The 225,583-nt window shown below is 43.7% G+C and overlaps 5 protein-coding genes and 1 pseudogene across 11 annotated transcripts; 5 read left to right on the top strand and 1 right to left on the bottom strand.

Annotated features, from left to right (window-relative positions):
• The first annotated feature begins 2,530 nt into the window (after window positions 1-2,530).
• kif21a (kinesin family member 21A) lies at window positions 2,531-68,309 on the top strand. 6 transcript variants are annotated; one of them, XM_055933399.1, is made up of 35 exons: window positions 2,531-2,949; window positions 30,767-30,989; window positions 32,184-32,366; window positions 34,839-34,988; window positions 35,128-35,259; window positions 37,110-37,298; window positions 37,637-37,752; window positions 38,010-38,205; window positions 39,073-39,262; window positions 39,552-39,615; window positions 39,711-39,908; window positions 40,167-40,226; window positions 40,661-40,748; window positions 40,858-40,972; window positions 41,900-42,088; window positions 44,759-44,958; window positions 45,180-45,287; window positions 46,201-46,269; window positions 46,771-46,919; window positions 47,105-47,249; window positions 47,496-47,690; window positions 47,973-48,074; window positions 48,378-48,543; window positions 49,932-49,952; window positions 50,774-50,831; window positions 50,924-50,978; window positions 56,860-57,071; window positions 57,811-57,933; window positions 63,233-63,369; window positions 63,472-63,646; window positions 63,903-64,067; window positions 64,361-64,478; window positions 65,411-65,581; window positions 65,995-66,194; window positions 66,289-68,309. In XM_055933399.1, the coding sequence occupies exons 1-35, from the start codon at window positions 2,906-2,908 to the stop codon at window positions 66,380-66,382; spliced, it is 4,800 nt and encodes a 1,599-aa protein (XP_055789374.1). In that variant the 5' UTR covers window positions 2,531-2,905; the 3' UTR covers window positions 66,383-68,309. The 6 variants fall into 6 exon arrangements, with proteins under 6 accessions (XP_055789374.1, XP_055789376.1, XP_055789375.1 ...); XM_055933401.1 differs by lacking the exon at window positions 40,167-40,226; XM_055933400.1 differs by lacking the exon at window positions 49,932-49,952.
• A 1,893-nt stretch (window positions 68,310-70,202) lies between these two features.
• Window positions 70,203-139,189, top strand: LOC129862068 (copine-8-like). The gene is made up of 20 exons (XM_055933405.1): window positions 70,203-70,514; window positions 84,139-84,179; window positions 99,844-99,890; window positions 99,999-100,102; window positions 106,194-106,233; window positions 109,735-109,811; window positions 111,803-111,866; window positions 117,868-117,971; window positions 118,825-118,929; window positions 120,094-120,135; window positions 120,763-120,838; window positions 121,696-121,752; window positions 122,390-122,451; window positions 123,555-123,601; window positions 123,881-124,062; window positions 124,493-124,620; window positions 128,508-128,610; window positions 129,592-129,649; window positions 131,977-132,050; window positions 132,593-139,189. The coding sequence occupies exons 1-20, from the start codon at window positions 70,420-70,422 to the stop codon at window positions 132,797-132,799; spliced, it is 1,713 nt and encodes a 570-aa protein (XP_055789380.1). The 5' UTR covers window positions 70,203-70,419; the 3' UTR covers window positions 132,800-139,189.
• A 14,918-nt stretch (window positions 139,190-154,107) lies between these two features.
• Window positions 154,108-162,217, bottom strand: LOC129861767 (carboxypeptidase A2-like). Of its 2 annotated transcripts, none has more exons than XM_055932920.1 (11): window positions 162,141-162,217; window positions 161,719-161,800; window positions 161,453-161,587; window positions 158,999-159,097; window positions 158,609-158,710; window positions 158,208-158,309; window positions 157,965-158,075; window positions 155,153-155,243; window positions 154,668-154,867; window positions 154,471-154,555; window positions 154,108-154,319 (listed from the first exon to the last, which is right to left on the bottom strand). In XM_055932920.1, exons 1-11 carry the CDS (start codon window positions 162,200-162,202, stop codon window positions 154,132-154,134), a joined length of 1,257 nt encoding a protein of 418 aa, XP_055788895.1. In that variant the 5' UTR covers window positions 162,203-162,217; the 3' UTR covers window positions 154,108-154,131. The 2 variants fall into 2 exon arrangements, with proteins under 2 accessions (XP_055788895.1, XP_055788896.1); XM_055932921.1 differs by having other exon boundaries at window positions 155,153-155,266; window positions 157,967-158,075; window positions 162,141-162,202.
• A 706-nt stretch (window positions 162,218-162,923) lies between these two features.
• Window positions 162,924-180,309, top strand: smc1b (structural maintenance of chromosomes 1B). The gene is made up of 25 exons (XM_055933398.1): window positions 162,924-163,101; window positions 163,307-163,495; window positions 165,033-165,145; window positions 165,288-165,491; window positions 165,970-166,208; window positions 166,296-166,554; window positions 167,105-167,245; window positions 167,369-167,451; window positions 169,850-170,057; window positions 170,362-170,547; window positions 170,760-170,945; window positions 171,145-171,291; window positions 171,507-171,644; window positions 171,916-172,032; window positions 172,808-172,914; window positions 174,662-174,803; window positions 174,995-175,140; window positions 175,349-175,502; window positions 175,904-176,008; window positions 176,168-176,321; window positions 176,800-176,954; window positions 179,134-179,285; window positions 179,454-179,523; window positions 179,613-179,723; window positions 179,936-180,309. Exons 1-25 carry the CDS (start codon window positions 162,993-162,995, stop codon window positions 180,029-180,031), a joined length of 3,711 nt encoding a protein of 1,236 aa, XP_055789373.1. The 5' UTR covers window positions 162,924-162,992; the 3' UTR covers window positions 180,032-180,309.
• Window positions 180,310-191,754: 11,445 nt separating this feature from the next.
• On the top strand, window positions 191,755-198,721 carry LOC129862949 (aldo-keto reductase family 1 member B1-like; annotated as a pseudogene).
• A 3,118-nt stretch (window positions 198,722-201,839) lies between these two features.
• Window positions 201,840-215,465, top strand: LOC129862064 (BLOC-1-related complex subunit 5-like). Its single transcript, XM_055933397.1, has 5 exons — window positions 201,840-202,042; window positions 202,164-202,264; window positions 213,865-214,008; window positions 214,199-214,356; window positions 214,597-215,465. Exons 2-5 carry the CDS (start codon window positions 202,207-202,209, stop codon window positions 214,828-214,830), a joined length of 594 nt encoding a protein of 197 aa, XP_055789372.1. The 5' UTR covers window positions 201,840-202,042; window positions 202,164-202,206; the 3' UTR covers window positions 214,831-215,465.
• Window positions 215,466-225,583: the final 10,118 nt, after the last annotated feature.

Here is a 225,583-nt window from a genome sequence, read left to right as displayed (position 1 = left end):
TAAGGTGGTGCTATCTGGAGATGTGTGGCTTCTCAGCCAGGACCAATGTTTTTTAATTTTTTATTGGCACACTAGCCTAAATTTGTTTGAATATTTTGATGACATTACAATATTTATTAATCCTTTGCTACAGATTGCACATTGATAAACCTAATGAAATTAACCTTTCCTTTCAAAAGTTTTGGGCTTCTTGTTTTGCCTTGCATTCAAATCAATCAAAAGCGCACATGATTAAATGCAGTCTGGTGTTCCACGTGCTTGTTTTGGTGGATTATTATGTCTGCTTGTCTTGGTGGATTATTATGTCTGCTTGTCTTGGTGGATTATTATGTCTGCTTGTCTTGGTGGATTATTATGTCTTGGTGGATTATAATGTCTGCTTGTCTTGGTGGATTATAATGTCTGCTTGTTTTGGTGGATTATTATGTCTGCTTGTCTTGGTGGATTATTATGTCTTGGTGGATTATTATGTCTGCTTGTCTTGGTGGATTATGTCTGCTTGGCTGATTATTATATCTGCTTCTCTTGGTGGATTATTATGTCTTGGTGGTTTCATACCTACTGTACTTATACAAATGAAAGCCTCATGCATTTTTTTGTAGGTTGGCATGGCAAGTGTTTCCCAGTCAAATTGAATAGTTACTGTTGACAATTTTATAAGTACGCTACTGACTCAAGAGGACCATGTTTTTGAGAAAGTGAAATATTCTGTAGTTAATGCACTTTAATTTAAAGGGAGATCATTTTTTTAACTAGGCAAGTCAGTTAACAACAAATTCTTATTTTCACTGACGGCCTAGGAACAGTGGGTTAACTGCCTTGTACAGGGGTAGAACGACAGATGTTTACCTTGTCAGCTCAGGGATTTGATCTAGCAACCTTTTGGTTCCTGGTCTAATGCTCGAACCACTAGGCTACTTGCTTTGTGAATAAAGCAAATTAGAAGCATTGCTGTATATAATTCATTTACGCTGTGAAATTGTTGATAGATACTGTTTGTTGGTCGGGAAAAAAATGTTTTTTCCCTACCTTCAGCATTTTTCCCAGCACCATGTTCGTTCAGTAGTTTACAGTATTTCCACATACTTGACATTGTGTGCTCTGTTCAAGCTCTACAGTGGGTTGTGTTGACTGATAGGTGCATCCTTGGTGATAGTCAGACCAGCTCCTGAGTGGTGCAGCTGTCTAAGGCACTGCATCTCACTGCAAGAGGCGTCACTATAGTACCTGTTTCGAATCCAGGCTGTATCACATCCGGCTGTGATTGGAGTCCCATAGGGGGCGGCGCACAATTGGCCGGAGTAGGTCGTCATTGTAAATAAGAATTTGTTATTAACTGACTTGCCTAGTTAAATAAAAGATTCATTAAAAAAAGTATATATATAATAAATTGTTGTGAGAGGACTGTAACCAGACACTACTGCTTCTGACCTGGGGACTGGAGGAAAGGGGGTGAGGTTCATAGGGTGTGGAGATTAAGGCTGGTAGACCTCAACAATAAAAGGACTTACCAGGGTGGGGTTAATTGGTATTGATTTCAAATGTATTTAACACAACATCCTAAGTACTCTAATATCTAACAGTAACAACTGTTGTTCTCCCCCCTAAGGAGATACATATATTGTTAGGGCACATGAAGTGCCTTAGGCGTAGGCACTGCATCTCAGTGCTAGAGGCGTCACTACAGACCCTGGTTCGATCCTGGGCTGTATCACAACTGGCCGTGATTGGGAGTCCCATATGGCGGCGCACAATTGGCCCAGCGTCGTCCGGGTTTGTAAAAAATAATTAGTTCTTAACTGACTTGCCTAATTAAATCAAGGTTCAATTTTTAACAAAATAAAAGAGCACTAGATTATTCACAGGTCATATAGGCAAAGTAGCCTACTAAAAAAGGTTATTAAATGGGTATTTACATCTGGTAGTAATACCAGATGATTGCATGGGGGCGCTGTTTAACCTGAGTGACATTGTTACAGCAAAAGGTGATATATCATGTAGTAATTCAGAGTGTATGACACTGAAAAGTCATGGTCACATTAAATCCTCAGCTACAACAAGAAAGCCACAAGCATCTCACGGGCTAGAGGAAAATTAAAGGGCACTGATTTGATGACAACAAAGAGTTCCGTATAGATGGAGCCTACCAACTGCTGTGTGTCTCAACTGTGTGTGTGTGTAAGTGTGTTGGGATAAAAACGAATTATTTTCAAACCAAATGGTAAAATAAATGTGTATTAAATTGTTTTACTCTATGATGTAGTAGGCTAGTAGTCTTATTAGTTGTTCATGATCTTTCAGTTAGATTTTGATGATCTGACTGATAACAAGCAGTATCATGGTCCTCATTGAAAGCATACTATTATTTTGACAGGATGGTATTCAAAGAGTACACGTGGCATGACGTCACTCACTCACTACATTTCTTCTAAAGGTCTAAATTGGAGTTGACCTCCATGCGCATTGTGATGTCAACACTCAACCTTCACAGACAGCGCACCGAGAAGAAGGCGTGGCTTGGTGACGCATTGCGGCTCGAGCAGGATCGGTGTGTGCATTGTGCGGGAGGCGTGTGTCCCTCTCCCAACCAAAGAGCAAGGAGCGAAAGCGACTGGACCACGCAACAGCCTCGCCGCTCCAAACAGAATGTCGTCAAGGAATGTATTCTAGCTGGAAATGCAAAGGAGCACCGACCAGTCGCAGTATTTTATTTAAAATCTCTAGACCCATAATAATCTGAAATATGGCTGAAGTGAAGTCGAGGTGAGTTGCGCTGTTGCTCAGATAACTTGCTGTTGGGTGGTGCGCACTCTCTCGCCAGCCAGCCTGTCGGATGAAAAGAAAACGGATAGATCCCGTTCTTTTTTGTTCTTCTATCAATCGATAGTCATTGGACTGTGGAATCATGTCGATGGGACAGGACGAAAACTCAGTCCGGGTGGCTTTGAGGTAAGTCTTCAAGCCGTGCATTTAATTGCTTTACTTTGCATAACTGTCGGCACAATTACATATTTGGGAGGTAGCCTACCTGTCACCACCAGCCCAGCAGAATGCATGACCCGATTAAGGAGATGTAGGAGATTCATTTTAGGCCTTGCATCATCTGTTGACACAGTGCCACTCTAGGCGCTTTATGATTTCATAGTAGGCTAACATCAAAGACTGGATCAGAAACTCTGCATACAGAGTAGCCAACAGTTACATCTTTTTCTGTAAAATGTGTTTCCGTATGATGGTCTTTGAGGACGCACAATATGAATTTTGGAATTTGCAGTTGATAGTTTACATAAACCACCATATAGGGCTAGGCTATTGTGTCGCGTGTCACAGAAGTGCTAAAGAAATGTGATCGCCTACATTGTCTCCATGTATGACGCAGCATTATCACACGCCCAAAGAAAAAAGCTGAAAGGTGCACATATGGCAGGTGTCTTCGCATGCCACTTGTCTCTCCCACCGGCCTAGGAATGGATGGTACAGTATCATGCTTGTTTTGTAACGATTGAACGGTTGGCAAGACAGATCTGGCCTTTATAGCTCATTGGCCGTGTGCCGGAGTCTCGGGCATCCTTTCAAAGAAGACAGTTGAGCCACAGTTGATCGATGAAAGGAGCGCTTTACTGACAGGCTTCAAGGAAGACAGCCAACAGTTTACTACGCAAAAAGCTCTAACCGTTTCTGGTTAATTGAGTCTTTGTTTACAGTTAAGAATACATTGCAATGGCCTTCTTTAGCTCAGAAGCCTACAGAAAGAGTGAACAGTAGCCATTATTTTGTTCATACTTAAGGCTATAAAATGTGTTAATCATAGGACCCTAAAATATTTAGTTAATTCCTTAGACAGGCTTATGCATTTTCCACATGAAGACAGTTGAACGAATGTCATCCACAGTCTAATGTTATTTGCAGAATAAGGCTGCTCCTTGCTAGGAGGAGACATGCTGAGGTCAGGTGGCACACTGACAGATGTCTCTAATGGCACAATGGGACAGTTGGCACACATGCAGTACTAGCCTGCCTTTCACTTTGTGTGTCTGTCTCTCTCTGTCTCCATCTCTCCCTCTCCGTCAGTCTCACACACAGACACACACCGACACCCAGTAGACCGTCTAACTAACTCAGTGTGAATATTGTGATGTTCTCTGTTAGATTAGTGTTGTATAATAATGTCTGACACAAGCAGCTGACTGTTATGTCAGCTCTATGGTACTTCATGTCCACGGTCCCCATAGTAACAATCCTTCTGGAATAACTGAGACTCTTGACCCAGTCTCCAATCTCTGAGTTCTCATCGTGTGTGTGTGTGTGCGTGCTTGAGAGGGAGAGTGGGCCAAGAATATGGTCAGTCTCCTATTATTGTTTATATCTGTATTTGCAGATATGTTTTTGATTGAACAGATAATGGAAGAGGGATTGAATGGAAAGCTAGGAGGGAAGGTTGTCAAAGGGCAGAGGGACGGAGTTCAACCCATTCCAATACGGCCATGCAATGCATGTGTGCTTCGGAGTGGTGGCACTAAACGCTAGGCCACGTAAGCCACATCAGTCTCCTATTTTGCAAGACTTTGCCCTCCCATGGTGCCGGCCAGAGGGTCCATAGCTAATACTGAAAAGTAGTCTTCTCATTAGCAAATGGCCCATACTGAGGGGGTTGTCTCCAGTCCAAACTAGTCTAACTTTCTAGTTGGCTTCCCCAAGGCTGTTGACATGCGGCTAACATACTCCCCTTGACCTGGGGTCAACACGTGTGTTCCCAATCCAGTGGCAAGCCTATACATTGTATACGCCAACCGTGTGTGTGTGTGTGTGTGTGTGTGTGTGTGTGTGTGTGTGTGTGTGCATAGAGGGGAGAGTGATACAGGACACATTTCTGACTGTTTTCGCAGTGGTTTGTACAGTAAAGGCTGTATTAGTACAATACTCTACAGAACAGCACTTACTGACAGTTATTAATGTTTGTAATGAAAGGAGGAGTTGAGATAAAGAGGTACTTGTTGAACCAGACAGATAAGGTTATTATTTCAATGCAAGCTACTTAAACTACACATAATGGGAGAGGCCCTTCAGTCAAGTCAAGGTGGTATGAGATGTTTGTCTACAGTACTGACTTTTTAATGTGTGTGTGTGTGTGTGTGCTCAAGCATGTGTGTAAGCGTGTGTACGCGCTTGTTTCACTCACAGGGTTTGCACAAGGTGCTTAAAGTACTTGAATTTGGCACTCTGAAATTGAAGTACTGGAGTACCTTGAAAATCAGACATTTTCTCAAGTTGGTACTTGAAAAGTACTTGAATTCAAATGAGAGGAGAACAGACAATTCTCAAATATGTTAATATAAAAAATATTAGAAAAATGTATTGGTCTTGCAAATTAATTTCCAGGCAGACTACCGAGTTTTATTTCCTCACATGTTTGGCGCTCTGGTTGCCAGGCGAGCTCACTCATTCCACCCACACTGCCATTCAGCCAGTCAGGTACAGAACTGACTGATTAGGCGACGCCAAACGTCACATTGATAGCTAAAATGCCGGGAAAATGTAGATACAATCCTGCCTGGCAGGATATTGATGTTTATGAATGTGTTTTGCCAGACCCAAACAGGGATGTAGTGGAGGGTAAACTCTGTTTACGCACCGTTTTAATTTAGTTAATTATCATTTGCACACTTATTATTGCGTTCCCAGCGTTGATCAATGCTCAGAAGGCTTCTTGATCTGAGTTCTAATAGCGTCTACCTCTGTGAATGAGTGGAATCATGAATGATTCATGTATGCTCCTTATGTTCGCTTGCTCCCTCATATTTGCCTTGTTAGCAGCAATTTAATTCACCACCACGACATAGGCCGAGAGGTGATACAAACTACCTCAGCCCAGACCTATAGTGGCAAGGTCAGAGAGACTAAGGCTGACAGTGCGATTTTCATTTTTTAAATACATTTTTATCCCTCAGCTCCTGCCATTTCAACAGACATCACCCAAACAAAAATCTCTGACTGTCAGAGAATGAGTGTACAACTGGTAAATAGTTGCTGATATTTCAGTTAGATGTCTAGCTAGATAGGTAGCTCGAGCTCTGGCTGTTAGCCAGGTAGCCAGCTATGACTAGCTAGCTGGCTAGAAGGATGAAGTTAGAAGCTAATGTTGAACGGAGCCTGATCTCAGCAAGAGCAGTTGACTGAAATTAAGCTAGCTAGAATCAAAAGATGGGCTACTATAAGTTCTCATAACAAAATAGCTTTTCTTTACAGAGAATAGTGAGACCGACAGGGAGAGAGATTAGTGGTTCCCAAAATTTAAATAGGGTCCCTTGAGCTAATCTGTAATCTTATCAAACACATTCATAACTTCTTTCTCTTAAAATGCTTTTAGAAAACAGCTATTTAGATTCAACAAAGGGCTTTTTACACTGCTAGAATTAACTTTCATGTTATTATGTTTTGGGAAATCCCGTGGGACCTAAAATTTTGTGAAATATAAAGTCAATTGAAATGTAAAGAAATGTAATATTATTAGCATGTACACTTAAACACAAATATAAACGCAACATGCAACAATTTCAAAGATCTTGTGGCGAATAGGGACTATTACAAATTGATGGGCCTTAAAAATGAGTATTAGTGAGTATTAGTGCTGGAATAAGTATTTGAAACTCCTTGAGTCTGTACAAACCCTGCACTCATCTGTAGGACTGGTTTTGACTACCAGAATAACTGGCTTTCCATTGTTAGTCCTTATAATCATGTAATTACAACAATAGGTGGATGAACATGACTTGTGCTAATATCCACATCAAGACAGTAATGTTCTGTGGGATCTGGTACACAAAGTGTCTTAAGGGACAATGTTTAGCCTTACCAAGACCAGCAGAACAATAATATGTTCATATTTTGGCTATACAGGCCAGAAGGTAAGGACAACTCACTTCTCTCCAGCATGTTTGCCCCGAGCAGGCCGTGGTCGGGGAAGAAGAGTAGGAGGAGAGATTGAGGAACATTCAGATCTGTATTTGTCACCCATGGCAGCGGTGGCCAAACACAAAGGGCCCTAAGCCTCCCAGACTCTCTGCTTTGTCCTGGTCCACTGAGCCAAGCTACGGTGTCACACTCAGCCCGCCACTGGCCCGGCCCACAGACTGGCCGTGTGTGTGTGTGTGTGCATGCGTGTTAATATGTGAGCGGGTATATCGTGAAACCCCCGCCTTTAAGAACACCTCTAGGATGTATTCTGCTTCATACCTCTGGTACTGAGACATCCATGTGTTAGCAGCATGCAACATAGCAGTGTGCTTTGATTGTGGTGCCTATAATGTAGGCTAGTTAAGTCCTGTCATTTCCAAATGTAATGTATCCTAATTATAGTCCCCACAGTAGTTCAAATATCCTTTTCAAAGTGAATCTCTGTAAAGGCTTGCCTCTTTAGCATAGCCTATGTGGGTGACCTTCTTTCAGAACTGTTGGCGATTCCTTTCCGAGGCAGGCAGCACTAAGCATAGCCTACACTTAAACTCAACTTGCCCAGAAATAGACCACTGCATTGCTGGAAGACCTCGGTTATCTATAACATGACGTCTGAGGGGTCAGCGCATTCTGCCAGTCCCAGACACATCCATATAATGGGAAAACCACTGCGACTGCGGAGCCTCCCGGCCCCCATGTGGACATGCTTTATGGCACAGAATGGAGAGCCCTCCAACTCTTGTTGATTTTTGCACTTGCAAAACATATTTAAGGTAGTTATACAGTACATTGGTTGGCATGGGTACACCACACACATGCAAATGTTGCTCACTTTCTCCCTATTCTTCCTTTATCTTTCTTTGTCTTTTTCACGCCCTCTATCTCTTCTGTGTCATTGTCTTTCTCTCTCCGTCCCTCACTCCCCTTTCAAGTAAAGTGGCCATAAGTAGCTCTGCGTATGTAGCACAAATAACATAATACTCGCTATTAGCCTCTCTACTTATAGCAAGGTAGCAACATATTATGTTGTCAGACTGGCAGCCTAACCGGTGATAAACATAAATAGGTTTCTGTCCTTTAAATAGCGCTCTATGCTTGTTTTAGCAAGCTGTCTGTCACACTGTCACCTCTTTAGTTACAGTATGCATATCTCTTATTTTTCCTTAGTCATCAACAATAGCTTAGTTCAGGGATGAGCGACTTTGATGGGGGTAAGGGCTACAAAAACTCAGAACTCATCATGAGGGGCCGCAGTGGCTCGCGGGTCCTACCCATATTCATACCCACACATGCAGTCATAGCCAGTCCTAGTCATATCCATACCAACTAGAGGTCGACCGGTTATGATTTTTCAACGCCGATACCGATTATTGGAGGACCAAAAAAAAGCCGATACCGATTAATCTGACTTTTTCAATTCTTATTTATTTGTAATAATGACAATTACAACAATACTGAATGAACACTTATTTTAACTTTATTTATTTATTTTATTTTATTTCACCTTTATTTAACCAGGTAGGCAAATTGAGAACACGTTCTCAGTTACAATTGCGACCTGGCCAAGATAAAGCAAAGCAGTTCGACACATACAACAACACATAGTTACACATGGAGTAAAACAAACATACAGTGAAAAATAAGTCTATATACAATGTGAGCAAGTGAGGTGAGATAAGGGAGGTGAAGGCAAACAAAATATATATAACAATATAAAAAAGGCCATGGTGCCAAAGTAAATACAATATAGCAAGTAAAACACTGGAATGGTTGGTTTGCAGTGGAAGAAAGTGCAAAGTAGAGATAGAAATAATGGGGTGCAAAGGAGCAAAATAAATAAATACAGTAGGTAAAGAGGTAGTTGTTTGGGCTGAATTATAGATGGGCTATGTACAGGTGGAGTAATCTATGAGCTGCTCTGACAGCTGGTGCTTAAAGCTAGTGAGGGAGATAAGTGTTTCCAGTTTCAGAGATTTTTGTAGTTCGTTCCAGTCATTGGCAGCAGAGAACTGGAAGGAGAGGCAGCCAAAGGAAGAATTGGTTTTGGGGGTGACCAGAGAGATATACCTGCTGGAACGCGTGCTACAGGTAGGTGCTGCTATGGTGACCAGCGAGCTGAGAGAAGGGGGGACTTTACCTAGCAGGGTTTTGTAGATGACCTGGAGCCAGTGGGTTTGGCGACGAGTATGAAGCGAGGGCCAGCCAACGAGTGTACAGGTCGCAGTGGTGGGTAGTATATGGGGCTTTGGTGACAAAACGGATGGCACTGTGATAGACTTCATCCAATTTATTGAGTAGGGTTTTGGAGTCTATTTTGTAAATGACATCACCGAAGTCGAGGATTGGTAGGATGGTCAGTTTTACAAGGGTATGTTTGGCAGCATGAGTGAATGATGAATAGAAGCCAATTCTATATTTAACTTTGGATTGGAGATGTTTGATGTGAGTCTGGAAGGAGAGTTTACAGTCTAACCAGACACCTAGGTATTTGTAGTCCACATATTCTAAGTCAGAGCCGTCCAGAGTAGTGATGTTAGACAGGCGGGCAGGTGCAGGCAGCGATCGGTTGAAGAGCATGCATTTAGTTTTACTTGTATTTAAGAGCAATTGGAGGCCACGGAAGGAGAGTTGTATGGCAGTGAAGCTCGTCTGGAGGGTCGTTAACACAGTGTCAAAAGAAGGGCCAGAAGTATACAGAATAGTGTCGTCTGCGTAGAGGTGGATCAGAGACTCACCAGCAGCAAGAGCGACATCATTGATGTATACAGAGAAGAGAGTCGGTCCAAGAATTGAGCCCTGTGGCACCCCCATAGAGACTGCCAGAGGTCCGGAAAACAGACCCTCCAATTTGACACACTGAACTCGATCAGAGAAGTAGTTGGTGAACCAGGCGAGGCAATCATTAGAGAAACCAAGGCTGTCGAGTCTGCCGATGAGGATGTGGTGATTGACAGAGTCAAAAGCCTTGGCCAGGTCAATGAATACGGCTGCACAGTATTGTTTCCTATCGATGGCGGTTAAGATATCGTTTATGACCTTGAGCGTGGCTGAGGTGCACCCATGACCAGCTCTGAAACCAGATTGCATAGCGGAGAAGGTATGGTGGGATTCGAAATGGTCGGTAATCTGTTTGTTGACTTGGCTTTCGAAGACCTTAGAAAGGCAGGGTAGGATAGATATAGGTCTGTAGCTGTTTGGGTCAAGAGTGTCCTCCCCTTTGAAGAGGGGGATAACCGCAGCTGCTTTCCAATCTTTGGGAATCTCAGACGACACGAAAGAGAGGTTGAAAAGGCTAGTAATAGGGGTGGCAACAATTTCAGTAGATAGTTTTAGAAAGAAAGGGTCCAGATTATCTAGCCCGGCTGATTTGTAAGGGTCCAGATTTTGCAGCTCTTTCAGAACATCAGCTGACTGTATTTGGGAGAAAGAGAAATGGGGAAGGCGTGGGCGAGTAGCAGAGGGGAGGGCAGTGCTGTTGACCGGGGTAGGGGTAGCCAGGTGGAAAGCATGGCCAGCCATAGAAAAATGCTTATTGAAATTCTCAATTATAGTGGATTTGTCGGTGGTGACAGTGTTTCCTATCTTCAGTGCAGTTGGAAGCTGGGAGGAGGTGTTCTTATTCTCCATGGACTTTACAGTGTCCCAGAACTTTTTTGAGTTTGTGTTGCAGGAAGCAAATTTCTGCTTGAAAAAGCTAGCCTTGGCTTTTCTAACTGCCTGTGTATATTGGTTTCTAGCTTCCCTGAAAAGTTGCATATCACGGGGGCTGTTCGATGCTAATGCAGAACGCCATAGGATGTTTTTCTGTTGGTTAAGGGCAGTCAGGTCAGGAGAGAACCAAGGGCTATATCTGTTCCTGGTTCTAAATTTCTTGAATGGGGCATGCTTATTCAAGATGGTGAGGAAGGCATTTAAAAAAAATATCCAGGCATTCTCTACTGACGGGATGAGATCAATATCCTTCCAGGATACCTCGGCCAGGTCGATTAGAAAGGCCTGCTCGCTGAAGTGTTTCAGGGAGCGTTTGACAGTGATGAGTGGAGGTCGTTTGACCGCTGACCCATTACGGATGCAGGCAATGAGGCAGTGATCGCTGAGATCTTGGTTGAAAACAGCAGAGGTGTATTTGGAGGGCAAGTTGGTTAGGATGATATCTATGAGGGTACCCGTGTTTACTGAATTGGGGTGGTAGCTGGTATGTTCGTTGATAATTTGTGTGAGATTGAGGGCATCAAGCTTAGATTGTAGGATGGCTGGGGTGTTAAGCATGTTCCAATTTAGGTCGCCTAGCAGCACGAGCTCTGAAGATAGATGGGGGGCAATCAGTTCACATATGGTGTCCAGAGCACAGCTGGGGGCAGAGGGTGGTCTATAGCAGGCGGCAACGGTGAGAGACTTGTTTTTAGAGAGGTGGATTTTTAAAAGTAGAAGTTCAAATTGTTTGGGAACAGACCTGGATAGTAAAACAGAACTCTGCAGGCAATCTTTGCAGTAGATTGCAACACCGCCCCCTTTGGCCGTTCTATCTTGTCTGAAAATCTTGTTGTTAGGGATGAAAATGTCAGAATTTTTGGTGGTCTTCCTAAGCCAGGATTCAGAAACGGCTAAAACATCTGGGTTGGCAGAGTGTGCTAAAGCATTGAACAAAACAAACTTAGGAAGGAGGCTTCTAATGTTAACATGCATGAAACCAAGGCTATTACGGTTACAGAAGTCATCAAAAGAGAGCGCCTGGGGAATAGGAGTGGAGCTAGGTACTGCAGGGCCTGGATTCACCTCTACATCACCAGAGGAACAGAGGAGGAGTAGGATAAGGGTACGGCTAAAAGCTATGAGAATTGGTCGTCTAGAATGTCTAGAACAGAGAGTAAAAGGAAGTTTCTGGGGTCGATAAAATAGCTTCAAGGAATAATGTACAGACAAAGGTATGGTAGGATGTGAATACAGTGGAGGTAAACCTAGGTATTGAGTGATGATGAGAGAGATATTGTCTCTAGAAACATCATTGAAACCAGGTGATGTCATCGCATATGTGGGTGGTGGAACTGAAAGGTTGGATATGGTATAGTGAGCAGGGCTAGAGGCTCTACAGTGAAATAAGCCAATAAACACTAACCAGAACAGCAATGGACAAGGAATATTTACATTAAGGAGAGGCATGCTTAGCCGAGTGATCATAAGGGTCCAGTGAGTAGAGGTTGGTTGGGGTCACGGCGATCCAGACAGCTGGCCGGGTAGCTGGCTATCGGTAGCAAGATAGCATAGGATGGAGGTCTGTTTTTAGTCACCTCGTGCGTTTCCGTCGGTAGATTAGTGGGGTTCCATGTGGTAGAGGGGATCAATCCAATTGGCAAAATAGATATAGTGACCCAAGAAAAATTGTCCGATATACTTATTTAGATAGCAGCCGATAAGACAGCTAAAGATTAGCGGGCCCCAGATGAGCGTTCAGGTAACGTCGCGACGGAGGTGCCAGTTGGATAACTCCCTCGGGCAGATAACGTCGGTAGTCAGTCGTGAAGGCCCGGTGGGGCTCCGCATTTGTAGTAAAAAAAAAAAAAAAAAATAATAATATAATACATCAATCAAATCAATTTAGCCTCAAATAAATAAGGAAACATGTTCAATTTGGTTTAAATAATGCAAAAACAAAGTGTTGGATAAGAAAAGTAAAAGTACAATATGTGCCATGTAAAAAAGCTAACGTTTAAGTGCCTTGCTCAGAACATGAGAACATATGAAAGCTGGTGGTTCCTTTTAACATGAGTCTTCAATATTCCCAGGTAAGAAGTTTTTGGTTGTAGTAATTATAGGACTATTTCTCTCTATACCATTTGTATTTCATATACCTTTTGACTATTGGATGTTCTTATAGGCACTTTAGTATTGCCAGTGTAACAGTATAGCTTCCGTCCCTCTGCTCGCTCCTACCTGGGTTTGAACCAGGAGCATATCGACAACAGCCACCCTCGAAGCATCGTTACCCATCGCTCCACAAAAGCCCTTGCAGAGCAAGGGGAACAACTACTCCAAGTCTCAGAGCGAGTGACATTTGAAACACTATTAGCGCGCACCCCGCTAACTAGCTAGCCATTTCACATTGGTTACACCAGCCAAATCTCGGGAGTTGATAGGCTTGAAGTCATAAACAGCTCAATGCTTGAAGCATTGCGAAGAGCTGCTTGCAAACGCACGAAAGTGCTGTTCGAATGAATGAATACGAGCCTGCTGCTGCTTACCACTGCTCAGTCAGACTGCTCTATCAAGTATCAAATCATAGCCTTAATTATAACATAATAACGCACAGAAATACGAGCCTTAGTTTCCGGATTTGACCATATTAATGACCTATCATTTCGAAAATACGTTTATTCTTTCAGTGAAATACGGAACCGTTCCGTATTTTATCTAACGGGTGGCATCCATAAGTCTAAATATTCCTCTTACATTGCACAACCTTCAATGTTATGTGATAATTACGTAAAATTCTGGCAAATTAGTTCGCAACGAGCCAGGTGGCCCAAACTGTTGCATATACCCTGACTCTGCGTGCAATGAACGCAAGAGAAGTGACACAATTTCCCCAGTTTAATATTGTCTGCTAACATTCATTTCTTTTAACTAAATATGCAAGTTTAAAAATATATACTTCTGTGTATTGATTTTAAGAAAGGCATTGATGTTTATGGTTAGGTACAATCGTGCAACGATTATGCTTTTTTTGCGCAAATGCGCTTTTGTTAAATCATCCCCCGTTTGGCGAAGTTGGCTGTCTTTGTTAGGAAGAAATAGTCTTCACAGTTCGCAATGAGCCAGGCGTCCCAAACTGCTGCATATACCCTGACTCTGTGGCACAGAACGCAAGAGAATTGACACAATTTCCCTAGTTAAAAGAAATTCATGTTAGCAGGCAATATTAACTAAATATGCAGGTTTAAAAATATATACTTGTGTATTGATTTTAAGAAAGGCATTGATGTTTATGGTTAGGTACATTGTTTTTTTTCGCGAATGCGCTTGTTAAATCACCCGTTTTGCGAAGTAGGCTGTGATTCAATGAGAAATTAACAGGCACCGCATCGATTATATGCAACGCAGAACACGCTAGATAAGTTAGTAACATCATGAACCATGTGTAGTTAACTAGCGATTATGTTAAGATACGTTTAATGCTAGCTAGCACCTTACCTTGGTTCCTTGCTGCACTCGCATAACAGGTAGTCAGCCTGCCACGCAGTCTCGTGGAGTGCAATGTAATCGGCCATGATCGGTGTGTCCAAAATTACCGATTACAGATTATGAAAACTTAAAATCGGCACAAATTTTTTTTATTTTTTTTTTTTTTTTTTTCACCTTTATTTAACCAGGTAGGCAAGTTGAGAACAAGTTCTCATTTACAATTGCGACCTGGCCAAGATAAAGCAAAGCAGTTTGACACATACAACAGCACATAGTTACACATGGAGTAAAACAAATCAATAAAATCAATAATACAGTAGAAAAATAAGTATATACAATGTGAGCAAGTGAGGTGAGATAAGGGAGGTAAAGGCAAAAAAGGCCATGGTGCCAAAGTAAATACAATATAGCAAGTAAAACACTGGAATGGTAGATTTTCAGTGGAAGAATGTGCAAAGTAGAGATAGAAATAATGGGGTGCAAAATAAACAAATACAGTAGGGTAAGAGGTAGTTGTTTGGGCTAAATTCTAGATGGGCTATGTACAGGTGCAGTAATCTGTGAGCTGCTCTGACAGCTGGTGCTTAAAGCTAGTGAGGGAGATAAGTGTTTCTAGTTTCAGAGATTTTTGTAGTTCGTTCCAGTCATTAGCAGCAGAGAACTGGAAGGAGATTAATTAATTAATCGGCCATTCCGATTAATCGGTCGACCTCTAATACCAACACATGTAGTCATAGCCAGTCCTACCCATATCCATACCCACACATGTAGGCATAGCCAGTTCTACCCATATCCAACTTAAACGTTTTAGAGTTAATTTCTAACCATTTTGCCATGGGCCTTAGAGAAAAAAATAACAACTTTACAGCTCATTTCTTGCAACTCTACACATTTTGCCAAAGGGTGGAGAGATATTTTGCAGTTTTTAATATAATAACTGAGTGAGTGATGGGGGCCCCTTGGCCAGAAATTTGACCATGCTTACTACAAGTTTAGATAGCTGTCCTGCTAGACTCATTTACACATCTAAAATGTTTAGCTGACATGGGCTAATTGAGTGACTGTCAGTGCAAGAGAAAAACATAGCAAGAGAAAAATTGCTGATGCACAACCAAATTTAGAAAATTGGCCTTGTATGTTTTAACTATTTTAACTCGCAACAGTAAGTTGAGACCCCGACTGAGTTTGTGTTATTGATCTGTGGGCCAGCAGTTGCCCATTCCTGGCCTAGTTGAATATCATATGATTACTATACCATAACCGTAAGCACTCAGTTTCACCCCTCCACACATCTGTAGTCATATTGTCATATATTGTCCCACCCCCACACACAGTCTGCCACTCGCCTTACCATGTCATACAAATACAGTCTCTTTTGCCGTGCTGGAGGCAGGCCATACAAATGAGTCCTGTCCACCTATTCTGCTGCTTACACTGGTAGCTACACACACAAGCTACATACACACACACTGTTGGAATCTGTATATGCATGATGTGTGGGTGGATGTGGTACATTTTCATCAGGTGAAACAGCTTTCTTGCCAGGATGAATCACCATGTCATGTTAAATTACCATTTGTGTGTATGCTATGCATTGTAAAGAAAAGTATATTGTTTCGTAACATGAAGCAAGTGTTCTTTAATCTATGTTCACTTCCTGACTATTTCCAGTGTTCTTCCACTTCAACGTTTAGGCTGTCTCGTTGCCTGAAAGCAGCTTCACATGGTGGTCTTTTTCACCTCTCCCTGTCTGCATTTTTTGGGCCTAGCTTTTGTGTCAAGCCCTCACTGGTTGGCCCACTGTTGACACAAAGATGGGAGTCCTCTGTCAACACAGCACGGTTGACTGCAGGTGGATCCCAAGCTTGATGTCCTGGAGGGCCTTGGGGTGGAGGGAGGCAGGGGCGTTTTTCTAAGGAAAAGCAGCGCTATTCCCTGAAAGCATTGGGCTTTGTTCTTCCTTTGTCTCGGCATGTCATTTGAATCAAATTGTGACAATCATTGTGTGAGTTGCAGCTGATTGACATCCCTGAGTTTGTTTTCGATTATTAAACTGTTATTATGTTGTTGCACATTATACAACTTGCAATGTCTGTTTTTTTTATATCTTTGTTATTGATAATGACAACCTGGTGATCATGTCTTGTTGTCATGAGAAACTTTGCTTGTTGTTCCAGGATCCAGCACTGTCATGTGCTGTAAGTTGCTTAGGCTGCCATAACTCTGTGATTAGTTAAGGCTAGTGACAACTTCTGCAGGTTTTACCACCAGTGTTAGGGTGGAGGAGGAAACTTTCTCCCTCTGTTTTCCCCTCGTGTGTGTGTGTGTGTGTGTGTGTGTGTGTGTGTGTGTGTGTGTGTGTGTGTGCGCGTGCTTGTATTTTCCATTTGTTGACAGCTAGAAAACAACCCCTCTGCTCTGACTGTTCCCTCTCCAGCCAGAGTGCAGCACCAGGCCAGACAGGTGTCTCTCTGAGGCACACTGAATACTGCTTCCTGTAGGTCAGAGGTCACAAAACAGTCCACCCTGGCCTGTGGTTATTAGGGGTGCGCATCGGAAGGGAGGGTTAGGCAGAGTTAATCATCTCATCTGTTGTCAACCAGGGGAAAAGAGAGGGAGAAATACCATTGAAGTTGTCCATAGTCACCAAGGATATCTTATCCTCCCCGAATCGTGATCTTTAAGTGAGAGCTCACTTGAAGCCACAATGCTGAGTTTGTTTTTCAATCTAACTTTATTGTAACGTTGTAGTCCAGTACTCACACTGTCTGGTTCCGGTGTGGGTTCGATTTCCACTGGGGGACCAGTATAAACAAATATGGAAATGTATGCTCTAGATAAGAGCGTCTGCAAAATAACTCAAATGTAAAAATGGTGTAGTCCAGGACTCACACTGTCTGTCTCGAATTAACCGTTTCATTTCATAACTTGAAGGGAAACCAATTAACTGACCTAAGGTCATTATCCGACCCTGCCTTGCGTGCTAATCCACAAACAGACTGGAAGTGCCCATCAGCGCTGGTCTGGGTTCAGTTAGTTTGCTCTGCTCTGTAATTAAGGGGTGAATCCTAACTTCCACTTAAGTAAAAATTTTGCTTTTTAAGTGGAAGTTACGATTCACCCCTAAGCAAGCGTAAAGGGTGAGGATTGGCCATCTGATCCTGAACCTGTAGTTAAAGGGATGTTCCACCCGGGATGCGTGCTTCACTGCACTAAACCTCCATGTGTGGGTTCCGTATTTCCTTGGCAACCTTTTTTTCTATGGCAACAGGATAAACACCATCCTCTCAGGGAGCTCTGGAGGGATATATTCTGGAGAAAGATGTGGTTTGGAGACATTTTAATATCAGAGAACATAGCTCTTGCTATTTCTGAACTTTTCTTCACTGCTAGTGTAAATTGCAATGTCATTATTGAGGCCTGTAATGACAGTTATTCTTTGTCTCTCTGATTTGACTAGTGGCACGTTCTGTGTCGAAACAGGCAGCTTTCTGTCCTCCTCTCTGCATTCTTCCTCTCCTTTCCAGGACCGCTTTTAGGGAAAACAGAAAGGGAGTTTGGTTTCCTGCTGTCCTCTCTCACTTAGAGAGAGAGGTGTGTATTTACCTGTGTGGGATTATAGATTGAGCAAGGCAGTTATGTTTGGGATATGTTGCCAAAACAATGTCAGTGTACTAGAGGTGGTGAAGGCAGGATTAACAGGAATTGGTCTATACATTGTTGTTATGTCATAGGGGGGATACGGCCTATATGTTGTTGTTATGTCATAGGGGGGATACGGCCTATACGTTGTTGTTATGTAATAGGGGGGATACGGCCTATATGTTGTTGTTATGACATAGGGGGGATACGGCCTATATGTTGTTGTTATGTCATAGGGGGGATACGGCCTATATGTTGTTATGTCATAGGGGGGATACGGCCTATACGTTGTTATGTCATAGGGGGGATACGGCCTATATGTTGTTGTTATGTAATAGGGGGGATACGGCCTATATGTTGTTGTTATGTAATAGGGGGGATACGGCCTATATGTTGTTGTTATGTAATAGGGGGGATACGGCCTATATGTTGTTATGTCATAGGGGGGGATACGGCCTATACATTGTTGTTATGTCATAGGGGGTGATACGGCCTATATGTTGTTGTTATGTAATAGGGGGGATACGGCCTATATGTTGTTGTTATGTCATAGGGGGATACGGCCTATATGTTGTTGTTATGTCATAGGGGGGGATACGGCCTATACATTGTTGTTATGTCATAGGGGGGATACGGCCTATATGTTGTTGTTATGTCATAGGGGGGGATACGGCCTATACATTGTTGTTATGTCATAGGGGGTGATACGGCCTATATGTTGTTGTTATGTAATAGGGGGGATACGGCCTATATGTTGTTGTTATGTCATAGGGGGATACGGCCTATATGTTGTTGTTATGTCATAGGGGGGATACGGCCTATATGTTGTTATGTCATAGGGGGATACGGCCTATATGTTGTTGTTATGTCATAGGGGGATACGGCCTATACGTTGTTGTTATGTCATAGGGGTGATACGGCCTATACGTTGTTGTTATGTCATAGGGGTGATACGGCCTATATGTTGTTGTTATGTCATAGGGGGATACGGCCTATATGTTGTTGTTATGTCATAGGGGGATACGGCCTATACATTGTTATGTCATAGGGGTGATACGGCCTATACGTTGTTGTTATGACATAGGGGTGATACGGCCTATACGTTGTTGTTATGTCATAGGGGGGATACGGCCTATACGTTGTTGTTATGTCATAGGGGGATACGGCCTATATGTTGTTGTTATGTCATAGGGGGATACGGCCTATACGTTGTTGTTATGTCATAGGGGGGGATACGGCCTATACATTGTTGTTATGTCATAGGGGGATACGGCCTATACGTTGTTGTTATGTAATAGGGGGGATACGGCCTATATGTTGTTGTTATGTCATAGGGGGATACGGCCTATATGTTGTTGTTATGTTTAAGGGGGATACGGCCTATACATTGTTGTTATGACATAGGGGGATACGGCCTATATGTTGTTGTTATGTCATAGGGGGGATACGGCCTATATGTTGTTGTTATGTCATAGGGGGGATACGGCCTATATGTTGTTGTTATGTAATAGGGGGGATACGGCCTATATGTTGTTGTTATGTCATAGGGGGGATACGGCCTATATGTTGTTGTTATGTCATAGGGGGATACGGCCTATACATTGTTGTTATGACATAGGGGGATACGGCCTATATGTTGTTGTTATGTCATAGGGGGATACGGCCTATACGTTGTTGTTATGTCATAGGGGGGATACGGCCTATACGTTGTTGTTATGTAATAGGGGGGATACGGCCTATATGTTGTTATGTCATAGGGGGATACGGCCTATATGTTGTTGTTATGTCATAGGGGGGATACGGCCTATACGTTGTTGTTATGTCATAGGGGGGATACGGCCTATATGTTGTTATGTTATAGGGGGGATACGGCCTATATGTTGTTATGTTATAGGGGGGATACGGCCTATATGTTGTTATTATGTCATAGGGGGGATACGGCCTATATGTTGTTATGTTATAGGGGGGATACGGCCTATACGTTGTTGTTATGTAATAGGGGGGATACGGCCTATATGTTGTTATGTTATAGGGGGGATACGGCCTATATGTTGTTGTTATGACATAGGGGGGATACGGCCTATATGTTGTTATGTTATAGGGGGGATACGGCCTATATGTTGTTATTATGTCATAGGGGGGATACGGCCTATATGTTGTTATGTTATAGGGGGGATACGGCCTATATGTTGTTATGTTATAGGGGGGATACGGCCTATATGTTGTTATTATGTCATAGGGGGGATACGGCCTATATGTTGTTATGTTATAGGGGGGATACGGCCTATATGTTGTTATGTTATAGGGGGGATACGGCCTATACATTGTTGTTATGTAATAGGGGGGATACGGCCTATACGTTGTTGTTATGTAATAGGGGGGATACGGCCTATACGTTGTTGTTATGTAATAGGGGGGATACGGCCTATATGTTGTTATGTAATAGGGGGGATACGGCCTATACGTTGTTGTTATGTAATAGGGGGGATACGGCCTATACGTTGTTGTTATGTCATAGGGGGGATACGGCCTATACGTTGTTGTTATGTAATAGGGGGGATACGGCCTATATGTTGTTATGTCATAGGGGGGATACGGCCTATATGTTGTTATGTCATAGGGGGATACGGCCTATATGTTGTTATTATGTCATAGGGGGGATACGGCCTATATGTTGTTGTTATGTCATAGGGGGGATACGGCCTATACGTTGTTGTTATGTTATAGGGGGGATACGGCCTATATGTTGTTATGTTATAGGGGGGATACGGCCTATATGTTGTTGTTATGTCATAGGGGGGATACGGCCTATATGTTGTTATGTTATAGGGGGGATACGGCCTATATGTTGTTATGTTATAGGGGGGATACGGCCTATATGTTGTTATTATGTCATAGGGGGATACGGCCTATACGTTGTTATGTTATAGGGGGGATACGGCCTATATGTTGTTATGTTATAGGGGGGATACGGCCTATATGTTGTTATTATGTCATAGGGGGGATACGGCCTATATGTTGTTATGTTATAGGGGGGATACGGCCTATATGTTGTTATGTAATAGGGGGGATACGGCCTATATGTTGTTATGTTATAGGGGGGATACGGCCTATATGTTGTTATGACATAGGGGGGATACGGCCTATACGTTGTTGTTATGACATAGGGGGGGATACGGCCTATATGTTGTTGTTATGTTATAGGGGGGATACGGCCTATATGTTGTTATTATGTCATAGGGGGATACGGCCTATATGTTGTTGTTATGACATAGGGGGGGATACGGCCTATATGTTGTTGTTATGTTATAGGGGGGATACGGCCTATATGTTGTTGTTATGTTATAGGGGGGATACGGCCTATATGTTGTTATTATGTCATAGGGGGGATACGGCCTATATGTTGTTATGTTATAGGGGGGATACGGCCTATATGTTGTTATTATGTCATAGGGGGGATACGGCCTATATGTTGTTATGTCATAGGGGGGATACGGCCTATACATTGTTATGTCATAGGGGGGATACGGCCTATATGTTGTTATTATGTCATAGGGGGGATACGGCCTATATGTTGTTATGTCATAGGGGGGATACGGCCTATACATTGTTATGTCATAGGGGGGATACGGCCTATATGTTGTTATGTCATAGGGGTGATACGGCCTATATGTTGTTGTTATGACATAGGGGGGATACGGCCTATACGTTGTTATGTCATAGGGGGGATACGGCCTATACATTGTTATGTCATAGGGGGGATACGGCCTATATGTTGTTATGTCATAGGGGTGATACGGCCTATATGTTGTTGTTATGTCATAAGGGGATACGGCCTATACGTTGTTGTGACGGGGGGATACGGTCTATATTAACATTTTTCCCTTTTGTATGTATATCATAGGCAGGCCATTCGGACCTTTCACTAACTGAAATCTGCCACAAACAAAGCAAACAGACAGACAGACTTTGATCTGCACCACTATTTTGTCCCCTTGTTGTTGTTTCCAAATGTCACTCACCAAGACATACTAACTCAAGTATTCTCATAATGAAGTAGATTAGATTAGAGACACGCTACAGATGCCTCTAAAGGATGATGCCGAAGATGTCTGTCTCCTGTCTACCTCAAGGCTAAGTGACGCCAACCAATGGACCCTCGTCAAATGTAGTGCACTATATAGGGAATAGGGTGTCATTTGAGTCCCGTCACTTAGACTGGTTTAGTGGCATCATGATATCCTGCTGGGATGGGATTATTCTATTAATGTCCACTTCCATTACCAGTCACCATGGCAACCTCTTCCCTTCTTTGAAGTCGCCCAGCGCTACACACAGAACAGTACAGTAGGCCTACACTGCAGACTGTGAGACAGCAGACACTGCCCTTCACAAACACAAATGAAGTCTTTTTAAACTAAACGTTTAAACTGTGAAGGTGTAAATTGAGCACTGTTATTGGTAAACACTAGTTCGGGTTGAACAGAGCTCACTTTCAGGAACCCCAGTTTCCCTCCATAGTGGATAAAATGACATGGCTGCAGGTCTTTATCCAGCATCAAAACTTGGACTAAAGCTTGGCTCTGGTGATACTACACATACTGGCACAGTCTCATGCATATGTGTGTGGGCATGCAAGCACGTGTTTGTGTGAGAAACGTACAGTAGAGCTCCTCAGAGCCCCCATCAGAAAGTATTTCCTTTCTGTGTAGAGGTGTATCTGAAGGTGTCCGTCGTACTAACCGGAATCTGGGTGACAGCTCATGTAATGAACACACTAGCCTAGGCCTCTTGACTGGCCTCCTTGCATACGCTATTGCTTTTCTCTCTTCTCTAACGGTCTAACATTTTGTTCCTGGACTGCCCTGATGCAGCGTCGATGCCGAGTGTTGCGTGTGTGTTAAGGTTTCTTCTGCCTTCTTTTCCCCCTCTGAACAGCATCCAGCTCGCTCTGCAGAAAATGAGGCTGAAGAAACCTCTCACCCCCTCTATCTTCTCCCTCGATGCAAACAGCCTTTAATGATTTATTGAAAGAGTGCTGTGGATCTGGAGTAGTGGCAGGGTGGTGGTGGGTGGGGGGGGCAGACAGCAGGTTGGGGCGTGTTCAGTACTTCAACCAGACTTGTAAATGTTTTGGGTTGAGAAAATGACCTCACTTTGGCTGCAAAGCTGAATGTTAAATAGCTGGTTTCTGAGCTGGTTTAAATCGCTGATGAGCTTAATCGCTCCAATTAAAAAGCAGTTGGGGGTCCGGGGAGAATTTCCCCACAGTTTTTTAAAAGAAAGAATGTAACTTAAAAGCTATCGTGAATATAGTCTCTCACTGAGGGGTAGTGATGGGGAGAAAAAAACGCTAATTACTAATCGCAATATTTTTTGGGACGATATTTTATATATACTTTGTTTCCAGGTATTTCTGCTAGGTACCGTTAGCTGACGATAGTCGGCTGTACCTCCGCCAATACTCAGGTATTTTTCATCCTATGGCTCGTTCTCCATCTTCTTTTTAAATGGTGAGCCAACATGTTTTCAGCACTTATTTCCATGACTGATCAAACTCATTTTATAAGGCTCTCTCTCGTCTATCTGCATCAGGCATATAGTGAGCAATATGTTTGGAACATCAAATCGCAAAAAAAATGCAATACTCACAGAATTGTGAGAATCCCAATACATATCGTATCGGCACCTAAGTATTGTGATAATATCATATTGAGGTTCCCCCGTCAGTTTTTTTTCTTCCTGTTCGGGCACACGCTATGAAGGCTCCAGAACAATGACGTTGTACACAATTGTGCGCAATTTTCTGGCCCGTTTTGGCTCGTGAGCGTTACTTTCTGGCTGAAATTAGACAAAACCTGTAATAGAGGCTCAATCACTTTAATTCAATGGTTTTAAAATACATTTTGTATGCCTTTTTTTATAAATGTTTTATTTTATTTGACAGGCATGTCAGGTAAGAACAAATTATTATTTACAATAAAGGCATACCCCGGCCAAACCCGGATAACACAGGGCGGTGCACAATTGCCCCAATGTGACTTCCAATCATGGCCGGATGTGATATAGCCTGGATTCGAACCAGGGACTGTAGTGACACCTCTTGTGCTGAGATGCAGTGCCTTAGACCGCTGCGCCACTCGGGAGCATTTACAGTATTAAAGTATATCAGTATTTAATTCTGTGTTGAAACGTTGAAGAATTCATAAAAAATACAAAAAGACATTGGCATAGGTGTTCAAAAATCAACTTTTCTCTATCTTGTCCCCCCCACCCAAACTGAGAAGGCTCACTAAACGTGGGAGGGGATAAGGGGATCACTACATATTTGGGAGAGACCATGTGCCCTGGGGAGAGAAGGGTGGAGAACAAAGTTTTGAAACAGTAGGATTACATGGCAAATTAGTATGTTAAACTGCCTGAAACAAAGACATCCCTTGTGGTAATGGAATAGGATTAGCTCTCTAGAGTGTGCAGGAAATCTTCAATTGGTAGAAAGGAGTTGTTCTGAGACTGGCATGTCAGCAAATGGATTTCATTCTGGGCTTGACATCTGTGTGTTTAATACATTATGACAGCCTTAGATGACAAGGAGGAATGAATTTGAGGATAAAACATTTGATAACTTGTTGGCTCCTTTTTCTCTCTTCTACAACCAAAACAAAAGATAATTAAATCTAAAAGCTTATTTTAAATTGTTAGAATTTGTGTATTTGTATTATATTATGTCACGCAAACAGATTTTGAGTGAATTTAAAGCTAGGCCTATGTTACTGTTGCTATTGTTTTATACAGTTACACTATCGTAATATTATTTTTGAATGATATATAGATATTTGTCTCCAAGTATCGATTTGTAAATAAAATAAGTATTTATTTTCTACTGTAGGTAGCGTTAGCTAGCTCTAGTCGGCTGTACTGTACCTGTGCTAAAACTCCATTATTGTTTCATCTAATAGCTTGTTCTCCATCATTTTAAATAGTGAGCCAACCTGTTTTCTGCACTTTTATTTCCATGACTGATCAGAACTTGTTATGTCATGCTCTCTCGTCTCTCTGCAGCAGACATACACTTAGTATACAACACATTAAGAACACCTGCTCTTTTCATGACAGACTGACCAGGTGAAAACTATGATCCTTTATTGATGTCACCTGTTAAATCCACGTCAATCAGTGTAGATGAAGGGGAGGAGTCAGGTTAAAGCCTTGAGACAACTGAGACATAAATTATTTATCTGTGCCATTCAGAGGATGAATGGACAAGACAAAAGATTGAAGTGCTTTTGAACGGGGCATGGGTAGTAGATGCTAGGCACACCAGTTTGTCAAGAACTACAATGCTGCTGGGTTTTTCACAGTCAACGGTTTCCCGTGTGTGTCAAGAATGGTGGTGGGGGGCACATAAGTATCGTGATAATATCTTATCGTGAGGACCCTGACAATTCCCAGCCCTAATTGTTGCCCACGCTCACTGTCTTCTCCGCCATGTTGTCAAATATGGATGATTCTACAGAATCCTGATACTTCTTTAAAATAGAGCTTGCTCTGTTCATGTTTTATTTCACAGTAGAACCAGCTCCTAGAATCATAACCATTTCATTAATCTGGCCTACTGGTTGATGTTCTGCTGACCTTGTTTACCCCACAGTCTATTTTATGCAGGCTTATAAAACAGGAGTGTTTGGCATTGGTCTTCCACCCCTGCCTTGTACCATGTCATAACCCTGTATTACTGTTATCTAGCGGACATCCCATGACCTTCAGGCAGGGCTTATCTCTTCTCCCGTCCCTACGTCTCTCCATTCCTCCCTCTGTCCAGCAGGCTGTGTAATCCTGTAGCAGGTTTGGTCGTTGGTGGTAATGGTGGGATCCAGTGTCACACAGACACAGTGAGTGCACTGTGCACCGACCACAACATTGTTTTCTGTGCCCACAGGGGACAATACAGTCCTTATATTCTCGCAGGGAGGCAGGCCCACTGCCAGGTGCCTTTCTTAGCCGTTAGTTTGACCGTAACAGTGGAGTCCTTTTACCAGAGAAGTTGTGTACACTAAGAATAAACGTCTCCCATTTGTGTAAAATGGCTGGCAGAAGATACAATATATTAGAAGCTGTTACAATATATTGTAAACACTGTTTTAGACCTGGTTGGGAATGCAGTGGTATGGTACAGGCAGCACATGGAAACACAGAGCTGTATGTATTTACCTTCTATATCTTTAGCTCTCTTTTTCTGCCAATTTCATTGTTTCTCATTGTTTCTCAACACGGTCTCTCTTTCTCTCTGCATTTCACGTCAGGTTTAATAATCCAGGGACAGTTGGCCAGCTATCAGGAGGGCATTATAGACATTCAGCATTGGGGCTTAGTGCATCTCTAGCTCACACTCGTACTCCACACACTCACAGTCTCACACCCGGACATACAAACACAAATGCATACAGTGCCATCAGTAAGTATTCATACATATTTGACTTATTCCACATTTTGTTGTTACAGCCTGAGTTTAAAATTGATTTACACAAAATACTCCATAATGACAAAGTGAAAACATGTTTTTAGACATTTTTGCCAATGTATTGAAAAGTATCTAATTTACATAAGTATTCACACCCCTTTGCTATGACACTCCAAATTAAGCTCCGGTGCATCAAATTCCCCTAAATCATCGTTGAGATGCCACTACAACTTGACTGGAGTCCACCTGTGGCCAAGTTGATTGTTTGGACATGATTTAGAAAGATACACACCTGCCTAAATAAGGGTTAGAGCCAGAAGATTCTGTTGTCAGATGAGACAAAAATGTTACTCTTTGGCCTGAATGCGAAGCGCTATGTCTGTAGAAAACCAGGCACAGCTCATCACCAGTTTAACACGGGGCGGCAGGTAGCCTAGTGGTTAGAGCATTGGACTAGTAACCAAAAGGTTGCAAGATCGAATCCCTGAGCTGACAAGATAAAAATCTGTTGTTCTGCCCCAGAACAAGGCAGTTAACCCACTGTTTCTAGACCATCATTGAAAATAAGAATTTGTTCTTAACTGACTTACCTAGTTAAATAAAGATTTTTTTAAAAACACCATCCCTACTGTGAAGCATGGTGGTGGCAGCATCATGCTATGGGGATGTTTTTCAGCAGCAGAGACTATAGGAACAATGAATGGAGCCAAATAACGGCACATTTTTGATGAGAACCTGCTTCAACTGCAAACGACCTTAGACTGGGGCAAAGATTTACGTTCCAGCAGGACAAGGACCCCAAGCATACAGCCAAAGAAACACTGGAATGGCTTCAGAACAAGAATGTGAAAGTCCTTGAGTGGCCCAGCCAAAACCCAGACTTGAATCCCATTGAAAATCTACGCAATAACTTAATAACAGAGCTTGAGATAATCTGCGAGGAAGAATGGGAGAAAATCCCCAAATCCAGATGACTCAAAGATGATACAGACATACCCAAGACGACTCAAAACTGAAATCATCGCCAAAGGCGCTTCTACAAAGTATTGAGTCAGGGGTGTGAATACTTATGTAAATGAGAGATTTCTGTATTTCATTTTCAATAAATGTGCAAAATGTTCTAAAAACAACATGTTTTCAGTTTGTCATGGGGTGTTGCGTGTAGATGTGTGAGAAGGAGTTTTATTGAATCCATGTTGAATTCAGGCTGTAACAACCAACTGTGGAATAAGTCGAGGGATAGGAATACTTTCTGAGGGAGCTGTGTTACGCCAGCAGGCATGTTTTATGGGTATTGGGTCATAGATTCAGGGTAGCGTTACGACGTGACGTATGAGCTAATGCTTTAGCCTGTCTAGGATCAGCGTGCCGCTAGCGGCACACCCCCCCCCCCCCCCCCCCCCCCCCACTGAAAAACCAGTGCCGCGAAATTCAAAAAATTTTTTTTTTTTAAATATTTAACTTTCACACATTAAAGTCCAATACAGCTAATGAAAGACACAGATCTTGTGAATCCAGTCAACATGTCCGATTTTTAAAATGTTTTACAGGGAAGACACAATATGTAAAGATGTACATCTATTACCTAAAAACACATTAGCATAATCCACCATCTTTTATTTGTCCACCAACACCAGTAGCCATCACCAATTCGGCTAAACTAAGATATTTATAGCCCCTAACCAACAAAAAAACTCATTAGATGACAGTCTGATAACATATTTATGGTATGGGATAGGTTTTGTTAGAAAAAAGTGCATATTTCAGGTAGATGGCATAGGTTACAATTGCACCCACCGTCACAAATGGAATAGAAAAACTACTTAGAGCAACGTGTTTACCTACTTACTAATCATCAAACATTTCGTAAAAATACACAGCATACACGAATCGAAAGACACAGATCCTGTGAATACAGACAATATTTCAGATTTTCTAAGTGTCTTACAGCGAAAACACAATAAATCGTTATATTAGCATAGCACATAGCACATAGCAGCCCAGCATTGATTCTAGCCAAAGTGAGCGATAAAAGTCAACATCGCCAAAAGATATTAATTTTTTCACTAACCTTCTCAGAATTCTTCCGATGACACTCCTGTAACATCATATTACACAATCCATATAGAGTTTGATCGAAAATGTTTATATTTAGCCACCAAAATCATGGTTAGACAATGTGAAATGTAGCTCAGCTGGTCAGAAAATGTCCTTGCGCCACTTAGACAGTGATCTACTCTTATACATAAATACTCATAAACGTGACTAAAAAATATAGGGTGGACAGGGATTGATAGACAATTTAATTCTTAATACAATTGCGGAATTACATTTTTTAATTTATCCTTACTTTTCAATACAGTTTGCGCCAAGCGAAGCTACGTCAAAAAACATGGCGTCCTAAGCCACTAAAATGTTTCGACAGAAACACGATTTATCATAATAAAAATGTCCTACTTTGAGCTGTTCTTCCATCAGTATCTTGGGCAAAGGATCCTTTCTTGGGAGTAATCGTCTTTTGGTGGAAAGCTGTCCTCTTGCCATGTGGAAATGCCAACTGCGTTCGGGATGAACTGAAAAGCGTGCCCAGCTATTCACATCGTTTCAAAAATAAATGTCCCAAAATCGCACTAAACGGATATAAATTGCTATAAAACGCTTTAAATTAACTACCTTATGATGTTTTTAACTCCTATAACGAGTGAAAAGATGACCGGAGAAATATAACAGGCTAAAGTAACGCTTGGAACAGGAGAGGGTCGGTGTCCTCCACGCGCGTTACGCACCAAGAAAAGACTTGCTAGCTACAGGGTTTTTTAATTTATAGGGCCTGTGAACGCGCAATCGACCCCATTGGAATCGTCATCACGTAAAGGCATCCAGGGGAAGACGTAAGAAGTGTCCGTATAGTCATAGCAATAACAGTGCCCTTTTAACTGACTTCAGAACAGTGGCCAACATTTCTGAAATCTGACTCCATGTCAGGGAAATTGCTGTAGAATGGGCTCTGTTCCACTTAGAGACAAAATTTCAACGCCTATAGAAACTATAGACTGTTTTCTATCCAATAATAATAATAATATGCATATTGTACGATCAAGGATTTTGTGGGAAGCCGTTTCAAAAATCACCCAATTAGCATAAATAGTCTCAACAGCGCCCCCATCCTCAACAGGTTAGACCAGGAATGGGCAACTGGCGGCCCACGGACCCATTTATTTTTTGTGGGGGGGAACTCAGTCGGGGTCTAAACTTAGAATAATAGAATACACAAGGTGCAATTTCAAAATTTGTTTGTGCATCAGCAGTCACTCAATTAGCCCATGTCAGCAAAACATTTTAGATTGCTAAGTTAGTCTAGCGGACATCTATCTAAACTTGTAGTAAGCATTGTCGAATTACCAATCGGGGTGGGGCCCATTGATAATCAGTTATCGTACTTAAAACTGCAAACATTTGTCACCATCCTGTGGCAAAATGTGTAGAAATGCAGCAAACTTGATTTTAAAAAAAAAAAGGCAAAATGTTCAGAATTGCAGGAAATTAACTAAAGAACGTACTTTTTAAAAATCTTCGCTGTCACGAGGAGAAAAATGTTTTACTCGCAAGGTGGTGGTGGGGGAGTGGGGATGCGGGTACGGAGACCCACTGTAGCCCCTCATGATGTGTTATGATTTTTATGGCCCCCACTCCCATCAAAGTTGCCCAAACCCTGCTTTAGCCCTACCGGTTACTGTATACGTCCTGTTGCTAGACTGGCCTTTTCGTAGCCTTGTAAGTGAAGGTAATATGCCATTGTTAACTCCTTGTTTGAAGTGTACATTTTAATAGTACAACAACTTAAATCAACAGTGGTGCCTGTTGCTGTACGTATTGAACACTGACTAAAAACAGCCTTACGTTTACATACAGTGCATAAAGAAACTATTCAGACCCCATTACCTTTTCCCACATTTTGTTATGTTACAGCCTTATTCTAAAATGGATTAAATCGTTTGTTTACCTCAACAATGTACACAATACCACATAATAATAAAAAAACAGGAATATCACATTTACATAAGAATGCCAAGAATGTGCAAAGCTGTCATCAAGGCAAATGGTGGCTAGATTGGAGAATCTCAAATATCAAATATATTTTGATCTGTTTTAACACTTTTTTTGGTTACTACATGATTCCATACGTGTTATTTCATAGTTTTGATGTCATCACAATTACTCTACAATGTAGATAATAGTAAAAATAAAAACTCTTGAATGAGTAGGTGAGTCCAAACTTTTGACGGGTACTGTATATAAATTAGCAAACATTTCTAAAAACCTGTTTTTGCGTTGTCATTTTAGGGTATTGTGTGTAGATTGATGAGAGAGAAAAATATTGAATCGAGTTTAGAATAAGGCTGTAATGTAACAATGTGGAAAAGGTTAAGGGGTCTGAATACTTTCCAAATGTACTCTAGGTTTTAGGCCAATTACAGTATGTTTGTCTCTTGTTGACTGAAAGACATTGTTTCTCTCTATCTCCCCCAGGATTCGTCCTCAACTGGCCCGGGAGAAGATCGAGGGATGTCACATCTGTACGTTTGTGACCCCAGGGGAGCCCCAGGTGATGCTGGGTAAAGACAAGGCCTTTACTTACGACTATGTGTTCGACATGGACTCCTGTCAGGACAGCATCTACGCTAGCTGCACTGAGAAGCTGATCGAGGGCTGCTTCGAAGGATACAACGCCACCATTTTTGCCTATGGCCAGGCAAGTCTCTACACAGTCCTGTCTCGACTGGGGCTCGGGGTCACAAAGTGTTGATATTTGGGTTGAAGGACAGAACTCTTGTGTATAGGCCAGGGTTTTTCTTGGTCAGGTCAAATGACCTGGAAAACTCTGGGCCCCATCTACAGAATGCAGTAGGCTAAAGCAGTTGTGCCATATTCCACTAGTTTGCACTGTGCCTGACATTGTAAGGCTGGTATTTGTGTAATGTAAAACTTCTGTTTGATCACGAGTCAAAGACTGAACTGGTATGATAATCCTGTGTGAGGTCCTGAAAACGCATTGTCTTTATATGTATATATTCTGTATTTTTGTTGAATGCTTTTTAGCTCTTGGAGTGCGTATATATTTTTTATACAAGGTTTCTGAGAGTATTGGAGGTGCTTCTGTCATTGCAAGCCCTCACAAAGCTCTCTGAATCTATAGTAGCACCACTAAAGCACACACTCTATCCCTCTCCCTCTCTTTTCCTATTCAACAGTTCTTACTCCTCAAGCAGTTTGGTGGCTGAGCCTCTCTCTCTTGCTCTCTCTCATAGGGGCTTCCTAGAACTAAAGTCTGTTTGATGGGAGGGGATTTTAATGCTGGTGGGTCTTAAGGGATGCAGTTAAGTAGGTCTACACAACTCTTAAGATATTCATAATTTTTTTTATGTGAACTCCTCTTCCCCCCCATCTGTTCCACACCACCGCTGCTGCAGTGACTGGTGACCTACTTCTTGCCTGTCTCTCTACCATACTGTACAGTAGCTACAGTGGTGGCCCTGGCTCACGGTAGCCTGGTTCGGCCCGGCTCAGCTCACTTTTACCCTGTGTTTTTACTCAGACTAGAGGACATTTGGTAGGATATTTGTCTGTCTAGTCTGTGCTGGACTAATTCATCTTTAACACAGTCCCAACAGTTTGACCCAGTCAGCAGAATCCTGGGGTTCTTCCCACTTGGTTACAAGCACAGCAGATTTAAATGAAACCAATTAATTAATTAAGTTGAATAAATGAATCTCGTTATCTATCTCCTTGCTCATCCCCTCCCCCATTCCCCCTCCTTTCCTCGTCCGTATATTTGCTCCCTCCTCCCCCTCTCCCCCTTCCTCCTCTCTCTTGTCTGCCACCTCATCTTATCCTCCTTTTTTCTTCTCCTTTTCCATTCTTCATCTTCCGCTTCCTCCTCCTATAGACTGGGTCAGGTAAGACCTACACCATGGGTACAGGGTTTGATGTTAACATCGGGGAAGAGGAGCTGGGCATCATACCCCGGGCGGTCAGCCACCTCTTCAGGGGCATTGAGGAGCGCCAGCAGGCCGCTAAAGAGCAGGGACGACCCGTGCCTGAGTTCAAGATCAACGCACAGTTCCTGGAGGTATGGACTACGTAGACACAGAGGAGACACAGAGGCAGGGAACATAGGTAACATTCTACTTGTAAATATGTTATAGAGTGAGATAGGGACATAACCACACTCTCAGACACAGAGGATTACTTCAAATAATGCATCAACCGTAGGCTGGCACTAAGTAAGCCTGACATGGCTGTTTGTGTATTATTTTAGGTAATCCTCTGTGTCTGAGAGTGTGGTTATGTCCCTATCTCTTAAAACCTCACTCTATAACATATTTACAAGTAGAATGGCGTTCTTGTAACCAAGAACCCCAGGATTACGTATCACCGGTGCCAGTCTATGTGTTGACACGTCACAATTTAACTAGCTCCCATCTCTAGTCTCCTACATAAGTGTCTCAGACTGTTGACTGTGGACAGCTGTCAGCGGGTGGGAGCAGGTTTGTTAGGGTCACGGTTTGGGTTGGCAAGGGTTAACACGGGATGACTGCACAGTTGTGTTTGCTTGTCATACTGACAAAAGCCTCATGGGGACAGAAAAAAAACAGACAAAAGCCTCATGGGGACAGACTGAGTCTACTCCTTTTTATGACAGAGTAATATACACTGCTCAAAAAAATAAAGGGAACACTTAAACAACACAATGTAACTCCAAGTCAATCACACTTCTGTGAAATCAAACAGTCCACTTAGGAAGCAACACTGATTGACAATAAATTTCACATGCTGTTGTGCAAATGGAATAGACAAAAGGTGGAAATTATAGGCAATTAGCAAGACACCCCCCAAAACAGGAGTGATTCTGCAGGTGGTGACCACAGACCACTTCTCAGTTCCTATGCTTCCTGGCTGATGTTTTGGTCACTTTTGAATGCTGGTGGTGCTCTCACTCTAGTGGTAGCATGAGACGGAGTCTACAACCCACACAAGTGGCTCAGGTAGTGCAGTTCATCCAGGATGGCACATCAATGCGAACTGTGGCAAGAAGGTTTGCTGTGTCTGTCAGCGTAGTGTCCAGAGCATGCAGGCGCTACCAGGAGACAGGCCAGTACATCAGGAGACGTGGAGGAGGCCGTAGGAGGGCAACAACCCAGCAGCAGGACCGCTACCTCCGCCTTTGTGCAAGGAGGTGCACTGCCAGAGCCCTGCAAAGTGACCTCCAGCAGGCCACAAATGTGCATGTGTCAGCATATGGTCTCACAAGGGGTATGAGGATCTCATCTCGGTACCTAATGGCAGTCAGGCTACCTCTGGCGAGCACATGGAGGGCTGTGCGGCCCCACAAAGAAATGCCACCCCACACCATGACTGACCCATCGCCAAACCGGTCATGCTGGAGGATGTTGCAGGCAGCAGAACGTTCTCCATGGCGTCTCCAGACTCTGTCACGTCTGTCACATGTGCTCATGTGCTCAGTGTGAACCTGCTTTCATCTGTGAAGAGCACAGGGCGCCAGTGGCGAATTTGCCAATCTTGGTGTTCTCTGGCAAATGCGAAACGTCCTGCACTGTGTTGGGCTGTAAGCACAACCCCCACCTGTGGACGTCGGGCCCTCATACCACCCTCATGGAGTCTGTTTCTGACCGTTTGAGCAGACACATGCACATTTGTGGCCTGCTGGAGGTCATTTTGCAGGGCTCTGGCAGTGCACCTCCTTGCACAAAGGCGGAGGTAGCGGTCCTGCTGCTGGGTTGTTGCCCTCTTACGGCCTCCTCCACGTCTCCTGATGTACTGGCCTGTCTCCTGGTAGCGCCTGCATGCTCTGGACACTACGCTGACAGACACAGCAAACCTTTTTGCCACAGTTCGCATTGATGTGGCATCCTGGATGAATTGCACTACCTGAGCCACTTGCGTGGGTTGTAGACTCCGTCTCATGCTACCACTAGAGTGAGAGCACCGCCAGCATTCAAAAGTGACCAAAACATCAGCCAGGAAGCATAGGAACTGAGAAGTGGTCTGTGGTCACCACTTGCAGAATCACTCCTGTTTTGGGGGGTGTCTTGCTAATTGCCTATAATTTCCACCTTCTGTCTATTCCATTTGCACAACAGCATGTGAAATTTATTGTCAATCAGTGTTGCTTCCTAAGTGGACAGTTTGATTTCACAGAAGTGTGATTGACTTGGAGTTACATTGTGTTGTTTAAGTGTTCCCTTTATTTTTTTGAGCAGTGTACTGTATCTGTCATAGAAATAGAGTTAGTAGAAAGGATATGGCTGGAAAATCAACAGGATTTTCAATATTGTAAGCAATGATCACTCCAGCCGCCTCAGAACAGTGAATGGGAATGTCCATTCTACCAATACTAATACTACTCTGTCTCTCTCTATAACATCATCAGATGTAATATTGCATAGTTGTGATATCAGAACTCTGGCATAGGATAAAAACATACTGTTAGGTGTGATATTTTAATAGAATTTCACAGTGCTGAATTCAGAACGGTATCAAATGAGACTGTAATATTGTATTTCTGTATGTCCTGGTTAAGCTTTACAATGAGGAGGTGCTGGATCTGTTTGACTCTACACGGGACCTGGAAGCTCGGACACAGAAATCCCACATAAAAATCCACGAGGACGCTAATGGAGGAATCTACACAGTAGGGGTGACCACACGGACGGTAGCCTCCGAGGCAGAGGTGTGTGCGTTGGGATGTATAGTCTGGGGTCCAGAAGAAATGTATGGCTGTGTACGTTGGACTGTAAAAACAGGAATAACACTGTAAATTATATTTTATGCGGTGACATGTCCAATCTCCTCTCTGTCTCCTCACCCAGATGATGCAGTGTCTGAAGCTGGGTGCTCTGTGTCGAACCACCGCCAGCACCCAGATGAACGTCCAGAGCTCCCGCTCTCACGCCATCTTCACCATTCACCTGTGCCAAGTCAGAGTCTGTGCATCCGACAATGTACGTACAAGAGCAGATTATTCATTAGCCCGAGGGCCCGACCCTTTGTGCTGGCTTTCCAACTCCTATCTTATTCCGTATCTACTCTTTTGTTGCTATGAGGCGACTCTTGACACGTGTTACGACACTGTTACCACATGCTATGACAGTGACTGGAGTTACTTCTAACCTTGACATTTTACAGAAATCATATAGCCACTCAGCCGCTCCTACGCTATCATGTTACATTATGCTAGTTTAATGTGAATGACATCTATAGAAAGTAAAGGTTGACCGATTCATCGGCATGGCAGATTAATTAGGGCCTATTTTCAAGTTTTCATAACAATCGGTAATCAGCCTTTTTGGACGCTGATTATGGCCGATTACATTGCAATCCGTGAGGAAACTGCGTGGCAGGCTGACCACCTGTTACGTGAGTTGCAATCCGTGAGGAAACTGCGTGGCAGGCTGACCGCCTGTTACGTGAGTTGCAATCCGTGAGGAAACTGCGTGGCAGGCTGACCGCCTGTTACGTGAGTTGCAAGCTAGCATTAAACTTATCTTATAAAAAACAATCTTCACATATCACTAGTTAACTACACACGGTTGATGATATTACTAGGTTAACTAGCTTGTCCTGCTTTGCATATAATCAATGCGGTGCCTGTTAATTTATCATTGAATCACAGCCTACTTCAACTTTGCAAAACTGGTGATGATTTAACAAAAGCGCATTTGCGAAAAAGGACATTCGTTGCACAAATTGACCTAACCATCAACATCAATGCCTTTCTTAAAATCAATACACAGAAGTATATTTTTTTAAACCTATATACTTAGTTAAAATAAATGCATGTTAGCAGGCAATATTAACTAGGGAAATTGTGTCACTTCTCTTGCATTCAGTGCCAGCAGAGTCCGGTTATATGCAACAGTTTGGGCCGCCTGGCTCGTTGCGAACTGTGTTTCATCCTAACAAAGACCATAATTAATTTGCCAGAATTTAACATAATTATGACATAACATTGAAGGTTGTGCAATGTAGCAGCAATATTTAGACTTTAAGAACATCCAATAGTCAAAGGTATATGAAATACAAATGGTATAGAGAGAAATAGTCGACGTGTCATAATTCCTATAATAACTACAACCTAAAACTTCTTAACTGGGAATATTGAAGAACTGGGATATTGAACCACCAGCTTTCATATGTTCTGAGCAAGGAACTTAAACGCTAGTTTTTTTTACATGGCACATATTGCACTTTTACTTTCTTCTCCAACTTTGTTTTAGCATTATTTAAACCAAAATTGAACATGTTTCATTATTTATTTGAGACTAAATAGATTTTATTTATGTATTATATTAAGTTAAAATAAAAGGGTTAATTGTTCATTCAGTATTGTTGTAATTGTCATTTATTATAAATTATATATAAAAATCGTCCGATTTAATCGGTATTGGCTTTTTTTGGTCCTCCAATAATTGGTATTGCCGTTGAAAAATCATAATCGGTCGACCTCTAACAGAAAGTGCTCTTATTACTGACATTCTATGTTTATGGTACTGACATTCTATGTTTATGGTACTGGCATTCTAAGTTATATTACACTAATGGCATGGACAGTGCTTTTGACTTGGTACTGAAACAAGGCATCCATCTTGGTGTTATTTACATGTACACTTTGATAATTTAGCCAATGCTCTTATCAAGAGCGACTTACATAAGCAATTACGGTTAAGTGCCTTGCTGAAGGGCACATTGAATGATTCTTCACCTAGTCGTCTCTGGGATTTGAACCAGAAAACTTTCGGTTACTGGCCCAATGCACTTAATCTCTAAGCTACCTGCTATTTATACCTCACAGAAAGACAACAACGAGACAGACAACAACGAGACTGACAACAGGATTGCTAACGGCAACTCAGAGATGGAAGAGTATGAGACACTGACGGCCAAGTTTCACTTTGTTGACCTGGCCGGTTCTGAAAGGCTGAAGAGAACCGGTGCTACAGGAGACCGAGCTAAGGAGGGAATCTCCATCAACTGTGGACTGGTGAGAGTTTGGCTGTGTCTCAAATGGCCCCTATTCCCTATAGTAGTATACGGCTTTTGACCCACCCTTTTCCCTAACACACTATAGGGATCTGGTCAAAATACAATATAGGAATATTATATCAAGTCAGATGAGTCCTTTAAAAATAGGCATCATTTTATTTCTTAACCGTAAAGAGCCATCTAGTGGTTAAAAGCAGTACCTTGCAAATACTGTGTGAAGTCGTGACAGACCAGTATGAACACAAGTAGACTCCTCGAATGAGAATCTTTCTGAAAATACCTTTCAATGTCTGTTTTTCTGAGTTGTTATTTTTGGTCATCTCCTCCAAACTGCAGCTTGCTCTGGGGAATGTAATTAGTGCTTTGGGAGACAGGAGCAAGCGATCCACGCACGTGCCCTACAGAGACTCCAAACTCACCCGGCTCCTACAGGACTCTCTAGGTGGAAACAGGTCTGTTTGCCATTGGTCTGGCCTTTCTCCCTCTCTCTATAAGCATTGTTGTCATAGTAATCTGGTATGATGTGCATGTCAAACTAAATGCATTTTGTCAATCGATACAAATTGTACATATTAAGAGTCAGCTTTGAGGTGTCAGTCTGTTTCTTGTTCAGCCCACTTGTCGTTGGCTCGTCAAGGCAAAGCTGTTATGTTGGTGAATGCATAAAGTGAGGAGCCCATGTTAATTTGAATTCTCCCATTACCCTCAGCCAAACGATGATGATAGCCTGCATCAGTCCGTCTGACCGGGACTTCATGGAGACCCTGAACGCGTTGAAGTACGCTAACAGAGCCAGGAACATTAAGAACAAGGTGATGGTGAACCAGGACAAGGCCTCCCAGCAGATCTCTGCTCTCAGGACAGAAATCGCCAGGCTACAGATGGAACTGATAGAGTACAGGACCGTAAGAGAGAGGGATGGGAGAGGGTGGGATGGGATGGGAAGGGAGAGGGAGGGATAGGGGGATGGGGAGAGAGAGAGAGAGATGTGGATAGAGAGAGATGTGGATAGAGAGAGAGATGTAGAGAGAGATGTAGAGAGAGAGAGAGTAGAGAGAGTGGGGAGGGAGATGTGGGGAGGGGGAGAGAGAGATGTGGGGAGGGGGAGAGAGAGATGTGGGGAGGGAGCGAGATGGGGGGAGAGAGGAGGGATGGAGAGAGAGAGAGATGAGGGAGGGAGGGAGAGAGAGAGATGAGGGGGTGGGAAGGGAAGGGATATGGAGGGGGATGGATAGGGGAAGAGGGGGATGGATAGGGGAAGAGGGGGATGGATAGGGGAAGAGGGGGATGGATAGGGGAAGAGGGGGATGGATAGGGGGAGATGGGGGGAGGGAGAGAGAGAGAGATGGGGGGGTGGGAAGGGATAGAGGGATGGAGGGGGATGGATAGGGGAAGAGGGGATGGGGAGGGAGAGAGAGAGATGTGGGGAGTGAGGGGGAGAGAGAGATGGGGAGTGAGGGGGAGAGATAGATGGGGAGGGAGAGAGAGAGAGCAAAATTATGTGGTGCACTTACACTACATGACCAAAAGTGCGTGTTGTGTTGGGCATAGTTAAGAGTTGAGGAAAGGGTCAAATATTGTGACACGGAGGGAGAGAGGCTGAGAGAGGGGGGGGGGCAGGTATGGATAGAAAGGAGTGAGAAAGTCAATTAGATGAGAAAAACTGGATAAAAAAAGAAAACGGGAAGTATATGAAAAAGAGTTATGACCGTCAGAAAATAATTTCCCCTTAGTGAATTATAATTATATCTAAACCCATTTTCCTCTGGTAGGGTAAGCGTATGGTGGGAGAGGATGGTATGGAGAGCATCAACGACATGGTCCATGAAAACACCATGCTGCAGACTGAGAACAGCAACCTGAGGATCAGGGTCAAAGCCATGCAGGAGACCATTGACGCCCAGAGGGGCAGACTCACACAGTACCTCAGTGACCAGGCCAACCAGGTCCTCGCCAGGGCAGGTGAGTGGGGTGTGTGCATGTCTCCTGGGAGATATGAGGGAATGTGAGGTGTGGGTTTTTGTATGTGTCGATATGTCTGTGCCAATCCCCTCACGTCTTTAACAGTTCATAAGTGTGTGTGTGTGTGTGTGTGTGTGTGTGTGTGTGTGTGTGTGTGTGTGTGTGTGTGTGTGTGTGTGTGTGTGTGTGTGTGTGTGTGTGTGTGTGTGTGTGTGTGTGTGTGTGTGTGTGTGTGTGTGTGTGTGTAAGTAAGTGTGTTTCCTAAGGTTTTCGTGTGTTGTTTATTCAGGTGAAGGCAGTGAAGAGATTGGGAACATGATCCAGAGCTATATCAAAGAGATAGAGGACCTCAGGTAAGTAAATGTCTCCCCTATATTAAGATTAATACCTTTCATTTGTCATTTCAATTTGTTAAATTTGTCAATAAGATTTACTGTTATCCCCCTAGGGCCAAACTCCTGGAAAGTGAGTCTGTGAATGAGAACCTGCGTAAGAACCTGTCCCGTGCCTCCTCACGCCAGTCCTTCTACCCCGGAACCTTCTCCCCTGCCCTCCTGGCCCCCGAGAAGGAGGCCTCCGACATCATCGAGATGGCCAAGAAAGATCTGGAGAAACTCAAGAAGAAGGAGAGGAAGAAGAAGAAGAGGTAATAAGAGATGGTGGTTATGGAACCAAATTATTGTTTTCTTGTTTTGGAAAAAACAAACTTCACTACACTGGTAATTATTGTACAGGATATCCTCAATGTGTTGCCATGGTGAGTAACAGTTTGTGATCCCCATATTTCTCCCTATTACTTCTCTTCATTCCAATTCTCTGTACTCCCTGATTTCTTTCCTTCCTTCCTTCGTTCCTTCCTTGTCACCTCTCCCCTGTGACCTTCAACCCTTACCTTTCCCTGAAGGCTCCAGCAGCTGCTGGAAGAGAGAGAGAGGGAGGAGCTTGTAGAGGAGGAGGATGGCAGGTTTGTCACAGGTTCCCCCTTCCCTTTACCACATTGCCACTCCCATCCCTCGCTTCTTCTAAACCGCCATTTTGTTTTGTTTAGCAGGCAGTTGACACACCAGAAGGAAAACTTCAGTTCTTTCTGTGCTCACTTGTTTGTTCACCCCGACTTGCTGATATGATGGAAACAATACTATTGGTTCTGTTTTCATGCACCACCAATGGCCTTATCTCTAGCTTTTTTAACAACCTTTATTTTGGAAGATACTAAAAAAACATATTCCTTTACAGATAATTACTGTACTTACTTTTTTTTGTGCTGCTGCTGCATATTCTGTCATGCTATTATGCTTTCGGTTGTCTTTTTTCCCCTCTAGAAAATAAATACTATTGAACCTTTGGTCTGTTCAGTTCAATGTTGTCTCACCCTGCCTCTCTGTTCTCCCCGACTAGTGTCGTCAAGGAAGAAGTCCCCGACAATGACCAAGGCCAAGGGATGGAAAAAGAGCTGACTGAGCGGTCCAATGACGAGCCTGAGATGGTACATTTGACAACCTATTAGTCCAATGATATCTCAGGATTAAGAGAAGGGTTTTTGCCCACCCCATTTTGCTGATCATTTTCTATTCTATTTTTGTTTGTGACCTCAGGAGGGGAGTGACCATGAGGATGGGGAGGAGGAGGAGGAAGAGGAGGAGGAGGAAGAGGAGGAGATGGATGTGGAGGAGAGCTCTGATGATTCAGACTCTGAGTCAGATGAGAAAGGTAAAATAGCCAAATCGTAGAAATAGCATGTATAGAAGAGACATGTCTCTCCATGTTTGAGTCAGTGAGTAGGGTTACATGCACACAATAATACGATTATTGTGGACAGTCAGATTAATATAATAGTTTGTTTAAAATGTGTACATGCTTTGCAAAAACGATTTCCCTAATAGACATGTTTCCATGGACACATCTGAAATCAGGCTACCTGATGGGACTTAAATAAATTCAGAAAATCACCAATCAAAATCAACATTCTACCACGGACATATAACATTTGTATGTAAACTATTTCTAAGATGTATACTTTTAAGTTTTTCGGAACTCACTTTACTTGAGCTTAAGAGGGAGGCTGGTGCTACCCGGTGCTGTCACATACTCAGATCAAATACTCTGCTGGAACGACGATTTAAGCTTTTACATGTATTAATAGTTTGAAAGGTTGCTCAGGAAACCAGGTGTTTTAATCGGCGTATGCTTACTTTGATTATGACCTTACGCCAATTAAGATAAGCAGAGTAAGGTGTTTACATGACTAATGCCATACTCAGCCGACTGCCATAATCAGTTTAATATTGATTTATTAGTGTGCATGTAAATGTACTCATTGAGTTGTTGTAAGACAAAAATATTGGAGTGCTATCTATTTTAGAGTCTCCCTGTATGTAGCATCAAGTAACTAACATTATTGCAAAATGAGACATTGTTTTTTGATAGAGAAATTTGTTTCATTAACTTACCTGGTTGAATAAAGTCAATACGTTTTATTTGAAAGGGTGTGTAACAGCTACTGTAAAGTATATGCCACCATGTTTACTTTACTTCAGCCAGAGAACTTCCAGGCAGACCTGGCCAACATCACTGTGTTGAGAGCTACTAAATATGTCTGTCTGTGTGAAACCCATGTGAATCTACTTCACCCACCAGAGAACTTCCAGGCGGACCTGGCCAACATCACGTGTGAGATCGCCATCAAGCAGAAGTTGATAGATGAACTGGAGAACAGCCAGCGCCGTCTGCACACGCTCAAGCAGCAGTATGAACAGAAACTGATGATGCTGCAGAGCAAAATTAGAGACACACAGCTGGAGAGAGACCGGGTGCTGCACAACATGGGTAAGCGTTATCACGGTAGGAAGTGAAAGGTGTGACTGCTGCAGAGCTACGGGGTACGGCTAAGGCCGTCACTGGCTTCAGTTGACACTGTGAAGAGTTTGGAGTTTTGATTTTGCTGTGGTTCTTTAGAACCTGTGACCTGAAAGCAGTTGAACAGATGATTCCATCTGTTGATTTTAAAGCAGGGGGGGCAACCTTACACTGGAGAGCTGGATTTTACTTTACCCCCTACTCTAACATACCTGATTCAGCTTATCACTTGAGGTCCTGGGGCTCAATTATCAACCATGCGTGCATTTCCAGAATTTAGTAAAAAAACATATACAGAAAATACAGTGCATTCAGAATGTATTCAGACCCCTTCACTTTTTCTACATTTTGTTACATTACAGCTTTATTCTAAAATTGATTTTATTTTTATAATCCTCATTTAATCGACACACAATACCCCAGAATGACAAAGCAAACACCGTTTTTTATACATTTTTGCAAATTTATTACAAATTTAAAAAATAAATAAAATGTATTTACATAAGTATTCGGACCATTTGCTATGAGACTTGAAATTGAGCTCTGTTGCATCCTGCTTCCATTGATCATCCTTGAGCTGTTTCTACAACTTGGAGTCCACCTGTGGTAAATTAAAGTGATTAGACATGATTGGGAAAGGCACACAGCTGTCTATATAAGGTCCTACAGATGACAGTGCATGTCAGAGCAAAAACCAAGCTATGAGGTTGAAGGAATTGTCCATAGAGCTCCGAGACAGGATTGTGTCGAGGCACAGATCTGGGGAAGGGTAACAAAAAATGTCTGCATCATTGAAGGTCCCCAAGAACACAGTGGACCCACCAAGACTCTTCCTAGAGCTGAGCAATCGGGGGAGAAGGGCTTCGGTCAGGGAGATGACCAAGAACACGATGGTCACTCTGACAGAGCTCTAGAGTTCTTTTGTGTAGATGGGAGAACCTTCCAGAAGAACAACCATTTCTGCAGCCCTCCACCAATCAGGCCTTTATGGTAGTGGCCATTTAGAAGCGACTCCTCAGTAAAAAGCACATGACAGCCCGCTTGGAGTTTGCCAAAAGCCACCTAAAGACTCTCAGACCATGAGAAAGTGTCACGTCTGGAGGAAACCTGGCACCATCCCTACGGTGAAGCATAGTGGTGGCAGCATCATGCTGTGTGGATGTTTTTCAGCGGCAGGGACTGGGAGACTAGTCAGGATCGAGGGAAAGATGAACGGAGCAAAGTACAGAGAGATCCTTGAATGAAACCTGCTCCAGAGCGCTCAGGTCCTCAGACTGGGGCAACGGTTCACCTTCCAACAGGACAACCACCCTAAGCACACAGCCAAGACAATGCAGGAGTGGCTTCGGGACAAGTCTCAATGTCCTTGAGTGGCCCAGCCAGTCCCCGGACTTGAACCTGATTGAACATCTCTGGCGAGACCTGAAAATAGCTGTGCAGCAACGCTCTCCATCCAACCTGACAGAGCTTGAGAGGGTCTGCAGAGAAGAATGGGAGAAGCTCCTCAAATACAGGTGTGCCAATCTTATAGCATCATGCCCAAGAAGACTCAAGGATGTAATCGCTACCAAAGGTGATTCAACAAAGTACTGAGTGAAGGGTCTGACTACTTATGTAAATGTGATATTTCCGTATGGGGAAAAAATAAATAAAAAATTCTTAACCTGTTTTTGTTTTGTCATTATGGGGTATTGTATATAGATTGATGAGGGGGGAAACGATTTAATCCATTTTTAAAATAAGGCTGTAACAACAAAATGTGGGAACAGGGAAGAGGTTGGAATATTTTCCCAAATGCGCTGTATTTTCATTGATAAATCAGAGGCATATTATATTTGTGCGGTAGTGAACGGTCCCGCCTGGATAACACCCCTCCATTCACCTTTTATAGCAATGAAAACACCCTCATTTGCTGTATGATTTGGAGATGTTGAAACTGGGCCATGATAGTGCCTAAAAGAAAGCGCAACGTCAAATTTGATCCCAGCTGTGTAGAGGTGTGGGCAGAATGTTACAGTGACTTCTCCAAACTAAACATCCGTGCCGCCTAGCAAGTGACAAACACTGGTTGCGTATTCTACAAGATTGATTGTCCTTTTGAATAATTTAAAAATAAATGTTAGAACCCACACTTCTTTGCAAAAGACAACTTGTTGTTCATTATATTGTTCATCACTACATGATTGTGTTTCTATCTCCTGCCTTGGTATAGGCTCTGAGATGAAATGGGCTATGATGTCATGCACCTGACCCTATCACACAGCAAATATAGCCGTAATGTCTCATACGGGCAAGGCTTTCCTGTATGCTTGGCTATTGAATGGGAGATTTTGATAAATGGTAGACTACTATTTGTTGTGTAGCAGGAATCATTTAAACCAGTTATGTCAGAAAACGAGAGACGTCCTGTGATATGCGTGGAGATACACACACTAATCTGCCAGGTTCAAAATGTATAACTACCAACATTTGCAGGATAACTGGTGCAGGCAAGGTTTGGAATATATTTGCAAGCACCTTGGGTTAATAAGACCCCTGGTGAGCAGCTGACTAATAGAACCAGGTGTGAAGGGTTACAGCAGGGCAGGAGCATTCCTTGGGTCTAAAAATGATCCTTTTGTCTTTGGTCCCCCCCCTTAGGCTCAGTGGAGACGTGCAGCGACGATAAGGCTAAGAAGATCAAACAGGAGTACGAGAAGAAGCTGAGCATCATGAACAAGGAACTACAGAAGCTACAGTCAGCCCAGAAGGAACACGCACGCCTGCTCAAGAACCAATCCAAGTACGAGACACAGCTGAAGAAGCTCCAACTGGACGTCACAGAGATGAAGAAGACAAAGGTAGCAGGAAGATGTACTTGAACCACGAACGATACAACACTGTGAGGTGTTTGTTGGTACTGCATTGATACTGTACTGATATTGATGGGAGGAATCGACCGGAATGAAGTCGAACAAACTGCCCAGAACAGGGTCCGCTGCTGAGTTCCATCGCTACACTAGGAATGTTAAGTCATTCAAGACTGATATTGAGTTAAATGTGAATGTGCTGTATTGTGCAGGTTCGTCTGATGAAGCAGATGAAGGAGCAGCAGGAGAAGAACAGGATGACAGAGTCCAGGAGGAACCGAGAGATCGCCACCCTCAAGAAGGACCAGCGCAAACAGGAGGTGAACCATAGGATCCGTAGCTTAGTTTGTCAGGCTTGAAGCTGAGCGGGCCTTTTCATCATGCTGACCCAAACTGTTTTCTTATAGCTCGTTATCCAGTGACTATATAAAGTTGTAGCAGTTTCACCATTTAAGCGTTCCAGTTTTAAGCACCTGTCAATGCAACTTACTGGCGTTACTGAATGCCATGCTAATGCAACTTACTGCTACTGGCGTTACTGAATGCCATGCTAATGCAACTTACTGCTACTGGCGTTACTGAATGCCATGCTAATGCAACTTACTGCTATTGGTGTTACTGAATGCCATGCTAATGCAACTTACTGCTACTGGTGTTACTGAATGCCATGCTAATGCAACTTACTGCTACTGGTGTTACTGAATGCCATGCTAATGCAACTTACTGCTACTGGTGTTACTGAATGCCATGCTAATGCAACGTACTGCTACTGGTGTTACTGAATGTCATGCTAATGCAACTTACTGCTACTGGTGTTACTGAATGCCATGCTAATGCAACGTACTGCTACTGAATGCCATGCTAATGCAACTTACTGCTATTGGTGTTACTGAATGCCATGCTAATGCAACTTACTACTACTGGTGTTACTGAATGCCATGCTAATGCAACTTACTGCTACTAGTGTTACTGAATGCCATGTTAATGCAACTTACTGCTACTGGTGTTACTGAATGCCATGTTAATGCAACTTACTGCCATTACTGAATGCCATGCTAATGCAACGTACTGCTACCGGTGTTACTGAATGCCATGCTAATGCAACTTACTGCTACTGGTGTTACTGAATGCCATGCTAATGCAACTTACTGCTACTGGTGTTACTGAATGCCATGCTAATGCAACTTACTGCTACTGGCGTTACTGAATGTCATTTAAATGTGTGTTTCACAGCACCAGCTGAAGCTACTAGAAGCCCAGAAGAGACAACAGGAGCTCATTTTGCGCAGGAAGACTGAGGAGGTGAGCAACACGTAGTAGTAAAAGGATGTGGTATACAGCAGTGCTATAAACTATATAGTTACACAATACTAGAAAGCAGTTACACACATCCTGCAACAATTCACTAACTCTCAACTTGAAATGATCTAGTTGGATCTAATCATCTAAGTTCAAGGAATTTTGAAGTTTATTCTAGTACCAGAAACTAAAAGCTTTTTTCCCCCAAATTCTATTGTAACCTTTGGTACCTGGAATAGAATATTCGCCTGGGAACGGAGGTTGTAGGAACCATTGGTCAGGGTCAGAGAGCAGAGGTACAGCGAGAGTAGACTGTCAATGACAGCTTTGGTTCATAAGAGTTCAACACGTCCTGAAAATCACTGATAACAAGAAACATGGCAGTTGTGTAAATAAAATATAAAGCTCGTACTATTCTATTAAGTTGAGCAAACTTCAGCATCAGGCGGTGGTGATTCTGGTGTTCGATGACTGTCGACTTACGTGTGTGTGTCTCTGTGTCAGGTGTCTGCTCTGAGGAGACAGGCCAGGCCTATGTCTGGTAAGGTGACCAACAGGAAGGTGAGTCTCCCAGAGCACCTCCAGGACTCCTCCCACCGACCCCCCACAGGACGCCTGCAGTCCTCTGGCTCCACCGCCACCAACGGAACCAGGTGGGGACTGGACAACAGGTCACTGCAGTGCAGTTTTGTATGTGTTTAAGTGTCTGTATTACACTGCATGGTGTGTATGTAGAGCAATCAGTATGGCTTTTACAGCTTCTAGCGAGAGAACATGAGACTTGCATGCAACTACAGTGTACGTGCCTCAAAAGTGTGTCTGTGTGTGTCTGTGTCAGATCCTACTACAGGCGGTCAACAGGCATATATTCCACCAGAGTGGCCAGGGTGAAGTGGCAGTCTCTGGAGCGTCGTATCTCTGATGTCATCATGCAGAGGATGACCATATCCAACATGGAGTCTGAAATGAACCGCCTGCTCAAGGTAAACATGAACTGCTGGTAAACATGAACTAGCTGGTAAACATGAACTAGCTGGTAAACATGAACTGCTGGTAAACATAACATGCTGGTGAATATTGTTTACATATGGTATGATACTTACTATGTTACGCTAAATTAGCCGTGTTAGCATTAACATTAATATTGAAAACGTTGGCAAACTCCTCCCCCCTCCATCGTTCCTCTCCCCTCCACTCTCCCCCCTCCATCGTTCCTCCCTCCTCCACAGCAACGTGAGGAGCTGACCAAGCGGAGGGAGAAGGTGACCAGAAAGAGGGACAGGCTGGCAGGGGAGGGGCCTGAGGCTGAAAAGGCGGTGCTTCCCCTCAACGAGGAAGTGGACGCCGTGGTTGCCAACATCGACTACATCAACGACAGCATTGCTGACTGCCAGGCCAACATTATGCAGATGGAGGAAGCCAAGGTGACACACGCGCACAGACACACGCGCACAGACACACAGACAGGCGCACAGACAGACAGTCACAAGTGTCTCTAAACATTGAGGAGTGGAGCAGAGGAAGAAGCGACAGGAGAGTTTTGAGATCCACCCATGGCCAATCGGAGCTCTCAAGCAGCACAGATCTGGCAAACCAGAGAGCTATTCCATGATTCTGGGTAACATGTACCCTAAAAGCAGGAATGTGATTGGGCTGATATTAGGCCATTTTTATAGACTGTGTGACTATAATATCTGCATTTACAGGAGGAGGTTGACACGGTGGATGTTTCCGCGGTCATCAGCTCCTGTACCCTAACAGAAGCCCGCTTCCTGCTGGACCACTTCATGTCTATGGCCATCAACAGAGTAAATAACTTACTGCCGTTTACCTGTCCCTCCCTAGTTCCTACCCCGTCTCTCACACCATTGGTTTCTCCTAGAATTGACTTTGAGTTTAACCCCAGGTTCCATCTGTACCCAATTAAAGTCTGTTTCTACGATTGTTAATGTGTTTAGTTCTGTGTGTATATGCACAAGCACCCTCATTGTGTATTCATCTATTGTGTGTGTACTGTGAAGTATTACACACAAGCATAGCTCTGATTGCTGACTTTTAGTGACCCTTCTTATAGCTGACCGTTGACCTTTTGACCCTCTAACCAATCCCAGGGTCTGCAGGCGGCTCAGAGGGAGTCCCAGGTGAAGGTGATGGAGGGCAGGCTGAAGCAGACTGAGATCACCAGCGCCACTCAGAACCAGCTGCTGTTCCACATGCTGAAGGAGAAGGCTGAGTTTAACCCCGAACTGGACGCCCTGCTGGGGAACGCTCTGCAAGGTAACAGCACTAGCCACAACCTGCCAGCCACACACTGCAAGACGTATACAGATGTAGGATCAACAGGACATTTAAAGCTTGTAGTGTATTCAAGATTTAAAAAGGCTTCTAAAGTTTGTAGTTTCCACTTTAAAATGTCAGACTTGATTTGCCCTAATGAAACATGAATCATTTGGGGATTATTTTCCTGCTGTTGCGAACTGGCTCAAATTACGGTCCTACATCCTGTAGTTCAGTCCAAGGCCTTGATCTTGACCTACTCAGCTTTTGCCACTGGCAGTCCGTGAGGTCAAGCCCACAGTGCTAACAGGTCTGGCTCACCCGATAATTAATTAGGATTGAAGCAATAACTCAGCCAAAGTATCTAAGCAAAGGAATTGAAATGTACCTACGTGTTTGTGTTCACCTTGTCAGCACACTGATTGGTTGGGATGGTCTCCAGAACCAGGGCTGGGTGGCTATGGTTTACTGCATGATGATTTGGGCCTGTTTGAGTTGATGTTGCTCATTGCCTCCTCCTGAATAGATGCTGCTTTTAAAAGTCCCCCCAACAAATTGTTGCAATCACACAAATGTCAGTTGGACTAAGCAAGCCTCTCTGACGCTGTCGTTTTTGTGTTCCATTATTTATCAGGTATGAAAACACATCTGTTTTTCACCTTTTTGTTCCATAGTTTGTACGGTTTTAGAGAGATGTTTTTTGTTACGGGGGTGACATTTTGTTATGGTTCCATTGAACCAGTATCTGTTGAGGAGGATGCCCTGACTGTTGAACAGTAGACCGAGCACTCGTATGCTCTCTCTTGTTTTTGATTATGGGGGAATGAATGAATGTGTTTTTGATTATGGGGGAATGAATGAATGTGTTTTTGATTTATGGGGGAATGAATGAATGTGTTTTTGATTTATGGGGAGATGAATGAATGTGTTGATTTATGGGAGAATGAATGAATGTGTTTTTGATTTATGGGGGGATGAATGAATGTGTTTTTGATTTATGGGGGGATGAATGAATGTGTTTTTGATTTATGGGGGGATGAATGAATCTGTTTTTGATTTATGGGGGAATGAATGAATGTGTTTTTGATTTATGGGGGAATGAATGAATGTGTTTTTGATTTATGGGGGAATGAATGATTGTGTTTTTGATTTATGGGGGGATGAATGATTGTGTTTTTGATTATGGGGGGATGAATGAATGTGTGTTTGATTTATGGGGGGATGAATGAATGTGTGTTTGATTTATGGGGGGATGAATGAATGTGTGTTTGATTTATGGGGGGATGAATGAATGTGTTTTTGATTTATGGGGGGATGAATGAATGTGTTTTTGATTTATGTGTTGCCTTTTTTCTGTTCCCCTGCCCATGGTGCCTTAATGTATACAGAGCTAGGTAACATGCCAGTGGGTAAGTAACAGACACCAGACTCTCTCGTTCTATATATATGTTTATATGAATGCATGGGTCCCCTCCTGGAAACTAACTCAGCAACATAACATGAGCAGGTGCATGAGGTGTAATGTCTTCAGGCCTCCCTCCATCTGTCAGCTGACCCTCCTCTTCCTCTCAATGTGAAAGAACCCCTCTCCCAGTGTGTTACAGCCACCATGCCAAATAGTGTAGCACCTGCTAATATAACTACTGTACCTGTATCTTCAGAGGACCCCGCCCTTCACAGGTAGAACCAGGAAGTTTGTCTCAGTTGGACCCTGTAGGCAAACCATACTGACAGTCAGACTAATGATTCCAACCTTGGTGATCTCTCATAGCCCCTCACACCTGACCTCTCTTTACCCTCTCACCCTTTCAACCCCTGAGTCCTGTCAACGCTTCCATCTCAGTGACTGGACAAGGACCAGTTCTTTTCAGGTCTTTTCAAGCAACTTGTATAAAACGGCATGGCGCTGCACTGACATCATCTGCTTCTTCTCCTTGTCCATTATCATCACATCTACCTTGTTCAATAATCTAAACCACATATTGTTAACATCTGTTTGTAGCCAACACAGTACTAGCATAACCTTTTGTTCAATAAAAGGTTTTACCCTTGTTCCATGTTTGGTTGGACAATGGGCAGGTATTTGGACTACTAGACAGAACTTCAAAAGTAAACCAACTTAAGTTTGTTGTTATTTAGTCATAACACACAAAGAAAAATACTTGCCTATGGATGTTGTTTGGTTCTGACATACAGTACAACTGATGTTTTTGGTCCTTTAATTTCACAGAGAACGGGGATGACAGCAGCAGTGACGAATCTGCCCAGAGTCCTGCAACAGACGGACAGTCAGTATCACTCAAATGACCAAAAAATGTAATTAGTTTACATTTGACTTATAGTTTTCTGGTAACTCATGTGTTCCACTTCCTCGTTCCAGCTCCCTGGCATCAGATCTAATGAAACTCTGTGGAGAGACCAAAACAAGGAGCAAGGTACTATTATCAGCCTGTGTGTTTTACTGTCCTCGTGGTGACGTGTGTGTGGTCTTGTTTAACTATCCTCGTGGGGACATGTGTGTGTGTGTGTGTGTGTGTGTGTGTGGTCTTGTTTTACTATCCTTGTAGGCAGGGATGGACTGAGAATGAAAAATGGCCCTGGACTTTTTGATTCAGACCCGGCCCACCAAAACCCCCCTAGCGATACACCACAACCCACGTCACACTTTATGTCAACAAGATTAGTGAACAATATTTATAACAATAACTTTAGTAAAATAGAACAAGGGGAATGTGTTGCTCCTAGGAGGAGGCTGGCTAGAAGGAGCACATATTGGCATAATGGCACTGGCAGCAAGGTGGCAAGAATCTCTGGAACCATCTGACCAGTAAAATAAATAATACAGGGAGAAATGTGTTGGTTAAAAGACTGGAGTAGGCAAGTCATAGAATAAAATGTAAATAAACATATTTCCTACCTCCTTAAATTATCAATTTCTGCAGCAGCTCACTTCTCTCAGCAATGCCATCTATAACCAGGTCACTGTCCAGGGCCATTCAAACATCTCGCTCAGTAGCCAGGAGCATAAAAGCCTCCAGGTGCTGTTGATAGCGTGCTCCTGAGCCTACTCTTAATGCATTTCAGAGTAGAGAAGCTCCGCTTGCAAGCTACCTGGGTTACTGACAGGATAAGTAGGAACTTGTAAGCAAGGCCCAAGAAATGATATGCGTCGGTCAATAGGTTGTACTGACTAAGAATACGGTAGCGACACGCTGGACAGTCCTTGCTAGATGAACAGCTCTTGTTCACCATCTCCACTTCATCTTCATTTCCTTCAGGTCCATGATCCTCCATAGTCCTGGTTGTGTATTCTTCAAATCCCGATTGTTTTAACCTAGTCCACTGTTCTGCCAGACTCAAGAGCTCACTCTGTAAATTGGCCACCGTTGCTCTGCTGTCAAATTTGATCAAACATTTGCTTAGTTCTTGAAGGGCTGTCTGTGGAAGGCCACTGGCACTGGATGTTATCTGACTAAAGTGTTTAGGGTTCAGAAGAGCCATGTCGGCATACACAGTGTCATTACTCAGAAATAGCCGATGGATGCCATCTATAACTGTATCCAGTCTTTGATTATGGACACCAATCCTGTATGCACTCTCTGTCCCAGTAAAGTCTTGATTTGTGCCATCTCTCCAGGCATGGTTTTCTTCTTTCGAGCCCTTTTCGTTGGCAGAGTGGTTTCTAACTCCAGCTCTGTTTCCTCATCCCGTTCCTGCAACTTCCTGTTGGCCCACTGAACAAATGTGTCTGCAGCTGCCTTAACTTTTTCAAAATGTCTTGCCATTCCTTTCAGCTGCTCCTCTATAGACACAACCATACGATGCGCAGACAGAATGTCCATTCCACTTGTTTGAAGATATTTTGAGACTGGTGAGGCGACCTAAAATATTCTGAGGAGTATCTGAGCTGTAAGGATTGTTTCATACTTCAGCAGCCCCTCAATGTATCCGTGTGCTTTGACCCGTGCAGTAGTGTTGTTTTTCTGATCTTGTATGGTTGAAAGTGTGAGAAGGACCTCAACATACAGACCCTCATCTGGATTTCCAAAAGCTCCAAAGACCTTCTTTAAGGCACTGTATTTAGCCCACCAGCGTGTCTCTCCAATTGGAGCAAGACGTCTCCCAAATGTTCATCCTCTGGTATGATTCACGGAAGAACACAGCTATGTTGTTAATGAGTGACCCACTTGCCAAGACACTCTCTGTTGTCTGCCAAAACAAGGTTCAAAATGTGTGCATAGCACCGCACTTGATTGGTGGACTTTGCAGAGAGCAGGGCAGAGAAGCCTTTATACTGGCCTTGCATACTGGAGGCTCCGTCAGTGGAATTGACAATGCACTTGCTGATGTCAAACTTCATGTTTTCCAGTACTTCACTCAGTACCTGGACAAAGTATTGTCCAGTGGATGCCTCTCATGGATGATGTTCGTCACATATCTGACTATGACAGAGCATTGACCTTGTGTTGTAATGTCCTGCATAGTGTCAGTCTGGACTGAAAACATACCCGCTTCCTGGATTTCACTTGCTATGATGGCCTGCATTGTGTGTTGGATGGTGGTAATGACGTTATCACATTTACATTTACATTTAAGTCATTTAGCAGACGCTCTTATCCAGAGCGACTTACAAATTGGTGCATTCACCTAATGACATCCAGTGGAACAGCCACTTTACAATAGTGCATCTAGATCTTTTAAGGGGGGGGGGGGGGGGGGCAGAAGGATTGCTTTATCCTATCCTAGGTATTCCTTGAAGAGGTGGGGTTTCAGGTGTCTCCGGAAGGTGGTGATTGACTCCGCTGTCCTGGCGTCGTGAGGGAGTTTGTTCCACCATTGGGGTGCCAGAGCAGCGAACAGTTTTGACTGGGCTGAGCGGGAACTGTACTTCCTCAGTGGTAGGGAGGCGAGCAGGCCAGAGGTGGATGAACGCAGTGCCCTTGTTTGGGTGTAGGGCCTGATCAGAGCCTGAAGGTACTGAGGTGCCGTTCCCCTCACAGCTCCGTAGGCAAGCACCATGGTCTTGTAGCGGATGCGAGCTTCAACTGGAAGCCAGTGGAGAGAGCGGAGGAGCGGGGTGACGTGAGAGAACTTGGGAAGGTTGAACACCAGACGGGCTGCGGCGTTCTGGATGAGTTGTAGGGGTTTAATGGCACAGGCAGGGAGCCCAGCCAACAGCGAGTTGCAGTAATCCAGACGGGAGATGACAAGTGCCTGGATTAGGACCTGCGCCGCTTCCTGTGTGAGGCAGGGTCGTACTCTGCGGATGTTGTAGAGCATGAACCTACAGGAACGGGCCACCGCCTTGATGTTAGTGGAGAACGACAGGGTGTTGTCCAGGATCACGCCAAGGTTCTTAGCGCTCTGGGAGGAGGACACAATGGAGTTGTCAACCGTGATGGCGAGATCATGGAACGGACAGTCCTTCCCCGGGAGGAAGAGCAGCTCCGTCTTGCCGAGGTTCAGCTTGAGGTGGTGATCCGTCATCCACACTGATATGTCTGCCAGACATGCAGAGATGCGATTCGCCACCTGGTCATCAGAAGGGGGAAAGGAGAAGATTAATTGTGTGTCGTCTGCATAGCAATGATAGGAGAGACCATGTGAGGTTATGACAGAGCCAAGCGACTTGGTGTATAGCGAGAGTTATCGATGGTAGTCTTTGATGATAGAGTGATTACAGAGCCTCTGCCCCCTCTTGACCCAGACTCATGCAGTTTTTGTTTTTTCTCTATGCAGGCAGTGAGATGCTCTTTCATACACAGGTCATACTTTCCCAGCAGAATGATCATCTCTAAAAAGTTGCCATGGTCAATGCTGCTGTCATCTAACGGATAAGCTGCTTCAGACTGCATGCCTCTGTAGCTCAGACTCCTCTTGTTTATGACTTTAACAACATCTATAATGCACTCTAGCACTTGCCTTCCTCTGCACACTTGCTCTCTATGAGCAGACATCTGACTGCCGATGAACAAGCTCTCAATGTTACCTTTAGGGGACCTTAATAAGAAAGTAGGCCTCAGCATAACCTCTATGCATAATGCTGTTCTCATTCTCTTCCACTCTGATGGATATGCTTCCAGTCTGCTATTTTCTGTTGGCTTTGCAAATGCCATACAAATTAATCAGAATAAAGTATGGTTCTCTTCACTGTATGACAGCCACTTCCTGTTGGTCCCATCTTTACAAAAGAAAACCTTCTGCACCACAGACTTTTCACACTTTTGTTGGAGGTGGAAACTAAAAAACATATCTAGGGCCCCTGACTTCAGCCTCCTAAAATATTACAACATTGGGGTGGCAGTGGTATCCTGGCTCTGGCTCTGGCTCAATCTACATATGTCCACTGCAGATGCACTATCCTCAACCTGGATGAGAAATTAGTATAAATGTGTATAATATTATAACATTAAATACAAAGTAAAATGTTAATATAATATATATATATATAATATAAACTCAGTTTATTTTCAGCAAACAAAACATTTGTAAATATATGTATGAACATAACAAGATTCAACAACTGAGACCATAAACTGAACAAGTTCCACAGACATGTGACTAACAGAAATGGAATAATGTGTCCCTGAGATCCGGGCTCTTCGCTGGCCATGGCAGAACACTGACATTCCTGTCTTGCAGGAAATCACGCACAGAACGAGCAGTATGGCTGGTGGCATTGTCATGCTGGAGGTTCATGTCAGGATGAGCCTGCAGGAAGGGTACCACATGAGGGAGGAGGATGTCTTCCCTGTAACGCACAGCGTTGAGATTGCCTGCAATGACAACAAGCTCAGTCCAATGATGCTGTGACACAACACCCAAGACCATGACTGACCCTCCACCTCCAAATCGATCCCGCTCCAGAGTACAGGCCTCGGTGTAGCTCATTCCTTTGACGATAAACGCAAATCCGACCATCACCCCTGGTGAGACAAAACCGCGACTCGTCAGTGAAGAGCACTTTTTGCCAGTCCTGTCTGGTCCAGTGATGGTGGGTTTGTGCCCATAGGCGACGTTGTCTGGTGAGGACATGCCTTACAACAGGCCTACAAGCCCTTAGTCCAGCCTCCCTCAGCCTATTGCAGACAGTCTGAGCACTGATGGAGGGATTGTGCATTTGTGGTGTAACTCGAGCAGTTGTTGTTGCCATCCTGTACCTGTCCCGCAGGTGTGTTGTTCGGATGTACCGATCCTGTGCAGGTGTTACACGTGGTCTGCTACTGCGAGGACGGTCAGCTGTCCGTCCCGTCTCCTTGTAGTGCTGTCTCAGGTGTCTCACAGTACAGACATTGCAATTTATTGTCCTGGCCACATCTGCAGTCCTCATGCCTCCTTGCAGCAAGCCTAAGACACATTCACACAGATGAGCAGGGACCCTGGGCATCTTTCTTTTTGTGTTTTTCAGAGTCAGTAGAAAGGCCTCTTTTCATAACTGTGACCTTAATTGCCTACCGTCTGTAAGCTGTTAGTGTGTGTGTGAGGTCTTGTTTTACTGTCCTCATGGTGACGTGTGAGGTCTTGTTTTACTGTCCTCATGGGGACGTGTGTGTGAGGTCTTGTTTTACTGTCCTCATGGGGATGTGTGTGTGAGAGGTCTTGTTTTACTGTCCTCGTGGGGATGTGTGTGTGAGAGGTCTTGTTTTACTGTCCTCGTGGGGACGTGTGTGTGAGGTCTTGTTTTACTGTCCTCGTGGGGACGTGTGTGTGAGGTCTTGTTTTACTGTCCTCGAGGGGACGTGTGTGTGTGTGTGGTCTTGTTTTACTGTCCTCGTGGGGACGTGTGTGTGTGTGTGGTCTTGTTTTACTGTCCTCGTCGGGACGTGTGTATGTGTGAGGTCTTGTTTTACTGTCCTCGTGGGGACGTGTGTGTGTGAGGTCTTGTTTTACTGTCCTCGTGGGGACGTGTGTGTGTGTGAGGTCTTGTTTTACTGTCCTCGTGGGGATGTGTGTGTGTGTGAGGTCTTGTTTTACTGTCCTCGTGGGGACGTGTGTGTGTGTGAGGTCTTGTTTTACTGTCCTCGTGGGGACGTGTGTGTGTGTGAGGTCTTGTTTTACTGTCCTCGTGGGGACGTGTGTGTGTGTGAGGTCTTGTTTTACTGTCCTCGTGGGGACGTGTGTGTGTGTGAGGTCTTGTTTTACTGTCCTCGTGGGGACGTGTGTGTGTGTGAGGTCTTGTTTTACTGTCCTCGTGGGGACGTGTGTGTGTGTGTGTGTGTGTGTGTGTGTGTGTGTGTGTGTGTGGTCTTGTGTGTTTAGTCTTCCTCTTCCAAGCTTGTTCTTTTCTTGAATGTAAATGTGTTTCCCCCCTCGCAGGCTCGTAGAAGAACCACCACTCAGATGGAGTTGCTCTACGCTAATAGTGACGCCGCCCCTGACATGCCCAGCGGAGATTTCTCCTCCCCCTGTCTCCCATTGGCTGAAACACCAGAAGAGGGCAGAGATCCTGAGACCCCCATTGGCTCATCAGTCAGGGACAGAGACTTTATGGCTCATTCTCCTGGCTTGGCCTCGAAGATGGGCAGCATGTAAGTCTGGGGCAGCTCGTGCTGACTGCTAACCAGCTGCTTCCTGCATGTTGATAGAACTGCTGCTTAATCTGTTTTCATTTTGCCTGACTTTGCCTGACATGTTCTTTAAACCTGCCCTATTGGATTGTAAATCTCCTTCCCAGGCCAGTAGAAACCAAAACGTATCCCTTTAGAAATAACACTAATGCTACAGACAGACAAATGCATGCACACACAGAGATCGACACACGCACATGATTATGAGGCTTGTACAGTATGATCATGCAGGTCTCATGTTCTCTCGTTAGATGTTATGCTCCAACTGCAATAGCCCAATGTTAACTTTCCACAATAATAACAGCTTCATCTTTTAACATTTAACGCAAAGAGTTAATAATGCTTGCCAGTTAGTGCACAGTAGTTCTCTATGGCGTGAGCAGCAATACTTTTTTCTCTGAGTCGCTGGAGTGTTGGCTGAGAACCAATTCTAGCGGGACTTGAATTAGTAAGATGTGGAGCTGGGGACTGAGTTGAGTGTGATAGAGTATAGCCATAATGCTACACCATAGTGTCCTGATGAACCACGAGCTTGGTGAAGGAGGACGTCTTTATTGGGACTGAATGTCAGGTAACAGTGTGCTATGTGTGTACTGCATGCTCACCGCCTCCATATTGTTTTCTTTTGTTTACATCCTTGTTGTCCCTTTTGTTCCTTATGTTTTATGTCGTTGCTAATAACAACCAAACTAAATGTTAGTTCCGGCTCCAGAGCTGCCTCCTCCTCGGGGGCGGAAAAGAGAGTTCCAGAGCCCTCGCCGCTCTCTCGCAGGAAGACCTATGACAGGGCACAAGCGGCGGCTAAGGTCAAGGAGATCAAACAGTAAGAGACTAGCGACGCTCTGGTGGCTGGAGGCCAAAAGCACATCTTTTCCCAACAGACCATGATATCCACCTTTCCCTTTTCTTAATTTCCTATCTCAGGGAGCATGTGGTATCTTAATCAACAAGTATCTGCCTGGTGTGATTATAAACTTACCCTGCCAAGTTCTGCTCTGAATTTCAAGTAATGAGCTTACTCTTGGGAAATATAGCTAAATATGTTCCTATATCCCTCTTGAATGAGATTAAATGATTAACTTCTGTTTCTCAAAGCGATTCTTTAGTATTCCATTTTAATTCAGTGTTCAACTTGGCCCTCTCAACCTCTTCAAACCCTCTAATGCAAATTTGGCAAATACGATATATAAATCCTATATATTGTCATTGCAGCGAAAGCCAGCTGTTCCTCTCAAACACTTTGAAGTGGATGTAATCTGAAAAGCTAAAGGTCGGGGTGAGGGGAACCATGTTGAAAGCTGTTTCCATTTGGATTCAAACCCTGAGTGAACAAACGGTCTTTCCCGATCAGTTCTCAGGACCCCAGGTGATGAGCGTGCACAACTCAATGTTCTTCCACCAAACGTGAAAAGACTTGTGCTGAGTCTCAGAAATGAACGCAGAGCCTCCTGTGTTTTAAAAGCGTTCTAAAAGGAAGTGAATAAGAAGGGTTCCAGAGAAGACATAAGGGGATAGTTTCCAACAATGAAAGATGTTTATTTATTTTAGCCTGTACTGTCTGAGGTACACTACTGGTCAAAAGTTTTAGAACACCTACTTATTCAAGGGTTATGAAATAACACATATGGAATCATGTAGTAACCAAAAAAGTGTTATGCTATATTATATATATATATATATATATATATATATATACTGCTCAAAAAAATAAAGGGAACACTAAAATAACACATCCTAGATCTGAATGAATGAACTTTTCTTATTAAATACTTTTTTTTTTACATAGTTGAATGTGCTGACAACAAAATCACACAAATTATCAATGGAAATCAAATTTATCAACCCATGGAGGTCTGGATTTGGAGTCACACTCAAAATTAAAGTGGAAAACCACACTACAGGCTGATCCAACTTTGATGTAATGTCCTTAAAACAAGTCAAAATGAGGCTCAGTAGTGTGTGTGGCCTCCATGTGCGAGAGAATGCCAAGAGTGTGCAAAGCTGTCATCAAGGCAAAGGGTGGCTATTTGAAGAATCTCAAATATAAAATATATTTTGATTTGTTTAACACTTTTTTGGTTACTACATGATTTTGTATGTTTTATTTCATAGTTTTGATGTCTTCACTATTATTCTGCAATGAAGAAAATAGTAATAAAAAAAATAACTTTGGACCGGTAGTGTATGTGTGTGCGTCCATGAATGCGCATTTCCACTGGGGTGCGTGTGTGTGTGTGTGTGTGTGTGTGTGTGAGAGAGATCTTGTACACTGTACACACTCAGTTCAAAGGCAACTGACTTGTCCTCTGCTTATGTATGTAAACTGAGCCTCAGCCTCCCTGTCCATTGTACCAGCTGTGAGACGAGGAACTCGGACGCCAGCACCCCGTCTCCCCCATCCTCCCCTTCCACCCGCCCTCGTAGCCAAGGCAACGTATTTGTACGTCTGACAGGGTGTCTGGAGAGAGCAGACAGACCGCAGGATAAGTAAGAGGAAGACATACAGTGCTGTGAAAAAGTATTTGCCCCCTTCCTGATGTCTTATGTTTTTGCACATTTGTCACACTTAAATGTTTCAGATCATCAAACTAATTTTAATATTACACAAAGATAACCCAAGTAAACACAAAATGCAGTTAAGTGATAGCCTTTTTCCCTTAATAAATAAAATGATCCGAACCTTCATGGCCCTATGTGACAAAGTAATTGCTCCCCCTTGTTAAATCATGAATTTACTGGTTAATCAAATTTTTGGGAAAGCTGAGTTCAATTTCACTAGCCACACCCAGACCTGATTACTGCCAGACCTGTGAATCAAGTAATCACTTCAATAGAACCTGTCTGACAAAGTGAAGTAGGCCAAAAGATCTCAAAAAGCAAGACATCATGCCGCGATCCAAAGAAATTCAGGAACAAACAAACAAAGTAATTGACATCTATCAGTCTGGAAAGGGTTACAAAGCTATTTCTAAAGCTTTGGGACTCCAGCGAACCACGGTGAGAGCCATTATCCACAAATGGGAAAAATTTGGAACAGTGGTGAACCTTCCCAGGAGTGGCCGGTCTACCAAAATTACCCCAAGAGCGCAGCGACGACTCATCCAAGAGGTCACAAAAGAACCCACAACAACATCTTAAGAACGGCAGGCCTCACTTGCCTCAGTTAAGGTCAGTGTTCATGACTCAACCATAAGAAAGAGACTGGGCAAAAATGGTACCCATGGCAGAGTTCCAAGGCGAAAACCGCTGCTGACCAAAAATAACAAAGGCTCGTCTCACTTCTGGCAAAAAAACATCTTGATGATCCCCAAGACTTTTGGGGAAATATTCTGTGGACTGACGAGACAAAAGTTTAACTTTTTGGAAGGTGTGCGTCCAGTTACATCTGGCGTAAAAGTAACACAGCATTTCAGAAAAGAACATCATACCAACAGTCAAATATGGTGGTAGTAGTGTGATGGTCTGGGGCTGCTTTGCTGCTTCAGGACCTGGACGACTTGCTGTGATTGATGGAACCATGAATTCTGCTCGCTACCAAAAGATCCTGAAGGAGAATGTTCGGCCATCAGTTCGTGACCTCAAGCTGAAGTGCACTTGGGTTCTGCAGCAGGACAATGATCCAAAACACACCAGCAAGTCCACCTCTGAATGGCATAAAAAAATAAAGGTTTTGGAGTGGCCTAGTCAAAGTCCGGACTTGAATCTGATTGAGATGCTGTGGCGTGACCTTAAAAAGGCGGTTCATGCTCGAAAACACTCCAATGTGTCTGAATTGAAACAATTCTGCAAAGAAGAGTGGGCCAAAATTCCTCCACAGCGATGTGAAAGACTCCTTGCCAGTTATCGCAAACATTTGATTGCAGTTGTTGCTGCTGAGGGTGGCACAACCAGTTATTAGGTTTAGGGGACAATTACTTTTTCACATAGGGCCATGAAGGTTTGGATAGCTTTTTCCCTTAATAAATAAAATCATCACTTAAAAACTGCATTTTGTGTTATCTTTGTGTAATATTAAAATTTGTTTGATGATCTGAAACATTGTGACAAATGTGCAAAAAAATAAGAAATCAGGAAGGGGGCAAATACTTTTTCACAGCACTGTAAGTTATAAGTAATAAGCATACATTTATAGTTAAGTTATACGCATTGTATAAGTAATAACCATTACTTTTGGTTCAAAAAGTTAGTTATAGTCTATACATCAAATGTTATGAGCAAGGAGGCCTTGGCAGTCAAATGACCAATCACATCTATTGTTTACAGGTATGCTGCATACATTAGGTAGGCTATGATATTGGGATTGATGAGCTCTCTCTCTCTCTCAACTGCACATTAGGAGCTACATCTAAACCACTCATGACACTTTGTCACCTCTCCTCTAGCAAGATTTAGATTTTAGAAAACTTTATTATCCACAGAATTCCCCTGTCCTGTTCTAGATCACCTTCCATTTCCCACACCCACAAGGGATAATTGGACATTTCAATCAAATCAAAATGTATTTGTCTCATACACAGATTAGCAGATGTTAAAGCAGGTGCAACAAAATGCTATGTGGTGTGTGTGTGTGTGTATGGACAATATATAAGTAGGAAAAATACTGTATGTACAGCAGTAGTTCTATAGGATGAGCTATGTCCAGAATAAAGGAAGTACAGCAGAAGTTATATAGGATGAGCTATGCGGAGAATACAGTATGTACAGCAGTAGTTATATAGGATGAGCTATGTCCAGGATACAATATGTACAGCAGTAGTTATATAGGATGAGCTATGTGGAGAATACAGTATGTACAGCAGTAGTTATATAGGATGAGCTATGTCCAGAATACAGTATATACATATACAGCAGTAGTTATATAGGATGAGTTATGTCCAGAATACAGTATGTACATATAAAGTGAGTAATCGATTAGCTTAATTTCTCAGAGATCAAATTACATTTCAACAAAATGATGTTGCAGGATGTGGATGGAGATGTGCTCAACTCCTTCGTTTTGTTGACGTTGAGGGAGAGATTATTTTCCTGGCACCACTCAGCCAGGGCCCTCACCTCCTCCCTGTAGGCTGAGTCGTCATTGTTAGTAATCAGGCCTACCGCTGTTGTCATCAACAAACTTGATGATTGAGTTGGATGAACAGGGTGTACAGGAGGGGGCTGAGCACGCACCCCTGTGGGGTCCTTGTGTTGAGGATCAGCGTGTGTTGAGGATCAGCGTGGCTGAGGTGTTGTTGCCTACCTTCACCACCTGGGGTCGCCTCGTCAGGAAGTCCAGGACCCAGTTGTGCAGAGAGGGGTTCAGACGAAGGGCCCTGAACTTAGTGATGATCTTGGAGGGCACTATTGTGTTGAAGGCTGAGCTGTAGCATAGATTCTGATTGGTCAGACCAGCTTTGAACAGTCCTTACCATGGGTGCTTCCTGTTTAAGTTTCTGGAAGAGCAGAATGGAGGCGTGTTCTGATTTGCCGAAGGGGAGGCGGGGGAGGGCCTTATAGCCGTCCCGGAAGGGAGAGTAACAATGATCAAGTGTCTTCTATCCACGTGTAGCACAGGACATGTGTTGGTAGAATTTATTAAGCATTTTCCTCAGATTTCCTTTCCAATGATCTATTTTCCTTCTGTTCACATAGCGTGGATGAAGTCTCCACCTATGTCACACGGTGCGCTTTATCTGGTGTGTCCCTATCTGCACAACGACTTGTTTTTGTTGTCACCCAACAACTTTTATTCAAGAACAAGAATTAAAGTTTCAAGTGAAAGTACTGTCATTGTAGAAGGATTGTGTTTAAATGAAGAACAAAATGTTACTTTGAGCTCTATTGAAAATCTCTGCCAGTTACGCCACCAATATCTACTTGTCTGCCCCGTGTCTTGATGTACTTTGTATGGTTCCGTTCAGCTCTTGTTAGCCTGACCGTTCTTGTCACTTTGGGTACTTAGTTTTTTACTTTGATTTGCAGCATGTTGCTAACTGGCATGTAAATGTGTGCCTGCAGTGGCAGGCGGAAACCGGTTACCATTTTCTCTGACCCTGCTATTGACATCTCAATACCTGTGTGTGTGTGTGTGTGTGTGTGTGTGTGTGTGTGTGTGTGTGTGTGTGTGGTTTCTTCCTCTCTAGAGGGGTAATCAACCCAGTGCCCTCTTCAAAGGGCAGTCGGTCAGCAACACTACAGTGTGTCCACGTGGCTGAGGGTCACACTAAAGCGGTGTTGTGTGTTGACTCTACTGATGACCTCCTCTTCACCGGCTCCAAAGGTCAGACTCTGTCCACTTCTCTTCCTCACTCATCTTCATCAGCGGATCACTATAATTGATCACAGATCAATAATGTCTCATGTCTTGTTGTTATCCTTCCAGACCGTACGTGTAAGGTGTGGAACCTGGTGACGGGTCAGGAGATCATGTCCCTGGCGGGTCACCACAACAATGTGGTGTCAGTCCGCTACAGCTCCAGCCTGGTCTTCACCGTCTCTACCTCCTACATCAAGGTCTGGGACATCCGAGACTCAGCCAAGTGCATCCGCACCCTCACGTGAGTGTCAAGAAATAGAAACAGTGTCAACACCATAACAATTTTGGGGGGGACAGGCTACACAATATGACATCTGTAGCACCAGTATATGATTAACTTGACTCAATCATAACACCAGTGCAAGTGTTAAACCTGTTGTTAATAAATACAGACAATCTGGGATTAATTAACTTGAAGATCTACCTGCATCTACCTGGATTTGTAGGACTTTTGCCGGATAGAATGAAGTGTTTAACAGAATCATCATATTCTACAGGTCTTCTGGTCAGGTGACTCCTGGCGATGCCTGTGCGTCCAGCACCAACCGGACTGTCACCATCCCGGCAGGAGAGAACCAGATCAACCAGATTGCCCTCAACCCCAGCGGCTCTGTCCTGTACGCCGCCGCCGGCAACTCTGTCAGAGTCTGGGACGTAGGAAGGTACGCTATGGCACAGCATGCAGTCATTTTGTCAGAGCGAAGTCCAGAAAAGGGCTCTGTCTTCAGAACAATTCTCTCTTTCTCACTACTATAATGTGCAGATCTATGATAGATCTAGAGGCTACTGCTTGTATTGAATGTCGATTCCCTTGCTGATCTGTGGTAGAGCTTGTACCTGTTCTCTCAGTGAGTGTTGTCATTCCAAGTTGTCTTTCTTGCAGTAACGCAATGCATCTCAGAAGATTTGCTATCATACTAAATCCCAATATTTTCTCTCTCTCTCTCTTGATCAGATTTGTATCTACAGGGAAGCTGACTGGTCACCTGGGTCCAGTCATGTGTCTGACTGTGGACCAGAGCGGGAATGGTCAGGATCTGGTCATCAGCGGCTCCAAGGACCATTACATCAAGGTGTGTGAGGCTGGGTTATGGCGTGTGTGAGGCTGGGTTATGGCGTGTGTGAGGCTGGGTTATGGCGTGTGTGAGGCTGGGTTATGGCGTGTGTGAGGCTGGGTTATGGCGTGTGTGAGGCTGGGTTATGGCGTGTGTGAGGCTGGGTTATGGCGTGTGTGAGGCTGGGTTATGGCGTGTGTGAGGCTGGGTTATGGCGTGTGTGAGGCTGGGTTATGGCGTGTGTGAGGCTGGGTTATGGCGTGTGGGTTACCATGTGTGTGAGGCTGGGTTACAGTGTGTGTGAGGGTGGGTTACGGTGTGTGTGAGGGTGGGTTACGGTGTGTGTGAGGGTGGGTTCAATATTCATTGTAGAAAAGAAGTTAACACACGATATTACATCTCTGAATTATTTATTGTGTTGATGTTTCAGTCAGAGACCTTTTTCTCTATGTTTCATGTTTGCATATGGATCATGTTGGATTTTGTATTTGTTTTCTATGTAATACGAATTAGCCTAGCTGATTCTCTGCTGTGACTTGAGTAGTGCTGTTTATGGGCTGTCTGTTTCAGGTGTTTGAGTAGTGCTGTTTATGGGCTGTCTGTTTCAGGTGTTTGACTAGTGCTGTTTATGGGCTGTCTGTTTCAGGTGTTTGACTAGTGCTGTTTATGGGCTGTCTGTTTCAGGTGTTTGACTAGTTCTGTTTATGGGTTGTCTGTTTCAGGTGTTTGACTAGTGCTGTTTATGGGCTGTCTGTTTCAGGTGTTTGACTAGTGTTGTTTATGGGCTGTCTGTTTCAGATGTTTGAGTAGTGCTGTTTATGGGCTGTCTGTTTCAGGTGTTTGACTAGTTCTGTTTATGGGCTGTCTGTTTCAGGTGTTTGAGTAGTGTTGTTTATGGGCTGTCTGTTTCAGGTGTTTGACTAGTGCTGTTTATGGGCTGTCTGTTTCAGGTGTTTGACGTGGCAGAGGGGGCCCTGGGTGCTATTGGCCCCACACACAACTTTGAGCCTCCCCACTACGATGGTATCGAGTCCCTGGTGGTGCAGGGGGACGTCCTCTTCAGTGGCTCCAGGGACAACGGCATTAAGAAGTGGGACCTAGCCCGCAAAGACCTACTGCAGGTAAGAGATACAGATTGACGTTTATTGGCATGAATCTTGCCCTGGAGCCAGAACTGCGAGATTTCTTCTAGATGGGCCAGCTGCAAAGTCAGAATTGGCTATGTAGTAAAAATGTATGCAAACTAAAATTAGTTTTCTTCATTTGGGGTTAGGTTTAAAATGAGAGATTATGACTTTGTGGCTTTGCCAGTCAGTGACTTCCAGGGAAAGATTCATGACAATAAATGCTAATCTGTGTAACAGAGGGAGAAGTGTCACTGACTATTTTGGCGAATCATGCTTTTGGGGAGGTGGTGCTTGAAGTGAGGGGCAGGTATTTTAAATGGAAAGTTCTTTGATAAACACTGCTACCTGAAAACTAGTTGAATGGGAAACGGAGTCTGTATGTACTAAGTTGTCTGTATGTCTAACAGCTAGTGCCCAATGCCCACCGTGACTGGGTGTGTGCCCTGGGTGTGGTGCCTGGCTCTCCAGCCCTGCTGAGTGGCTGTAGAGGAGGGGTGCTCAAGCTTTGGCACACAGACACACTGGGGGCCCTGGGGGAACTCAAGGGCCACGAGAGCCCCATCAACGGCATCTCCACCAACAGCAGCCACCTCTTCACAGCATCTGAGTGAGTCACAGAACCACAAACACACACGCACGCACACAAGCGCCTGGATGCAGCCAATGCAGTGACACTGTTTATCTGCTCTGTAATTTGATAGTGATCGAACAGTGAAGATCTGGCGTGCCCGGGGCGGACTCGACAGTACCTTAGAGACAACGGCGGACACCACTGACGAGGTGGCCAATAACTGAACATGGCCGTGACCTCCCGCCGTGACCCTTAACCTTGGACGCTGCTGACTAGCACTTTTACCTCTGACCTTTCACCTTGGAAACCATGGAAACCGCCCCCCCCCCAGCTCCCACATACTGTAACCATGACAACTGTGCAAGCCCGCAGGAATGGAATCTTATCTCAGCAAAAGTAGCTGTAGTCTTTCTCCAGAGTGAGATATATGTATCCTTAGGGAAATATATCTAGTCTAACCTGCCTGGCAGTTGCACTGACTTGTGCAGAATAAATACTCTGTTTGCTTGGTAGACATCTTTCCCTCTCAGCTCATATTTAAGTATTTAGTAAGCCCACAAGGGTCATATTTAGACACACATACACACACACATACATACATACATACATATAGAGGCAGATCTTGAGGGTCTTTCTGGGCTGGGGGAGTTAATGAAGGAGAGTGGTGCGGAGAGGAGGTAAAGAGGATGGGTGGGCCACTGGGCTCTGTAGCTGGCCACTGGGCTCTGTAGCTGGCCTACAAAACCCGGACCAGGTTCTCCAGTGGCCCAGCAAAGGAACAGAAGCACTGTAAGCAGAACCACTGTCTCTCCTTATCTGATATCAATGTGGCTTTATGTCAACTGACAAATCACCGCACCCCCTTAAATCACCGCTTGGTTTAAATGTTATTTTGCTTCGAATTCAGCTCCCACTTATTGTAGCTGATCAAATTGTAAAACTTGTCTTGTACTTTACCTGTCAACTGGATACACTAACTAACAATACTCTTGTAACCACTTGGAAAACGCCTTCAGTCAGTCACCTTCTGTCTGCTATCTTAGTCTTTACACGTAATCCTTACTGACTCTATGTGCAAATACAATGTCTCTTTGAGGATACACTGACTGTCTTCACTCACTCATAATTTATATCTATGTAGTAATGTACGATTCTCCTCTTAATGCTGTTACCACACCCTCCCTCTAAAAGTTGTGAACTAACCTAACGCCTGTGCTGCTAAGTTGTTTGCTCACCTTTGACCCATAGAGGTCTTCTGTTCTGGACCCCAGGTGAGGTCCACCTGGTAACCGTAGTTACGTACTGTATATAATAATGTAAAGTGTGAGGAGGAGAGGAGCCGTTTACCTGTGCCTGTACTGTAAGCCTCTCCTATCCTGGTCCTGGAAGTCCCCAGTGTATGGTGGTTGTATCCTGTGTGCCAGTTTTACTGCACATTACAACTGCCATATTTGTGATTGCTGTGAGCCAGGGCTGGGGTCAATACCATTTAAATTCCAGTCAATTCAGAAAGTAACACAAATTAGAGATGGCATTTTTGTGTACTTCCTAAATTGACTAGATTTGAAATGGAATTGACCCCAACTATGGTGTAAGATGAACTAACTGTCAAATGATTAATTGTATCTGCTGTCTGCTGGAACTATTGAATGTTATTAAAGGACTAGTAGCAGCAGCCAGCAACACATGATCTATATGTTAACAGTATTGTATGATGAAGTCAACTGAAGGTCAGCATTGTAGATCACCAAAACTCGCTCTAGAAGGGAAACTGAGGACCAAAAGTCAGAGACGGTGTTCTAACAGCACTCTTAATGCTTTTGAACAGAACCTCTCTCCCTGACCCTGTGTCAGCCTGTTATGTTTCTTGGTCTGAGTCTGAAATGGCACCCTATTGCCTATATAGTGCACTACTTTTGTACATAGCACTATGGACCCTGGTCAAAAGCTAGTGCACTATATAGGGAATAGGGTGCCATTTCAGATGCAGCCCTGATTCTCTTGTTCTGTTAAACTGTATGTATTAAAACCAATCCTGGGTTCCCTTCTGGAGTTTAACTGTAGACTGCCCTCCCCAAAATGGCTGACTCTGTACTGTAGCAGTTCTGATGTCAGATGCCTGGTGAAATAAATGTCATCCTTCAAAAACCACCCTATGTGTGTACATCTGGGTCTGTTTATTTTGAGGGAGGTTGAGGATTGAGGGGGAGAGCACTGATGAAGTGCACTACAAGGATTGGAGCTGTACTACTCACTGATCTACGAACCTGATTGGATAAGTGAAAGTAAGGCATTCACCTACATTAAAAAGCTATGCTTACTGGAGGGGAGCAGGGTTTCAAAATAGCCTTTTATTTTCAAAATCCTAACCAGATGTATCCTCTAGATGGCAGTAGTGTCACTTGTAATTAATCAACAAGCAAGGCACAGAATGGCTAGCTGTACATTGTAATGACCTCATTGCTTACAATACAATTTTGGAGCACAAACATCCAAGTGAAAACTGTTATTTACTTGTAACTCATCTGGAAAACCAGAACCAAATCTCAGACTATTTTCTAAATGACTATTATCCTAAAATATTCTGTACTGAACTAGATCAATGATTGCTGCACGTAAGGGCTAGTTCCTCAGAGAGATAAGGCAAGTCCTGAACTCAATGAAAAAACGGCCCTAAATGTTTAAGGCATGTTTAACTGTGATGATATGAAATTCAATTTCAGGGTGTAGGTGAATATTTTAGAACTACAGAGTAAAGCAAAGGTCTCCGAATTGCCAGTTCCGTGTCTCTCAGTTTGTAGTATGCCCTTTGCAATAGAAAATACATGAAATTGTACTGTAAATTATTTAACAGCTGTGGTTGTGCTCATGATGATTTTATCGCAGAGAATGTTGTTTAATTTTCAGAATAGAACACATTGGTAGCCTACGTGTGTGTTGACAATTGAACTTCTGGTAAAACAAAAATAAGTTATTCAATTAGTTATAGACTTAGGAAATAATACATGTTAGAATCAATAGTTACAAGACAAAGTGTATAATGTTTTCAATGGAATGATCTGTATAGTGGCATTTTTTTTGTTGCAACGATAGCTTTCTTACCCTACAGTATTTACAGAGCATGTTGACTTAAGTGCAGAATGCCCTTCAGAACTGTGGGCAGAGGCGATAGCGGAGTTCCCTAATTCAGCACCGCAGAACAGCGGATAGCGACTAGCTGCAGCCCCGTCCCTTGTGGCGTGAATGACCGTGGCCTAAAACACAAACTCCACAATATGGCTTTAAAGTAATAAACCCATTGAACGTGTTTTAATGTAAATGGAAGATTGGATCAAGCAATTCTGTCTCAGGATATAATAGATCAAGACCCTGCACCCTAAGCTTCAGTAACTGCGCCTGAAGATATGACGTTGTGGCAATTAATCAGCTTTTGGGCACACTGATTAAAACGCTCATTTAAGACTAAACTAAAATCTAATTTGACGCAGGTGTTCCTATTTCAGCTCACTGGGCTGCTGCGTCTGGTAGAGAAATCAGTCACTTGTTAATTGAGCGATTTGCTCAGGTGGTCTCTTCTCACCTGGCTTTGGTGCGCCTGTCTTCATCACTTTCATCGCTGTCAAAACCCAAGCAAGCGGATAACTGTGTGTGCTGGCGTGCAATATGATTTAATCAACCTGCTATACTAGTTTGAGATGAAACCAGGTGGACACTCAATGTCTTGACAGCAAATTGTTTTATTTGGAAATGTCCAGACAGTGGCAGTGAAAACCAGGTGGCCCATGATGCCCTTGTAGTGTCAAAGAAATGTCTTCCTCGAGGATTTCATTATTTATTTGTAATGTATTATCATTCAATAGATATATTCAAAGCATTATCGGGCTACAAATCCTTATGTTAATTTATGCAATAAAGCATTTGCAATGGCTGCCTAAAAACATAAGCACAGTAGCCTTTAGGCCTCCTATAATATGTTATCTTGTTTATTTTTCCAATGTTATTTCTGCAAGTTTTTAGGCTGACCTCGTGAGCTTCCCACCCTCCGCACTATCACCCATATAATAGGCTACTACCTCCTTCTCAGCTCTGCGTCCTAGAATGAGATGAGTCTTTCAACGGTCACACATGACGCTGGTCTGTTGTGGGCAACACTCCTCTCGCAGCCTCATGCAACGGCGACCCTAAGCAGCGCACCGTTTTTAACGGTTGCTTCCTTATTTTATACGACCGAAAAAGGACGGTTTAACGGGAGATTTCGACGATGAGTAGCTTTATGAATATGGCGTGTATTGGAGACTTTGACCCGTTCACCGCTGCCATTCCCGCCACCAAAGTTGAGCTCACGGTGTCGTGTAGGTGAGTAGGCTAGAGGGGCTGTTCAGCATTCCTTCACATTGCTATTAAGTGGAATCGGAATGCTTGTAGTTTAAGATTATGGAGAACGGTGCTTATGATGATTGGCGTACTGCAAGTTTTCAATACATTTCCATCAAGCATTCTAGCACTAACAATTCATTTTATTTTATGTGGCCAGAAAACAAACGTATGTTAATCATAACCATATGATAAACATTTCAATATATCTTGTCAGTTTAACTATTATCATTATTGCTTTATAGGTTTATCAATCAAGGTAACATTTGAGGAATGTTTAAATCAAGTTTATGACCCTAGAAGAACGTGGTTTTTAGTGTTTCTTAACGTGAAAGCTCTCGCGCTTCCCTTTGGGCTCCAATTAACTAAACAAACCGCCGTCCAGAAAATGGATGATGCAACTAAGATAATTTATGGATGCTTTAACTGCATCTCCCCGGAGAGATGTGACTTCCAGTCAGATACAAGTACAACTGGAGCCGCATCTGGCTGGCTCGGGCTCAATGTTGCGTAAGAGCCACGCGCCTCCTTCAGCCCGGGGTCCTCGCGGAGTTCCTTCTACCAGAATGAGGTGATGCTCCCGCGGCTGGTTGGTCACACGGTCAGTCACAAGACTCACTGTGGACATCATTTAACACACACACACACACACACACACACACGGGGATTCTCTGAGTGGGAGTGGCTGCACGGTGCACATGAGACGGTCTCTGTCCACTCATGTGGTGCTGAACTTCCGAATTCTGATTCACATTCTGTCGCTTTCTGCTTCAATGGTGCTGAATATCAGATCGCCATTACAGCTTGTTTCTTTAAGCCAAACTGACATTTTATTCTGCCTATGTTTATTCTTGTAGCGGTGTATAGAATGGATAAATAGCCTACGTAGTTGTGAGGTTGTTTTGGATGTATTTTTAAAGGGAATGCAGTTGCTATGCTCTTTGTGGTGACTTAATTGAGAGGGGTAAATTGTGATACTGTCTATTTTCTATGTATGTTGAAGTGCATACTGTATGACATTGTTTACAGTCATATAAGATGGTTTATAGGCTTTAAAGCTGGGTCTTGATGATGATGATAGTTATCTCAGGACTCCTATGACCACCCCTTAAAGTTTTGACATAGAATGGTAATGGGTTAAGTCCTTCAAGGGGACCTTTCAGTCAATTAACCCAGAATCATCAGCATGCCATGCAGTGTAGTAAAGCAGAACAGAGAACGGATACATTGATTAGTTCAGACCCAATTACTGTAAGATGTCAATGTACTGACATGTATGTGTAACTGATAGATGCACAAACACACACATGCACACTACATGTTAATGTTTTTAAATGTATGTAAATTGTAAAGTATTTGGTGTGTAATGCCTTTTTCGTTATGTGTAGGACCCCAGTAATAATAGCAGTCGCCATTGGGGATCCTAATAAAATAAAAATCGTAAACATATCTCCAATCTGCTGCCACAGCAGCAGTGACAATCATGATTTTGGCTGCATTCCACATGGCACCCTATTTCATATATACCGTTTACCAGGGCCCATAGCGTGCCATTTGGGACACAGACTTATAGTTGATGAGGGACTATCCCCCTTGATCACCATCTCCCAGTACTATAGTCTGCGTCGTGTGTCTAGATATGTGCTCAAGAGGCTTGCGGCTTCAGGGCCTTAAGGATCAAAAGAGCTTTGATTCTTTATTATGAAACGTTTCATAAGAAGTGGCACATGCCCCCTCTGATGTATCCACTTGTACACTGAAAATACAATTTAAAAATACAAAGATATAGCCTAGTTTCCTTTATGCATAATTCATTAAAATATGTCAGTCATTGTCCTTTCAAAAAAAGGAGGTGCATGATGCCTCTAAGAGAGATTTCTGTTTTGAAAGTGTCCATTTGAGAAAGTGTTAGCCTAGATTGGGATGCTGTCATCTGGATGGTCTGAGCTGCAGGAGGGAGACAGTCTTATTATGGGAGACCTTTGGGCAGACGAGGCAGAAAGGGTATCCTATTGAAGAATTGAGGTGTTGTGATGTGGCTGTATTGAGCAGGGATCCCAACCTTCAGGGACTTTAGATCCTCGTGGAGCTGCTGGGTCAATATGTCACCATGGGTAGGAATGAATGAATGGAGACACTCACTGTCTCCTAATCTATGCATACTGTGAATTTATCTCTGTACAGAATACACCTACAATTTAGAAGCAGCACTGTTCATTTTGATAGTTGGTGCAGATTTAGAAAGGAGCAGTTTTTCTATGGCTCATCAAATCAGGTTGCCTCAGAGTAGGCTCTGACAGCGAGAGTCTTGAGAATAGTCCTACTAAGGTTTAACTGTTCAGTGTGTGGTTCACTCTTTACATGTGAGCATGATTGGAATCATACATTCGGAGTGCCGTATGTCTCTTGGGGGTGAGATATCAATATTGACGTCAGTATCTGACAATTGTGGGAGGGCCCACATTGCTATTTCAATTCTTATAGACAGGCCTATCAGGAATCAAGCTAAGACTAAAGTGCTGACTGTGTGAAGTAACAATGTTTATTGTAACAGGGGCAGGCAAATGGCAGGTCAAGGCAGGCAGGGATCGATAATCCAGAGTAGAGGCCAAGTTTCAAGACGGCAGGCAGGCTCAGGTCATGCAGAGGTCGAGGCCAAGGTCAAAAATCAGGAGGCCGAGAAAAAGAGAGACTGGGAAAAAACAGGCGCAGAGACAAAAAGCTGGTTGACTTGAACAAACAAGACACTGGAGCCAAGATAATCCCAATACCACGGGAACCTGCAGAGACCTAACCAGCAGGAATTGGATTGTCTCGTTGTGGTTCCCGACACTCGTAGGTTGACGGGGGTGGTCTGGTGCGTGACCCGGCCTATAGAGCTCTAACTCCAATGGGAATGGAGAGGGGTTGCCTACCTCGGACGCCAGTGTAACGTCCATGAGACTCATATCGGCCTCTGAGTTGATGAGTACCTGGAGAGACTTGAACCCACAGCAGGGTGGCATGGAGAGTAAGGGGAGACAAACAATTATCTTGAAGACCCACCAGTGTACTCACTTCAACAAATGAGCTATGTCTCTTGAAGGGGTGACGGCGCTGCTACCAGCCGGGTTACAGAGGGGCTGGGAGGTTACCGTCGTGGTAGGCTGTCTAGTAGGCAACCCACGGAATTTCTCCCGCAATGCGTCCAATGCTAGGTCGTGACGTTCTGCCACGGCCTGGAACCCTTCCATCAGACCACGAAGCAACTCCTCATGCCTACCAATGGTGGCTCCTTGGGAGGAGATGGCGTTGCGGAGGTGGTCCAAGTCTGCTGGGTCAGTCATGGCCAGTTTGTACTATCAGGAATCAAGGTAAGACCCCAGTGTAGACTGTGTGAAGTAACAATGTGTATTGTAACAGGCGCAGGCAAATGACAGGTCAAGGCAGGCAGGGGTCGATAATCCAGAGTAGGGCCATGGTACAGGACGGCTGACAGACAGAGGTCGATGCCAAGGTCAAGGTCAAAAATCAGGAGGACGATAAAAGAGACTGGGGGAAAACCAGGAGCAGAGACAAAACGCTGGTTGACTTGAACAAACAAGACAAACTGGCACAGACAGAAAGAAAACACAGGCATAAATACCCAGAGGATACGCGGGGAAGATGGGTGACACCTGGAGGGGGTGGAGACAAGCACAAGGACAGGTGAAACAGATCAGGGTGTGACAAGGCCCTGATTTGTCATGGAGGTGCCCAGGTCCCCTAGTCTTGTTGCAATTTGCCAGCGAGCTAATAGACCTGTAGCAAAACATTAACAACACTGCAGGATGTAATGTAAAGGCCACAAAAGGTTAAATGGTACAAGACCCAGAGCATAGAGGCTCCAGGGGCCTAAATCGCACAAGAGCTGGATCATATATAGGTGTAGGATCTTAATTTGATCACCCTGTTGTTGCAGGAAATGTCCTGCAATTTTGGGGATTTTGTGTTGTAGATATGTGGTAGTTGAGTAGGGGCCTGAGGGCACACAGTTAGTGTGTTGGGAAATCTGTTATGAATGTATTGTAATGTTTTGGGGATCCATAATATACCCCAGGAAGAGTAGATGCTGCCTTGGCAGGGACTAAGGGGGATCCATAATAAACCCCAGGAAGAGTAGTGGCTGCCTTGACAAGAACTAATGGAGATCCATAATAAATACAAATACTCACACCACTCCCAGATAGTCCTCACAAAATTTGCAAAGAAGGTATTTTGTTTCTTTTTGACCATTTTAATTGAAAACGATCACAGTAAGGTACTTCATTGTTACCCAGAAATGATTTGATATTGAGATAAAAATGGCTGCATTGGACCTTTAATTTAATGTATGTTATAGTTCATACAATAGTTCACATTTCCTGTTGCTGCAGGATTACTTTCTTGTTGTGAGAAAATTATCAAATGAAGATCCCTCATCTGTAGGACAGATGCAGAGAAAGGTGACGGTGGTTTCCAGGGTAACAGTGAAGTCGCAGGACTATAAAGTTGGGTGAGTGGCACGGGGCCAGAACCCCTGCCCCAAGAGGTTCACACTTAGTGACTACGTTAATGAGCTTTTCAAAAGGGCCATTTGGTCTCATTAAGGCCCCACCAGCCCTGTGATTATAACTATTTACTTGAGAGAGAGGACAGCGGGCACCTCCATCACTTTCACATATTGGTTGGCGGTTATTTCTCTCTCTCTGTTTCTGTCTGTCTTCTTCAACTTGCTCCCCAAATTGCATTGCGCAAGTTTTACAAAAATAATTTTCAGAAAACTCCTTGAGCAGTGTGCTATACAGTGCCGTCAGAAAGTATTCACGTCTTGACTTTGTCCACATTTTGTTGTGTTACAGCCTGAATTTAAAATGTATTAAATTGAGATTGGTTGTCACTGGCCTCCACACAATACCCCATAATGTTTTTCTAAATGTTTACAAATGAATGAAAAATGAAAAGCTGAAATGTCTTGAGTCAATGAGTATTTAACGCTGTTGTTATGGCAAGCCTAAATAAGTTCAGTAGAAAAATAGACTCACTATGTGTGCAATAATAGTGTTTAACATAATTTTTGAATGACTAACTCATCGCTGTACCCCACACATACACTTGTCTGTAAGGTCCCTCAGTCGAGCAGTGCATTTCAAACACAGATTCAGCTACAAAGACCATTGACATTTTACCCATCTTCCAATAGGGGCATCTATTGGTAGAAGGGTAAAAAAGAATAAAGCAGACATTGAATATCGCTTTGAGCATGGTGAAGTTATTAATTACACTTTGGATGGTGTATCAATACACCCAGTCACTACAAAGATACAGGCATCCTTCCTAACTCAGTTGCCGGAGAAGAAGGAAACCACTCAGGGATTTCATCATGAGGCCAATGGTGACTTTAAAACAGTTACGGAGTTTAATGGAATGTGATAGGAGAAAACTGAGGATGGATCAACAACATTGTAGTGACTCCACAATAATTACCTAATTGACAGCGTGAAAAGAATGAAGCCTGTCCAGAATAAAAAATATTACAAAACATCTATCCTGTTTGCAACAAGGCACTAATCCCGTCTAACATTTGGCAAAGCAATTCACTTTTTGTTTTGAATACAAAGTGTTATGTTTGAGGCAAATCCAATACAACACATTACTGAGTACCACGCTCCACATTTTCAACCACAGTGGTGGCTGCATTATGTTATGGGTATGCTCTTAATCGTTATTAAGAACAGGGGGTTAAGCACAGGCAAAATCCTATAGGAAAGCCTTGTTCAGTCTGCTTTCCACCAGACACTGGGAAATAAATTCAATAACCTAAAACACAAGCCCATATCTACACTGGTGTTGCTTACCAAGAAAACAGTGAATGTTCCTGAGTGGCCAAGTTACAGTTTTGCCTTTAAATCTATACTTGTCAAAAATATAAACTCAACATGCAACAATTTTACTGAGTTACAGTTCATATAAGGAAATCAGTATATTGAAATAAATTCATTAGGCCCTAATCTATGTATTTCACATAACTGGGCAGGGGCGCAGCCATGGGTGGGCCTGGGAGGACATAGGCCCACCCACTGGGAGCCAAGCCCAGCCAATCAGAATGAGTTTTTCCCCACAAAGGGCTTTATTACAGACAAAATGCTCCTCAGTTTCATCAGTTGTCCGGGTGGCTGGTCTCAGATGATCCCGCAGGTGAAGAAGCCGAAGGTGGAGGTCTTGGGCTGGCGTGGTTACCCGTAGCATGAGGTTGTGAGGCCTGTTGGACGTACCATCAAATTCTCTAAAATGACATTGGAGGTGGCTTTTGGTAGAGAAATTAACATTCAATTATCTGGCAACAACTTTGGGGGACATTCCTGCAGTCAACATGCCAATTGCATGCTGTTCTAGATCCAGTGCTCTAGTTCTTGTGTTCTAGTGTTCTAGTTCTAGTGTTCTTGTTCTAGTTCTAGTGCTCTAGATCTAGTGTTCATATACTAGTTCCCTAGTTCTACTGCTCTAGTTCTTGTGTTCTAGTTCTAGTGCTCTAGTTGTCGTGCTCTAGTTGTCGTGCTCTAGTTGTAGTGTTCTAGTTGTAGTGTTCCAGATCTAGTGTTCGGGTTCTAGTGACTTAGTTCTAGTGCTCCAGTTCTTGTGTTCTAGTTCTAGTTTTTTGTTCTAGTTCTAATTCCCTATTTCTTGTGTTTTAGTTCTAGTGCACTAGTTTTAGTGTTGTCGTAATAGTAGTCTAGTTCCAGCGTTCTAGTTCTCTGGTTCTTTTGTTCTCGTTCTAGTTCTAGTGTTCTAGTTATTGTGATCTAGTGTTCTATTTCTAGTGTTCTAGTTCTAGTGCGCTAGTTCTAGTGTTTTAGTGTTCTTGATCTTGTGTTATACATCTAGTTCTAGTGCTCTAGTTCTAGGTAGTTCTAGTGTTCTAGTGCTCTAGTTCTAGTGTTCTCATTATTGTGCTCTAGTTCTCGTGTTCTAGTACTCTAGTTCTAGTGTTCTATATCCAGTGTTCTAGAGTTCTAGTGTTCTAGTTCTAGTGCTCTAGTTATTGTATTTTAGTTCTAGTGCCCTAGATCTAGTGTTCTAGTACTAGTGCCCTGGTTTTACTCCTCTAGTTCTAGTGTTCTACTTCTAGTGTTCTAGTTCTAGTGCTCTAGTTATTGTGTTCTAGTTCTAGTGCCCTAGATCTAGTTTCTAGTACTAGCTCCCTTGTCCTACTGCTCTAGTTCTAGTGTTATGTTCTGGTGCAATAGTTCTAGTTTTCTAGTTCTGGTGTTCTAGTTCTAGTGTTCTAGTTTTCTAGTTCTGGTGTTCTAGTGCTAGTGTTCTAGTTTTGGTGCTCCAGTTTTTGTGTTCTAGTTATTGTGTTTTAGTGTTCTAGTTCTATTGTTCTAGTTTTCTAGTGCAAGTGCTCTAGTTCTAGTGCTCTATGTCTAGTGTTCTAGGTCTAGTGTTGGAGTGTTATAGTTCTTGTGCTCTAGTTCTAATGTTCTAGTTCTATTTCTCTAATTCTAGTGTTCTAGTGCTCTAGAACTTGTTTTCCAGTTATAGAGTTCTAGTGTTCTATTTATAGTTCTCTAGTTCTTGTGTTGTTGGTCTATTGCTTTAGTGCTGGTGTTCTATTGTTCTAGTGTTCTAGTTCGTGTGTTCTAGTTCTAGTGTTCTAGTTCTTGTGCTCTAGTGTTCTAATTCTAGTTCTAGTGCCCTAGATCTAGTGTTTTAGTTCTAGTGCTCTAGTGTTCTAGTTCTTGTGTTCTAGTGCTCCAGTTCTTGTGTTCTAGTTCTAGTGCCCTAGTTCTTGTGTTCTAGTTCTTGTGTTCTAGTTCTAGTGACCTAGTTCTAGTGCACCAGTTCTTGTGCTCTAGTTCTAGTGCTCCAGTTCTTGTGTTCTAGTTCTAGTGCTCTAGTCCCTGTGTTCTAGTGTTCTAGTTCTTGTGCTCTAGTGTTCTAGTTCTTGCGTTCAAGTTCTAGTTCTAGTGCTCTGGTTCTGGGATTCTAGTTCTAGTGCTCTAGTTCTAGTCTTCTATTTCTAGTCGTCTAGTTCTAGTGCTCTAGTTCGAGTGTTCTAGAACATTCTTGGGCTTGCTTTCCCTTTTTGTTTTCTTCTCAACCTCTAAAGGTAATAATAGTTTATGCTCCCCTTTTTTGGGAATACTGTGTGTTCATGCTAGTCTGATCTCCAGTGTCATCTCAGATGGAAGTTGTCCTCCTCAACTCACACAGTTTTAGTCCAACTTTGGGAATGGCTTGTAGAATTGAATAGGCCTTGTGATGTTAGGTGACTGCTGCATGATGTAAGTGGTGGAATTTCAAATGTAATTCTGATGTTGTGCAATGACTGTGCTCGTAAATGTTTGATGAACGGCGAGGAGTCACTCTGTGCAGCCCACCTGAAATTCCTGGACTGCCCGTGGTGGGTGGGGGGGAAGGAAGGGCTTTTAAAAATATTTCCCCTGAATGAACAGTCAGAGAGAGGCCGCTGGCCTTGGGTACACGTGAAGCAGCTGGAACAGAGGAGCTCACACACACACTCTCCCTCTCTCCCTCTCTCTCTCCCTCTCTCCCCATCTCCCTCTCTCAATCCCTCTCCCTTTCTCCCTCCCTCTCTCTCTCTCCCACACCTCTCCCATCACGCACCTCTACCATCACGCACCTCTCCCGTCACACACTCCTCCCGTCACACACTCCTCCCGTCACACACCTCTACCATCACACACCTCTCCAATCACACACCTCTCCCACACACCTCCTCCATCACACACCCCTCCCATCACACACCCCTCCCATCACACACCCCTCCCATCACACACCCCTTCCTCCCAGAACCAGAGTTGTCTCCACTCTCCAGTCGTCTCCACTCTCCAGTAGTCTCCACACTCCAGTCAACTCTCTCTCTCTCTCTCCCTCCCACACCTCTACCATTACACACCTCTCCCATCACACACCCCTACCATCACACACCTCTACCATCACACACCTCTCCCATCACACACCCTTCCCATCACACACCCTTCCCATCACACACCTCTCCCATCACACACCCCTACCATCACACACCTCTACCATCACACACCTCTACCATCACACACCTCTACCATCACACACCTCTACCATCACACCTCTCCCATCATACACCTCTACCATCACATACCCCTCCCAGACCCAGAGTAATCTCCACTCTCCAGTCGTCTCCACTCGTCTCCACTCTCCAGTCGTCTCCACTCTCCAGTCGTCTCCACTCTCCAGTCGTCTCCACTCTCCAGTCGTCTCCACTCGTCTCCACTCTCCAGTCGTCTCCAGTCGTCTCCACCCTCCAGTCGTCTCCACCCTCCAGTCGTCTCCACCCTCCAGTCGTCTCCACCCTCCACTCGTCTCCACCCTCCAGTCATCTCCAGTCGTCTCCACCCTCTAGTCGTCTCCACCCGTCTCCACTCGTCTCCACTCGTCTCCACTCGTCTCCACTCGTCTCCACTCTCCAGTCGTCTCCACTCTCCAGTCGTCTCCAGTCGTCTCCACCCTCCAGTCGTCTCCAGTCGTCTCCAGTCATCTCCACCCTCCAGTCGTCTCTACTCTCCAGTCATCTCCACCCTCCAGTCGTCTCCACTCTCCAGTCGTCTCCAGTCATCTCCACCCTCCAGTCGTCTCCAGTCGTCTCCAGTCATCTCCACCCTCCAGTCGTCTCCACCCTCCAGTCGTCTCCACCCTCCAGTCGTCTCCACTCTCCAGTCGTCTCCACCCTCCAGTCGTTTCCACCCTCCAGTCGTCTCCACCCTCCAGTCGTCTCCACCCTCCAGTCGTCTCCACCCTCCAGTCGTCTCCACCCTCCAGTCGTCTCCACCCTCCAGTCGTCTCGACTCTCCAGTCGTCTCCACCCTCCACTCGTCTCCACCCTCCAGTCGTCTCCACCCTCCACTCGTCTCCACCCTCCACTCGTCTCCACCCTCCAGTCGTCTCCACCCTCCAGTCGTCTCCACCCTCCAGTCGTCTCCACCCTCCACTCGTCTCCACTCTCCAGTCGTCTCCACCCTCCAGTCGTCTCCAGTCGTCTCCACCCTCCACTCGTCTCCACTCTCCAGTCGTCTCCAGTCGTCTCCACCCTCCAGTCGTCTCCAGTCGTCTCCACCCTCCACTCGTCTCCACTCTCCAGTCGTCTCCAGTCGTCTCCACCCTCCAGTCGTCTCCACCCTCCAGTCGTCTCCAGTCGTCTCCACCCTCCAGTCGTCTCCACCCTCCAGTCGTCTCCAGTCGTCTCCACCCTCCACTCGTCTCCACTCTCCAGTCGTCTCCAGTCGTCTCCACCCTCCAGTCGTCTCCACTCTCCAGTCGTCTCCAGTCGTCTCCACCCTCCAGTCGTCTCCAGTCGTCTCCACCCTCCACTCGTCTCCACTCTCCAGTCGTCTCCAGTCGTCTCCACCCTCCAGTCGTCTCCACCCTCCAGTCGTCTCCACCCTCCAGTCATTACATACATTTGATGTGAACAGCCCAATTCTATCTCTTATTATCACTTCTATATGGTTTCAGCCAACTAATGGGCTAGTGGAGCTCTGCTCTGACAGAGGCATGTAGCGGTCAGCCAGACCGACATAGTGTGATACCATCTGGGGCAGGCTGGAATCAGCACAACATGGGTGGCTGATCTAGATACATCACTAACGATCAACGCCCAAAGACACTTGCTGCACTTGGCTGCCTTGTCACAGAATGAATGCTGTGCGGTGCCCCCCTGGCTAGCATGATAGCGAAAACCAAACCCTCTCTCTCTCCCTATTTCTCGCCCTCTCTCTCTCTCTCTGTCTCTCTGCGTGTCTAGTGGTCTGTAGATGCCTGCCTGATGGACAACTATTTTTCTTCTAGTCTCTTAAATAAGTCAGAGTTTCACAGCTCAGAGCTTCAACAAAACAGAGCATGAAAGGTTGATGGAGTTTAATGTATTATCTGGCAGGAATTCAAGTTGTGAGCGGTTTTGGGTTTTCTTAGGCTCTTTTCTGTGTTTGACCTGGACTCACCACCCCATGCAGCACAGTGTGACATACAGTGCTGTTAGAAACTAAACAGAGTAACAGACCCACTATTCTGCTGCTGCTAACGTATCACACACGCAAACACTGCTAACGAGGCATGCTGGGAGACATCTTCCACTGTACATCTGATGTTGTGTGTCGGAGCGGCACATAACATGGTGTTGTTGTGGTGGTGGTGTTGTGGCGGTGGTGTTGTGGCGGTGGTGCAGTGTTGTGGTGTTGTGTTGCTGTGTTGTGGTGTAGTGTTGCGGTGTTGTGGTGGTGTTGTGGTGCAGTGTTGCGGTGTTGTAGTGTTGCGGTGTTGTGGTGGTGTTGTGGTGCAGTGTTGCGGTGTTGTAGTGTTGCGGTGTTGTGGTGGTGTTGTGGTGCAGTGTTGCGGTGTTGTAGTGTTGCGGTGTTGTGGTGGTGTTGTGGTGTAGTGTTGCGGTGTTGTGGTGGTGTTGTGTTGTGGTGGTGTTGTGGTGCAGTGTTGCGGTGGTGTTGTGGTGTAGTGTTGCGGTGTTGTTGCGGTGGTATGGTGTTGTGGTTGTGGTGGTGGCGTTGTGGTGGTGTTGTGGCGGTGTTGCAGTGTTGTGGTGTTGCGGTGGTGTTGTGGTGGTATGGTGTTGTGGTTGTGGTGGTGGCGTTGTGGTGTGGTGGTGTTGTGGCGGTGTTGCAGTGTTGCGGTGTTGTGGTGGTGTTGTGTTGCGGTGTTGTGGTGGTGTTGTGGTGTGGTGTTGTGGTGGTGTAGTGTTGCGGTGTTGTGGTGGTGTTGTGGTGCAGTGTTGCGGTGTTGTAGTGTTGCGGTGTTGTGGTGGTGTTGTGGTGCAGTGTTGCGGTGTTGTAGTGTTGCGGTGTTGTGGTGGTGGTGTAGTGTGCGGGGTTGTGGTGGTGGTGTAGTGTTGCGGTGTTGTGGTGGTGTTGTGGTGCAGTGTTGTGGTGGTGTAGTGTTGCGGTGTTGTTGTGGTGTAGTGTTGCGGTGTTGTGGTGGTGTTGTGGTGCAGTGTTGCGGTGGTGTTGTGGTGTAGTGTTGCGGTGTTGTGGTGGTGTTGTGTTGTAGTGTTGCGGTGTTGTGGTGGTGTTGTGGTGCAGTGTTGCGGTGGTGTTGTGGTGTAGTGTTGCGGTGTTGTTGCGGTGGTATGGTGTTGTGGTTGTGGTGGTGGCGTTGTTGTGGTGTGGTGGTGGTGTTGTGGTGCAGTGTTGCGGTGGTGTTGTGGTGTAGTGTTGCGGTGTTGTTGCGGTGGTATGGTGGTGGCGTTGTGGTGGTGGCGTTGTGGTGTGGTGGTGGTGTTGTGGTGCAGTGTTGTGGTGGTGTTGTGGTGTAGTGTTGCGGTGTTGTTGTGGTGTAGTGTTGCGGTGTTGTTGCGGTGATATGGTGTTGTGGTGGTGATGTTGCAGTGTGGTGGTGGTGCGGGGTTGTGGTGGTGTTGTGGTGGTGTTGTGGTGTTGCAGTGTTGTGGTGGTGGTGTTGTGGTGGTGGTGTTGTGGTGGTGTTGTGGTGGTGGTGGTGTTGTGGTGGTGGTGTTGTGGTGGTGGTGTTGTGGTGGTGGTGGTGTTGTGGTGGTGGTGTTGTGGTGGTGGTGTTGTGGTGGTGTTGTGGTGTTGCAGTGTTGTGGTGGTGGTGTTGTTGTGGTGTTGTGGTGTTGCAGTGTTGTAGTGGTGGTGTTGTGGTGTTGCAGTGTTGTTGTGGTGGTGTTGTGGTGTTGCAGTGTTGTGGTGGTGGTGTTGTGGTGGTGGTGTTGTGGTGGTGGTGTTGTGGTGGTGGTGTTGCAGTGTTGTGGTGGTGGTGTTGTGGTGTTGCAGTGTTGTTGTGGTGGTGTTGTGATGGTGTTGCAGTGTTGTAGTGGTGGTGTTGTGGTGTTGCAGTGTTGTTGTGGTGGTGTTGTGGTGGTGTTGTGGTGTTGCAGTGTTGTTGTGGTGGTGTTGTGGTGTTGCAGTGTTGTTGCAGTGTTGTGGTGTTGCGGTGTTGTTGTGGTGGTATGGTGTTGTTGTTGTGGTGGTGTGCAAATGTAATCTGGCCCCTGCTTGTTAACGGTGGGGTACCTCACTGGCTTGGAGCATCTGGTAGGAAATGGGACTTGTCTCTTCAGTGCATTCTTGTAGGATGAAATTTGATTACATCTTTAGTCTCTACCAACGGAGTGTCAAAAAAACAAATTTTTTATAGTTTTTTCCCTGTTTGAAAAACGAATCGCAAAATGGCTCTAGGCTGTACTGGATGAATGGAGAAATCACTTGGTAAAATGGTAGTTAGGGTACCAAATAATGACTATATAACTACCTAATAACATATTTAAAATAAGTAATTTAAATATGGAATCCTTCATTGGTGAAACTGCTGTTGCAATATCCCAAAATGGACGTGGCAAAGAAGTTACTGCAAACAACCAACAAAGTTTATTTCCCATCTGACATCAGTACACGTGCAATAGAACAGCAGAATATATAGTGAATGTATTTTTACCAAGCCTGCCGGAGGCTCCTCCACTCCGTTTCTCCTCTAACAACAAAACAATAACAAAGGTGCTGGGGTGAACAGTGGCGCTGTTTCCCCTAATACAGATAACATCTTTCACAACCAATAACGGCTGTTTCTTTGCTCTCTTGTTTTACAGAAATCTCCTGGACAGAGACACATTCTCCAAATCAGACCCAAGTAAGATTGTCTTTTATACACGCATTTACACACACACACACACACACACACACACACACACACACACACACTTATTCTCTCTCGTTCTTTCTGGCCCTCTCTCTTCCCCCTGTGAATCAATGTGCATTTGCATAGTATGTCAGATGTCGTATTTGTCACTGTAATCTCAACTCTGGCTCTACTTGACTGAGCAGAAACAGTCTGTCCTCGTGTACACCAGCCATAGGTTAGAGGATTCCTCTGCTGCTTATTCCCTGCTGATTCTAGAAATCTTCAAAATCATGACATTTTAGTCATGTTTCTGGATTTTTGCCTAACCTTAACCAGCCATATCTGTCATAGAGATAATGGGATGTCTGTGGTCTGTAGTGTGTAGATAAGTACATCCTTAAAATTAGGACATTTGGCCCTCTGAAGGAGATGTGGTCAGACTCAACACTAGCAAGGAGGGAGGACTCTGATCCGAGAGGCCTACTGGCTGGCTGGCTGGCTGGTTGGCTTGCTAGAGGCTGGCTGGGTAGCTGGCTGGCTGGAGGCTGGTTGGCTGGAGGCTGGTTGGGTGGCTGGCTGGCTTGCTGGTGGCTGGCTGGCTGGATGGCTGGCTGGCTGGCTGGCTGGCTGGCTGGCTGGAGGCTGTAGCATCTTTATCCAAGGCGGTACTTGTGCTGTGTCCATGATGTGCAGAAGGTACTGACCCCAGTCACACAGCATTATACCTCCTCAGCACTGCACTGCAAGCCAGGGGGCCCAAGACGCACACACACACACACACACACACACACACACACACACACACACAGTCACAAACACAAACACACCGGGTTGGGTAGGTTACTTACTAAATGTAATCTGTTACAGTTACTAGTTACTGGGGGGATTTTATGCCTCTGTAACTTTCTCACTCATCATTGTTCACAATTCATTCAGGATTACCCCGTAATCCCGGTAGTGTAACATTTGATAAAATACTTTGTGAATTTCACCAGGTTCATATATTAATATAACATGCTGATTTGTTATTATGCATGCCTGTATCCTGGCAATAGGGGAGTGTGTGCTTGCGTTTTGCCCTGTCTGTTTATGCTCAAACCATTCTGATGCACTATGAGAGGTAGGAACGCTTTTTCTGTCATCTTCAGAAAAGTTAGATTCCTTTAAATCACAAAGTCATGACACACAGTGTTTTGTTCATGAAAAATGTTGGATATTTAGAGTTTACACATAAGTGGATGATATTGTCAATATGTAATTGTACTTTTTTGGGATGATGTTAACATTCTGAATTCAACATGTGGTTACTAGCTAGCTAAGGTATTGTATGTGCGAACGATGGTTAGCTCCTCCGCTGATCCCAGTCCTTTGTATTGTGCGTGTGTTGTAGAAAGAGGCGATGATTCAGAACATATTTTTGCTCTACAAATGTTTGGTATTTTCTTTTGGATGCAGGTATGTGCTTTTAACTACTGAGCATTAGGAAAGTATTCAGACCCCTTTACTTTTTACACATTTTGTTACGTTGTAGCGGTATTTATTAGAGAGGTAAAGATAAAGTTTTTTTCGGGCGCCAGGCAGGTACTGTATTAACCATGCCGAAAGGACAAGAGTAGAATAGAGAGAGTATCACTATCAAAGCCACACACATCAGCAGAAGAGACTGCCTAGAGTGTAGCCTGTTTACCAGATAGCCAGTGGAGAGAAGAGAGAATACACACATCAGCAGAAGAGACTGCCTAGAGTGTAGCCTGTTGACCAGATAGCCAGTGGAGAGGAGAGAGAATACACACATCAGCAGAAGAGACTGCCTAGAGTGTAGCCTGTTTACCAGATAGCCAGTGGAGAGGAGAGAGAATACACACATCAGCAGAAGAGACTGCCTAGAGTGTAGCCTGTTTACCAGATAGCCAGTGGAGAGGAGAGAGAATACACACATCAGCAGAAGAGACTGCCTAGAGTGTAGCCTGTTTACCAGATAGCCAGTGGAGAGAATACACACATCAGCAGAAGAGACTGCCTAGAGTGTAGCCTGTTGACCAGATAGCCAGTGGAGAGAAGAAAGAATACACACATCAGCAGAAGAGACTGCCTAGAGTGTAGCCTGTTTACCAGATAGCCAGTGGAGAGGAGAGAGAATACACACATCAGCAGAAGAGACTGCCTAGAGTGTAGCCTGTTTACCAGATAGCCAGTGGAGAGGAGAGAGAATACACACATCAGCAGAAGAGACTGTCTAGAGTGTAGCCTGTTGACCAGATAGCCAGTGGAGAGGAGAGAGAATACACACATCAGCAGAAGAGACTGCCTAGAGTGTAGCCTGTTTACCAGATAGCCAGTGGAGAGAGAATACACACATCAGCAGAAGAGACTGTCTAGAGTGTAGCCTGTTTACCAGATAGCCAGTGGAGAGAATACACACATCAGCAGAAGAGACTGTCTAGAGTGTAGCCTGTTTACCAGATAGCCAGTGGAGAGGAGAGAAAATACACACATCAGCAGAAGAGACTGTCTAGAGTGTAGCCTGTTTACCAGATAGCCAGTGGAGAGAGAATACACACATCAGCAGAAGAGACTGCCTAGAGTGTAGCCTGTTTACCAGATAGCCAGTGGAGAGGAGAGAGAATACACACATCAGCAGAAGAGACTGTCTAGAGTGTAGCCTGTTTACCAGATAGCCAGTGGAGAGAGAATACACACATCAGCAGAAGAGACTGCCTAGAGTGTAGCCTGTTTACCAGATAGCCAGTGGAGAGAGAATACACACATCAGCAGAAGAGACTGCCTAGAGTGTAGCCTGTTTACCAGATAGCCAGTGGAGAGAATACACACATCAGCAGAAGAGACTGCCTAGAGTGTAGCCTGTTTACCAGATAGCCAGTGGAGAGAATACACACATCAGCAGAAGAGACTGTCTAGAGTGTAGCCTGTTTACCAGATAGCCAGTGGAGAGGAGAGAGAATACACACATCAGCAGAAGAGACTGCCTAGAGTGTAGCCTGTTTACCAGATAGCCAGTGGAGAGGAGAGAGAATACACACATCAGCAGAAGAGACTGTCTAGAGTGTAGCCTGTTTACCAGATAGCCAGTGGAGAGAAGAGAGAATACACACATCAGCAGAAGAGACTGCCTAGAGTGTAGCCTGTTTACCAGATAGCCAGTGGAGAGGAGAGAGAATACACACATCAGCAGAAGAGACTGCCTAGAGTGTAGCCTGTTTACCAGATAGCCAGTGGAGAGAATACACACATCAGCAGAAGAGACTGCCTAGAGTGTAGCCTGTTTACCAGATAGCCAGTGGAGAGGAGAGAGAATACACACATCAGCAGAAGAGACTGCCTAGAGTGTAGCCTGTTTACCAGTAGCCAGTGGAGAGAAGAGAATACACACCCTATAAAACCCACATCACAGCCCAGGGGTAACCCCACCAAGAATACCTCATACAATAATAATAATAATAATAATAATAATAATAGTAATAATGGCAGAGCAATTTAACAGCAACTTCATACAAGAAAGAACCCTGTCATCAACAGAGGATTTGCAATAATCTGTATTATCTTCCAGTGGATGAGTGCAGAGGGTATGAATGTGGGGGGTGTAATCTGTTTGTTAACTTGGCTTTCAAAGACCTTAGAAAGGCAGGGTAGAATAGATATAGGGGGTGTTCATAGACACAACAAAGGCCTTAAAAATGTCCACAATCTTCTCAGCCACAGGTCATTAGTACACCCCACCTAAATAGAGTTCAAATAACAATACCCAACTTGCAAGCAAACTCCCTTTTAACTAAAATGTCCACCCAAATACTTCTGGCAGGGCAATAATACACTGCTCAAAAAAATAAAGGGAACACTGAAACAACACAATGTAACTCCAAGTCAATCACACTTCTGTGAAATCAAACTGTCCACTTAGGAAGCAACACTGATTGACAATAAATTTCACATGCTGTTGTGCAAATGGAATAGACAAAAGGTGGAAATTATAGGCAATTAGCAAGACACCCCCCAAAACAGGAGTGATTCCACCCTCATGGAGTCTGTTTCTGACCGTTTGAGCAGACACATGCACATTTGTGGCCTGCTGGAGGTCATTTTGCAGGGCGCTGGCAGTGCACCTCCTTGCACAAAGGCGGAGGTAGCGGTCCTGCTGCTGGGTTGTTGCCCTCCTACGGCCTCCTCCACGTCTCCTGATGTACTGGCCTGTCTCCTGGTAGGGCCTCCATGCTCTGGACACTACGCTGACAGACACAGCAAACCTTTTTGCCACAGTTCGCATTGATGTGCCATCCTGGATGAACTGTGCTACCTGAGCCACTTGTGTGGGTTGTAGACTCCGTCTCATGCTACCACTAGAGTGAGAGCACCGCCAGCATTCAAAAGTGACCAAAACATCAGCCAGGAAGCATAGGAACTGAGAAGTGGTCTGTGGTCACCACCTGCAGAATCACTCCTGTTTTGGGGGGTGTCTTGCTAATTGCCTATAATTTCCACCTTTTGTCTATTCCATTTGCACAACAGCATGTGAAATTTATTGTCAATCAGTGTTGCTTCCTAAGTGGACAGTTTGATTTCACAGAAGTGTGATTGACTTGGAGTTACATTGTGTTGTTTAAGTGTTCCCTTTATTTTTTTGAGCAGTGTAGTCCAGCTCTAATGAACTTCAATGGGAAGTGTATGTGAAAAATAGAGAGTCTGTTGGAGGGTAAAGCACTGGAACGACAAAGGGAAGAGAAAGAGAGAAAGAGAACAAGAGAGATCTTAGCTGTGGTCTTCAGGCGTGCCGGTGTACTGTCTGACTGTCGATGGTTTGTATGTTAAAGCTTCGCAACAATGTTGCTACTAATCCATGCTATACATAACCGGCGCGGTCCCAAGCGAAAACAACCACGACGTAGCTCGATCACACCAAAGATTGAGTTAAATACTTTATCAACTACATACGCTGAAAACAAACAACACTTCTGCAGCATAGCACACACACAATCAAACTGTTGCGCCACCCAAGAGCTCCTCCCCAAAGAGCTGAACGAGCTGTCTTTATTTCCTCATTCCTTACTGCTCATGCGCTCTTAAAGTGGCAGCGCACAGTGAAGGCTCTGTGCTGGATTTCGCCACACTCCTCCCCCCATGAAAAAACAAAGCCTGTAGAAACAGAGAGGATGCAGGCTTTGACAAGTTCATGTTCCTGCTACACACAACCAGGGAAGTTCTCATCATCAGAGTCCTCCACGAAGAGGTCCTGCAGGTGTTGCTTTTGCCTGCGATCCAGCTCTTCTGCCGTAGGGTAGCAAGGCTTTAGGTCAACAACATTCACCGTCCTGACATCTTCCCCAGTGTCCTCCAAACAGACCAAGTAGTTCACTGGTCCCAACTGCTGCACTACACGGTATGGGCCTTTCCATCTCGAAGCTAGCTTGGCAGTGAACTTCTTAGACGCCTTTGACAGATTCAGTTTACCCTCTCGGTCAGGTTGGTCTGAGGATGGTAGGCTGTGGTCAGCTTGGCAATTACACCCCAGTAGGTACAGAGCTCTTTGTATATTCCTGATATGAACTGCAGACCTCGGTCAGAGAGGATTTGGTCTGGAATTCCGAATCTGGTAGAGACCTCCCGTCGCAGAATTAGAGCAATGGCTGATGCAGTGGCTTTGCGGAGTGGAAACAACTCCACCCAGTGTGTGTAGTAGTCCACTACCACCAGTAGATATTCATTCCGGGTCCCCCGGCTGGGAGGAAAAGGTCCCATGAGGTCAATTCCCAACATTTCATTTGGATGGTTTACCACGGTCTGCTGCATTTTCCCAGCAGGTCTGCCAATATCTGGTTTGTATTTCTGGCAGACTTCACACTGCTGTACAAACTTCCGGGTATCAACCCACATGCCTGGCCAGTAAACCACCTCTTGTAGTCTTCGATTCGTCTTAAAAACTCCAAGACGGCCACTCATGGGATTAGCATGATAAACTTGGATTATCTGGTCACTCAATGTAGAGGGAATGAAGACGCGATAATGGGTGCTGTGTATTCCATCTCCTTTTGGAGTTTTTCGATACACTTTATCCTGAATTATGCTTTGCTTATCATTGAAGCGACTCTTCGAGTCTTCTTCAGACAGACTCTTGTGGATTGCCATGATGGCAGCATTCTTCTGCTGTGCTCTCCATACACTCTCATCATCCAGAGGAAAGGAATCATCCAGACACTTAGCGGTAGTGTAAGTGCTGCACAAGGATGGACAAACATTGGCAGTCTCTGAAATCCGAGAAAGGGCTTCTGGTACAACGTTCAGTTTTCCTTTGCGATATTCAATGATGAAGTCAAACTTCTGCAGTCTGATAGACCAGCGATTAAGACGGCTGTTGGTCTTGCCTGATGCCAGAACCTACTGCAGAGCAGCGTGGTCTGTGACAACGGTGAAGATCTTCGCCTCCATGTAGTAGCTCCATTTCTCCAAAGCCCAGACCACAGCGAGGCACTCCCTTTCAGTCGTTGAATAATTCCTCTCGGCTGAATTAAGGGTGCGACTTGCATAGGCAAGAACCTCTTCTGTCCTGTTTGACTTGCATCAGTGTACACAATGAAATGAGCATTCAGGTTAGGATGTCCAAGCACTGGAGGAGTAATTAGACTGTTTTTGAGTGCTTCAAATGCAATTTGGCATGCAGATGTCCGTTGGAATTTCACACCCTTCTTCTTAAGGTGGTTGAGGGGTTCGGCGACCTTTGAAAACTCAGGCACAAACCTGTGGTACCCTCCAGCCATACCCAGAAAACGCTGAACAGCCTTGAGGGATGTGGGAATTGGGAATTCCTGCACTGCCGCAACATTGGCTGGATCTGCATGGATACCATCAGCATTAACCACATGACCAAGGAACTTGAGTTCTGGCAAATAGAAATGACACTTCTTCAAGTTCAAGGTCAAACCTGCAGCCTTTAGTCTGTCGAAGACAGACTGTATGTCCTTCAGATGATCCGCGACAGCGGAGGAGTAGATTATGATGTTATCCAGATACACAAGACAATTTCTAACCCTCAGATCTCCCAGGACAGTCTCCATCAACCTTTGGAAGGTTGCTGGAGCATTCTTCAAACCAAAAGGCATGACTTTGAAGGAGTACAAACCAGCAGGGGTGACAAAGGCAGTCTTGTCCTGACTAGCGGGATCCATTGCCACCTGCCAATAGCCACTGTTCAGATCCAGATGACTAAAGATAGATGCTCCTGCCAGAGATTCCAGTATGTCATTTATGTTTGGTAGAGGGTAGGCATCACTTTCTGTTATGGCATTCGGCTTCCTGTAGTCCACACAGAATCGATATCCACCATCTTTCTTAGGAATCAGGACAACCGGAGAAGCCCATCCGGGAAAAGAAGGTTCCACAATTCCATTCTCCAACATGCTTTTGAGCAGTTCATTGAGAATTGCCAGTTTGGCGGGGGACAACCTGTAGGGACGCTGCTTAATGGGGACATCATGCCGGGTATAGATTTTGTGTTTGAAGATGGTTGTAGGGCCGAGTGTAAGAGTACAGACCTCACCGTTCATCTCCAACATCTGGGAAAGCTGCCACCTCTCATCATCTGACTGACATGCCTGTTCCACTGCTTGTTTGATGTAGAAATCAGCATCAGGTTTGCTTTTGCTCTCGGATAGAAGGGTGGGTACGGCGGTAATCAGGGTGATAGTTGGGTTCTCCGACTTCACTGGTGGAACATGTTTTTGTCTTTGTCTCTTTATATTTTCTCGGTCTCTGACTTGACCTTGTCCGGACTCTGCATAATGTAGCAGGCTCCAGCCTGAAATCAGTGCATTACCAGGTTGAAATGGATGAGGCTGGGAATAGTCAGAGTGCAGCCGATAGGAGGGTTCGGACATCGAGATGGTCAGTCCACTGAAGAACAGGAAGTCTAGGCCAAGGACTACAGCAAATGCAAGGCTTGAATCTGCAAGAATAGCCACAGGAAGTTTAATAGTCTCATCATGCAGTTTTATTATTATACCAATCCAGTCCAAGGGGGTGGTAGGTTCTCCATTGGCCAAGTACAATGGTCCCTCCTCCCATGTTCGTAGCTCCTCATGAGGTAATGCCATGTTCTGCCACAGGGCCTCTTGCATCAGGGTGTAAGTTGCTCCTGTGTCGATTATTACCTTCCCTCTCCAGTTCCTAACAGTCAGAGGCACCAATAGTTGTTGCGGAATAGGAATAAGACCGCTAGTTGTGATGTCTAAAGGCTTCATGGGCATTAAGGCTGACCCAATTGTATGCAAGCCACCACGTCTGTCTAGACTTTCGGTCTTGTGTCCTTTCTCTGAATCCTGACGCTGGACATAGAGCGGGCAAGAACCTGGAGGATGTTGGACTTTACACCTCCAACACATCACTGGAATTTTTACCTGGATCATGGGTACAAATATCTGAGATGGTTTAGCCCCAGGAGAGCTATGGGTATACTGGGATGAAGGAACAGGGTTTTTAGTTTGAAGGTGGTGCTTCCAGTCCTTCTCAAACTGAGTCCCCAGACGCACCAGATCATCCACATTCTGCACATGTTCTCGAAGTTGACTAGCAAGGCAGGGAACCATGTTCTTAAGAATGAGTTTGACCATCTCCTGCTCAGTAATGTCAGCCTTCCATCTCCTACATAGAACTCGATAGGAGAAGGCAAAGTCCCGTATTGGCTCTGCTTCACCCTGGACTCTGTTACGCACACGTTCCGCCAGTTCATCCCCATAGTCCTCTGAGAGGAAGGCTGAGAGGAATATATTTTGAAACTCCTCCCAGGTTGACACATGTTCACGGGCTATTGCCACCAGTCTCTTGCTGTACCATGTAGAACACTGCGGAGGGTGGCAAGAACCTCCCAGTCAGTAACGGGCCGGATAGAAAGAAAATCATTACACTTAGATAAGAAAAACAGTGGATCAACATCATCTTCTGGGCTGCCAAAAGTGGGGAAAAGTAGTTTGATAGGGAGGGAGCACTCTAGAGGAGGCATGACAGTGGCAGCGGGGGTTCTGTGGTTTAACAGTATCTTCAGAGGGGATTTTGTAGTGCTACCTGTTCCTATTCCGTTACTGACCAAGCCAGTGGCAGAGGTAAAACCTGAGGGAGGTACAGAAGATTTGTCCAGAAGGGAAAAGCATTTCATTACCTCCTGGTGCAGCTCTTCCATTTGAAGGTCTGTGGCCTTCTGTTCTTTTTCCATCTCATTAACGGTGTCCTTTTGAGTCTGTTCAATCAACAATCGTAGTTCCCCTGTGAGAGAGTTCTTCATGTCCTCCATAACTTCCTTCAGATAAGAACACACTCCCTTCACAACAGAGGCTGACTCCTCTGCTCTCTGTTTTTGTTCCTCCTCAAGATAGATTATTTTTTATTTTTTTATTTTACCGTTATTTTACCAGGTAAGTTGACTGAGAACACGTTCTCATTTGCAGCAACGACCTGGGGAATAGTTACAGGGGAGAGGAGGGGGATGAATGAGCCAATTGTAAACTTGCTGATGGTTAGTTTCCATTTGTGTTTTGGACCGGTGCAGTTGTCCCTGAATATCCTGTTTCAGAGAATCTTGTAAATATTTATGTCTCTGAACAATTTGTTGTTGGTTTTCCTCCATTTGACAGGGAAGGTAATCCAACCTCCGCTGCACATCTGTCTGATGAGCCTCCACACATTCACTGAGTTTGCGAATGGCATTCTCCTGCATTGTCAAACAATGATTGGTGTGTGTCCATTGATGTTCCAGTTGTCCAGTGATCACAGACACCTCTCCCAGTCTCTCTGGACAGGGTAACAGGAAGGGTTTGAGGGGAGGGTAATGGCGGAGATGTTATAGGCGAGCCCGAAACCTGGGGATTAGAGTCAGTGCTAACCAACTCCATTAGTTCATCGAGTCCTTCCACAATGAAAGAATCTTGAACATGATTACCATTAGGTGTGTCCACATTGACACAGTATGGGGTTCCAACAAAAGACATGATTCAACCTTGTGTGGATGGTGTCATGGGTGTTTCTCTTCAGGTCCCTGTTTGGGTGCCAATTCTACCGTCCTGACATCTTCCCCAACGTTACAGACTTATTGTAAAATGTATTAAATGTTAAAAAATCCTCATCAATCCATACCCAATACCCCATAATGACAATGCCAAAACAGGTTTTTAGATTATTATTATTTTTTGAATTAAAAACTAAAGGTAGGTATTCAGACCCTTTGCTGTGAGACTAAATTTAGCTCATGTGTATCCTTTTTCCATTGATCATCCTTGAGATGTTTCTACAACTTTATTGGAGTCCACCCGTGGTAAATTCAATTGATTGGACATGATTTGGAAAGGCACACACCTGTCTATATAAGGTCATACAGATGACAGTGCATGTCAGAGCAAAAACCAAGCCATGAGTCGAAGGAATTGTCTGTAGAGTTCCAAGACAAGATTGTGTCGAAAAACAGATCTGGACAAGGGTACCAAAAAATGTCTGCAGCATTGAAAGTCCCTAAGAACATAATGGCCTCCATCATTCTTAAATGTAAGAAGTTTGGAAACACAAAGACTCTTCCTAGAGCTGGCCGCCTGGCCAAACTGAGCAATCAGGGGAGAATAATCACTGACAGAGCTCCAGTTCTACTGTGGAGATGAGAGAACCTTCCAGAATGACAAACATCTCTGCAGCACTCGATGTCAGGTTTTGGCCAGGACTATTCAGGTTTTGGTCACTAGATGCTCCCATTGCGCCTTTTTGAACCTTTTGTTTTTCCCGTGTTCTAGTTATTGTTTGCACCTGTGCCTCATTTTCTTGTAGGTATTTAAACCCTGAGTGTTCCTCAGTTCTTTGCTCTGTGTTTGTATGTTAGCACCCAGCCCCAGCCATGCTGTGAACATATATTTCTCTAGTTGGATTTTCCAGAGGTACTCTGGTTTTGTTCTTGTTTATTTTTGATTAGTCTTTTGAGGTTTGTTTTTCCCTGCTGTTCTTACCACTTTGTGGATTTTCATTGTATTTTGGAGGTTATCCATTTTTTTTTCTCTTGGCTTTACTTTTGACGTTGTGGATTTATATTTTTTGCCTGAAGATCTATTACCTTGATTAAACCACCGTCTCTAGTACTGCTGTGTCTGCCTCATCTTCTGGGTTCTGCCGACTATTAGTGACTGTTTCTCACACCGGGTCCTGACACTCGACCAATCAGGCCTTTATGGTAGAGTGGCCAGACGGAAGCCACTTCTCAGTAAAAGGTGCATGACAGCCCTCTTAGAGTTTGCCAAAGATCCCCTAAGACCACAAGATTCTCTGGTCTGATGAAACCAAGATTGAACTCTTTGGCCTGAATGCCAAGTGTCACATCTGGAGGAAACCTGGCACCATCCCTACTGTGAAGCATGGTGGTGGCAGCATCATGCTGTGGGGATGTTTTTTAGCGGCAGGGACTGGGAGATTAGTCAGGATCGGGGGAAAGATAAACGCAGCAAAGAACAGAGAGATCCTTGATGAAATACTTCTCCAGATTGCTCATGATCTCAGACTGGGGCGAAGTTTCACCTTCCAACAGGACAATGACCCTAAGCACACAGCCAAGACAACGCAAGAGTGGCTTCGGGACAAGTCTCTGAATATCCTGGAGTGGCCCAGCCAGAGCCTGGACTTGAACCCAATCGAACATCTCTGGAGAGACCTGAAAATAGCTGTGCAGCGACACTCCCCATCCAACCTGACAGCGCTTGAGAGGATCTGCAGAGAAAAATATGAGAAACTCCCCAAATACAGGTATGCCAAGCTTGTAGCGTCATACCCAAGAAGACTAGAGGCTGTAATCGCTGCCAAAGGTGCTTCAACAAAGTACTGAGTAAAGGATCTGAATACTTATGTAAATGGTATATTTTATAAAAACCTGTTTTTGCTTTGTCATTATGGGATATTGTGTGTAGATTGATGAGGATTTGTTGTGTTTTTATACATTTTAAAACAAGGCTGTAACGTAACAATATGTGGAAAAGTCAAGGGGCCACATACATTTGGAGCTCAATGTATTAGCCTGCTCTGTTGATGATTTGGTTGTCATGGATGACTGATTGGGCTCATTGCTTCCAGTTGAAAAATAAATGCTGCTCTCATGGAATGAGCACTACCGAAAGTGCTATTTTTAATTTGAAAAATGTATACGTTTTTGTTGGTGAAACTTTGATACCTCCATAATTTGCAGCTGTTTAAGTATATCAAAATTGCGCAAGTTTGAGCATGTGATGTCTGTTTTTTTTTATCAGCAGGAATTAGATTGAGCAATGAAAGCCTCTCTCGTGTTCTTCTTAAATTTAACTTGTTGTTGACAGTATGAAGCACACTACCATGGAGATTAGAAGGGAGGAACTCCCTCAAACTTTTATTCCATAGACTGGGCTCCGCACTATGTATATGTTGCAAGAGCGCATTTTGTCGCTGGCTGTCCACTGGATGCAAAAACAATGATTGATAGGCAGCTTAAACTACCACATTATGTAAGGCACAAATAGCTAAATGAGAGAGCAGCAGTGTGATTCACATCAATGCGCTATGTAGATAACAATAATATGTGATATCCACTAGGCTACACCACTGCTCTTGTCCTTACCTCCAAGCGTTTAGTGAAAAGGGATCATCTTCAGATGTAGACAGCATTCACACCATTGGAAGACATACACTATATGGCAAAAGTATTCGGAGACCCCATCAAATTAGTGGATTTGACTATTTCAGCCACATTCAGACAGCTGAACTCAACTGCATTACATGACGTTACATGACAGTACATTACAATATATTACACTACATTACACTACATACTGAAATAATAACCACAACAGCCAGCTGGAACCCTATTTAACCACGTAAACACACATGCCCTGGCCACTGAGGTACTGTAACTACTAGAGAATGGGCATTTCTCCAGAGCTCTTTTCGCTAGCATACATACAGAGCTAGCGAGGGCAGGCAGAGTAGAATCACTCTTGTTGATTCTATGGACAGAGGCCATTGAAGCCCTCTCAGGGGTAGTGATCACGGTCAGTCAGGTGGAATGGGGGCTCTGACCCCTCTGATTCTGATGAGGTGTATTTTGATTTTAACATTTTAACACCCCTCCCCGTAGAAGGAATTGGCTCAGATTACAGTAGCTCAGATTACAGCGCCAGACTGTATTAAAACAGATGGTTTTGGGACATTAAATCTGTGTGTGTGTGTATTTTTAAACAAAATACGTTCATAGCTGTTTATTTTGGTCCATATATTTGGGTGTATAAGTCCTCAACCATATGATAGGTCCAACAGTCAATTTCATGATCTTCTAAAGGTTCGGGGTGGGGTACAGACCCAGGGCCTCGAGCTTAATGATGAGCTTGGAAGGTACTCAGGTGTTGAATGCTGAGCTATAGTCAATGAACAGCATTCTGACATAGGTATTCCTCTTTGTCCAGATGGGACAGGGTAGTGTGCAGTGCGATTGCATCGTCTGTGGGTCTATTGGGGTCGGTAAGCAAATTGAAGTGGGTCTAGGCCGTCGGGTAAGGTAGAGGTGATGTGATCCTTAACTAGCTTCTCAAAGAACTTCATGATGACAGAAGTGAGTGCTACGGTGCGATAGTCATTTAGTTCAGTTACCTTTGCTTTCTTGGGTACAGGAACAATGGTGGACATCTTGAAGCATGTGTGACAGCAGAATGGGCGAAGAAGGTGTTTAGCTTGTCCGGAAGCAAGACGTCAGTGTTTTTTTTTTAACCTTTATTTAACTAGGCAAGTCAGTTAAGAACAAATTCTTATTTTCAATGACGGCCTAGGAACAGTGTGTGTTGTGAACTGCTTTGTTCAGGGGCAGAACGACATATTTGTACCTTGTCAGCTCAGGGATTCGAATTTGCAACCTTTCGGTTAATAGTCCAATGCTCTAACCACTAGGCTACACTGCCGCCCCATGACGTGACTGGTTTTCCATTTGTAGTCCGTGATTGTCTGTAGACCCTGCAACATACGTCTCGTGTCTGAGCCGTTGAATTGCGACTCCACTTTGTCTCTATACTGACGTTTTGCCTGTTTGATTACCTTGCGGAGGGAATAACAACGCTGTATACATTCTGCCATATTTCCAGTTACTTTGCCATGGTTAAATGCAGTGGTTCGCGCTTTCAGTTTTGCGTGAATGCTGCCATTTATCCATGGTTTCTGGTTAGGGTAGGTTTTAATAGTCACAGTGGGTACATCATACACTTCCTGATAAACTCAGTCACAGTATCAGTATAGTCGTCAATGTTATTATCGGAGGCTACCCGGAACATATCCCAGTCTTCGAGATCAGAACAATCTTGAAGTGTGGATTCCGATTGGTCAGACCAGCGTTGAATAGTCCTTAGCACGGGTACTTCCTGTTTGACTTTCTGCCTGTAGGAAGGGATGAGTACAATGTAGTCATGGTCAGATTTTCCAAAAGGAGGGCGGGGGAGGGCCTAGTAGGCATCCCGGAAGTTGGAGTTGCAGTGGTCGAGTGTTTTAATAGCGCGAGTACTACAGTCAATGTGTTGATAGAACTTCAGCAGCCTTTTCCTCTAATTTGCTTTGTTAAAATCCCCAGTTACAATAAATGCGGCCTCAGGATATGTGGTTTCCAGTTTGCATAAAGTCCAGTGAAGTTCTTTGAGGGCCGTCATGGTATATCGGCTTGAGGGGGAATATACACGGCTGTAACTATAACCGAAGAGAATTATCTTGGGAGATAATACAGTCGGCATTTGATTGTGAGGTATTCTATGTCGGGTGAACAAAAGGACTTGAGTTTCTGTATGCTATCACAATCACACCATGAGTAGTTAATCATGAAACATACACCCCAGCCCTTCTTCCCAGAGAGATATTTATTCTTGTATAAATTCACGTGAGAGTGGATTCCCCTTAGCACAGTGTTTCCCAAAGGCGTACACATTTCAGTTTTTGCCCTAGCACTTACACAACTGATTGTCATCAAAGTTTTGATTAAGAGTCTGCTACTTTGTTAGTGCTTGGGAAATATTTAACATGTGCACCCCTTGGGTCACCAGGACCAGGATTCAGAAACACTGCCTTAGCATTTTAGCACTTTCAACTCTGTTCCTTTTTTTTGTCCTTTCTCTTCGAAAAATCTTCATTGCTGCCTGGGAGGCAGAGTTACACTGACATTTACATTAATTAGGAACAGAGCTTTCCTCTCATGATGTCATAGCCTAGGAGATAGAATGTTATCTTCCGGGTTTCTTATGTCGTGTTTCCTCTGTGTTTTAACTGCTGTTTTAACTGCTGTTTCCTCTGTGTTTTAATTGCTGTTTTAACTGCTGTTTCCTCTGTATTTTAACTGCTGTTTCCTCTGTGTTTTAACTGCTGTTTCCTCTGTGTTTTAACTGCTGTTTCCTCTGTGTTTTAACTGCTGTTTCCTCTGTGTTTTAACTGCTGTTTCCTCTGTGTTTTAACTGCTGTTTCCTCTGTGTTTTAACTGCTGTTTCCTCTGTGTTTTAACTGCTGTTTCCTCTGTGTTTTAACTGCTCTTTCCTCTGTGTTTTAACTGCTGTTTCCTCTGTGTTTTAACTGGTGTTTTAACTGTTGTTTCCTCTGTGTTTTAACTGCTGTTTTACACAGGCTTTTCCTTTTTGTTTTCTTCTTCTCCTCTTGACAGTTTGTGTGCTGTACACTCAAGGAATCTCCAACAGGGAATGGAGAGAGGTGAGTTGAGGTGAGGGGGGAGAGGGTCCAAGGCTCTGTGAGTATTGCCTCATTCATTTTAAATCAATACAAACCAGTGGCTGTTCCTCCTTCTCTCTTTCATTGTAGTTTAGTCGGACAGAGGTGATAGACAACACACTGAATCCAGACTTTGTCCGTAAATTCCTCCTGGACTACTTCTTTGAGGAGAGGCAGAACCTCCGCTTTGACCTGTGAGTATGCACGTGTGTGTGTTTTGTTTAGAGAGGGTGAGTTAGTGAGGTGAGTTAGTGTGTGTGTTTTGTTTAGAGAGGGTGAGTTAGTGAGGTGAGTTAGTGTGTGTGCATGAGCATGTTTGGTTGAGAGAGAGAGTGGTGCTGTGTGTGAGTCTGTAAGCACAAGTTGAGTTACGAATAAAATATTTACAAAGTGAGAGAAGGGAGATGTAAGTGTTCACCTTTTAAATAAATAAAAATTCATAAGAATTTTGATAACATTTCTTTATGAATTCCCCTTGTTAATAAGATGTTTTGTAACATAATACGGTCATGGGGCAAAAGTTAAAAAGGTCGATATTGAAATACACATGATGTTCATCATTTTTTGCAATTCATAAATGAATGTCAGTTAAATTGTGGTCTTATCTCAGAGCACATCATATGGTTTAAAATGACACCATTGGTCCTTTAAATATGCTATAGCTGTGTATGCTATAGCTGTGTATGCTACAGCTGTGTATGCTATAGCTGTGTATGCTAAAGCTTGGAAAAGAAACATGTGGGTGACAAGCTGCTTGTCTCCAACTTAAGGACTGTTTTCCACAGGAAATGTAGTCTGCTTCATGTTTTGTTTCCTTGCCGCAATACAGCTGAGTGCCTGCCTTAGTGTTTAGTTGAAGAGAGTATGAGTAAGTGTGAGTTAAATTTGAGAGACAGAGTGTGAGGGTGTGTGTGTGTGTTTGGGTTAGGAAGGGAGAGTTAGTGAGATGGAGTGTGTGTTGGTAGCTTAGCAGACTCTATTGTCAGTTGGGTGAGCATCAGGCTGTATGACAATCTACACTGATGGCCCTCTAATGGCTCTCAGCAAAGAGTGGTTGCCGAGGCGCTCTCACACACTCCCGACACGCATGCACGCACGCACACACACACACACACACACATACACACACGTACACACTCACACATGCAGACACACACACACAGCTTCCCCCTACATACAGAAGTCGCCCGAGGGCATCCTCTCTGACAAATATATATGTGTACTTTTTCCCTTGTCATTATATGAATAATTTATGAAGATTTGTGAGTGACCGAGGCAAAGACGAATAGTACATTAGGTACACCTGTGCATTCTGCCATCGGCGGGCCCGGTTGCGTAACAATGTTCCCTAGTCTTATGGAATTACATTTGTACCAACATAGTACTGTATCATCTCTCTCAGCTGTGACATGGCACCTTGTCTGTAGAGACAATTATACACACCATCACACATGCACACACGTGCGGAGGCGCACGTACAGGCACACACACACACATGCGTGCACTCATGCACAGAAACAGGCACGCATACACACACGCAAAGTGAAAACACCTGAGCAATGGATTAAGGAAGGGATATACTGTACTAGAATAAAATGGGTTTCTTTTTGAAAAGCAGGTGGATACATTTCAGCACACAAGTTGTTTTTATAGTTTTATGGAGAAGCTACGTTCTTTTCAACGTCTGATTGTTTATAACCATTGACACTGACGGCCAAGCCTTTTTGTAAAATGGTACTAGGATTTTCCCCAATCAGTGGTACATTTACATTTTAGTCATTTAGCAGACACTCTCATCCAGAGCCACTTACATTTAGTTCAGATAGCTGGGTGGGACAAACACATATCACAGTCATACACTCTTAGAAAAAGGGTTCAAAAGGGGTTATTTGGGGAGGTATTGAATTCTACCAAGAACAGTTTTGATCTGAATAACCCTTTTTGGAAAACAAAGGTTATTTGTAAGGCAAAGGGTTCAACCTAGAATCTTTAACATCATGAGAACGTTTTTGGAAGTACGGGTTCTTTGATGATTCTTTGGAAGACAAGAAGGGTTCTACGTACAACTAAATATCATGATTCCCAGCATGCTCTATTGCAGGGTGATTTTAAGAATTGTTTGTTATAATGTCTGTGTTTTTGCATGTTGTAACGGTCCTGACCTGTTTTATGTTGTTTTTGTATGTGTTTATGGTCAGGGCGTGTGTTTTGGGTGGGCAGTCTATGTTTTCTGTTTCTATGTTGGTTTTGGGTTGCCTGGTATGGCTCTTAATTAGAGGCAGGTGGTTTGCGTTTTCCTCTAATTAAGAGTCATATTTAGGTAGGGTGTTCTCACTGTTTGTTTGTGGGTGATTGTCTTCCGTATCTGTGTTATGTTTGCACCATACGGGACTGTTTGGCTGTTCGTTTCGTTTTGATGTAGTCTGTTCCTGTCCGTGAGTTTTACGTTAGTTATGTAAGTTCATGTTCAGGTTTTCGTCTACGTCGTTTTCTTGTTTTGTAATTTTGTAAAAGTGTTTGTTTTCGTGTGCCGTCGTTACGAATAAAGAGATGGCTTATTTCCCAAATGCTGCGTATTGGTCCACTGATCCTTCTCTCCTCTCCTCGTCCGAGGATGAGGAGAACGACAGCCCTTACAGAATCACCCACAAAACTAGGACCAAGCAGCAAGGGAGTGCTCAACAGAGCAATAAGGACTCCTGGACTTGGGAGGAGATCCTGGACGGTAGAGGACCTTGGGCTCAGCCAGGGGAATATCGCCGTCCCAAGGAGGAGTTGGAAGCAGCGAAGGCTGAGAGGCGCTGGTATGAGGAGGCAGCGCGGCGACGCGGTTGGGTGCCCGTGAGTCAGACCCAAAAATTTCTTGGGGGGGGGGGGGGGGCACACGAGGAGTGTGGCAAAGCCGGGTAGGATACCCGAGCCAACTCCTCGTGCTTACCGTGGAGGTAGAAGGCGTCGTACTGGTAAGACACCGTGTTATGCGGTAAAGCGCACGGTGTCCCCAGTACGCGTGCTTAGCCCAGTGCGGGCTATTCCACCTTGCCGCACTGGGAGGGCTAAGTTGGGCATCGAGCTGGATGTCATGAAGCCGGCCCAACGCATCTGGCCACCAGTGCGTCTCCTCGGGCCGGCATACATGGCACCAGCCTTACGAGTGGTGTCCCCGGTTTGCCAGTATAGCCCAGTGCGGGCTATTCCACCTCGCCGCACTGGCAGGGCTACGGGCACCATTCAACCTGGTAAGGTTGGGCAGGCTCGGTGCTCAAGAGCACGTGTCCTCCTTCACGGTCCGGTAGACCCGGTGCCACCTCCATGTACCAGTCCTCCGGTGGCAGCCCCCCGTACCAGGCTGTCTCTCCGGGTTCTCTCTCCTGCTGTTTCCTCCTCTCCAGCGCAGCCAGTGCCTAGACCACGCACCAGGCTGTCTCTCCTTCTCCTCCCTACAGAGCCGTCCTGCCATGACCAGCCAGAGCCGTCCTGCCATGACCAGCCAGAGCCGTCCTGCCATGACCAGCCAGAGCCGTCCTGCCATGACCAGCCAGAGCCGTCCTGCCATGACCAGCCAGAGCCGTCCTGCCATGACCTGCCAGAGCCGTCCTGCCATGACCAGCCAGAGCCGTCCTGCCATGACCTGCCAGAGCCGTCCTGCTATGACCTGCCAGAGCCGTCCTGCTGGGACCTGCCAGAGCCGTCCAGCCGGGACCTGCCAGAGCCGTCCAGCCGGGACCTGCCAGAGCCGTCCAGCCGGGGCCTGCCAGAGCCGTCCAGCCGGGGCCTGCCAGAGCCGTCCAGCCGGGACCTGCCAGAGCCGTCCAGCCGGGACCTGCCAGAGCCGTCCAGCCGGGACCTGCCAGAGCCGTCCAGCCGAGACCTGCCAGAGCCGTCCAGCCGGGACCTGCCAGAGTCCCTCAGCCGGGACCTGCCAGAGTCCCTCAGCCGGGACCTGCTAGAGTCCCTCAGCCGGGACCTGCCAGAGTCCCTCAGCCGGGACCTGCCAGAGTCCCTCAGCCGGGATCTGCCTGAGTATCTCAGCCGGGACCTGCCCCTTGTCCCGGTGCTGCCCCTTGTCCCGGTGCTGCCCCTTGTCCCGGTGCTGCGTTATTGGCCACCCAGGAAAATGCTATGTCTGGCGCAAACCCAACACTCTCATCGCCCCGAGAACATCATCCCCACAGTGACCTATGTCGGTGGCAGCATCATGCTGTGGGGATGTCTTTCATCGGCAGGAACTGGGAAACTGGTCAGAATTGAAGAAATGATGGATGGCGCTAAATACAGGGAAATTCTTGAGGGAAACCTGTTTCAGTCTTCAAGAGATTTGAGACTGGGACGGAGGTTTACCTTCCAGCAGGACAATGACCCTAGGCATACTGATAAAGCAACACTCGAGTGGTTTAAGGGGAATGTCACGAGAATTTTCAATCCCAATGATAATAACTGACAATCAATAGCTCTGACCAATCCCCGAGATCTGTAAGACCATGGGTTTAATAATAATTAGTCAAAGACTCAGCTTATGCAAAAAGATAGTACAGTTTATTTAGAGAACGTTCTAAAGTCCATTATACAAAGTCATCCATTTTATAGCTGCGCACATACTTCCACACAAACAGTAGGTATCCTACGCACATACTTCCACACAAACAGTAGGTGAGTTTTATCTCTATAGTTCTCCACACTGTGTATCACTACCCAGCCGACAGTTCCATTCCCCCGAGATTAGGGAAACCTTGAAGTACTCCCTGTCCTCATAATTTTTCTCCGAGTTCCTGCCAGGTTGGTTCAAACAGTTGAATTGTTCTTCGGTATTTTCTTAGGCACACACACATTTCTCTCTCTCCCAGTCCAACCTAATTGGACTTATGTTTAATACTTTAATTATTCCTTATACATGCTACATAAACTATTCTCCCTAATGGTTACGTTTCAGGGTAGAATTATTTAATCATTACCTTTAAACATATCAATTGTTTTATCAGGGAAACATTTAAATGTCTTAGAATGGCCTAGTCAAAGCCCAGACCTCAATCCAATTGAGAATCTGTGGTATGAATTAAAGATTGCTGTACACCAGCGGAACCCATCCAACTTGAAGGAGCTGGAGCAGTTTGCTTTGAAGAATGGGCAACAATCCCAGTGGCTTGATGTGCCAAGCTTATAGAGACATACCCCAAGAGACTTGCAGCTGTAATTGCTGCAAAAGGTGGCTCTACAAAGTATTGACTTGGGGGGGTGAATAGTTATGCACACTCAAGTTTTCTGTTTTTTTTTGTCTTATTTCTTGTTTGTTTCACAATCAAAAAATATTTAGCATCATCAAAGTGGTCAAAAAATCTATTTTAATTCCAGGTTATAAGGCAACAAAATAGGAAAAATGCCAAGAGGGGTGAATACTTTCGCAAGTCACTTTAATTGTCATTAATAATTGATTTTGAAAGGCTGGTGGAACCGTTCATAAAGGGTTCTATGAAGAACCTTTAGAGGATGAACCTTTAGAGGATGAAATGGTTCTTGGTATAATCCTTCATAGAGGGTTTTAAGAATAACCCTTCATAGAGAGTTCTAGATAGAACAATTCACAGGGGGTGTCACTGCCGTCAAAGGGAGGAGACCAAGGAGCAGCGTGGGATCCATACATTCCTCTTTATTTCAAAGAACGAACACTAAACAAACTAACAAAATATCAAACGAACCGTGAAGCTATACAAAAATGAGTACTGACAGGCAACTACACATAGACAACTACCCACAAATACAGGTGGGAAAAGGCTCCCTAAGTATGGTTCTCAATCAGAGACAATGATAGACAGCTGCCTCTGATTGAGAACCACACCCGGCCAAACACACAGAAATACAAATCATAGAAAAAGGAACATAGAATGCTCACCCAAATCACACCCTGACCAAACCAAAATAGAGACATAAACAGCTCTCTACGGTCAGGGCGTGACAGGGGGTTCTATGAAGATCCCTACATAAAGAGTTGTAGATAGAACCCTCCACATAGGGTTCTACCTACCACCAAAAAGAGTTCTACCTAAAACTCTCTATGAAGGTTACAAACTGAAGAACCCTACATGGTTCAACTTACCACCTTTACCAGTGCTGTAAGAACATTTCTCCTCAAAGTAGCTGTCAGCAAAGTCAGAGCTAGTAATGGGGGGAAAAAGTCAAGTGTGAGTGTTAGTTCACGAAAGGTAATTCTAATAAAAAAATATATATATTCTTTACTAGTTTTTTTTATTCGATTTTTTAAAATTATGTGTGGTTTCTTTTTCTCTCCAGGTATGACCTCGACTCGAAAAGCGACAACCTGTCTAAACATGTGAGTTGCCTTTTTCCTCTCCTGTTTAGTTTGTTCAGTAATGCTCTCATAGGACAAATACAGATAGTCTCTAGAACTCCTTCCAGTCCCAAATCATATCACAGACACGATGCCAGGTGATGCTAAGACCAAACTGCTAGTCTCTAGCTAGGCTACCGCTGTAGTTCTATGGTGGCCGTGACTTTATCAAGAGCTCCTCTCTCCATCCGTCCACACATCCAGCAGAGTAGCCCCAGCTCCCCTCGAAGCCCCCAGGCTAACACTGAAAGCACTGAGCACACAGAGTCACTCTCAGTATGATGACTGAGGACGCTTGGATGCGCCCTGTCGCCACTGCAGATGTGGGGGATTGGAGATATGGCACGCAGCATTAGCTTGGCTTCCATTGTCTATCCACGTTTCCACGTTCTCTCCATACTAGCTGCCTGCCCGCCCCACCCACGGCGCTAAAAATAAATGCGAACTGAAAACGTGTAAAAGTACAATATCTCTCTTGGCAGCATCCACCGATGCGAAGACGGGGACGGTAGGGAGACCCATCACAGCAGATGTTTTTCTCTGGCCATATTGTTTCCATACCCCGAGCTGATTGGACTGGGGAACGCTGACGAAGTTTCACGGATAGAGAACAATAATGCACAATTTACTAGTCTTTATGTTGTTTTCTAATACGTCATGTAACTCCCTGACCATACATTTCAGATCAGATTTCCTATTGGTTGAACCATTTTGTCATCTGATGGTTTTTAGGGCTTTGGTAGCCTAGCAAAGACTTGGCCTATTCTCCAGAGGTTTGCTGGTCTGTTATGTTCAATACAAACCGCCCCTCTCTGCCTCTAGTGGAAAGCTTACCCCACCACTAGCCCATCCTGCATATCATATTAGTGACACCACAGACCCCCAGGAGTTCTAAAATTTGCACTGAAGGAGGATTGGCTTTTTTCCTCTCTCTCTCTCTCTCTCTCTCTCTCTCTCGCTCTCTCGCTCTTTCTCTCTCGCTCGTTCTCGCTCTCCGAAGAAGAAGATAGTTTTTGTCATTTTTAGCAAGAGGCCCTGACTGCACGGTGGGACGGGGAGGGGAGGAGCGATCATCACCGACCGACAGAATAGATCCTAGGAGCAGCTTTCTGCCCGCTGGACCAAACACGGCTCATCTGTCAAGTGCATTTATTATACACAAAGCAGAGCAGAGCCAGCCAGGCCCAGTAGCACTGCATGTTACAAGTCCTCACTCCTCAGTCTCATACACACAGCTACTTTCATTTAATGGCCCCAACCCAAAGGCCCTGTGCAAACAACACCATGCACACAAAACACTACTACCATCTCTACGTGTGTTGCCAAGCAACCATGGCATAATTGGCAGAGAGTGCCAGAAAGTCCAATGCGCTGTGTATTAGTGTCAAATGGTCAAAGCCATGTAGAGTTACTTTTAGGCACCATGGCCCAGTTGGTTAGGGCATGGTTGAGGCGCTTACAGGACCAAGTTTTAGAGTTGATTCTCCCTGTATGCTACCTGTATGTTACCTCTATGTGTTACCTGTATGTTACCTGTATGTTACAATACCTGTATGTGTTACATGTATGTTGCCTATATGTTACGTGTATATGTTACCTTCATCTGTACAAACAATAGTACGCAAGTATAAACACCATTGGACCACGCAGCCGTCATACCGCTCAGGAAGGAGACGCTACGGAAGGAGACATGTCTCCTAGAGATGAATGTTCTTTGGTGCGAAAAGTGCAAATCAATCCCAGAACAACAGAAAAGGACCTTGTGAAGATGCTGGAGGAAACAGGTACAGAAGTATCTATATCCACAGTAAAACGATATCGACATAACCTGAAAGGCCGCTCAGCAAGGAAGAAGCCACTGCTCCAAAATCACCATAAAAAAGCCAGACTACGGTTTGCAACTGCACATGGGGACAAAGATCATACTTTTGGGAGAAATGTCCTCTGGTCTGATGAAACAAAAATTGAACTGTTTGGCCATAATGACCATTGTTATGTTTGGAGGAAAAAGGGGGTGGCTTGCAAGCCCAAGAACACCATCCAAACCGTGAAGCACGGGGGTGGCAGCATCATGTTGTGCTTTGCTGCAGGAGGGCCTGGTGCACTTCACAAAATAGATGGAATCATAAGGTAGGAAAATCATGTGGATATATTGAGGCAACATCTCAAGACATCAGTCAGGAAGTTAAAGCTTGGTCGCAAATGGGTCTTCCAAATGAACAATGACCCCAAGCATACTTCCAAAGTTTTGTGGGCAGAACTGAAAAAGCGTGTGCGAGCAAGGAGGCCTACAAACCTGACTCAGTTACACCAGCTCTGTCAGGAGGAATGGCCCAAAAGAATGGCCCAACTTATTGTGGGAAGCTTGTGGAAGGCTACCCAAAACATTTTACCCAAGTTAAACAATTTAAAGGCAATGCTACCAAATACTAATTGAGTGTATGTAAACGTCTGACCCACTGGGAATGTGATGAAAGAAATAAAAGCTGAAATAAATCATTATCTGTACTATTATTCTGACATTTCACATTCTTAAAGTAAAGTGGTGATCCTAACTGACCTAAGACAGGGAATATTTACTAGGATTAAATGTCTAGAATTGTGAAAACTGAGTTTAAATGTATTTGGCTAAAGTGTATGTAAACTTCTGACTTTAACTGTATATGTTACCTGTATGTTACCTGTATGTGTTATCTATATGTTACCTGTATGTTACAATACCTGTATGTGTTATCTATATGTTACCTATATGTGTTACCTATATGTTAAAATACCTGTATGTGTTACCTATATGTTAAAATACCTGTATGTGTTACCTATATGTTAAAATACCTGTATGTGTTACCTATATGTTAAAATACCTGTATGTGTTATCTATATGTTACCTGTATGTGTTACCTATATGTTACCTGTATGTGTTACCTATATGTTACCTGTATGTTACAATACCTTTATGTGTTATCTATATGTTACCTGTATGTGTTACCTATATGTTAAAATACCTATACATGTTACCTGTATGTGTTACCTATATGTTACCTGTATGTTACAATACCTGTATGTGTTACCTCTATTTATCATTATGTTCATCATGCCTTGTAGTCTGATCTCAAGGTCCTCATCATGTATGGATGTCATTATTCATCATATATAGTATGTATGGGAAGCTTGACAAAAACATTGGTCCAAACATGAATATCCTGCTGTTGTCATGGTAGTGGCTAAGCCAGGCTCTTGAGTGTTTAGGGGTTAGATGGAGGAAAAGACGGATTGAAAAGCATAGCTATAATCAGTGTCACTTTTCCATATAATCGCCCTGGTCTGCTTGCTTGGCTTTGGTGCTCTCACATTCATGCTGAACATCCTACAGAAAATACTGTACAGCAAATTACAGTTTTTCCCCATCCATCTTTTGAGGCATGTCTCTCTCTCTCTCTCTCTCTCTCTCTCTCTCGCTCTCTCTCTCTCTCACTCTGTGTGTAGGACTTCCTGGGCCAGGCGTTCTGTACCCTGGGGGAGGTGGTGGGCTCCATGGGAAGCCGCATGGAGAAACCTCTCATGTAAGTAATGTACCGTTCTCTCTCTCACACACACACAAACACACACATCCCTGTTCCCTATCGTCGCTATTTCAGTCCTATTTTGTCCTCATTATTTTAAAAGCCAGGCCCAAGAGGCAACTTAAAGTAGATGGTTTAAAGGGCTGTATTTTTTTTGCAATTTTGCATAGTTGGTATTCCATTTATGTATATTCTACGGTGGGGCCAATCTCTGTCAATTTAGGGAAAATATTGAAATTCAGTGCATTAATCCTCCTACATTACCACCTTCAGAACTCTTGGCTGTTGGCTAAGCAAGGTTACCGCAAATTATTGTTGAGCAATACAAGAATCTTGTTCATGCCTATTTAATGAAACTCAGTTCATGTTTGTATTGAGCACAAAACCAGGCATCCCCACTGAGTTTAGAACATAAGAAATCAGTTAGCGGATGACAACTACACTTCATGCAGAAACTTTTTTAAATCCACTGGATGAGATTCCAGCAGTGTTGTTACTACCAGCTGCTGCTTTCACACAACAGGATTAGGGGGGGGGGGTGGTGTACCCCTAGCCATGTTCTCCATGTGTGAACCGTGAGTGGGGTGTGTGTGTGTGGGAGATTATGTATGTATGGAAATGTGTTGTTGCAACTGAATGGGTCAGCAGAAGAATGACACACAAGATGATGATGATGTAGGAATGAGCTGCTGTCATCGAGTTACATAATGATCACAAAATGCACTTTTTCTGTGTGCGTGTGAGTGTGTGTGTGTGTGTACGTATGTGTTTGAATGCAGTCAGCCCACTGTATCTAAAAGAGGCCCCTTTATTTACATGGAAATGGCTGAGTCAAAAGTGTGGTCACTAGATTGGATAGATAATATAGTAGTAGATATAAGATAGTACATATAAAGGCCATACGTACTAAACACTGTTGCCTTTAGACAGATGATATCAGGAGGTGCATGAAAGACAGACGTCTTTCATGAACTTATTCTACCGTTACACATGACTGGTATACCTCTTTTACACTATCCTGTGATACCCACCAAAACTGTACTGTGATGGTCCAGATTTTCTTTTCACTTTGTCGGTTCTAGTGCCGACAAAACCGTTTTAATGGTAGATAGGTGAGACAGAAGAGTATAGATCAGGTCATGGTGCTGGTATCAGAGTCCGATGGTCATGTCGTCCCTTTTCTAGACTATAGATAATATTATGTTTTATGTTGTATTGTCACATACACCAGATATGTACTGAAATGTGTTGTTTTATAGGGTAAGCCATAGCATTACAGCACCATGGAGCAAATGTGTGTTAATCCCTTCCATCTATTTCATATTCTCCCTCTGTCTCTCTGTCTCTCTGTCTCTCTGTCTGTCTGTCTGTCTCTCTCTCTCTCTCTCTCTCTCTCTCTCTCTCTCTCTCTCTCTCTCTCATTCTGTTTTGTGTCTCTCTATCACGCTCAGTCTCTTGTTCACTATTTCCCTGACTTTCTCTCCTCCTCTCTCACACTGTCTCTCTCCATCTCCCTTTCTCTTGCTCTGTTGTTGCCAAGGTTTTGTGCTCACTGCTCACCCAGTCAGTTCATTTCAAAAAGTGCCTCTCACTCCCTGTGCCTCTGAGAGCCCCTCAAGTCTCAGACACCAGACGGATTTCAAAGACTCACTTAAATTTTACATTGATTTTCCTCCATGCATGTTATTGCATAATCCCCGCAACATTACCTAGCTCTCCTTAGCCAAATTAAAAACAACATTGCTCTCTCTCTCTCCAGTCTGAACCAAGCCTTTGGCTTCTAACAGTCATTTAATTTGTCTGTTTTCTGACTTGGTGAAGTTTGTTCTGTATGTTGGCATTCTGTACAAAACCCTAAGCCTAGGCCTCATGGAAGCTATTGACGATTCACGCATGACATGGATGTGGACGGACGCCATGAATAAATAATCAAATGTACAGTAAAGTAGACAGAATAATGATTCCAGTCCATTTTTTGTGTGTTGTAACAGTGGGATTCCAGGGAAGAAGTGTGGAACTATCATAGTGAGAGCAGAGGAGCTGAGCAATTGCAGGGTGAGTTCTTTTTGTGTGTTTAAAAAAAACACACTTGCAGTATGAAGCTGTTGTTTAGCCCCTTGAATGAACAGGCATCATCAAAATGGACAACTTTAGCCTTTTAAACAGTGGATGTTTAGTCATACATATCTACATACTCCAACAAACAAACACACACACACACTCACGTACGCGAACACACATGCACAATCATTATTTTAAGTGTAAGCACAGAAATCACACGTTGCCTGTTTCCCAACGAGTAGCTCCCTATGTACTGCAGCGACCTTAAACCCAACACCTACAGTTCCTTTGGAAAGTATTCAGACCCCTTGACCTTTTCCACTACATTTTCCATAATGACAAAGTGAAAACAGAACGTACATTATTTACATAAGTATTCAGACCCTTTGCTATAAGACTGGAAATTGAGCTCAGATGCATCCTGTTTCCATTGATCATCATTGAGATGTTTCTACAACTTGATTGGAGGCCACCTGTGGTAAATTCAATTGATTGGACATAATTTGGAAAGGCACACACCTGTCTATGTAAGGTCCCACACTTGACAGTTGTGGTAGAAATTCTATAGGAAGAGAGATTGCAGATTCTTTCAAACAACACTTTATTATATGATTTGCAAAAATGGAGAATCAACCATCCACTCAACACCGCATAGTTGAAAACTCAATAAATGGTGTCAGTTCTAGGCTTTTATAGAGAAGCACATCCGTTTTGTTTACATGGCAGTCAGCAGAATGTGTGTAAAAGGCAGTTAGTTGTCTGTGCAGATTTAAGATAGCACGAGGTTGATAGCCCAATGGCTCAACCGCCTAGCTGCATTCACAACAGCAAAACACTATAATATCCATGTGACTTTCTGTAGACAGTAAATCCACGGGATGTTGTTTGGGTGCTGCGGTCACACCCAGATGGACCTTAGCTATACGCCCAATCTTGTCTGATACGCCCAATCTTGTCTGGTACGCCCAAACTTGTCTGATATGCCCAATCTTGTCTCATACGCCCAATCTTGTCTGGTACACCCAAACTTGTCTGATATGCCCAATCTTGTCTCATACGCCCAATCTTGTCTGGTACACCCAAACTTGTCTGATATGCCCAATCTTGTCTCATACGCCCAATCTTGTCTGGTACGCCCAAACTTGTCTGATATGCCCAATCTTGTCTCATACGCCCAATCTTGTCTGGTACACCCAAACTTGTCTGATACGCCCAATCTTGTCTGGTACGCCCAAACTTGTCTGATATGCCCAATCTTGTCTCATACGCCCAATCTTGTCTGGTACACCCAAACTTGTCTGATATGCCCAATCTTGTCTCATACGCCCAATCTTGTCTGATACGCCCAAACTTGTCTGATACGCCCAATCTTGTCTGATACTTGTCTGATACGCCCAATCTTGTCTGATACGCCCAATCTTGTCTGATACGCCCAATCTTGTCTGATATGCCCAATCTTGTCTGATATGCCCAATCTTGTCTGATATGCCCAATCTTGTCTGATACGCCCAATCTTGTCTGATACGCCCAATCTTGTCTGATACGCCCAAACTTGTCTGATACGCCCAATCTTGTCTGATACGCCCAATCTTGTCTGATACGCCCAATCTTGTCTGATACGCCCAATCTTGTCTGATACGCCCAATCTTGTCTGATACGCCCAATCTTGTCTGATACGCCCAATCTTGTCTGATACGCCCAATCTTGTCTGATATGCCCAATCTTGTCTGATACGCCCAATCTTGTCTGATACGCCCAATCTTGTCTGATACGCCCAATTTTGTCTGATACGCCCAATCTTGTCTGATACGCCCAATCTTGTCTGATACGCCCAATCTTGTCTGATACGCCCAATCTTGTCTGATACGCCCAATCTTGTCTGATACGCCCAATCTTGTCTGATACGCCCAATCTTGTCTGATACGCCCAATCTTGTCTGATATGCCCAATCTTGTCTGATACGCCCAATCTTGTCTGATACGCCCAATCTTGTCTGATACGCCCAATTTTGTCTGATACGCCCAATCTTGTCTGATACGCCCAATCTTGTCTGATACGCCCAATCTTGTCTGATACGCCCAATCTTGTCTGATACGCCCAATCTTGTCTGATACGCCCAATTTTGTCTGATACGCCCAATCTTGTCTGATACGCCCAATCTTGTCTGATACGCCCAATCTTGTCTGATACGCCCAATTTTGTCTGATACGCCCAATCTTGTCTGATATGCCCAATCTTGTCTGATATGCCCAATCTTGTCTGATACGCCCAAACTTGTCTGATACGCCCAAACTTGTCTGATACGCCCAATCTTGTCTGATATGCCCAATCTTGCCTGATACAAAGGCAAGTTTGTATCAGGTTAGAAAAGACACAAGCATATAACGAGATATTTCTTTAAACAGTAAAACACAGGATAGCATGACTAATGATGTTATTTTCCACAACATTCGCTCCCTTTTGAGACTAAGTCTCAACCTAATAGAAAATGACACAAGTATTTTCATTAAACAAGCATTAACATGAGGAAAAAGATGGAAAAGGAAAGACTTTCTTACACATAGTATATTACAATTGTAAATGACCTCCGTTGTCGTTGAGTTTCAACCCTTCACAATGTGCAATTCATTCTCAGAAGGGACAAAGGAACATATGAATTTAACATCAATACATACTTTATCACCACACAAAAGGCAATTGCTTCGTTGAGACTGTCCATATTGCCACAGGGTCACCATGACGGTAGGCCCTTAACTCTACCGTGGGAGCGTTATTCACATAACCCCCACCGTGAGCATGGCCTGTGGACATGTTGCACCATTAACTAAAGGTGTTTTACCTTGGTGTTATGGATTATCATCATCTTCATCAGACATGTAATCAGACATAGGAAATAAATCAGGTAAATAGGGTTCTGAGGCGTCTCCTTCAGGGGTCAGTAATGGCATGGCAAGAATAGCCTCAACGGCTTTGCTGCACAATTTCTTAACACAAGTTTTAATAATATAAAATATAACTAAGCCATAAATCAACCAATGAAATATTGTAGCTCCAATAACACCAAATAATGACTGAACCCATCCAAACGGATTCCAATCGTTGTCTGGTTGGTGTTCTTTTGCGAAATCACTGCTACGCTTTTCAGATGTTCCACTACAATAGTAAAGTTACCCTCACCCTGGGGTATGAATGTACAGCAATGGTCATCTATCATTTGACACACTCTTATGCAAACTTAGCCTCTGGCTACAAATATATTTTGCACAATTAATCATTCTATCTAACCCATAACACATTAGTCACTACTGCTAGTCCACTTACACAGTTATAAACATACTAAAACATGCTCAAGTCAATTGTACTGTATCATCCAGAAATTCATATGTATTGATGTGCTTTAACATTGGAATTCTGATAACTTCTTTAAAACAACATCCCTACTATCAATGTTATTCAACCCAAATTTAGAATGACAGTCTTCAATGCTCCACATTGAGTTTATCACTCAAATTCAAGACCCTCAACTTAGCACACACCAACACAGGGAGAATGCATATTTACAAACAGGGAACCATATATAGACATTTTGTACTACTTATTACCAGTATTAACTTTTGTCATTATGGCCCCTGTTTATCCCTGTCTTACACTGTCGTGAGTGGCATGTTAATGACAGATCGCTATCTCTATGCAGTCTAAATTACTATACATTTTTGCAGTGTGCAGACCTCCACAATCAACCTGAACCCCCCAAACAAACTATTACGGGCAAGGTTGACCCCCCCCCCCCCCCCTCCTGGCACTCATCCTTCTGGTGTGTCTTCATGTTCTTCTTCAGATAGTGTTTCAGTTTGTCCTTCAAATGGCACATGTTCAAAGTGGATGGCCCTTTATAATGCCTCTCACCTGAGCTGCCATTTTCCTTTACGGTCCCCCAACAGCATGAAAGAAGTTGACAGGATCTCTCTTCATGCTCACTCCACGTGGACTCATGTCACACTCCTGAGAGAAAAGGCAGTTGATAGCTTCGACTGAATGCTGTGTACAGGTTGCTTATACTCCCTTAACATACTGACAACCTCCCCGCAGAGTTATCCCTTAGGGAGGAATCCCAACCTCCCCGAAGAGTTATCCCTTAGGGAGGAATCCCAACCTCCCCGCAGAGTTATCCCTTAGGGAGGAATCCCAACCTCCCCGCAGAGTTATCCCTTAGGGAGGAATCCCAACCTCCCTGCAGAGTTATCCCTTAGGGAGGAATCCCAACCTCCCTGCAGAGTTATCCCTTAGGGAGGAATCCCAACCTCCCCGCAGAGTTATCCCTTAGGGAGGAATCCCAACCTCCCTGCAGAGTTATCCCTTAGGGAGGAATCCCAACCTCCCCGCAGAGTTATCCCTTAGGGAGGAATCCCAACCGTATAGCAGACCCAACCTGGTGAGATTTGTATTAAAACAAGACAAAAACAAACAATCAACACAACAACAGCAATACACTTCTTCACATTAAACTAGAGGTGGGAAAAAGTTTTCCTTCTTTCATAGGCAGACATGTGAAGAAACACATTTGCATATTTACCAAAAGCCCCAAGGGACTAGTAACTAAAAACAACAACACTGCCTGTTAAATAAAAAAATAACAAATTAGAATAACAAATCAAATTGGAATTACAACTCTTGATAACTCATAAGGTAATGGCAAAATAGACTATAGACAGGTGTCCCTCATTCAGGGCAGCACTCTCTCTTATTCTCGTGTTCTGAATCACACATAGGACTATTGCTAAATTATAAACTTCTTCCTATTCATTAGTGTTTAGATAATACATTTAAATCTCACCCAATGTCTTCAGTCTTTCTAGTGAGGGTGATCAGTCCTTACCAGGAAGTCTGCTACTCTTTGTTTATTATCTATGCATAGTCACTTTAACTCTAAATGTGCCTCCACACATTGACTCTGTACTGGTACCCCCTGTATATAGCCTCGCTATTGTTATTTTACTGTTGCTGTTTAATTATTTGTTACTTAAATGTTTAATTTTACATTTTTTACTTATCTATTTTTTACTTGACACATTTTTCTTAAAGCATTGTTGGTTAAGGGCTTGTAGGTAAGTATTTCACTAAGGTCTACACCTGCGGTCTCACCCAAACATACCTTAGCTATACGCCCAGTCTTATGACTAAGTCCCAGAAATGCAAGTTTGTATCAAGTTAGAAAAAAACTCTAGCCTACAACAAGAGATAATTCTTTAAACAGTAAAACACGGGATAGCATGACTAATTATGTAATTTTCCACGACACTGCATGTCAGAGCAAAAACCAAGCCATGAGGTCGAAGAGCTCCGAGACAGGATTGTGTTGAGGCACAGATCTGGGGAAGCGTACCAAAAGATTTCTGCAGCATTGAAGATCCCCAAACACAGTGGCCTCCATCATTCTTAAATGGAAGAAGTGTGGATGGTCACTCTGACAGAGCTCTAGAGTTATACAGGTGTGCCAAGCTTGTAGCGTCATACCCAAGAAGACTCGATGATGTTGTCATTGCCGAAGGTTCTTCTTCAAAGTACTGAGTAAAGGGTCTGAATACTTATGTAAATGTGATATTTCAGATTTTTATTTGTAATAAATTAGCAAAATGTCTAAACCTGTTTTTGCTTTGTCATTATGGAGTATTGTGTGTAAATTGATGAGGAACTTAAATAATTTAATACATTTTTGAATTAAGGATGTAAGGTAACAAAATGTGGAAAAAGTCAAGGGGTCTGAATACTTTCTGAAGGCACTGTACATCGACCTCGTCATCGTCAAGAAGTTCGGATCTCTTGAAATAAGGGCTAAGGTGTTAGGGTGACAGTCCCTGGGCCCAGATTCGAGTCCCGGTCAGGGCTAACCCCTGAATTCCCTACAATACTGAGGCCCCCAGTCAATCAAAACTGGTTCCTGACTGTGGTGTTGACTGTCTGGCTGTTCCATTCATCTGTAACCTGGTCTCTCTAGGAGTCAGTGATGCTGCAGTTCTGTGGGAACAAGTTGGACAAGAAAGACTTCTTTGGGAAGTCTGATCCTTTTCTGGTCTTCTACCGCAGTAATGAGGACGGATCGTAAGTTGTCAATTGTTGATCCAGTTTTCCATTTTGTACAAAACATCTTACAAAATCTAATCAAAAATGGATTAATTTGCAACCACTAACGTATGTAAAGTGTTATTCAAAATATGTTAGTTTTTTTACTCTAAGTCGTACAAAACACACCCAGATACCGTACTATATTGGGTGTTTGCCCATACACAGTGGGAAAAAGGCCTGTAGACAATGAACAAATACTGTACACTCTCCAAATAGCAATATTATATGGTCACATGTATGGTAAATAATAATGTCCATGTCCTATACATCCCAGCTGAGACAGACACAGAGCGTATATGTGGTGAGGGATGAGTGGACGTGAAAGAGAGGATGAGAGGAGATAAAGAGAATGAAAGGAGAGGAAAAGAAAAGGAACAGGTCGTTGAGACTGAGTTGAGCACACGTTGTATGAGATGTTCTTGTCCAGCAGATGTTTTTATGAAAGCGGACTCCCTTTGTTTTGCGCTTAACGCATACGGCTTTTGTGCAGCTGGGTATTAACTGAAGCAGTTTAAATGGCCAGCTCCAGGGCAGCAGTATGCTGCCTGTCTCCTGCCTGCCCGTCCTGACCACCTGGTCACTGCGGGCTGTTTAAGAGCAGTTGTTGTTGTTTTGTTTCGATTTTTAAAGACAAAAAAAATGACAAACTTAATACTAATTAAGAAAACAAATGTAAACAGACATAGCAAAGTTTGAGTTGGAAAACTGAGACTATGATGTCTCGAAAGGGTTCCAATGCTGTAACGTGTGTGTGTGTGTGTGTGTGTGTGTGTGTGTGTGTGTGTGTGTGTGTGTGTGTGTGTGTGTGTGTGTGTGTGTGTGTTTCTAGGTTTACTATCTGCCATAAGACAGAGGTTGTAAAGAACACTCTGGACCCTGTGTGGCAGGCCTTCAAGATCCCTGTCAAGGCCCTGTGCAACGGAGATTATGATAGGTAACTGATACCAGAGATACAGGTAACTGATACCAGAGATACAGGTAACTGATACCAGAGATACAGGTAACTGATACCAGAGATGTAGGTAACTGATACCAGAGATACAGGTAACTGATACCAGAGATACAGGTAACTGATACCAGAGATACAGGTAACTGATACCAGAGATACAGGTAACTGATACCAGAGATACAGGTAACTGATACCAGAGATACAGGTAACTGATACCAGAGATACAGGTAACTGATACCAGAGATACAGGTAACTGATACCAGAGATGCAGGTAACTGATACCAGAGATACAGGTAACTGATACCAGAGATACAGGTAACTGATACCAGAGATGCAGGTAACTGATACCAGAGATGCAGGTAACTGATACCAGAGATGCAGGTAACTGATACCAGAGATGCAGGTAACTGATACCAGAGATACAGGTAACTGATACCAGAGATGCAGGTAACTGATACCAGAGATACAGGTAACTGATACCAGACATACAGGTAACTGATACCAGAGATGCAGGTAACTGATACCAGAGATGCAGGTAACTGATACCAGAGATGCAGGTAACTGATACCAGAGATGCAGGTAACTGATACCAGAGATACAGGTACTGTAAATGACAGATGCATAGATTCGGCACTTTGAAATAAAATGGAGAATGGCAGAGATTTGTTCTAGATGGAATGACTGTATACACTCCAGTTATAAAATATTTATATAAATCAAATGTATTACTATAATAAATGCAATCCACTTTATAGGAATGACCAGAGCTAGCTAGGCCTCTTGGGTGTGATGTCTGCCTATATCACTTAGCAACAGAAACAAACCACAACCCATAAATAACTAGGTATCAGTATTCCTCTGTACTTTATAGTTGACCACAGACCATTTCTAGAACCACATTAGGATTCAGGTACAAAGCAGTGGCTGCTGCTGCAATCATTATTTTTTGCGACCCGTGACTCCTGCAATCTTTAGCATATTGAATCCCAATAGCAGACATAACTTCCTGAGAGCAGTCCTCTTAGAGCCGGACCATCTTCTTACACAGATGAGCGCTTCACTTTTAAACAGAGATTCTCAATCAGCACACTAATTGTTTTTTCTAATGGAATTTCTCTCTCTCTCTCTCTCTCTCTCTCTGTCTCTCAGAAGCATAAAGGTGGAGGTGTATGATTGGGACAGAGATGGAGGGTAGGTACTGTCTCAGACACACACACACACACACACACACACACACTTACATGCAGGCAGGTACACATACGCCACTTTTTATCACATGATAATTTATGAGACAACACACTATATGGGCAGCCACAAAAATACAGACATTGATGATATGGCATTGAATTAAATAGACAAAATATATTGTATCTCTATGAGAAACAATAACTCTCCACTGTGATGGTTGAGAGGATGAGGTCACAGCTGGTAGGTACCAAACCTGTTCAGGGGTGTCTGACACTGAGTACTGTTGCATGCACACAATAATATGATTATTGTGGATAGTCAGATGAATATAATAGTTTGTTTAAAACGTTTGCATGCTTTACAAGAAGAACAGTGCTGCCACATGCGCAGATCAAATACAACGCTTGAACGCCCATTTAGCTGTTTATATGTAATTCGAAAGATTGCTCAGAAAACCAGGTGTTTTAATCGGCGTATGCTGATTTCGATTATGACCTTACGCCAATTAAGATAAGCAGAGTAAGGTGTTTACATGACTAATGCCATACTCAGCCTACTGCCATAATCAGTTTAATATCGATTTATTAGTGTGTATGTAAATGTTCTCAGTGTGTGTGTTTGCTCATCCAGGCATGACTTCATTGGGGAGTTCAGCACCAGATACAGGGAGATGTCGAGAGGCCAGTCACAGTTCCACACCTATGAGGTAAAACACACACACACACAAACACACACAAACACACACACACACACACACACAGTCTTGTACAGCTAACCTTGTGGGGACATACAATTCAGTCCCATTCAAAATCCTTTTTTCCCTAACCCCTAACTATAAACCTAACCCTAATCCTAACCCGTACTCTTACCCTAACCCTAACCTTAACCCTAACCCTAACCCTAACCTTAACCCTAACCCTAACCCTAACCCAAAAACCTAAACTTTATCCTAACCCTAAACCTAACCCTAGCTCCTAACCCTAACCCTACAACTAACCTAGCTCCTAACCTTAATATTTAACTTAATTCTAACACTAATTCTAACCTTAACCCTAAACCCCCTAGAAATAGCATTTGACCTTGTGGGGACTAACAAAATGTCCCCAGCTGGTCAACTTTTTCTTCGTTTACTATTCTTGTAGGGACTTCTGGTCCCCACAAGAATAGTTAAACACGTCCACACACGCACACGCACACGCACACACACACACACACACACACACACACACACACACACACACACACACACACACACACACACACACACACACACACACACACACACACACACACACACACACACACACACACACACACACACACACACACACACACACACTCACACACACACACAACCTTGTCTCAGCTGTTTACCCAAACAATGAACCTTCCAGGGTATTGCACTAATTGTCTAAGCAATAACCTTTGCTCTCCCGCATCCATCTGCTTTCATGGCCTAGTCAGCCTATTAGATTGAGGAACAGAATTCAGTTAGACAGGGTTTATTTTCAACTTAAGATCAACGAGACGAATTGAACCAAGCCCTGTTCTCCTTCTCTGCAGGTGGTAAATCAGAAGAAGAGAGACAAGAAGAAGAAGAGATACCTCAACTCAGGAACAGTGAGTTAATACCCTCTTCTACTCCACTTACCTTTCAACCCTAGCACTCCCTTGATGGGATTCTATCAATGTGATTCTGCACTTATCTGTGCCTGTTCATAGCCCAAAGGAGTCACTGTTGAAAGACGAGTCTAGTCCTGCACTCTGTGTGCTGTTGCCAACTTTTCTATGGTTGTTGTGCCATGTTGAAATAGGTGTACTCTATGGTGTACTCTATGTACTGTTGAAATAGGTGTACTATATTGTGTACTCTATGTATTGTTGAAATAGGTGTACTCTATGGTGTACTCTATGGTGTACTCTATGTACTGTTGAAATATGTGTACTCTATGGTGTACTCTATGGTGTACTCTATGGTGTACTCTATGTACTGTTGAAATAGGTGTACTCTATGGTGTACTCTATGGTGTACTCTATGGTGTACTCTATGTACTGTTGAAATAGGTGTACTCTATGGTGTACTCTATGGTGTACTCTATGTACTGTTGAAATAGGTGTGGTAATACTGTAGTTCCACTGAAATCCCAATGTGTTTTAAAGGGATAGTTCACTTTTATAAAGTTTTAGGCTTATTATAAAGTCGGAAATAAGCTAAAACTTCAAAAAGTATCCCTTTAACCTCCGAACATGTTGCCAGGTAACCCTGCTGTCCTGCCTGGTGGACATGGAGCTCACCTTCCTGGACTACATCAAAGGGGGGTACGTTACAAAGTTTTGTTTTTAATTCAAGTCTCATTTGAATAGGGCCACATTGAATTAAAGTTACATTTGAAAAGGGATACATTGAATTAAAGTTGTATTTGATTAGGGACACATTGAATTAAAGTTACATTTGAATAGGGACACATTGAATTAAGGTCTCATTTGAATAGGGACGCATTAAATAAAAGTTGAATTTGAATAGGGACACATTGAATTAAAGTTGAATTTGAATAGGGACACATTGAATAAAAGTTGAATTTGAATAGGGACACATTGAATAAAAGTTGAATTTGAATAGGGACACATTGAATTAAAGTTGAATTTGAATAGGGACACATTGAATTAAAGTTACATTTGAATAGGGACACATTGAATTAAAGTTGAATTTGAATAGGGACACATTGAATTAAAGTTACATTTGAATAGGGACACATTGAATTAAAGTTGAATTTGAATAGGGACACATTGAATTAAAGTTGAATTTGAATAGGGACACATTGAATAAAAGTTGAATTTGAATAGGGACACATTGAATAAAAGTTGAATTTGAATAGGGACACATTGAATTAAAGTTGAATTTGAATAGGGACACATTGAATAAAAGTTGAATTTGAATAGGGACACATTGAATACACAACAGTCAGATGCATTGCACCTTCACTCTTTAGCTTACACCTAATTTCCATTGCTTGTCCCTAGATCTGTGTTAAAACGTTTAGTAGTAGCTTTCCATGTTGTATTGTTCATTTTGACTGTGTACCCCATCCCATTTTATTTCCAAGCAGCTACTGTAAAGTACATAATGTATTACTGCAGTAGGTTATACTAATTTAACTGAAACTATTTCCATGGTAACCTCTTTATCTACCTTAAGCTCATTTACATCCCTAGTGGTAATTGAAGGTAGGAACAAACTCCTAGCTGAGTGGATTACTAATCAGCTCGTAGGCCTTTGTTCATTTTGCAGGGGACAGCAGTTACTGATAACTCATAACCCCTTGTCAATTAATTGAGTTAGTCGGATCGCTTTGAATCGTGATGTAATTGAATGTAGTATGACTGATGCTTCAATATCTTCACTGTTTGCTTTTGTCTTGTAGGACTCAGATTAATTTCACGGTGGCAATTGATTTCACAGCATCAAATGGTGAGTGTGTCTCAATCTGTTTTTAGTTCTTGTTACACCCTGTGCCTGTGTGGCAGTAAGGTAATGTCCATGTGTTTGAATGTTGGTGTCAGAAAACCCAAGACAAAGCGTAAGAAGGAACAATTTGTACCGCCAGCGTTACAGCTACAAGACTTTTTTTCAAGACAATTCTCAATGGTAGAAAGCTGCTTAATCTTTTTCAATGTATGGACAGCATCCCCTCTTTCCAACTACATAATAGTGTGGACCTCAGTTCTACTGTGTTGGGTTTGTGTCCAGGCAACCCGTCTCAGCCCACCTCCCTCCACTACATGAGTCCGTACCAGTTGAATGCCTATGCCATGGCTCTCAGGGCCGTGGGGGAGATCATCCAGGACTACGACAGTGACAAGATGTTCCCTGCTCTGGGCTTCGGAGCCAAGCTGCCCCCGGACGGACGCGTCTCGCACGAGTTCGCTCTGGTGAGGAGACAGGAGACACCTCCATCCATCCTTACATCCATCTATCCCTCCTCCTTCTTACCTGCCACTCTCGTCGGTCCTGGTTCTGGACCAGTGCAGGCTGGTGGAGAGAGAACTGATAAATGACCCCTTAGGCTCTGGTCATAAGTTGTTCACTAGTAGTTCCTGTCCTAACTCTTCCTATCCAGATGTAGCGCCCATGCCGCCCTGGGGGCTGGCAGTCATTCCAGCTGCTCAGTTGGGGAACACTCTCCCCAGAGGGGCCCAGCCTGAGACCACGTCAGGCCCCATATGCATTCATCTAGGCATTAAGGATTTACTGAGTCAGCCTTTTAACAATGGAAGGCATGGAGAGAGAGGGAGGGAGGGAGGGAGGGAGATCTAAGTTGTCTCGCTCATGTTCCTGTTTGTTCTGTGTGTTCCTGTACAGAACGGGAACCCTCAGAACCCATACTGCAGTGGGATTGAGGGAGTGATGGAGGCTTACTACCAGAGCCTCAAGTCTGTCCGCCTCTACGGACCCACACACTTCTCCCCTGTTATCAACCACGTGGCCAGGTACTGTAGGTCATACACACACACACACCAGAACTAACCACCATGTACAAAGAGCATTCCCAGTGCGATTCCATTGAACTCCTACTGTGGTCCTTCAGTGTGATACAATAACCTGCTATGATCAATAGATATCCCCCGTGTGTTCCACAGTGACCTGTGACTCCGCAGGGAAAGACCGGATTAAAATAAATGCTGTAATAGCTCAGCCATCCCACTGAAATCAATACTAACTGTGGTGGCATGAACACACCCGGACACACGCACACCTACGCATGGACAAACACCCACGCACGCAGGCATGCACACATGCACAAACACACGTCTTGTCTTCTCAGTTTGAGAAAATCGTTTGTGCTTTGTGTGCAACCGCTGAGCATACCGTGGAGATCAAAGGTCAACATAGGTCTGCCTGTCAGACGGGGATCAGAAAGGAACATTCTTTTCACACCCACTCACAGAACAGTAAGTAACCACACATGAAAGCAGTAGCTTAAGCTATGATTGGTGAAATATGGCTGAGTCGCAAAGAAAGTTCAAGGAGAGGGGCTACAAAAATGATCAGATTAATATTGCCATTGAGAAAATTCAAAACAAAACGAGACATGACCTTTTTCAAGGGCAGTCTCGCAAAAAGACGCATTCTTGCATTCTAAATACCTGCTATTCAAAGCGCTCTGAACAAATTAAGGGAATCGTTCACAAACATTGGCACATTCTAAAATCCGATGATCGTCTCGGTAATGTGTTTTCGGACCTCCCCTTGGTCGTATTTTCGCGTGGCAGAAATCTCAGAGATCAGTTGGTTCACTCTGATTTACCACCCCAAGATATTCCTGAACAACGTCTATTTGCGCCCCTACTGGAAGGAAATTACAAGTGTAATGGCTGTGCTCAAGGCAATGGCACTTATAAATGCAGATCCTTCAAACACCCACAAACAGGGAAATCGATCCCAATCAAAGGCGTTATCACGTGCTCCACTAAGGCAGTTATTTATCTTATAACTTGTCCTTGTGGTAAAAATTATGTGGGTAAAACAAAGCGTGCATTAAAAGTACGTATCTCAGAGCATCGTAGCACCATTAGGTGCCAAAACTTGACCTACCTAGTTGCGGCCCACTTTTTGGAGGCAGGCCACTCGATTTTGTCTCTGCGTTATATTGGCATCGAACATGTCACCCTCCCTAGGAGAGGGGGTGACCTTGATAATTTATTGTTAATACGAGAGGCTGCCTGGATCTTTAACTTAAAGACCCTTGCTCCCTTCGGTCTTAACGTGGACTTTGATCTGAAGCCATTCTTGTGATTGTTGTGATTGTTGTGACTTTGCCATTGTGGTTGTTTGTAGGCTTGTGTGGTCTTAAGTGAGTCTATGATCGTATGCTATCCATTTGTATTTATTGTATGCTGCTCTTTCTATGCCATTTTAATATTTGAGAAATTAACCAATGATATTAGGCCATATTAGGCCAGTGGCGCTGTTTCTCCCTTTATTGGATTTCAGCTTTAAGTGTGCGTCCCAATTGGTCCCATAGGATCTGGTCCAAATGAATGCACTATATATAGTGAATATGGTGCAGTTTAGGACGCACCCTTAATGTCACATCTCCTCACCATCACACAAATAGATGCGAGAACCTAGTTCAGATTAGATTACAACATCACACCGGTGCCTTTATATGAAGAAGAAACATTTTTTATGACAAAAGGGACACACACAATACGAGGGTAATACATGGTCTTCCAGCTTCCAACGTAATCCCTTACTTATTACAGCAATAAAATAAACTGCAAGCGGTCAGAGGTCTTCTCCTCCTCTGCATCCAAAGTTATTCAATGTTGTCCTTCAAAAGTATTCATTCAACGTTGCATGCAAAGAGAATGGTTGGTGGTTGTTAAAAACAAATAAGGCTTTGCACGATTGACCAGTAGACAGACACTATGGGAGACATTGTGATTAATGGTCATTTTATCCGAGCAGAAGAGAATTGGACTCGGTGCCTCGCTGTCTCCCCGTAGTGTGCAGTGTCCCCGTGCCATACATGCTCTACTTGATATTCACTATTGGGAAATCTTACCCAATCATCTATAAACACACACAAGATTGACTGTAACAAGCTATCTCCCCCATCCCTCTTCGCTCCTCAACTCCCATCTATTTCCCGGTGTGGTCAGACCGCCCACGTGGCCTAAGAATAGCCTTGCCGTTCATAGCTCATTTATTCTCAGTGTTACCAAAACACACTGAGGAAAAAACATTTTCACCCAAAGAAGTGTCTCCAGTGTCCAACGAGATCTTCATACTCCTAATACGTGTGGCTGTATTTATTTGCCACTCAGATGGTATGCACCCCCCAGGGTTACAGTCCAGGTTTGGGCCAGATTTGGGTCTCAACCATCAGCCAAACCACTGACCAAACCATCACTAACATTGAGTGGCTGCTGCTAACATACTGCCTCAAATCTCTAGCCACTTAACAATTAAACATTGGATGTACTAAATGTATCACTAGTCACTCTAAACAATGCCACTCTATATAATGTTTACATACCCTACATTACTCATTTCATATGTATATACTGTACTCTATACCATCTACTGCATCTTGCCTATGCCGTTTGGCATAGGCAATGTACATATTCTTATTCATTCCTTTACACTTGTGTGTGTGTATAAGGTAGTTGTTGTGAAATTGTTAGATTACTTGTTAGATATTACTGCACGGTCGGAACTAGAAGCACAAGCATTTCGCTACACTCGCATTAACATCTGCTAACCATGTGTATGTGACCAATAACATTTGATTTGATTTGACTAGCGGTCCATGCATGAGAGTAGATAGATTAGTGAAAGAGTGGTCATAGGCTAACACAAAATATGCTTCATAGCAGGGGTTGGAACCTACATTGTTTTCCAATCATTCCGTTCTGAACAGAACCAGTATTTTTGCTTAATGTTGGACAAAAGCTAGCTAGCTAACGAGCTTGTGTGTGCAGAGCGGCACCACAATTAAAAACACGCCTTCTTTTTTTTTGTGGTTAATAAATCCAATGAATAATGATAACTATAGTGTCCTTAACTAGCATTGGAAAAACTGAATCCATTCTTCTGTAATAAAAAAATATCTCTCTAATTTCTGAATCACGCTTGTAACGTCAGTAGGCTACAGTAGGCCATGCTTCAGAGGGGGAGGGACATGAGGGGGGGGGGGGGCAGATTGCCTACACACACACACACACACACACACACAGCGCACACACACACACACACATACACATACACATACACATACACATACACATACACATACACACACACTGGCAAAGATTTCCAGCTGGTAGGCAGACACTGGAATAAGTGAGGGCTTTGCATAGGCGCTTGTTGCATTTTTTGTGGGACTGAAACAAATGCCGGACCGTAAAATAACTTTATTGCCCATGCTTTTAAAATAATGTTTCTATTCTAGAACAGTATATTTTTTCCGGTTTTCGGTTCTGTTCCCTGAATCGGGTCCAACCCCTGCTTCATAGATACTTTTAGTTAATTGATTTATGACATTTGACATTGTAGTAATTTAGGGCACGCTCCTATCCAGAGCGACTTACAGTATTATTGATTACAGTATTATTGATTACACGCTGCAACTCATATTGCTCTCCTCCCTGCTCTCCTCCCACCAACCTCGCTGTTTCTCCTCTCTTCTCATTCTCTCCCTCCCCCCCCCCCCCTCCCCTCCCCTCCCCTCCCCTCCCCTCCCCTCCCCTCCCCTCCCCTCTTCTCATTCTCTCTCCCCTCCGCTCTCCTCTCCTCTCCTCTCCCCTCTCTCGTGCTCCCCCCCTCCCCTCCCCTCCCCTCTTCTCCTCTCTCTCGCTCCCTCCCCCTCCAGGTATGCACAATCAGTGAAAGACGGCTCCCAGTACTTCATCCTCCTTATCATCTCAGACGGCGTCATCACCGACATGGCTCAGACCAAAGAGTCTATTGTAAATGTAAGACATCTCAAACTTACTATTAATTAAAGGCCCACTCTTACAATCTTTTTTCCGACATTTTTATACATGTAAAATTGATGCTATAGCCTACACATCTTCATGAGTTAGAGTGGTTACATTTATCCAGCCCCATCCCCCAGCTACATTTATAGCAAACCAAGTGGCGGGTCTGGATTTTGTTGTTTTTCAAATGAAGAAGTAGACCTTCAACGTTCAACTCCACCACCACTTACGGTACCACTTACCCAGTCATTCTTGGTGGGTGGACCAATGTTGCTAGTGTTTAATGTCTGTCTGTCTACGTTGATGTAATGCTGTTTGGAATGCCCTGACTCAAAAATTGTGTTACATAGAAATAGAAATCGCTGCTTTTCGTTAAACAATTTCCCCTACGTACTGTAATGTGATTGTGGGGTACGATATGAGAACTATGAGTTTCAAGCAACCCCAGAAATAGATGTTCCTCATATCTCTGCCAATTTAATGTTCACCTAAATGGCAATACAAAGTTATGAAACATAGTGATGTGTTTATCTATCATTCTTTCTCACCAGCCTTTGGCAAATGGCTATCCACTCAAAATTGCAATGCAATAGGTGTCCGCTATGGGAGGAGATGGAAATAGGGTTAACTTATAAGCTGTCAGGCCGGCTGGGGTTTAAACACAAGTTGTACATGCATGAAATGAGAGAGGTGACAATCCTACAAAGGCTTGGCAAAATGTGGGCGCCAAACCACATAAAGGACCAGAATTGGAAAACATTGACCACTTTATGACAGGCAGTTTCTACCATTTTTCTCTGAGAAGGAGAACTTGTACAGTAGTGTCAATAATTGGAGGTATTTCTCCTGTGGCGTTTTAGATAACGATGGTTATTGACGTTGACATTGAAAGGAACTTGTTTTCTCAAGCTCTCTTTTTCGTTGACACCTCTCTTTCTCTTTCTTTTTTTTCTCTCTCTCCCCCCACCTCCAAAGGCGGCTACTCTGCCCATGTCAATTATAATTGTCGGGGTTGGACCGGCGGAATTTAATGGTAAGAAAGGAATAATGGAATGTGTGCGTGTGCACCCGTGTGTGTGTGTTTGCGTGTGTGTGCACCCGTTTGTGTGCACCCGTGTGTGTGTGTGTGCACCCGTGTGTATATGCACACATTTGTGTTTCTAATCTCTTCCCTGCGTTAAATCCATTATTGCGCCCCTCACCCGGTTCTCACTCTCTTCTGCTTCTCACCTTTCCTTTTTCTATCCTTCTTTCTTACCCCTCCCTCTCCTTATCGCTCCCCTCACCCGGCTATCCCTCTCTTTTCCTTTCCCTTTCTATATCACTCTTTCATATCTCTCTCTCATTTGCTTCCCATCCCCCACATTGTTTATTTTTCTAAATGTCAATGCTCATTTGACCCAACGTTCTACAGAAATGTGTCATCATTTCCCTTCACCTTTTTTGTAGTAACAGACCAAGTCCTCGCCTTTCATCTCTTATCATAGGAAAGACATGTTTACAATTCATAAAACACTCCAGCTCCATGATAAACACATTCATTCTTTATGAGCAATTAGCCTTTTAAAGTCAACAGTCCTTTAAGATTATCACGCTTACAAAGTCAATGTGCACAGTAGCATGATGTCCCTCCCTGTTCTACTACACATGGTTGCTTTCCCTTATATAGATGTAGGATCTTAATTTGATCACCCTGTTGCAAGAGAACTTTCCTGCAATGAAGGACATTTAAAACTTGTAGTGTATTTGAGGTTTAAAAAGGCTTCTGAAGTTTTGTATTTTCAAAATCAAACTTGATTTTCCCTTACAAAAAATATATCAATGCCTACAACAACAACAAAAAATCTTGATGCTGCAGGATTATTTTCCTGCTTTAGCAAACAGGCTAAAATTAAGATCCTGGATCTGTACATCAGTGGAGGCTGCTGAGAGGAGAACGGCTCATAATAATGGCTGAAACGGAGCAAATGGAATGTCATCAAACACCTGGAGACCATGTGTTTGATGTATTTGATACCATTCCACCTATTCCGCTCCAGTCATTACCACGAGCCCGTTCACCCCAATTAAGGTGCCACTAACCTGCTGTGCTGTACATATCCCACCACATATTTCACCACACCCGGCTGGGCTGCAACCTGGTCTCAAAGCAAAATGTATGATATTTTACTAAAATCCATGCCACCCCATTTAGTTTGATATGTTACTTTACGCTAGGTTACATTAGATTGGCCTACCAATGTAATAGTGGTCGTACAATATAATACAAATTGTAGGATGTATAGTATCCTACGTCTTGATCGCATTTTACCCGTTTAGTATGATATATTACATTCGACTTTCAGGTGTCTGTTTCTCAAACTAGACACTCTAATGTACTTGTCCTCTTGCTCAGTTGTGCACCGGGGCCTCCCAATCATCTTTCTATACTGGTTAGGGCCAGCTTGCGCTGTTCTGTGAAGGGAGTAGTACACAGCGTTGTACGAGATCTTCAGTTTCTTGGCAATTTCTTGCATGGAATAGCCTTAATTTCTCAGAACAAGAATAGACTGATGAGTTTCAGAAGAAAGTTCTTTGTTTCTGGCCATTTTGAGCCTGTAATCGAACCCACAAATGCTGATACTCCAGATACCCAACTAGTCTAAAGAAGGCCAGTTTATTGCTTATTTAATTAGCACAACAGTTTTCAGCTGTGCTAACATAATTGCAAAAGGGTTTTCTAATGATCAATTAGCCTTTTAAAATTATCAACTTGTATTAGCTAACACAACGTGCCATTGGAACACAGGAGTGATGGTTGCCTATAATGGGCCTCTGTATGCCTATGTAGATATTCCATTAAAAAAATTGCCGTTTCCAGCTCCAATAGTCATTTACAACATTAACAATGTCTACACTGCATTTCTGATCAATGTGATGTTATTTTAATGGACAAAAAATTGACATTTCTAAGTGACCCCAAACTTTTGAACGGTAGTGTATGTTTACTATGTTACGTCTTGTCAAAGTAATGTAACCTAATGTAAAGTAACATATCTTGCTCTAAGACCAGGCTGGTTCATCACTCACCCAGTACTGTGCAGTAACTTACAACCAAGGATTTCACGGCTCTACACACACACTTTCTGTACTCAAACAACATTGCATGGCAGGCAATGAAACAGTGTCATCTCGTGTAGCATGCTCACTGGCTCTCTGTGGTAATGTAGTGTGTGTAGTTCATGCACACGGACGATAGTGCAGCATGTGTAGTCAACGATGTGTCATGCTCTGTGGCACTGATGATGTTGACATATTGATGTGGGCTTTGTCCTGACATGGTATGGCTGACTGATGTGCTTCTCTCTCTCTCCTTCTCAGAAATGATTGAGCTTGATGGAGACGAAGAGAGGATCTCATCTCAAGGGAGGTTCGCAGAGAGAGATATTGTTCAGGTATTATGGATTATCTTCACATGTATTCTGTCTTTCTCCCCATATCTTCACATGTAGTCTGTCTTTCTCCCCATATCTTCACATGTATTCTGTCTTTCTCCCCATATCTTCACATGTAGTCTGTCTTTCTCCCTGTATCTTCACATGTATTCTGTCTTTCTCCCTGTATCTTCACATATATTCTGTCTTTCTCCCCATATCTTCACATGTAGTCTGTCTTTCTCCCTGTATCTTCACATATATTCTGTCTTTCTCCCCATATCTTCACATGTAGTCTGTCTTTCTCCCTGTATCTTCACATATATTCTGTCTTTCTCCCCATATCTTCACATATATTCTGTCTTTCTCCCTGTATCTTCACATGTAGTCTGTCTTTCTCCCTGTATCTTAACATATATTCTGTCTTTCTCCTCCTCTACACCACTTCTCTACCATATTATTTTCTAATGGAACCACTGTACTCTTTCTCTTACTGTCTCCCCCACGCCTTCTCTTCCTCCCCTCTTCTCCGTTCCTTCTCTCTTCCTCCCCTCTTCATCCAGTTTGTTCCGTTCCGTGACTACATCGACCGCAGGGGGAATCACATTCTCAGTATGGCCCGTTTGGCCAAAGAGGTCCTGGCTGAGATCCCTGACCAGTTCCTCTCCTACATGAGGACCAGGGGCATCAAACCAGGCCCCTGTCCCCCTGCCTACACCCCCACCCCCGCCTTGCACCCCCTCCTCACCCGACGGGTCAGCCGAATCTGAAGGGTAAGACGCCCCCCCTCGACCTCTTCCTCTTTAGCTTCTTCTTCTTCCTCACTGGAGTCATTTCCACGCTCATGTTGCACCTTTGTGGACTCTGGGATTCCATCATCCGTGGCATTGGTCAGCCCTTTCTGTGGAGAGGACAGACCGCCATCGTCCCTCAGGAAGGACTTCCACTGAGAGGTTAGAGGTCAGAGGACGCAGTTTACTGGTCTGACCCAGGAGGTGGGTGAGTGACTGTAATTGACGAGCCAGGAGCAGCATCCAATCTGTGGAGAACCTTTCAGAAGCGCATTTCTGATCTGTTATTTCTATGTCCTACTCTTCCTCTCAACTTCACTTCTCTTTCACCAACAGTCTCTTTCTAAATGTTTACAAAAGTTGAGGATGACGAGGAGGATTCATACTCGTGGACGCATTTTTATTTCTCTCTGATTTGTACTCCAGATGCTCTCTGGCTCTCCTTTTTTTAGCCACAGAGACTGGTGGTAGCGATGATGAAGAGGATGAAGATGATGATGATAACAAGCCCAGGAGCCCCATCCCATGTGCGGTGTTTATTTCTTTTTTACGGAGCATGTTGTAGTCCTAGTAGAGAAGCATGCAGTTAAAGTCCTGCACTCAGGGCCTCCTAGCTGATCATTTATTTTACAACTACCACCTTTTAAGACAGTACCTTCACCACCTATAATCTTCCCACTATATTACGCTCTGTTGTCCGCCTACCTTGACTCAAAGGGGACTTCCTTCCTTCCCTTCAGAGTCTGGTCCTATCAAATACAGCAGGGCCTAAACCAGCCATACTCTCTCTGCATCCCAAATGGCACCCTACATAGTGCACTACTTTTGAGAGCCCCGGTCAAGCGTAGTGCACTATATAGAGAGTAGGGTGCCTCTTGGGATGCAGAATCTATCCGTTGGATACATTCACAGTCGCCATGCTCACAAGGATTCTGGAATAGTGGAATCTCCATCCATGCATGGGAGTCAAAAACATACTTACCAGTTAATTACACCACCACTTCCATGTGTGTCCTCTGACTCTGGAGCTCAGTGGGAAAATGTTGTTTTGTATTTTCAGGAGCATTCTCTCTTTAGTTTCTACCTATTGCTTCACATCATGTCACTAAACCCTGTGGATGGATGTATTTGTGTTTTGGAAAGGCAGGATGTTAAGCAGTAATATTTCAGTCTATCTTTTGGTTCACAATGTCGCCTTTGTCTCTCACTGAGTGAAAACGTTTTACATTTGCGTTCAACATTTTACTAGCCTACACTACCGGTCAAAGGTTTTAGAACACCCACTCATCCAAGGGTTTTTCTTAATTTTTTCTATTTTCTACATTGTAGAAAAGTAGTGAAGACATCAACACTATGAAATAACACATTTGGAATCATGTAGTACCCAAAGAAAGTGTTAAACAAATCAAAATATATTTTATATTTAAGACTCTTCAAATAGCTACCCTTTGTCTTGATGACAGCTTTGCACACTCTTGGCATTCTCTCAACCAGCTTCATCTGGAATGCTTTTCCAACAGTCTTGAAGGAGTTCGCACATATTCTGAGCACTTGTTGGCTGCTTTTCCTTCACTCTGCGGTCCAACTCATTCCAAACCATCTCAGTTTGGTTGAGGTTGGGGGATTGTTGAGGCCAGGTCATCTGATGCAGTACTCCATCACTCTCCTTCTTAGTAAAATAGCCATTACACAGCCTGGAAGTGTGTTGGGTCATTGTCCTCTTGAAAAGCAAATGACAGTCCCACTGAGCCCAAACTATATGGGATGGCGTCTGCAGAACGCTGTGGTAGCCATGCTGGTTAAGTGTGCCTTGAATTCTAAATAAATCACAGACAGTGTCACCAGCAAAGCACAACCAAACCATCACACCTCCTCTATGCTTCACGGTGGGAACCACACATGCGGAGATCATCCGTTCACCCACACCGCATCTCACAAAGACACGGCAGTTGGAGACAAAAATCTGAAATTTGGACCAAAGGACATTTTTCCACCGGTCGAATGTCCATTGATCGTGTTTCTTGACCCAAACAAGTCTCTTCTTCTTATTGTTGTCCTTTCGCAGTGGTCTATTTGCAGCAATTCGACCATGAAGGCCTGATTCACACGGTTTCCTCTGAACAGTTGATGTTGTGATGTGTCTGTTACTTGAACTCTGTGAAGCACTTATTTGGGTTGCAATTTCTGAGGCTGGTAATTCTAATGAACTTATCCTCTGCAGCAGAGGCAACTCTGGGTCTTCCATTCCTGTGGCGGTCCTCATGAGAGCCAGTTTCATCATAGCACTTACTTGATGGTTTTTGCGACTGCACTTGAAGAAACTTTCAAAGTTCTTGAAATGTTCTGTATTGACTGACCTTCATGTCTTAAAGTAATGATGGATTCTTTGCTTATTCTAACTGTTCTTGCCATATGGACTTGGTCTTTTACCTTGGTCTGGTTACTACATGATTCCATATGTGTTATTTCATAGTTTTGATGTCTTTAGTATTATTCTACAATGTAGAAAATAGTAAAAATAAAGAAAAACCCTTGAATGAGTAGGTGTTCTAAAACTTTTGACCAGTAGTGTATATCAGAACATAATTACAGCACTTATATAGTTGCAGTCAGCTTGTAGATTCATTCCAGTTTCCACTCTCAATTTGCTCAGAAAACCTGGCAGTTGACCAAGAAATGAGATCCTCTGGTTATTTCCTTCTATTTCAACATTATTTAATATCGCCCTTCCTCATAGCAACAACCCTTGCTTCAGTGGCTTCAGTTCAGATTAACCTAGTGTATGGCAAAGTGGGGTGGGGGTGATTTCAAAGCCCCTCCCCCCTCCAAGGAAATTGAAGCTCTTTTAGGACTAATGCATTTCTACACAATTTAAAAACTCTAAAATGGTAATTGGAGAACAGCAAAAACAAACAAAAATGGCCCCAGCCATTAATTATCACCGCAATATTAGGTTTAAAGGTCTGTGGAAGGGTGTGTACAGACTGCTCAACCTCATCATAAATTGACTAATTTACTAGTGGAAAACCGCATACAGTGCAGCATGAAACGATGCATAATACACACTATAAAGTCACAACAAGGCCGACTTCAAACACCAACATCAGTGTTAAATTAACCGGACTATAAAACAGTTGACCATGAATGCAAACTATGCCAGAGAAATCATACACGGGCATTGAAATAAAAGGCATACAATCAAAGGACTTAGACTTACTTAGACCTACAATCGACAGGGATGCATGAAGACAAACAAAGTCGACCACAGAATAACGAAAATCACGAAATACAAAATGAAAATCTGGGATTCCTGGGATTCACCTGGGATTCAGCACTGCCACATGGACAGCGCCTCGGAACAGGTAGGCATAGTGGAGCTCTGTGGCGTGGTGCTGAATGGACAGCGCCTATGTCTAGTAGCCAGCTATAGTGGTGTGGTGTAAAGCTCGCCGCCATTGGACTCTGGAGCAGTGGGATCACGTTCTCTGGGGTGATGAATAACACTTCACCATCAGGCAGTCCGACGGACGAATCTGGGTTTGGCGGATGCCAGGAGAACACTACCTGCACCAATGCATAGTGTCAACTGTGAAGTTTGGTGGAGGAGGAGTAATGGTCTTAGTTACAGCATACAATGACATTGTAGATGATTCTGTGCTTCCAACTTTGTGGCAACAGTTTGGGGAAGGCCCTTTCCTGTTTCAGCATGACAATGGCCCTGTGCACAAAGTGTGGTACATACAGAAATGGTTTGTGGAGATCTGTGTGGAATAACTATTGTAAATTGGCACTCCACATGTAAAAGGTTGCCGACCCAATGCTACAGGCTATATGAAGTCACTCTTGTAGAACGGTGCATACAGTGTACTGAGACAGTATCTCCTGCGATTCTCACCAACATTGTCTTGTGCTCTTCCTGCTCATTTCTTAATTTGCCTGTCTGCATTACTCGCCAGGGATGCGAAAATGTCGACGAGGTGACTCTGAGAATATCGAAACATATCAACGAACGAGGCAGTTTAGAGAATATTGAAATACTTTGTATAAACAAGGTGGTTCCGAGAATATTGATTGTAACATTGTAGCCAACGAGGGGGCAGCTCGAACACATTTTTCGACAGGCCAGCTTGTCTCTGTCTGATGTAATTGCGTTGCTTAAGCAGTAGTTGCACTATCTTGGTGCTCATTATATAAAATAAAATAAACATCCAGGCATCCACACTATAGCTAAATAACTTAGCAATAATTAATGATATTTTCCCAGCCAGATTGATCATTAAGAACATCTCATTTTAATTAAGGAAGATGGACAAGCAAGACTGATAAAGTGAGAGGTGGAAATTCATTACACCAGAGGCAGGTAGGCTACAGGTAGGGATGCAGGCAGAGGATTATGAGGAAGTAGGCATACAGCAAGTTTAAAAAAAAGTTCATAATAATAATCATTAATAATTAGCATTATCTCAATTAGGCCTATCATTTTGTCACTGCATGACTATGCACATTTGTTATAGCCTACAACTGTTATTGTTTTGAAGCCTAAAACAGGACATGTAATATGTGGAAATGCTCTAAATAACAAGTTGTTTAGTTGTGTTTATTTTCATACGAAATCTTGAAACCAAAATTGCACTAGCCTACTGGGCAAATTGATGAAAATATCAATTAGCCATTACACCTATCACAACCTATTTTTTAATAGCAATAAAATAGCTTTTGGTTATGAATGGTCACCGGAAAGGAGGGCTCTCCCCCACCTCCCAATTCCCAATTCAATTATTCCCTGGCTATCATATTACAGCAAGGTTTACAAGGCCGAGTTCAAATGCCCACATCAAATTCAAAGCAATCGCGCACTGCCTAAATGGCTGACTGGCAAAGCAAACTGGCACTGGGCTTGTTAGAGTGGTAAGGCTGAAGTAACCGGTTTCAGACAAAAGTTGGGAAGTAAAGTCAGCGGAGGTGCATCTCTACAGCCGAAAGTCGGACACTATATGTGACTTTCTAACAGCAAGACTCAGTGCAACATGGCAGTGTTGCCATTGTTTATACAAGTGTTTCTTTGTCGAAATTAACATGTCTCCAACCGCCGTATCATACACAAATGTAAATATCTGTGTACATTGTACTATCAATTGGGGAGAGAAAAATGCAAATATCACATTAATTTGTACATCTCCACTGTACACATATGAATTGCGGCAAAGTTGCTTCCTGTTTCAGTCACGTCTTTGGTCCCGTTCATGTGGGTCAAACAAAAACACTAATGATTGACTGACAAATAGTGCCTCCCACAATGCAGGCAATGGCTGAAAGTTGCAGCTGGTGAGGAGCAACTGCAGAAAATTTAAGTCGACTGCAATCGAAACTTCATGACCTTTGATCACATAGTTGTTGTAATGTTCATGCAGTCGACATGTAGTCTGAGAATTTTTATCCCCATAATGCAACACACTTTGAAAGGGACTTGACAAAAGTGATCCGATTGAACACGGCCACTATCTCTGCTCTCTGCTTTTTAAAAGTGAGACAAAAGGCACCCAGACTGGCAGCTGCTCTCTGAGCGATACTCTGCATGGTCCTAAAGCTAGCCATCCAGTACACTAAACAGCGGTTTCATTTTAGTCGGGATTGGAATGGGATTAGTCTACTTTTTTTTGCCTACTTTACGTGTTTGAGTGACCACCATACCCAACTGACCCCCCTGCCTTAGTTACACCTTAGTGAATACATTTTTTGTTTGTTATTTGCGTTCATATTTCTCTCTCGTTGGGTTGAATTACTCAAACTCAATCAGGTAAATGCGCTCACTTTTCACCCAGCTCTATATGACAGTGTAATGGTAAGAAGTCAAAGTACCAAAACATTGTCTGCATCTCAAATGGCACCCTATTCCCTATATGGTGCACTACTTTAGACCCGGTCCCAAACCGGACTGTAACCATATAATTATAATTATATTGCTATGGAACTGGACCAAACCAGCCTAGACTAGATACAGTATGACCAGACAAGAACAGCACCTTCCATTTTAAAGCTTCACACTGGAGAGTTGAACAGCATCTGCCTAGGACTGGGACTCTGGCTCTCTCTTGCTCCCAAACAGAAGGCTAGGGCATTTGATTATTTATCACGACAAGATGTCAACTTCATCTCACACACTCACGTATATATACAGTACATACTGTATAGGTATTTCTGTATGAAACATGCATTAAAAACGTGCATAACGTCTGGAGAAGAGGGTACACTAACAGCAAACATGATTTATATTCTCACACAATGAAACATTCTATGGAACAATCTATAGACCAGTCTATGGAACATTCTACAGAAAATGTTATGGAACATTCTATAGACCAGTCTATGGAACATTCTATAGACCAGTCTATGGAATATTCTACAGACCAGTCTATGGAACATTCTACAGACCAGTCTATGGAACATTCTATAGACCGGTCTATGGAACATTCTATAGACCGGTCTATGGAACATTCTATAGACCGGTCTATGGAACATTCTACAGACCAGTCTATGGAACATTCTACAGACCAGTCTATGGAACATTCTACAGACCGGTCTATGGAACATTCTATAGACCGGTCTATGGAACATTCTATAGACCGGTCTATGGAACATTCTATAGGCCAGTCTATGGAACATTCTATAGACCAGTCTATGGAACATTCTATAGACCAGTCTATGGAACATTCTATAGACCAGTCTATGGAACATTCTATAGACCAGTCTATGGAACATTCTATAGACCAGTCTATGGAACATTCTATAGACCAGTCTATGGAACATTCTATAGACCAGTCTATGGAACATTCTATAGACCAGTCTATGGAACATTCTACAGAAAATGTTATGGAACATTCGAAGATAAACAACACTATCAGCCAGTTTTCTGCGTTATATTGAAATATCACTTCACTCCCACTTGGTTTACCATCCATTTCAGTCAACTATAGATCTATATTCATGATGCAGCTATTAAATTAGGGAAATAAACTCATTTCAGGCTCATTTTCATCTGTTTTATAGGTGGCTAACACTAACATTAGCAAGCATTAAGGGTTAGGGTTAAGAGTTATGCTAAGGTATTAGGTTTAGGGGAAGGGTTAGCTAAAAGGGTTCAGTAACCTTCTATCTTACGTAGCCATACCAAACGTAACATATCATATTCATTTGAGTGCCCCACGTTTAATATGTTATGTCTAGTCTGTGAGACCAGTCTGGTTTGTCACATGCACTTGCACACTGCTATATGTGTGAAACCAAACAGACGGTCTCTTCGAGTCTATGAAAATGTAGGAGTATAAAACATAATATGATTTATTGGAACAGAACCCTGAAAGTGTTCATATGGCAAACAAGCAAGCCCCACACTTCTTGTTGATAAAAACAGCTTTAATGAATAATACATGTCATTGCCTCTTCCCACAGACAATGATGTGATGTGTGTCTGTGTCACTTTGCCAAGATGATAACGTGAGCTTGATGGGGCCGATCCAGTGACTGCACAGCTAAAACAGAACGTAAACGTTCACCTTTGATTATTACATTTTTTGTGAGCTGACTGACAGTATCTGAATGCCTCAGAAAGCCGATGTATTCTTCTACACGTGACATGATCATTGTTTACCTGTGATAATCAAGTGATTTATTATTGAATGCCTGTTATAACACTAATACCCTAGTGTTTTTACATAATAGCATGCATCATGTTTTGCATGGATCATTTTCTATAACGGAGATGCACCGGTATATTGTATATTATTATGACATTATTATGTGTTTTCAGAAATACTATGTAAACTTTGCCTTAAAATGTCACTGAACTCTTGGAATTGTGCAATGCCTTCAGATAATGTATAGAACGACAGATTCTCAATATGTGTCAGTGCTCAGTTGTTTTTATATATTCATGCACAGCCCCTCCTATGTCAGTCTTCTATTGTTCTTTCAGAAGCAGTGGTTGGAATCATAGAACTAGAATGACATTATAGTTCTAAGGTTGGAATGATCTTAATAAGAGGGGTTATGAGCTGACAGTCAAATCTGTGGATACGTTCCGAATGGCACCCTATTCCCTATGTAGTGCAGTACTTTTGAACAAAAGTAGTGCACTATGTAGGGAATAGGATGCCATTTGGGATGCTCATTGTCTAGCTCCCAGTTAAGGGGAATTATAGCAATCAACCAACCGGCATAAGTGTTATCCAGCAGCCCAGAACGTTTAAAGTCAATCTTATATCAATTAATTCAATCTGATTGTTGTGTCAATGTTGCTGAATCTTTACATTAGGAAAATTGAGTGGCCCCAGGCCTGCAATTTCTTCCATGTTGCAATACTAATTATCCAATACCTCTCAAAATCCATCTTATAAATGCTTGTATTGATAATGACTCGCTTCAAGGCGTCCATAAGATATAGTAGAAATGGAATCCATATTTGAAACCATTTCAGTTGTCTGAAAAATGCATTATCATCTATGTTCAGGATGAAGCCCTGAGGATAGCAGGCATCTTACAGCTTTGACTGTTCGGAGAATACCACTGGAAATAATACAAATGACAATTTCTGTATGAATTTTCAATATTTAATAAATATTCATATCAAACAGTTTTCATTTTTGAACTATCATTCAGCTTTGAACATTGGCCTTTTTAGTGGGTTTCAGAATCAGATCACTGTTGTTTATGCTTACAGTGCAAGGTATAGAGCTGACGCAGAGTCGACTAGACATTCAGCCTACATCCTGGAAGTGCACTCGTTTGAGGCCCAAGTTTAATGATGACATATGAGCAATCACACACACACGCACACACACAAATCAAATCAAATTGTATTTGTTAGATTCACTGAATACAGCAAGTGTAGACTTTACAGTGAAATGCTTACTTACAAGCTCTTTAAAAAGTTAAGCCAATAAAAAGCAGTTAAAACAAGCAGTTAAAAAGTAAGAACATTTACAGAAAAAGAAAATAGTAACACAATAAAATAACAATAATGAGGCTATATATAGGCTATATACAAGGAGTACCGGTACCGATTGATTGAGGTAACATGTACATGTAGGTTTGGTTAGATGATTGATTGATTTAAAGTACTACTGGGTAGGGTGTGAAAAGCAGAAAGTCTGGGTAGCCGTTTAATTAACTCTTCAGCAGTGTTATGACTTTGGATACAAGAGAAAACAGACTCTGACTTGGGTGGCTGGAGTATATGAAAATGTTTAGGGCTTCCTCTGACACCGCCTGGTATAGATGTCCCGGATGGCAGGAAGCTTGGTCTGGGCCGTACGAACTACGCTCTGTAGCGCCTTGCGGTCGGATGCCGAGCAGTTGCCATACCAAGTGGTGATGCAGCCAGTCAAGATGCTCTCAATGGTGCAGCTGTAGAACTTTTTGAGGATCTGAGGGCTCCTGCCAAATCTTTTCAGCCTGCTGAGGGGGAATAGGCGTTGTCATGCCCTCTTCACGACTGTGATGTTGTGTTTGGACCATGATAGCTCCTTAGTGATGTGGACATTGAGGAACTTGAAGCTCTTGACCGTCTCTACTACAGCCCCGTCAATGTGAATCGGAGTGTGCTCGGCCCTCCGTTTCCTGTAGTCCACGATCAACTCCTTTGTCTTTATGATATTTAGGGAGAGGTTGTTGTCCTGACACCACACTGCCAGGTCTCTGACCTCCTCCCTGTAGACTGTCTCATCCTCGTCGGTGATCAGGCCTAGCACTGTTGTGTAGTCAGCAAACTTAATGATGGTGTTGGAGTCGTGTGCAGTCACACAGTCGTGGGTGAACAGGGAGTACAGGAGGGGACTAAGCACGCACCCCTGACGGCCCCCCATGTTGAAAGTCAGCGAGGCTGAGGTGTTGTTACACACACACACATGTTTGTTTTACTATCCTTGTGGCGACCAATCAATTCATCCTCATTCAAAATCTAATTTTCCCTAAAACTTAAACCTTAAACCTAACACTTAACCCTAACCTTCACCCCAAACCCCTAACCCTAACCTTAATTCCTAACCCTAAACCTAACCATTAAACCTAATTGTAACCCTAACCCTAATTGTAACCCTAAACCTAGACCTAAATTGTGAGGACTTCTGTTCCCCACAAAGTTGGCAAAACCAAACACACACACACACACACATGTACAGTATATACAGTATTATGTACTGTATATAGGCATTCCCAGACTCACCCTGTTCTTATTCATTTTACCCCAACTTGCTGAGTGTCTGTTTGGAGGGGGAACAAATAAGCTAGAAATTCAATAAGGAAGGTCTCAAAATAGCTCATATCTTAGTTAAGTAGGGAATGCTCTGAAGAATAGAGATTCAAAAGCAATAATGATGGTTTAAACAACCTCAGCTGGATCCCAATATAACAGTAACAGCCAACTTGAGCATCTTGTAAGCTTTGTTATTTTACAGTATGTCCATGTTATTTCCCCACACGAACATTAACGCTGTTATTAACAAGCAAATTAAAGATGAAGCCCATGCTGAGATATGTGGTGATGAATAAAACAAGGCACAGCCTGTGGTCCTGTTCCAACACATTAAGAATGCGTCCTTCCTTTGTTCCTTCCCTGAAGAAACCCAGGCTCTAAATTGGTTGTAATGGTGAAAGTAACGGGGTGGTAACCTTGCTTACACCTATCCAGTTACTTATAGATCTGTGTATATCTCAAGGAAACAATGTATGTATTTTGTAAAGTATTTGAACAGGGCCTTAATGTAACTCCATCCCTATGTGTGTTATGTATGTAATTATAAACTGGGTGGTTCGAGCCCTGAATGCTGATTGGCTGGCAGCCGTGGTAAATCAGACCATATACCACGGGTATGACAAACCAGTTATTTTTACTGCTCCAATTACATTGGTAAACAGTTTATAATTGCAATAAGGCACCGAGGGGATTTGTGATATATGGCCAATATACCAACAGTAAGTCCCTGTATGCCCGTCGCTGTCCCCGTTACTCAGAACAGTCAGGAGAAGCATATTGACATTCAGCAAAGCACAGTGGCCATCTATGATTGAGAATGAAACATTCCTGTTGCTATTCTTAGAAAGGGAACAGTGTGATGGTGCTAAATTTAGCATTGGTCTCTCTAGCCCCGTTTATACCTGGTTCTAACTTGCGTCCTTTGTCCTGATCTTGTCCACATTCTGATTGTGGACACATTTTTAGACAGTTGTAGACAATCAAAAGACACATTGTGATCCGAACGTGATCAGATCATCCTGCCCAACTCCAGATGTAGTCAGACACACATTGTGTTTAGATATCTTGCATGTGTAAACAGTTCTGGATAGAGAAACCATTTAAATCGTTATTATTCTGCCCTCTAAAATCACTAACAGGTGGCACCTTGAACTGATTACATCAATAAGCATCTTACAATAAATAAATATTAATTTGAAAGAATAGCTGTGAAATAATTTGCATAAAGGAAGGGACCAGGATATCTGGTCACAATGCAGACACAGTGGATGGATAATAGACACATGGGCTCCCGAGTGGGGCAGCGGTCTAAGGCACTGCATGAGGCATCCCCACCCTGGTTCGATTCCAGGCTGTATCACATCCGGCAGTGATTGGGAGTCCAATAGGGTGGAGCACAATTTGCCCAGCGTCATCCGGGTTTGGCCGGGGTAGGCTGTCTTTGCAAATACGATTTTTTCCTTAACTGACTTGCCTAGTAAAATCAAAATAAAATCTTAATACCATGTGTAGACACATTTCTGGAAATGTGAGCACAGTCAGAATGTAGATACGTTTCAGGAATCAAGGTAAGACCCAAGTGCAGACTCTGTGAAGTAACAATGTTTATTGTAACCACCGGGGCAGGCAAACGACAGGTTAAGGCAGGCAGGGGTCGATAATCTGGAGTGGGAGCAAAGGTACAGGACGACAGGCAGAGTTCAGTAATCCAGAGGTGGAGCAAAGGTACAGGGCGGCAGGCAGGCTCAGGGACAGGCAGGCTCAGGGACGGGCAGAGTGGTCAAGTGGGCAAGTACAGGGTTAGGACAGGCAAGGGTCACAAACCAGGAGGGCGAGAAAAAGAGAGGCTGGGAAAAGACAGGCGCTGATAGGCACAAACGCTGGTAAACTTGACTAACAAGACGAACTGGCAACAGACAGACAGAAAACACAGGTATAAATACACAGGGGATAATGGGGAAGATGGGTGACATCTGGAGGGGGTGGAGACAAGATGGCGTAGCAGTGTAGACGTCTTTGTCCTGTCGTGTCCCGTGTCCCTTGTATATATCTTTTTACATCTTTTTCTTCGCATATCTTTTAAAAATACTTTCTTAAACCTCAACTTCTAAATACTCTCCTGCAACCCGCCTCACCCAATGTGGCGTGGATCTGCTTTTTTCTAAAGTATTTCTATTTACTTCTGATCTGGAATCCATCTACTGAAGATAGCCAGCTAACTGCCTACCAGCTATCAGTTAGCAAACCATTGCTAGCGGTCATCAGCTAACCTTTAGCTCGGAAAGCTCTCGCTAGTTCGAACAACGTGACTAAAACCAGAGCATAACGGACCTATTTCTCTCCATATCCCCGGATTCCTACCGCAAACTCTGAACATTTTCATCTGGATCTTCGCAACTAGCTAACCACAATCCCGGGTGACCACTCCTGGCTAGCGTTTCCATCCCGGAGCAAGCACCAATTAGCCTGAAGCTAGCCCGGCTAGGGCTCCTGTGCTACCACTGAAGCCCACTCCTGGGCTACAATATCCGGACCCCTTTACTGCCGGTACGGAGCACGGAACCCCGTCGATCCTCTACGACTGGAATACCGACATAATCTGCCCGAGGACTCCAACAGGCCCCTCAGGCGTGACGCCCGCTGAAGGCCCATTCTGCTAACCTACTAGGCCTGTTAGCTACCTAGAGCTACCTGGAACCCTACTAATTCCACGACTGGTCTATCGACGTCACCGCACGAAGAGGCAAAACAGACTTCCCCCCACATCGCGACGTCCCCCAAAGGCTAACTTGCCTGCCCCGGTCTGCTAACTGCTAGCTTATCTTGCAGCTAGCGCAGCCAGGAAGCTAGCACCAGTTAGCAAACACAATTCTACAATTCACAACCTCTCTTTCGCCATCGCTATCCGGCTTGGATTCTCTGTCGACACGACCACGTCTGGTCTGCAGACGTGCTCTCAACCGGTGCCCTCAACCGGCCTCCGTCTGAGCAGACCCCCTCCGTCTGAGCAGACCACCCCCCGGGCTACTAACTTTAAACGCGTGCTAGCTTAGTGGAGGCCTCACTGCTCCATCTACGGCTGCCCCCTGGACACTATGATCACTTGGCTACATAGCTGATGCCTGCTTGACTGTCCATTAATTCATGGTACTCCATTCTGTTTATTTGTGTTTTTTCTGTCGGCTCTGTGCCTTAACTCAGGATCTGTGTGTAGTTAATCCGACCCTCTCTGCCCAGTCGTCGCCATTTTTACCTTCTGTTGCTGTGTTAGCTGACTAGCTGCTGTTACCTCACCTGTTGTTTTAGCTAGCTCTCCCAATCATGACCTGCAATCACTTTATGCCTTATTGTATGTCTCTCTCAAATATCAATATGCCTTGCATATTGTTGTTCAGGCTAGTTATCATTGTTTTGGTTTGCAATGGACCCCGTAGTTCCACTCTCTGTACCTCTGATACCTCCTTTGTCCCACCCCCCACACATGCGGTGACCTCACCCATTGAGACCAGCATGTCCAGAGATACAACCTCTCTTATCATCACCCAGTGCCTGGGCTTGCCTCCGCTGTACCCGTGCCCCACCATACCCTGGTCTGCACATTATGCCCAGAATCTATTCTACCACGCCCATAAATCTGCTCCTTTTATTCCTTGTCCCCAACGCTCTAGGCGACCAGTTTTGATAGCCTTTAGCCGCACCCTCATCCTACTACTCCTCTGTTCCTCGGGTGATGTGGAGGTAAACCCAGGCCCTGCATGTCCCCAGTCACCCTCATTTGTTGACTTCTGTGATCGAAAAAGCCTTGGCCTCATGCATGTCAACATCAGAAGCCTCCTCCCTAAGTTTGCCTTACTCACCGCTTTAGCACACTCTGCCAACCCTGATGTCCTTGCCGTGTCTGAATCCTGGCTTAGGAAGGCCACCAAAAACTCTGAGATTTCCATACCCAACTATAACATTTTCCGTCAAGATAGAACTGCCAAAGGGGGAGGAGTTGCAATCTACTGCAGAGATAGCCTGCAAAGTTCTGTCATACTTTCCAAGTCTATGCCCAAACAGTTCGAACTTCTAATTTTAAAAATTAATCTCTCCAGAAATAAGTCTCTCACTGTTGCCGCCTGCTACCGACCCCCCTCAGCTCCCAGCTGTGCCCTGGACACCATCTGTGAATTGATCGCTCCCCATCTAGCTTCACAGTTTGTTCTGTTAGGTGACCTAAACTGGGATATGCTTAACACCCCGGCAGTCCTACAATCTAAGCTTGATGCCCTCAATCTCACACAAATCATCAAGGAACCCACCAGGTACAACCCTAAATCCGTAAACATGGGCACCCTAATAGACATTATCCTGACCAACTTGCCCTCCAAATACACCTCTGCTGTCTTCAATCAAGATCTCAGCGATCACTGCCTCATTGCCTGTATCCGCCACGGGTCTACGGTCAAACGACCACCCCTCATCACTGTCAAACGCTCCCTAAAACACTTCTGCGAGCAGGCCTTTCTAATCGACCTGGCCCGGGTACCCTGGAAGGATATTGACCTCATCCCGTCAGTCGAGGATGCCTGGTCATTCTTTAAAAGTTACTTCCTCACCATATTAGATAAGCATGCTCCGTTCAAAAAATGCAGAACCAAGAACAGATATAGCCCTTGGTTCACTCCAGACCTGACTGCCCTCGACCAGCACAAAAACATCCTGTGGCGAACTGCAATAGCATCGAAGAGCCCCCGCGATATGCAACTGTTCAGGGAAGTCAGGAACCAATACACGCAGTCAGTCAGGAAAGCAAAGGCCAGCTTTTTCAAGCAGAAATTTGCATCCTGTAGCTCTAACTCCAAAAAGTTCTGGGATACTGTAAAGTCCATGGAAAACAAGAGCACCTCCTCCCAGCTGCCCACTGCACTGAGGCTAGATAACACGGTCACCACTGATAAGTCCGTGATAATCGAAAACTTCAACAAACATTTCTCAATGGCTGGCCATGCCTTCCACCTGGCGACTCCAACCTTGGCCAACAGCCCCGCCCCCCCCGCTGCTACTCGCCCAAGCCTCCCCAGCTTCTCCTTTACCCATATCCAGATAGCAGATGTTCTGAAAGAGCTGGAAAACCTGGACCCATACAAATCAGCTGGGCTTGACAATCTGGACCCCCTATTTCTGAAACTGTCCGCCGCCATTGTCGCACCCCCTATTACCAGCCTGTTCAACCTCTCCTTCATATCATCTGAGATCCCCAAGGATTGGAAAGCTGCCGCTGTCATCCCCCTCTTCAAAGGGGGAGACACCCTGGACCCAAACTGTTACAGACCTATATCCATCCTGCCCTGCCTAGCTAAGGTCTTCGAAAGCCAAGTCAACAAACAGATCACTGACCATCTCGAATCCCACCGTACCTTCTCCGCTGTGCAATCCGGTTTCCGAGCCGGTCACGGGTGCACCTCAGCCACGCTCAAGGTACTAAACGATATCATAACCGCCATCGATAAAAGACATTACTGTGCAGCCATCTTCATCGACCTGGCCAAGGCTTTCGACTCTGTCAATCACCATATTCTTATCGGCAGACTCAATAGCCTCGGTTTTTCTAATGACTGCCTTGCCTGGTTCACCAACTACTTTGCAGACAGAGTTCAGTGTGTCAAATCGGAGGGCATGTTGTCCGGTCCTCTGGCAGTCTCTATGGGGGTACCACAGGGTTCAATTCTCGGGCCAACTCTTTTCTCTGTATACATTAATGATGTTGCTCTTGCTGCGGGCGATTCCCTGATCCACCTCTACGCAGACGACACCATTCTGTATACTTCCGGCCCTTCCCTGGACACTGTGCTATCTAACCTCCAAACGAGCTTCAATGCCATACAACACTCCTTCCGTGGCCTCCAACTGCTCTTAAACGCTAGTAAAACCAAATGCATGCTTTTCAACCGTTCGCTGCCTGCACCCGCACGCCCGACTAGCATCACCACCCTGGACGGTTCCGACCTAGAATATGTGGACATCTATAAGTACCTAGGTGTCTGGCTAGACTGCAAACTCTCCTTCCATACTCATATCAAACATCTCCAATCCAAAATCAAATCTAAAGTCGGCTTTCTATTCCGGAACAAAGCCTCCTTCACTCACGCCGCCAAACTTACCCTAGTAAAACTGACTATCCTACCGATCCTCGACTTCGGCGATGTCATCTACAAAATAGCTTCCAATACTCTACTCAGCAAACTGGATGCAGTTTATCACAGTGCCATCCGTTTTGTTACTAAAGCACCTTATACGACCCACCACTGCGACCTGTATGCCCTAGTCGGCTGGCCCTCGCTACATGTTCGTCGTCAGACCCACTGGCTCCAGGTCATCTACAAGGCTATGCTAGGTAAAGTGCCGCCTTATCTCAGTTCACTGGTCACGATGGCTACACCCACCCGTAGCACGCGCTCCAGCAGGTGTATCTCACTGATCATCCCTAAAGCCAAAACCTCATTTGGACGCCTTTCCTTCCAGTTCTCTGCTGCCTGCGACTGGAATGAATTGCAAAAATCTCTGAAGTTGGAGACTTTTATCTCCCTCAACAACTTTAAAAATCTGCTATCCGAGCAGCTAACCGATCACTGCAGCTGTACATAGTCCATCTGTAAACTATCCACCCAATTTACCTACCTCACCCCCATACTGCTTTTATTTATTTACTTTTCTGCTCTTTTGCACACCAGTATCTCTTCTTGCACATGATCATCTGATGATTTATCACTCCAGTGTTAATCTGCTAAATTGTAATTATTCGATTTATTGCCTACCTCATGCCTTTTGCACACATTGTATATAGATTCTCTTTTTTCTACCATGTTATTGACTTGTTTATTGTTTACTCCATGTGTAACTCTGTGTTGTTGTCTGTTCACACTGCTATGCTTTATCTTGGCCAGGTCGCAGTTGCAAATGAGAACTTATTCTCAACTAGCCTACCTGGTTAAATAAAGGTGAAATAAATTTTTTTTTTTAAAAGCACAAGGACAGGTGAAACAGATCAGGGTGTGACAATAAGATCAGGACAAAGGAACCATGTTAGCACCAGCTATAAACAGGGCTTTTGTGCTCGCTTTGTCTTTTTCTATTTTTAGATCCAGGCTGTACAATTCTGGCATGTAGATGTATTTTCTTAAACTGTGTTACATAAACAAATCATCTTGCATCATAGAGCGTGGGTTTTCTTACTGTTGAATACAAAAAGCTCCTTTTTGGTCAAGAAAGAATGTTTTATATGTCAACCCTGGGAAAATGCTGCAAACACATGTATTACATGTTTGGATGGATCTAAGATGTTTGGTTTTTGTGAGTTAGGTCTTTCTCACTTCAACTGTGCTAGCTACATGTGTAGGTTATGATGGCCCAACTCACTTATGTTCCAAGTGAGTGCCAGTGGAGGCCTTATTCTTTACAATGTACTGTTAACGTATATCCTATCTGCTTACAATCCATAGCTAAGAACAAAAAGCTATAGTATATAAAATCAACATGCTGCTATACATTTCTCAAGCATGGCTGACTGTTTGATACGTTTGGCTAGCTATTTGATAAATGTGTATGTATATTTCTGTATTGTTGAAGTAAATTGTCCATGAGGTTGTTCCTGAAAGCAGGATCAATGAGTTAGCCAGCTGTCCTAAATATTCTGAAATAATTTAGACTCGGCATGGTATAGCCTAATTCACTGGACAATCAGCAACATATGTTCAAGTTTAGGGGCTCTATTCAATCCATATTGCAGAAATTCAGGTTTACAGCGTGATTGAAATGTAAAGGCAATGTTCATGCTTTAGTGGAGACTGCATTACATGCAGGTTTTGCAAAACCTTTCATCAGAAGAACATATGAGGTACAACTAGACTTTGTTGAGAATAGTTGTTAAGAATAGTTAGCTGATCATACTAATACCTGACTGAAGTGTAACCCCATAGGAATATACAGCACATGAGACACTCATACCAACTGCAACTCTAACACCCCCCCCTTCTGGTTTTAAGAATTCATAATAAAGGGTTTTACTGTAAGCTTCAGATGTCAGTTATTCTTCTTGCTCTCCAAAACAATTCCGTCAGACAAGCATTATTTTAAAACAGTGGTGGGCGTTTTCATGTCAAGCATGGGGCTTTTCACTTTTCAATGCGGAAATTATTTATTGCAGTCCTACTGCATTCTCTAAAAGTTTAATGTCACCCCCCAAAGTGGCTTTACATGCAAATGTGGGTTTGGTGCTTCTTCCTCTTTTTCTTCTTCTTCTCCCCTGTCATTTTCCTCTAAAAGCTATTTCCAACTAGGCGCCCTGGAGTAGCTTGTTCCACATGGCTTAACTCTGCCCTGCTAGCCTATAAATAGATCAATTTACATTGCATTTCATGGCTGAGCTCTCGCTCAATATTTCAGGGACCCACTAGTAAATTGACTATTAATCATTTATAAACTTGACTTGTTCATTTCGTTTTGCACAAGGATACAGAGCATACTGACGGGACTCCATATATGGAATCAATGTTTTTCTCTTCGATCTTTAAAGTCAGACAAATTATTCATACGGTATGCTTCACCTTGTGTACCGGTAGATCAGATGGGACAGGTTTCGTTATATGAAAAACCTTATACAAATGATTGGACTTCAGTGAGGTATGTGATAAAGGTGTTCATTGGCACCAACGGGAAGGAAACTAACTGAAACAGGACTTGTCCAATGTGAAATGTTGTCTTTGTAAAAATGTTTGCCCTAATAAACACGAGCGTACCTGTGCTTTGGTTCCAAATGTCACCCTTTTCCCTATATAGTGCACTACTTTTGATCAGATCCCAATGGGCCCTAGTCATAAGTGGTGCACTACATAGGGAATAGGGTACCATTTGGGACATATATCCTGTGTGTTGCTAACAGAGTCTCACATGTGGGTCACCCGAGTGAGTGTGTGTTTGAGCGTTTCGCTCCAGTGCTCCTAACCTCTGTCCACTCTGTTGGTCAGATGAACACCTGAAGGGAGATGATAGATCCGCCATCTGCCTCTTTTCCTGGAAGGTTTTTGAGAAATAATCCAGCAATCTACTGTGCCCTACGGATTGGATATGTTCCAATTCCCTGTTCTATGGATGTTAATATTCTATTGAGCACACAAAAAAGCCTTACAAGACTAGTCCTAACTTCTCATATTTCCTTTCTCGGGTCTCTACCCAAGACCTAGGGCTCTGTTCAATCAGATCCACTTTAGCAGACATCCTCATAGCGGTTGTTTTGGTGGTGTAGAAGATAAAACTGCTTTAGAGCTGTAAAATCCACAAGTGGCTCCTGGCATTATACCTAATGCGGACATTACCATTGGCTGCACCGAGTTACATTAAGAGAAATCTAACTGGAATGCGAGACGTAATCTACACTTCGATTAGGCTTCAATATTTTGATTAATGATTTACAATTTGAGTGTAATTATTTCTATACAGCCTACACATGACAATGATCACAAGAGCAACTGCTCACCGATTTGAGAGCTCCATCACAGCTCCATCCGTTAACGCTTGATCCGATTGAATCTTGGCCGTAACCATGTTTTGAGGCAATACGGTGTTTGTTTATATTCAGGTTGTTTACGAAGATTGGCGTAAAATAAAGCTTGTATTATGGGTTTTGATTGGGTACAACTGTTGAACTAAGATCATGTGGCATTTATAAGTTATATTCTTCAAGAATCAATGGGTATATATCATTAATTTATAAGTCCAAAAGTGGATGTAGTAATCAAGGCGTAAAGATTTAATATGGAGAGTATGGAGGTACATCATGTATTTGCCATATTGTATTACAGTGCCATCTAGTGTTGCCTATTGATCCACTGCCTTGTACAGCTCCTACTGCTCCTCTGTACTGACCAGCGCCATGGACGGGGCCCAGCGACATGCACGCCACCCAGCTCTATGGACAGGGCCGAGTGCCATGGACGGGGCCCAGCGCCATGGACGCCACCCAGCGCCATGGACGAGGCCCAGCGCCATGGACGGGGCCCAGTGCCATTGACGCCACCCATCGCCATGGACGGGGCCCAGCGCCATGGACGCCACCCAGCTCCATAAACGAGGCCCAGCGCCATGGACGGCACCCAGCTCCATAAACGGGGCCCAGCGCCATGGACGGGGCCCAGCGCCATGGACGGCACCCAGCTCCATAAACGGGGCCCAGCGCCATGGACGGGGCCCAGCGCCATGGACGGGGCCCAGCGCCATGGACGGGGCCCAGCGCCATGGACGGGGCCCAGCGCCATGGACGGGGCCCAGCGCCATGGACGGGGCCCAGCGCCATGGACGGCACCCAGAAAATCAGCTTTTCTTTTCTTCACGATGATTAAGCTACTTGTCTATACTATCAATAGTCTATTCTATCAATAGTCTATATTCTATCAATAGTCTATATTCTATCAAGAGGCTATTCTATCAATAGTCTATTATATCAATAGTCTATTCTATCAGTAGTCTATCCTATCAATAATCTATATTCTATCAATAGTCTAGTCTATCAGTAGTCTATTTTCTATCAGTAGTCTATTTTCTATCAATAGTCTATATTCTATCAGTAGTCTATTCTATCAGTAGTCTATTCTATCAAGTCTATATTCTATCAATAGTCTATTCTATCAATAGTCTAGTCTATCAATAGTCTATTCTATCAAGTCTATATTCTATCAATAGTCTAGTCTATCAATAGTCTATTCTATCAATAGTCTAGTCTATCAATAGTCTATATTCTATCAGTAGTCTATTCTATCAAGTCTATTCTATCAGTAGTCTATTCGATCAATAGTCTATTCTATCAATAGTCTATTCTATCAGTAGTCTATTCTATCAATAGTCTATTCTATCAATAGTCTATTCTATCAGTAGTCTATTCCATCAATAGTCTATTATATCAGTAGTCTATTCTATCAATTTAACAAAAAGTTCAATGAACACAGACACTTTTTCCAGACCTATAATTCTTTATTTAACTGAGTTCAGGCCTTGGAAGGAAAGGTTGTGTGTTGGGTGGGTTTGAGACTTAATAGGAGTGGTCATGGACATACTCCATGATGTCCTTCAGGGCCAGCCAGGTCTCAGAGGCAGTGGGGATGATCTGATTGGCTGGCAGGATGAAACCATAGCGACCGGTGTCCCTCAGCTCAAAGGCAAAGGAGTACTTGATGCCCAGGTTGTAGGACCAATCGATGCTGCCTCCGCTGGCTTGGTCTGGAGGGGGGAGAAATCACATATTAATGAAAGTATTGGATTGAACTACCATGCTGTGCTTTCCAGTTCTGGCTGGTGGGTCGCATCTAATGACAAACCAACTTCATTGAAACACTTGGAGCCACTTATAGTATAAGTATTGAATACTTACAGATGATCTTGCAGATGCTGCCAACCTTAAATGTGGTTCCATGGAGAGAGCTGAGCTTCTGGACTGCAGACCTGCCCACAGAGTCCTACCAGAAAGCAGCAGAGACAGGAGAGTCAGTGGATTAGTGTGTGTGTACATGTGTTTGCATGAGTGTGTGTGCGTATGTACGTGTGAGTGTGTGTGGTGTGTTATGTTACCAGTTCAGCCGCGTGGAGCGCATCTTTGCAGGTGTATCCGTAGGGGTACATGAGCAGCTGGGAGTAGGCGTGGATGGAGATGAAGGACTTGAAGTTGCCGTGGTTCTTTACCAGGTTCACAACGTTCTTCACCTCTATCTCAGAGTGGGGAGACGGGCCGTGGTACGAGTCAGAGCAGGGGTTGGTACTAGCACCGGGGCCTGGAGAAACATACACAAGCACGCACACGCACACACACAAAGACACATGGATGGACACAGGTTATTCTGCATACAACAAAAAGGTATGGGAAGGAAAGCTTTGTTTTCACACCATAAAGTGCTTCTCATAACATTGTACTTTTCACTAACTTCATCTCTGGGAAAGGAAACTATCAGCGGTGGGAATTTATGCCATAGTCAACCTGTGACACCCACCACCAAAGCTGGTCAGGGAATGTAACATTACATGATTTACAGGTTTTCAAAATGAGGCGTGATACCCACCTCCAAAACCAGCATCCCAGTTCCTGTTGGGGTCGACGCCACGGCACATGGAGCCAGGGTTCTTGGAGCGAGTCTTGCGCCACATACGGTCCTGTGAACCATGAGGACGCAATACTCTAACTCAGTAAACACTATACTGGTACACCATGATGACACAATACTCTAACTCAGTAAACACTATACTGGTATACCATGAGGACACAATACTCTAACTCAGTAAACACTATACTGGTATACCATGAGGACACAATACTCTAACTCAGAAAACACTATACTGGTATACCATGAGGACACAATACTCTAACTCAGTAAACACTATACTGGTATACCATGAGGACACAATACTCTAACTCAGTAAACACTATACTGGTATACCATGAGGACACAATACTCTAACTCAGTAAACACTATACTGGTATACCATGAGGACACAATACTCTAACTCAGTAAACACTATACTGGTATACCATGAGGACAAAATACTCCAACTCAGTAAACACTATACTGGTATACCATGAGGACACAATACTCTAACTCAGTAAACACTATACTGGTACACCATGAGGACACAATACTCTAACTCAGTAAACACTATACTGGTATACCATGAGGACACAATACTCTAACTCAGTAAACACTATACTGGTACACCATGAGGACACAATACTCTAACTCAGTGAACACTATACTGGTACACCATGAGGACACAATACTCTAACTCAGTAAACACTATACTGGTATACCATGAGGACACAATACTCTAACTCAGTAAACACTATACTGGTATACCATGAGGACACAATACTCTAACTCAGAAAACACTATACTGGTATACCATGAGGACACAATACTCTAACTCAGTAAACACTATACTGGTATACCATGAGGACACAATACTCTAACTCAGTAAACACTATACTGGTATACCATGAGGACACAATACTCTAACTCAGTAAACACTATACTGGTATACCATGAGGACACAATACTCTAACTCAGTAAACACTATACTGGTATACCATGAGGACACAATACTCTAACTCAGTAAACACTATACTGGTATACCATGAGGACACAATACTCTAACTCAGTAAACACTATACTGGTATACCATGAGGACACAATACTCTAACTCAGTAAACACTATACTGGTATACCATGAGGACACAATACTCTAACTCAGTAAACACTATACTGGTATACCATGAGGACACAATACTCTAACTCAGTAAACACTATACTGGTATACCATGAGGACACAATACTCTAACTCAGTAAACACTATACTGGTATACCATGAGGACACAATACTCTAACTCAGTAAACACTATACTGGTATACCATGAGGACACAATACTCTAACTCAGTAAACACTATACTGGTATACCATGAGGACACAATACTCTAACTCAGTAAACACTATACTGGTATACCATGAGGACACAATACTCTAACTCAGTAAACACTATACTGGTATACCATGAGGACACAATACTCTAACTCAGTAAACACTATACTGGTATACCATGAGGACACAATACTCTAACTCAGTAAACACTATACTGGTATACCATGAGGACACAATACTCTAACTCAGTAAACACTATACTGGTATACCATGAGGACAAAATACTCCAACTCAGTAAACACTATACTGGTATACCATGAGGACACAATACTCTAACTCAGTAAACACTATACTGGTATACCATGAGGACACAATACTCTAACTCAGTAAACACTATACTGGTATACCATGAGGACACAATACTCTAACTCAGTAAACACTATACTGGTATACCATGAGGACTCAATACTCTAACTCAGTAAACACTATACTGGTATACCATGAGGACACAATACTCTAACTCAGTAAACACTATACTGGTACACCATGAGGACACAATACTCTAACTCAGTGAACACTATACTGGTACACCATGAGGACACAATACTCTAACTCAGTAAACACTATACTGGTATACCATGAGGACACAATACTCTAACTCAGTAAACACTATACTGGTATACCATGAGGACACAATACTCTAACTCAGTAAACACTATACTGGTATACCATGAGGACACAATACTCTAACTCAGTAAACACTATACTGGTATACCATGAGGACACAATACTCTAACTCAGTAAACACTATACTGGTACACCATGAGGACACAATACTCTAACTCAGTAAACACTATACTGGTATACCATGAGGACACAATACTCTAACTCAGTAAACACTATACTGGTATACCATGAGGACACAATACTCTAACTCAGTAAACACTATACTGGTATACCATGAGGACACAATACTCTAACTCAGTAAACACTATACTGGTACACCATGAGGACACAATACTCTAACTCAGTAAACACTATACTGGTATACCATGAGGACACAATACTCTAACTCAGTAAACACTATACTGGTATACCATGAGGACACAATACTCTAACTCAGTAAACACTATACTGGTACACCATGAGGACACAATACTCTAACTCAGTAAACACTATACTGGTACACCATGAGGACACAATACTCTAACTCAGTAAACACTATACTGGTATACCATGTAGCACAACCAGGATTATCCTCATATTACTCTTAATTGAGCCAAACTGAGGTGAACAGATGAAAGGTCACACTTTACACTTAGCTGTATAGCTGTAATGTAGTATAGCATTTAGATGTGTATAGGCCTATATGTTACATCTATAGGAGGTACCTACACTAGTGTGGGACTTGACGTAGCCCACAGTATAGATGCATTATAGCACTGCATATGGTATGACACTTACACTGGTGTGGCTGTGGACGTATCCATCAGGGTTGGCTAGAATCAGCAGGTAGATGTCCATGGTTTTCAGGAGGGAGGTCAGGGAAGCATCAGTACCATAGTCACTGGCAATCTGAAGAACAATAACATGTATTTGTGAGACACACACACAGTGTTGGAATGTTGTTTTTCTGTATAATGTGTTAATTCTGAATACAATAGCAGTGTGGTTTTTCTCTTGGAATGAGAGCAGGTGTTCTCTCACCTTGTTGGCGGTCCACACTCCAGTGGCCTGAGACACCCACTCTCTGGAGTGGATCCCAGAGTCAACCCAGATGGCAGGACGCTTGTCGCCACCCGTGCTGAACTACAACAGAGGACAGATGTGTTATGGTCTTGTTTCATTCAGCTCTTAGGGAGCACTGACACGTGATGGTACACACACACACACACACACACACACACACACACACACACACACACACACACACACACACACACACACACACACATATGCACTCACATGCATGGACACATATACGCATTCGCACACACACACACGCACACGCACACGCACACAAGTACATAACGTTACAGCTCTCTCTCTTAAAAAAAAAGACTGTATTTCCATTAACTGTACACAAACAGGAGTAACCCTCTACATACCTTCAGGACATACATGGGCCTGCCTTCATAGGAGGTTCCGATCTGTTCCTTGGTGACTAGGTTAGGGTGAGCAGCCACCAGGCCATCCATCCAGCTGTAGATCTGGAAAGAGAAAAGCACATCAGGATAGTGTCAACATAATGTATGTTATATGATGTTTATAGTATAGATTACATGTTACGCAACACATTATTACTGTATTTGATATCCTCAGTACAATATCAACTCTGCAATGAGAATAATGCATATGTCAAATTGATGAGGGTGCAATTTGAAATCCATGCGAGTTTGAAGCTACAATATGTGAGTGAGAGGGTGTTCACGTTTGCATGTTCACATGGGTGAGTGTTTGTGTGTGTACATGCATGTGTTTTTGTGTGTGTAACATACCGTCTCCAGAGGGTGATAGGCTCCAAAGTTGAAGCTCTTGGAGCTGCGCTCCCTCATATTGTTCTCCTCCATCTCTGCCTTTTCCTCATCCAGGAGTTCCTGAAACAATGACAATACCAATCAAGTTATTACTAACAGTTATTACTGTCAGTTATTGTAACCAACCAGTGTTGGGGAAGCTATTCTGAAAGTATAGTTTACCAAGCTACCAATTACTTCACACTGGAAGAATTTAAGCGACCCTTAAGAAAAATATAGTTTACTTAACTAAAGTTACTTTGAAAAGTAGTTCACTACATCCAAACTACTTTGTGAAAAATGATCAAATCTGAAATATCATAGACTACAAATTGCAAGAAAAGATCCCTCTGGAGTTAGATGTTAACAATATGTAATTTAGCCTATTAAACACCAAAAACTATGTTTCAAGAGAGAATTAGGCAGGTCTGATGCCGAAAAAGACAGGAAATTCTTGTCTAATTCACACATTTTATTTTTGCAAAAAAAAGTAGTGTGTAGTTCCAGTAGTTAGCTACACCGCTACATGGCAAAAAAGTAATTAACTACTAAAAACACTACCAATATTTGAATTTAGTTCAACTATCACCAAGCTACTGCCAAATGTAGTTAAATTACTAGTTGAACTACATTTAGTTCACTACTCCCCAACACTGCAACCAAATGAGTTATGTATTACCGTGGTGCCCAAACGGTGTCACTCACTATATAAAAGTGCATTTTACATTCACTGCTACATTCTAAAACCTGGTTTTCATCATTATTAGCTACACACTTAGAAAAAAGGGTTCCAAAAGGGTTCTTCAGCTGTCCCCCATCAGGTAACCCTTTTTGGTTCCAGGTAGAACCCTTCTTGGTTCCAGGTCTGTGGAATAGGTTCTACATGGAACCCAAAAGGGTTCCTTAAAGGGTTCTCCTATGGGGACAGGCAGTGAATCATTTTAGGTTCTAGATAGCACCTTTTTTCTAAGAGTGTACATCTTCAAATCTGTTAATCAGCATGTTATTTATCTTAAAACAAGAGAACCAGAATAAAACTCTCTCAAACAGTGGATGAGTCCGTTATTATCTCTAAATGTCGTTTGAATGAGTCTTTGTACTGACAAAGACCAGTCAATGGCGGTAGACCAGCAACTGTAGACAATCAAATAAGCAACAGGTGTAAACTGACAGTGAAATGCTTACTTACGAGCCCTCCCAAACAACAGATGTAGACTGACAGTGAAATGCTTACTTACGAGCCCTCCCAAACAACAGATGTAGACTGACAGTGAAATGCTTACTTACGAGCCCTTCCCAACAACAGATGTAGACTGACAGTGAAATGCTTACATACGAGCCCTTCCCAAAAATGCAGAGAAAAATAAAAAAAAATTGAGAAATAATAGAAAAGTGAAACATGTTATAATAAAACTTATAATAAATACACAATGAGTAACAATATCTTAGCTATATACATGGGGTACCAGTACAGAGTCGATGTGCAGGGGTACGAGGTAATTGAGGTAGATATGTACATATAACTAGGAATAAAGTGACAGATAATAAACAGTAACAGCAACGAATGTGATGAGTCAAAAGATCTTTGTGCAAAAAGGGTCAATGCAGATAGTCCGGGTAGCTATTTGGTTAACTATTTCACTAACTATTTAGCAGTCTTATGGCTTTGGGGTAGAAGCTGTTCAGGGTCCTATTGGTTTCAGACTTGGTGCATCTGTACCGCATTCTGTGTGGTAACAGAGAGAACAGTCTATGCCTTGGGTGGCTGGAGTCTTTAACAGTTTTAGGACCTTCCTCTGACACTGCCTGATATAGAGGTCCTGGATGGCAGGAAGCTTGGCCCCAGTGATGTACTGGGCCGTACGCACTACCCTCTGTAGTGTCCATGTGGTCGGATGCCAAGCAGTTGCCATACCAAGAGGTGATGCAGCCAGTCAAGATGCTCTCAATGGCACAGTTGTAGAACTTATTGAGGATCTGATGGTCCATAACACATCTTTTCAGCCACCTGAGGTAAAAGAGGCGTTGTTGTGTCCTCGTCATGACTATGTTGGTGTTTGTGGGCCATGATAGATCCTTATTGAGGTTTACACCGAGGAACTTGAATATTACAATATTACCTTATTCAAATAAAATGTAATTTCTCAGAACTACCAGTAGATGGCGGAAGTGAGCTGAGCAGTGACTAGTCTCACTTGCCAGACTCATGGCCACCAATGGCTGTGGAAAGAGACTTTGCAGCACAGGAGATATAGGTGGCACCTTAATTGGGTTGAACGGGCTTGTGGTAATGATTGGATCGGAATTAGTGGAATGGTATCAAATACATCAAACACATGGTTTCCAGATGTTTGATGCCAATCCATTTGCTCCATTCCGGCCATTATTATGAGCCGTTCTCCCCTCAGCAGCCTCCTGTGCTTTGCAGTGACTGACCTGCAGGTTGCTGATCATGACAGAGAACTGGATGTTATGGGCATGGAGGTAGTCCTTGACAGCGTACAGGCTGGAGTAGGGCACGCGGATGTCCACAGGGACCTCAGTGTTCACAGGGTGGAGCCAAAAGTCCAGCTGGAAGAGGAGAAGGGAGTGTTAAATCACGTAGTGAATAGGGTTGGTTAGCACCATGGTTAGCAGCAGGAAACATAACTGTGAATGGGTCTAAACCAAGTATATTATACTCTTGTTTTTATTATACTTACATCCCAGTATGTGTCTTGCTCCAGAGCACGCAGAAGCAGAATCTGCTCCTCAGACTCCACATTGACCCTGATGACCTGGTCTCTGTGTAGGAAGGAAGGAAGGAAGGCATGACAAAATTATATTAATCTTTCAGTTCACCAGGGAAACAATATATTTGAAGTCACATGGTGGTTATGGTGAATTGCTAGTAAACACTCAAGTTTCTCAGAGGTTAGAGGCTAGAGTGACTAAATAATTCCATGTCATTGCAAATCATAATTTTTTGCGATCCTGATACAAAAATGTGATGGCCCATTGATGCATTGTGTTCTGTAGTGTACAACTAACTGTAGAATCTCTCGGATTTAATGTACTAATCTGCAAAGGGAAACATAATTTATGTAGGTATATTTATTTACAAAGTTTAAACAGATGAATTTACCCAATGAAGACCTTCTCACAATTGGCGGCTGCAAGCAGCGCAAAGAGTACCAGAACCTTCATCCTTCCTGTGTCCTGTCCAGTACTGCCAGCTCTCAAAGCACCTGCCTTTATACTCAGCAACAGGTGCATTGTTCCCATGACAGTATTGCTTCACAATCTACTTTTGCTTCACAATCTATGGGGTACTGCCTTTTTCCAATGAATGTGGTGCAATTCAATAGGTCTAGGCCCAAGAGTTATTTTGGGGAATGGACATGATGTCTTAGCTCTATTTGTTTTTCCATAGCATGGTTGGTGGTGCCATTGCCCCCCTCCCTCAGTATCAGCTGTAGATAGTAACAGTCCTTCTCCCAGACATGCCAGTGCAGGATAAGTGGGTCTACACAGCTCAATTGAAAGGCCTCCAGAATATAGGCCTTGTGGTCAAGAGGAAAGTAATACAACAGAATAGAATGGAATAGAATAAAAAATACAAATGTTCAAAGCAGGGAAGGGAAATCTGCAACTCAACCTGGCCATTTCAAATTACCAAGTGGCCAATGGCCATTGTCTTGCAACCAAGATTTATGATTTGCCATAGTCACTGCTTGCAACAGTGTTGCCCCAAGGCAAAGGTTACAACATAGCCAATAAATAATGAAAGTAAATTAAATGTAGAACATTTAAATTAATATCATGTAAAAAATTGTTTTTATATATTATAACCTAGATATATTCTAATGAAGATTTAGCAACCTTTACCAATGTTCTTATTTTAGTTTTTCCCGCCAAAGGAGAAGGCTTCGACTCAGCAGCGCTCTTCTGAGGAAAAACTTGACAAAAACTGTTTTTGACTACCTAGCTACCCAAAATGGGTTTTCTAAAGCAGTTGGATGTGGATAATTTTAAGTCATGGCGAGGGAAGCAAGTAATTGGACCTTTTAAAAGGTTTAACTGTATTATTGGCACAAATGGATCCGGTAAGTTTTCTTGAACTTTTGTTTTATCTTGATCAACTTGCTTGCTAGCTAACGTTAGCTTGCAATGAACCAATATGGCTTGCTAAACTGTCTGCGTTTTAGCATGGCGTGTACTCACTGGCAATACCAGACAGTTATTGATAGTTCTGATAATACGTTTCATATATACCTAGCTGGCATTTCACTTTGCAACATATTTCCATAGGTAAGTCGAACGTGATGGATGCCCTGAGCTTCGTGATGGGGGAACGGGCAGCGACTCTCCGCGTGAAGCACACCAGGGACCTCATCCACGGAGCCCACATTGGCAGGCCGGTGTCCACCACAGCCAGCGTCGCCATGCGCTACTGCGACGACAACGGAGAGGAGCTCAACTTCTGTAGGAGCATATCGGGTGAGTTGGATTGCATCGAAGGGCTAGCAACTATAGACTTATTTCATATTAGAAAACAATGTTATCTAGTGGACTCATGCCACGGCCGGCCCGCTCATTAGGCAGGATTTATGAGGGATTCATTAGACAGGGTTGATGACCCATCTCCCAAAAACAACACTAACCTAATTTTGCCCAAAAACAATGACAATTTCTCTCAACCAGTGGCATATGGGTTTGTAATGTGATCGCTGATGCCGCCCTTTGCTGCAGAACTCCACCAACATTCCGTCAAAAAATGAATCTAACATAAATCATACAGCAGAAGTAGGATATAACATAAATAATAGTTGGACTTTTCTGTAGCCTACAGGCTGGAGATCAAATGTATGACAGTGTAATGAGATGGACATTTTCTACATCATACTGGTTTCTCCCTGATCAAATAGCTTAACCTAAATGGCACCCAATCAAATAAAACATGCGCTGTCATGTTAACAAACAACATATCCTAAAAACTCGACAGGTCAAAGTAAAATGGACAATATGGAATGGACAATCACAAATGTTGTCCAAGAGTTTCACCCCATTGTCGTGATCAGTGGTTTCAAGTTTGTATCTGTCCATTTTTGACAAGCTGATCATAGCGTAAAATAAAATACTTCTGCATTTCCTGTTGTGTAAACACATTGCAAATAAGTTCACAATAACTCCTGATAAAGTTGGGTAGTTGATATTCAGAGCTTAAATAGCCAAATTGATTAGTCACAGGAATAAGGACTAATAAAGCCAATGTAACAGCCTGTCTTAAAAACTGTGGGCCTACTACATGGATAGGCATTCATAAAATTCCATTGCAGGCTGACAGGTAGGCTACACCCCAGTAAGCACAAGTTCTTTCGGAAGTCTTTATTTGTTCTGGACCGGACTTCGTTTTTTGATGTTTTACAAATGTTAGACTTACCACATAGATGGTCATTCATAAAATTCGATTTCAGTCATCTCAGTAAGCATGGATGGACTGCGACCTTTTGGAAGTCTTTTTTTGGTGCAGTCCGGACCCGTCTTGATTTCCACATCCACGGACATTGGTCTTTGGTCTGGTCCAAACCAAATCTGAACCAATCATAGAAATCTATGTTTGGTTCAGATTTTGGGCGGTCCAGACGGGCCTTGACTTCAACGTTCACGGACATTGATTTTGACCAGCCTTGATTTGGCCCAAACATAGATGTCTATAAATTACATATTTTCAACTTTCATTCACAACAAAAAATGAGCCTGATTTCAATGTCCGGAAAAGACGCCTTTGCAACTTCCTATAAAATATGTATTTTAAACATCCGGAAAATACATATTTTCACCTTTAATTTAGAACCTAAATAGAACCTAACTTCAACATCTGGAATGTCTTTTTAACGTTGTTTTTCATTCTGACCTGGTCTGTCTTATTCAGCAAATATTTAGCAAAAATTTGGTCCAGTAGTGTATGCAAATACTAGCTCAACTAATGATTGTAGCTACTGTACTGTATGCACTAATGTTGTGTATCTTCCAGGGGACTCCTCTGAGTATCGCATCAATGGCAGACAAATCACCCTTGCCAAGTACACAGAGGAACTGGAGAAGATAGGCATTGTGACTAAAGCTAGAAACTGTCTGGTATTCCAGGTAAGCAAACACTCCCACACACACAACTGCCAGTATTTTATCATAATTTATAATGTAGCTAATTACAGTGCCATTCATTAAAGTAAATTCTGAGACAGTTTAATAGTGACCTCTGTTTTATATTTCCTGTGACTCCATACAGGGGGCGGTGGAGTCCATCGCCATGAAGAACCCCAAGGAGCGGACCAAGATGTTTGAGCGCATCAGCCAGTCTCTGGAGCTGTCTGATGACTATGACAGGAAGAAGGAGGCTCTGCAGAAGGCTAAAGAAGACACGCAGTTCCACTTCAACAAGAAGAGGACAGCCACCGCAGAGAAGAAGCAGGTCTCCTCAGAGAAAGTGGAGGTAGGATAAGAACACAGAGAGGGGATATTCTCCATTTATCTGTCATAAGACTTAACATAACACTGTCGTAACAGTTAGTAAATGACAACTTGCTTTTTACCCAGTCACATTAAATCATCACGACAATCTGGAAATGTGGTTAAAAGTCATGGAAAAGTTTTGGAATTTCAATTCACAATGTTTATTGTTCAATTCATGTATATGCTCTTAGGCTCCCGAGTGGCGCAGCGTTCTAAGGCACTGCATCTCAGTGCTAGAGGTGTCACTACAAACACCCTAGTTCAAGTCCAGGCTGTATCACAACCGGCCGTGATTGGGAGTCCCGTAAGGCGGCGCACAATTGGCCCAGCGTCGTCCGGGTCTGGCCGGTGTAGGCCGCCATTCTAAATAAGAATTTGTTCTTAACTGACTTGCCTAGTTAAATACAGGTTAAAAATAAAATAAAAGAACTGTCCCTCTCTTCGTCCTCATCCCCCAGGCCCAGAAGTACCAGGAGTTGGTGGATGACCTGAACCAGGGGAGGCTGCAGCTTAACCTGTTCCAGCTGTACCACAACCAGCAGGGCCTGAGTGCCCTGTCAAAGACCCTGAGGAAGAGACAGGAAGCTGTGGCCGGTCAGAAGACAGGACTGGATGGGTGGGAGCAGAGCGTCAAGGCCCAGAAAAAAGAACATGGACGCTTTACCAGAGAGCTGCAGCAGATTGAGAAGGAGATCCGGTGGGTAGGAGTCAGGAGGAAGATGTGTGTGTAGAGAGAGGTGTGTGTGTTTATTACTAACTAAACTAACCTCTCCCTCTCCCCCAGTGGGCAGGAGCAGACACTGTCCCTGCGTCGGTCCCAGTACATCAAGGCCAAGGTGAATACGGCCCACCACCTAAAGAAGGTAGATGATACCCGTGGAGCCCTGGAGAAGGGCCAGAGGATGGGGGCCAAGAAAGAGGAGGAGCTGGCTGAGTTCCATCAGGAGCTCCAGGAGCTGGAGAGGGCCTGGAGGGACTATGAGAGACATGCCCAGGAGAAGTTGACCGACCGGGGGGCTGACATACAGCTGGAGGAGGAACAGGTAATAAGAGAGACAACACAACATAAAGAGAGACCTAAGATAACAACATAACATGGCAGCAACACATGACAACACAGCATGGTAGCAACACAACATGACAACAACATGGTAGCAACAAAACATGGTACAAACATTACTGGGCACAGACAACAGCGCAAAGGCAAGAAGGTAGAGACAACAATATTTCACGCGAAGCATGCACAACTGTCAGTAAGAGTGTCAATGATTGAGTCTTTGAATGAAGAGACAGTTTCCAGTTTGTCCCGTTTGAGTGTTTTTGCAGCTCGTTCCAGTCGCTAGCTGCAGCGAACTGAAAAGAGGAGCGACCCAGGGATTTCAGCTTATGAAATATGGAACCAACACTTTACATGTTGCGTTTATATTTTTGTTCAGTGTAGTTTAGGTCCATGTGCTCTGTGTGTGTGTGTGTGTGTGTGTGTGTGTGTGTGTGTGTGTGTGTGTGTGTGTGTGTGTGTGTGTGTGTGTGTGTGTGTGTGTGTGTGTGTGTGTGTGTGTGTGTGTGTGTGTGTGTGTGTGTGTGTGTGTCTAGTTGGAGCGCTATAAGGAGCTGAAGGAGCTGGCCAGGAAGCAGGGGGCCCTCCTGGCCCAGCAGGCTGAGAAGATGCACTGGGAGGTCAAGGCTGACCATCAGAAAATCGAGTTTGACCAGCGGAGGAAGAAAGAAGTGGAGGTAGGTACTAGTGTGTGTGTGTGTGTGTGTGTGTGTGTGTGTGTGTGTGTGTGTGTGTGTGTGTGTGTGTGTGTGTGTGTGTGTGAAAACAGAAATTGGTGTTGACTTTCTCTGTGTATATAGGTAAGCATTAAGCACAACCAGACTCAGCTGGGGGACTTCACCAGGAGAGGAGATAAACTGGAGGAGTACACCAACACCTGCAAGTAAGTCATGTGTTGTGTATGTTACTGGTTACTGATGAGTGAAAAAATAGATACAGTTGAAGTCGGAAGTTTACATACACCTTAGCCAAATACATTTAAACTCAGTTTTTCACAATTCCTGACAAATAATCCTCGTGAAAATTCCCCGTCTTAGGATCACCGGTTTATTATCGGTTAGGATCACCAGTTTATTTTAAGAATGTGAAATGTCAGAATAATAGTAGAGAGAATGATTTATTTCAGCTTTTATTTCTTTCATCACATTCCCAGTGGGTCAGAAGTTTACATACACTCAATTAGTATTTGGTAGTATTGCCTTTAAGTTGTTTAACTTGGGTCAAACGTCAAATGTTTTGGGTAGCCTTCCACAAGCTTCCCACAATAAGTTGGGTGAATCCTGACAGAGCTGGTGTAACTGAGTCAGGTTTATAGGCCTCCTTGCTTGCACATGCTTTTTCAGTTCTGCCCACAAATTTTCTATAGGATTGAGGTCAGGGCTTTGTGATGGCCACTCCAATACCTTGACTTTGTTGTCCTTCAGCCATTTTGCCACAACTTTGGAAGTATGCTTGGGATCATTGTCCATTTGGAAGACCCATTTGTGACCAAGCTTCAACTTCCTGACTGATGTTTTGAGATGTTGCTTCAATATATCCACATAATTTTCCTGTCTCATGATGCCATCTATTTTGTGAAGTGCACCAGTCCCTCCTGCAGCAAAGCACCCCCACAACATGATGCTGCCACCCCTGTGCTTCATGGTTGGGTTGGTGTTCTTCTGCTTGCAAGCCTCCCCCTTTTTCCTCCAAACATAACAATGGTCATTATGGCCAAACAGTTCTATTTTTGTTTCATCAGACCAGAGGACATTTCTCCAAAAAGTACGATCTTTGTCCCCATGTGCAGTTGCAAACCATAGTCTGGCTTTTTTATGGCGGTTTTGAGCACTGGCTTCTTCCTTGCTGAGCGGCCTTTCAGGTTATGTCGATATCGGACTCGTTTTACTGTGGATATAATACTTTTGTACCCGTTTCCTCCATCATCTTCACAAGGTCCTTTGCTCTTGTTCTGGGATTGATTTGCACTTTTCGCACCGAAGTACTGTCATCTCTAGGAGACAGAACGCGTCTCCTTCCTGAGCGGTATGGCGGCTGCATGGTCCCATGGTGTTTATACTTGCGTACTATTCTTCGTACAGATGAACGTTGTACCTTCAGGCGTTTGGAAATTGCTCCCAAGGATGAACCAGACTTGTGGAGGTCTTCAATAAAAAAAAATCTGGGGTATTGGCTGATTTCTTTTGATTTTCCCATGATGTCAAGCAAAGAGGCACTGAGTTTGAAGGTAGGCCTTGAAATACATCCACAGGTACACCTCCGATTGACTCAAATTATGTCAATTAGCCTATCAGAAGCTTCTAAAATCATGACATAATTTTCTGGAATTTTCCAAGCTGTTTAAAGGCCCATTCAACTTAGTGTATGTAAACTTCTGACCCACTGGAATTGTGATACAGTGAATTATAAGTGAAATATTCTGTCTCTAAACAATTGTTGGGAAAATTACTTGGGTCATGCATTAAAGTAGATGTCCTAACCGACATGCCAAAACTATTGTTTTCTTAATAAGATATTTGTGGAGTGGTTGAAAAAGAGTTTTAATGACTCCAACCTAAGTGTATGTAAACTTCCCACTTCAACTGTAGTTACAAATCACAATATTATTTTGGACGATAAATAGATACTTTGACTTCAAAGTATTTTGGACAATTTCTTTGTAGATTTTTGCTAGGTAGCACTAGTCGGCTGTACCTGTGCCAAAACGCAGCTATTTTTTATCCTATAGTGTGTTCTCCATCTTCTTTTTAAATATTGAATCAACATGTTTTCAGCACTTATTTCCATGACTGATCAAACTCATTTTATAAGGCTCTCTCTCGTCTACCTGCAGCAGACATATAGTGAGCAATATGTTTCGAACATCAAATTGCAATTAAACCTTAGTAACGAATCGCAATACATAGAATCATGAGAACCACGATACATATCGTATCGGCATCTAAGTATCGTGATAATATCGTTTTGTGAGGACCCTGGCAATTCCCACCCCTATTGTATATATGTGTTGCTGTTATTTTTTGAAGGAGAACACTACCTAAATACTTTTGTCAGTGTTAAGTCCCCCATTCTTTATAAAGCTTCTCTTGGCTGTGCTGACATACTAAACTACTGAGAGAAAGACCGAGAAGGAGAGAGAGAGGAGAGAGGGAAGGAGAGAGCGATAGAAAATTAGAGAGAGAAGGAGAGAGAGAGGAGAGAGAGAAAATGAGAGAGAGAGAAAGGGAGAGAGGGAGAAAGAAGGGAAAAAGAGTGACAAACTGTGTTTTTCTTCTGTTCAGGAGAACTCTGGAGGAGTCTCGTCAGCAGGAGGAGGTGCTGTCTGCGGAACTGCAGAGAGGGAGGGTGAGGGGGGAGGAGGTGAACCAGGAGTTAGGGGAGGTACTGGGAGAGCTGCAGAATGCCAGGCTGGACAGCCAGGAGAGTAAGAGGCAGCAGCAACGCAACGAGGTCCTGGAAAACCTCCGCAGACTCTACCCTGACACACTGGTGAGACATCCCTAGACATCCCTGTCTCACTGCCACCAACACCTCATTAGATCAAACTGGGTATATATCATCTTCCATAGTGCATCCACCCCTCATCTCTTATTGGAGTCAGTTGAATGTGAGCTTGCAGGGATTGTCTTGGCAGCAATCTTGTTTAGGATCTCGTAGAATCTCGAGATATTTTAAGATCTTGTTACTAGTATCCAGTAAGATCTATCTGAAGGTCTTGTAGGATCTTCCAAGATCTTTGTCAGCATCCAGAGGAAGATTTCTGCCACGGTGTGTTTGTTCCTCTATTTCCCAGTTTGGTCGTCTGGTGGACCTGTGCAGCCCCATCCATAAGAAGTACCAGCTGGCCGTCACCAAGGTGTTTGGACGCTACATGAACGCCATAGTAGTGTCGTCAGAGAAGGTGGCTCGGGACTGCATCCGCTTTGTCAAAGAGGAGAGGGCCGAACCAGAAACCTTCTTACCCATAGATTACCTGGACGTGAGTCAGTGGACACAGAAGGAGAGATTGTTTATAGGCCTACTCCTTCATTTTAAAAAACAACAACAAAACGGCAGCTCCGCTACATTTGCTATAACGCTGAGGGATGGGGGATGGAGAAACACAACCAGAACTACCTAAAACTAACAACAGAGGCTTTGATTAACACACAAACCTCACTGAGTCTGTCCCACCTCCCTGTCCCTTCCCAGGTGAGCCCTCTGAATGAGCGACTGCGTGGGGTGCGTGGAGCTAAGATGATGGTGGACGTGGTGCAGTGTTCCCCTACCGCTCCTCAGCTGAAGAAAGTCATCCAGTTTGTGTGTGGCAACGCTCTGGTCTGTGAGACACTCAAAGAGGCCAGAGCCATCGCCTTCGACGGGCCTGAGCGACTCAAGGTGAGTTAGTCAGTCATTCAGCTTGTTTGAGGGCTATGGGATTCAAGGTGATATATAGATCAGTAATTCTGCGCAGTCCGACTGCAATGTACAGTAGACAATCTCAAACATGCACAATTAGTCAGTCAACCAGCAAGACAGTCAGAGTTCCGCCCATCCACTTTACTGTGGTAGCACCCACCTCGATATTTTCCCCCAGACGGTGGCTCTGGACGGTACCATGTTCTCCAAGTCAGGGGTGATCTCTGGGGGCTCCAGCCACCTGCGGAGCAAGGCTCGGCGCTGGGACGAGAAGGACATGACCAAGCTGAAGGAGCTCAAAGAACAGCTGACTGCAGAGCTACGTGTGAGTCTGGGTCTTTGCACACGTTCAGAATCTAGATTTTGAAAGTCTGGGAATCTAATACATTTTTTATTATTGTAAGTCTTGATTCTATAATATGCACTGCTAAACCGCAAACTTATTCTCTCTGGCTCAGGGAGTGTAGTTTTTCTGACCAACTTGAAGGGGAAGATTATATGAGACAGTCCTTTATTTCCACTTCCTGTGTCATGTGACAGGGTCTGGTGAAGCTGAAGCGTAAGGAGCCTGAGCTGAAACAGATCCAGTCTCAGGCTCACGGGGTTCAGACCCGTCTGAAGTACTCCCACACTGAACTGGACACCCTCCGCAAGAAGAGTATTCCCAACTGCCACGCGGTAAACTATACTAACACTGTTACTGTGGCTACACCATCTGTAAACCACCACTTCTACATGAATTCAACATGTGTCTACTTATTTTTACTCCAACAAGAGCATAGTAAGCCATCAACAGTTTTTCAGCTTATCAAGTCTTGGGTGATGTTTTTGAGTTTTGAAAATGTATGCACTGTACTGTAAGTCTCTCAATACTGTCAGAGTTTTCTCTATCTGTGGCCCATGTCGCGCACATCTCATGTCTTGACAACTTGCATGTCTCTCCCTTCAGGAGATGTCTCGCCTGGAGGCTGAGCTGGCCAACATGGAGTCTCAGCTGGAGATGCAGAAAGAGAACATGGAGGTCAAGGAGCTGGAGATGAAGAAGCTCCAAGATAGGATCAACCAGGTCAGGATGCACTGCTACCAAGACTATTTAGAATAATGCCTAAATTGGCAGGTAGCCTAGCGGTTAAAAGCATTGGGCTGGTAACCAAAAGGTTGCTGGTTTGAATCCCTGAGACGGCTAAGGGGGGGGCTGTCGATACGCCCTTGAGCAAGGCACTTAACTCTAATTTCTATTGTAAGTCGCTTTGGATAAGAGCATCCGCTAAATAGCAGACACCTGTTATTAGTGGCATGTCATAGCTAACACAAACAACACCAAGGTTTTACATCAATTAGCAGACGCTCTTATCCAGAGAGACTTACAGTAGTGAGTGCATACATTTTCAAAACTCGAAAACATCGCCCAAGACATGATAAGCTGAAAAACTGTTGATGGTCTTGTTGGAAAAGCTCTTGTTGGAAAAGAAGAAAGTAGACACATGTTGAATTCAAGTGTGAATTGAACCCACAACTCCAGAGTGGGAAGTGCCATGCTCTACCAACTGAGCCACATGCGACTATACTTTTACATAATTTAGCAGACACTCTTTTCCAGAGAGATTTACAGGAACAACGTGCCCTGGATCAAGATCACATTAACAGATTTTTCAACTTGTCAGCTTGGGGATTCAAACCAGTGACCTTTTGATTCCTGGCCAAACGCTCTAACCGCTAGGCTACCTGCCGCACTACCAAATATTTGTAGTATGTCACTGCCATAGAGTAGGAACGTTCTGCCTACTATGTCTAGGGGGACCGGGTTAGTGGTAATGTTGTTGTTATTGTTCTGTGTTCAGATGGAGGACGTGGTGTTCTCAGACTTCTGTACTGAGATAGGAGTGGCGAACATCAGGGAGTATGAACAGGAGCATCTCAAACAGCAGCAGGATGTAGACAGGAAACGGTACTGGACTGGACCTCCCCACATTACATACAGTATATATGGTCTATGGAACAATGATGCTAACAAGTTTATATGGACTGATTGTACAGTATGCTTGTTCTTATATGGTGTACAGTGCATTCGGGAAAGTGTTCAGACCCCTTGACTTTTTCCCCATTTTGTTACATTACAACCTTATTCTAAAATGTATTAAAGTGTTTTTTCCCCCCTCATCAATCTACACACAATACCTCATAATGACAAAACAAAAACAGGTCTTGAGAAATTTTTGCAAATGTATTAAAGATACAATACGAAAAAATCACATCTACATAAGTATACAGACCCTTTACACAGTACTTTGTTAAAGCTTCTTTGGCAGCGATTACAGCCTCAAGTCTTCTTGAGTATGACACTACAAGCTTGGCACACCTGTATTTAGAGAGTTTCTCCCATTCTCCTCTGCAGATCCTCTCAAGTTCTGTCAGGTTGCATGGGGAGCGTCGCTGCACAGCTATTTTCAGGTCTCTCCAGAGATGTTTGATCGAATTGAAGTCCTGGCTGTGGCTGGTCCACTCAAGGACATTCAGAGAAATGTCCCGAAGCCACTCCTGTGTTGTCTTAGCTGTGTGCTTAGGGTCATTGTCCTGTTGGAAGATGAACCTTCAACCCAGTTTGAGGTCCTAGATGCTCTGGAGCAGGTTTTCATCAAGGATATCTCTGTACTTTACCCTGTTCATCTTTCCCTCGGTCTTGACTAGTCGCCCAGTCCCTGTCACTGAAAAACAGCCCCAGCGCATGATAGTACCACCACCATGCTTCACCGTATGGATGGAGCCAGGTTTCCTCCATACGTGACACTTGGCATTCAGGCCAAAGAGTTCAATCTTGGTTTTATCAGATCAGAGAATCTTGTTTCTCATGGTCTGAGAGTCCTTTAGATGCCTTTTGGCAAACACTAAGCGGGATGTCATGTGCCTTTTACTGAGGAGTGACTTATGTCTGGCCATTCTACCATAACGGCCTGATTGGTGGAATGCTGCAGAGATGGTTGTTCTTCTGGAAATTTCTTCCATCGCCACAGAGGAACTCTGGAGCTCTGTCAGAGTGACCATCAGGTTCTTCTGTCCCAATTGCTCAGTTTGGCCGGGCGGCCAGTTCTAGGAAGAGTCTTGGTGGATCCAAACTTCTTCCATTTAAGAATGATGGAGGCCACTGTGTTCTTGGGGACCTTCAATTCTGCAGAAATGTTTTGGTACCCTTCTCCAGTTCTGTGCCTCGACACAATCCTGTCTCTGACCTCTGTGGACAATTCCTTCGACATCATGGCTTGGTTTTGCTCTGACATGCACTGTCAATTGTGGGACCTTCTATAGACAGGTGTGTGCCTTTCCCAATCATGTCCAATCAATTGAATTTACCACAGGTGGACTCCAATCAAGTTGTAGAAACATCTCAAGGATGATCAATGGAAGCAGGATGTAAATTAGCTCAATTTCGAGTCATAGCAAAGGGTCTGAATACTTATGTAAAAAAAGGTATTTCTGTTTTTTGTATTTAGATTGATGAGGATAAAAGTAATTTAATAAATTTTAGAATAAGGCGTAACAAAATGTGGCAAAAGTCAAGGGGTCTGAATACTTTCCGAATGCACTGTATATTGTTCGCAATATTATTATATTTTTTCTGGCATCTCCTCTCCCACATCTCTTTTCTGTCACTGCCTGAGTGTAATCAACCCCCCTCTCTTTTCCCACCCCTCTCCCAGGTTGGAGTTTGAGTCTCAGCGGACCTGTCTGAAGGCCCAGTTGGAGTATGAACAGGGTCAGCTGGAGCAGCAGAGGAAGAAGATGAAGAAACTAGAGGAGACCATCGCCAAGGAGCAGAGCAGAGTGGAAGAACAGAAGCAGGCAAAACATACTTCCTCTCCTCCTCCATTCTCCTTTTCTCAACTTCCCTCTCATGTTATCTCCTTTCATCCTCCTTTCTTGTCCCTTCATACCTCCCTTCCTTCCCTTTTCCCATCAGCTTCTCAAGTCCTCCTCTAAAATCACACAGAATGTAATCCCAGTGTTGTGTTGTTCTCTTGTGTCTCCGCTAGGAGGAGGAGAAGCTGCTGGTGGTGATGGAAGAGAGTCAATCTAAAGTGTTAAATCTGAAGAATCATCTGCTGGGGAAGAAGACCCAGGCTACTGACTCTAAGGCCCAGGTGGACCAAACGATGAAGAGCCTTCAGGAGTGCTCCAGGTACTACTAACTGTGGCTGTTCTGCTGTCAGTTATTTTTGTCCAGTGTATCAAATTGATTGCAGGTCACTTCACTGGTCTCATCGCCCTCTCTAAAAGCTGATCTTCTCCTCTCTCCGCCCTATCCCTCTTCATTCTCTGTATCTCCCTCCCCCTTCTCTTCTTCCTTTCTCTGTCCCCTCTTCGTGTCTAACCCTTCTCCCCACCAGAGAGCAGGTGAAGCTGCAGAGGGAGGTTATCTCAGCTGAGACAGCCCTGGAGCAGTTGAGGATCTGGAAACACAACCTGCTGCTAGGTTGTAAGATCCAGGGCCTGCCCATCACGCTGCTGTCTGGCAGCTTGGACGAGATCAGTGAGGTGCAGGTAGGACAGACTAGAGACCACAGGAGGGTGGTAGCACGTTAAATTGGGAAATATGGGCTTGTCGTAATGGCTGTAATCGTAATGTTTTTTTATGTGTTTGATGCAGGTCCATTTGCTCCTTTCCAACCATTATTATGAGCTTTCCTCCCCTCAGTAGCCTCCACTATCAGAGACAGGGTGGGGGGGGGGGCATAGACCAGGGTAGTGTGCATTAGGGCTGTAAAATCCAGGACCTGCCCAGATGACAGTCTGTGTTCACATTCTCCTTTCTTGTACTGAATGTGTATTGCGTACTTGGATGTACAGTTGTTTACCTCTCATATGTGTAATTCAAATTCACTATCGGGGGAGAATAAAGTTATATTCCTCTTATGTCTGATTGACTGTTCTGGCCTTGTCAGCTGGACTCAGAGTCACTCACAGAAAGCACCTGCACCACTATGGACATCTACGAGAGAGAGGCGCTGATGGTCATCGACTACTCTGGCCTGGGAACTGAGCTGAAGGTAGACCTCATTAATCAATCTACAGTATCCCTTCTCAGTCTCTTAGCTTTAAGAACTGATCACTATCATACAGTTAATGTACTGTGTTCACCCCAGAGGACAGTTATGTATCTAACGTTATGCTGTCCAAACGTGTGTGTGTGTCTTTATGTCCAACAGGATCTTGCAGGGGAGGAGGTGGACCCCCAGGTAGAGCGTCTTAAGGAGACAGTATCCTCTCTAGAGGGGGTCCTACAGCGCTCCACAGCCCCCAACCTTAAAGCCCTGGAGAAAATGAGGGAGGTCAAGGACAAATTCCAGGGGGTGGTGGACGGTACAAAGTGCAAAAACACACCTCAATACACCAACTGTATAGTGCAGACACACACCTCATTACACAAACGCTATTGCTTAACTTGTCTTGGTGAGTGTATTGTGGGAACCCATTGAGGGCCCTAAAAAGTTAAAACCCAGAGGAAACAGGTTTTAGTGACAAACTTTTAAGATGCTAGAGTAGCATATTTAAAATGCATTGCAGCATTTGTTCTCCCAATACCACGGTGGGACATAACTTCTTAGTCCCTACAGATCTTTGATTGACTTATACATTTTAAATAGCCAGTTAAAAAAAAAAAAAAAACATTCAGTGAGGTTCCATACATTTAAAAAAAACTTGACAGGGATAACACAATAAAGTTAATAACTTTTTTCTGTTGTGGTCCCTTAAAGTTCATGGTGCAATACATATCTGTGTGTGTGTATGGCTGAATGATGTTCATCTGATTGCCTCTGTCTTCCTCTGTGTGCTCCAGCGTTTGATGTCAGCACCAAGGCAGCCAGAAGGAGTAACCAGGAGTTTGAGCAGGTTAAAGCCAAACGCTTCAGACTCTTCAGTCAGTGCTTTGAACACGTCTCTGTCGTCATCGACCAGATCTACAAACAACTGTGCAGGAACACCAGCGCTCAGGTGTGAAGGCTTTACTCATACAGAAACACTTGTACACACACACACACACACACACACACACACACACACACACACACCTGAAAGCAATCTTCATACTACTGTGTAATAGACACACTTATCAGGTTTGTGGTGTGTAGTGTTTGTAATGTGTGTGTGTGTAACAGGGTTTGCAAAAGGTCCTTGAGGTGCTTAAAGTACTTCCATTTGGTACTCTGAAATTCAAGTACTAGAGTACCTTGAAAATCTGACATTTTCTCAAGTAGGTACTTCAAAAGTACTTCAATTCAAATGAGAGGAGAACATGATCAAATACATTTTAAAAAAATATCAGAAAAATGTATTGGTCTTGCAAATTAATTTCCAGGTAGACTACCAAGTTTTATTTCTTCACGTGTTTCGCGCTGTGGTTGCCAGGCGAGCTCTCATTCCACCCACACGGCCACTGAGCCAGGCAGTTACAGAACTGACTGATTAGGCACCGCCAAACGTCACGTTGATAGCTAAAATGTCGGGCAACTGTAGATACAATCCTGCCTTTTGTGCTTATGGAACATTTCTGGGATCTTTTATTTATCACACCAACAATAAGAAGAGACTTGCTTTGGCCAAGAAACACAAGCAATGGACATTAGATCAGTGGAAATCTGTCCTTTGGTCTGATGAGTCCAAATTTGAAATTTTTGCTTCCAACCGCGGTGTCTTTGTAAGACGCAGAGTAGGTGAACGGATGATCTCTGCATGTATGGTTCCCACCATGAAGCATGGAGGAGGAGGTGTGAGGGTGCTTTGCTGGTGACACTGTCAGTGATTTATTTAGAATTTAAGGCATACTTAACCAGCATGGCTACCACAGCGTTCTGCAGCGATACGCCATCCCATCTGGTTTGCGCTTAGTGGGACTATCATTTGTTTTTCAAGAGGACAATGACCCAACACACCTCCAGGCTGTGTAAGGGCTATTTGACCAAGAAGGAGAGTGATGGAGTGCTGCATCAGATGACCTGGCCTCCACAATCACCCGACCTCAACCCAACTGAGATGGTTTGGGATGAGTTGGACAGCAGAGTGAAGGAAAAGCAGCCAACAAGTGCTCAGCATATGTGGAAACTCCTTCAAGACTGTTGAAAAAGCATTCCAGTTGAAGCTGGTTGAGAGAATGCCAAGCGTGTGCAAAGCTGTCATCAAGCCAAAGGGTGGCTACTTTGAAGAATTTTAAATATATTTGTATTTGTTTAACACTTTTTTGGTTACTACATGATTCCATATGTGTTATTTCATAGTTTTGACGTCTTCACTGTTATTCTACAATGTAGAAAATAATAAAAATACAGAAAAACCTTTTGAATGAGTAAGTGTGTCCAAAATGTTGACAGGTACCGTAGTTTACCCACCTTTATTTACCACTACATCACTGAAACCAACCAATCCACACTGTGTAATGTGCATAAAAAGTCGTCCAAGTTTGACGTTGCGAGCATGGGTGAATCGGCCCTGATGCGCCACATGAAGGGGGAAAGACAACACTGCTTCCTGCGCTGGCGCCACTTCTACATTATGGAGTTTTTTTGGCAATTGCCTCATTCACAGGGTGCCTGCGATATTCAAGCGGCAGCCGTGCTCCTGCCATTCTGGTGGCTGATCACATGCCGTTTTCTTCACTGGCAACTCGCCCTTCTTCCGACCGGCGACACTAAAGCTGCCAGTCGGAAGCAAGATGCTTTTTTGTAGCTATTAAGTAGTAGATTCCATAAATAGCCAATAAATACAGTCATTAAGTTGGAATTGTGTAGTAATGTGAATAGGACACGTGTTCACCAGTAGGCATGTCCCAAAACTCTGCTCATCACTACCCAAATTACAACACCATCATTACTGACTTACCACTCCTGTATGTAATAAATAAGTAGTGAAACACGTATTATTGAGTGGAACTTCTAAGGTAGTGATGAATAGTAAGTTAGTTCGTTTTTTTCATGAGGTTGTGGCGATATACTTCCATCTGGTGGTGACTAGAAACAATTGCGTAATAGGAAGTATTACAAATTGATGGTCCTTGAAAATAAATGTTAGTGCTTGAAAAAGTCCTTCAAAGTCCTTGAATTTGACTTGCCACTGTCTGTACGAACCCTGGTGTAATGTACGGGTGTGTATATGCCTGAATGTGTGCTGCTCCCTCCAGGCCATTCTGAGTGCTGAGAACCCAGATGAGCCCTACCTGGATGGCATCAATTACAACTGTATTGCTCCTGGGAAACGCTTCATGGCCATGGACAACCTGTCTGGAGGAGAGAAGGCCATCGCTGCCCTGGCTCTGGTGTTCGCAATACACAGGTGAGAGAGAGAGAGAAGTTCATGGCTGTGGACAACCTGCCTGGAGGAGAGAAGGCCATCGCTGCTCTCGTGTTGGCTTTACACAGCTAACACACACAGCAGACATGAGATTTGCCCATCAGTATACAGCACTAAACCATTGTCTCATGTTTGTGTTTTCTCAATCAGCTTCCGTCCCGCTCCGTTCTTTGTCCTGGATGAGGTTGATGCAGCCCTGGACAACACCAATATTGGCAAAGCAAGTTGACATTTTAATTGTGATTAAATATGGGCTGTAGCTACGAATATGGCAATATGGCTGACCTGTCTGTCTCTCTGTGGATGCAGGTGACCAGCTTTATCAGGGAGCAGTCGAGAGAGAGCCTCCAGATCATCGTCATCTCTCTAAAGGAGGAGTTCTACTCTAGAGCTGACGCTCTGCTGGGGGTCTACCCTGAGGTGCAGTACCAAAACACCTTTATTCCAGACCAACTTTCTCTCGCGGCCTGGTTCTGCTGCCTCTTTATCAGTGCGTCTTTCCTCGTATCGTCTCTCCTTGCCTTCTTCCCAAAACACCAAAGGAGAACCTAGGTTGCTTTCCTCCAATGTGTCTTGAGAAGGAGGCGAGGATATCAGTCCCTGTGACTTAACTGTCTTTCTTTTTCTCTCAGTTTAACGAGTGCATGTTCAGCCGCATGCTGACGCTGGACCTAAGTCCCTATCCTCTAAACGAAGAGAACGGAACAGAGAGAGAGAAGGAGATGTAAAGTAGGAAAGAAAGAAAGAACAATCAAAGATATACTGTATTGGCCTGATGTGATAGACCCTGACAGCTGATTTCCTGTTTCTCTTGGGATAGTACTTAACCAATCTTCAATTGATTGCCAAAAGCATTCACCTAAAATGTTTGTTTATTAAAGTTAATATATTGCTTATTGTTACGTAGATTTTTATTCTGGAGGTTTGAGCATGTTGTACTCCCTCTCAATACTTTTCTATCATTGTTTAGCTTGAAGCATTTTAACATACCAGGGTTCGATTTCACTGTTTACTGTTTTACTTAATATAAATCATTTCCTCTTTATATTGTCTTTGTGTTCTTTTGGACTGAATTATCTATTCATCATTACAACCCAAAATCCCTGTAATCACACAGATCAAATGGCATTGTGGAATGTGAATAGTGGGTAACAGGTGGCAGCAGTGTGTCAGCTTATGAGCTGTAACAAGGATTTTCAAATATACCATATTATTACTGGTCAATGAGGACTTTTGATTACAACCATTTTTTTAAATGTAAAAACCAGCCTACTTTAAATATGCATTAGTGGTTTTGCTGAACCTTCACATGCCCCGACTGACTGCTGTTTTCAGCTGCATTTGGGTTTCCACTATATACCACATCCACAGTCAAAATTGGCTAAAATGGTAATAATTAATGGAAACAAAAATGTGCTTTTTGGTCTTAATTTAGGGTTAGGCATAAGGTTAGCAGTGTGGTTAAGGTTAGGTTTAAAACAGTTATGTATACAAACCCTGGATTGCTGATGCAATGTATAGGCCACAGAGTCTTTGAAGCCAATGTTCACCCATACTGCCAATCCCCAGTAGAAGCAGTCCTCCATAGGAATGTTCAAAGGACAAAATTACTTGTATTTAAATGTTTTTTTTTGTTGTTATAGTGGGGAAAGTAACATTAGTACTTTTTTTTAAATACTTGAAGGCGAATATATTGATATTTTTTATTGTATGTTTAGCTCGCATAATAATTTAAAAGTAGGCATTAAGGTGTCTGTAATAAATCAAACGTGTCAAAAAATAATCTAGAGCCTCCCGGGTGCATCGCAGTGCTAGCTGTGCCAGAGTTCGGTTCGCGCCCAGGCTCTGTCGCAGCCGGCCGCGACCGGGAGGTCCGTGGGGCGACGTGCGTCGTCCGGGTTAGGGAGGGTTTGGCCGGTTTTGGCCTTGTCTCATCGCGCTCCAGCGACTCCTGTGGCGGGCCGGGCGCAGTGCGCGCTAACCAAGGGGGCCAGGTGCACGGTGTTTCCTCCGACACATTGGTGCGGCTGGCTTCCGGGTTGGAGGCGCGCTGTGTTAAAGAAGCAGTGCGGCTTGGTTGGGTTGTGATTCGGAGGACGCGTGGCTTTCGACCTTCGTCTCTCCCGAGCCCGTACGGGAGTTGTAGCGATGAGACAAGATAGTAATTACTAGCGATTGGATACCACGAAAAAAGGGGAGAAATTTAAAAAATAATAATAATAATAATCTAGACATTAATTTCTATACCTTCCAAAATATTTTTTACAATGGAGGAGTAAGGTTGCTAACTTCCCTTGGCTCATAATTTGGACCGACGACAGATGGCCGCAGGGATTCCCCAAGGGCATAAGGCGAGGGTAAATGGAGGAGGGTGTGTCTTTTGAGTTTAAAACGTGTTTGGAATGCAGCCTCCCTTTAAAATGTGTATAAACCCAGGATGATTAACTGTAATTAAGCCACCGCGCAGTCGTCTTGCTAACAAGCCCCTCAGTGAGTGTACAATTATGTTCAATCCGTGGCATGAAATGCCCCATAATTCATTTTGCGATGATTGTACATCCGCTAAGAAAAGTCAGACAAAACTTAAAGTCAACATACAAGTGTAAGTAAAAACAAATGTAAATAAGTTAGAAATTGTGTTACGAATGCACATGACTACTCAAACACTTATCATAAAAGTAATTATGTTTTTGTTTGGTAAGCTTTTGGAAACGTTATCTTGCACATATAACTTTCCCTGACATCACACTTATACATTGCAATTTTCGATTTACCTGATATATTCGGATGTCTGCAGAGGCATTGTCTTCTAGCCAAGATATGAAGTGCAATCATAATTGACTAGCGCATATAAACACACACAACAGCTACTGGTGGTTCCACGATGACTGAAAACACAACCGTGGGATGAATGAGTGAGACATTTCCGGGGCAAAAGCGGTCCATTTAAAATGTATTTATTCTTCCCTTGCCCCTTGCTCTGCAAGTGCCAACTTGTCAGACACCATGATACATCATCAGAAGTGTCCACTTAATTTGAGGGGAGAGACTTTTAAGTGTTTGCAATGCAGCCTTTATTGGCATGGGAAACATATGTTTACATTGCCAAAGCAAGTGAAATAGATAATAAACAAAAGTGAAATGTTAACAAAATGTACAGTAAATATTCAACTCCAAAAGAAGTTCCATAATAATAAAGACATTTCAAATGCCATATTATGTCTATATACAGTGTTGTAATGATGTGCAAATTAAATTAAAGTACAAAAGGGAAAATAACTAAACATAATAGGTTGTATTTAAAATGGTGTTTGCTCTTCACTGGTTGCCCTTGTCTTGTGGCAACAGGTCACAAATCTTGCTGCTGTGGTATTTCACCCAATAGATATGGGAGTTTATCAAAATCTGATTTGTTTTCGAATTCTTTGTGGGTGTGTAATCTGAGGGAAATATGTGTCTCTAAGGGTTGCAAAGGGTCGGAAACTTTCCAGTAAATTTCCAAAAAATGTCAGAAAATTTTCCATGGGAAGTTAAGCCTGGGAATTTTGCTGAAATTCATCCAAAAAAGTTAGCTTATAGGTCTTGTGGCCTATTTTGATTTAACTAATCCCCAATACAATGGAATTGCAACCCTCTGCATGCACAGTGCATTCTTCCATCACATGTACAGCTGTGATGTACAACACTGTCTGAGCCAAGGACTACCTGCTTTCTGGTAAGTTTTGATTACAATACTGGGTGGGGTGAATATATGTTAAATGCCGTACATGATTTTGTGTTAGCAAGGAAATAGTAGCTTACAGTCAAGTGTGTTTAAATCAGTTATAACTTCTTAACAATTACTGCTAATTAGTTTTTGCTACCATGTGGGCTTTAACTTGCTTGAGCCTGCTAACTGAAGAGTGTTAATTCACCTGTTTCCATACATGTTTCATTTTAAAACATTTATTTTACAAAGGAGTTGTTTAATCTAACTGCTTAACTATTTATCTGTACATGGAATTGTATTTGTTTTTTTTAAACTATTTTTTCCTAATCTTTGCAGGAAAATGGGCACTATCTGATGGGCACTATCTGATGTGTGGAGACATTTCACTGCAGCTAAAGTAGAAGGAAAAGCTGTGTATATTTGCAAATACTGGGCGAAATCATATGTGAAGAATGCAACAAAGATGCAGAATCATCTGGCCAAGTGGATAAAGTTCCCTCAGCGCTCACAACAAGCAACCTCTGACAAAAGTCCCTCTACTTCTGTTCAAGGTGAAAATTATGAATCAGGCACCTTATCTTAGCAACAGCTCATGGTCCTCCTGGAATCGGAAGTTTTTTTGACTCAATGGAGGAATGTAGTCAGAGAAATGCTGATGAATGTCTTGCTCGAGCTGTGTATGCAACTGGTTCACCTCTGATGCTCACAGGCAATGTGTATTGGAAGAAATTTCTGAATGTTCTTTGCCCAGCATACACCCCTCCAACCAGACATGCTTTATCTACTCATTTGCTGGATGCAGAGTTCAACAGAGTTCAAGGGAAGGTCAAGCAAATCATAGAGAATGCTGACTGTATTGCAATCATCTCTGATGAGTGGTCGAATATTCGTGGGCAAGGAATAATTAACTACATCATCTCCACCCCTCAACCAGTATTCTACAAGAGCACAGACACAAGGGACAACAGACACAGCGGTCTCTACATTGCAGATGAGCTGAAGGCAGTCATCAATGACCTTGGAACACAGAAGGTATTTGCACTGGTGACAGACAATGCTGCGAACATGAAGGCTGCTTGGTCTAAAGTATAGGAGTCCTACCCTCACATCACACCAATGGCTGTGCTGCTCATGCATTGAATCATTTGCTTCTCAAGGACATCATGTTACTGAAAACAATGGATACACTCTACAAGATAGTCAAATAAATGGTTAGGTATGTGAAGGTTCATCAAGTTATTGCAGCAAACTACCTCACCAAGCAAAGTGAGAAGAATAAGAGCACCACATTGAAGCTGCCCAGCAACACCCACTGGGGTGGTGTTGTCATCATGTTTGACAGTCTCCTGGAGGGGAAGGAGTCCCTCCAAGAAATGGCCATATCACAGTCTGCCGATATGGACAGCCCCATCAAGAGGATCCTCCTGGATGATGTATTTTGGGAGAGAATGGTAAGCAGCCTGAAACTCCTGAAATCTATAGCAGTAGCCATTGCACGGATTGAGGGAGACAATGCCAAATAGCATTGTAGTTTGCTCAGTTTTTTTGTATATTGTAACTTTTCTTATGATTTGGTTGGGTCTAATTGTGTTGCTGTCCTGGGGCTCTATGGGGTCTGTTTGTGTTTGTGAACAGAGCCCCAGGACCAGCTTGCTTAGGGGGCTCTTCTCCAGGGTCATTTCTCTGAAGGTAAGGATTTTGTTATGGAAGGTTTGAGAATCACTTCCTGTTAGGTGATTGTAGAATTTAACATCTCTTTTCTGGATTTTGATAATTAGATAGCATTTTGACTGGTTGCATCACTGCCTGATACGGCAACTACTCGGCCTCCGACCGCAAGGCACTACAGAGGGTAGTGCGTACGGCCCACTACATCACTGGGGCTAAGCTGCCTGCCATCCAGGACCTCTACACCAGGCGGTGTCAGAGAAAGGCCCTAAAATTGTCAAAGACCCCAGCCACCTCAGTCATAGGCTGTTCTCTCTGCTACCGCATGGCAAGCGGTACCGGAGCGCCAAGTCTAGGACCAAAACGCTTCTCAACAGCTTTTACCCCGAAGCCATAAGACTCCTGAACAGGTATTCAAATGGCTACCCGGACTATTTGCATTGTGTCTCGCTCTTTTACACTGCTGCTGCTCTCTGTTTATCATCTATGCATAGTCACTTTAACTTTACATTCATGTCCATATTACCTCAATTAGCCCGACTAACTGGTGCCCCGGCACATTGGCTACCCGGACTATTTGCATTGTGTCTCGCTCTTTTACGCTGCTGCTGCTCTCTGTTTATCATTTATGCATAGTCACTTCAACTATACATTCATGTACATATTACCTCAATTAGCCAGACTAACCGGTGCCCCCACACATTGACTCTATACTGGTACCACCTGTATATAGCCTCGCTACTGTTATTTTCCCAGTTTTTTTTTTCTTTCTTTACTTATCTATTGTTTACCTAATACCTATTTTTTACTTAAAAATGTCACTGTTGGTTAGGGCTTGTAAGTAAGCATTTCACTGTTGTATTCGGCTCACGTGACAAATGTACTTTTATTTGATTTGAGTTCTCTCAGACAGCCGTCCATCTCCAGCTTCTGTCCCCCGGGTCTTGTTGTGCTTCTAGATCCAACAGTGCAGCAGTATCTAACAGGTAATATCTAACAATTCCACAACAAAACCTAATATCTGAAAAATTCCACAACAAAACCTAATACACACAATCTAGTAAAGGAATGGGATGAGAACATATAGGTATAAAATATATGGATGAGCAGTGACAGAGCAGCTAAGACGCAATAGATAGTAAAGAATAGATAGTGACGGATACAGTATATACATATGAGATGAGTAATGCGAGATATGTAAACATTCTTAATATTAAAGTGGCATTATTAAAGTGACTAGTGTTCCATTTATTAAAGTGGCCAATGATAGCAAGTCTGTAGGTAGGCAGCCGCCTCCTTGTGCTAGTGGTGGCTGTTTAACAATCTGATGGCCTTGAGATAGAGAGATTGAAAAACAGCTTCTGTCCCAGCTTTGATGCACCTGTACTGACCTCGCCTTCTGGATGGAAGCGGGGTGAACAGGTAGTGGCTCGGGTGGTTATTGTCCTTGATGATCTTTTTTGCCTTCCTGTGACATCGGGTGTTGTAGGTGTCCTGGAGGGCAGGTAGCTTGCCCGCGGTGATACGTTGTGCAGACCGCACCACCCTCTGGAGAGCCTTGCGGTTGAGGGTGGTGCAGTTGCCGTACCAGGCAGTGATACAGCCCGACAGGATGCTCTCAATTGTGCACCTGTAAAAGTTAGTGAGTGTTTTCGGTGACAAGCCAAATTTGTTCAGCCTCCTGAGGTTGAAGAGGCGCTGTTGCACCTTCTTCACCACACTGTCTGTGCATGGACAATTTCAGTTTGTCGGTGAAATGTACACAGAGGAACTTAAAACTTTTCACCCTCTCCACTGCTGTCCCGTCGATGTGGATAGGGGGTGCTCCCTTTGCTGTTTCCTGAAGTCCACTATCATCTCTTTTGTTTTGCTGACATTGAGTGAGAAGTTATTTTCCTGACACCACACTCCGAGGGCCCTCACCTCCTCCCTGTAGGCTGTCTCGTCCTTGTTGGTAATCAAGCCTACCACTTTAGTGTCGTCTGCAAACTTGATGATTGAGTTGGAGTCGTGGATGGCCACGCACTCATGGGTGAACAGGGAGTACAGGAGAGGGCTGAGAACGCACCCTTGTGTGGCGATTGCATCATCTGTTGACCTATTGGGGCAGTAAGCAAATTGGAGTGGGTCTAGGGTGACAGGTAGAGTGGAGGTGATATGATCCTTGACTAGTCTCTCAAAGCACTTCATGATGACAGAAGCTAGTCATTCAGTTCAGTTACCTTAGCTTTCTTGGGAACAGGAACAATGGTGGCCATCTTGACACACCAGCCAGCTGCTCTGAGCATGCTCTGAGGATGCGGCTAGGGATGCCGTTTGGGCCAGCAGCCCTGCGAGGGTTAACACATTTAAACGTTTTACTCAATTCGGCCACAGAGAAAAAGAGCACACAGTTTTTGGTAGCGGGCCGTGTTGGTGGCACTGTAGTGTCCTCAAAGCACGCAAAGAAGTTTAATTTGTCTGGGAGCAAGACGTCGATGTCCGCGACGGGGCTGATTTTCCTTTTGTAATCTGTGATTGTCTGTAGACCCTGTCACATATGTCTCGTGTTTGAGCCGTTGAATTGCGACTCCACCACGCCGGAGGCGCCGGATTGGGGATCGTCGCTGGAGGCCCCGGACTGGGGCCCGCCGTTTGAGGTTCCGGACTGGGGCCCGTCGTAGGAGGTTTCGACCTGTGGGCCGTCGTTGGAGGTTTCGGAACTGTGGCCCGTCGTCGGAGATTCCGGAACTGTGGCCCGTCGTCGGAGGTTCCGGAACTGTGGCCCGTCGTCGGAGGTTCCGGAACTGTGGCCCGTCGTCGGAGGTTCCGGAACTGTGGCCCGTCGTCGGAGGTTCCGGAACTGTGGCCCGTCGTCGGAGGTTCCGGAACTGTGGCCCGTCGTCGGAGGTTCCGGAACTGTGGCCCGTCGTCGGAGGTTCCGGAACTGTGGCCCGTCGTCGGAGGTTCCGGAACTGTGGCCCGTCGTCGGAGGTTCCGGAACTGTGGCCCGTCGTCGGAGGTTCCGGAACTGTGGCCCGTCGTCGGAAGCGCTGGACTGGGTACTGTCGCCGGAAGCTCTGGACTGGGTACTGTCGCCGGAAGCTCTGGACTGGGTACTGTCGCCGGAAGCTCTGGACTATGGAAGCGCACTGGAGGCCTGGTACGTGGTGCCGGAACTGGTTGTACCGGGCTGAGGACACGCACCTCAGGGCGAGTGCAGGGAAGAGGCACAGGCTGTACTGGACTATGGAAGCGCACTGGAGGCCTGGTACGTGGTGCCGGAACTGGTTGTACCGGGCTGAGGACACGCACCTCAGGGCGAGTGCAGGGAAGAGGCACAGGCTGTACTGGATTGTGGAAGCGCACTGGAGGCCTGATGCATGGTGCCGGAACTGGTGGTACCGGGCTGAGGACACACCTCAAGGCGAGTGCGAGAAGCAGGACCAGGACGTACTGGACTCTGGAGGCGCACTGGAGGCCTGGTGCGTGGTGCCGGCACTGGTGGTACCGGGCTGGGGACACTCACCTCAGGGCGAGTGCTGGGAAGAGGCACAGGATACACTGGGCCGTGGAGACGCATTGGAGATCTGGAACGTAGAGCTGGCTCAATGCGTCCTGGCTGGATGCCCATTCCAGCCCGGCAAATGCGAGGAGCTGGAATAGAGCGCACCGGGCTATGAATGGGAACTGGAGACACCGTGCGCATTTCTGCAAAATACGGTGCCTGACCAGTCACACGCTCCCCATGGTAAGCACGAGGAGTTGGCTCATGTCTCCAACCTGACTCAGCCAATCTCCTCGTGTCACCCTTCCCCAAAAAATTATTGGGGCTGCCTCTCCGGCTTCCGTGCTAAACGTGTCCCCTCATATCGTCGCCTTTCATCCCGTGCTATCTCCACCTGCCTCCATGGTAGGCGATCCTCTCCTGACAATATTTCCTCCCATGTCCAGGATCCTTTACCGTCCAAAATCTCGTCCCATGTCCATGCTGTCTGCTCCTCCTGAACACGCTGCTTGGTCCTTTTATGGTGGGTTCTTCTGGTGGGTTCTGGTGGGTTCTTCTGTCACGGCCGTCAAAAGGAGGAGAAAATGAGTGCTGACAGGCAACTACACATAGACAAGAACCCACAAATACCCAAGAGAAAATGGCTACCTAAATATGGTCCCCAATTAGAGACAACGATAAACAGCTGCCTCTGATTCGGAACCTTATCAGGCCACCATAGACATATATATATATATATATATATATATATATATATATACCTAGACCTACAAAACCCCTTGATATACAAAAACCCTAGACAGGACAAAACTAGCATACCCACCCTAGTCACACCCTGACCTAACCAAAATAATAAAGAAAACATAGATAACTAAGGTCAGGCCGTGACACTTGTATGCATCGCGGAAATTAGAGTAGCGGGTCGAGTGTGTTACTCGCTCGTGTACTGCAATCAATATACTGATAGAATTTAGGTAGGCTTGTTCTCAGATTACCTTATCTTAAAATCCCCAGCCACGATAAATGCAGCCTCAAGATATATGGTTTCCAGTTTGCAGTGAAGTTCCTTGATGGCCGTCTTGGTATCCGCGTGCGGGGGGATATACATGGCCGTGACAATAACCGAGGAGAGTTCTCTTGGGAGATAATACGGTCGGCATTTGATTGTGTGGAATTCTAGGTCAGGTGAACAAAAGGACTTGAGTTCTTGTATGTTGTTACAATTACACCATGAGTCGTTATGAAACATACACCCCCGCCCTTCTTCTTACTAGAGAGGTGTTTGTTACTGTCGGCGCGATGCACTGAAAATCCCGTTGGCCGTACGGACTCCAACAGCATGTCCCCAGCTAGCCATGTCTCCCTTAGGATTGGCTCTAAAGGCTGGGTCAGTCGGGCTGGGGTGCGAAGTGGGGCTCAAGCCGCGTCTGAGGGAGCAGTCGCTCTGTCGCCTTCCTCTCGCCATCGTTGGAAGTTCGTTGTGCGGCCCATCTCGCGGTCTGCGTGGTCTCGCAAGGGCCTGCGTGTGGGAGTTCGTCGAGGTGGTGTCCGTCGGCGGGCCGAAGGCGGACTGGCATCGGCCGGCGCCTAGCAGCTGATTTAGAACTGGTGCGGACAAGGGGAATCCGACTGATTAATTAAAACAAATAATCGTGAAGGTCCGAGGTGGGTGTTGACGCATTGGAATTTCTACCCAGTGCTCTGAATGTCAAAGTGAAGAAATTCAATGAAGTGCGGGTAAACGGTGGGAGTAACAATGGCTGTCTTAAGGGGTCCTTAGTAAGGGAGATAACAAGGTAGCCCTCTAGCAGGGCTCTTCCAATCCCTCCCTGTATGTCACCTGCTTTCAGGTGTCGTAAACGACGCAAACCAAACGGGAGTTACCTCAGTACTAATCCGTACGCAAAAAGAGTCCTGCAGATGGTGACTGCTGTTGGTCGTTAATGGAAGGCGGCAGTCGGTCCTACCGCCTGACAGGAAGCCAATCAGAGAATGATGGCTCGAACGCATCCCAGCTATGGCTGGGAGGGGGGAGTTAAGTCCCCTGTATACTTAGCTAACTCTAAACCGCAAATATTTGAATCGAACGCTGGCTTCGACTGGACCCGCTAACAGTGGAGCACTAAATGGAGATGGAATATGCTTAGCGGTTATGGACACTGCCAGGTCTCAGGTCTGCCTGGTTGCGGGACTCTACCCATTCTATGTGGGAGCTCTCCTCCACGCTCCTTGGAGCATGTAGTGGAGATGGCATGTGCCTTACCATTAGCTGACACTACCAGGCCTCAGGCTTGCCTGAGTGCGGGACATCACACATTGTAGGTGGGGAGGTCTCCTCTACGCTCACTAGACTCGAGGCGGAGACTAAACCCATATTGATAGGGCATTGCATGGATCTGGATCATGCCCTATGAAGTGGGGAGAGGTATCTCCAGCTTGTCTGGGGAGGGAGGCCTACATCTGATGTGGGTAGTACTATCCATGGCCATTGATTTGCTGCGGACCCATAAAACGGACGGAAGAGGCCTAGGTTCTGGGCACGGATCACTGAATATCAACTTGATGAAATTCAAAGGAGCGTACCCACCTGTCGTGGTCGCACTCAAATCACCCAAGCACATTTGGTGTGTGTGCATGGCTGAGGAGCCAATGGTGCGAAGCTACCATCTGTAGGATTATGACTGAACGCCTCTCAGTCAGAATCCCCCTAAAGGTAACGATACCGTAGCACCACGGATCTTCGGTTGGCCCGAGATAGCCTGCCTCTTTTGGCAGATGAGTAGAGCCGTTCGTGACGGGGTTGGGGTGCACCTGGATGAGTTGCCGCCCCTCTCCTGATGCGCACTGTATTTTGTGGGGAACCTGGTGCTAAATCACTCGTAGACGACCAGATTCTGGGTCAGGGTTTCGTACGTAGCAGAGCAGCTCACTCGTTGCAATCTATTGAAAGTCAACCCTCGATCCAAGCTTTTGTTGGGGACGGAAGGCGTCTTCCTCTTCCTCCACCAGGTAGGGGGCTAGTTGGTGGTCGCCCATCCGCCGGGTATCGTCCTCTGGTGGGACTGTGAGTCAGGTTGGGATTCGCTGTGGAAGTCAAAGGGTCACCAGGTACAAGAGGAGGCCTCTATCAAGGTGGGGGAAATTCAGAGTCCGAGCAGGGGGTCCGAACACGGGGGCCATGGAGGTTGGAGTTGGGACTTAGTCTCTGAGTGGAAAAAAGCGGGCGGGTCACCAGGTGCACAGAGCCTGGTTTGGGTTACCAGGTGCACTGAGCCTGTTTTGGGTTACCAGGTGCACTGAGCCTGTTTTGGGTTACCAGGTGCACTGAGCCTGTTTTGGGTTACCAGGTGCACTGAGCCTGTTTTGGGTTACCAGGTGCACTGAGCCTGTTTTGGGTTACCAGGTGCACTGAGCCTGTTTCGGGTTACCAGGTGCATAGAGCCTGTTTTGAGTTACCAGATGCACGTGGTTCCTGACAGCGGGAATATAGACGTCTTAGTGTTCGGGGAGGGTTGCTTAAGTGTGGGTAGCCCAGGTTCGCCTGGTGGGCAAGGTTATGGAGATGGCTGAGCTCCTGCCGAGACGCAATGATGCCCAGTGAGAGGGGTGTTGACCGGGTAGGGAGAGTAGGTGTGGAGGCCTGGAGGTCTGTAGTTCCAGGGAGTAAGCTATACACTCTCAAGCCCAGGGAGAGGGCGGGCAGGGAGTGTAGGCATGGAGGCCTGGAGTCAGAGGTCTCCAGGTCTATGGGGGGTCAGGAAGGCCCCAGAGAGAAGGCCCAAGTGAATAGGTGTGTGAGTGACACTGTCCTTCAGGGGAGCAGAGCAGGCAATTAATGTAAAATCGTGTGAGATGAAAATGGACAAACAAAAGGGTGTGCCATGTATAAGGCTCGTCAATGGATATTCTGAAAGTAGTTTGAGGGTTGTAGGTCACATGACCAGGGAACTATTGAAATTAAAACCGCGTGAGATGAAAATGGACAAACTAAAGGGTGTGCAATATAGAAGGGTACTCGGTGGACATTCTGAACCTTTTCAGAGGTCATTAGGTCACATGGCCAAGGAACTATTGAAATTAGAAAGTTAGATAAATGAATCTAAAAACGTGTGAGATGAAATGGACAAACCAAGGGTTGTGCAATATAGAAGGGTAGCCAGTGGACATTCTGAACCTTGTTTGAGTCCAGTAGGTCACATGACCAAGGAGCTATTGGAATTAGAAACATTGAAAATGTATGTAAAATCGTGTGAGATTAAAATGGCCAAACAAAAGGTTGTGCTACGTATATGGCTACTCGGTGGTTATTCTGACAGCAGTTTGAGGGTTGTAGGTCGTAAGACTAAAGAGCTATTGAAATTTGAATCTTTTAAAAATGATCGTAAAATCTCATGAGATGCAAATGGACAAACAAAAGGGTGTGCAATGTGTAGGCCCACTGAGTGTACATTATTGAACGTTTTTGAGGTGTGTGGGTCACATGACCAAGGTGCTATTGAATTTCAGAAATTAAAATAAATCATTTAAAATAGTGTGTGCAAAGTGTGTCTATGCCATCGGGTTAGCTAGAACCAGTTTTGAAAGTTTTAGGAGTAATGGTTAAAGAGCTATTGAATGGTGAAAAATTTGATTGTCAGTATGTTGACGGTCCCGAACTGCTGTTGGTGGATGGGAGGAAAACTACAGGTGAATATCCGTCGAATATCCAACCTGAATCTGTCTTTACCTCGGTAATGTCAATGACAATGTGCCTTGATATGTACAGGAAGTTGGTTTGCAAGTATGTAAATACTTGATACAATGTTTTAAACGCTCTAAATAGCCTTGTGCGCTTCCTTTCCCACTCACCTTTCCACAGGTGAAAAGCAATGACCTGCTGAACCTCTCAACAACATTGGGATATTATTAATTTACTTTAATACAATGAAAATGATGTATGTATACCATGTCATTATATATCATGAAACATTGTGCTTGAATACATTCATTTTTCAGTGTAAACCCCCTTGGACTTACATGCTTACATATTTACTGGCAGGTTAAATAGGTGTCAAATTCCATCAGTAAACTCAAAGTCATCATAGGAAACAATGGATGATAATCTCCTTAATTATGCATTGAATCAAAAATGTACTTCACCCAAACTAAGCTTTTTACCGGTCCTTCTGTGTCTTAGTCTCCTCCAGCTAAAGTAGAAGAGGCAGTAAAGGCTGCCATCTGCTGGCTACAGACTCATTGACGGGGCTTTCCTCTACCAGAATGAGGCTGAGGTGGGAAAGGGCATCCAGGCTATGATCCAGGAGGGTACTGTAAAGAGAGAGGAGCTGTTCGTTGTCAGCAAGGTGCTGCCTCAAATGTCACACTCATTCATAGCATACCGTGTGTGTGAGAATTGATGGAAGTCATTGTCAAATTGTGAATATTGTTATTCCATAGAATCTTTCAGGTGATGTGTAGTAGCCTACTTGAGAGTGTTTCCCAGGCTATGTCACCGAATGGCACTCTATTCCCTATAACCCATAGTGCACTACTGTGTGATCTGGCCACAAATAGTGGCTTATATAGGGGGCCTGGGCCATTGTGGATGCAGCCCCAATCAATCCAGATTGCCATTCCTGTGCTTCTCTCTCTACCAGCTGTGGTGTACCTTCCAAAATAAGTCTCTGGTGAGAGCAGCCTGTCAGAATACCCTGAGTAACCTTAAGCTGGACTATCTAGACCTCTACCTCACCCACGAAAACCAATGGGAATGAAGGTAAACTCTCCCTATTGTCTTGACATGCATACTGTTTCAACATGTATTTGAAATATCCTCACCACTTGTCTCTTGTAAAATTTGGTAATATACACTTGAACTGAATAAATTATTATTATTATTTTTGTTCTGATGAAATGCTTGTATTTAAAGCTTATAGTGCATGGCTTGCCTTTACAAATGCATTTTGCTCACACTTATTTCATTTTTATTTAATTTCTTTAGCCCTTTTTGTCATGCATAATTTAGAAAAACATTTTCACACTTTGATGAAATGTTGGGGGCGTGATATGCACTGATCATCACTCAATCATTACTTGTTTTGTTGTAGATTAGGGATGAGCTCGTGGACAGCGAGGGATTCACTGTTGCCGTGGAAACCAGATTCCTGCATACCTGGGAGGTGAGAATGACAGGAAGTTAAATTAAGACGATTTCTGGGTAATTTTTTGCATCATCACTCACACCCTTTTCTATTTGGGTGTTCTGTCTGTTCAGCGCCTCTCAGGGCATGGAAGAGCTTGTGGATGCAGGGTTGGTAAAAGCCATTGGAATCTCCAATTTCAACAGGCATCAAACCGAATCCATTCTGAACAAGCCCGGCCTCAAGAACAAACCTGCCAACAACCAGGTGCTCTTTGCCCTCTCTCCCAGCCTAAAATGGCACTTTGCATTTGTGATCTTTAGAGAATAACAGGTATTCAGAGTTAATCACAGTGTCATTGAGTACGTTTACATTTACAGCAATAATTCAATATTAAACTGATTATGGCAGTATGCAGATTATTCAAAAGTAATGTAAACACTGCTGCTGATCTTAATTGGCAGAAAGGTCAAAATCGAAGTAAGCATACGCCGATTAAAACACCTGGTTTTCTGAGCAACCTTTAGAATTACTAGGACATGTAAACACCTTCATCAGCATTCCAGCTGTGTATTTGATCTACGCATGTGCTAGCACCAACCCCGAGCGAGCCTCCCTCTTTAGCACGAGTGAAGTGAGGGTTCGGAACAACTGAATGTATGCACCTTAGAATTAGTTTTCACATACAAACTTAGAATCCAATATTCTTCCCAAAAATAACAGGGTTGCTGTGGTAGAACTATTTATTTTGATTGGCGATCTTCTGCATTTATCAGAGTAGCCTAATTTTCAGATGTTTCAAGATTATTAGGGAAATATGTCTTCTTGCAAAGAATGTAAACTTTTCAATCCATCTATTATATTAATCTGATTATCCACAATAATCACATTAGTGTGTGCATGTAACCATACTATAACTTATGTAGTAGGCTGCCTCCCGAGTGGCACAGCGTCACTACAGACCCGGCTTCGATCCCTAGCTGTGTCGCCTGGAATCGAGAGACCCATGAGGCAGCACACAATTGGCCCAGCGTCGTCCAGGTTAGGGGAGGGTTTGGCCGGCCGGGATGTCCTTGTCCCATTGTGCTCTAGCGACTCCTTGTGGCGGGCGCATGCACGCTGACTTAGGTGACCAGCTGTACAGTGTTTCCTCCGACACATTGGTGCAGCTGGCTTCTGGCTTAAACGAGCAGTGTGTCAAGAAGCAGTGCGGCTTGGCAGGGTCGTGTTTCAGAGGACGCATGGCTCTTGACCTTCGCCTCTCCCGAGTCAATATGGGAGTTACAGCAATGGGACAAGACTGTAACTACCAATTGTATATCATCAAATTGGAGAGAAAAAGGGATAAAAGGTCAAAATAAAATAAAACAAATATACATATGTGCTGTAGTAGGCTACGGGTGACATTTTCCACTCGCAAACACACCTGTGCTGTGAACAAACCACGGTAACATTTCTAATAGATGGGTGAAATTATCATATTTATTTTATTTAACTCTGTGGTTGAGTGTTTCTTATGACATCATTGGGTGTCCCTGTGTCACGTGTCCTCCCTCTACGGCCTCCAGGTCACCAGGCTGATCGTTATGGCGCACACCTGTCACCATCGTTACGCGCATCAGCACATTATGACACTCAACTGGACTCCATCCCCTCCTTGATTACCTGCCCTATATATTTCACTCACTTTGGTTCCTTCCTGAGGCGTCATTGTTTCTGTTTCAGTTTCATGTCTGTGCGTTGTTGTTTCGTTTTTTGATTAAATCACTCACTCCCTGAACTTGCTTCCCGACTCTCAGCGCAATCGTTACAGAATGACGCCCAGCCAAAGGGATGCATCAGGGAGTGTTTTTGTTTTGGAGGTGATGTTGGGTCCAGGTGTCAGAATCGGAGCTACCTGGTGTGTCGGATTCCCATGCCTTGGCAGGATCGACGGCTTCCCCTGCCTCAGCTGGCTCGACGCGTTTCCATACCTCAGCGGGATCGGTAGGCTCCCATGCGTCAGCTGGCTCGACAGGCTGCCATGCCTCAGCAGGTTCGATAGGCTCCCATCCCTCAGCTGGCTCGATAGGCTCCCATGCCTCAGCTGGGTGAACAGGTTCCCGGTTCGAGGCAACCGGGAGGTCTCAGCTGGCTCATCAGGCTCTCAGGCTTCAGCCGGTTCGTCAGGTTTCTGCACCTCAGCGGAGGCGACCAGTCTGCTCCTGTACCGTGGGATCGTCCCTGTTGTTGGCGTCCAGCGGCTGGAGTCGAACGCGCCGGTGAGGGGGTACTATCACTATGCTCTCTTTCCAGCGCTCTAGGTCGCCATGCTCCCGCTCATCAGCTGGATCGACAGGTTTCCGCGCCTTAGCAGAGGTGACCGGTCCGCTCCTGATCCCCGGGATCGTCAACTTGGTCGGCGTACTGCGGCCGGAGCCGCACGTCAGGGAAGGGGTACGGCATCTAGGTCACCAGGCTGCTCGTTATGGTGCACACCTGTCACCAGCGTTACGCGCATCAGCACATTATGACACCTGGACTCCATCACCTCCTTGATTACCTGCCTTATATATGTCACTCCCTTTGATTCCTTCCTGAGGCGTCATTGTTTGAGTTTCATGTCTGCATTGTTTGTGTTTTGTATTATGTTTCATTTTTTGATTACATCACTCACTCCCTGAACTTGCTTCCCGACTCTCAGTGCACATCATTACACCCTGTCTGCTCTGACCAGATTGAGTGCCACCCATATCTGTCCCAGCAGAAGCTGATCAACTATTGTCACTCCCAAGGCATCACTGTCACAGCATACAGCCCCCTGGGGTTACCTACCAGGCCATGGTAAACAACACACTGATAGACACAGTACAGACACATGGAGGGAAATGTCGCACAAACACACACACACACACACACATTATTCGTAAGTTTCTACGGTAACTGTCTGATCTGATGTTCTTGTATTAGAATCAAACCAGACAAACCCTGTTTATTTCAAGACCCAAACATCAAGGACATAGCTGAGAAGCACCAGAGGACTATATCTCAGGTACAGTGAGAGACACAGTAACAGATTCTAACTGTTAGCTACATAGAGAAAATGGGTAAAGGGTCTATGGACCTTGCTCTGTGTTATCCCTTAATCTCATCATGGGCCCATCCTATTAGGTGCTGCTTTGTTTTCTGCTCCAAAGGGAAGTGTGTGTAATTCCAAAATCAACCACGCCCCAACACATGTACCTGGACAACCTCCAGGTACATTAGAATGATTGGGCGAGTTCGTTTTGCATTGCCTGGTGCCCGGTTGGGTGGAGTTTGCGCATTTAAGACCATTCCATTGGTCCTGAAGTGGTTTTCATTCCAGGTGTTTGACTTTGAACTGAGCAAAGAGGACATAAGGACCATTTTATCACTGAACAGGAACTACAGACTTTCCTCTGCTCTCATACGTAATTATAGTGCCAATCACCCCTGTCAAACGTGATCATACATCCGTTTTTAAAGCCTCAACTGATCCTTGGTCCCTGTGTGTGACTGTCCTCCGCTGTTTGTTTCCCATAGGGGGCTGAAGCACAAAGACTACCCCTTCAGTGCTGAATTTGAAGAGGCAGATATACCCGCTATTGAAGTCTCCAGCTTCACTCCATTACAGATCACATTCTACCTCATCTTAATATGGATGGAGGGCCCTCCCCTGTGCTGTCAATCATATTGAATTATTTATATTCATTATAATCACAAGAACAATATCTAGTACATAAATTGTATGCATAACATGTTGCAGAAAACATTTATATAGCCTGGCCTATAATTTAAGATTCTCAAAGATTGTTGTTATTGTCACTGTTGTTCTCATTTCATTGTCTCATAGCAAATTTAACACTAAATATTTAATGAACATAGATTAGTATTTGTGAGAATCAAACAGAAACATTCTCACTCAGTAAATCTACTGAGTTGCTTATTGTGGTCGGTCTTCCATCTGAAACCGTTGCTGAGCCATAAGATGGACCGCAAAATGATCACGCTGAACACGTTCCAGTGTTCCAATGTACTAATATAGCGTCTCTTCCCCTTCAGGAGGCTGAAAAGATTTGGCATGGGCCCTCGGATCTTCAAAAAGTTCTACAGCTGCACCATCGAGTATCTTGACTGGCTGCAACACAGCTTGGTATGGAAAATGCATCGCCCTTGACCACCCTTGCGGACAGCTCAGTACATCACTGGGGCCAATCTCCCTGCCATCCAGGACCTCTATATCAGGCGGTGTCAGAGGAAGGGCCGAAAAATTGCCAGACTCCAGCCACCCAATCCATAGACTGTTCACTCTGCTACTGTCCGGCAAACGGTACCGGAGCATCGGCTCTCGGACCACCAGGATCCGAGTCAGCTTCCACCCCCAAGCCATTACACTGCTAAATAGTTTGGGTACCATTAATTTACTATCTTGCACTGACCCACACTAGACGGCGGCTGGTGGCACTTCATTTAGTAGGACGGGCTCATCGTAATGACACTCCATTCCAGACATTATTATTAGCTGTCCATCCCTCAGCAGCCTCCTGGGATATACACACTACCACTAAAAACCCACATACATTTACATATACTACATTGACACTCCCACTAAAAGCCCACATACATTTACATACACAACATACAGTGCATTCGACAAGTATTTAGACCCCTTGCTTTTTTTCCACATTTTGTTACATTACAGCCTTATTCTAACTTGATGAAATAATTTTTTTCCCATCTTCAATTTTTTTCAAATGTATTAAAAATTAAAAACTGAAATATCACATTTACATAAGTATTCAGACCCTTTACTCATTACTTTGTAATTGCTACCAAAGGTGCTTCAACAGTCTTGAGTCTTCTTGGGTATGACACTACAAGCTTGGCACACCTGTATTTGGGAAGTTTCTCCTATTCTTCTCTGCAGATCCTCTCAAGTTCTGTCAGGTTGGAAGGGGAGCGTCGCTGCACAGCTATTTTCAGGTCTCTCCAGAGATGTTCGATCGGGTTCATTCAAGTCAAAATGTATCATCTTGGTAAAATCGTGTTTGATCGGGTTCATTCAGGCCAAAGAGTTCAATCTTGGTTTTATCAGACCAGAGAATATTGTTTCTCATGGTCTGAGAGTCCTTTAGGTGCCTTTTGGCAAACTCCAAGAGGGTTGTCATTTGGCTTCCGTCTGGCCACTCTACCATAAAGGTCTGATTGGTGGATTGCTGCAGAGATGGTTGTCCTTCTGGAAAGTTCTCCCATCTCCACAGAGGAACTCTGTCAGAGTGAACATTGGGTTCTTGGTCACCTCCCTGACCAAGGCCGTCCTCCCCCTGTTGCTCAGTTTGGCCGGGCAGCCAGCTCTAGGAAGAGTCTTAATGGTTCCAAGCTTTTCATTTAAGAATCATGGAGGCCACTGTGTTCTTGGGGACCTTCAATACTGCAGACATTTGTTGGTACCTTTCCCCAGATCTGTGCCTCGGCACAATCCTGTCTCGGAGCTCTACGGACAATTCCATCAACTTCATGGCTTGGTTTTTATTCTGACATGCACTGTCAACTGTGGGACCTTTATATATAGATAGGTGTGTGTCTTTCCAAATCATGTCTAATCAATTGAATTTACCACAGGTGGAATCCAATCAAGTTGTAGAAACATCTCAAGAATGATCAATGGAAACCGGATGCACCTGAGCTCAATTTAGATTCTCATAGCAAGGGGTCTGAATACTTATGTAAATAAGGTATTTCTGTTTTTTATATATATATATATTCGCCAACATTTCTAAAAACCTGTTTTCGCTTTGTCATTAGGGTGTATTGTGTGTAGATTGATGAAACTAACTGCAGCTCTTTGTTAAGTGTTGCAATAATTTCAGTCAGATATACTTGGATGTGTAGTGTCAGCATTTGTTGCTAAATTTGCTAATCTTGCCAATGAAAAAATCATTAAAGTAGTTGGCAATATCAGTGGGTTTTGTGATGAATGAGCCATCGTATTCAATGAATGATGGAGCTGAGTTTGCTCCCCCCCCCCCCAACATTTCATTGAAGGTGCTCCAAAGCTTTTTACCATCATTCTTCGTCATTTATCTAGGTTTCATAGTGTAGTTTCTTCTTCTTTTTATTCAGTTTAGTCACAGGATTTCTCCATTTGCAATACGTTTGCCAATTGGTTGTGCAGCCAGACTTGTTTGCCATTCCTTTTGCCTCATCCCTCTCAACCATACAATTTTAAAATTCCTCATCAATCCACAGGGATTTAACAGTTTTTACAGTCATTTTCTTAATGGCTAATTAGCAACTTGAATTAGCAATTTTATAAATGTGTCAAGGGCAACATCTGTTTGCTCCTCATTACACATCACGGACCAACAAATATTCTTTACATCAACAACATAGGAATCACTACAAAACTTATTGTGTGACCTCTTATACACTATATTAGGCCCATCCTTTGGAACTTTGGTTTTCCTAGAAATGGCTACTATATTGTGATCACTACATTCGATGGATCTGGATACTGCTTTCAAGCACATTTCTGCAGCATTAGTAAAGATGTGATTAATACATGTTGATGATTTCATTAATGTGCTGTTTATAACTACCCTGGTAGGTTGACTGATAAGCTGAACCAGGTTGCAGGCACTGGTTAAAATGTGAAGCTTTTTCTTGAGTGGGCAGCTTGATGAAAGCCAGTTAATATTTAAATCACCCAAAACAAATACTTCTGTTTATATCACATCACATCAAGCATTTCACACATGTTATCCAGATACTGACTGTTAGCACTTGGTGGTCTATAGCAGCTTCCCACAAGAATGTACCTGTTCAATGTAAAGGAAGGAAAAGATGTGCCAAGTGTGGAGGGGAACATGATTATGGTGAATGTGGGAGCAATGAGAAGGGTAAGTGTTGTAATTGTGGGGGGGGGCATAGTGCAGAATTTGGTAGGTGCCAGGTGCAGAGAGAGGCTAGAGAGGCTCAAAGGTATAGAATTAGTAATGATGTATCGTATGCAGAGGCGGTAAAACAGATTGGTGGGATTACAGTGTGGAATGATGGAGCTTCCATGGCTGCTCCTGTACTAAGTGGACCTAATGTCGGTGCTTGTGTTTCTGCTGGTCCTGGCATGGTTTGGAGGCCTGTTCAGAAATCTTGTGCTCATGAATAGGTGGTGTCAAAGGACACTTTGATAATGAATAAAGTTGACTTAATAGCTTTTATGAGGTTATCAATACGACTTGGGTTGTGGAAAGCAGAAATGGCAGGTTGAAGGTTATTGTGGAGACGGCAAAAGTGATATTAGTGGTCAGTTACTGTTGAAATGGTTGTTGACATGCTGAACAATCCTAAGGGTGGAGTGTTTCAGCATGGATATATATAGATCAAGTTTAATGGGGTTGGGGAGGGGATTTGGGGGAGGGGAGGGTGTGGTAGAAGTTAGTGGGGATTTATTTGTTATTTTATTTTCATGGTAGTACAGAATTGGGCAGATCATGATTGGTCGTACATTCCAGCACAGTAGATGGCAGCATGCACTTAAACGATTGTTTGCTGACCGCCATGATAGCATAGAAGAAGAGGAAGAGCGGTGGTTGTGTGTGTTTACGGAAGTAGCTAGCTAGTTCGATATCTTTCAGCTTGTTAACATATTTACTTCAATTAAATATAGTTTGCTACATCATGAAACAATCATGATGGTAAAAATATAATAGAAATCAAAACAGACGTGGTCTAACAGAACAAGATAAACACAACGAAGGTAAGAGATGTGCTAAGCTAGCTAAAGGCAACTTAGCTAACGTGGCTTGTTTATCAGTCGAATGTCTGCGTGGTACAGCTAACGTTCGCTTGAAAACTAACTTATCTATGTTTGGATGTAGGTCTCCTGAGGTGGTGAATTGAAGCCATAACATAACTGACACCATGGGGGCCGAGCATAGTGGTGATTCTGAGCACAAACACTCCGACTACAGTTCCTCGGGTAAGAAGGGAGGACCGGCAGGTTGTCTGCAGTGGTGGGAAAAGTACCCAATTGTCATACTTGAGTAAAAGTAAAGATAGCTTAATAGAAAATGAAGTCACCCAGTAAAATACTACCTGACTAAAAGTTTTTAAATATTTGACTTTAAATATACTTAAGAATCAAAAGTAAATGTAATTGCATCAAAAGTAAATGTAATTGCTAAAAAAACGACTTAAGTAGTAACGTTACTTTAAGTATTTTTACTTGAGTACTTTACACCACTGGTTGTCTGTGTGTGCGTCCCAGTAATGTTATTTATCCTGAAGTGTAAACGTTCCCTACTTTCCACAACTCAAAACCATATTCCTTATACCAGTAATTTCCTTTCAAGTCAGTGAAAGGAGGTGAACAAGTGCATACTTTGGGAGGAAGGAGACGTAGCCGTTGACGCACAAAGTTCTAATGCTATATTATTCCCTGAACTCTTGCACATAGAATACTCAAATGTGTACTTGTCATTTTTTCCCTCTAAGATGAGTGCATGCAGAAATATCAGCCCACTGAGAGAAGAACAAGATTGAACTTCACTCAACTGTCTAGAGTTTTCCCTGTTTACACTGTCAATGTTTCCTTTTATTTTGGGAATTGTGATCGAATCAACCCAAAATTAGCCACTTTCAATGCAACATACTGAAACAAAACGAACTATGCAAGATATTTTGTTGTAGGCAGAACACATCAGAGAAGGATTCTATTGTGCCCACAACTCAGCCTGTACTCTACACAGACCGGTGTGGCATAACCAATCAGAGCTGCAGTAGGCCTATATGCAAATAGACCATTACAATATATGGATCTGTGCCATTCACTTTGAACTGGATTGTGTTTACAGCTGTGGTTGTGAGTAGGGCTGTGGTGGTCACAATTTCATCAGCTGGTGATTGTCAAGCAAATAACTGTCATTCTCACGGTAATTGACTGTTAATTAACATAAACACATTTAGCCTCTACTGGCTTCCACACACAGCATACAAGCCATTTTAAAAAGTCGAATAAATCTATTGTAATATAGTCTAAACCGTCACAATAAATCCATTATTTATTTTAGACAAGTCTAAAGAAGCACGGAAGAAAAGAATAGCATATTCTGAGTTGTCCTTATGTTAGGTCCTGATGCCCAAGTGGATGTGGGCTACACTAGTTAATTTAGCAGAAAAGATTTGCTTATAATTCTGTGGCATTATTTTATAGTATGAATAATACAATTGAACAATGCTGGATAAAATATAAATATTTTCTCCAACCGATTTGAGTGTGCACATGCGGCTATTCTGTGTTAAGCGGTTAACAAAGAAATAGCTTCTTCTATATGCTTAATTTAGAGTTATTAATTTAACTTTAGTTTTTCTACAAATGTTGGGCTATATGTTTTGATTTAATACATTGTAAGGTTGCATGATGCGATTAATGATGAGCATGAGCTCTGCTTTGTTTTTTTGCGCAAGATGTACACACTTCAATAGTCTCTCATTCACAATTTGACAAGTACTTGATAATGGCTCGAATTTCACAGCGGCATCCCCTTTGTGGCTGTAATGCATCCTAAAAAATCCCTGCTTTTTGTGGCCCTGAGTGCTGCGTTGTGCCCGTTGTGCCCGAAGCTTCTCTCACTCACATGACTCTCCATCACCTGATCAGGTCTTTCTCACAGGCTACAAGTGAAGACCGACACATCAGGGACGCAACTGCTCTCGTCCTTATCCAATTCCGAGGCGCATATTGAAGCACGCCTGTCCAACATCACTACTCTGGACGGCTCTGACTTAGAATACGTGGACAACTACAAATACCTAGGTGTCTGGTTAGACTGTAAACTCTCCTTCCAGACTCACATCAAACATCTCCAATCCAAAGTTAAATCTAGAATTGGCATCCTATTCCGCAAACAAAGCATCCTTCACTCATGCTGCCAAACATACCCTTGTAAAACTGACCATCTTACCAATCCTCGACTTCTGTGATGTCATTTACAAAATAGCCTCCAATACCCTGCTCAATAAATTGGATGCAGTCTATCACAGTGCCATCCGTTTTGTCACCAAAGCCCCATATACTACCCACCACTGCGACCTGTACACTCTTGTTGGCTGGCCCTCGCTTCATACTCGTCGCCAAACCCACTGGCTCCAGGTCATCTACAAGACCCTGCTAGGTAAAGTCCCCCCTTCTCTCAGCTCGCTGGTCACCATAGCAACGCCCACCCGTAGCACGCGCTCCAGCAGGTATATCTCTCTGGTCACCCCCAAAACCAATTCTTCCTTTGGCTGCCTCTCCTTCCAGTTCTCTGCTGCCAATGACTGGAACGAACTACAAAAATCTCTGAAACTGGAAACACTTATCTCCCTCACTAGCTTTAAGCACCAGCTGTCAGAGCAGGTCATAGATTACTGCACTTGTACATAGCCCATCTATAATTTAGCCCTAACAACGACCTCTTTCCCTACTGTATTTATTTATTTTGCTCCTTTGCACCCCATTATTTCTATCTCTACTTTGCACATTCTTCCACTGCAAATCAACCATTCCAGTGTTTTACTTGCTATATTGTATTTACCTCGCCACCATCAATCAATTTTATTTTATATAGCCCTTCGTACATCAGATAATATCTCGAAGTGCTGTACAGAAACCCAGCCTAAAACCCCAAACAGCTAGAATGCAGGTGTAGAAGCACGGTGGCTAGGAAAAACTCCCTAGAAAGGCCAAAACCTAGGAAGAAACCTAGAGAGGAACCAGGCTATGAGGGGTGGCCAGTCCTCTTCTGGCTGTGCCGGGTGGAGATTATAACAGAACTATGCCAAGATGTTCAAAAATGTTCATAAGTGACAAGCATGGTCAAATAATAATCATGAATAATTTTCAGTTGGCTTTTCATAGCTGATCATTAAGAGTTGAAAAACAACAGGTCTGGGACAGGTGGCGGTTCCATAACCGCAGGCAGAACAGCTGAAACTGGAATAGCAGCAAGGCCAGGCGGACTGGGGACAGCAAGGAGTCACCACGGGCGGCAGTCCCGACGCATGGTCCTAGGGCCCAGGTCCTCCGAGAGAAAGAAAGAGAGAAGGAGAAAATTAGAGAGAGCCAAGATTTTCAAAATGTTCATAAATGACAAGCATGGTCAAATAATAATCAGGAATAAATCTCAGTTGGCTTTTCATAGCCGATCATTAAGAGTTGAAAACAGCAGGTCTGGGACAGGTAGGGGTTCCATAACCGCAGGCAGAAGAGTTGAAACTGGAATAGCAGCAAGGCCAGGCGGACTGGGGGCAGCAAGGAGTCACCACGGCCGGTAGTCCCGACGTATGGTCCTAGGGCTCAGGTCCTCAGAGAGAAGGAGAAAATTAGAGAGAGCCAAGATTTTCAAAATGTTCATAAATGACAAGCATGGTCAAATAATAATCAGGAATAAATCTCAGTTGGCTTTTCATAGCCGATCATTAAGAGTTGAAAACAGCAGGTCTGGGACAGGTAGGGGTTTCGCAACCGCAGGCAGAAACAGTTGAAACTGGAATAGCAGCAAGGCCGGGCGGACTGGGGACAGCAAGGTGTCAGCATGCCCGGTAGTCCTGACGTATGGTCCTAGGGCTCAGGTTCTCAGAGAGAAAGAGAGAACGAGAGAATTAGAGAGAGCATACTTAAATTCACACAGGACACTGGATAAGACAGGAGAAGTACTCCAGGTATAACCAACTGACCCTAGCCCCCCGACACAAACTACTGCAGCATAAATACTGGAGGCTGAGACAGGAGCGGTCAGGAGACACTGTGGCCCCATCCGAAGAAACCCCCGGACAGGGCCAAACAGGAAGGATATAACCCCACCCACTCTGCCAAAGCACAGCCCCCACACCACTAGAGGGATATCCTCAACCACCAACTTACAATCCTGAGACAAGGCCGAGTATAGCCCACAAAGGTCTCCACCACAGCACAACCAAGGGGGGGCGCCAACCCAGACAGGAAGTTCACGTCAGTAACTCAACCCACTCAAGTGACGCACCCCTCCTAGGGACGGCATGAAAGAGCACCAGCAAGCCAGTGACTCAGCCCCAGTAACAGGGTCAGAGGCAGAGAATCCCAGTGGAGAGAGGGGAACCGGCCCTGGAGAGACTGCAAGGGCGGTTCGTTGCTCCAGAGCCTTTCCGTTCACCTTCACACTCCTGGGCCAGACTACACTCAATCATATGACCTACTGAAGAGATAAGTCTTCAGTAAAGACTTAAAGGTTGAGACCGAGTCTGCGTCTCTCACATGGGTAGGCAGACTGTTCCATAAAAATGGAGATCTATAGGAGAAAGCCCTGCCTCCAGCTGTTTGCTTAGAAATTTTAGGGACAATTAGGAGGCCTGCGTCTTGTGACCGTAGCGTACGTGTAGGTATGTACGGCAGGACCAACTCGGAAAGATAGGTAGGAGCAAGCCCATGTAATGCTTTATAGGTTAACAGTAAAACCTTGAAATCAGCCCTTGCCTTAACGGGAAGCCAGTGTAGGGAAGCTAGCACTGGAGTAATATGATCAAATTTCTTGGTTCTAGTCAGGATTCTAGCAGCCGTATTTAGCACTAACTGAAGTTTATTTAGTGCTTTATCCGGGTAGCCGGAAAGTAGAGCATTGCAGTAGTCTAACCTAGAAGTAACAAATGCATGGATTAATTTTTCTGCATCATTTTTGGACAGAAAATTTCTGATTTTTGCAATGTTACGTAGATGGAAAAAAGCTGTCCTTGAAACAGTCTTGATATGTTCGTCAAAAGAGAGATCAGGGTCAAGAGTAACGCCGAGGTCCTTCACAGTTTTATTTGAGACGACTTTACAACCATCAAGATGAATTGTCAGATTTAACAGAAGATCTCTTTGTTTCTTGGGACCTAGAACAAGCATCTCTGTTTTGTCCGAGTTTAAAAGTAGAAAGTTTTCAGCCATCCACTTCCTTATGTCTGAAACACAGGCTTCTAGCGAGGGCAATTTTGGGGCTTCACCATGTTTCATTGAAATGTACAGCTGTGTGTCATCCGCATAGCAGTGAAAGTTAACATTATGTTTTCGAATAACATCCCCAAGAGGTAAAATATATAGTGAAAACAATAGTGGTCCTAAAACGGAACCTTGAGGAACACCGAAATGTACAGTTGATTTGTCAGAGGACAGACCATTCACAGAGACAAACTGATATCTTTCCGACAGGTAAGATCTAAACCAGGCCAGAACTTGTCCATGTAGACCAATTTGGGTTTCCAGTCTCTCCAAAAGAATGTGGTGATCGATGGTGTCAAAGGCAGCACTAAGGTCTAGTAGCACGAGGATAGATGCAGAGCCTCGGTCTGACGCCATTAAAAGGTCATTTACCACCTTCACAAGTGCAGTCTCAGTGCTATGATGGGGTCTAAAACCAGACTGAAGCATTTCGTATACATTGTTTGTCTTCAGAAAGGCAGTGAGTTGCTGCGCAACAGCTTTTTCTAAAATTTTTGAGAGGAATGGAAGATTCGATATAGGCCGATAGTTTTTTATATTTTCCGGGTCAAGGTTTGGCTTTTTCAAGAGAGGCTTTATCACTGCCACTTTTAGTGAGTTTGGTACACATCCGGTGGATAGAGAGCTGTTTATTATGTTCAACATAGGAGGGCCAAGCACAGGAAGCAGCTCCTTCAGCAGTTTAGTAGGAATAGGATCCAGTATGCAGCTTGAAGGTTTAGAGGCCATGATTATTTTCATCATTGTGTCAAGAGATATAGTACTAAAACACTTAAGTGTCTCTCCCGATCCCAGGCCCTCGCAGAGCTGTGCAGATCCAGGACAGCTAAGCCCTGGAGGAATACGCAGATTCAAAGAGGAGTCCGTAATTTGCTTTCTAATGGTCATGATCTTTTCCTCAAAGAAGTTCATGAATTTATTACTGCTGAAGTGAAAGCCATCCTCTCTTGGGGAATGCTGCTTTTTAGTTAGCTTTGCAACAGTATCAAAAAGAAATTTTGGATTGTTCTTATTTTCCTCGATTAAGTTAGAAAAGTAGGATGATCGAGCAGCAGTGAGGGCTCTTCGGTACTGCACGGTACTGTCTTTCCAAGCTAGTCGGAAGACTTCCAGTTTTGTGTGGCGCCATTTCCGTTCCAATTTCCTGGAAGCTTGCTTCAAAGCTCGGGTATTTTCTGTATACCAGGGAGCTAGTTTCTTATGACAAATGTTTTTCGTTTTTAGGGGTGCAACTGCATCTAGGGTATTGCGCAAGGTTAAATTGAGTTCCTCAGTTAAGTGGTTAACTGATTTTTGTCCTCTGACGTCCTTGGGTAGGCAGAAGGAGTCTGGAAGGGCATCAAGGAATCTTTGGGTTGTCTGAGAATTTATAGCACGACTTTTGATGCTCCTTGGTTGGGGTCTGAGCAGATTATTTGTTGCGATTGCAAACGTAATAAAATGGTGGTCCGATAGTCCAGGATTATGTGGAAAAACATTAAGATCTACAACATTTATTCCATGGGACAAAACTAGGTCCAGAGTATGACTGTGGCAGTGAGTAGGTCCAGAGACATGTTGGACAAAACCCACTGAGTCGATGATGGCTCCGAAAGACTTTTGGAGTGGGTCTGTGGACTTCTCCATGTGAATATTAAAATCACCAAAAATTAGGATATGATCTGCTATGACTACAAGGTCTGATAGGAATTCAGGAAACTCAGAGAGGAACGCTGTATATGGCCCAGGAGGCCTGTAAACAGTAGCTATAAAAAGTGATTGAGTAGGCTGCATAGATTTCATGACTAGAAGCTCAAAAGACGAAAACGCCATTTTTTTTTTTGTAAATTGAAATTTGCTAACGTAGATGTTAGCAACACCTCCGCCTTTGCGGGATGCACGGGGGATATGGTCACTAGTGTAACCAGGAGGTGAGGCCTCATTTAACACAGTAAATTCATCAGGCTTAAGCCATGTTTCAGTCAGGCCAATCACATCAAGATTATGATCAGTGATTAGTTCATTGACTATGACTGCCTTTGAAGTGAGGGATCTAACATCAAGTAACCCTATTTTGAGATGTGAGGTATCACGATCTCTTTCAATAATGGCAGGAATGGAGGAGGTCTTTATCCTAATAAGATTGCTAAGGCGAACACCGCCATGTTTAGTTTTGCCCAACCTAGGTCGAGGCACAGACACAGTCTCAATGGGTATGGCTGAGCTGACTACACTGACTGTGCTATTGGCAGACTCCACTAAGCTGGCAGGTTGGCTAACAGCCTGCTGCCTGGCCTGCACCCTATTTCATTGTGGGGCTAAAGGAGTTAGAGCCCTATCTATGTTGGTAGATAAGATGAGAGCACCCCTCCAGGTAGGATGGAGTCCGTCACTCCTTAGCAGGTCAGGCTTGGTCCTGTTTGTGGTTGAGTCCCAGAAAGAGGGCCAATTATCTACAAATTCTATCTTTTGGGAGGGGCAGAAAACAGTTTTCAACCAGCGATTGAGTGCTGAGACTCTGCTGTAGAGCTCGTCACTCCCCCTAACTGGGAGGGGGCCAGAGACAATTACTCGATGCCGACACATCTTTCTAGCTGATTTACACGCTGAAGCTATGTTGCACTTGGTGACCTCTGACTGTTTCATCCTAACATCGTTGGTGCTGACGTGGATAACAATATCTCTATACTCTCTACACTCGCCAGATTTAGCTTTAGCCAGCACCATCTTAAGATTAGCCTTAACGTCGGTAGCCCTGCCCCCTGGTAAACAGTGTATGATCGCTGGGTGATTCGTTTTAAGTCTAATACTGCGGGTAATGGAGTCGCCAATGACTAGGGTTTTCAATTTGTCAGAGCTAACGGTGGGAGCCTTCGGCGTCTCAGACCCCGTAACGGGAGGAGTAGAGACAAGAGAAGACTCAGACTCAGACTCCGACTCGCTACATAATGGGGAAAACCGGTTGAAAGTTTCTGTCGGCTGAATGAGCGACACCGGTTGAGCATTCCAACAGCATTTCCCTCCAGAAGCCATGAGAAAGTTGTCCGGCTGCGGGGACTGTGCGGGGGGATTTATACTAACGTTACTATCTGTACTTACTGGTGGCACAGACGCTGTTTCTTCCTTTCCTACACTGAAATTACCCTTGCCTAACGATTGCGTCTGAAGCTGGGCTTGCAGCACAGCTATTTTCGCCGTAAGGCGATCGTTCTCCTGTATATTATGAGTACAGCGACTGCAATTAGAAGACATCATGTTAATGTTACTACTTAGCTTCGGCTGTTGAAGGTGTTGACGAACCATGTCCAGATAAAGCGTCCGGAGTGAAAAAGTTGAATGAGGGAAAAAAGTTGCGATGGAAAAACTAAAAATATAAACGGTAATTAAAAACAGAAACAAAACAAAAAACGTAAAGTGTCAGCTAGCAAAGTAAAGTAAAGTTGGCAGCAAAACGCACAGCAACACGTCTGCAGATTCCACCATGGCCTTTTTTTTGCCTTTCACCCCCCTTATCTCACCTCACTTGCTCACATTGTATATAGACTTATTTTTCTACTGTATTATTGACTGTATGTTTGTTTTACTCCATGTGTTGTTGTATGTGTCGAACTGCTTTGCTTTATCTTGGCCAGGTCGCAATTGTAAATGAGAACGTGTTCTCAACTTGCCTACCTGGTTAAATAAAGGTGAAATAAAATAAAGAAAAATTATTGGAACAACGGTCCATATTTACTTTTCGTCAGCCAACAAGATGAGTAGGCCTAAAGGAACAGCAAAAGCACTAGCCTATGTCAATCTACTATCCCCATAGTACAAAAGTCCACCTATTCTGTGTGAGAAATAAATATTCCAGACATAGTCTGGGACAGTTGTGGGATGCAATAGATCCTAAATGAATAGAACCACGAGCATCAAAAAAACATGTTTTATGCAATGTGGCTATCGCAACAGATCAGAACGTTTAACTTAAAATATTGATAAACTATTAAACTATTTATTCACATTATAAGCGCAGCATTGCACACATGGTAGTAGGCTGTAAGTGCGAATGTTCCATTAGTGGAAAACACCATTATCAAAAGTGACCGCAAATTCAATTGTGCATGTAATGCTTTTATTATAAAGGGGTGTTTTTAGGGTGAAAATGATCTTCCCCAAACTTGAAACTCACATGCTCCTTATATGCCAGTTAGGCTCTACACCCCTTGTAAAGCGGATTAATGTGCTTAATTTTAAGAAGTTATTTGGCCACTTTAGTTGTGATACAAACTTTATTAACAAATATAGGCGTATGGGCTAGGCCACATGAGGTGTGCGACTACAATTCGAAAAAGTTGCAAACAGATAGGCATTGTTTCTTATGCTGGGCATCATTCACAAGTGATAATAAATTGTCTTTTTATCTTTTTATGTCAGAGTGATTTAAAGGGACAATAAGAGTGGGAAAGGGGGATACCTAGTCAGTTGCATAGGGAAAGGGGGATACCTAGTCAGTTGTATATGGAAAGGGGAATACCTAGTCAGTTGTACAACTGAATGCATTCAACTGAAATGTGTCTTCTGCATTTAACCCAACCCTCTCTGAATCAGAGAGGTGCGGAGGGATGCCTTAATCGATATCCACGTCATCGGCGCCCGGGGAACAGTGGGTTAACTGCCTTGCTCAGGGGCAGGCAACAGATTTTTACCTTGTCAACTCGGGGACTTGATCCAGCAACCTTTCGGGTTACTGGCCCAATGCTTTAACCCCTAGGCTACTGAGTGCTAGTGCTGAGTACCAGGCAGTTAACAAGTTTAGTAGGCTACTAATGATCAGCAGCAGCATCAGAGCTTGGAGAAGCTAGTTACTGTTACTAAACGGTCATGTGGAATTTGACTGCCTTCATGTCTCGTGACCGCCGATGTGGCGGTAATACGGGCACCACAACAGCCCTAGTTGTGAGTGGATGCCCTTGTTTTGAGATCAAAGCTAGAGCTACATGTTTTTGTCTTAAAGTGGCCGTGTTGTATTTTGAGCCCGGCTATAAGTAGCAGATAGGCAGAGGGTAGCATAATTTGTCAGATTCTCAGTAATAAAGGTATCGGAATAATAATGTGGAAAAGGTTAAGGTTAATGTCAAGCCCTGCATGTTTTTTTTTATCAAAGTGCTATGGAATGTAGGCCTTCATTAAACACCACACATTGGTTGCTACTGTAGGCTGAATGGGTCCTCAGATCCTCAAAATATTACTGCACCTGTACATAGCCCATCTATAATTTAGCCCAAACAACTACCTCTCCCCATACTGTATTTATTTATTCATTCATTTTGCTCCTCTGCACCCCATTATTTCTATCTCTACTTTGCACATTCTTCCGCTGCAAATCTACCATTCCCGTGTTTTACTTGCTATATTGTATTTACTTCGCCACCATGGTCTTTTTTTTGCCTTTACCTCCCTTATCTCACCTTATTTTCTCACATTGTATATAGACTTATTTTTCTACTGTATTATTGACTGTATGTTTGTTTTACTCCATGTGTAACTTTGTGTTGTTGTATGTGTCGAACTGCTTTGCTTTATCCTGGCCAGGTCGCAATTGTAAATGAGAACTTGTTCTCAACTTGCCTACCTGGTTAAATAACGGTGAAAAAAAAATGTTAAACAGCTGCACCATCGAGAGCATCCTGACTGGTTGCATCACTGCCTGGTATGGCAACTGCTTGGCAATATATCACTGGGGCCAAGCTTCCTGCCATCCAGGAACTCTATACCAGGCAGTGTCAGAGGAAGGCCCTAAAAATTGTCAAAGACTCCAGCCATCCTAGGCATAGACTGCTACCGCACGGCAAGTGGTACCGGAGCGCCAAGTCTAGGTCCAAGAGGCTTCTAAACAGCTTCTACCCCAAAGCCATAAGACTCCTGAACACCTAAGCAAATTGCTACCCAGACTATTTGCATTGTCCCCCCTCTTTTACACCACTGCTACTCTCTGTTGTTATCATCTATGCATAGTCACTTTAATAACTCTACCTGCATGTACGTATTACCTCAACTAACCGGTGCCCCTGAACATTGACTCTGTACCGGTACCCCCCCTGTATATAGTCTCGCTATTGTTATTTTCACTGCTGCTCTTTAATTACTTGTTACTTGTATTTCTTATTCTTATCCATACTTTTTAAACTGCATTGTTGGTTAGGGGCCCGTAAGTAAGCATTTCACTAAGGTCTACACCTGTTGTATTTGGTGCATGTGACTAATAACATTTGATTTGAATGATAAAACAACTATTTCCATGTTAAAATGTTATGTTTTCGCAATTGTTTTTGATGGTAGTCCTCTCTCGTAAGCCTACATTATGATCAAATAGGCACAGTAGCCTACTTGGCCACTGTTATAACTGTAATTTAAAGAGTGTACAGCCTCAGTGTTCACAGTAAACATGCATTGGAAGTTGCACAGAATTTTCACAACTATTCCCTATTTACTGCACTATTGCTGACCAGGGCCCATAGTCTCATGTCATTTTTTAAGGAGCCTCTCTAGCGGTTAGCTATCTTTCAACACAAAAACAATTACTAATAGATGGAAAAATCTATTGAAATGCTTTGTTGTTGCAGTGGTTCCCTCTCCAGCGAAGCAGAAGGCTAAAATGGACGACATTGTGGTGGTGGCTCAGGGGACACAGTCATTGCGCAACATCCAAAATGACCCTGATGTCATCAAGCTTCAGGAAATCCCCACTTTTCAGCCCTTGTTGAAAGGTAAGCTAAGAGCCTCTAATCAAGATCTAGACCTGTCCTCTGTCTTTACAGTATTGTAATAATATTCCATATGAGAATGTGTATTTATGTGTAATTATGGATAGGCCTAGACATTCCTTTATGACCATGAAGTCGACAGAAAGAGTGATCATAGATTATGCTTTGAGGGTCAGTCTGTCCATGTCTCTAGGTGTGCTGAGCGGACAGATGTCCCCCAGCAGTTTGTGTCTAGAGAGGCTGGACTCTGCCCAGGTGCTGCAGCTCTGCATCCGCTACCAGGACCACCTGCACCAGTGTGCCGAGGCCGTGGCCTTCGACCAGAACGCCCTGGTCAAGAGGATCAAAGAGGTTAAAATCACCTCCCCTGTCTGTGCATGCAGGCACCTCTCCTTTCCTTCATCTGCACCAGTCTGACAGACCAGAGTCTGGGGAAAGCAGCTTCCCCAATAGGCCTCCATCTTCTTTAATTTGTCTTTGGTTTTCATATGCGCATAGATAAGGGAGGGGAAGAAGCCACGCTAGTCTATTGAAATATAAACAATATGAAATTGTTAGAATGATCTCACACTTTCCCTCCCTCCCTCCCAGATGGACCTGTCTGTGGACACATTGTTCAGCATCATGCAGCAGCGTCAGAAGCGCTATGCTAAGTACGCTGAGCAGATCCAGAAGGTGAACGAGATGTCCATGATCCTGAGACGTATCCAGATGGGCATTGACCAGACCGTCCCCCTGATGGAGAGGCTCAACAACCTGCTACCGGAGTGCGAACGCCTGGAGCCCTTCAGCATGAGGCCAGACGGGGACGTTGCAGCCAAGTAGAAGTATCTCTGCCTGGGTATGCTGATACACTCACTGTCATGGCCCTCTAGTCTAGCCTTTAATGCCTCCGCCATTTTAAAAGCTCTTTATTGAACCATTCATGTTGAATAGAAGAGAGGGAGGGAGGGAAAGAAAGAAAGACTCTGCCCAGCTTGCTCCCCAATCCATCCTAAACCCTTCACGTCCACAACTTACCGTCCCACAGGCCCTGGACATTTAGCTCAGCCACTCAGCATAAGCAGTCCCTACCCCATGCACCAGATGTAGTGTGTTTCTGGGACAGCTGAGTGAATTGGAAGACTGCAAAACAGGAAGTTTACATGATGATTCACTGAAGGGAACCTGCTTGGATCTTTGATTACTGGTACTTTGTCCACAAGGAGTGTGGTGTCAAAATGACTTCCAACAATGACTGAATCTCCAGAAGTAATATTAGTCAAACATGAGCTCTGAAGATAAACTCCTGGACCTTCAACTGGCAGTATTTTTGTTTTGGGGGGAAACATTTTTATTACGCTAAATTATTTTGAGTGTTAGGTGACTGAATATGTTGGGTTTTCCATTAGTATTTTAAATGGCTTACATAACAACAAATGCAAAATGTTTATTTGGAAAATAAATTAATACTTGAGAAATTTGAATCATTTCAATTTCTTGCAAAGTTTATAAAGGTTCTTATACTGTTCCGTTTAAAGAATCAGTTAAATAATCAGATACTGACCCTCTCACTTGGATATGATGATTAGTTATAGGATATTGCCATTTGGTGTTATAACATAGTATATACACTTAGTGTACAAAACATTATGAACACCTGCTCTTTCCTTGACCTAGACTGACCAGGTGAATCCAGGTTAAAACTATAATCCCTTATTGATGTCACTTGTTAAATCCACTTCAATCATTATAGATGAAAGGGAGGAGACAGGTTAAAGAAGGAGTTTTAAGCCCCGAGACAATTGAGACATGGATTGTGTATGTGTGTCATTCAGAGGGTGAATGGGCAAGACAAAAAGTACCTTTGATGGGGTATTGTAATAGATGCCAGGCGCACCGGTTTGAGTGTGTCAAGAACTGCAACGCTGCTGGGTTTTTCACGCTCAATAGCTTCCAGTGTGTATCAAGAATGGTCCACCACCCAATGGACATCCAGCCAACTTGACACAACTATGGGAAGCATTGGAGTCAACATGGGCCAGCATCCCTGTGGAACGCTTTTGACACCTTATAGATACCATTCCCATAAAATGGTGGCTGTTCTGGGGGCAAAATTGGGTGCAAATCAATATAAAGGTGTTCCTAATGTTTTGTACACTCCGTGTAGGTTCCCCTTGTTCTAGGTTCCCCTTGTTCTCTTAGCATGTGGCCATTCAATTTTGGTATGAGGTGAAATACTTAAAATTATCGAACAAAGTTCTCTCTCCCTCTTCTATGTAACGTTCAATGTATCCTCATTTGAATTATGATTGCCTCTGTCTGGCAGAGGAAGGCATATCATATCATTCTTGGGACCTTTTCTACTGTCCAAAATCACCATCTAATTCTAGTGATCAGGCAGCGCCTTTTCATATGTAAATTAACAAGGAGGATATCCCTTAACGTGCTTAAGGGGAATTGTTTGAACATTGAAACTGGAATGGAAATGCGAGTCAGTCTGAACAGAACATAATTTTAGTGCAGTTCCTTTGTGGACTGAGTGTTCTACTCTACCTGCCTTTGTGCTGTGAAGTGAAGAATGGGCCTAGCCAACTGATCTTCATAGCTTGAATATTAATACACCAAGATAATCCAAAAACAATTTGCTATCAGGAATTTCATTTCTGAGAAATCCAATTTCCCCATATAGGCTTACTTCTCATTTGAATATAAAAGGGACAGTTTTGATACTTTTTTGTTTCTGTATTCAGAATCGATCCATGGCTAGGAATATGAGTGAGAGAAGATTGAAATGGCCTGCTGTAAAATGTACACAACCATGGTTCTCTCTTTGTCTGAGGCTGGACTAGGTGCATACTAATGAGTAGTGCTATTAGCTGCCTGAATACTCTGCTGGTGTAGAGAACCCTTTTACGTCAAATACCTTGTTATATGATTATCATTTCAAATTGGATAAATATTCAATGTTTCTCTGAACAGGCTATTATACCTTTGTTTGAATTATTTATTGAGTTGTAACTTTTAATATATTGCCAGAAGAGGATTGAATATCAGCCGAATTGCATGCATTGACAGTCAGGGTTTCAGTTGGAATATGATTCAGCACTTTCTGCTATTTGACATAGTCACCTCAATTGTTTGATATGTTGAAGGGTGAAGTTTCCCCTACATGCTGATCTTCTGTCAGCTTAGTATCTTTTGGGACAAATGGTTAGAGTTAGGATTGGGGGAGAGGAAGCTGATTCTAGCTCTGTACCGAGGGGAAACTTCATCCTGGAGTGTTTGATACAGCTGTGACACAACCCACTAGGAAGCAGCCAAGAGACTCAGGAATATGACATCCTCACTGTCACGCCTACTCCCGTTCCCTCTCTCCGGCGTTCGACGTCGTCGGACTACTAACCACCGGTCCTGGCAACCCACATTACGCACACCTGGCAACCATAATTTTGCACACCTGCTCCCCATCATTATGCACTCCTGGAGTTCATAATTTACCTTAATTTACCCCTTTATTTAGCCCTCAGTAGCCTCAGTCTTCAGGCAGTATTACGTTCAAATCAAATTGTATTAGTCACATGCGCAAAATACAACCGGTGTAGATCTTACAGTGAAATGCTTACTTAACCAACAATGCCGTTTAAAAGATATTAATAAGAAATAAAAGGAACAAGTAATTAAAGAGCAGCAGTAAAATAACAATAGCGAGACTATATAAAGGGGGTACCGGTACAGAGTCAATGTGCGGGGGCACCGGTTAGTCAACGTAATATGTACATGTAGGTAGAGTTATTAAAGTGACTGCAAATAGTAGCAGCAGCGTAAAAGAGGGGGCAATGCAAAGCCTTTTGGACCTAGACTTGGTGCTCTGGTACCGCTTGCCATACGGTAGCAGAGAGAACAGTCTATGACTAGGGTGGCTGGAGTCTTTGACAGTTTTTAGGGCCTTCCTCTGACACTGCCTGATATACAGTTCCTGGATAGCAGGAAGCTTGGCCCCAGTGATGTACTGGGCCGTATGCACTACCCTCTGTAGTGCTTTGTGGTCGGAGGCCAAGAATTTGCCATACCAGGCAGTGATGCAACCAGTCAGGATGCTCTCGATGGTGCAGCTGTAGAACCCTTTGAGGATCTGAGGACCCATGCCAAATATTTTCAGTCTCCTGAGGGGGAATACGTTTTGTCGTGCCCTCGTCACGACTGTCTTGGTGTGCTTGGACCATGTTAGTTTGTTGGTGAGGTGGACACTAAGGCACTTGAAGCTCTCAACTGCCCCACTATAGCCCCGTCAATGAGAATGGGGGTGTGCTCGGTCCTCCTTTTCCTGTAGTCCACAATCATCTCCATTGTCTTGATCACGTTGAGGGAGAGGTTGTTGTCCTGGTACCACACGGCCTGGTCTTAGCCTATACGGGGAGTTCAATCTCGTCGTTGTCGGTGATCAGACCTACCACTGTTGTGTCATCGCCAAACTTAATGATGGTGTTGGAGTCGTGCCTGGCTGTGCAGTCATGAGTGAACAGGGAGTACAGGAGGGGACTGAGCACGCTACCCCTGAGGGGCCCCCAGTACGCTTCTCCTGGTTTGTATTATCTTCTTATGTTTCTTATTATTAAACACCTTTTGCACCTGCTTCCTGACTCCCTGTGTATACGTTACAATCACACACAGCAGGGAACGTTCTGCTCATACATTACATTTCCCTTTTTATTGAAATGCCACCACATTTATAAGTTGGTTCGTTTATTTGTATTTTTGTAACCTATATTTAACTAGGCAAGTCAGTTAAGAACAAATTCTTATTTACAATGACGACCTACCAAAAGGCAAATGGTCTCCTGCGGGGAGATTATAAATATAGGACAAAACACATCACGACAAGAGAGACAACACAACACTACATAAAGAGAGACCTAAGATAACAACCTAGCAAGGCAGCAACACATGACAACACAGCATGGTAGCAACACAACATGTCAACAACATGGTAGCAACACAACATGGTAGCAGTGCAAAACATGGTACAGATGTTATTGGGCACAGTCAACAGCACAAAGGGCAAGAAGGTAGAGACAACAATATGATATACTACATAAAAGTACTGGCTATTCCAAAAACCCATCAGAACTCAATCCGCTGGTGTAGAGAATAGACTTGGTAAGGTAAATGCTCAGATCAACTAGTTCCTCCTTGCCCTCTACGAAACATACAGGACATTGAGGGTGTCAGTGATTCAGTGCCACAGGGGCAGTTGTCATGACGGCAAAGTGACAGCATCATTGCTCCTTTAAAGGCCCGTGGCCAAACATCTCATTATGGCTCTGCTCTGCTTTCTGTGTGTTTTCTTCTGTCCGAGAACAAGGTGACATTGGGTCACATTAATGAAACGCATGGAAAATAATTACTTTGTCATCTTACGTTTAATTTATTACCGCTCACCAGAATTCAGCTAAAGTTCCTTGAAATACATTTCAAGTGGGCTTGTCGTGACAGCAGGTCAAGACAACCGTACACGTAGCAGGCCTACATTAGATGATTCATCTTGAAATGTATTACTGCTCTGCAGTCTGGTTTTGTAGTTACTTAGTCATTTTTTATTTATTTTTACCTCTGTAAAGGCTACAGTATTTTGGTTTAATTCTGTTGTCCACACCACCCATGATTATACTGTTGGAGGAGAGTTGACGAAAACCCACATGACAGGACTCATGTCTGTCAGAGTCTCTGTGTATTATTCACAGAGACAACTGAGCCAGTCACGCCCCTACTCTGGTAGCCTGCAGTGGAGGAGTCCATGTCACTTCTTGTGATCAGAAACCACATTTAAAATGTATATTCCTGATGAAAGTTTATCTATGTTCTTATGCAGTGCAATATTTAATCAGTTTGAAAATACAGTGAGCCAGATCAGTTGTTCCATTTGCTCTTGATAAAATGGCACTTGAATCTACTTCTTGTTAATGACTTTATGTCAGGAGCTGTTACTTACTACCAAGACATGTTCTATAAAGCCACTGTTGTTAATAATGTGCAGCCTATCCTGTCATAAACGTATGAATTGTGATCTTCCTGTTATGTTTTCTAACCTTAAACAGTCTTTGACCACCGCTTTCACATTAACCTGTCACTGGGCTCTGCCTTTAATATTCATCGTTAACACAATATTTATATTTAAATGGACTTGAATACATCAGTGACAACAAGCCCCAATATTGGGTAGGAGGAACCACCTAATGTAATGCAACCATAATTACGTTGGAGCGTGCTCTATTGAATAATGCCTGATTGGAAATCCATTATTTATTCCTTTCAAATGCAGATTATTACTTTGTTTGAGGAGAACTCTTCTCTTAAACAGGCACTTGTGGTTGATGCTTTGAAGTTCACATTGAAAGGAAAACTAAAGCAGGGTTTTTCCATCACAATGCATATTATTCATTATGCAGAGTATATCCTTCATAATTATTTTTATTAAGTGTTCAAATCAAATGACTAAATTGCTATAATTGGGTGGAAATGAGAGATCAATAGACGTACAGTACCAGTCAAAAGTTTGGACACACCTACTCATTCAAAGGTTTTTCTTTATTTTTACTATGTTCTACATTGTAGAATAATAGTTAAGACATCAAAACTATGAAATAACACATATAGAATCAAGTAGTAACTAAAGAGTTCAGCTTTGCACACTCTGCATTCTCTCAACCAGCTTCATGAGGTAGTCACCTGGAATGCATTTCAATTAACAGGTGTGCCTTGTAAAACGTTAATCTGTGGAATGCATTTGAGCCAATCAGTTGTGTTGTGACAAGGTAGGGGTGGTATACAGAAGATAGCCCTATTTTTTTAAAAGACCAAGTTCATATTATGGCAAGAACAGCTCAAATAAGCAAAGAGAAACCACAGTCCATCATTACTTTAAGACTTGAAGGTCAGTAAATGCGGAACATAAAAATAATTTAAGAATCTTCAAGTGCAGCCGCAAAAACCATAAAGCGCTATGATGAAACTGGCTCTCATGAGGATCACCACAGGAAAGGAAGACTCAGAGTTACCTCTGCTGCAGAGGATATGTTCATTAGAGTTCTGTAAAAGTAACAGACACATCTTAACATCAACTGTTAAGAGGAGACTGCGTGAATCAAGCCTTCATGGTCGAATTTCTGCAAAGAAACCAATACTAAAGGACACCAATAAGAAGACTTGCTTGGGCCAAGAAACACGAGCAATGGACATTAGACCGGTGGATATCTGTCCTTTGGTCTGATGATACCAAATTTTCAACCGCCGTCCGGTTTCCAACCGCCGTGTCTTTGTGAGACGCAGAGTAGGTGAACTGATGATCTCTGCATGTATGGTTTCCACCGTGAAACATGGAGGAGGAGGTGTGATGGTGTGGGGATGCTTTGCTGGTTACACTGTCTGTGACTTATTTAGAATTCAAGGCACAGCTAACCAGCATGGCTACCACAGCATTCTACAGCGATACGCCATCCCATATGGTTTAGGCGTAGTGGGACTATCATTTTATTTGTCAACAGGACAATGACCCAACACACCTCCAGGCTGTGTAAGGGCTATTTGACCAAGAAGGAGAGTGATGGAGTGCTGCATTAGATCTGACCTGGCCTTTAAAACCACCTGACCTTAACCCAATTGAGATGGTTCGGGATGAGTTGGACCGCAGAGTGAAGGAAAAGCCGCCAAGAAGTCCTCAGCATATGTGGGAACTCCTTCAAGACTGTTGGAAAAGCGTTCGAGGTGAAGCTGGTTGAGAGAATGCCAAGAGTGTGAAAAGCTGTCATCAAGGCTAAGGTTGGCTACTTTGAAGAATTTTAAATATATTTGTATTTTTTTACCACTTTTTTGGTGGTTCCATATGTGTTATTTCATAGATTTGATGTCTTCACTATTATTCTACAATGTAGAAAATAGTAAAAAATAATGAAAACCCTTGAATCAGTAGTTGTGTCCAAACTTTTGACTGGTACTGTATATTTGCATAATTGAAGAATTACACTTCTTTGAATCAAAATCTCAGAAAACCGAATTTGTGGGTTTGATTGAATGGACCCTAAATAACCTTTGTGAGCTAAACTTGAGCTGTCTTCGACAAGATAGTTCACCCATGCTCCAACTGTCTACCCAAATCATTTCAACCTCAAGCAAAGCAAACTTTACTCTCTTCTATTACAAATCAGTTTCCAGGTTGCTTTGTGTCTGTCTCTAAATAACTTGGTTTGCTGCCAGTTACTTTAAGGTGTTTTTGGCAGTAGGTAATTTAGAGCATGCTGATGGTGCCCCATTCACTCCCCCTGTTTTTCAGGTCATCAGTGCTAATGTACTTATAACACATAAATAATTGTATTGAATATTTCTGTGAATCTCACAACCAGAGATACACACTGACGGCATCTGATCTGTGCAGTCAGTGTTTCTCCTATATTCATTTAATAGTGGCGTACCACCGCTGTTAAATTGTTGCCTCACTCCCAAAAAACTACAAATATAAACACTGAGTGTACAAAACATTAAAAACACCTTCCTAATATTGAGTTGCACTCCCTTTTGCCCTCAGAACAGCCTCAATTTATCTCTCTCTTCTCATCAGATCATCCGAGAAGCCTCCAAGGTAACTAGCTAGCTATCTTATAATACTGGAAGTGTAGCACCGCCCCCTTATCTCTGCCACCGCTGCTGAAAAAAGAAAACAGAAGGAAAACATTTGTACAGTAGAAAGAGGATCTTTTCATGTTCCACTTACGTGAAATCTGAATCTGGGTGCCGCTCTGCTTCATTAAATATTCAGTGAAACTAGGATTTCCCACAACACCTCAAAATAGAGGATATGAAAAATTCTGACTCTTCCAACTCCACAGGGATAGCCAGCCTGAACCTACATGGCAGGTTGGCAGGCTGATTTGAGTGACGACCTTTGTAAGAAGTCCTTTGCTCTCAAAGCATTGTGCACGCATTCAACTATGCATTCATCTTTGAGTAACACTAACCTGACACTAAAGGATAACCTTGATGCTTGTCAATCCAAATGTGTAATCAGAGGATGCAAAGAGACAGTAATTATCATCAGGGAAGCGTAACATTGACTTTGCCCTGGTTAAAATGTCCTAATATAAGAGCAGCATAATGTCAATCCAGTTTTTATGTAGTGATTTACTTATTTAACGTTTCAAAATAAAAACTATTTAAGGGAAACTTAAAATATATTAAAAAATTCAATCACTTTGGTGCAATTTTCACAAGTATGTAGTACATTTTCACAACTCTAACCCCAAAAAAACAAGCAGATCATCAAAATGTCTCGTGTTTCAAAACAACTCTAAGCACATTTTCAATTGACTGAGTACAACAAACAAATTCAAAGTCATTTTTCACCAAACTTCATCAGTGTTTCATCTAGAAATACATGTTTCACATTGCAATGCATGTTCATTTAAAGTCATTGCCTTGTACAATGCAATGCTCACATTACTCTTCTTTTTTTGTTAAAATACATTTGATGACCCAAATGAGCGTGGGCTGAATGTATGTCCAAAACAAGATGTTATACATGTTTTACCAGAATAGATTTTAAAACACCTATTATCAGTATATTATTATAATACCTCTAGTTAAACAGGTCTACATACTCAGTGAAATGTCTCCTTTTCCCAACCTTCCTAGGGGTGCTGGATCTATATGTTGAGCTTAACCCCGGCATGAACACTACACATTCTGCTTCAACACAATCAACTAATGAATAAATAAATACAAACAATATTAGGATTATTACAATTATTATTATAAAACCAAAGACACTGTGTAATCATTAAACACCTATAGCTGATTTAATGATACATTATCATAAGTGATGCCACCTACTGCGTTGTGAGAGGAACGTAGGTAATGTCTCATACAGGTCTATAGGTGTTTTAATGATTACAGTGTCTTTGGTTTTCTAATAATAATTGTAACACGATCGCCTACAGTGACTGATCAGTCCATTTCTTTATATACACGCCAATACCCAAACCCCCTTACGCTTTAAGAAAATTTCACTGGATAAAACATTTTGAAATGAATGAGTGGATTTCAGGATAGTTGTGATTGGCTCAATTGAGGTGTGAACTTCAAGGGCCTAGTACAACCCATTTCAGCCCACGCTCTGCTTGACATAGATTCATAAAGGCCCCCACATTAATGGGATTTTATTTTTGTTCACTCATAATGTCCTTCATCGTCTGACTCAAAATTGTGTGATGGCATAGGTACCAAAAAGCGCATCTCTGCGCTTTACCCCCTGGCATCTCCAGTCTGTGATACAATGATTCCTTGTTGCATAACATGTTTATAAAACACAAGGACCTATGATGTGCAGCACCCTGTCCTACATTCCTATAGATAAAGTATATAATCAATACTGTTAAAACCACGACACTAGAGTTTGACACAATTTGAGGGCACTCCTCCATATTGCTATACAACGGATAGGTAAGCATCATAAGGTATCATATTCACTTGCTCTAAGGTCTGTGGAAAGGACATATTCACTTTCACCCTGGTTGTCTCGCATTAGTATGTGAAGAAGCCACGGGAACATCCTATCAACCCTGAATATTCCCAGGCCTCTGAAGCCTGGGGAAATGGGCGGGCTGTAAAATGGAATTATCCTGCATGGGGTTGTGATGCGAACAATCTTTCACCTGAATGAACCCTCAATAACACTCACATTTCCCACACTCACAACACACCCACGCACTTAGAGTTTTGAAAATATACCACTTACATCTGAAAATGTAACCAAAGTGATTGAACATTTGTTGTATTGCTCTCATCTTGGCCTCAAAGACCCAATGGAAACATTCCTCTTTCATGATCAGAATAGTAAATGAAGTAGTAGTTTTGTTCATTTTGTAGAGGGACCCAGACACAGATCTGACCACTATTATTCCTGCCAATACACATGGTCGTCATGGTGGCTCATTGCCATAACCACGGCCAACAATGACAGTAGTGACAATTCACTTGTTCTGTGGCTGAAGGATAAAAACATTTTTTCAACATTTTGAAAATGTTCTGTCAAAAATGGCTTTTCTGAAAAGCTGAATGGCCCTACAATGCTGCATTGTTGTGCCAATATAACATTTACATGCATGTCCTGTCAACCTGAATGAAGCTTTTCTCTGATTCTCTACATTTACATTTTATTTTGGGAGTGACTCTTAACCAACAAGTGTCTATTTTATCACTTGACAGGCAATTACACAGATAAGGTTGTCTCATTGCTGTACCTGCTGATATAGAAGACTTTCAGGCAGACAGAATGACATGTAAATTACTTTACATCCATTCACACTGTGAGAGTAATTGGACGGACTGGAGGTTACTGTGAGAGTGATTAGACTGACTGGAGGTTACTGTGAGAGTGATTAGACTGACTGGAGGTTACTGTGAGAGTGATTAGACTGACTGGAGGTTACTGTGAGAGTGAGTAGACTGACTGGAGGTTACTGTGAGAGTGTTTCGACTGACTGGAGGTTACTGTGAGAGTGATTCGACTGACTGGAGGTTACTGTGAGAGTGATTCGACTGACTGGAG

This window comes from Salvelinus fontinalis, chromosome 9 (genome assembly GCF_029448725.1).
Source record: "Salvelinus fontinalis isolate EN_2023a chromosome 9, ASM2944872v1, whole genome shotgun sequence".
NCBI classification, from domain to species: domain Eukaryota; kingdom Metazoa; phylum Chordata; class Actinopteri; order Salmoniformes; family Salmonidae; genus Salvelinus; species Salvelinus fontinalis.
The sequence above is the reverse complement of the archived record's forward strand: the minus strand, read 5'-3'. Positions and strand labels throughout refer to the sequence as shown.

Excerpts from the sequence above, each read along its gene's own strand:
- kif21a (XM_055933399.1), top strand. The coding sequence starts at position 2,906 with ATGTCGATGGGACAGGACGAAAACTCAGTCCGGGTGGCTTTGAG. Across the intron at positions 42,089-44,758 it reads CCGGGTGCTGCACAACATGG|GCTCAGTGGAGACGTGCAGC; the intron begins GTAAGCGTTATC and ends CCCCCCCCTTAG. Across the intron at positions 64,068-64,360 it reads AGAGTCTGGGACGTAGGAAG|ATTTGTATCTACAGGGAAGC; the intron begins GTACGCTATGGC and ends TCTCTTGATCAG.
- LOC129862068 (XM_055933405.1), top strand. The coding sequence starts at position 70,420 with ATGAGTAGCTTTATGAATATGGCGTGTATTGGAGACTTTGACCCGTTC. Across the intron at positions 117,972-118,824 it reads CGCAGTAATGAGGACGGATC|GTTTACTATCTGCCATAAGA; the intron begins GTAAGTTGTCAA and ends GTGTGTTTCTAG. Across the intron at positions 129,650-131,976 it reads TGGACCGGCGGAATTTAATG|AAATGATTGAGCTTGATGGA; the intron begins GTAAGAAAGGAA and ends TCTCCTTCTCAG.
- LOC129861767 (XM_055932921.1), bottom strand. The coding sequence starts at position 162,202 with ATGAAGGTTCTGGTACTCTTTGCGCTGCTTGCAGCCGCCAATTGTGAG. Across the intron at positions 161,588-161,718 it reads AGCAAGACACATACTGGGAT|CTGGACTTTTGGCTCCACCC; the intron begins GTAAGTATAATA and ends CTCCTCTTCCAG. Across the intron at positions 158,076-158,207 it reads GAGTGTGGACCGCCAACAAG|ATTGCCAGTGACTATGGTAC; the intron begins GTGAGAGAACAC and ends ATTGTTCTTCAG.
- smc1b (XM_055933398.1), top strand. The coding sequence starts at position 162,993 with ATGGGTTTTCTAAAGCAGTTGGATGTGGATAATTTTAAGTCATGGCGA. Across the intron at positions 175,503-175,903 it reads ACGAGATCAGTGAGGTGCAG|CTGGACTCAGAGTCACTCAC; the intron begins GTAGGACAGACT and ends TGGCCTTGTCAG. Across the intron at positions 179,524-179,612 it reads ACAACACCAATATTGGCAAA|GTGACCAGCTTTATCAGGGA; the intron begins GCAAGTTGACAT and ends CTGTGGATGCAG.
- LOC129862064 (XM_055933397.1), top strand. The coding sequence starts at position 202,207 with ATGGGGGCCGAGCATAGTGGTGATTCTGAGCACAAACACTCCGACTAC. Across the intron at positions 214,009-214,198 it reads TTTTCAGCCCTTGTTGAAAG|GTGTGCTGAGCGGACAGATG; the intron begins GTAAGCTAAGAG and ends CCATGTCTCTAG. Across the intron at positions 214,357-214,596 it reads TGGTCAAGAGGATCAAAGAG|ATGGACCTGTCTGTGGACAC; the intron begins GTTAAAATCACC and ends CCTCCCTCCCAG.